The sequence below is a fragment of the Podarcis gaigeae genome (genome assembly GCF_964106915.1).
Source record: "Podarcis gaigeae genome assembly, chromosome: 13".
Taxonomy (NCBI): domain Eukaryota; kingdom Metazoa; phylum Chordata; class Lepidosauria; order Squamata; family Lacertidae; genus Podarcis; species Podarcis gaigeae.
This window is the reverse complement of record NC_139689.1, coordinates 895,216-1,129,337: the sequence shown is the minus strand read 5'-3', so window position 1 is coordinate 1,129,337 and position 234,122 is coordinate 895,216. Positions and strand designations below refer to the sequence as shown.

General features: G+C 51.5%; 8 protein-coding genes and 5 long non-coding RNA genes across 24 annotated transcripts; 6 read left to right on the top strand and 7 right to left on the bottom strand.

Annotated features, from left to right (window-relative positions):
* Positions 1-3,730: 3,730 nt before the first annotated feature.
* On the bottom strand, positions 3,731-50,196 carry LOC310829101. The gene is made up of 3 exons (XR_014557137.1): positions 49,506-50,196; positions 33,043-33,702; positions 3,731-7,568 (listed from the first exon to the last, which is right to left on the bottom strand). It is a non-coding gene; the product is annotated as an uncharacterized lncRNA (long non-coding RNA).
* Positions 20,327-52,213, top strand: LOC310828894 (2-acylglycerol O-acyltransferase 3-like). Of its 3 annotated transcripts, none has more exons than XM_083706904.1 (8): positions 20,327-20,538; positions 20,691-20,863; positions 22,050-22,157; positions 24,028-24,098; positions 24,258-24,462; positions 26,005-26,176; positions 28,807-29,009; positions 29,519-30,111. In XM_083706904.1, the coding sequence occupies exons 1-8, from the start codon at positions 20,366-20,368 to the stop codon at positions 29,671-29,673; spliced, it is 1,260 nt and encodes a 419-aa protein (XP_083563030.1). In that variant the 5' UTR covers positions 20,327-20,365; the 3' UTR covers positions 29,674-30,111. The 3 variants fall into 3 exon arrangements, with proteins under 3 accessions (XP_083563030.1, XP_083563031.1, XP_083563032.1); XM_083706905.1 differs by lacking the exons at positions 20,691-20,863; positions 22,050-22,157; positions 24,028-24,098; ... (2 more) ...; positions 28,807-29,009; positions 29,519-30,111 and adding exons at positions 40,020-40,115; positions 41,310-41,417; positions 43,065-43,135; ... (2 more) ...; positions 50,796-50,998; positions 51,561-52,213 and having other exon boundaries at positions 20,410-20,538; XM_083706906.1 differs by lacking the exons at positions 20,327-20,538; positions 20,691-20,863; positions 22,050-22,157; ... (3 more) ...; positions 28,807-29,009; positions 29,519-30,111 and adding exons at positions 39,619-39,796; positions 40,020-40,115; positions 41,310-41,417; ... (3 more) ...; positions 50,796-50,998; positions 51,561-52,213.
* Positions 23,556-23,798, bottom strand: LOC310829137. The gene is made up of 2 exons (XR_014557183.1): positions 23,642-23,798; positions 23,556-23,598 (listed from the first exon to the last, which is right to left on the bottom strand). It is a non-coding gene; the product is annotated as an uncharacterized lncRNA (long non-coding RNA).
* A 649-nt stretch (positions 52,214-52,862) lies between the features above and the next one.
* LOC310829099 lies at positions 52,863-56,601 on the bottom strand. The gene is made up of 2 exons (XR_014557133.1): positions 56,530-56,601; positions 52,863-53,389 (listed from the first exon to the last, which is right to left on the bottom strand). It is a non-coding gene; the product is annotated as an uncharacterized lncRNA (long non-coding RNA).
* Positions 56,602-63,106: 6,505 nt separating this feature from the next.
* LOC310828945 (2-acylglycerol O-acyltransferase 3-like) lies at positions 63,107-119,860 on the top strand. Of its 5 annotated transcripts, none has more exons than XM_083707056.1 (8): positions 63,107-63,600; positions 64,798-64,905; positions 66,534-66,604; positions 66,784-66,988; positions 68,559-68,730; positions 74,263-74,465; positions 119,468-119,556; positions 119,734-119,860. In XM_083707056.1, the coding sequence occupies exons 1-8, from the start codon at positions 63,534-63,536 to the stop codon at positions 119,797-119,799; spliced, it is 981 nt and encodes a 326-aa protein (XP_083563182.1). In that variant the 5' UTR covers positions 63,107-63,533; the 3' UTR covers positions 119,800-119,860. The 5 variants fall into 5 exon arrangements, 4 of the variants coding, with proteins under 4 accessions (XP_083563182.1, XP_083563180.1, XP_083563181.1 ...); XR_014557118.1 differs by lacking the exons at positions 119,468-119,556; positions 119,734-119,860 and adding exons at positions 75,000-75,412; positions 75,700-76,892 and having other exon boundaries at positions 63,112-63,600; XM_083707054.1 differs by lacking the exons at positions 119,468-119,556; positions 119,734-119,860 and adding an exon at positions 75,000-75,652 and having other exon boundaries at positions 63,112-63,282; positions 63,505-63,600.
* On the bottom strand, positions 76,338-112,714 carry LOC310829098. Its single transcript, XR_014557132.1, has 2 exons — positions 112,574-112,714; positions 76,338-76,862 (listed from the first exon to the last, which is right to left on the bottom strand). It is a non-coding gene; the product is annotated as an uncharacterized lncRNA (long non-coding RNA).
* Positions 96,279-105,353, top strand: LOC310829040 (2-acylglycerol O-acyltransferase 3-like). The gene is made up of 3 exons (XM_083707198.1): positions 96,279-96,759; positions 103,060-103,262; positions 103,802-105,353. The coding sequence occupies exons 1-3, from the start codon at positions 96,545-96,547 to the stop codon at positions 103,954-103,956; spliced, it is 573 nt and encodes a 190-aa protein (XP_083563324.1). The 5' UTR covers positions 96,279-96,544; the 3' UTR covers positions 103,957-105,353.
* Positions 111,400-116,281, top strand: LOC310828946 (2-acylglycerol O-acyltransferase 3-like). The gene is made up of 7 exons (XM_083707057.1): positions 111,400-111,501; positions 111,824-111,931; positions 113,104-113,174; positions 113,346-113,550; positions 114,178-114,349; positions 115,252-115,454; positions 115,986-116,281. Exons 1-7 carry the CDS (start codon positions 111,435-111,437, stop codon positions 116,138-116,140), a joined length of 981 nt encoding a protein of 326 aa, XP_083563183.1. The 5' UTR covers positions 111,400-111,434; the 3' UTR covers positions 116,141-116,281.
* Positions 119,861-128,495: 8,635 nt separating the features above from the next.
* NAT16 (N-acetyltransferase 16 (putative)) lies at positions 128,496-144,654 on the top strand. Of its 3 annotated transcripts, XM_083707058.1 has the most exons (5): positions 128,496-128,640; positions 133,535-133,669; positions 137,460-137,678; positions 140,668-140,892; positions 143,460-144,654. In XM_083707058.1, exons 3-5 carry the CDS (start codon positions 137,490-137,492, stop codon positions 144,015-144,017), a joined length of 972 nt encoding a protein of 323 aa, XP_083563184.1. In that variant the 5' UTR covers positions 128,496-128,640; positions 133,535-133,669; positions 137,460-137,489; the 3' UTR covers positions 144,018-144,654. The 3 variants fall into 3 exon arrangements, with proteins under 3 accessions (XP_083563184.1, XP_083563185.1, XP_083563186.1); XM_083707059.1 differs by lacking the exon at positions 133,535-133,669; XM_083707060.1 differs by lacking the exons at positions 128,496-128,640; positions 133,535-133,669 and adding an exon at positions 140,042-140,235 and having other exon boundaries at positions 137,542-137,678.
* A 39,114-nt stretch (positions 144,655-183,768) lies between these two features.
* VGF (VGF nerve growth factor inducible) lies at positions 183,769-196,031 on the top strand. 3 transcript variants are annotated; one of them, XM_083706756.1, is made up of 2 exons: positions 183,769-183,892; positions 194,063-196,031. In XM_083706756.1, exon 2 carries the CDS (start codon positions 194,084-194,086, stop codon positions 195,806-195,808), a length of 1,725 nt encoding a protein of 574 aa, XP_083562882.1. In that variant the 5' UTR covers positions 183,769-183,892; positions 194,063-194,083; the 3' UTR covers positions 195,809-196,031. The 3 variants fall into 3 exon arrangements, with proteins under 3 accessions (XP_083562882.1, XP_083562880.1, XP_083562881.1); XM_083706754.1 differs by lacking the exon at positions 183,769-183,892 and adding an exon at positions 191,244-191,453; XM_083706755.1 differs by lacking the exon at positions 183,769-183,892 and adding an exon at positions 192,311-192,407.
* A 1,437-nt stretch (positions 196,032-197,468) lies between these two features.
* On the bottom strand, positions 197,469-200,766 carry LOC310829127. The gene is made up of 3 exons (XR_014557172.1): positions 200,656-200,766; positions 199,893-200,149; positions 197,469-198,207 (listed from the first exon to the last, which is right to left on the bottom strand). It is a non-coding gene; the product is annotated as an uncharacterized lncRNA (long non-coding RNA).
* A 4,545-nt stretch (positions 200,767-205,311) lies between these two features.
* On the bottom strand, positions 205,312-212,936 carry AP1S1 (adaptor related protein complex 1 subunit sigma 1). Of its 2 annotated transcripts, none has more exons than XM_083707220.1 (5): positions 212,792-212,936; positions 210,553-210,731; positions 208,952-209,060; positions 206,795-206,938; positions 205,312-206,115 (listed from the first exon to the last, which is right to left on the bottom strand). In XM_083707220.1, the coding sequence occupies exons 1-5, from the start codon at positions 212,792-212,794 to the stop codon at positions 206,068-206,070; spliced, it is 483 nt and encodes a 160-aa protein (XP_083563346.1). In that variant the 5' UTR covers positions 212,795-212,936; the 3' UTR covers positions 205,312-206,067. The 2 variants fall into 2 exon arrangements, with proteins under 2 accessions (XP_083563346.1, XP_083563347.1); XM_083707221.1 differs by having other exon boundaries at positions 206,801-206,938.
* A 1,383-nt stretch (positions 212,937-214,319) lies between these two features.
* On the bottom strand, positions 214,320-227,833 carry SERPINE1 (serpin family E member 1). The gene is made up of 9 exons (XM_083706908.1): positions 227,692-227,833; positions 226,982-227,283; positions 222,446-222,679; positions 221,465-221,659; positions 220,398-220,596; positions 219,493-219,593; positions 218,588-218,674; positions 217,576-217,659; positions 214,320-216,388 (listed from the first exon to the last, which is right to left on the bottom strand). The coding sequence occupies exons 2-9, from the start codon at positions 227,280-227,282 to the stop codon at positions 216,351-216,353; spliced, it is 1,239 nt and encodes a 412-aa protein (XP_083563034.1). The 5' UTR covers position 227,283; positions 227,692-227,833; the 3' UTR covers positions 214,320-216,350.
* Between the last annotated feature and the right edge of the window lie 6,289 nt (positions 227,834-234,122).

Genomic DNA, 234,122 nt, shown 5'->3' with positions numbered 1-234,122 from the left:
AATCAATGTACTGTACTATAAAATAAATAAGACAGTATATTTCTTACGTGTACTCATTCTTTGGAGGGGGCTTAGGGTCCTCTTCCACAATCACAATCGGCTTGGTTCCCTGCATTCGCGGAGTCCTCAGAGAGCTCCATAGGCCCCGCCAAGGTCCAGGTTTGCCTCCAGGCAGCGGCGAGGCGTCCGAGAGCTTGGACAACTTACTTCCGGGTTACAGTCGTTCGTAACCCAAAAAAACGTAAGTTGAAGTGTTTGTAACCTGAGGTACCACTGTATTCCTAATCTCAGGGTCGTGGGTTTGAGCCCCGCCTTGGGCAAAAGATTCCTGCCTTGCAGGGGGTTGGACTAGAGGACCGCCAAGGTCCCTTCTGATTCCGCCACTGTGGGGGGGGGGGCAGGATGCTGTGCTAGGTGGGCCATTTGCCAGATTCAGCAGGCTCCTCTTATGGAGGCCTTTTCTTGCAGCTGACCCTCCATGCCCAGGAACAGTCTACCTGTGAATACCAGATAACGGGGGAACCACAGTTGCAGAAGACTGGTGCCCTCAAGTCCTGTTTGCTGGCTTCTCTTTGGGGGCATATCATGGCCCCCTGGCCTCATCCTGCCTCTGTCTCTTTCCCCTCCTGCGCTTTGTGACAGATAGTGGCATTGCTCCCCCTTCCAGAGCCTCGCTTGACCTATCCAGCTGTTCCAAAGACTGTGTCGGAAAATGGATCCCAGGAGGGGGGCTGCAGTGGCCGTGGCCTCCTCTAAGGCTAAGAATAACCTTTCTTGCCCAAGGGCTGGCTGGGGAGGTGGGGAGAGGCCTCTAGCAGATGATTACTGGCTGCATGCAGAGTCACGGAACTGTAGAGCTGGAAAGGGACCCCGGGGTCATCTAGTCCAACCCGCTGCAATGCAGGAATCGCAGACGAGAGCCGAGCCAGAGCTGGCATCCTGCAGGCGGCTTAACACTTGCCCTGTGCAGCTCTTCAACTCTGTCAGGTGAGGAGGAAGGCTGCTCTGCGCATGCTCAGAGGCATCCTTGGCTAAGCATCGCATGCGCTGAGCAAAGGTGGTCAAATAGGTTCAGGGGTGAAGCCCAACAGCTTGGGATAGGGAAGACCCTCCCTCCTCCTTGCTATTTGATGCTGGCAAATACGTTTCAGGGTGCAAGTTGGAATGGGGGGGGGTGTTTCATTCCCCAGCCCCTAGCTTCAACTGGGCAAATGTGGATTTAATACACTAGATTCCTACCCACCATGATTTAAATGTTGCCAAAGATTTAAAGCTCCCAGCTTAGAACCCTCAGTGGAACCAAACAAGAATCATCAAATTATAGAGTTGGAAGGGACCCCGAGGGTCATCTAGTCCAACCCCCTGCAATGCAGGAGTCGCAGGTGAAGAACCCTCTGGCAAGTGACCCCCTAGCCTCTGTTTAAAAGCCTCCAGAGAAGGAGAGTCCACCATCGAACGGCTCTTGCTGTCAGAAAGTTTTTCCTGATATTTAGTCGGATTCCCCTTTCTTGTCATTTGGATCGGTTGAGTTATGGAGCAGCAGCAGAGACTCTTCCACCTTCATTGGGGACGCATTCCTCTTCCTTTGCCAAGATTCCTCGCTGGAGGGCGGAATTGGAGAGAGTTGTGCAAAGAGAGAGATCTGCCTCCACATCCTCAGAGCCACCCAACAGATGCTGGTGATGAAGCGATCTGTCTGCCATTTTCCCGGAATGGGGAGCAGAAAAAACGCCCCCAGCCCCACTCTAGAGACTTACGCTGCCTCAAGGGTCAGATTAAGATCAGAGGCAGCCACCAGGTTAAGTAAACACAAAGAGGATGCTAAGCCTGAGGTCAAAGACCAGGCAATAAATCACACCAGTCAAAGATGGAGTTAACACTTTATTAGCAGGCCTCATGAGCACAGCCCCTCAACCCCAGTAGGTCTTGCCCCATGGATCAGTTGCCAAGACTGAAAATCCTTGCCTCCCCACAGCCACCTAAGTCCCCTCCTCTCCAGGGCTTTCTTTTTGCAAGCAGTCGGAGACTGTGCCTGCACACAGCCCACCTCTCCTATGCCTCTCCTGGTTCTGGGAGATCCCAAAAAGAGGGGAGATTGTTGCAGCAGCAGCAGCAGCAGCAGGAGGAGACACCTGTGACTTTTCACAATCTGTCTCATCTCTGCCTCTTCGCCTCCCTCCTTTCCTGCCTCTGATTCTGCACTTCTAGAAGACCCCCAGCTCCTGAATGGGGTAACTGTGCCCCTGAATGACCAGGTGTGCAGCCTGGGAGTCATTTTGGACTCACAGCTGTCCATGGAGGCGCAGGTCAGTTCTGTCTCCAGGGCTGCTTTCTACCAGTTCCATCTGGGACGCAGGATGAGACCCTCCCTGCCCTCGGACTGTCTGGCCAGAGGGGTGCATGCTCTGGTTATCTCCAGCTTGGACTACTGCCATGCACTATATGTGGGGCTACCATTGAAGGTGACTCGGAAACTACAACTAATCCAGAATGCAGCAGCCAGACTGGTGACTGGGAGACCACACTGGTTCTGAAAGACTTACATTGGCTCCCAGTATGTTTCTGAGCAGAGGGACGCAGGTGGCGCTGTGGGTTAAAGCCTCAGCGCCTAGGACTTGCCGATCGAAAGGTCGGCGGTTCGAATCCCTGCGGCGGGGTGCGCTCCCGCTGCTCGGTCCCAGCGCCTGCCAACCTAGCAGTTCGAAAGCACCCCCAGGTGCAAGTAGATAAATAGGGATAAATAGGGATAAATAGGGATAAATAGGGACCGCTTACCAGCGGGAAGGTAAACGGCGTTTCCGTGTGCAGCTCTGGCTCGCCAGAGCAGCGATGTCACGCTGGCCACGTGACCCGGAAGTGTCTCCGGACAGCGCTGGCCCCTGGCCTCTTGAGTGAGATGGGCGCACAACCCCAGAGTCTGTCAAGACTGGCCCGTACGGGCAGGGGTACCTTTACCTTTACCTTTACCTATGTTTCTGAGCACAATTCAAAGTGTTGGTGCTGAGCTATACAGCTCTAAATGGCCTCAAAGGCCCAGTATCCCTGAAGGTGTATCTCCACTCCCATCGTTCAGCTTCTGGTGGTTCCTTCCCTGCGAGAAGTGAGGTTAGAGGGAACCAGACAGAGGGCCGCCTTGGTGGTGGCGCCCGCCCTGTGGAACGCCCTCCCATCGAATGTCAAGGAGATAAAGCACTACTGACTTTTAGAAGACATATGAAGGCAGCCCTCTTGAGGGAAGTCTTTTATGTTTGTTGTTTTCTTGTGTTTTTTATATTCTGTTGGGAGCTGCCCAGGGTGGCTGGGGAGGCCCGGCCAGATGGGTGGGGTAAAAGTAATAAATTATTATAAATATTCTCTGCCATAGACTCCCCCTGCTCACTAAGCCCCGTCACCCCTTCTGCTTCCAACACCTCCTCTTCCCTGTCTTTTCCCTCTGGCCACTCATCGCCACCCCACTCCCTGGGGGGCTCTGAGCCTTCTTCCCATGGTGGGGGGTCTCCCAGGTGCCACAACAGGGTTCCTACTTCCAGCGACAAGAGAAGAGAGACCCCCTGTTGTAAGAAAATTCTGGCTGGCTTTTACAGCCCGTATCCCCATCCAAGGTACCGTAATTTGTGTCCATCAAGGTCTGCTGCAGGTCAGAGATATAGAGACATAGAAGTCCCCACAAAGGAAGAATGGATACAAAAACTTATGGAATATGGAAGAAGAAGAAATCAAGAAAAGAAACTTTTTATAGAAGAATGGAAATGGTTTATCGAATATTTACAGATAAATTGCAAACAGATAAAAACATTAGCAGGACTGTTGTAATTACCTGCAGTTTGAGAAGAGTATATATTTAAAATAGGTGAGCAAATGAAATGAATTTGCATATGCATTAGATATTTAAGGAACCGCATAAAGAGGGGGAAGGAAGTTTTGATCCCCCCATGGTAAATCTTTATTGGTTTAAAATACAAATACAGATAATTTACAATGAAGGAAGTCAAGTTTTGAAATGTTAAAATGATTGTGAAATTAAGGAAATGTATAAACCTGAAAAGGACACAAACTATTGATCTTTATTGGCCTGGTAGCAGTGTCTCCCTGCCAAACTGCAAGGTGATCCCCACAAAGGTGTGTAACACCTTTTAAAACCTCAGAAAGTATCCCCCCAATTTGGCAGAAAGGCCACCCCAAAGCATAACAAAATGTCAAGGAAGGAAGAATTGGCCAGCAAAATTTGAGGGCCTGACTTCCCACCTGTCCATTAAGATCCTTGATAATGGTCCTTCCTAGTACATCCTTTAGGGATGGCCAAAGGACTCTGGCCCCAGAGATGATTGCCACCCCATTCATTCCCGCTTTGCAAGTCTGCTCTATTTTTGGCAAGCACCTGTCAGAGAGGTGATCCATCCAGGAGTTCCTGCCTCCCAGGAGAGAGAGGATCTTCTAGATTCAGCAAACACTTCATTTAGACACAAGCTGGAAATGGAGTAATAATTGACCCGTTGCTGGCTGACAGATAAGGTGTCAGCAAGCACTATTTTGCAAGGCTGCAGTAGCAGCAGGAGCTCCTGTAGGGGCCGCTCTTGCAAAAAAAATAATATGGTCCTTTTAGACTTTAAAGGGGGCGGCATGTTTTGGTGCTTGTGGACGTGCGATAATGCACATGTTCCTGCATTTATTTGTTGGGACTTCAATTTCTTATATTGCCCCGAACAAAGTGCACTTTCCCCCCAGCCGTTGTTGAAAACCCTCTCCACAAAAAGTGGGAGAAACGTAAGAGAAAAAGGAGAAATCTGAGTGCATGGTTTGCGAATTATCCGTCAGGGCATTTTGAGTCCCAGTGTCTCTGGCTGCTTCTCGCATTTTGATGCCTATTTGCATTTTCTTTTGAAATTTCAGTTCCTGAAACCAGGTCACAGGCTCACTCTATTTGTACACAAATGCACCCTTAAGACAGGTAAGGAAAAGACAATGTAGAGCAAGGAACCTCAAACTTTTTAAACAGGGGGCCAGTTCACTGTCCCCCAGACACTGTTGGGGGCCAGACTATAGTTTTTAAAAATGAACGAATTCCTATGCACACTGCACATATCTTATTTGTAGTGCACTAAAAACAGGAAAAATACAAAATTTAAAATGAAGAACAATTTTAATCAACATAAACTTATATTTCAATGGAAATTATGGGCCTGCTTTTGGCTAATGAGATAGTCAGTGTCCGGTTCCATTTTTGTCACTGCTGGTCGTAGCAAGTGATGCAAGTGTTGGATCTGGTTGGAGATTTCAGATGTTTCCTTGGGGAAAAGTCTGTTCACAGTGCTGCCAAAGATGGTTGCAAATTTGAGGGCATGATTCCTGAGATTCAGATATGTCTCAGAGGGGCGAGATGCACAGAAATTAGTGAGCCTGCTTGATTTGAATGCGTCTTTCAGAGAGTCACAATTCTGTAGTTCGATCAATTCCATTTTGTAAATTGGATCAGCAGTTTCAAAGTCAATGAAAATGGGTTCTGGGAAAGCTGTATGCCCGGCTCATGGATGTGAAGCTCTTTAAACTGAGTTTGAAACTCCTTTTGCAACATTTCCAGTAAATCCACACATTTCGTGGGGAGCTGGCAGAAGTTTTCCTCCTTCACTTGTCTAAAGAGGTCTAATTTTGCTTGAAACGCTTTCACAAGTGAAAACATATCACAGATGAGCTTCCCCTTTCCTTGAAGCTGAACACTGGAAACTGTTCAGTAGCTCTGTTATGTCTGTCAGAAAGGCAAGGTGCCATTTCCATTCTGCCAACATGGGGATTCAGGGCACAGATCGAAAATGGTTACGCTCCTTTCTCTCAGGTCGGGGAGAGGGTGCCGCTAGGGAGGGAGTTGTCGCCTCAGCACTCCTTGGTGTGTGGAGTTCCGCAGGGTGCAATCCTTTCCCCAACGCTTTTAAATATCTTTATGCACCCCCTTGCCCAGATTGTCCGGAGCTTTGGGCTGGGTTGTCATCAATATGCTGATGACACCCAGCTTTATCTGTTGATGGACAGCTGCCCTGACTCGGCCCCAGACACACCGACCAGATGCTTGGAAGCTGTGGCTGGATGGCTGCGTGGGAGCCAGTTGAAATTAAATCCTTCAAAGACAGGGGTCCTCTGGCTGAGTCGGGGTGACTTGGAGTTGGGGGGCCAAATCCCATCTCTTGCGGGGGCTCAATTAGTACCAGCGCCTTCTTTCAAGAGCTTGGGAGTAACCTTCGATGCCTCCCTTTCCATGGAGGCTCAGACTGCAGCTATAACAAAGGCGGCATTTTTTCATCTCCGCCAAGCTAAGCAGTTGGCTCCTTACCTCTCTTGCCCTGACCTAGCCACTGTGATCCATGCGACGGTCACCTCCAGACTGAATTATTGTAACTCGCTCTACGTGGGGCTGCCCTTGAGACTGACCCAGAAACTCCAGCGGGTGCAGAATGCCACAGTGAGGCACCTTACAGGGTCCTTGCCGCAGGATCACATTCACCCGGTGCTTTACCAGCTGCACTGGCTCCTGGTGGAGTACAGCCAGGTTTAAGGTGCTGGTTTTGACCTTTCAAGCCCTATGCAGCCTAGGACCCACGTACCTACAGGGTATACATAAAATTTATTATTATTATTATTATCTTTGAGCGTCTTTGTTTTTCATAAGCATAAAATCAGAAACATGTGGAAGTAAGTAATAAAAGCGTTTCAAAACTCTCCCTTTACTCAGCCAAAGGACTTCTGTGTGGTACGGAATATCTTCATGATCAACATTTAACTGAGACAGAAATTCCTGAAACTAACTGTGGTTTAGTGCATGAGGTCTAATGAAGTTAACACAAGATACGACAGTTTTCATGACAGAGTCAAACTTCAGTGATTTTTTTACAATACAGTGCTTGTTGGTGGATGAGGCAGTGTATGGCTATTGGATGTGAATGGTTGTGTTTGTCCATTTCTTGGTTAATGCGTGCAGCTGCTCCTCTCTTAAGACCCCACCATGCTAGGAGCACCATCAGTTGTCACACTGGCTATTTTAGCCCAGTCCAGCTCCAAATCACGCACAGTTTGGCAAACTTTTTCAAAGATATCCTCTCCTGTTGTTGTTCCCTTGATGGTTTGCAGTGCAGTAAGCTCCTCTGTGACTTCAAAATTATCACTTGTCCCACAAATGAAAATTAGAAGTTGTGCAGAATCATGAACACCAGTCCTTTCGTCAAGTACCAATGAAAAATAAAGGTCTTTTTGAGGAGTTTTGCCAATGTTGATGCAAATTTCCCCCCATTTCGTCAATCCTACGTGTAACTGTACATCCTGAAAGACTCAATATATTAAATAAATCAGACTTCTCTGGGCACATCTCTTTGGAAGCAAAAAGAATGCACTCTTTAACAAATTCTCCCTCTACGAAGGGTCTGCCAGTGCATGCTATGAGCTTGGCAACTTGAAAGCTTGCTCGCAATGATGATTTATTTCGCTGCTCTTGCTTCACAAAAGTATTTTGCTGAGTTGTCAATCCATATTTCAGTTTCAATATTTCAGAATCAATTCTTCTTCTTTTTTGACATAATGATTTCCTAGGGATTGAAAATTGCTATTAGTAAAATACCAATAAATAGAGCTACAAAAACAATGTAACAGGAGTAATGACTAAAATAAAAAATGTCAGCACTGAGCAATAATGCAAACGGTCAGTGCTCATGCTGTATTTTCATTATTTCAAACGTGATGGATCTATTTCCAAATATATCTTGCAATGTTAGTGATAATGCACATTAAATACGTGGGAGCCCATTTCAAAGCCTAGTCATGGCTGACCCCCAACCAAGGAGGCTGGAGGAGAGATGCCTCAGCAGCTGCCCATCTCAATCCTGAGGGGCGGCAGAATGAGGCTCCCCAGGCCCAAAATGGGCACTTCTCTGTCCCGCCTCAGAGTGTAATGGCTGAAAAGGGAAAGCGGGGGGCGGCCAACCTTCTCCCCCCCCCCCACAACTGCCTCACCTGAGTTGCTCACCTTGTGCAGTGCAGCCGCAGGAACTCTCAGCCATGGACTATAGAGAATGCAAAAGTGCTGGCCTGCCTGCTGCATGTGCACAGGATCACACCATCCCTCTCTTGCATGTGCACTGCCCCCCCCCCCCGCAACCAACCAACCACTTGCGGTATCAATAGACACCAGATGCAGAGGTCGCGCACGGGACGCCATACAGCGGTGCCTTGGGTTAAGTATTTAATTTGTTCCGGAGGTCCATTCTTAACCTGAAACTGTTCTTAACCTGAAGCACCACTTTAGATAATGGGGCCTCTAGCTGCCGGAGCACAATTTCTGTTCTCATCCTGAAGCAAAGTTCTTAACCCGAGGTAATATTTCTGGGTTAGTGGAGTCTGTAACCTGAAGTGTATGTAACCCGAAATACCACTGTACTTCCTTTCGCCACAGACCCGTTAGACAGCGGTGGGTTCTGCAATTGCTGGGCAGGCAGGGTTCAGGATCCTGGTGGGCCAGACCTGGCCCGCAGTCATAGTTTGAGGACCCCTGCAGTACACTTTCACCAACCCATGTGGTTGCAAGGAAGAGTGAACCTGCTAAAGAAGTGTATATATGTACATCAGTTCTTTCCCACACGTTCCTTGAATCAGAGAAAGTGTTGCCTGTACTGGTACACAGTGTGTCCGAGTAAACATATGGAATATGCCAGGGATAACAACCCAGTAATTTTGAAGTTTGAAAAGAGGCTGATTTAACTAAGCACTGGCATGAGATTAGTCTTTGGAGCAAACTACACATTATGCCTCTGCATTGTGGGGGCCCCTCCCTTATCCACTGCTCAGGTGTCTGTGCCAATTTACTTTAAAAAAAAAAAAACATTCAGGCAATTGTTAATTGTATCATGTCGTTTGGTCCTTTGCTCTTTGTTACCCACATTGTGAAAATAAGGCCTTCAGTCAAGCTGAAGCGTTAAGTCTTCATACAGACAGGAGCTTTTAAAATAAAAAAATGAAAAAATTGTTCAGTAGCACCTTATAGACCAACTAAGTTTGTTCTGGTATAAGTTTTCATGTCCATGCACTCTTCTTCAGATACCATGCATGCACACGAAAGCTTATACCAGAACAAACTTAGTTGGTCTATAAGGTGCTACTGAACAATTTTTTATTTTATTTCGACTGCATCAGACCAACATGGCTACCTACCTGAATCTACAATCATGGAAGGAGCTTTCAAGTTTTCAAAAAACTTAAAATGAACACTAAGAAACTACACAAAGGACTTCCAAGGAGTCACAGGCAGACAAACCTAGAGATGTCCCACATACCGCAAACCCACTAGGAACCGTTCCTAGCATAGGAAAAAGCTGCAAGGGGGCGGGGGTTTGATTTATGCCTTCTCTGACACCACATTCATTAGCAACCAAAAGGAATGGGCAACACTGAAGGCAAGAGGACACAAAGGAACCGTAACCAATCAAGCAGGGAAAGACCTGCAGCTGCATGCCTGTACACACAGCTTACCTACATTACGGAGCTGGATACATTATGCGCAGGGGAAGGAGGAAATGTGCACAGGAGCCAGCATTTCCTGCAGCTCAGCATACTGCATTTTAATAAGCCTGGCTGTTTGGAAGAATACTGAAGTGGGGGAAAAAAGATTAAGGATAGAAAGAAAAACCACTGTTCAGCCTTCACCTACTCCCCCCCCCCCATTCATATCACTGCTCTTCCACTTTTCTTTCCTCTGCAGCAGGCACCCCCAAATTCAGTCTTCCAGATGTTTTGGGGCTACAGTTCCCATCATCCCTGACCACTGGTCCTGCTAGCTAGGGATCATGGGAGTTGTAGAACCAAAACATCTGGAGAGCCAAGTTTGGGGGTGCCTGCTCTATGGCTTCTTTCTCACAAAACTCATCCTGTATACATTGTTACAGGAAAAATCCGAGGGCTCCCTTGGACAAAACAAAGACACCAACCAGGATAACTTGGAGCAAAACAGCAGCCTGTGGGCTTGGCCTTTATTGAACTGTTGCAACAGGGTGTTCCCCTCACTTGCAGGAGAGAGGAAAGACCCAGAAGAATAGTGTGCAAGGTCTTATAAAAACTTTTTTGAAATTCCCCTCCTCTAGATCAAGCCCACCCCCAGAAACATCATGCATACATTACAGAAAGGAGGGGTTGAGGGAGGAGTTGGTGGTAACCTGAGTGTCTTGTCACCTGGCTGGTTCCTCCCTTCCCCCCTCCCCATGAGTCACTTCCAGGAGACAAAGGGGAGTTTGCAGTTTCCTGCCCCCAGAGGGAAGATCTGATCATTGTCCTTTGTTTCAGTCCATGCTGAATCCACTCCCATATGCAAGTTCTTTGTGATCTTGATTGTCTTCTGTCTGGGATCATCAGGGTTGGCATGGGCAGGGCTCCTGTGGATGTGCTGAGACGGTGAAGGGATTATGGCTGACCAGGACTAAGCCACCCCCCTTTGTTAGTTCTTGTCATATGGAGTAAAAATAAAAATGGAACAGTGCAAATCCGATGTATGGTTGATTTTCTATGAATTTATAACAGAAATGTGGCGTATGTAGTGTGTGAGTGTGTAGTTTATACAAACAGAATGATTGGGGTGGGGGGGTTCCTGCTACAACATGAAGGAGCATCTCCACCCCCATCGTTCAGCCCAAACACTGAGGTCCAGCGCCGAGGGCCTTCTTGGTAGTGGCACCCCCCATCAGATGCCAAGGAAATAAACAACTACCTTATCTTTAAAAGACATCTGAAGGCAGCCCTGTTTAGGGAAGTTTTTAATATTTAATGCTGTATTGTTTTTAACACTCAATTGGGAGCCACCCAGAGTGGCTGGGGAAACTCAGCCAGATGGGTGGGGTATAAATAACAAATTATATTATTATTACAGTGGTGCCCCGCAAGACGAACGCCTCGCAAGACGAAAAACCCGCTAGACGAAAGGGTTTTCCGTTTTGGAGGCGCTTCGCAAAACAAATTTCCCTATGGGCTTGCTTCGCAAGAAGAAAGCCCATAGGGAAATCTCCGGGGACCTCTTTTAAATGCTAGCGGTGGGGAGCAAAGCCTTTCCCCCCCCCTCCGGCCTTCAGAAGAGGTCCAGGAAGGCCGGCGGGGGCCGAAAGGCTTTGCTCCCCACCGCCAGCATTTTAAAAGCAGTCCGGGATAGCAGGGAAGCGCTTCCCGCTATCCCGGATGGCTTTTGAAGGCAGGCGGGGGGGAGCAAAGACTTTTGCCCCCCGCCCACCTTCAGAAGAGGTCCTGGACTTCTTCTGAAGGCCGGCGGGGGGCAAAAGTATTTGCTCTCCCCTGCCTGCCTTCCCGGGAGAGCGGAGAAACGCAGCGCATGCTCTGGTCAAGGGGGTCACGAAGAGGCGGACACCACTAAACGACTAAACAACAACAACATGAACCTTAGAATTCTTACAATACCCTCGCCTTGAAACCCTAAAGGGGCAGGAGGCTGTTTGCCTCCCCCCGCTCAGCCTCTCCTACAACCGCCCCCCCTCCATGGCAGCCATTTTGTGACCAGCACCCATGGCACCCCCCCACCCCCCGGGGGACCTGCCTGGACCCCACCTCACCAGCCGGGAGCATATGGGGCAATGGCCCTGAGAGGGGAGGAAGAGACTTGCTAGGATAGACCGGGCTCAACAAAAGCAGGTTCCCATGAGGTCAACATTGCAACAGGGAACACTGGCGCCTCATGAATCCTGAGTTATGGGCCGAAGATAACCCCCCGGGCAGGGCTAGAAATATACCCCCCATGACCATCTGCTTCTTTGCTTTCCCCTTTGTTAACAAACAAACACAGTGCACCCCCACTGTCCCAGAAACTGGATCATCCTTTGCTGAATGGTTGGTAATAATTTTGTGTGGGAAGACTATGGCCCAGATCCAACAATGGTTGTTCAGCATAAGGAATAAGGTTTCTCCAAATGATTCCTTCTCATCTGTTCTTGCTAGAGGCTGTTGCAGCAACAGCACGGCTTGGATCAAACGGCAATACAGACCGTTTCTCAGTTCATGCAAGTAGTAGGACATCAGTTTTGCATGCTTATTTCTTGGCTGCTATCTCATCATCCTGAACTGCTGGTCATACTGCCTGGGGCTAATTAGGAGCTACAGTCCCAAAACATAAACCCAGAAGGCCAAAGTTTACCCTCTCCCTGCTCTAAGCAAGGACCTCAAGAGTAACTTCTTTAAAAAAAAGAAGCGTTGTAATCACACCTTCCCAGCCCAGACAACCGTGACTGAGTCCGCACTAGGAACTCTTTCTGGCTGTAATCTAACTGCATGCCTAACGCACTTGGCAAGGGCTTCAGGAGGGGGAGGTGGTGTCTCTGCTCAAGGACATGATGTGTATTGGGTGTGTGGAAAGCTGGCTTATCATATCCTCCCAAAGGGATGGTATGGAGTGTGCTTCCCAGGCTCTTTAATTCCTCTCATGTGGATTTATGAGCCGATTGCCACTGCACCCCGTCGGAGGAGACGCTCGGTTGACCTAGTAGTAGTTGCAGGAGGCAGCTCCCAAAATTGGGGCAAGGATCAGTGGCCTTCAGAAAGGATAGTGGCCCATTACGATCCGGCCTCATGGAATCGGGGAGAGAAAATCACAGGGGCAAGGGGGCCAATTTATAATTTAAACCGCATAATAAGACTCCAAGCAGTAGTAGAGATTGTCGCCAATGCCACGGCCACAGCCCTCCGGTTAATCGCTACCCAATTAGATGAGACGCACACAGCAGTCCTTCAGCTCCGCTTAGGGCTGGACTTTCTCCTGGCGCGACAGGGCGGGTTTTGTGTTGCGTTAAATGTGACAGGAGGGGCCTGTTGCTTTAACATCTCTGACCATGCTGAAGCTATTCGAAATTTGGCAGCAGAAATTGAAAAAGTGGCCCATGTCCCTGTCCCTACTTGGAACGCATGGGACATGTCCTGGTGGACTGATTGACTTCCAAACCTAGGGTGGTTTTGAGGACTTTTGATGATGTTACTAGGCCCTTTGATAATTTTGCTTCTTTTGTGCTCCTGTGTACCTTGCTTATTGCAATGCTTGCAAAATATGATGCATAAAATGGTGTCACAAATGGTTCGGCCCCAGATTATAGCACTAGCCCGAGAATATCAGCCAGTGCCTCCTTGGGACGGAAGGCTGTCCAAAATAAAAGGGGGGGAATGAAGGGACAGGATACCCAAATCCTGACTGTGTGGTCACCCCAATTAGTGTGTAGTCACCCCAACTAGGCCTCAAGACTTCCCAAATTCTTTCTTTGGGGATGCAAACCTAAAATGCATTAGCTCTGCTGTATAACACAAAGCATAACACAAAGTAGCTGAAAGGAACAAAGCTTTCTCCTCTTCTCAGGAAAAGATGACCTAGCCGCCAGCAGCGCATCCAGCTGATCAGCCTTCTCGCAACTTTCTTGGCTCGCTGACGGGAGCAATGCACACCCGACCCGTGGGAAAGGCCTCAAAGGCTACAACCCAATGCAAAAATCCTGAGGATCCATGTGGAACTGTGCTTTGTAACCACGTTTTTGCCGCATTGCGGCCCCACGAAACAGTGGGTGCGTGATTTTTTTGGTGCAGGCTGTAGCCATGGACATGCTGTGTGATCTGGTGGTGAATTTGGGGTGACCCAATGCAAAAATCCTGAGGATCCATGGGCTTTTACTTCCCCCCTCCCAGGCAGCCTCCTTTATCTCTAGCCTCCCTTATCTCGCTCCCGATCGCTTGCCGATCAGCGGCTTTGTTTCAACGCCCCCTTCCCTCTTTCAAAAAAAGAAGCATGATCTGCTTTTTCCCCTGGGCAATTCGGCTCTAGGGACCACGCATTCACTCCGTAAGACGCACAGACATTTCCCCTTACCTTTTAGGAAGAAAAAAGTACGTCTTATGGAGCGAAAAATACAGTAAGTGGAAATCAGTCTTCCCCCTCTCCTCCCCCCCCCTCCTTAAAAACCCTGCTCTTCCTGGCTGGAGTCTCTTTCCTCTCTCTCCCCACCCCCAGCCAACCCACCTCCCCATTCCTGGGTTATGGGTTCGGCCCCACGCTGGGCCAAATATTCCTGCATTGCACTGGGGGGGGGGGTTAGACTCTGCTATTCTATTATTGTATATATGGGCAACTTAAAAACACTGATAGGATTGTAGAGCTGGAAGGGAACCCGGGGGGTCATCTACTCCAACCCCCCCCCCCACAATGCAGGATTCGTCGGAAGAATCGGGAGCCAGGAAGAATCAAATTTCAATAAAGAATGGGGAGAGTTTAAAATGCATTTGGAAAAAATTATTGTAAACAACAACAATCCTTCGTAGGTTTGACAGAAAATGTGTAGTAAAAATTCAAATCATGGATTGGAGTAAGGACTTATAATAACTGGAGTCAGAGAGGAGATGCAGAACAAAAATTGTAACCTAAGGATTCACAAAGGGGGGGGGAGTCAAAGAAATATGATGTTTGTATTTTGATTCTTTGTAAAATTGAAAATTAAAAAGAGGAACCTTTGGCCCAGCATGGGCTCGAACCCGCGACCTTGAGATTAAGAATTTCCTGCCATACCCTCCAAGTGTCCTGATTTTCCAGGGACAGTCCCAGAATTCCGAAGGCCCTCTAGTGGTGCCCCGCAAGACAAATGCCTCGCAAGACGAAAAACTTGCTAGACGAAAGAGTTTTTCGTTTTTTGAGGTGCTTCGCAAGACGAATTTCCCTATGGGCTTGCTTCGCAAGACGTCTTGCAAGTTTGTTTCCTTTTTCGTAAAACCGTTAATACCCAGGGTGCATTGCTTGAAGAGGTGCAGTTGCGACTTGACTTCGAGGAGCAACTCATAGCACGCGGTGTGCTAGCCTTTTTTGAGGTTTTTGAAGACTTTGGTGATTTTTGAAGCTTTTCCAAAACTTCTTTTGCAGCCATTTGGTAAGTCAAACTTCTAAAACTTTTTTTGGGGGGGGTTGGATTTTGGGTTGGGGTGTTTGGAATTCAAGGACTTGGTGTTGGGGAGGGGTTTGCAAGAATCTGGAAGCTTGTGTGGTTTTTTTCTGCATTTTTATGATTTTTTGTGACCATTGGACCACTCTGCTGTTGTTTTAAAAAAATTCTGGATTTGAATTTCTGTGCGGTGGGTGGCTGGGGGAACAGTTGGGGAGGGGTTTGCAACAGTTGGGGAGGGGTTTGCAATTTCTGTGTGTGGTGGGTGGCTGGGGGAACAGTTGAGGTTTTTGAAGACTTTGGTGATTTTTGAAGCTTTTCCAAAACTTACTTTGCAGCCATTTGGTAAGTTAAACTTTTAAAACTTTTTTGGGGGGGTTTTGGATTTTGGGTTTGAATTTCTGTGTGGTGGGTGGCTGGGTGCTTTTGAATTTTTTGGATGTGAAGCACTGATTTTTTGGGGGGGGTTTGCGAAGGTAGGAGCTGTGTTGCCATGGGACCCAAGAAGACTGCTGCTGCAGAGGCCGGCGAGAGGAAGAAGGAGAAGGTGACGCTGGAAATGAAGAAGGAGATCATCCGGAAGCACGACAGTGGAATGCGTGTGACGGACCTCGCTAGGGAGTACGGGAGGAATCCTTCGACCATCGGGACCATCCTGAAGATGAGGGAGAAGATCCTTGCCTCTGATGCAGCCAAGGGAGTCACCAGGATCATGAAGAACCGCCCAGCTGTTCTGTTTTTTTAAAAAAAATGATATTTATTGGAGTTTCAAGTAATACATAAAAAAGTAAAACAAAAAAGAGAAAGAAAAAAAAGAAAAATTCAACGTTTACAATCCATATTTTCAGTACCTTTTTTCCGCAACTTCCCCTCGCCTCCCCTTCTTGTATTCCATATCCAAAAGTTTGTTCAGCAAGTTCTTATCCCTAAATTTTAGCCTTGATTTATTGTTATGTTAAATTCAATTTATATATCAACTTTTAGCTTATATACATCAATCATTATACTTAAAGACTATTTCTAAGATCGTCCCAGTTTCCCTTCCATGAATTCCCCATTTTACTACTAGTAGCAACCCAAAAAGAAAAAAAAGATAGAAAAAATCAGAGTATTTTTGTACATCCTTTGGATTTCCAAACCCCACCCTCCCTTCCCCGGTTTGAATCCCCAAACCATTGTCCATTAGTCCATCTATTATCAGCCTGGCAACCTCACGTCTGAGGCCCTTAAATCTCTCTCAGTCCCTCTCTGCCGGTTTCTCTGAAAGTCCTTTGTATTAAACACCAAGTCTCGGAGGGGCACGATCCCTATGATGTCCATGTTCCTTCCAGCCAGACCTCCATGTTTAAAGGTGGAACTCAAGTCTTGTTTCTCAATCCTTTTAAGTCCAAATAGCCCAAAGGCTCCAACTTCCACCTTGATCAGATTTATAGTCCATAGATCTTCAGATCTCCACAAAAGGAGATCTTTCCACTCCTCATTTTCCAGTTCGAACCCAGTTCTTATTATCCAGTTCTTATTTTCTTTTATATCCATCTTGACAGGCCTCCGGCTCTCCTTTGCCTTCTGCAGCATTGCAGCCCCTCCTTCCTGCTCCTCCTGTTCAACATATATCTCTTTCTCCACTTCTTCAATTTTCTCAAGTTTCTTTTCTTGTTCAGCTGCCTGGGTTTTATACATCAAATCCTTTTCCAACTCAGTAGATTCCTTTGCTGTTGACTTCACAGTTATGGCACTTGTAGACAAAACAAAACCTTGCTCCTGCGACTCACGCAGCTTTCTCATGAGAAAAATAACCTCCTCCTCCCTCCCACTAGAGGGATTCTGGTTATTCAGTATTCCTTTCACTTCCACCCCAAAAGCCAAGTTAATTTGTTTCAGTTCTTCTTTATTTTCAGCAGTTTGTAACTATATTGTATCTATTGTAACCAGCAGGAACATCAGAAACAATGTTCTCTATTTTTTCCGACTTTGACAGCTAATTTGACAGCTGTCAAAATCTTTTATGTCTCCTCAGCAGGCTCCTCTCGCGGATCACTCCCGGTCCCGGGATGGGTGGCACTTTAATTCAAAAAATTAACTCTCATCCTCCAGCACAATTACTTATACTATCAATCCGTGCAATTAATAACTTTTCTCCAATTAAGAAAAGGTTCTTCTTCAACCTTAGTTGTCAAATCCTTGCTTTAAATTGTATACAATGGGGGGGAGACGGACTTCCTTTTTGCATCTCCCCCGCTCGTACCAAATCCAAGAAATTTTTTAGTCCAATTTCAAAATTACTCACGGGTTGTTATCTTTAGATTTTAGTCCAAATTTTCAATGGAAGAAGTCAGCACTCTCAGTCGAATGGCATGCGGCTTCGCTTGGCAGGGGAAGCAGAAGACTCACAGCACCGCGCCGCTCCCCGTCCCCCGCTCCGCAGCCTTTAAAAAGGCTTCTTCGCAGGTCGGGGGGCGCAAACGGTGCCCGCCAAGTCACCAGGACCACGGGCTTCCACGCCCATGGTTTTTGAGGGTCCCCGTGTCGCCGGTGCAGCAGGACCCGACCCCTGTCTAGCAGATTCCCTCCGGAGCTCGGAGGGAATCCGCCATTCAGCTATGGCGCCAACCCGGAAGTTCCTCCCAGCTGTTCTGGAGGAGGTCGAGAAGCTGCTGCTCATCTGGTTAGAAGAGAAGCAGCGTGCAGGGGACACAGTGACTGAGGCTGTCATTTGTGAGAAGGCCAAGGCCTTGCATGCAGACCTCGTCCGGGAACAGCCAGGAACCTCAGGCGAGCCAGAAGTCTTCAAGGCAAGCAGAGGTTGGTTTGACCGGTTCAAGACAAGATCCGGAATCCACAGCGTGGTCAGGCATGGAGAGGCTGCCAGTTCTGATGTTCCTGCGGCTGAAGACTTTGCAGCGGAGTTCATGGAGGTTGTGAAGACGGAGGGCTACGTTCCACAGCAGGTCTTCAACTGCGACAAGACCGGGCTGTTTTGGAAGAGGATGCCCAAAAGGACTTTCATCACACAGGAGGAGGCCAAGTTGCCTGGCCACAAGCCCATGAAGGACCGTCTGACCCTGCTCTTCTGTGCCAACGCAAGCGGCGACCTGAAGATCAAGCCCCTGCTGGTGTACCACTTGGAGAACCCACGGGCCTTCAAGAAACACAAGGTCGACAAGGAGCAGCTGAGTATCATGTGGCGATCCAACAGTAAGGCTTGGGTCACACGTGTGCTGTTTGTGGACTGGGTCAATCTTGCTTTTGGCCCTGCTGTCAAACAGTACCTGCTGGACAACGACCTGCCGCTGAAGGCTTTGCTTCTGATGGACAATGCTCCTGCTCAACCTAAAGGCCTTGAGTTGGACTTGTTGGAGGAGTTCAGCTTCATCAGCATCATGTTCCTGCTGCCTAACACCACGCCACTGCTCCAGCCGATGGATCAGCAGGTCATCGCCAATTTCAAAAAAAACTCTACACCAAGGAGCTTTTCAGGCGATGCTTCGAGATGACTGATTGTACCACCATCACCCTGCAGGAATTCTGGAAGGACCACTTCGACATCGTCACCTGCTTGAAGATGATCACCACAGCCTGGAACGGGATCAGCCAGAGAAATTTGAATTGCGCTTGGCGCAGCCTGTGGCCGGACTGTGTGGCACCAAGTGACTCTGATGCACCAGAGTCAACAGTGGTGCAGGACATTGTTGCCTTGTGGAGGACCATGGGACTGGAGGTCACAGAGGAGGACGTCAGCGAGCTGGTGGAGGAGCACGACCACGAGCAGACCACCCAGGAGCTGGTCGAACTGCAGGCAGAGGCTGCACAGGAGCAGGCCTCGCTGGAAGAGGAGGAAGCAACTGAGGAACGGCTATCCTTCAAAGAACTGAGGGACATTTGCATGAAGTGGAAGGATGTGCAGGCTTTTGCACAGCGGCACCACCCTGACAAGGACCTGACACGTGACCTTGCGAACACTTTTGATACGAGGGTCGTGTCGCCTTTCAGGGAGGTGCTGAAAAGGCGGATGAAGCAGCAGACCATGGACAGGTTCTTCAGCAAGAAGCAAAGAGTGGAAGAGGAACCTTCTTCGAGTTGTCCCCCAGAGTCTTAGAAAATGTACTGTACATTTTGTTGATTTTTAAATGTTTTTCTGTAATGTTTAGAAACTTAATTTATTGTTCCTTCAATTTTTGAAATGCTCTTTACAGTATGTGTGACTTTAAAGAGCACTTAATAAACTCTTGTTGTACCAAATTTGGCTTTGTTTGGACTTTTTTTGACCATAGGAACACATTAATTGATTTTCAATGCATTCCTATGGGATTTCGTGCATCGCAAGACGAAAAATTCGCTAGACGAAAAAACTCGCAGAACGAATTAATTTTGTCTTGTTTTACCTTCCTAATGTGCCATTAGATTATAAACTACGTCTTATACAACCAAAAATAATATTGGGCTCCGATACATCAATATAGAAAGGGATGATCTACAAGGACGTGTTGCTGGAGGTGCCAAAAGGAGAATACGCCTCTTTGAAGTGTCTCCTTATGCAATGTCTGATGCTTACAGATTTCTGGAGGAAAGTATTGGGATATATAAATGCTAATTTGTAGAGAGGCTGCCCTGCCCTGAGGCAGGAAGCAATGTCATTACCAGGAAAGGTTTGCGTAAGTTTTAATTCTGCCCCCCCCCCCCAGGTCAGGTCAGCTTGGACCTCACTGCCCTGCCTGGCAGGAGACGGAGGAGGAGGAGGAGGGGGGGGCAACCTTTGAACTGCACCCAACACCCCCACCCACTTCAGAAACCCTGGTGATTTCTCACCCTGTCTTTCCTCCAGGGGCACCTAAAGGCCATCAGGAGGAGCTGCGCTTGGTCCCTTTGAAAGGGAGGCAGCTGCAGCTGCGGATCCTCAGAGCACTCTTCAACTGCTCAGAGGCACTCTTTCTTCCTAGAGCTACAGTGCCACCAAAGCTGTGATTCCTGCCTTGCAAGGGGTTGGGCTGGATGACCCCTGAGGGTCCCTTCCAACTATACCGCTTTATGCTTCTACCATAAGTCCCACTGATTTTGAAATGCATCTGTTGTTTTGAAAATGGTTCTTCCCTGCTTTTTATTGCATTTTATGCTGCTCTGAGCCCAGCTTTGGCTGGGGAGGGTGGGAAATAATTAAAATTTGATGATGATGATGATCTTCTCCTAAAGTGCAGCTTCCTCCGTGGTTTGGAGAAGGGAGGCAGGCAGATGGGGCAATGGATCCTGGCAACCCAACCTTTGTCTTGTGGGCCAAGAGGGCGGGGCGGCCCTGGGATGAGGGCCAAGGCGAGGGAGCCGAGGGCCAGCAAAGCAGGTGCCAGGCAGGGCTGGGAGTCAAAAGAAACGGATCTGAAGGTCCTCTGGGCACCCCCGGTTTGGGAGCCACTGGGCTTGACCTTTTTAAGGTCAGAAATGAAATGACACACCTTGTCTCCTTTCGGAGGAGGAGAGCTCAGCCAGGTCCCCTTTGCCTCACCTGGGTGACAGCAGCATCCTTATTGCCAACTCACCTGGCTACCAAAGTGCAGGTGGCAGAGAGACAGACTTGTGCATTGCAGCCGCGGGCAAGACAACATCTTCTCCTGGACAAGTGAGCCTCTTTCCTCCTCCTCCTCCTCCTGCCCCACATGCTGCCCCCTTCCTGAGGGCACCGCTGAAGGGGAGCAGCCGGGCTTTGGGGTGCAGGTCAGAGGCCACCTGTGCTGAACACACCTGCATCTTCACGCTCTCCCTTCTGCCAAGGCAGGGGCCCCTCCTGGCTGCAGTCCTGCTGCAGATCCCCACACACAACCCCCCCCTTGTGGATTCCCCCCCCCCCAGATCTCTTCCTGCGACCCAGGGTCAGAAGATGGCTCTGCAGAAGCACCTGGAGGCTCTTAGCGTCTTCCAGTGGGTCCTCACCTTCCTCTTCTTTGGTAAGTTGGGAGCTGGGTGGGAGGGAGGGAGGGGCAGGGGGTGCTCAGGGAAGAGGGGCAGCTTGGCCTCCCCTTCTTCCTGGGGCCATGGCCCTTGGGAGGTCCTCTGGCAGGCCAGGCCCCTGTAATAGAAGGAAAACTGCCCTTATTCCCTTATGGGGGACACAAGAGCCCTTAGAGAGTCCTTTGCAGGTTCTCCATCAGTCGGAGAAAAGAACAGAGGCCAAGCAGAGAATATTGAGAAGGAAAGCAGCTAGTCTGATCTATATTGAACTGTTGCAACGGGGTGCTCCCCTCTCATGCAGGAAAGGAGGAGGAAAGGAGGAGGACCCCGAACCAAGGTGTACCCGCCTTTATATAGACATTTAAAATTGCCCGCCCTGGAGTCCAAGACCACCCCCAGATGCATCATGCCTACATTGCAGAAAGGGCGGTCTACAGCAGAAATCTGAGTGCCTTGTTTACCTCCTGTCTGGCAGGTCACCTGTTAACGCTCACTTAGTTCATACAAAGGTTCACCCTATTCATACAAAGACATACCGTTAAGACAGGATTTGTGAAGGAAAAGACAATGGGGAGGCTTTTCCATTTTCCTCCGACCTTGCAGAGAAATTGTTTGGTCAGTTTGGGGGTCAAAATGGTTTCCGGGCTGTTTTCATGTGCTGCTTCAGACATGTGGTTTATATATTTATGTACGTGTTTGCTTGGTACATTTATGAACATGTATTATATATACAAGACTTTTTTTTTTATTTCACCCCCCTCCCCCAAAAGCCAAACCCCCTGCTTTTTTCCAAAGCAGATTTGGGCCAGGTGAGTCTGGACTGGGGAGTCAGCACCGCAGGGGGTTGGGCTAGATGACCCTGGGGTGCCCCTTCCAACCTAAAATGTTCTTCTGGGTTTAGGGGGGCTTCAGATCACATCCTCCGGGGTCTCGTGAAATTGGGGTTGTGGTCCCAGGCAGGGCCTCTGAATCTCAGTGAGGGGGGAGCGCTGCTCTTGTGCTCAGTTGGGCGATATATCGATATATCATCCAAAACTGATTTGAAGTCCACATTGTGATATTGGTTTTTTAAAAAAATTAATTTATTTGGTTTTTCAAATCAGAATTTGGCAATCACATATCCAGCATCCAACATAAAAACAAGATTCCACAGAATCTCCTTCCCTCTCCCCCCCCCCCCAGGTCCCTTCTTCTCCGTTCCCCTGGTCTACCTGCTCTTCACCTCCTTCTGGCCTATCAGCGTCCTGTATTTCGCCTGGTGGATCTACGACTGGGATATGCCACAGAGAGGTGAGTTCGATTCTCCCCCACCAGGGCCGGATCGGGGTTTGATGAGGCCCTAAGCTACTGAAGGTGATGGGGCCCTTTATATGTCCAGCTGTCCTTTGTCCACAATAAATTGTCACTGTTTTTTTGAGTTGAATATATGCTATATGGTAATTGATGGACCTCATAGGTATCTCAAGCCATGCAACCAGTCCATGCAGATCGTAAGGTCAAGGGACCTCTGACCATTAGGTCCAGTCGTCACCAACTCTGGGGTTGCGGCGCTCATCTCGCTTTATTGGCCAAGGGACCCGGCGTACAGCATGACTAAGCCGCTTCTGGTGAACCAGAGCAGTGAACGGAAGCGCCGCTTACCTTCCCACTGGAGCGGTACCTATTAATCTACTTGCACTTTGATGTGCTTTTGAACTGCTAGGTAGACAGGAGCAGAGACCGAGCAACGGGAGCTCACCCTGTCACGGGGATTCGAACCACCGACCTTCTGATCGGCAAGTCCTAGGCTCTGTGGTTTAACCCCCAGCGCCACCCGCGTCCCAGATGCTGATCGTAGGTACCCTATACATAGAAATGAACAAATAAAAATACCCAATAAAAGACACAATGACAGAAGCGTTTTCTCTCTCTCTCTTGTGGGATGTAAAACACAGGAGCAGTCAATTACAACATTCCTAGAGTGTACATGTTTAGGCATGGGGAGGGATGTTTGACCAGCCAGCAGGTAAACTTCCTGGGATGTACTTCCTCCGCATGTGACCAGAGGTGGGTGTGGCCTCACCTGTGCAGGTAATGATAAAAGCACAGGGCAGACCAGCCATCTCTCTCTTGCTTCTCTTCCATTGCTCTAGTAACATCTGCTAAAGATGCCCTCTTGGCTCCCAGCCAAGAGAGGAGAAAGGGACTATCTTCTTAGAAGCTAAATGTATATTATTTTATTAAGCCTGTCTGCCTTCTGGATCTGATTGTGAACAGAATGTGAGTAAACTCTTTTTATACTTTTATGAAAGACTGTGTCGTGTCTTCTATTTTAAGAGGGAACAAAGGGGAAATTACCAGAGTAATTGCTATAGAGGTTCTAGCGAACCTGAGCACACGTTACCGTTGCGAACTTAAAAAGGGAATGTTTTACTCTGCTGATATTTTGGGAACTTGTTAGCACAAGTTGGATAAGGATATAATTAGTCAATATATCCTCTCCTGCATCCCTGAACATTCCCACATCTCTCTCTGTGTATATGGAGGGCAGAAAAATCAGCTGCATTTATTTATGTATAATTATTAAATGTTACCATAAAACACACACACAAAATCCTGTAATTGACACGAATCAAAAGACACCCCCCCAAAAAATATAACATGGAATCAGAGTGGAAGGGACCCCAAGGATCAACTCGCTTCTCATGATTGATTGATTGATTATAATTTTATTTATACCCTGCCCATCTGGCTGGGCTGCCCCAGCCACTCTGGGCGGTTTCCAACACACACACACACACACACACACACACACACACACACACCAATAATAAAACATCAAGTATTAATAGTAACAATCAGATCCTACGTAAAAAGTCACAATAATTTTAAAATAATTTATACCAAGTAAAGCAATATGCAATAATACATTAGAATCCAATAATAAACACTAAAATTTATTACTTTAATAATTTTATTAAAATTTAGTTACTTAAAATTATTACCAGCAAGTAATAATTTAATTAATTAATTAAAAGCAGAGGTCGGGTGGTCACCTGCCAGGGATTCCTCAGCTGTGATTCCTGCAATGCAGGGGGTTGGGCTGGATGACCACTGGGGGTCCCCTTCCAACCCCACAGTTCTCTGACTCCGTCCCCTCCCTGAACCCTTCCCTTCGCAGGTGGGCGCCGCTGTGACTGGATGAGGCGCTGGAGAGTCTGGGAGCTCCACCGGGATTATTTCCCCATCAAGGTATGAGGAGGGGGCTGGCAGGGTCTCTGGAACCCCCGGAGACCAGATCACGGAGAAGGAGGTGGTGGCGGCCATCAAAGGCTGCTGGCCATGGAATCTGCGCACTGACATTCGGGTGGGGGTCCAAATGCCAAATGCCTTGCCCCTCTTGCCTTGCAGCTGGTGAAGACAGCCGAGCTGCCCCCGACGCGGAACTACGTCCTGGGCTCCCACCCCCACGGGATCATCTGCGCGGGGGCCTTTTCCGTCTTCTGCACTGAGGCCACGGGCTTTTCCCACACCTTCCCTGGCCTCCGTCCCAGTCTGGCCCTCCTTGCACGGCAGTTCCGCATACCCGTCTACCGGGAGTACATGATGAGCTCAGGTGAGGCCAACAGAGAGAGGAATGGTTGGTGTGGAGAAGTGGGGTGGCCCCTCACCTAAGGACCATCTTCAAGAACCCTGCCTGGCCCATCCAATGGAGGAACCACCCCACTCTCAGGAATGCCCTCCCAGCGCCCCTGGGAACAGAATTCCTCAGCAAGAATGCCTGTTTTTCCTGCCATTCTTTGCTCCTGTGCAAAAGAAAAGGGGCATTTGTTTGTGCAAATGATGATGATGATGATAATTATTATCATTTATACCCCGCCCATCTGGCTGAGTTTTCCCAGCCACTCTGGGTGGCTTCCAACAGAAAATTAAAAACATGATAAAACACCAAACATTAAAAACTTCCCTAAACCTTCAGATGTCTCCTAAAAGTCAGATACCGTAGATTCTGGCATATAAGACGACTTTTAAACACTGGCTTTGCTGGGGGGCTTCCTCCTGGTGTGGAGTGGAGCCCACCGCCCACTGTTGCTGCCCAGCAAAGCTGCCGCGTATAAGACTGGCCATATTAAGTCAACCCCCCAAATTGGCAGCTGCCCAGTCGCCTAATACGCTGTAATCTACGCTAATTGTTTTTCTCTTTGACATCTGATGGGAGGTCGTTCCACAGAGCAGGCACTACTACTGAGAAGGCCCTATGACCTGTAGCTTCACTTCTCGTAGGGAGGGAACCGCCAGAAGGCCCTTGGCTCTGGACCTCAGTATCCAGGCTGAACAATGGGGGTGGAGAAGCTCCTTCAGGTCTACTGGGCCGAGGCCGTTTAGAAGTTTAAAGGTCAGCACCAACACTTTGCATTGTGCTCAGAAACATACTTGGAGCCAATGTAGGTCTTTCAGGCCTGGTGTTATGTGGTCTCCCAGTCACCAGTCTGGCTGCTGCATTCTGCATTAGTTGTAGTTTCCAGGTCACTTTCAATGGTAGCCCCACATAGAGCACATTGCAGTAGTCCTGGTGGGAGATAACCAAAGCATGCACCACTCTGGCCAGACAGTCCATTAGTTGTAGTTTCCAGGTTACCTTCAAAGGTAGCCCCACGTAGAGTGCATTGCAGTAGTCCAAGCGGGAGACAACCAGAGCATGCACCACTCTGGCAAGACAGTCAGCAGGCAGGGAGGGTCTCAGCCGGTGTACCACATGGAGCTGGTAGAAAGCCGTCCTGGAGACAGAACTGACCTGCGCCTCCAGGGAACAGCTGTGAGTCCACAATGACTCCCAGGCTGCGCACCTGGTCCGCTGGGGCCACAATTGTCCCATTCAGGACCAAGGAGTCCCCCACAACTGCCCTCCCTTCGCCCCCCCAAAGCAATACTTCTGTCTTGTCAGGATTCAACCTCAATCTGTTAGCCACCGTCTCTCCTCCAACCACTTCCAGACGCGCTGATCCTTTGCCAGCGACCCTTTTGCCCTTGAATAGACTCACAGAATTTCAGAGTTGGAGGAGAATCGCGAGGGTCCTCTAGTCCAACCCTCTGCAAAGCAGGGAACCCCTGGAGATGAATCACATCCACAAGCACCTTTGCTTCCTCCCACTTCCAGGGATGGTCCCAGTCAACAAAAGTTCGCTGGACTTCCTCCTGAGTGGCCCCCCCGGGCACGCGGTGGCCATCGTGGTGGGGGGCGCGTCCGAGATGCTAGACAGTGCCCCCGGAGAGCATCGTGTCTGCCTTCAAGGGAGGAAGGGCTTTGTGCGCTTGGCGCTGCAACACGGGTAGGGGCACCAAGGGGGGCAAGGGGATGTCCGGGGGGGGGCTGTTGGGCGCAGGTCAGCAATATCTCGGGCTGCGTGAGCATGGCAGTGCTTCTTGGTGGATTTTGCCCCAATGAAGCAATTGCGAGAACGGAAGGTCCCTGCCCTTCCTTGCTGTATAATTTCTCATTACATTTTTCACACATTTTCACAGTAACCTTTATAACAAATAATTCCACTGTTCCATAAGTTGGCTTCCGACCTACGCAGTGTTTTTACTCTGATCTCTTAATTTTGCTGTGAGCTTTGCTATTTCTGCCTAGTCCATGTCTTTCAAAAGCCACTCCTCCTTCGTTGGGACCTTCGCTTTTTCCCAATTAAGTTTTTCCCAATTAATGTATAACAGGCCGTGAATTCCATATGCTAAGGTCCCTGACTTCCCACAGCCTAGCCTACCTTGCAAGGTTCTTGGTTGGCTTAAGTGCTCTCCCTGACCTGACATTCCTTCTGTGAGTTATGAGCCAGAACCTGTTCTGCTGAACGTCTGTTTCGACTGTGAACAGCTGAGTGCTTTGGCATCCAGCACTCTTCTGATGTGCCACTCTGCTCCTCCCGGCTTCAGCAGACTATAACAGATAGTGTGTGTGTAGGAAACAGTTGTAAGAACGATTCAGAGTGAAATTTGCCATTTCCCAAGCTTCTGCCCAGAAGCGTTGTGGTAAGCCTGAGTCAAAAAGCACCGCTTCCACCACTTCCTGGAGCGTTCTGTTCCGCCTTTCTGCCACCCCGTTTTCCTGTGGTGAGTGCAGAACCGTCAACCTGTGACGTATCCCTTTCTGGCGAAAGTAATTCTGCAACGCAGTCCCAGGGAACTCCCCACCGTGGTCTGATTGGAAACTGGAAACCCTCAGTGAGAACTGGTGTTCCACTGCAGTGACCCACTCCCTCAGCATGGTGGCAGCTTCACCCTTGTCCTTCAGAGGTATCACCCAGCTGTTTCTGGAGTAATCATCTCTCAAGGTTAAAACATATTTAGCGCCGCCCAGACTTGGCAACGAGCATAGGGCCACAAATATCTGCATGAACCAACTCAAAAGGTTTCTTGGTTACCCTGTCAGACCTAGGATAACTGCACATTTTTACCTTTGCCTTCTTGCATGCTCTGCAATCCAGGAACTTGGCACATGACTTCATTTTGCACCCCTCAATGCACCCTGGTATTTTTTTCACATATCCCCAATTGCAGTGGGACATCCTCCTGTGCCACAAATGATGACACATCTAGTGAGTGGGAACATTTGCACACTGTGCCTTTGCTGACCCAGTGTTACCCTTACTTGCTTGAGATGTTTCCAGAACAAATAGCCTGTTCTGACATTCAACATTGACCAACTGGTTCCCACCCCTGGAACTGGAGCATACATTATTTTCAAAGCAAACCTTAAACCCATCTCTAACTAGAGAAGACACAGAGCATAGACAGCATTTCATCCCTAGGACCACAAATGCTTCCAGTACAGCCTGCAAAAAAGGAACAAAAACAGAGCCAACAGTTGTCAGCTGTCTCTTGGATCCATCAGCAAGCCTGACTGTTTTTCCTTTGGAAACAGCTCTGCAGTTCCGCATTTGGCCACCAGATGGCATCAGATGATGACAGGCTCCACTGTCGATCACCCAGCGCTGTACATTGCTCTGGTCGCTGTCCTTCACCGTTCCCATGGAAACCGCCAAATGATGTGACGTTGCATCTCTGTCAGTTCCCCTGGGACCTTTCCTTACGTTCCCACCCAGGCCGTTCCCCTAATCTGGTTGCCCAGCGCAACGGCCTTGGAGGCATTCTGTGCAGCTTCCTTGGGACATTGTTTACGCAGTTGGGTCTCCGAGCCACAATAATGTCTCATAGCAAAAGCCTTTACGGTGTCCTCTTTCACTGCCCCCCCACTCTTGGAAGCAGGACTGCCTGGGCCAGCGTGCCCCCCCTGCCGATGTTCCTCCTCATCACATAGGCGACCCAAGACAAACTGCAATGTTAGGTCGGCAGGGGGCATGGCTTCTAGAGTTAGGCACAAATTGTCATAACTCTTGTCTAGTGAGCTCAGAAGAATGTAAACTTTCAAATCTTCTGGAAAATTCACGTTTAACTGTCTCAGTCGGTTAAACACAGCCACCAATTTAGTCACATGTTCTCTGATGCTGTCTCCCGGATGTAGCCTCAGCTCAAACAAACTTCTGGCGACATTGATTTTGGCTCCTGCTTTGGTTCTGTAATGGACCCTCTCAAGAGCCTGCCAAATCGCCTGGGTGGCTGACTCTTCCGATGCGTTGCTCTGCTTCTACTGGCTTCAGCAGAGTATCCCAGATAGCGTGTGTGAGTGTAGAAATCTGATGCATGCAGAGAAACCCTTGTACGCAGCTCCTTCTAATCTAAGAAGCGATTTATTGTACAGCAGCAAAATAAATCAACGACCCGGGAGAGCACGGTGACATGCTGTCTCTCCCTCTCTCAAAACAGAAAGTAAATCAGCTCACATAACAAAGCGTAAAACCCCGTATTTGAACACCCCCCTAGTGATAGGACTTAACTTCCCACGCTATTAACCCTATAAGCTCTGGGTCTCCTCACACCTTCTTCCTTCTCTTCCTCCTCGCAGGGCTGACCTGGTGCCTGTTTACACCTTCGGGGAGAATGACATTTTCCGACAGATCCGCTTCCCCGAGGGCAGCTTCGCTCGCCGCTTCCAGCTCGGTTTCAAGCAGCTGACCCGCTTGGCCCCTTGCCTCTTCAGCGGGAGGGGCCTCTTCTCCAGCCACTCTTGGGGGCTCCTGCCCATGGCTGCCCCCCTCACGGTGGTGGGTAAGGACCCAGCAGGCTCCCCATCCCTTCCTTAGTTTTCTCCCTGCACCCCAAAATCCAAACTCACCAACCTGCTTGCAAAGAGCCAGAAACTCTTCAGCATCGTACAAAGCGGCAGGTTGTGGTGCTTTCGCACCCTCCTAGAACTGAATCAGAGACCTGTGGAGTTGAAAGGGAACCCCAAGGGTCATCGAGCCCAACCCCTCCGCAGGAATCAAATGAGCAGGCTCGTTTTATGGGGCTTGCTATGGAGGAGCGGAGATTGCACGTGCACGCGCACACACACACACACACACACACACTTCCTTCTCCTCATCCTTGGAGGTTTCTAAGCAAAGGTTGGTTGGCCACTAATCACGAATTCCTGCATTGGAGAGGGTTGGGCTGGATGACCTCCATTCCTGCACTTAAGCCACCCCTGAAATGCAAGGCCAGGGTGCAAAGCTGCTGGGGGCGAGGGGCAGAGCAGACCCCCCCCCAACCGTCCATGCTTCTTCTCCCTCTTGTAGTGGCGAAGCCTATCCCGGTCCCGCTCCGTCCGCGCCCCACTGAGGACGAGGTGAACAGCTTCCACGCTCTCTATGTCGAAGCCCTGAAGGAGCTCTTTGATGCCCATAAAGAATCCTGCGGCCTCCCGGCCTCTCAGCAGCTCCTCGTCACCTAGAGGGACCCAGACTTGACCGAAGCAGCAGCAGGGGACACAAGGTTGTGGTTGGGGGGAGACACGCGGGTGTCTTTGTTCCCCCATCCATGTCTGTACACACCATTCCCAATCATCAATCAATCAATCAATCAATCAATCAATCAATCAATCAATCTACTTAACTGGCATGCAGAGAGTCCACAAAAGTATATGTCAAGGCATAAAACTGGAGTCTGCTTATAAAATGATATTCTAAGGCAATAAGGTTAAACAGTGTCTTTATAGTGACGTAGTTTCATAGCATCTCTCAAATTCTGCTACCTTTATACTTTTGCCTAAGGCTGTTCCGTAGAAAGGAAACCCCGGAGAAGTCAGAGCAATTTGACCTTTTCCTTTCTGCGCAGGGTTTAGATATTCGCCGTGAGAAAGGTGCAGGGTAATAAAGCACGTGGAACCCTGGTTTCCACCTGCCTTTGTGCCACAACTAAAACAAAGCCTTTCCGGGTGTGGAGTTTGCAGGAATATTCCTTGCAGGGTCACGGGTGGCGTGAGGTCAAGTCTTGCAAGGGAAAAAGCTCTGCGTTGGTGGGGACGTAAATATGGGTGGGCAACAGGGTGAGGGGTGTGCCAGGAGCCGAAAGGACATGGTGAAGCCAGTCTGTGGTTCATTTTACCCATCCGTGCACGACGTGTGCACTCTGTGCATGCCCCGAAGCAATCACCTTCCGAGCTTGCACCTTAATAATAACAATAAGAATAAATTTTATTTATACCCCACCCTCCCCAGCCAGAGCCGGGCTCAGGGCGGCTAACACCAGTAAAATTACAGTAAAAACATAACAGGGTGGGGGAAACCAATTTAAAACACAGGTTAAAATGCAGTTTCATTTTAACTCCATAGCCCAAAAACGTGGTTTTGTTGGTTTTTTTAAAAATAATTTTTATTCATTTTTCAAACACATAATAAAAGCAAACAAAACACAAGACAAGAACATACAAAACATTTAAACATGTATAATTTCTTATATTCATAGACCTTCTTTCCTCCGACTTCCCCATACCTCCCTTTCGCTGCATCCTGGGCCTGGTGCTATTCAATATTTTTGTAAATGATTTGGATGATGGAATAGAGGGTGTGCTAATCAAATTTGCAAAGGACGGCAAACCGGGAGGGGTTGCTAATACACCAGAGGCTTTTTAATTTTTTTATTTCATTTTTTTGGGAAGCCACCCAGAGTGGCTGGGGAAACACAGCCAGATGGACTGGGTACAAATATATTATTATTATTATTATTATTATTATTATTATTATTATTATCAGTGCTTTGTAGGATTTGATAGTCTTTACAGGTCTTTTAAATTTCTAATCTATCTATCTATCTAACAGCTTCAGGTTGAGAACATGTCTATGATTGGTTGCATTACTTTCAGGTTAATGAAATGTTTAAAAAAGACATTAAAGAAAGCGGTTATGCAGAAAAAGACTCAAAGTTTCAAATAGATATAATAAATAATGACTGTAAAGTTTTGTCAAAAATGTGTAAGATATTGCTGGAATGGCATATGAAAGATGAAGAAGTTAAATTGGTAATGATACAATGGGCCAGAGATTTCAGTTATAATATACAGTTTGATGACTGGGAAAAACTATGGAAGGAAAGCTTAAGATTTACCGCTTGTACGGCACTTAAGGAAAATGTTATGAAAATGTTTTATAGATGGTACATCACACCGGTAAAATTAGCAAAAATGTATAAGACGTGTAATAAGTTGGAAATGTAAAGGAAAAGAAGGAACATTTTATCATATGTGGTGGTGGGACTGTAAGAAAGTGAAGGGTTTCTGGGAGATGATATATAACGAAATGAAAAAGATGTTAAAATATACATTTGTAAAGAAACCAGAGGCCTTTCTTTTAGGAATTACAGGAAAGGAAATAAGAAGAAAAGATCGTAAACTTTTCCAATACGCAGTCACAGCAGTGAGAATTCTACTGGCCCAGAAATGGAAACAAGAGGAAATACCGACGACAGAAGAATGGAGAATGAAATTGACAGACTATGCAGAACTGGATAAACTAACTGGGGAAATTAGATATCTTTGAGACCAAAAGTTCATCGAGGACTGGGGAAAATTTGTTGAATATCTGAAAAGTATATGTGATGTCCAAACAACGCTAGCGGGGTTTCAAGAAGGACTGTGAAAGTTGAGATATATTGTTAAAAAGAAATAGATAGTGGGAGGGAAGACTAATGGCAATAAAAACAGAAGAAATGCATAATTGAGAGGGAAAAATGGATGATTGTCAGAGAAGCTGAAGGAAGTCCAAGCAGATTTGTGAAAATTTTAGGAAGATTTTATAATTGTATTAAAAAATAATAAAATTTTTAATTATTTTTCTCATATATATATATATATATATATATATATATATAAAAGAACAGTTTCAGGTTAAGAATGGACCTCTGGAACGAATTAAGTACTTAACCTGAGGTACCACTGAATACCTGAAGGAGCGTCTCCACCCCCATTGTCCAGCTCCGAGGGCCTTCTGGCGGTTCCCTCATTGCCAGAAGCCAAGTTTCAGGGAACCAGGCAGAGGGCCTTCTCGGTAGTGGCACCCGCCCTGTGGAACGCCCTACTAACAGATGTCAAAGAGAAGAACAACTACCAGACTTTTAGAAGACATCTGAAGGCAGCCCTGTTTAGGGAAGCTTTAAATGTTTAATAGGTTAATGTATTTTAGTGTTCTGTTGGAAGTCTCCCAGAGTGGCTGGGGAAACCCAGGCAGATGGGCGGGGTAAAAATAAATTATTATTATTATTATTATTATTATTATTATTATTATTATTATTATTATTATTTACCTCCACCCTTTCCTCTCTAGGGAAAAACAAGGGCGCCCTGTGTCCCTTTGCAAAGCACCCAGGCTCCCCGTTGCTCGCCTGCCTGCCCCGTCCAGCCCAGCCCAGCCCAGCCCACAGCGCCCCCTCGCGAGGCCACGCCGCCATTGCCGGCCTCCGCGGCCCCACGAAGGCCACGCGTTCTCGCGAGAGGACGGGCTCCCTCAGGGGCCGGCGAGGCCTCTCACGCGCCCGCCTCGCTCAGTTACAAGGGCGCGCAGCGGGGCCTGGACTTCCCCCGCCGGGCTTCTCTCTTTCTCCTACCTCGGCGTCACGGCGCTTCTCCGCCCCCCGAGGCCTTCGAAGGAAGCGCTTTCTTCCCATCTCCGCGGAGGGGGGCATTCTTCCGAGGGAGAGACGAGCCGGCGGAGGCTGTGGGGATCCGGCTCCCTTCGCTCCCCCTCCAGGCCCGCGCCTGCCCTCCTCTCCGGCCAGCCGCCTCACATATCAGCCCCATCTCTCTCCCCCCCCCCCCGGCCTTACTCACTTGGTTCGCTCCGCTCTTCCCGCGCTTTTCTGCCCTCAGCCTCTCTCCCAACCGCCGCTTCCCTCGCGCGCGCCGAGAGCGGATAAGAGGGACGTCCTTCCGCTTCCGGCCGCTTCTTATAGCCTCAGCTCCGGGCTGTACCATTGCTGCTGGTGTGTGAGGGGGAGAGAGAGAGAGAAGACCAGGCCAGACCGCGCCATTCCTTGATTTCCTCAGGAAACCGTCGTAGCCCAGAGAGGCTTCAAAGGCCTGGCATAGATACCGAAGGCGCACTCGGGTCCCTTGTCGAAACAGGAGGACGTGGAATGTACCAACTGTGCTTCTCCCCCCCCTTCCTTCCTCTTGGCGCTGCTCTCATTCAAAGGGTTGCTGGACCCTAGAGCTAGCAGGGCAGAGGAGCGCGGCAAGATGCACGTGGGGATGCTGCGGGATAGATTCCTCTCCCCCGCTGCACAACACCTGGAAGGGTTAATGATCACATTTTGGTCACTTTCTGTTTATTTGGTGATTTAAGCAGATTCCCTGCCTGGACCACAGAGGATGAAAGGCTTCAGTTCCTGCAGATGTGCATGCTCTGTTTTATTTTAAGATGCTCCTTAACACACCAAACTGTGTCTTGAGTTTCTGCAGCGCTGTTGCCTTTCTTTGCCATCGACCGTCCTAAATCAAGAAAATGAAATACTGTAGCTTAGGTATAGACAAGACAAACAAGTTGCTGTGTGATGCTATAGAACTACAGGTTACACTGGATCTTGTGTAGTAGTAGTAGTAGTAATAATAATAATAATCATTGAGACGGCTAGAGCGCCGGTGGCGGATAACTCATTCCGAATCTGACCGGACACAGGTTAGAGCTCAACGTTGAGCCTACCAAGTGGCAATGGCGACGGCGAAGAGGGCCTTCTTCGCCGCCTCCATTGCATCTGCAGAAAACAGCAGCAGGAGACTTTTTCAGGTGGTTCACAATTTAGCGGAACCACCTGCAACATCGGGGCCCAGTACGGGCCACACGATCTCCTGCAATGATTTTGCAAAGTTTTTTGCAGATAAAATCGCTCAGATTCGGGAAGAAGTAGACTCCACCGTGGGAGCAGGGCCGGGGCGGGAGAGTGCTAGAGTTCTGTCTAGTCAAGTTGAGTGGGATCAGTTCCAATCTGTTACCTCCGAGGATGTGGACAGGCTGCTTGGACGAGTGAAGCCAACCACCTGTCTCCTGGATCCTTGCCCATCCTGGCTTATAAAAGCTAGCCGGGAAGGACTGGGCAATGGGCTTTGTGGGGTGGTGAATGCTTCCCTCCGTGAGGGAGCCTTCCCAGACCCGATGAAAGAGGCGGTTATTAAACCGCTTCTTAAAAAACCATCTTTAGATGCGGCCACGATGGCCAATTATCGCCCAGTCTCAAACCTTCCATTCTTGGGCAAGGTGATTGAGTGAGCGGTTGCTGAACAACTCCAGGCACGCCTGGAAGAAGTGGACCATTTGGATCCCTTCCAGTCGGGATTCAGGCCTCATCATGGGACTGAAACTGCCTTGGTCGCACTGGTTGATGATCTCCGGCGGGCTAGGGACAAAGGTGAGAGCTGTTTCCTAGTTCTGCTGGATCTCTCAGCTGCGTTTGACACCATCGACCATAACATCCTTCTGGACCGTCTGGAGGGGCTGGGAGCTGGGGGCACTGTCATACAGTGGTTCCGCTCCTTCCTCCTGGGCCGTGTTCAGAAAGTGGTGGTGGGGAATGAGTGTTCAGACCCCTGGGCTCTCACTTGTGGGGTCCCTCAGGGTTCTGTCCTCTCCCCCATGCTTTTCAACATTTACATGCAGCCGCTGGGAGAGATCATCAGGAGGTTTGGGCAGGGTGTTCATCAGTATGCGGATGATACCCAGCTCTACCTCTCTTTTAAATCAAAACCAGTGAAGGCGGTGAAGGTCCTGTGTGAGTGTCTGGAGGCGGTTGGAGGATGGATGGCGGCTAACAGATTGAAGTTGAATCCTGACAAGATTCAACTCATACTGCCTGGAGCTAATTAGGAGCTGCAGTCCCAACAACATAAACGCAGAAGGCCAAAGTTTACCCCCCCCCCCCCGCTCTAAGCAAGGACCTCAAGAGTAACTTCTTAAAAGCAAGTGGAAGTTTCCTGGGAACTTTGTCAAAGATGTTTTTTTCAGGTGCTGTTTCAGTCTGGAAGGGACGCGGCAAGCTCACATCAAAAAGCTGCTCCAACATGAGATTTTGAAACCTTGCCAGTCACAATGGAACACCCAGTTGCTCCTGAAAGAACTAGACTTGCGCCACTCTTTCAGGGGAGGGTATTTGTGTGGGACATTCAATCAGGGAATTATGCCTCAGCCCGATTCGTTATCTAGCCACCTGGTAGAGAATTACCTAAAGCCTCCCCCTGGCCCAAATACCTACTAGGTAATAGATAAATAGATCCCTGAGCCCAGGTGGTGAGGATAGGGCTGTGGGTGACTATGGCTTTGGCCATGGTGGTATTTTTACTGCCTCTGGCCGTCAGCGTGCCCACACCCCTTCAGGTGACCAAGCAGCTAATGCGGGAGTGGGGTGCCCACAACACGAATAATAAACGGCTGCAAATGGCTGAAATGGGGGCTTATTCTGCAAACCGAACCAATTGCACGGTCTGCACTCTGGGACCTACAAATGCTTTGGGAGGAATGCCCCTCCTCCCTGTGCCTTGGAAAGAGTCCTCAGTTACGGCCCCAATTTTTGGCTTCCGCCCTCTGGGAAACAATTCCTTTGATGGAACCATTCTATCCCTTTCCAGGTTCACTGAATTCCTGGATGGCTCTGTGTGAACCAGTCTGAGGGCGCCAGTAACAATCTGACGTATGTGGGGGCCTCCCGTTGTAATCGCACCTTCCCAGCCCAGACAACCGTGACTGAGTCCACACTAGGAACTCTTTCTGGCTGTAATCTAACTGCATGCCTAACGCACTTGGCAAGGGCTTCAGGAGGGGGAGGTGGTGTCTCTGCTCAAGGACATGATGTGTATTGGGTGTGTGGAAAGCTGGCTTATCATCTCCATACCATCCCTTTGGGAGGGATGCTTTCCAGCCTCTTTAATTCCTCCCATGTTGATTTATGAGCCGATTGCTACTGCACCCCGTCGGAGGAGACGCTCGGTTGACCTAGTAGTAGTTGCAGGAGGCAGCTCCCAAAATTGGGGCAAGGATCAGTGGCCTCCAGAAAGGATAGTGGCCCATTATGATCCGGCCTCATGGAATCGGGGAGAGAAAATCACAGGAGCAAGGGGGCCAATTTATAATTTAAACCGCATAATAAGACTCCAAGCGGTAGTAGAGATTGTCGCCAATGCCACGGCCACAGCCCTCCGGTTAATCGCCACCCAGTCCTTCAGCTCTGCTTAGGGCTGGACTTTCTCCTGGCGTGACAGGGCGGGTTTTGTGTTGCGTTAAATGTGACAGAAGGGGCCTGTTGCTTTAACATCTCTGACCATGGCGAAGCTAATCAAAATTTGGCAGCAGAAATTGAAAAAGTGGCCCATGTCCCTGTCCCTACTTGGAACGGATGGGACATGTCCTGGTGGACTGATTGGCTTCCGAACCTAGAGGACTTTTGATGATGTCACTAGGCCCATTGATAATTTTGCTTCTTTTCTGCTCCTGTGTGCCTTACTTATTGCAATGCTTGCAAAATATGATGCATAAAATGGTGTCACGAATGGTTCGGCCCCAGACTATAGCACTAGCTCGAGAATATCAGCCAGTGCCTCCTTGGGACGGAAGGCTGTCCAAAATAAAGGGGGGGGGGAATGAAGGGACAGGATACCCAAATCCTGACTGTGATGTCACCCCAATTAGTGTGTAGTCACCCCAACTAGGCCTCAAGACTTCCCAAATTCTTTCTTTGGGGATGCAAACCTAAAATGCATTAGCTCTGCTGTATAACACAAAGCATAACACAAAGTAGCTGAAAGGAACAAAGCTTTCTCCTCTTCTCAGGAAAAGATGACCTAGCCGCCAGCAGCACATCCACCTGACCAGCCTTCTCGCAACTTTCTTGGCTCGCTGACGGGAGCAATGCACACCCAACCCGTGGGAAAGGGCTCAAAGGCTACAACCCAATGCAATAATCCTGAGGATCCATGTGGAACTGTGCTTTGTAACCACGTTTTTGCCGCATTGCGGCCACACAAAACAGTGGGTGCGTGATTTGTTTGGTGCAGGCTGTAGCCATGGACATGCTGTGTGATCTGGTGGTGAATTTGGGGTGACCCAATGCTAAAATCCTGAGGATCCATGGGCTTTTACCTCCTCCCTCCCAGGCAGCCTCCTTTATATCTAGCCTCCCTCATCTCACTCCCGATTGCTTGCCGATCAGCGGCTTTGTTTCTATACCCCCTTCCCTCTTTCAATAAAAGAAGCATGATCTGCTTTTTGCCCCTGTGAAATTTGGCTCCAGGGACCACGCATTCGCTCCATAAGACTCACAGACATTTCCCCTTACTTTTTAGGAAGAAAGGTGTTATGTACAGTATTGAGGTTCTCACCCTGGGCCAGCAGGGGGACATTGTAGATAGTTATGCAAATGAAGGATTGAAAGTGATATTCAGTGATTGGACACTGTAGTCTTAGAAAGTTGCTACAGTAACGTCGTACTGGAGCTCTATATAAGCAGGCTGACTGAGCTCCTCAGTTCTGTTCTGTTCTGGCCTCTGAATAAACAAGAGCTGTTTGAAGAATTTGTCGTCTGATATGTTCACCCACAACTTAACAAAAAAAGTGCGTCTTATGGAGCGAAAAATACGATAGGTGGAAATCAGTCTTCCCCCTCTCCTCCTCCTCCCTCTTCCTTAAAAACCCTGCTCTTCCTGTCTGGGTCTCTTTCCTCTCTCTCCCCACCCCCAGCCAACCCACCTCCCCATTCCTGGGTTATGGGTTTGAGCCCATGCTGGGCCAATCCGCAATGCGGGATTCGTCGGAAGAATCAGGAGCCAGGAAGAATCAAATTTCAATAAAGAATGGGGAGAGTTTAAAATGCATTTGAAAAAAAAATTATTGTAAACAACAACATTCCCTCCTAGGTTTGACAGAAAACGTGTAGTAAAAATTCGAATCATGGATTGGAGTAAGGACTTATAATAACTGGAGTCAGGGAGGAGATGTAGAACAAAAATTGTAACCTAAGGATCCACAAAAGGGGGGGGGGGAGTCAAAGAAATATGATGTTTGTATTTTGATTCTTTGTAAAATTGAAAATGAAAAAGAGGAACCTTTGGCCCAGCATGGGCTCGAACCCGCGACCTCGAGATTAAGAGTTTCCTGCCATACCCTCCAAGTGTCTTGATTTTCCAGGGACAGTCCCAGAATTCCGAAGGCCCTCCTATGGGGCGAATGCAGGCTTTCGCTGAAGCCTGGAGAGCGAGAGGCATCGGTGCGCAAGGCTTGCGGATAGCAGCCTGTTCTGGGGGCTGGGCCCCCGCCCCGCGGCCGGGGGGGGGAGAAATATATTTTTTAAATTCATTTCCCAACCCCCCCCCCCCGAGGTGCGTCCTATGGGCCAGTGCTCCCTATAGGGCGAAAAATACAGTACGTCTTATACAACCAAAAATAATATTGGGCTCCGATACATCAATATAGAAAGGGATGATCTACAAGGACGTGTTGCTGGAGGTGCCAAAACGAGAATACGCCTCTTTGAAGCGTCTCCTTATGCAATGTCTGATGCTTACAGATTTCTGGAGGAAAGTATTTGGATATATAAATGCTAATTTGTAGAGAGGCTGCCCTGCCCTGAGGCAGGAAGCAATGTCATTACCAGGAAAGGTTTGCGTAAGTTTTAATTCTGCCCCCCCCCCCCCCAGGTCAGGTCAGCTTGGACCTCACTGCCCTGCCTGGCAGGAGACGGAGGAGGAGGAGGGGGGGGCAACCTTTGAACTGCACCCAACACCCCCACCCACTTCAGAAACCCTGGTGATTTCTCACCCTGTCTTTCCTCCAGGGGCACCTAAAGGCCATCAGGAAGAGCTGTGCTTGGTCCCTTTGAAAGGGAGGCAGCTGCAGCTGCGGATCCTCAGAGCACTCTTCACCTGCTCAGAGGCACTCTTTCTTCCCTAGAGCTAGTGCCACCAAAGCTGCGATTCCTGCCTTGCAAGGGGTTGGGCTGGATGACCCTTGGGGGTCCCTTCCAACTATACCGCTTTATGGTTCCACCATAAGTCCCACTGATTTTGAAATGCATCTGTTGTTTTGAAAACGGTTCGTCCCTGCTTTTTATTGCATTTTATGCTGCTCTGAGCCCAGCTTTGGCTGGGGAGGGTGGGAAATAATTAAAATGTGATGATTATTATTATTATCTCCTAAAGCGCAGCTTCCTCCTTGGTTTGGAGAAGGGAGGCAGGCAGATGGGGCAATGGATCCTGGCAACCCAACCTTTGTCTTGTGGACCAAGAGGGCGGGGCGGCCCTGGGATGAGGGCCAAGGGGAGGGAGCCGAGGGCTAGGCAGGGCCAGGTGTCAAAAGAAAAGAATCTGAAGGTCCTCTGGGCACGCCCGGTTTGGGAGCCAATGGGCTTGACCTTTTTAAGGTCAGGAATGAAATGACGCACCTTGTCTCCTTTCGGAAGAGGAGAGCTCAGCCAGGTCCCCTTTGCCTCACCTGGGTGACAGCAGCATCCTTATTGCCGACTCACCTAGCTATCAAAGTGCAGGTGGCAGAGAGACAGACGGGTGCCTTGCAGCCGCGGGCAAGACAACATCTTCTCCTGGACCAGTGAGCCTCTTTCCTCCTCCTCCTCCTCCTCCTGCCCCACATGCTGCCCCCTTCCTGAGGGCACGGCTGAAGGGGAGCAGCTGGGCTTTGGGGTGCAGGTCAGAGGCCACCTGTGCTGAACACACCTGCGTCTTCTCCCTTCTGCCAAGGCAGGGGCCCCTCCTGGCTGCAATCCTGCTGCACATCCCCCCCAACACCCCCCCCTTGTGGATTTTCTCCCCAGGATCTCTTTCTGAGACCCAGGGTCAGAAGATGGCTCTGAAGAAACACCTGGAGGCTCTTAGCGTCTTCCAGTGGGTCCTCACCTTCCTCTTCTTTGGTAAGTTGGGAGCTGGGTGGGTGGGAGGGAGGGGCAGGGGGTGCTCAGGGAAGAGGGGCAGCTTGGCCTCCCCCTCTTCCTGGGGCCATGGCCCTTGGGAGGTCCTCTGGCAGGCCAGGCCCCTGTAATAAAAGGAAAACTGCCCTTTTCCCATTATGGGGGACACAAGAGAGTCCTTTGCAGGTTCTCCATCGGTGGGAGAAAAGAACAGAGGCCAAGCAGAGAATATTGAGAAGCAAAGCAGCTAGTCTGATCTTTATTGAACTGTTGCAACGGGGTGCTCCCCTCTCACGCAGGAAAGGAGGAGGACCCCGAACCAAGGTGTGCCCACCGTCATATAGACATTTTAAATTGGCCGCCCTGGAGTCCAAGACCACCCCCAGAAACTTCATACCTACATCACAGAAGGGGTGTAGCTCAAGACCCCCCCCCCGATACATCATGCCTACATCACAGAAAGGGCGGTCTACAAGAGAAATCTGAGTGCGTTGTTTATTTCCTGTCTGGCAGGTTACCTGTTAATGCTCACTTGATTGGATACCCTGGGGAGCCTGGCCAGTCTTTTGTAATGACAAATACTGAGTTCCTGAGCCAGGTCACGGGCTCACCCTATTCACACACAGACATACCCTTAAGACAGGATTTGTGAAGGAAAAGGCAATGGGGAGGCTTTTCCATTTTCCGTTGACCTTGCAGAGAAATCGTTTGGTCAGTTTGGGGGTTAAAATGGTTCCAGGGCAGTTTTCCTGTGCTGCTTCAGACATGTGGTTTATATATTTATGTACGTGTTTGCTTGGTACATTTATAAACATTTATTATATATATATATATATAAGACCTTAATTTTTTTATTTCACACCCTCCCCCAAAAGCCAACCCCCCTCTTCTTTCCAAAGCAGCTTTGGGCCAGGTGAGTCTGGACTAGGGAGTCAGCACCGCAGGGGGTTGGGCTAGATGACCCTGGGGTGCCGCTTCCAACCTAAAATGTTCTTCTGGGTTTAGGGGGGCTTCAGATCACATCCTCGGGGGTCCCGTGAAATTGGGGTTGGGGTCCCAGGCAGGGCTTTGTAATATTGGTTTGTTTTTTTTAAAAAAAATATTTATTTGGTTTTTCAAATCAGAATTTGGCAATCACATATCCAGCATCCAACATAAAAACAAGATTCCACAGAATCTCCTTCCCTCACCCCCCAGGTCCCTTCTTCTCCGTTCTCCTGGTCTACCTGCTGTTCACCTCCTTCTGGCCTATCAGCGTTCTGTATTTCGCCTGGTGGATCTTCGACTGGGATACGCCAGAGAGAGGTGAGTTCGATTCTCTCCAACCAGGGCCAGATTTGGGTCCTTTATATGTCCAGCTGTCCTTTGTCCACAACAATTTGTCATTGTTTTTTGAGTTGAATATATGCTTTAAGGTAATTGACGGACATAATAGGTATCTAAAGCCATGCAACCAGTCTATGCAGATCGTAAGGTAAAGGTCAAGGGACCCCTGACCATTAGGTCCAGTTGTCACCAACTCTGGGGTTGCGGTGCTCATCTCGCTTTATTGGCTGAGGGAGCCATTGTACAGCTTCCAGGTCATGTGGCCAGCATGACTAAGCCGCTTCTGGCGAACCAGAGCAGCACACGGAAACGCTGTTCACCTTCCCGCCGGAGTGGTACCTATTTATCTACTTGCCCTTTGACGTGCTTTTGAACTGCTAGGTTGGCAGGAGCAGGGACTGAGCAACAGGAGCTCACCCCGTCATCGCGGGGATTCGATCCGCCAACCTTCTGATCGGCAAGTCCGAGTCTCTGTGGTTTAACCCACAGCGCCACCCGCGTCCCAGATGCAGATCGTAGGTACCCTATATATAGAAATGAGCAAACCAGGGATAATTAAGGGAACAGGCTAGCAGGCGGGGCCCATGACTTACATCACAGGAGCCGACACAACACAAAACACTGTTCCTGTAGGTAGGTTTTATTTTATTTGTTCTTTATCTTATATTTCGGATATGTGCATCCAGGTTTTTTTCCTTTAATTTTTTTGGGGCCCCCCAAGGGACTGGGGCACTAAACTATAGCCTGTTTAGCTTATAGGTAAATCCAGCACTGCCCCCAACCCTACCTAGAGGTCAGGTGAAAGGTGCCCCTCCTTGTCTGAGAAGGGTGCTGAGCCCCACACCCAGACCCACACAGCTGGAGCTGCTGCCTCGCCCTGCCCCTCCTCCTCCAGCTCACCCCCTTCCACTGGGGCAGCGTGCGACCATCCCAAACCTGTTTCCGTCTCTGCTATTTACTGTTATCTAGTTTCCAAGACAGGTTCCAATAAATGACACAACGGCAGAAGGCATTTCATTTCTCTCTCTCTCTCTCTCTCTGTATGGAGGGCAGAAAAATCAGCTGCATTTATTTATGTATTTATCATTTTTTATTAAATTTTGCTATAAAAACACACACAAAATCCTGTAATTGACAGGAATCAAAAGAAATATAACATGGAATCAGAGTTGGCAGGGTCCCCAAGGAGCATCTTGCTCCTCATGATTGATTGATTATAATTTTATTTATACCCTGCCATCTGGCTGGGCTGCCCCAGCCACTCTGGGCGGCTTCCAACACACACACACACACACACACACACACACACACACACACACACACACTAATAATAATAAAACATCAAGTATTAATAGTAACAATCATATCCTACATAAAAAGTCACAATAACTTTAAAATAACTTACACCAAGTAAAGCAATATGCAATAATCCATTGGAATTCAATAATAAACACTAAAATTAAGCATCAGTGAGTCATAACTAATTAAACGAATTTTTAAGCAGAGGTCGGGTGGTCATCTGCCAGGGATTCCTCAGTTGTGATTCCTGCAATGCAGGGGGTTCGGCTGGATGACCCCTGGGGATCCCCTTCCAACCACACAGTTCTCTGACTCTTCCCTTTGCAGGTGGGCGCCGCAGTGACTGGGTGAGGCGCAGCAGAGTCTGTGAGTTCCACCGGGATTATTTCCCCATCAAGGTATGAGAAGGGGGTTGGCAGGGCTCCTGAAGGATGCCCAGGGTCTCTGGAACCCCTGGAGACCAGATCACGGACAAGGAGGAGGTGGCGGCCGTCAAAGGCTGCTGTCCATGGAATCTGCACACTGACATTCGGGTGGGGGTCCAAATGCCAAATGCCTCGCCCTTCTTGCCTTGCAGCTGGTGAAGACGGCCGAGCTGCCCCCAACGCGGAACTACGTCCTGGGCTCCCACCCCCACGGGATCATCTGCGCGGGGGCCTATTCCGCCTTCTGCACCGAGGCCACCGGCTTTTCCCGCACCTTCCCTGGCCTCCGCCCCAGCCTGGCCGTCCTCGCAGGGGTGTTCCGCATACCCGTCTACCGGGAGTACCTGATGAGCTCAGGTGAGGCCAACGGGGCAAGGAATGGTGGGGGCAGGGAAGTGGGGTGGCCCCTCACCTAAGGACCATCTTCAAGAACCCTGCCTGGCCCATCAAATGGGAGGAACCACCCCACTCTCAGGAATGCCCTTCTAGCGCCCCTGGGAATAGAATTCCCCAGCAAGAATGCCTGTTTTTCCTGCCATTGTTTGCTCCTGTGCAAATGAAAAGGGGCGTTTGTTTGTGCAAATGATGATGGTGGTGATGAGGAAGATAATTATTCTTATTTATACCCCGCCCATCTGGCTGAGTTTTCCCAGCCACTCTGGGTGGCTTCCAACAGACTATTAAAGACACGATAAAACACCAAACATTAAAAAACTTCCCTAAACAGGGCACCCTTCAGATGTCTCCTAAAAGTCAGATACCGTAGATTCTGGCATATAAGACGACCTTTTAACCCCAGAAAATTCCCTAAAAAGTCAGAGGTCGTCTTATACGCTGGGTATGGGTTTGCTGGGCAGCGGCAGCGGGTGGCAGGCTCTACGCCGGGAGGAAGCTGCCCTGCGATGCTAAGCCGGCTGTGCTGGGGGGCTTCCTCCTGGTGTGGAGTGGAGCCCACCGCCCACTGTTGCTGCCCAGCAAAGCTGCCGCGTATAAGACTGGCCATATTAAGTCAACCCCCCAAATTGGCAGCTGCCCAGTTGCCTAATACGCCATAATCTACGGTAATTGTTTTTCTCTTTGACATCTGATGGGAGGTCATTCCACAGGGTGGGCACCACTACTGAGAAGGCCCTCTGCCCTGTAGCTTCACTGCTCATAGGGAGGTAACCGCCAGAAGGCCCTTGGCTCTGGACCTCAGTATCCAGGCTGAACGATGGGGGTGGAGACGCTCCTTCAGGTCTACTGGGCCTTTGAGGCCGTTTAGGGCTTTCAAGGTCAGCACCAACACTTTGAATTGTGCTCAGAAAAATACTGGGAGCCAATATAGGTCTTTCAGGACCAGTTTTATGTGGTCTCCCAGTCACCAGTCTGGCTGCCGCATTTTACATTAGTTGTAGTTTCTGGGTTACCTTCAAAGGTAGCCCCACATAGAGCGCATTGCAGTAGTCAAAGCGGGAGACAACCAGAGCATGCACCTCTCTGGCAAGACAGTCTGCAGGCAGGGAGGGTCTCAGCCGGTGTACCACATGGAGCTGGTAGACAGCTGCCCTGGACACAGAACTGACCTGCGCCTCCAGGGACAGCTGTGAGTCCAAAATGACTCCCAGGCTGCGCACCTGGTCCTTCAGGGGTACAGTTGCCCCATTCAGGACCAGGGAGCCCCCCACACCTGCCCGCCCCCCTTTGCCCCCCAAAGCAATACTTCTGTCTTGTCAGGATTCAATCTCAATCAGTTAGACACCGTCTTTCCTCCAACCACTTCCAGACACGCTGATCCTTTGCCAGCAACCCTTTTGCCCTTTAACCGACTCGCATAATTTCAGTTGGAGGAGAATCGTGAGGGTCCTCTAGTCCAACCCGCTGCAAAGCAGGGAACCCCTGGAGATGTTTCACACCCACAATAATGTTTGCTTCCTCCCACTTCCAGGGATGGTCTCAGTCAACAAAAGTTCCCTGGATTTCCTCCTGAGTGGCCCCCCCGGGCACGCGGTGGTCATTGTGGTGGGGGGCGCGTCCGAGTCCCTGGACAGTGCCCCCGGAGAGCATCGTGTCTGCCTTCAAGGGAAGAAGGGCTTCGTGCGCCTAGCGTTGCAACACGGGTAGGGGCACCAAGGAAGCAAGGGGGGTCCGGGGGGGCATGTTGGGTGCAGGTCAGCAATATCTCGGGCCTCGTGAGCATGGCAGTGCTTCCTGGTGGATTTTGCCCCAATGAAGCAATTGCGAGAACGGAAGGTCCCTGTCCTTCCTTGCTCTATAATTTTTTTATTACATTTTTCTTATGTTTTCACAATAACCTTCCTAACAAATAATTCCACTGTTCCATAAGTGGACTTTCCACCTACACAGTGTTTTTACTCAAAGCTACTGTGCTGTATCTTCATCTATTACAAAAAGATTAGTACAATTATTTTGTCATTTTTATTCTGCTGCTTTCATCTCGAATCCTGTCCGCGATTTCATTTGACTGTAATGTTTTTTAAGTAATCCACAAACGGCCTCCATCCTTCTGTAAAAAGTTCATCATTCTGATCTCTTAATTTTGCTGTGAGCTTTGCCGTTTCTGCCTAGTCCATTTCCTTCAAAGGCCACTCCTCCTTCGTTGGGACCTTCTCTTTTTCCCAATTAAGTTTTCTCATAATGTATAACAGGCCATGAATTCCATATGCTAAGGACCCTGCCTTCCCACAGCCTACCCTACCTCAAAGCTTCTTGGTTGGATCAAATGCTCTCCCTGACCCGACATTCCTTCTGTGAGTAATGATCCGTAATCTGTTCTGTTGAACGTCTGTTTCGACTGCAAACAGGTGAAGTTCCTGGGCGTCCAGCACTCTTCCGAAAAATCAGCTCACATAACAAAGCATAAAACCCCATATTTGAATACCCCACCAGTGACAGGACGTAACTTCCTGAGCTATTAACCCTATAAGCTCTGGGTCTCCTCACACCCCCTCCTTCTCGTCCTGTACCATTGGGGTGAATGTAAGTACTACCACTTACCCCAAACACAACCCTTCACAGAACTCCCCGTGTCTTTGGACGCTCAAAGGTTTAGTGAACCCATCTGCCAGATTCTTCTGGCTCAGACAGTATTTCAGATTTACTAAGCCTGTCTGGACACTCTGACATACATTTTGGAAACGTATGTCTAAATGTTTAGTTCTGGACTTGAACTGTCCAGACTCTGCCAACGTCAAACAGGGTTGATTGTCTTCCCAAACGGTGATGGGCAAGCAACACTCCCCACAGATCTCTTGGACCAAACACTTTTAGAGCTGCAGTTCCCTACAAAGCTCTGACAACGCGCTGAATTCAGCTTCTGTAGAGGAAAGCGCAATGAGACTTTGCTTTCGGGACTTCCACCCAACTAGAGATTCTCCAAACTTCACTACCAACCCAGACCCTGATTTCCTATCCCCAAGATTTGCCCAATCACTGTCAGTCCAGGATGTGAGCTGTGTGTCACCCTCAGCTGACAGTTTGAGGCAGAAATCTTTGGTATCCTGCAGATACCACAGCGCTCGCTTGATGCCATTCCAGGCAGTCACACTGGCTCTGTAGCTTCCCTGCTGAGCAGATTTGGAGCAAATGCTATGTCTGGTCTGCTCCATTGGGAAAGATACAACAAACTCCCTAGAGCTGACTGAAGGATCTCAGCGTTTTCGAACTCAGAACATTCCCAAGCTGACTTTCACATAGCTCGTTTCCATGGTTGTTCTGATCCCTGCACACTCAGCCATCCTGAACTTCTCAAGCAACTGCTCAATCTCGCTTTTCTGACTGAGCAAGAAACTGCCTCCTCGGTTCTATATATATGGACGCCTAGGTACACTTTTAACGGTCCTAGGTTCCTGAGTTTAAAATGCTCTGGCAAAACCTTGCACCTGTTTACCTGTCTTAGCCACATGTATGTTGTCATCAACAAAGACCAACACTGTGTCTCTCCTGACCCCTTCAGGTTGTTGTTTAGTCGTGTCTGACTCTTCGTGACCCCATGGACCAGAGCATGCCAGGCACTCCTGTCTTCCACTGCCTCCCACAGTTTGGTCAGACTCATGTTTGTAGCTTTGAGAACACTGTCCCACCATCTCGCCCTCTGTCATCCCCTTCTCCTTGTGCCCTCCATCTTTCCCAACATCAGGGTCTTTTCCAGGGAGTCTTCTCTTCTCCTGAGGTCGCCAAAGTCTTGGAGCCTCAGCTTCAGGATCTGTCCTTCCAGTGAGCACTCAGGGCTGATTTCCTTCAGAATGGAGATGTTTGATCTGCTTGCAGTCCATGGGACTCTCAAGAGTCTCCTCCAGCACCATAATTCAAAAGCATCAATTCTTCGGCGATCAGCCTTCTTTATGGTACAGCTCTCACTTCCATACATCACTACTGGGAAAATAATAGCTTTAACTATACGGACCTTTGTTGGCAAGGTGATGTCTCTGCTTTTTAAGATGCTGTTTAGGTTTGTCATTGCTTTTCTCCCAATATCCCTTCAGGTACAGGCAGCTATCTGCAAGACTCTTCCAGAAACTCATATTTTCCAAAGTTTCATTCAGACACAAATTCCAGTTTCTGGCCGATTGCTTGAGGCCATAGATGGATTTGTGTAACTTCAGCACTACATCTGCCTTATTGCCCTCGAACCCTGGAGGAGGTAGCATGTACAGTTCGTCCTTCAGATCTGAGTTCAAATAAGCAACATCCACATCAAAATGATGTGCCTGGCAACACCTCTGGGCAGCAACTGCTAGTAGCAAGTGTAGAGTTTCACTCCTAGATGTTGGAGCATACACTTCAGTATAATGCAGCCTTTTTCTCTGTGTGAAACCTCTAGCTACTAGCCTAGCTTTGTACTGTGGTGCTCCTGTCGCTATGGGTTTAATTCTGTAAACCCAATGACAGCTCACGGCCTGTTTGCCTGCCGGCAGTGTTGTGGTGGAGAACACACCTAGAGACTTCATTGAGTTCAACTCATTCTCCATTGCCTCATGCCATTTCCTGGCTTCTGCCTGAGGCAACTGTTGCACTTCCTCAAAACTTTCTGGTTCGCATTGAGCCAAACCAAGCCACACAGTGACTGAGAACCTTTTGGGCGGCTTCCCTTCCGTAGTGCGTGCAGAACGCCATGGCACTACGTCAGATGCCCCCTCTCACCCTGAGGTACTGGGACCAGCATGTGTGTCCTTGTCCTCAGAAGACTCCCCCTCTGACTGACTGCGCCTTCTGAACTTAGCTGGACTGGTTGGAGAAGTTGGCGCACTCCGAGGCTCTTGCTTAAAAGCCTCTGGAGATGGCCATTCCTGCTCCTGCTCCTGGTCAGAGACCTGGTCCTCAGCAGGTTCAGTTACTAACTCTCCATCTTCAGCAGAGTCAAGCAAACTGAGAGAATGTCAGGATTCCCATGGATGCCTGTCCACCCACTTTGCTCACAAAACTCAGAACTCCTGCTGACTAGAACCTGTGACTGATTGCCCTCTGGATAAGCAAATCTTCACTCCTTTGTCCCTCGCTCATTCCCACAAAAGATCCTTTTCTGGGACCTGGGGCCACCCTTCCTGCATTAGCTTTCGGCACAAGAACCAAAGCTTCACACCCAAACACACGAAATAAATGTACCTTTGGTTTCTTACCATGCAAGAGAAAATAGGGTGCGCCCCCTTACAACAGAGTTGTAGGAACGATTCAGAGTGAAATTCTCCGTTTTCCAAGCTTCCGCCCAGAAGCATTGTAGTAAGCCTGAGTCAAAAAGCATCGCTTCCACCGCTTCCTGGAGCGTTCTGTTCCGCCTTTCTTCCACCCCGTTTTCCTGTGGTGAGTGCAGAACCGTCAACCTGTGACGTATCCCTTTCTGCAAAAGTAATTCTGCAATGTAGTGAACTCCCCACCACTATCTGATTGGAAACTGCAAACCCTCTGCAGGGTGGAGTTCCACTCTGCAGTGGAGTTCCACTGCAGTGACCCACTCCCTCAGCATGGTGGCAGCTTCACCCTTGTCCTTCAGAGGTATCACCCAGCTGTTTCTGGAGTAATCATCTGTCAAGGTTAAAACATATTTAGTGCCGCCCAGACTTGCAACGGACATAGAGCCACAAATATCTACATGAATCAACTCAAAAGGTTTCTTGGTTACCCCGTTAGACCTAGGATAACTGCTCGTTCTTACCTTTACTTTCTTGCATGCTCTGCAATCCAGGAACTTGGCACATGACTTCATTTTGCATCCCTCAGTGCACCCTGGTATTTTTCTCACATATCCCCAATTGCAGGGGGACATCCTCCTGTTCCACAAATGATGACACATATTGTGAGTGGGAACATTTGCACACTGTCTGTGCTGACCCAGTGTTACCCTTACCTGCTTGAGATGTTTCCAGAATAGCCTGATCTGACATTCAACACTGAATGTTGTTCAGTGTTCCAGTCCCGCCCCTGGAAATAGAGCATGCATTATTCTCAAAGCAAAACTTAAACCCATCTCTAACTAAAGAAGACACAGACATTAGACAGCATTTCATCCCTGGGACCACAAATGCTTCCAGTTCAGCCTGCAGAAAAGGAACAAAAACAGAGCCAACAGTTGTCAGCTGTCTCTTGGATCCATCAGCAAGCGTGACTGTTTTTCCTTTAGAAACAGCCCTGCAGTTCCGCATTTGGCCACCAGATGGCAGCGGTTGATGACTGGCTCTGCTGTCAATTACCCAGCGCTGTACGTTGCTCTGGTCGCTGTCCTTCACTGTTGCTATGGAAACTGCAAAATGATGTGACATTGCGTCTCTGTCAGTTCCTCTGGGACCTTTCTTATGTTCCCACACCGGTCCGTTCCCCTAATCTGGTTGCCCAGGGCAATGGCCTTGGAGGCATTCTGTGCAGCTTCCTTGGGACTGTTTACGCAGGTGGGTTTCCAAGCCACAACGATAACATCTCGTAGCAAAAGCCTTCACGGTGTCCTCTTTCACTGCCCCCCCCCTCTTGGAAGCAGGACTGCCTGGGCCTGCGTGCCGCCCCTCTGCCGATGTTCCTCCTCATTGATAGGCGACCCGAGACAAACTGCAAGGTGCATGGCTTCTAGAGTTAGGCACAAATTGTCATAACTCTTGTCTAGTGAGCTCAGAAGAATGTAAACTTTCAAATCTTCTGGAAAATTCATGTTTAACTGTTTCAGTCGGTTAAGCACAGCCACCAATTTAGTCACATGTTCTCTGATGCTGTCCCCCGGATGTAGCCTCACCTCAAACAAACTTCTGGCGACATTGATTTTGGCTCCTGCTGTGGTTCTGTGATGGACCCTCTCAAGAGCCGGCCAAATCACCTGGGCGGCTGACTCCATAACCTGTGAGTTATGAGCCATATCCTGTTTTGTTGAACGTCTGTTTTGACTGCGAACAGCTGAAGTGCTTTGGCATCCAGCATTCTTCCGATACGCCGCTCTGCTCCTCCTGGCTTCAGCAGAGCATAACAGATAGCAAGTGTGTGTGTAGGAATCAGAGGCATGCAGAAAAACCCTCGTACGCAGCTCCTCCTAATCTAAGAAGCGATTTATTGTACAGCAGCAAAATAAATCAATGACCTGGGAGAGCGCACCGACATGCTGTCTCTCCCTCTCTCAAAACAGAAAGTAAGTTCTTCCTCCTCTTCCTCCTCGCAGGGCTGACCTGGTGCCCGTTTACACCTTTGGGGAGAATGACATTTTCCAACTGATCCGGTTCCCTGAGGGCAGCTTCGCTCGCCGCTTCCAGCTCGGTTTCAAGCAGCTGATCGGCTTCGCCCCTTGTCTCTTCAGCGGGAGGGGCCTCTTCTCCAGCACCTCTTGGGGGCTCCTGCCCATGGCTGCCCCCCTCACGGTGGTGGGTAAGGACCCACAAGGCTCCTCTTTCCTTCCTTAGCCTTCGCCCTGCACCCCAAAATCCCAACTCACCAACCTGATTGCAAAGAGCCACAAACTCTTCAGCATCGTATAAAACAGCAGTGCATCTCCCTTTCGCCCTTAGAACTGAATCGGAGACCTGTGGAGTTGAATGGTACCCCCAAGGGTCATCTACTCCAACCCCTCTGCAATGCAGAAATCAAACGAGCCGCCTCATTTTATGGGGCTTGCTATGGAGGGAGCTACCATTGTGTGCGTGCGTGCGTCCACCCGTCCACCCACCCACCCACCCACCCACCCACCCACCCACCGATTTCCTCCTCCCCTTCCTTGGAGGTTTATAAGCAGAGGTTGGCTGGCCATTAATCAAGGGGTTGGGCTAAATGACCCTTGGGGTCCCCTCCATTCCTGCACCTAAGCCACCCCTGAAACCCAAGCACAGGGTGCAAAGCTGCTGGGGGGGTGGGGAGGCCCTGGCTGCCATGGGGTGGGGGCGAGGGGCAGAGCAGACTCCCCAACTGTCCACACTTCTTCTCCTTCCTGCAGTGGGGAAGCCTATTCCGGTCCCGCTCCGCCCGTGCCCCACTGAGGACGAGGTGAACAGCTTCCACGCTCTCTACGTCAAGGCCCTGAAGGAGCTCTTCAACGCCCATAAAGAATCCTGCGGCCTCCCGGCCTCCCAGCAGCTCCTCGTTACCTAGAGGGACCCAGACTTGACCCGAAGCAGCATCAGGGGACGCAGGGTTGTGAGGGGGGGAGACACGCGGGAGTCTTTGTTCCTCCCATCCCTGTCTGTATGCACCGTTTCCAATAAAAGGCGCCGTGCCTGATGCCTGATCTTGGGTCCTTGGTGCCCGAACCCCCTTCTTGTGCTTGCCTGCGGAGCCCAAGGCTGGTTGTCTCATTCACACGTGCATTATTAACCTGAGGTTTGCAGAGCCCGGCAGCGAGAAAAGCAGGTCGTGGCCCTGTTAGAATACCTGCTCCATGACTGCCGTAATGGGATTGTTGTCTTTTACATGACGGTGTATGTTTTGACTCCACAGAGTGGGAAGTGACGGAGACAGGATGTTTGTGTTCCGTGAAGTGGGACTATTGTCCTTTGTTCTTCCTCTTTGCTGTCTGATGCTGGAGAGAGAGGGAGCCATGTTGCAGTGCTCCGTGTGTGTTTATATGTAAATAAAGTAGATTAGCCAAAATGCTGAGTTCTGTTACGCATGATGTGCATACTGTGCAGATCCCTAAGTGTGCCGGTGTCGGATCTGTGGTGCAAGTTTGAGTGGGCTGCCCACTTGCCCCTCAGGTGAGTGGTCAGGAACTTGTCTGCCTGCAAGAGAAAAGATCATTCGGACATGCAGGCCCAACTCTTACTTGGAAAATGGGGGCCCTGCTCTTATGGTCCAGGAAAAAGAGGGAGGGGAAGCAGGGCTTGGGGATCTGTTTGCCTGAGTGGCTCGAGGACCCTTCTCTGACTGCAGGAGCAACTCAGGACATGCCCGTTTCGGGTGGAGGCAGGGCGGGGGGGGGGTGCCAGGAGTCTCAGGCCAAAAGGGATGGGAGAGAGTGCCTGCGGTTCAGCATCCCCCTTTGCCCACCCATCGTGTGCACTCTGTGCATGCCCCAAGGCAACCCCCAGTTTGCACCCTGGTTTTGAGTGGAAATCTGGGTACTGTTATCCCCCGAGGTCCTCGTGCAGGTCAGAGAAATAAATGCCAGCAAAAAGCGGCTGTTCAGCCCCATCGTCCTTTCCTGGTTACCAAGGTGACTTGAAATCTGGGTACCCCTGGTTGCAGTACCCCCCGCGAGGCCCTTTCCCCAGTCAGGATAAATCAAGAGACCGCAGCCAGGTATAGGAAAGCGAGAAGCAGCTATTAAGCCTTGTCTTTATTGTTGCGATAAGCTTTCAACCTCTAAGCCCGGAAAGAATAAGCCCCAAACAAAGGCATATAACTCCTTTTAGAAGTTACATTTCCCCTCCACAATTCATTTCAGAGAAGCTTCATTCAAACTTCATGCCCTGCCATAAAACAGGTGGAGTGACAGACAGACCTTTGAGTCCATGACCTGTCAGCTGTCAGTCAAGCTGTCAGTGTATTGCCTGCCTTTTCCTCTCAGAGCAAATATTTTACGTTCCTTTTGGCATTACAGTTATGTCGGCTCAGTTCTGCTCATCCACTCTCTTGTGCCAATATGGTGAGTATACAGTATTATTTTTCTGTCTGTCCTTTATCAGGTCAGGTGGCCCATTGACAGCTGAGGGGAAAAGGTCCGAGTTGGTGCTCTTCTGCTTCTGGGATCATGGCCACCCCTGCTCTGCCCATCACTGCGGCTCAGAAACACTTTATTTATGCTCATGTATTTCTTGTTTTACCCTCCTGTACAAAATAAAACAGTTTGTTTGGATATTTACAGTGTTTTTCCATCGCTTTCCATTCATACAACAGGGTTTTATTGACTTAATTGATGATTTCCACAAACCTGGGAAGGCTCAGTCGGTAGAGAACGACGTTAAATAAGTTGGAGTTCTTGTTATTAAATATACCAAGAAAAAAGCACACCAAGAACTCTGGCCAATATAAGTTTCAGTAGTGAGAGTGGTCCCTACTCGCAAATCAATAGTCAATTGTAACCAAAACTAATCCATTCAAAAGTAAGTATTCTGACAAGGATTACAAACTCAAATAGAGATTACAAACTGAAACAAAGATTACAAATTCATAAGGATATGTATAATACAATGATTCGTTACAGTATTAGAGATAAGAGTTCATGAGTAGAGAAAAGTTCACGTTAGTCCATAGTCAAATTTGACGTGAAGATCTGAGTTTCAATCATTGAGCAGAAGTCAGAAGACAATTATGGATCAGAGACCAGGACAGGACCCTCTTTCGACATATTCATCTTCATCAGCTAATTTTTAACGGGTCGCCTAAGTTTGAAGAATTCGTGTAAATATATCCTGTCATTTTCTACGTTTCTCAGAGCTAACAACTCAGTGTGGGTAGATTAAGATAGATAGATAGATAGATTCTTTATTGTCATTACACAAGTGCAACATTGCACAAGTGCAACGAAATTGGATGCCATCCCTTAAAAACAACAAAAACAAAACAACAACAACCAAACAAACCACATTCCAGCCACACCCACACCCACACCCACCAAACTCCCAGGTCACACTATCGAGTTACTGCATTTAAGAAGGCCACAGCTCTTGGATAGAAACTATTTTTCAGTCTATTTGTCCTTGACTTGATGTTTCTGTATCTCCTGCCAGAAGGCAGTAGTACAAACAGACTGTGTCCCGGGTGAGATGCATCCTGCAGGATATTGTTTGCTTTCCTAAGACAACGGGAACCGTACAGTTCTTCCAAAGATGGGAGGGGATGACCAATAATCCTTTGGGCTGTGGTTATGACCTTCTTAACGTGTATCTTGAGCTTTTCTGTAAACCAAACGATTCCCGTGTTGCACCGGGTTGGACTAGATCAGCATTTTTCAACCTTAGGCTCCCAGATGATTCTGGACTAAAACTCCCATCACCTGTAGCCATTGGCTAAGCTGGCTGGGGATGATGGGAGTTGTAGTCCAACTGCTTCTAGGAAGCCAAGGTTGAAGAACACTGGACTAGATGACCCTCGTGGTCCCCTCCACATCTACAGTTCTATGATTTCATGGTTCCGTTTTAAGCCCTGCTGTTTGATGGGTGAGATGTTGACCTGCTCTTTGCAGAGGGTTTTTCTGAGCGCTGCAGCGTTTGCCTGATGTTTACGCAGCTCTTCTTATAAAGGCCATTGTCCATTAAGGGGATTTGAAGTTTAAGGGGCTCCCAACGCTGTTTCTGATTGGGCATCTGTCAAACGAAGTGGCGCCTGATTGGTCAGTTTTCAGGTTACAAGGGAAATGGAGGTTTCTCGCCTTATTTTGGCACAATGTTGTGAATTCACCTGTCTATGTATTGTTGCAGGAATTTATGTATAGGTGTGTGGGGGGGTGTTGCCCCTCCAGCAGATATCATGCACATGCAGCCCACTACCAAAAACAGCACAATCACTTTTGTGACTTGTCCCCACAAAACACTCCATCACAGTTTCTTCCTGTCTATTCAAAGGGCCTTTGCTGCACGATACCAAATGTAACAATTCACTGATCAATGAATTTCCGGAGGAAAGGCTTGGCAGAGTGATTTGACAGGATTAGGGTCTTGACACCTTACTTGAGGGATTATGGAGGACAGGGGAGGAGTGATAGAGTCCTAGAGAAATTGAGCAAATTGGCACGTTGATTTTCTTTGGATTTTATAGATTTTAGTCCCTTTTGACATTGACAATTGGGAATAAATGGATATAATGTAGCGAAGAAGAAGGTGAAGAAGACATGCCCCCCCCTCCGTAACACACTTCATCACAGTTTCTTCCGATCTGTTCAAAGGGCCTTTGCTGCATGATACCAAATGTAAGAATTCACTGATAAATGGATCTATGCACTGGCTCACTGGGAAAACTTCAGAAATTCATCTAGACCTGTGAGCTCAGCTCCTCAGCAGCCCCTCTGCCTGAGTGATAATCCCTGACATCCTGATACCTGAGGGCCAGACAAGGAGCCATTCCAGAAAGAACAAACCCAGATAAAGACAAAAGGGTGGGATTCACTCGGCTGGGAAACAGGGAAATGTAAATATCTCTTTTGTTCCACTTGGTGGGTGTTTGGTGGAGGGCAAGGGGAACCATGGGGCAGGGTCCAGGATGCTCAGATCACTGCCACCCGACCTCCCCTTTCATGATGTAACCCTGATGTATGAGTGATGTAGTTTGGGGGGGGGTGTAACATGGGGATTAGCAGCTAATAAAAGTTTGGGTTCTCTTTTGTTCGGGGCTTCCATCTTGTTCCACCTGGTGGCAGGTGGGAGTCCTGTCATGAAAGCCTTCAATCAAGACCAAGCCGACTGGCTTCTGTTTTGCTCTGGTCTTCCTGGCTGGGGTCCTTGTTTCTTGTCCAAGGGAGACCTCAGATTTCTCCATTCACAATAACTCACTGTGTCCCTTTGCAAAGCACCCAGGCTCCCCGTTGCTCGCCTGCCTGCCCCGTCCAGCCCAGCCCAGCCCACAGCGCCCCCTCGCGAGGCCACGCCGCCATTGCCGGCCTCCGCGGCCCCACGAAGGCCACGCGTTCTCGCGAGAGGACGGGCTCCCTCAGGGGCCGGCGAGGCCTCTCACGCGCCCGCCTCGCTCAGTTACAAGGGCGCGCAGCGGGGCCTGGACTTCCCCCGCCGGGCTTCTCTCTTTCTCCTACCTCGGCGTCACGGCGCTTCTCCGCCCCCCGAGGCCTTCGAAGGAAGCGCTTTCTTCCCATCTCCGCGGAGGGGGGCATTCTTCCGAGGGAGAGACGAGCCGGCGGAGGCTGTGGGGATCCGGCTCCCTTCGCTCCCCCTCCAGGCCCGCGCCTGCCCTCCTCTCCGGCCAGCCGCCTCACATATCAGCCCCATCTCTCTCCCCCCCCCCCCGGCCTTACTCACTTGGTTCGCTCCGCTCTTCCCGCGCTTTTCTGCCCTCAGCCTCTCTCCCAACCGCCGCTTCCCTCGCGCGCGCCGAGAGCGGATAAGAGGGACGTCCTTCCGCTTCCGGCCGCTTCTTATAGCCTCAGCTCCGGGCTGTACCATTGCTGCTGGTGTGTGAGGGGGAGAGAGAGAGAGAAGACCAGGCCAGACCGCGCCATTCCTTGATTTCCTCAGGAAACCGTCGTAGCCCAGAGAGGCTTCAAAGGCCTGGCATAGATACCGAAGGCGCACTCGGGTCCCTTGTCGAAACAGGAGGACGTGGAATGTACCAACTGTGCTTCTCCCCCCCCTTCCTTCCTCTTGGCGCTGCTCTCATTCAAAGGGTTGCTGGACCCTAGAGCTAGCAGGGCAGAGGAGCGCGGCAAGATGCACGTGGGGATGCTGCGGGATAGATTCCTCTCTCCCGCTGCACAACACCTGGAAGGGTTAATGATCACATTTTGGTCACTTTCTGTTTATTTGGTGATTTAAGCAGATTCCCTGCCTGGACCACAGAGGATGAAAGGCTTCAGTTCCTGCAGATGTGCATGCTCTGTTTTATTTTAAGATGCTCCTTAACACACCAAACTGTGTCTTGAGTTTCTGCAGCGCTGTTGCCTTTCTTTGCCATCGACCGTCCTAAATCAAGAAAATGAAATACTGTAGCTTAGGTATAGACAAGACAAACAAGTTGCTGTGTGATGCTATAGAACTACAGGTTACACTGGATCTTGTGTAGTAGTAGTAGTAATAATAATAATAATAATCATTGAGACGGCTAGAGCGCCGGTGGCGGATAACTCATTCCGAATCTGACCGGACACAGGTTAGAGCTCAACGTTGAGCCTACCAAGTGGCAATGGCGACGGCGAAGAGGGCCTTCTTCGCCGCCTCCATTGCATCTGCAGAAAACAGCAGCAGGAGACTTTTTCAGGTGGTTCACAATTTAGCGGAACCACCTGCAACATCGGGGCCCAGTACGGGCCACACGATCTCCTGCAATGATTTTGCAAAGTTTTTTGCAGATAAAATCGCTCAGATTCGGGAAGAAGTAGACTCCACCGTGGGAGCAGGGCCAGGGCGGGAGAGTGCTAGAGTTCTGTCTAGTCAAGTTGAGTGGGATCAATTCCAATCTGTTACCTCCGAGGATGTGGACAGGCTGCTTGGACGAGTGAAACCAACCACCTGTCTCCTGGATCCTTGCCCATCCTGGCTTATAAAAGCTAGCCGGGAAGGACTGGGCGATGGGCTTCGTGGGGTGGTGAATGCTTCCCTCCGTGAGGGAGCCTTCCCAGACCCACTGAAAGAGGCGGTTATTAAACCGCTTCTTAAAAAACCATCTTTAGATGCGGCCACAATGGCCAATTATCGCCCAGTCTCAAACCTTCCATTCTTGGGCAAGGTGATTGAGTGAGCGGTTGCTGAACAACTCCAGGCACGCCTGGAAGAAGTGGACCATTTGGATCCCTTCCAGTCGGGATTCAGGCCTCATCATGGGACTGAAACTGCCTTGGTCGCACTGGTTGATGATCTCCGGCGGGCTAGGGACAAAGGTGAGAGCTGTTTCCTAGTTCTGCTGGATCTCTCAGCTGCGTTTGACACCATCGACCATAACATCCTTCTGGACCGTCTGGAGGGGCTGGGAGCTGGGGGCACTGTCATACAGTGGTTCCGCTCCTTCCTCCTGGGCCGTGTTCAGAAAGTGGTGGTGGGGAATGAGTGTTCAGACCCCTGGGCTCTCACTTGTGGGGTCCCTCAGGGTTCTGTCCTCTCCCCCATGCTTTTCAACATTTACATGCAGCCGCTGGGAGAGATCATCAGGAGGTTTGGGCAGGGTGTTCATCAGTATGCGGATGATACCCAGCTCTACCTCTCTTTTAAATCAAAACCAGTGAAGGCGGTGAAGGTCCTGTGTGAGTGTCTGGAGGCGGTTGGAGGATGGATGGCGGCTAACAGATTGAAGTTGAATCCTGACAAGATTCAACTCATACTGCCTGGAGCTAATTAGGAGCTGCAGTCCCAACAACATAAACGCAGAAGGCCAAAGTTTACCCCCCCCCCCCCCGCTCTAAGCAAGGACCTCAAGAGTAACTTCTTAAAAGCAAGTGGAAGTTTCCTGGGAACTTTGTCAAAGTTGTTTTTTTCAGGTGCTGTTTCAGTCTGGAAGGGACGCGGCAAGCTCACATCAAAAAGCTGCTCCAACATGAGATTTTGAAACCTTGCCAGTCACAATGGAACACCCAGTTGCTCCTGAAAGAACTAGACTTGCGCCACTCTTTCAGGGGAGGGTATTTGTGTGGGACATTCAATCAGGGAATTATGCCTCAGCCCGATTCGTTATCTAGCCACCTGGTAGAGAATTACCTAAAGCCTCCCCCTGGCCCAAATACCTACTAGGTAATAGATAAATAGATCCCTGAGCCCAGGTGGTGAGGATAGGGCTGTGGGTGACTATGGCTTTGGCCATGGTGGTATTTTTACTGCCTCTGGCCGTCAGCGTGCCCACACCCCTTCAGGTGACCAAGCAGCTAATGCGGGAGTGGGGTGCCCACAACACGAATAATAAACGGCTGCAAATGGCTGAAATGGGGGCTTATTCTGCAAACCGAACCAATTGCACGGTCTGCACTCTGGGACCTACAAATGCTTTGGGAGGAATGCCCCTCCTCCCTGTGCCTTGGAATGAGTCCTCAGTTACGGCCCCAATTTTTGGCTTCCGCCCTCTGGGAAACAATTCCTTTGATGGAACCATTCTATCCCTTTCCAGGTTCACTGAATTCCTGGATGGCTCTGTGTGAACCAGTCTGAGGGCGCCAGTAACAATCTGACGTATGTGGGGGCCTCCCGTTGTAATCGCACCTTCCCAGCCCAGACAACCGTGACTGAGTCCACACTAGGAACTCTTTCTGGCTGTAATCTAACTGCATGCCTAACGCACTTGGCAAGGGCTTCAGGAGGGGGAGGTGGTGTCTCTGCTCAAGGACATGATGTGTATTGGGTGTGTGGAAAGCTGGCTTATCATCTCCATACCATCCCTTTGGGAGGGATGCTTTCCAGCCTCTTTAATTCCTCCCATGTTGATTTATGAGCCGATTGCTACTGCACCCCGTCGGAGGAGACGCTCGGTTGACCTAGTAGTAGTTGCAGGAGGCAGCTCCCAAAATTGGGGCAAGGATCAGTGGCCTCCAGAAAGGATAGTGGCCCATTATGATCCGGCCTCATGGAATCGGGGAGAGAAAATCACAGGAGCAAGGGGGCCAATTTATAATTTAAACCGCATAATAAGACTCCAAGCGGTAGTAGAGATTGTCGCCAATGCCACGGCCACAGCCCTCCGGTTAATCGCCACCCAGTCCTTCAGCTCTGCTTAGGGCTGGACTTTCTCCTGGCGTGACAGGGCGGGTTTTGTGTTGCGTTAAATGTGACAGAAGGGGCCTGTTGCTTTAACATCTCTGACCATGGCGAAGCTAATCAAAATTTGGCAGCAGAAATTGAAAAAGTGGCCCATGTCCCTGTCCCTACTTGGAACGGATGGGACATGTCCTGGTGGACTGATTGGCTTCCGAACCTAGAGGACTTTTGATGATGTCACTAGGCCCATTGATAATTTTGCTTCTTTTCTGCTCCTGTGTGCCTTACTTATTGCAATGCTTGCAAAATATGATGCATAAAATGGTGTCACGAATGGTTCGGCCCCAGACTATAGCACTAGCTCGAGAATATCAGCCAGTGCCTCCTTGGGACGGAAGGCTGTCCAAAATAAAGGGGGGGGGAATGAAGGGACAGGATACCCAAATCCTGACTGTGATGTCACCCCAATTAGTGTGTAGTCACCCCAACTAGGCCTCAAGACTTCCCAAATTCTTTCTTTGGGGATGCAAACCTAAAATGCATTAGCTCTGCTGTATAACACAAAGCATAACACAAAGTAGCTGAAAGGAACAAAGCTTTCTCCTCTTCTCAGGAAAAGATGACCTAGCCGCCAGCAGCACATCCACCTGACCAGCCTTCTCGCAACTTTCTTGGCTCGCTGACGGGAGCAATGCACACCCAACCCGTGGGAAAGGGCTCAAAGGCTACAACCCAATGCAATAATCCTGAGGATCCATGTGGAACTGTGCTTTGTAACCACGTTTTTGCCGCATTGCGGCCACACAAAACAGTGGGTGCGTGATTTGTTTGGTGCAGGCTGTAGCCATGGACATGCTGTGTGATCTGGTGGTGAATTTGGGGTGACCCAATGCTAAAATCCTGAGGATCCATGGGCTTTTACCTCCTCCCTCCCAGGCAGCCTCCTTTATATCTAGCCTCCCTCATCTCACTCCCGATTGCTTGCCGATCAGCGGCTTTGTTTCTATACCCCCTTCCCTCTTTCAATAAAAGAAGCATGATCTGCTTTTTGCCCCTGTGAAATTTGGCTCCAGGGACCACGCATTCGCTCCATAAGACTCACAGACATTTCCCCTTACTTTTTAGGAAGAAAGGTGTTATGTACAGTATTGAGGTTCTCACCCTGGGCCAGCAGGGGGACATTGTAGATAGTTATGCAAATGAAGGATTGAAAGTGATATTCAGTGATTGGACACTGTAGTCTTAGAAAGTTGCTACAGTAACGTCGTACTGGAGCTCTATATAAGCAGGCTGACTGAGCTCCTCAGTTCTGTTCTGTTCTGGCCTCTGAATAAACAAGAGCTGTTTGAAGAATTTGTCGTCTGATATGTTCACCCACAACTTAACAAAAAAAGTGCGTCTTATGGAGCGAAAAATACGATAGGTGGAAATCAGTCTTCCCCCTCTCCTCCTCCTCCCTCTTCCTTAAAAACCCTGCTCTTCCTGTCTGGGTCTCTTTCCTCTCTCTCCCCACCCCCAGCCAACCCACCTCCCCATTCCTGGGTTATGGGTTTGAGCCCATGCTGGGCCAATCCGCAATGCGGGATTCGTCGGAAGAATCAGGAGCCAGGAAGAATCAAATTTCAATAAAGAATGGGGAGAGTTTAAAATGCATTTGAAAAAAAAAAATTGTAAACAACAACATTCCCTCCTAGGTTTGACAGAAAACGTGTAGTAAAAATTCGAATCATGGATTGGAGTAAGGACTTATAATAACTGGAGTCAGGGAGGAGATGTAGAACAAAAATTGTAACCTAAGGATCCACAAGGGGGGGGGGAGTCAAAGAAATATGATGTTTGTATTTTGATTCTTTGTAAAATTGAAAATGAAAAAGAGGAACCTTTGGCCCAGCATGGGCTCGAACCCGCGACCTCGAGATTAAGAGTTTCCTGCCATACCCTCCAAGTGTCTTGATTTTCCAGGGACAGTCCCAGAATTCCGAAGGCCCTCCTATGGGGCGAATGCAGGCTTTCGCTGAAGCCTGGAGAGCGAGAGGCATCGGTGCGCAAGGCTTGCGGATAGCAGCCTGTTCTGGGGGCTGGGCCCCCGCCCCGCGGCCGGGGGGGGGAGAAATATATTTTTTAAATTCATTTCCCAACCCCCCCCCCCCGAGGTGCGTCCTATGGGCCAGTGCTCCCTATAGGGCGAAAAATACAGTACGTCTTATACAACCAAAAATAATATTGGGCTCCGATACATCAATATAGAAAGGGATGATCTACAAGGACGTGTTGCTGGAGGTGCCAAAACGAGAATACGCCTCTTTGAAGCCTCTCCTTATGCAATGTCTGATGCTTACAGATTTCTGGAGGAAAGTATTTGGATATATAAATGCTAATTTGTAGAGAGGCTGCCCTGCCCTGAGGCAGGAAGCAATGTCATTACCAGGAAAGGTTTGCGTAAGTTTTAATTCTGCCCCCCCCCCCCCCAGGTCAGGTCAGCTTGGACCTCACTGCCCTGCCTGGCAGGAGACGGAGGAGGAGGAGGAGGGGGGGGCAACCTTTGAACTGCACCCAACACCCCCACCCACTTCAGAAACCCTGGTGATTTCTCACCCTGTCTTTCCTCCAGGGGCACCTAAAGGCCATCAGGAAGAGCTGTGCTTGGTCCCTTTGAAAGGGAGGCAGCTGCAGCTGCGGATCCTCAGAGCACTCTTCACCTGCTCAGAGGCACTCTTTCTTCCCTAGAGCTAGTGCCACCAAAGCTGCGATTCCTGCCTTGCAAGGGGTTGGGCTGGATGACCCCTGGGGGTCCCTTCCAACTATACCGCTTTATGGTTCCACCATAAGTCCCACTGATTTTGAAATGCATCTGTTGTTTTGAAAACGGTTCGTCCCTGCTTTTTATTGCATTTTATGCTGCTCTGAGCCCAGCTTTGGCTGGGGAGGGTGGGAAATAATTAAAATGTGATGATGATTATTATTATCTCCTAAAGCGCAGCTTCCTCCTTGGTTTGGAGAAGGGAGGCAGGCAGATGGGGCAATGGATCCTGGCAACCCAACCTTTGTCTTGTGGACCAAGAGGGCGGGGCGGCCCTGGGATGAGGGCCAAGGGGAGGGAGCCGAGGGCTAGGCAGGGCCAGGTGTCAAAAGAAAAGAATCTGAAGGTCCTCTGGGCACGCCCGGTTTGGGAGCCAATGGGCTTGACCTTTTTAAGGTCAGGAATGAAATGACGCACCTTGTCTCCTTTCGGAAGAGGAGAGCTCAGCCAGGTCCCCTTTGCCTCACCTGGGTGACAGCAGCATCCTTATTGCCGACTCACCTAGCTATCAAAGTGCAGGTGGCAGAGAGACAGACGGGTGCCTTGCAGCCGCGGATAGGACAACATCTTCTCCTGGACCAGTGAGCCTCTTTCCTCCTCCTCCTCCTCCTCCTGCCCCACATGCTGCCCCCTTCCTGAGGGCACGGCTGAAGGGGAGCAGCTGGGCTTTGGGGTGCAGGTCAGAGGCCACCTGTGCTGAACACACCTGCGTCTTCTCCCTTCTGCCAAGGCAGGGGCCCCTCCTGGCTGCAATCCTGCTGCACATCCCCCCCAACCCCCCCCCTTGTGGATTTTCTCCCCAGGATCTCTTTCTGAGACCCAGGGTCAGAAGATGGCTCTGAAGAAACACCTGGAGGCTCTTAGCGTCTTCCAGTGGGTCCTCACCTTCCTCTTCTTTGGTAAGTTGGGAGCTGGGTGGGTGGGAGGGAGGGGCAGGGGGTGCTCAGGGAAGAGGGGCAGCTTGGCCTCCCCCTCTTCCTGGGGCCATGGCCCTTGGGAGGTCCTCTGGCAGGCCAGGCCCCTGTAATAAAAGGAAAACTGCCCTTTTCCCATTATGGGGGACACAAGAGAGTCCTTTGCAGGTTCTCCATCGGTGGGAGAAAAGAACAGAGGCCAAGCAGAGAATATTGAGAAGCAAAGCAGCTAGTCTGATCTTTATTGAACTGTTGCAACGGGGTGCTCCCCTCTCACGCAGGAAAGGAGGAGGACCCCGAACCAAGGTGTGCCCACCGTCATATAGACATTTTAAATTGGCCGCCCTGGAGTCCAAGACCACCCCCAGAAACTTCATACCTACATCACAGAAGGGGTGTAGCTCAAGACCCCCCCCCCGATACATCATGCCTACATCACAGAAAGGGCGGTCTACAAGAGAAATCTGAGTGCGTTGTTTATTTCCTGTCTGGCAGGTTACCTGTTAATGCTCACTTGATTGGATACCCTGGGGAGCCTGGCCAGTCTTTTGTAATGACAAATACTGAGTTCCTGAGCCAGGTCACGGGCTCACCCTATTCACACACAGACATACCCTTAAGACAGGATTTGTGAAGGAAAAGGCAATGGGGAGGCTTTTCCATTTTCCGTTGACCTTGCAGAGAAATCGTTTGGTCAGTTTGGGGGTTAAAATGGTTCCAGGGCAGTTTTCCTGTGCTGCTTCAGACATGTGGTTTATATATTTATGTACGTGTTTGCTTGGTACATTTATAAACATTTATTATATATATATATATATAAGACCTTAATTTTTTTATTTCACACCCTCCCCCAAAAGCCAACCCCCCTCTTCTTTCCAAAGCAGCTTTGGGCCAGGTGAGTCTGGACTAGGGAGTCAGCACCGCAGGGGGTTGGGCTAGATGACCCTGGGGTGCCGCTTCCAACCTAAAATGTTCTTCTGGGTTTAGGGGGGCTTCAGATCACATCCTCGGGGGTCCCGTGAAATTGGGGTTGGGGTCCCAGGCAGGGCTTTGTAATATTGGTTTGTTTTTTTTAAAAAAATATTTATTTGGTTTTTCAAATCAGAATTTGGCAATCACATATCCAGCATCCAACATAAAAACAAGATTCCACAGAATCTCCTTCCCTCCCCCCCCCCCCAGGTCCCTTCTTCTCCGTTCTCCTGGTCTACCTGCTGTTCACCTCCTTCTGGCCTATCAGCGTTCTGTATTTCGCCTGGTGGATCTTCGACTGGGATACGCCAGAGAGAGGTGAGTTCGATTCTCTCCAACCAGGGCCAGATTTGGGTCCTTTATATGTCCAGCTGTCCTTTGTCCACAACAATTTGTCATTGTTTTTTGAGTTGAATATATGCTTTAAGGTAATTGACGGACATAATAGGTATCTAAAGCCATGCAACCAGTCTATGCAGATCGTAAGGTAAAGGTCAAGGGACCCCTGACCATTAGGTCCAGTTGTCACCAACTCTGGGGTTGCGGTGCTCATCTCGCTTTATTGGCTGAGGGAGCCATTGTACAGCTTCCAGGTCATGTGGCCAGCATGACTAAGCCGCTTCTGGCGAACCAGAGCAGCACACGGAAACGCTGTTCACCTTCCCGCCGGAGTGGTACCTATTTATCTACTTGCCCTTTGACGTGCTTTTGAACTGCTAGGTTGGCAGGAGCAGGGACTGAGCAACAGGAGCTCACCCCGTCATCGCGGGGATTCGATCCGCCAACCTTCTGATCGGCAAGTCCGAGTCTCTGTGGTTTAACCCACAGCGCCACCCGCGTCCCAGATGCAGATCGTAGGTACCCTATATATAGAAATGAGCAAACCAGGGATAATTAAGGGAACAGGCTAGCAGGCGGGGCCCATGACTTACATCACAGGAGCCGACACAACACAAAACACTGTTCCTGTAGGTAGGTTTTATTTTATTTGTTCTTTATCTTATATTTCGGATATGTGCATCCAGGTTTTTTTCCTTTAATTTTTTTGGGGCCCCCCAAGGGACTGGGGCACTAAACTATAGCCTGTTTAGCTTATAGGTAAATCCAGCACTGCCCCCAACCCTACCTAGAGGTCAGGTGAAAGGTGCCCCTCCTTGTCTGAGAAGGGTGCTGAGCCCCACACCCAGACCCACACAGCTGGAGCTGCTGCCTCGCCCTGCCCCTCCTCCTCCAGCTCACCCCCTTCCACTGGGGCAGCGTGCGACCATCCCAAACCTGTTTCCGTCTCTGCTATTTACTGTTATCTAGTTTCCAAGACAGGTTCCAATAAATGACACAACGGCAGAAGGCATTTCATTTCTCTCTCTCTCTCTCTCTCTGTATGGAGGGCAGAAAAATCAGCTGCATTTATTTATGTATTTATCATTTTTTATTAAATTTTGCTATAAAAACACACACAAAATCCTGTAATTGACAGGAATCAAAAGAAATATAACATGGAATCAGAGTTGGCAGGGTCCCCAAGGAGCATCTTGCTCCTCATGATTGATTGATTATAGTTTTATTTATACCCTGCCATCTGGCTGGGCTGCCCCAGCCACTCTGGGCGGCTTCCAACACACACACACACACACACACACACACACACTAATAATAAAACATCAAGTATTAATAGTAACAATCATATCCTACATAAAAAGTCACAATAACTTTAAAATAACTTACACCAAGTAAAGCAATATGCAATAATCCATTGGAATTCAATAATAAACACTAAAATTAAGCATCAGTGAGTCATAACTAATTAAACGAATTTTTAAGCAGAGGTCGGGTGGTCATCTGCCAGGGATTCCTCAGTTGTGATTCCTGCAATGCAGGGGGTTCGGCTGGATGACCCCTGGGGATCCCCTTCCAACCACACAGTTCTCTGACTCTTCCCTTTGCAGGTGGGCGCCGCAGTGACTGGGTGAGGCGCAGCAGAGTCTGTGAGTTCCACCGGGATTATTTCCCCATCAAGGTATGAGAAGGGGGTTGGCAGGGCTCCTGAAGGATGCCCAGGGTCTCTGGAACCCCTGGAGACCAGATCACGGACAAGGAGGAGGTGGCGGCCGTCAAAGGCTGCTGTCCATGGAATCTGCACACTGACATTCGGGTGGGGGTCCAAATGCCAAATGCCTCGCCCTTCTTGCCTTGCAGCTGGTGAAGACGGCCGAGCTGCCCCCAACGCGGAACTACGTCCTGGGCTCCCACCCCCACGGGATCATCTGCGCGGGGGCCTATTCCGCCTTCTGCACCGAGGCCACCGGCTTTTCCCGCACCTTCCCTGGCCTCCGCCCCAGCCTGGCCGTCCTCGCAGGGGTGTTCCGCATACCCGTCTACCGGGAGTACCTGATGAGCTCAGGTGAGGCCAACGGGGCAAGGAATGGTGGGGGCAGGGAAGTGGGGTGGCCCCTCACCTAAGGACCATCTTCAAGAACCCTGCCTGGCCCATCAAATGGGAGGAACCACCCCACTCTCAGGAATGCCCTTCTAGCGCCCCTGGGAATAGAATTCCCCAGCAAGAATGCCTGTTTTTCCTGCCATTGTTTGCTCCTGTGCAAATGAAAAGGGGCGTTTGTTTGTGCAAATGATGATGGTGGTGATGAGGAAGATAATTATTCTTATTTATACCCCGCCCATCTGGCTGAGTTTTCCCAGCCACTCTGGGTGGCTTCCAACAGACTATTAAAGACACGATAAAACACCAAACATTAAAAAACTTCCCTAAACAGGGCACCCTTCAGATGTCTCCTAAAAGTCAGATACCGTAGATTCTGGCATATAAGACGACCTTTTAACCCCAGAAAATTCCCTAAAAAGTCAGAGGCCGTCTTATACGCTGGGTATGGGTTTGCTGGGCAGCGGCAGCGGGTGGCAGGCTCTACGCCGGGAGGAAGCTGCCCTGCGATGCTAAGCCGGCTGTGCTGGGGGGCTTCCTCCTGGTGTGGAGTGGAGCCCACCGCCCACTGTTGCTGCCCAGCAAAGCTGCCGCGTATAAGACTGGCCATATTAAGTCAACCCCCCAAATTGGCAGCTGCCCAGTTGCCTAATACGCCATAATCTACGGTAATTGTTTTTCTCTTTGACATCTGATGGGAGGTCATTCCACAGGGTGGGCACCACTACTGAGAAGGCCCTCTGCCCTGTAGCTTCACTGCTCATAGGGAGGTAACCGCCAGAAGGCCCTTGGCTCTGGACCTCAGTATCCAGGCTGAACGATGGGGGTGGAGACGCTCCTTCAGGTCTACTGGGCCTTTGAGGCCGTTTAGGGCTTTCAAGGTCAGCACCAACACTTTGAATTGTGCTCAGAAAAATACTGGGAGCCAATATAGGTCTTTCAGGACCAGTTTTATGTGGTCTCCCAGTCACCAGTCTGGCTGCCGCATTTTACATTAGTTGTAGTTTCTGGGTTACCTTCAAAGGTAGCCCCACATAGAGCGCATTGCAGTAGTCAAAGCGGGAGACAACCAGAGCATGCACCTCTCTGGCAAGACAGTCTGCAGGCAGGGAGGGTCTCAGCCGGTGTACCACATGGAGCTGGTAGACAGCTGCCCTGGACACAGAACTGACCTGCGCCTCCAGGGACAGCTGTGAGTCCAAAATGACTCCCAGGCTGCGCACCTGGTCCTTCAGGGGTACAGTTGCCCCATTCAGGACCAGGGAGCCCCCCACACCTGCCCGCCCCCCTTTGCCCCCCAAAGCAATACTTCTGTCTTGTCAGGATTCAATCTCAATCAGTTAGACACCGTCTTTCCTCCAACCACTTCCAGACACGCTGATCCTTTGCCAGCAACCCTTTTGCCCTTTAACCGACTCGCATAATTTCAGTTGGAGGAGAATCGTGAGGGTCCTCTAGTCCAACCCGCTGCAAAGCAGGGAACCCCTGGAGATGTTTCACACCCACAATAATGTTTGCTTCCTCCCACTTCCAGGGATGGTCTCAGTCAACAAAAGTTCCCTGGATTTCCTCCTGAGTGGCCCCCCCGGGCACGCGGTGGTCATTGTGGTGGGGGGCGCGTCCGAGTCCCTGGACAGTGCCCCCGGAGAGCATCGTGTCTGCCTTCAAGGGAAGAAGGGCTTCGTGCGCCTAGCGTTGCAACACGGGTAGGGGCACCAAGGAAGCAAGGGGGGTCCGGGGGGGCATGTTGGGTGCAGGTCAGCAATATCTCGGGCCTCGTGAGCATGGCAGTGCTTCCTGGTGGATTTTGCCCCAATGAAGCAATTGCGAGAATGGAAGGTCCCTGTCCTTCCTTGCTCTATAATTTTTTTATTACATTTTTCTTATGTTTTCACAATAACCTTCCTAACAAATAATTCCACTGTTCCATAAGTGGACTTTCCACCTACACAGTGTTTTTACTCAAAGCTACTGTGCTGTATCTTCATCTATTACAAAAAGATTAGTACAATTATTTTGTCATTTTTATTCTGCTGCTTTCATCTCGAATCCTGTCCGCGATTTCATTTGACTGTAATGTTTTTTAAGTAATCCACAAACGGCCTCCATCCTTCTGTAAAAAGTTCATCATTCTGATCTCTTAATTTTGCTGTGAGCTTTGCCGTTTCTGCCTAGTCCATTTCCTTCAAAGGCCACTCCTCCTTCGTTGGGACCTTCTCTTTTTCCCAATTAAGTTTTCTCATAATGTATAACAGGCCATGAATTCCATATGCTAAGGACCCTGCCTTCCCACAGCCTACCCTACCTCAAAGCTTCTTGGTTGGATCAAATGCTCTCCCTGACCCGACATTCCTTCTGTGAGTAATGATCCGTAATCTGTTCTGTTGAACGTCTGTTTCGACTGCAAACAGGTGAAGTTCCTGGGCGTCCAGCACTCTTCCGAAAAATCAGCTCACATAACAAAGCATAAAACCCCATATTTGAATACCCCACCAGTGACAGGACGTAACTTCCTGAGCTATTAACCCTATAAGCTCTGGGTCTCCTCACACCCCCTCCTTCTCGTCCTGTACCATTGGGGTGAATGTAAGTACTACCACTTACCCCAAACACAACCCTTCACAGAACTCCCCGTGTCTTTGGACGCTCAAAGGTTTAGTGAACCCATCTGCCAGATTCTTCTGGCTCAGACAGTATTTCAGATTTACTAAGCCTGTCTGGACACTCTGACATACATTTTGGAAACGTATGTCTAAATGTTTAGTTCTGGACTTGAACTGTCCAGACTCTGCCAACGTCAAACAGGGTTGATTGTCTTCCCAAACGGTGATGGGCAAGCAACACTCCCCACAGATCTCTTGGACCAAACACTTTTAGAGCTGCAGTTCCCTACAAAGCTCTGACAACGCGCTGAATTCAGCTTCTGTAGAGGAAAGCGCAATGAGACTTTGCTTTCGGGACTTCCACCCAACTAGAGATTCTCCAAACTTCACTACCAACCCAGACCCTGATTTCCTATCCCCAAGATTTGCCCAATCACTGTCAGTCCAGGATGTGAGCTGTGTGTCACCCTCAGCTGACAGTTTGAGGCAGAAATCTTTGGTATCCTGCAGATACCACAGCGCTCGCTTGATGCCATTCCAGGCAGTCACACTGGCTTTGTAGCTTCCCTGCTGAGCAGATTTGGAGCAAATGCTATGTCTGGTCTGCTCCATTGGGAAAGATACAACAAACTCCCTAGAGCTGACTGAAGGATCTCAGCGTTTTCGAACTCAGAACATTCCCAAGCTGACTTTCACATAGCTCGTTTCCATGGTTGTTCTGATCCCTGCACACTCAGCCATCCTGAACTTCTCAAGCAACTGCTCAATCTCGCTTTTCTGACTGAGCAAGAAACTGCCTCCTCGGTTCTATATATATGGACGCCTAGGTACACTTTTAACGGTCCTAGGTTCCTGAGTTTAAAATGCTCTGGCAAAACCTTGCACCTGTTTACCTGTCTTAGCCACATGTATGTTGTCATCAACAAAGACCAACACTGTGTCTCTCCTGACCCCTTCAGGTTGTTGTTTAGTCATGTCCGACTCTTCGTGACCCCATGGACCAGAGCATGCCAGGCACTCCTGTCTTCCACTGCCTCCCACAGTTTGGTCAGACTCATGTTTGTAGCTTTGAGAACACTGTCCCACCATCTCGCCCTCTGTCATCCCCTTCTCCTTGTGCCCTCCATCTTTCCCAACATCAGGGTCTTTTCCAGGGAGTCTTCTCTTCTCCTGAGGTCGCCAAAGTCTTGGAGCCTCAGCTTCAGGATCTGTCCTTCCAGTGAGCACTCAGGGCTGATTTCCTTCAGAATGGAGATGTTTGATCTGCTTGCAGTCCATGGGACTCTCAAGAGTCTCCTCCAGCACCATAATTCAAAAGCATCAATTCTTCGGCGATCAGCCTTCTTTATGGTACAGCTCTCACTTCCATACATCACTACTGGGAAAATAATAGCTTTAACTATACGGACCTTTGTTGGCAAGGTGATGTCTCTGCTTTTTAAGATGCTGTTTAGGTTTGTCATTGCTTTTCTCCCAATATCCCTTCAGGTACAGGCAGCTATCTGCAAGACTCTTCCAGAAACTCATATTTTCCAAAGTTTCATTCAGACACAAATTCCAGTTTCTGGCCGATTGCTTGAGGCCATAGATGGATTTGTGTAACTTCAGCACTACATCTGCCTTATTGCCCTCGAACCCTGGAGGAGGTAGCATGTACAGTTCGTCCTTCAGATCTGAGTTCAAATAAGCAACATCCACATCAAAATGATGTGCCTGGCAACACCTCTGGGCAGCAACTGCTAGTAGCAAGTGTAGAGTTTCACTCCTAGATGTTGGAGCATACACTTCAGTATAATGCAGCCTTTTTCTCTGTGTGAAACCTCTAGCTACTAGCCTAGCTTTGTACTGTGGTGCTCCTGTCGCTATGGGTTTAATTCTGTAAACCCAATGACAGCTCACGGCCTGTTTGCCTGCCGGCAGTGTTGTGGTGGAGAACACACCTAGAGACTTCATTGAGTTCAACTCATTCTCCATTGCCTCATGCCATTTCCTGGCTTCTGCCTGAGGCAACTGTTGCACTTCCTCAAAACTTTCTGGTTCGCATTGAGCCAAACCAAGCCACACAGTGACTGAGAACCTTTTGGGCGGCTTCCCTTCCGTAGTGCATGCAGAACGCCTTGGCACTACGTCAGATGCCCCCTCTCACCCTGAGGTACTGGGACCAGCATGTGTGTCCTTGTCCTCAGAAGACTCCCCCTCTGACTGACTGCGCCTTCTGAACTTAGCTGGACTGGTTGGAGAAGTTGGCGCACTCCGAGGCTCTTGCTTAAAAGCCTCTGGAGATGGCCATTCCTGCTCCTGCTCCTGGTCAGAGACCTGGTCCTCAGCAGGTTCAGTTACTAACTCTCCATCTTCAGCAGAGTCAAGCAAACTGAGAATGTCAGGATTCCCATGGATGCCTGTCCACCCACTTTGCTCACAAAACTCAGAACTCCTGCTGACTAGAACCTGTGACTGATTGCCCTCTGGATAAGCAAATCTTCACTCCTTTGTCCCTCGCTCATTCCCACAAAAGATCCTTTTCTGGGACCTGGGGCCACCCTTCCTGCATTAGCTTTCGGCACAAGAACCAAAGCTTCACACCCAAACACACGAAATAAATGTACCTTTGGTTTCTTACCATGCAAGAGAAAATAGGGTGCGCCCCCTTACAACAGAGTTGTAGGAACGATTCAGAGTGAAATTCTCCGTTTTCCAAGCTTCCGCCCAGAAGCATTGTAGTAAGCCTGAGTCAAAAAGCATCGCTTCCACCGCTTCCTGGAGCGTTCTGTTCCGCCTTTCTTCCACCCCGTTTTCCTGTGGTGAGTGCAGAACCGTCAACCTGTGACGTATCCCTTTCTGCAAAAGTAATTCTGCAATGTAGTGAACTCCCCACCACTATCTGATTGGAAACTGCAAACCCTCTGCAGGGTGGAGTTCCACTCTGCAGTGGAGTTCCACTGCAGTGACCCACTCCCTCAGCATGGTGGCAGCTTCACCCTTGTCCTTCAGAGGTATCACCCAGCTGTTTCTGGAGTAATCATCTGTCAAGGTTAAAACATATTTAGTGCCGCCCAGACTTGCAACGGACATAGAGCCACAAATATCTACATGAATCAACTCAAAAGGTTTCTTGGTTACCCCGTTAGACCTAGGATAACTGCTCGTTCTTACCTTTACTTTCTTGCATGCTCTGCAATCCAGGAACTTGGCACATGACTTCATTTTGCATCCCTCAGTGCACCCTGGTATTTTTCTCACATATCCCCAATTGCAGGGGGACATCCTCCTGTTCCACAAATGATGACACATATTGTGAGTGGGAACATTTGCACACTGTCTGTGCTGACCCAGTGTTACCCTTACCTGCTTGAGATGTTTCCAGAATAGCCTGATCTGACATTCAACACTGAATGTTGTTCAGTGTTCCAGTCCCGCCCCTGGAAATAGAGCATGCATTATTCTCAAAGCAAAACTTAAACCCATCTCTAACTAAAGAAGACACAGACATTAGACAGCATTTCATCCCTGGGACCACAAATGCTTCCAGTTCAGCCTGCAGAAAAGGAACAAAAACAGAGCCAACAGTTGTCAGCTGTCTCTTGGATCCATCAGCAAGCGTGACTGTTTTTCCTTTAGAAACAGCCCTGCAGTTCCGCATTTGGCCACCAGATGGCAGCGGTTGATGACTGGCTCTGCTGTCAATTACCCAGCGCTGTACGTTGCTCTGGTCGCTGTCCTTCACTGTTGCTATGGAAACTGCAAAATGATGTGACATTGCGTCTCTGTCAGTTCCTCTGGGACCTTTCTTATGTTCCCACACCGGTCCGTTCCCCTAATCTGGTTGCCCAGGGCAATGGCCTTGGAGGCATTCTGTGCAGCTTCCTTGGGACTGTTTACGCAGGTGGGTTTCCAAGCCACAACGATAACATCTCGTAGCAAAAGCCTTCACGGTGTCCTCTTTCACTGCCCCCCCCCTCTTGGAAGCAGGACTGCCTGGGCCTGCGTGCCGCCCCTCTGCCGATGTTCCTCCTCATTGATAGGCGACCCGAGACAAACTGCAAGGTGCATGGCTTCTAGAGTTAGGCACAAATTGTCATAACTCTTGTCTAGTGAGCTCAGAAGAATGTAAACTTTCAAATCTTCTGGAAAATTCATGTTTAACTGTTTCAGTCGGTTAAGCACAGCCACCAATTTAGTCACATGTTCTCTGATGCTGTCCCCCGGATGTAGCCTCACCTCAAACAAACTTCTGGCGACATTGATTTTGGCTCCTGCTGTGGTTCTGTGATGGACCCTCTCAAGAGCCGGCCAAATCACCTGGGCGGCTGACTCCATAACCTGTGAGTTATGAGCCATATCCTGTTTTGTTGAACGTCTGTTTTGACTGCGAACAGCTGAAGTGCTTTGGCATCCAGCATTCTTCCGATACGCCGCTCTGCTCCTCCTGGCTTCAGCAGAGCATAACAGATAGCAAGTGTGTGTGTAGGAATCAGAGGCATGCAGAAAAACCCTCGTACGCAGCTCCTCCTAATCTAAGAAGCGATTTATTGTACAGCAGCAAAATAAATCAATGACCTGGGAGAGCGCACCGACATGCTGTCTCTCCCTCTCTCAAAACAGAAAGTAAGTTCTTCCTCCTCTTCCTCCTCGCAGGGCTGACCTGGTGCCCGTTTACACCTTTGGGGAGAATGACATTTTCCAACTGATCCGGTTCCCTGAGGGCAGCTTCGCTCGCCGCTTCCAGCTCGGTTTCAAGCAGCTGATCGGCTTCGCCCCTTGTCTCTTCAGCGGGAGGGGCCTCTTCTCCAGCACCTCTTGGGGGCTCCTGCCCATGGCTGCCCCCCTCACGGTGGTGGGTAAGGACCCACAAGGCTCCTCGTTCCTTCCTTAGCCTTCGCCCTGCACCCCAAAATCCCAACTCACCAACCTGATTGCAAAGAGCCACAAACTCTTCAGCATCGTATAAAACAGCAGTGCATCTCCCTTTCGCCCTTAGAACTGAATCGGAGACCTGTGGAGTTGAATGGTACCCCCAAGGGTCATCTACTCCAACCCCTCTGCAATGCAGAAATCAAACGAGCCGCCTCATTTTATGGGGCTTGCTATGGAGGGAGCTACCATTGTGTGCGTGCGTGCGTCCACCCACCCACCCACCGATTTCCTCCTCCCCTTCCTTGGAGGTTTATAAGCAGAGGTTGGCTGGCCATTAATCAAGGGGTTGGGCTAAATGACCCTTGGGGTCCCCTCCATTACTGCACCTAAGCCACCCCTGAAACCCAAGCACAGGGTGCAAAGCTGCTGGGGGGGTGGGGAGGCCCTGGCTGCCATGGGGTGGGGGCGAGGGGCAGAGCAGACTCCCCAACTGTCCACACTTCTTCTCCTTCCTGCAGTGGGGAAGCCTATTCCGGTCCCGCTCCGCCCGTGCCCCACTGAGGACGAGGTGAACAGCTTCCACGCTCTCTACGTCAAGGCCCTGAAGGAGCTCTTCAACGCCCATAAAGAATCCTGCGGCCTCCCGGCCTCCCAGCAGCTCCTCGTTACCTAGAGGGACCCAGACTTGACCCGAAGCAGCATCAGGGGACGCAGGGTTGTGAGGGGGGGAGACACGCGGGAGTCTTTGTTCCTCCCATCCCTGTCTGTATGCACCGTTTCCAATAAAAGGCGCCGTGCCTGATGCCTGATCTTGGGTCCTTGGTGCCCGAACCCCCTTCTTGTGCTTGCCTGCGGAGCCCAAGGCTGGTTGTCTCATTCACACGTGCATTATTAACCTGAGGTTTGCAGAGCCCGGCAGCGAGAAAAGCAGGTCGTGGCCCTGTTAGAATACCTGCTCCATGACTGCCGTAATGGGATTGTTGTCTTTTACATGACGGTGTATGTTTTGACTCCACAGAGTGGGAAGTGACGGAGACAGGATGTTTGTGTTCCGTGAAGTGGGACTATTGTCCTTTGTTCTTCCTCTTTGCTGTCTGATGCTGGAGAGAGAGGGAGCCATGTTGCAGTGCTCCGTGTGTGTTTATATGTAAATAAAGTAGATTAGCCAAAATGCTGAGTTCTGTTACGCATGATGTGCATACTGTGCAGATCCCTAAGTGTGCCGGTGTCGGATCTGTGGTGCAAGTTTGAGTGGGCTGCCCACTTGCCCCTCAGGTGAGTGGTCAGGAACTTGTCTGCCTGCAAGAGAAAAGATCATTCGGACATGCAGGCCCAACTCTTACTTGGAAAATGGGGGCCCTGCTCTTATGGTCCAGGAAAAAGAGGGAGGGGAAGCAGGGCTTGGGGATCTGTTTGCCTGAGTGGCTCGAGGACCCTTCTCTGACTGCAGGAGCAACTCAGGACATGCCCGTTTCGGGTGGAGGCAGGGCGGGGGGGGGGTGCCAGGAGTCTCAGTCCAAAGGGATGGGAGAGAGGGCCACGGTTCAGCATTCCCCTTTGCCCACGCATCGTGTGCACTCTGTGCATGCCCCAAGGCAACCCCCAGCTTGCACCCTGCTGAATAGCTTTGGTTTCTTTTGGAATGGAAATCTGGGCATTGCTGGTTGCAGTGGACAAGTTATCCCCCGAGGTCCTCGTGCAGGTCAGAGAAATAAATGCCAGCAAAAAGCGGCTGTTCAGCCCCATCGTCCTTTCCTGGTTACCAAGGTGACTTGAAATCTGGGTACCCCTGGTTGCAGTACCCCCCGCGAGGCCCTTTCCCCAGTCAGGATAAATCAAGAGACCGCAGCCAGGTATAGGAAAGCGAGAAGCAGCTATTAAGCCTTGTCTTTATTGTTGCGATAAGCTTTCAACCTCTAAGCCCGGAAAGAATAAGCCCCAAACAAAGGCATGTAACTCCTTTTAGAAGTTACATTTCCCCTCCACAATTCATTTCAGAGAAGCTTCATTCAAACTTCATGCCCTGCCATAAAACAGGTGGAGTGACAGACAGACCTTTGAGTCCATGACCTGTCAGCTGTCAGTCAAGCTGTCAGTGTATTGCCTGCCTTTTCCTCTCAGAGCAAATATTTTACGTTCCTTTTGGCATTACAGTTATGTCGGCTCAGTTCTGCTCATCCACTCTCTTGTGCCAATATGGTGAGTATACAGTATTATTTTTCTGTCTGTCCTTTATCAGGTCAGGTGGCCCATTGACAGCTGAGGGGAAAAGGTCCGAGTTGGTGCTCTTCTGCTTCTGGGATCATGGCCACCCCTGCTCTGCCCATCACTGCGGCTCAGAAACACTTTATTTATGCTCATGTATTTCTTGTTTTACCCTCCTGTACAAAATAAAACAGTTTGTTTGGATATTTACAGTGTTTTTCCATCGCTTTCCATTCATACAACAGGGTTTTATTGACTTAATTGATGATTTCCACAAACCTGGGAAGGCTCAGTCGGTAGAGAACGACGTTAAATAAGTTGGAGTTCTTGTTATTAAATATACCAAGAAAAAAGCACACCAAGAACTCTGGCCAATATAAGTTTCAGTAGTGAGAGTGGTCCCTACTCGCAAATCAATAGTCAATTGTAACCAAAACTAATCCATTCAAAAGTAAGTATTCTGACAAGGATTACAAACTCAAATAGAGATTACAAACTGAAACAAAGATTACAAATTCATAAGGATATGTATAATACAATGATTCGTTACAGTATTAGAGATAAGAGTTCATGAGTAGAGAAAAGTTCACGTTAGTCCATAGTCAAATTTGACGTGAAGATCTGAGTTTCAATCATTGAGCAGAAGTCAGAAGACAATTATGGATCAGAGACCAGGACAGGACCCTCTTTCGACATATTCATCTTCATCAGCTAATTTTTAACGGGTCGCCTAAGTTTGAAGAATTCGTGTAAATATATCCTGTCATTTTCTACGTTTCTCAGAGCTAACAACTCAGTGTGGGTAGATTAAGATAGATAGATAGATAGATTCTTTATTGTCATTACACAAGTGCAACATTGCACAAGTGCAACGAAATTGGATGCCATCCCTTAAAAACAACAAAAACAAAACAACAACAACCAAACAAACCACATTCCAGCCACACCCACACCCACCAAACTCCCAGGTCACACTATCGAGTTACTGCATTTAAGAAGGCCACAGCTCTTGGATAGAAACTATTTTTCAGTCTATTTGTCCTTGACTTGATGTTTCTGTATCTCCTGCCAGAAGGCAGTAGTACAAACAGACTGTGTCCCGGGTGAGATGCATCCTGCAGGATATTGTTTGCTTTCCTAAGACAACGGGAACCGTACAGTTCTTCCAAAGATGGGAGGGGATGACCAATAATCCTTTGGGCTGTGGTTATGACCTTCTTAACGTGTATCTTGAGCTTTTCTGTAAACCAAACGATTCCCGTGTTGCACCGGGTTGGACTAGATCAGCATTTTTCAACCTTAGGCTCCCAGATGATTCTGGACTAAAACTCCCATCACCTGTAGCCATTGGCTAAGCTGGCTGGGGATGATGGGAGTTGTAGTCCAACTGCTTCTAGGAAGCCAAGGTTGAAGAACACTGGACTAGATGACCCTCGTGGTCCCCTCCACATCTACAGTTCTATGATTTCATGGTTCCGTTTTAAGCCCTGCTGTTTGATGGGTGAGATGTTGACCTGCTCTTTGCAGAGGGTTTTTCTGAGCGCTGCAGCGTTTGCCTGATGTTTACGCAGCTCTTCTTATAAAGGCCATTGTCCATTAAGGGGATTTGAAGTTTAAGGGGCTCCCAACGCTGTTTCTGATTGGGCGTCTGTCAAACGAAGTGGCGCCTGATTGGTCAGTTTTCAGGTTACAAGGGAAATGGAGGTTTCTCGCCTTATTTTGGCACAATGTTGTGAATTCACCTGTCTATGTATTGTTGCAGGAATTTATGTATAGGTGTGTGGGGGGGTGTTGCCCCTCCAGCAGATATCATGCACATGCAGCCCACTACCAAAAACAGCACAATCACTTTTGTGACTTGTCCCCACAAAACACTCCATCACAGTTTCTTCCTGTCTATTCAAAGGGCCTTTGCTGCACGATACCAAATGTAACAATTCACTGATCAATGAATTTCCGGAGGAAAGGCTTGGCAGAGTGATTTGACAGGATTAGGGTCTTGACACCTTACTTGAGGGATTATGGAGGACAGGGGAGGAGTGATAGAGTCCTAGAGAAATTGAGCAAATTGGCACGTTGATTTTCTTTGGATTTTATAGATTTTAGTCCCTTTTGACATTGACAATTGGGAATAAATGGATATAATGTAGCGAAGAAGAAGGTGAAGAAGACATGCCCCCCCCTCCGTAACACACTTCATCACAGTTTCTTCCGATCTGTTCAAAGGGCCTTTGCTGCATGATACCAAATGTAAGAATTCACTGATAAATGGATCTATGCACTGGCTCACTGGGAAAACTTCAGAAATTCATCTAGACCTGTGAGCTCAGCTCCTCAGCAGCCCCTCTGCCTGAGTGATAATCCCTGACATCCTGATACCTGAGGGCCAGACAAGGAGCCATTCCAGAAAGAACAAACCCAGATAAAGACAAAAGGGTGGGATTCACTCGGCTGGGAAACAGGGAAATGTAAATATCTCTTTTGTTCCACTTGGTGGGTGTTTGGTGGAGGGCAAGGGGAACCATGGGGCAGGGTCCAGGATGCTCAGATCACTGCCACCCGACCTCCCCTTTCATGATGTAACCCTGATGTATGAGTGATGTAGTTTGGGGGGGGGTGTAACATGGGGATTAGCAGCTAATAAAAGTTTGGGTTCTCTTTTGTTCGGGGCTTCCATCTTGTTCCACCTGGTGGCAGGTGGGAGTCCTGTCATGAAAGCCTTCAATCAAGACCAAGCCGACTGGCTTCTGTTTTGCTCTGGTCTTCCTGGCTGGGGTCCTTGTTTCTTGTCCAAGGGAGACCTCAGATTTCTCCATTCACAATAACTCACTGTGTCCCTTTGCAAAGCACCCAGGCTCCCCGTTGCTCGCCTGCCTGCCCCGTCCAGCCCAGCCCAGCCCACAGCGCCCCCTCGCGAGGCCACGCCGCCATTGCCGGCCTCCGCGGCCCCACGAAGGCCACGCGTTCTCGCGAGAGGACGGGCTCCCTCAGGGGCCGGCGAGGCCTCTCACGCGCCCGCCTCGCTCAGTTACAAGGGCGCGCAGCGGGGCCTGGACTTCCCCCGCCGGGCTTCTCTCTTTCTCCTACCTCGGCGTCACGGCGCTTCTCCGCCCCCCGAGGCCTTCGAAGGAAGCGCTTTCTTCCCATCTCCGCGGAGGGGGGCATTCTTCCGAGGGAGAGACGAGCCGGCGGAGGCTGTGGGGATCCGGCTCCCTTCGCTCCCCCTCCAGGCCCGCGCCTGCCCTCCTCTCCGGCCAGCCGCCTCACATATCAGCCCCATCTCTCTCCCCCCCCCCCCGGCCTTACTCACTTGGTTCGCTCCGCTCTTCCCGCGCTTTTCTGCCCTCAGCCTCTCTCCCAACCGCCGCTTCCCTCGCGCGCGCCGAGAGCGGATAAGAGGGACGTCCTTCCGCTTCCGGCCGCTTCTTATAGCCTCAGCTCCGGGCTGTACCATTGCTGCTGGTGTGTGAGGGGGAGAGAGAGAGAGAAGACCAGGCCAGACCGCGCCATTCCTTGATTTCCTCAGGAAACCGTCGTAGCCCAGAGAGGCTTCAAAGGCCTGGCATAGATACCGAAGGCGCACTCGGGTCCCTTGTCGAAACAGGAGGACGTGGAATGTACCAACTGTGCTTCTCCCCCCCCTTCCTTCCTCTTGGCGCTGCTCTCATTCAAAGGGTTGCTGGACCCTAGAGCTAGCAGGGCAGAGGAGCGCGGCAAGATGCACGTGGGGATGCTGCGGGATAGATTCCTCTCCCCCGCTGCACAACACCTGGAAGGGTTAATGATCACATTTTGGTCACTTTCTGTTTATTTGGTGATTTAAGCAGATTCCCTGCCTGGACCACAGAGGATGAAAGGCTTCAGTTCCTGCAGATGTGCATGCTCTGTTTTATTTTAAGATGCTCCTTAACACACCAAACTGTGTCTTGAGTTTCTGCAGCGCTGTTGCCTTTCTTTGCCATCGACCGTCCTAAATCAAGAAAATGAAATACTGTAGCTTAGGTATAGACAAGACAAACAAGTTGCTGTGTGATGCTATAGAACTACAGGTTACACTGGATCTTGTGTAGTAGTAGTAGTAATAATAATAATAATAATCATTGAGACGGCTAGAGCGCCGGTGGCGGATAACTCATTCCGAATCTGACCGGACACAGGTTAGAGCTCAACGTTGAGCCTACCAAGTGGCAATGGCGACGGCGAAGAGGGCCTTCTTCGCCGCCTCCATTGCATCTGCAGAAAACAGCAGCAGGAGACTTTTTCAGGTGGTTCACAATTTAGCGGAACCACCTGCAACATCGGGGCCCAGTACGGGCCACACGATCTCCTGCAATGATTTTGCAAAGTTTTTTGCAGATAAAATCGCTCAGATTCGGGAAGAAGTAGACTCCACCGTGGGAGCAGGGCCGGGGCGGGAGAGTGCTAGAGTTCTGTCTAGTCAAGTTGAGTGGGATCAATTCCAATCTGTTACCTCCGAGGATGTGGACAGGCTGCTTGGACGAGTGAAGCCAACCACCTGTCTCCTGGATCCTTGCCCATCCTGGCTTATAAAAGCTAGCCGGGAAGGACTGGGCGATGGGCTTCGTGGGGTGGTGAATGCTTCCCTCCGTGAGGGAGCCTTCCCAGACCCACTGAAAGAGGCGGTTATTAAACCGCTTCTTAAAAAACCATCTTTAGATGCGGCCACAATGGCCAATTATCGCCCAGTCTCAAACCTTCCATTCTTGGGCAAGGTGATTGAGCGAGTGGTTGCTGAACAACTCCAGGCACGCCTCGAAGAAGCGGACCATTTGGATCCCTTCCAGTCGGGATTCAGGCCTCATCATGGGACTGAAACTGCCTTGGTCGCACTGGTTGATGATCTCCGGCGGGCTAGGGACAAAGGTGAGAGCTGTTTCCTAGTTCTGCTGGATCTCTCAGCGGCCTTTGATGCCATCAACCATAACATCCTTCTGGACCGTCTGGAGGGGCTGGGAGCTGGGGGCACTGTCATACAGTGGTTCCGCTCCTTCCTCCTGGGCCGTGTTCAGAAAGTGGTGGTGGGGAATGAGTGTTCAGACCCCTGGGCTCTCACTTGTGGGGTCCCTCAGGGTTCTGTCCTCTCCCCCATGCTTTTCAACATTTACATGCAGCCGCTGGGAGAGATCATCAGGAGGTTTGGGCAGGGTGTTCATCAGTATGCGGATGATACCCAGCTCTACCTCTCTTTTAAATCAAAACCAGTGAAGGCGGTGAAGGTCCTGTGTGAGTGTCTGGAGGCGGTTGGAGGATGGATGGCGGCTAACAGATTGAAGTTGAATCCTGACAAGATTCAACTCATACTGCCTGGAGCTAATTAGGAGCTGCAGTCCCAACAACATAAACGCAGAAGGCCAAAGTTTACCCCCCCCCCCGCTCTAAGCAAGGACCTCAAGAGTAACTTCTTAAAAGCAAGTGGAAGTTTCCTGGGAACTTTGTCAAAGTTGTTTTTTTCAGGTGCTGTTTCAGTCTGGAAGGGACGCGGCAAGCTCACATCAAAAAGCTGCTCCAACATGAGATTTTGAAACCTTGCCAGTCACAATGGAACACCCAGTTGCTCCTGAAAGAACTAGACTTGCGCCACTCTTTCAGGGGAGGGTATTTGTGTGGGACATTCAATCAGGGAATTATGCCTCAGCCCGATTCGTTATCTAGCCACCTGGTAGAGAATTACCTAAAGCCTCCCCCTGGCCCAAATACCTACTAGGTAATAGATAAATAGATCCCTGAGCCCAGGTGGTGAGGATAGGGCTGTGGGTGACTATGGCTTTGGCCATGGTGGTATTTTTACTGCCTCTGGCCGTCAGCGTGCCCACACCCCTTCAGGTGACCAAGCAGCTAATGCGGGAGTGGGGTGCCCACAACACGAATAATAAACGGCTGCAAATGGCTGAAATGGGGGCTTATTCTGCAAACCGAACCAATTGCACGGTCTGCACTCTGGGACCTACAAATGCTTTGGGAGGAATGCCCCTCCTCCCTGTGCCTTGGAATGAGTCCTCAGTTACGGCCCCAATTTTTGGCTTCCGCCCTCTGGGAAACAATTCCTTTGATGGAACCATTCTATCCCTTTCCAGGTTCACTGAATTCCTGGATGGCTCTGTGTGAACCAGTCTGAGGGCGCCAGTAACAATCTGACGTATGTGGGGGCCTCCCGTTGTAATCACACCTTCCCAGCCCAGACAACCGTGACTGAGTCCACACTAGGAACTCTTTCTGGCTGTAATCTAACTGCATGCCTAACGCACTTGGCAAGGGCTTCAGGAGGGGGAGGTGGTGTCTCTGCTCAAGGACATGATGTGTATTGGGTGTGTGGAAAGCTGGCTTATCATATTCTCCCAAAGGGATGGTATGGAGTGTGCTTTCCAGCCTCTTTAATTCCTCCCATGTTGATTTATGAGCCGATTGCTACTGCACCCCGTCGGAGGAGACGCTCGGTTGACCTAGTAGTAGTTGCAGGAGGCAGCTCCCAAAATTGGGGCAAGGATCAGTGGCCTCCAGAAAGGATAGTGGCCCATTATGATCCGGCCTCATGGAATCGGGGAGAGAAAATCACAGGAGCAAGGGGGCCAATTTATAATTTAAACCGCATAATAAGACTCCAAGCGGTAGTAGAGATTGTCGCCAATGCCACGGCCACAGCCCTCCGGTTAATCGCCACCCAGTCCTTCAGCTCTGCTTAGGGCTGGACTTTCTCCTGGCGTGACAGGGCGGGTTTTGTGTTGCGTTAAATTTTACAGGAGGGGCCTGTTGCTTTAACATCTCTGACCATGGCGAAGCTAATCAAAATTTGGCAGCAGAAATTGAAAAAGTGGCCCATGTCCCTGTCCCTACTTGGAACGGATGGGACATGTCCTGGTGGACTGATTGGCTTCCAAACCTAGAGGACTTTTGATGATGTCACCAGGCCCATTGATAATTTTGCTTCTTTTCTGCTCCTGTGTGCCTTACTTATTGCAATGCTTGCAAAATATGATGCATAAAATGGTGTCACGAATGGTTCGGCCCCAGACTATAGCACTAGCTCGAGAATATCAGCCAGTGCCTCCTTGGGACGGAAGGCTGTCCAAAATAAAGGGGGGGGGGGAATGAAGGGACAGGATACCCAAATCCTGACTGTGATGTCACCCCAATTAGTGTGTAGTCACCCCAACTAGGCCTCAAGACTTCCCAAATTCTTTCTTTGGGGATGCAAACCTAAAATGCATTAGCTCTGCTGTATAACACAAAGCATAACACAAAGTAGCTGAAAGGAACAAAGCTTTCTCCTCTTCTCAGGAAAAGATGACCTAGCCGCCAGCAGCGCATCCACCTGACCAGCCTTCTCGCAACTTTCTTGGCTCGCTGACGGGAGCAATGCACACCCAACCCGTGGGAAAGGGCTCAAAGGCTACAACCCAATGCAATAATCCTGAGGATCCATGTGGAACTGTGCTTTGTAACCACGTTTTTGCCGCATTGCGGCCGCACAAAACAGTGGGTGCGTGATTTGTTTGGTGCAGGCTGTAGCCATGGACATGCTGTGTGATCTGGTGGTGAATTTGGGGTGACCCAATGCTAAAATCCTGAGGATCCATGGGCTTTTACCTCCCCCCTCCCAGGCAGCCTCCTTTATATCTAGCCTCCCTCATCTCACTCCTGATTGCTTGCCGATCAGCGGCTTTGTTTCTATACCCCCTTCCCTCTTTCAGTAAAAGAAGCATGATCTGCTTTTTGCCCCTGTGAAATTTGGCTCCAGGGACCACGCATTCGCTCCATAAGACTCACAGACATTTCCCCTTACTTTTTAGGAAGAAAGGTGTTATGTACAGTATTGAGGTTCTCACCCTGGGCCAGCAGGGGGACATTGTAGATAGTTATGCAAATGAAGGATTGAAAGTGATATTCAGTGATTGGACACTGAAGTCTTAGAAAGTTGCTACAGTAACGTTGTACTGGAGCTCTATATAAGCAGGCTGACTGAGCTCCTCAGTTCTGTTCTGTTCTGGCCTCTGAATAAACAAGAGCTGTTTGAAGAATTTGTCGTCTGATATGTTCACCCACAACTTAACAAAAAAAGTGCGTCTTATGGAGCGAAAAATACGGTAGGTGGAAATCAGTCTTCCCCCTCTCCTCCCCCCCCCTCCTTAAAAACCCTGCTCTTCCTGGCTGGGTCTCTTTCCTCTCTCTCCCCACCCCCAGCCAACCCACCTCCCCATTCCTGGGTTATGGGTTTGAGCCCACGCTGGGCCAATCCGCAATGCAGGATTCGTCGGAAGAATCAGGAGCCAGGAAGAATCAAATTTCAATAAAGAATGGGGAGAGTTTAAAATGCATTTGAAAAAAAAAATATTGTAAACAACAACATTCCCTCCTAGGTTTGACAGAAAACGTGTAGTAAAAATTCGAATCATGGATTGGAGTAAGGACTTATAATAACTGGAGTCAGGGAGGAGATGTAGAACAAAAATTGTAACCTAAGGATCCACAAGGGGGGGGGAGTCAAAGAAATATGATGTTTGTATTTTGATTCTTTGTAAAATTGAAAATGAAAAAGAGGAACCTTTGGCCCAGCATGGGCTCGAACCCGCGACCTCGAGATTAAGAGTTTCCTGCCATACCCTCCAAGTGTCTTGATTTTCCAGGGACAGTCCCAGAATTCCGAAGGCCCTCCTATGGGGCGAATGCAGGCTTTCGCTGAAGCCTGGAGAGCGAGAGGCATCGGTGCGCAAGGCTTGCGGATAGCAGCCTGTTCTGGGGGCTGGGCCCCAACCCCGCGGCCAGGGGGGGAAATATATTTTTTTAATTCATTTCCCCAAAAACCCCCCGAGGTGCGTCCTATGGGCCAGTGCTCCCTATAGGGCGAAAAATACAGTACGTCTTATACAACCAAAAATAATATTGGGCTCCGATACATCAATATAGAAAGGGATGATCTACAAGGACGTGTTGCTGGAGGTGCCAAAACGAGAATACGCCTCTTTGAAGCCTCTCCTTATGCAATGTCTGATGCTTACAGATTTCTGGAGGAAAGTATTGGGATATATAAATGCTAATTTGTAGAGAGGCTGCCCTGCCCTGAGGCAGGAAGCAATGTCATTACCAGGAAAGGTTTGCGTAAGTTTTAATTCTGCCCCCCCCCCAGGTCAGGTCAGCTTGGACCTCACTGCCCTGCCTGGCAGGAGACGGAGGAGGAGGAGGAGGGGGGGGCAACCTTTGAACTGCACCCAACACCCCCACCCACTTCAGAAACCCTGGTGATTTCTCACCCTGTCTTTCCTCCAGGGGCACCTAAAGGCCATCAGGAGGAGCTGCGCTTGGTCCCTTTGAAAGGGAGGCAGCTGCAACTGCGGATCCTCAGAGCACTCTTCACCTGGTCAGAGGCACTCTTTCTTCCCTAGAGCTAGTGCCACCAAAGCTGCGATTCCTGCCTTGCAAGGGGTTGGGCTGGATGACCCCTGGGGGTCCCTTCCAACTATACCGCTTTATGGTTCCACCATAAGTCCCACTGATTTTGAAATGCATCTGTTGTTTTGAAAACGGTTCTTCCCTGCTTTTTATTGCATTTTATGCTGCTCTGAGCCCAGCTTTGGCTGGGGAGGGTGGGAAATAATTAAAATGTGATGATGATTATTATTATCTCCTAAAGCGCAGCTTCCTCCTTGGTTTGGAGAAGGGAGGCAGGCAGATGGGGCAATGGATCCTGGCAACCCAACCTTTGTCTTGTGGACCAAGAGGGCGGGGCGGCCCTGGGATGAGGGCCAAGGGGAGGGAGCCGAGGGCCAGCAAGGCAGGTGCCAGGCAGGGCTGGGAGTCAAAAGAAACGGATCTGAAGGTCCTCTGGGCACGCCCGGTTTGGGAGCCACTGGGCTTGACCTTTTTAAGGTCAGGAATGAAATGACACACCTTGTCTCCTTTTGGAGGAGGAGAGCTCAGCCAGGTCCTTTTTGCCTCACCTGGGTGACAGCAGCATCCTTATTGCCAACTCACCTGGCTACCAAAGTGCAGGTGGCAGAGAGACAGACGGGTGCATTGGAGCCGTGGGCAAGACAACATCTTCTCCTGGACCAGTGAGCCTCTTTCCTCCTCCTCCTCCTGCCCCACATGCTGCCCCCTTCCTGAGGGCACGGCTGAAGGGGAGCAGCTGGGCTTTGGGGTGCAGGTCAGAGGCCTCCTGTGCTGAACACACCTGCGTCTTCACGCTCTCCCTTCTGCCAAGGCAGGGGCCCCTCCTGGCTGCAGTCCTGCTGCTCATCCCCCCCAACTCCCCCCCCTTGTGGATTTTCTCCCCAGGATCTCTTCCTGCGACCCAGGGTCAGAAGATGGCTCTGCAGAAGCACCTGGAGGCTCTTAGCGTCTTCCAGTTGGTCCTCACCTTCCTCTTCTTTGGTAAGTTGGGAGCTGGGTGGGTGGGAGGGAGGGGGGCAGGGGGTGCTCAGGGAAGGGGGCAGCTTGGCCTCCCCTTCTTCCTGGGGCCATGGCCCTTGGGATGTCCTCTGGCAGGCCAGGCCCCTGTAATAAAAGGAAAACTGCCCTTATTCCTTTATGGGGGACACAAGAGCCCTTAGAGAGTCCTTTGCAGGTTCTCCATCAGTCGGAGAAAAGAACAGAGGCCAAGCAGAGAATATTGAGAAGGAAAGCAGCTAGTCTGATCTTTATTGAACTCTTGCAACAGGGGGCTCCCCTCACACGCAGGAAAGGAGGAGGAAAGGAGGAGGACCCTGAACAAAGGTATACCCACCCTTATATAGACATTTAAAATTGCCCGCCCTGGAGTCCAAGACCACCCCCAGAAACATTCATACATACATCACAGAAATGGCGGTCTACAACAGAAATCTGAGTGCCTTGTTTACCTCCTGTCTGGCAGGTTACCTGTTAATGCTCACTTGATTGGATACCCTGGGGAGCCTGGCCAGTCTTTTGTAATGACAAATACTCAGTTCCTGAGCCAGGTCACAGGCTCACCCTATTCATACACAGACATACCCTTAAGACAGGATTTGTGAAGGAAAAGACAATGGGGAGGCTTCTCCATTTTCCGTTGACCTTGCAGAGAAATCGTTTGGTCAGTTTGGGGGTCAAAATGGTTTCCGGGCTGTTTTCATGTGTTGCTTCAGACATGTGATTTATATATTTATGTACGTGTTTGCTTGGTACATTTATGAACATGTATTGTATATATATAAGACCTATTTTTTTTATTTCACCCCCCTCCCCCAAAAGCCAACCCCCCTCTTCTTTTCAAAGCAGCTTTGGGCCAGGTGAGTCTGGACTAGGGAGTCAGCACCGCAGGGGGTTGGGCTAGATGACCCTGGGGTGCCCCTTCCAACCTAAAATGTTCTTCTGGGTTTAGGGGGGCTTCAGATCACATCCTCGGGGGTCCCGTGAAATTGGGGTTGGGGTCCCAGGCAGGGCTCTGAATCCCAGCGCTGGTTGTGGGTAGGGTTGGGCGATATATTGATATATCATCCACAACCAGTTTGATGTCCACATTGTGATACTGGTTTCATAATTTTTTAAAATTTATTTATTTGGTTTTTCATTTTTAAAAAAAATATTTATTAAGAGTTTAAAGATTACAAAAAAAGAAAAAGAATTAAACAAAACAAGACAATACAATACAAAAACAAAAACACTACATATGCATAACAAAGCAAAACATAAACAATTAAAAACACACCAAATACTTTGAAAATCTTATCTTTCGTTAACTTGTTTCAGCGACCTCCTCGCACCTCCCTTTTTTGTATTCCACTTCAATTAACTGTTTCAGCAAATCCTTTCCATCTTCCTTAATTTTCTGTCCTATAATTTATCTTAACACATTCTAACCTTTACACATTTTTCCCTTTAATCCATTTACAATCTATTGTACTTAATTCTTTATAGCATTTCTGCTAAAGCCATATAACTTCATTCCAACATCTTTCTAACATTCATTAATTTTACAATATTTCTGTAGATAATCTTTAATTTTTTTCCAATCTTCTTCCACCGACTCTTGTCCCTGGTCTCGGATTCTGCCAGTCATTTCCGCCAATTCCATATAGTCCATCAACTTCATCTGCCACTCTTCCCGGGTGGGTAAATCTTGTGTCTTCCAATACTTTGCGATGAGTATTCTTGCTGCTGTTGTTGCATACATAAAGAAAGTTCTGTCCTTCTTTGGCCCCAATTGGCCGACCATGCCCAGGAGAAAGGCTTCTGGTTTCTTCAGGAAGGTATATTTAAATACCTTTTTCATTTCATTATAAATCATCTCCCAGAATGTCTTAATTTTTGGGCACGTCCACCAAAGGTGAAAGAATGTACCTTCAGTCTCTTTACATTTCCAACATTTAATATCGGGCAAATGATAAATTTTTGCAAGCTTGACTGGTGTCATGTACCACCTGTATATCATTTTCATTATATTCTCTCTTAAGGCATTACATGCCGTAAACTTCATACCTGTGGTCCATAACTGTTCCCAGTCAGCCATCATTATGTTATGTCCAACGTCTTGTGCCCATTTAATCATAACAGATTTCACCGTTTCATCCTGAGTGTTCCATTTCAACAGCAAGTTATACATTCTTGACAAATTCTTAGTTTTGGGATCTAACAATTCTGTTTCCTATTTATTTGGTTTTTCAAATCTGAATTTTGCAATTTTGTGGTCCCAGGCAGGGCCTCTGAATCCCAGTGAGGGGGGAGTGCTGCTCTTGCGCTCAGAGTTGGAAGATATATCAATATATGATCCAAAACTGGTTTGATGTCCACATTGTGATATTGGTTTTTTAAAAAAGAAATTAATTTATTTGGTTTTTCAAATCAGAATTTCCTAGAATCATAGAATCCTAGAGTTGGAAGAGACCACAAGGGCCATCGAGTCCAACCCCCTGCCAAGAAGAAACACCATCAGAGCACTCCTGACATATGGTTGTCAAGCCTCTGCTTAAAGACCTCCAAAGAAGGAGACTCCACCACACTCCTTGGCAGCAAATTCCACTGTCGAACAGCTCTTACTGTCAGGAAGTTCTTCCTAATGTTTAGGTGGAATCTTCTTTCTTGTAGCTTGGAACCATTGCTCTGTGTCTGCTTCTCTGGAGCAGCAGAAAACAACCTTTCTCCCTCCTCTATGGGACATCCTTTTATATATTTGAACATGGCTATCATATCACCCCTTAACCTCCTCTTCTCCAGGCTAAACATGCCCAGCTCCCTTAGCCGTTCCTCATAAGGCATCGTTTCCAGGCCTTTGACCATTTTGGTTGCCCTCCTCTGGACATGTTCCAGTTTGTCAGTGTCCTTCTGGAACTGTGGTGCCCAGAACTGGACACAGTACTCCAGGTGAGGTCTGACTAGAGCAGAATACAGTGGCACTATTACTTCCCTTGATCTAGATGCTATACTCCTATTGATGCAGCCCAGAATTGCATTGGCTTTTTTAGCTGCCGCGTCACACTGTTGGCTCATGTCAAGTTTGTGGTCAACCAAGACTCCTAGATCCTTTTCACATGTACTGCTCTCAAGCCAGGTGTCAGCCATCTTGTATTTGTGCCTCTCATTTTTTTCCCCAAGTGCAATACTTTACATTTCTCCCTGTTAAAATTCATCTTGTTTGTATGGGCCCAGTTCTCTAATCTGTCAAGGTCGTTTTGAAGTGTGATCCTGTCCTCTGGGGTGTTAGCCACCCCTCCCAGTTTGGTGTCATCTGCAAATTTGATCAGGATGCCCTTGAGTCCATCATCCAAGTCGTTGATAAAGATGTTGAATAAGACCGGGCCCAAGACAGAACCCTGTGACACCCCACTAGTCACTCTTCTCCAGGATGAAGAGGAACCATTGATGAGCACCCTTGATGAGCCAGTTACAAATCCACTGAGTGGCAGCATAGTCAAGACCGCATTTTACCAGCTTCTTTACAAGAATATCATGGGGCACCTTGTCAAATGCCTTGCTGAAATCAAGGTAGGCTACATCCACTGCGTTCCCTTCATCTACCAGGCTTGTAATTCTGTCAAAAAACGAGATCAGGTTAGTCTGACATGACTTATTTTTCAGAAATCCATGCTGACTATTGGTGATCACAGCATTCCTTTCTAGGTGCTCACAGTTTGCTTAATGATCTGCTCCAGAATCTTCCCTGGTATTGATGTCAGACTGACTGGGCGGTAATTATTTGGGTCCTCTCTTTTCCCCTTTTTGAAAATAGGGACAACATTTGCCCTCCTCCAGTCTGCCGGGACTTCGCCTGTTCTCCAGGAATTCTCAAAGATGACTGCCAGTGGTTCTGAGATCACATCTGCCAGTTCTTTTAATACTCTTGGATGCAGTTCATCTGGCCCTGGAGACTTGAATACATCTAAACTAGCCAAGTATTCTTGTACTATCTCCTTAGTAATTCTGGGCTGTGTTTCCTCTGCTGAATCATTTGCTCCAAATTCTTCAGGTCGGGCATTGTTTTCTTTATCGGAGAAGACTGAGGCAAAGAAGGCATTGAGGATTTCAGCCCTTTCTGTGTCCCCTGTTTGCATTTCACCATCTTCTCCTCTGAGAGACCCCACTGTTTCTTTGTTCTTCCTTTTGCTACGAACATACCCATAAAAGCCTTTTTTGTTGCTTTTAACCTCTCTAGCAAGCCTGAGTTCATTCTGTGCTTTAGCTTTTCTGACTTTGTGTCTACACGTGCTGGCTATTTGTTTGAATTCCTCTTTGGGGGTTTCCCCCCTTTTCCATTTTTTGTACACATCCTTTTTAAATCTTAACTCAGTTAAAAGTTCTTTAGATAGCCACCCTGGCTTCTTTAGGCACCTTCCATGTTTCCGTCTCATTGGTATTGCCTGAAGTTGTGCTTTTACTATCTCCCTCTTAACAAACTCCCAGCCATCATGAACTCCCTTTCCTTTTAGTATTACTGTCCATGGGATCTCACCCAGCACTTCCCTAAGTTTTATGAAGTCGGCTTTCTTAAAGTCAAGAAATGGAGTCCTAGTATGCTTGGCTGCTCCTTTCCGCTGTATAGTAAACTTCAGAAGAGCATGATCACTCGCGCCTAATGATCCTTCCACTTCTACCCCACTAACCAGGTCATCAACATTGGTTAGGACCAGATCTAAAATGGCAATCACATATCCAGCATCCAACATAAAAACAAGATTCCACAGAATCTCCCTCCCTCCCCCCCCCCCAGGTCCCTTCTTCTCCGTTCTCCTGGTCTACCTGCTGTTCACCTCCTTCTGGCCTATCAGCGTCCTGTATTTCGCCTGGTGGATCTTCGACTGGGATACACCACAGAGAGGTGAGTTTGATTCTCCCCCACCAGGGCCGGATTGGGGTTTGATGAGGCCCTAAGCTACTGAAGGTGATGGGGCCCTTTATATGTCCAGCTGTCCTTTGTCCACAACAAATTGTTTCTGTTGGGGAATAGACAAAGAGCTGCCCATTTTTCTAAAATCAAGATAAAAGGGATCGACTCACTGAGATCCTAAGATGCTTCAGCGCTTGCAGCCCTTGCCGGGCGTAGTGAGTCGATGATTGCCGTTGTGTGAATTAAAGAACCTCACATGGTTTTCTTTTAAAATCCTCTTAGTCTACCTCAGACTGTTTTCTTTAGTTAGTCTCAGAGAGGGCACCACTTGACGGAAATCCATAGAAAAATGACACCGAAAGCCGGCTATATTTTCATGATGGTAAGAGCAGATCCCTCGTCCGCTCTCCTCCGATTTATTCTCCTTTGTTCTCTCCAGCCGCATGGCCGTTTGCTTTTACTACACCCATCGCCATATAAGGTCATCACTGCCCAAAGGAAACACAACTCCATTTAAGGTCAATACATTCCAATACATTGTAAAGCACAGAGTGCTGGTCAGCCGAGGTCAGGAGGAACCCTGCAGTCTTACAAGCCTCTGCTATGGCTTTATGACTCCCACACCTACACAACACAAAACACTGTTGCTGTAGGTAGGTTTTATTTTATTTGTTTTTTATCTTATATTTCGGAAATGTACATGCAGGTTTTCTTCCTTTAATTTTTTTTAAATTTTAAATTATTGGCCGAGGGAGCCGTTGTACAGCTTCCGGGTCATGTGGCCAGCATGACTAAGCCGCTTCTGGCGAACCAGAGCAGTGCATGGAAACGCCGTTTACCTTCCCACCGGAGTGGTACCTATTTATCTACTTGCCCTTTGACGTGCTTTCGAACTGCTAGGTGGGCAGGAGCAGGGACTGAGCAACGGGAGCTCACCCCGTCATCGCGGGGATTCGATCCGCCGACCTTCTGATCGGCAAGTCCTAGGCTCTGTGGTTTAACCCCCAGCGCCACCCGCGTCCCAGATGCAGATCGTAGGTACCCTATAAATAGAAATGAGCAAACCAGGGATAATTAAGGGAACAGGCTAGCAGGCGGGGCCCATGACTTACATCACAGGAGCCGACACAACACAAAACACTGTTGCTGTAGGTAGGTTTTATTTTATTTGTTTTTTATCTTATATTTCGGATTTGTGCATCCAGTTTTTTTTCCTTTAATTTTTTTGGGGGGCCCCAAGGGACTGAGGCCCTAAACTATAGCCTGTTTAGCTTATAGGTAAATCCGGCACGGGACGCAGGTGGCGCTGTGGGTTAAAGCTTCAGCGCCTAGGACTTGCCGATCGTCAGGTCGGCGGTTCGAATCCCTGCGGCAGGGTGCGCTCCCGCTGCTCGGTCCCAGCGCCTGCCAACCTAGCAGTTCGAAAGCACCTCCGGGTGCAAGTAGATAAATAGGGACCGCTTACTAGCGGGAAGGTAAATGGCGTTTCCGTGTGCGGCTCTGGCTCGCCAGAGCAGCGATGTCACGCTGGCCACGTGACCCGGAAGTGTCTCCGGACAGCGCTGGCCCCTGGCCTCTTGAGTGAGATGGGTGCACAACCCCAGAGTCTGTCAAGACTGGCCTGTACGGGCAGGGGTACCTTTACCTTTACCTTAAATCCGGCACTGCCCCCAACCCTACCTAGAGGTCAGGTAAAAGGTGCCTCTCCTTGTCTGAGAAGGGTGCTGAGCCCCACACCCAGACCCACACAGCTGGAGCTGCTGCCTCGCCCTGCCCCTCCTCCTCCAGCTCACCCCCTTCCACTGGGGCAGCGTGCGACCATCCCAAACCTGTTTTCCTCACTGCTATTTACTGTTGTCTATTTTCCAAGACAGCTTCCAATAAATGACACAACGGCATTTATTCATGTATTTATCATTATTTATTAAATTTTGCTATAAAAATACACATAAAATCCTGTAATTGACAGGAATCAAAAGAAATATAACATGGAATCAGAGTTGGAAGGGACCCCAAGGAGCATCTTGCTCCTCATGATTGATTGATTGATTGATTGATTATAATTTTAATTATACCCTGCCCATCTGGCTGGGCTGCCCCAGCCACTCTGGGCGGCTTCCAACACACACACACAATAATAATAAAACATCAAGTATTAATAGTAACAATCAGATCCTACATAAAAAGTCACAATAAGTTTAAAATAACTTACACCAAGTAAAGCAATATGCAATAATCCATTGGAATCCAATAATAAACACTAAAATTAAGCATCAGTAAGTCATAACTAATTAAATGAATTTTTAAGCAGAGGTTGGGTGGTCACCTGCAAGGGATTCCTCAGTTGTGATTCCTGCAATGCAGGGGGTTGGGCTGGATGACCCCTGGGGATCCCCTTCCAACCCCACAGTTCTCTGACTCCATCCCCTCCCTGAACCCTTCCCTTCGCAGGTGGGCGCCGCTGTGACTGGATGAGGCGCTGGAGAGTCTGGGAGCTCCACCGGGATTATTTCCCCATCAAGGTATGAGGAGGGGGCTGGCAGGGTCTCTGGAACCCCCGGAGACCAGATCACGGAGAAGGAGGAGGTGGCGGCCGTCAAAGGCTGCTGGCCATGGAATCTGCGCATGCCCACAAATGGAAAGCGGGGCACGCCTCTGCATGTGACATTCAGGTGTGAGAAGGGGGCTGGCAGGGCGAAGGAGGGTCTGCCTCCTCCGAAGGATGCCCAGGGTCTCTGGAACCCCCGGAGACCAGATCACAGAGGAGGAGGTGGCAGCCGTCAAAGGCTGCTGGCCATGGAATCTGCGCACTGCCTCTGAATGTGACATTCGGGTGGGGGTCCAAATGCCAAATGCCTCGCCCCTCTTGCCTTGCAGCTGGTGAAGACGGCCGAGCTGCCCCCAACGCGGAACTACGTCCTGGGCTCCCACCCCCACGGGATCATCTGCACGGGGGCCTTTTCCGCCTTCTGCACCGAGGCCACCGGCTTTTCCCGCGCCTTCCCTGGCCTCCGTCCCAGCCTGGCCACCCTCGCAGGGCTGTTTTGCCTACCCATCTTCCGGGAGTACCTGATGATCTTAGGTGAGGCCAGCGGGGCGAGGAATGGTGGGGGCGGGGAAATGGGGTGGCCCCTCCCCTAAGGACCATCTTCAAGAACCCTGCCTGGCCCATCAAATGGGAGGAACCACCCCACTCTCAGGAATGCCCTTCCAGCACCCCTGGGAATAGAATTCCCCAGCAAGAATGCCTGTTTTTCCTGCTATTTTTTGCTCCTGTGCAAATGAAAAGGGGTATTTGTTTGTGCAAATTATGATGGCTGAGTTTTCCCAGCCACTCTGGGTGGCTTCCAACAGAATATTAAAAACACGATAAAACACGATAAAAAACTTCCCTAAACAGGGCACCCTTCAGATGTCTCCTAAAAGTCAGATACCGTAGATTCTGGCATATAAGATGACTTTTTAACACCGGAAAAATTCCCCAAAAAGTCAGAGGTCGTCTTATACGCTGGGTATGGGTTTGCTGGGCAGCGGCAGCGGGTGGCAGGCTCTACGCCGGGAGGAAGCTGCCCTGCGATGCTAAGCCGGCTTTGCTGGGGGGCTTCCTCCTGGTGTGGAGCGGAGCCCACCGCCCACTGTTGCTGCCCAGCAAAGCTGCCGCGTATAAGACTGGCCATATTAAGTCAACCCCCCAAATTGGCAGCTGCCCAGTCGCCTAATACACCGTAATCTACACTAATTGTTTTTCTCTTTGACACCTGATGGGAGGTCATTCCACAGGGTGGGCACCACTACTGAGAAGGCCCTGTGCCTGGTTCCCTGTAACCTCACTTCTTACAGGGAGGTAACCGCCAGAAGGCCCTTGGCTCTGGACCTCAGTATCCAGGCTGAATGATGGGGGTGGAGACGCTCCTTCAGGTCTCCTGGGCCTTTGAGGCCGTTTAGGGCTTTCAAGGTCAGCACCAACACTTTGAATTGTGCTCAGAAAAATACTGGGAGCCAATATAGGTCTTTCAGGACCAGTTTTATGTGGTCTCCCAGTCACCAGTCTGGCTGCCGCATTTTACATTAGTTGTAGTTTCCAGGTCACCTTCAAAGGTAGCCCCACATAGAGCGCATTGCAGTAGTCCTGGTGGGAGATAACCAGAGCATGCGCCACTCTGGCGAGACAGTCTGTGGGCAGGGAGGGTCTCATCCTGCGTCCCAGATGGAACTGGTAGAAAGCAGCCCTGGAGACAGAACTGACCTGTGCCTCCATGGACAGCGGTGAGTCCAGAATGGCTCCCAGGCTGCACACCTGGTCCTTTGGGGCCACAGTTGTCCTATTCAGGACCAGGGAGTCGTCCCCCCACCCGCCCGTCTCCTGTCCCCCGAAACAGTACTTCTGTCTTGTCAGGATTCAGCCTCAATTGGTTAGCCACCGTCTCTCCTCCAACTACTTCCAGACACGCTGATCCTTTGCCAGCGACCCTTTTGCCCTTTAACCGACTCACAGAATTTCAGAGTTGGAGGAGAATCGCAAGGGTCCTCTAGTCCAACCCTCTGCAAAGCAGGGAACCCCTGGAGATGAATCACACCCACAAGCACCTTTGCTTCCTCCCATTTCCAGGGTTGGTCTCGGTCAGCAAAAGTTCCCTGGACTTCCTCCTGAGTGGCCCCCCCGGGCACGCGGTGGCCATCGTGGTGGGGGGCACGTCCGAGATGCTGGACACCGCCCCCGGAGAGCAGCGTGTCTTCCTTCACGGGAGGAAGGGCTTCGTGCGCCTGGCACTGCAACACGGGTAGGGGCACCAAGGGGGCAAGCGGGGGTCTGGGGGGCATGTTGGGTGCAGGTCAGCAATATCTCGGGCCTTCTGAGCATGGCTGTGCTTCCCAGTGGATTTTGCCCCAATGAGCAATTGCAAGGACTGAAGATCCCTGCCCTTCCTTGCTGTCTAATTTTTTATTACATTTCCCCTCCGTTTTCAGCTTTGCTAAGCCTGTCTGGACACTCTGACATACATTTTGGAAACGTATGTCTAAATGTTTAGTTCTGGACTTGAACTGTCCAGACTCTGCCAACGTCAAACAGGGTTGATCGTCTTCCCAAACGGTGATGGGCAAGCAACACTCCCCACAGATCTCTTGGACCAAACACTTGTAGAACTCCAGTTCCCTACAAAGCTCTGACAACGCGCTGAATTCAGCTTCTGTAGAGGAAAGCGCAATGAGACTTTGCTGACTGTCTTTCACATAGCTCGTTTCCATGGGTGTTCTGACCCCTGCACACTCAGCCATCCTGAACTTCTCAAGCAACTGCTCAATCTTGCGTTTCTGACTGAGAAAGAAACTTTCGTGCTCGGTTCTATCTACCTGGACGCCTAGGTACACCTTTACCGGTCCTAGGTTCTTGAGTTTAAAATGCTTTTCAAGTTCTTTGGCAAAACCTTGCACCTGTTTACCAGTCTTAGCCACATGTATGGTGTCATCAACAAACACCAACACTAGCTCCTCTGTCTCTCCTGAACCCTTCAGGTTGTTGTTGTTGTTTAGTCGTTTAGTCGTGTCCGACTCTTTGTGACCCCCTGGACCAGAGCATGCCAGGCCCTCCTGTCTTCCACTGCCTCCCGCAGTTTGGTCAGACTCATGCTGGTCGCTTCCAGAACACTGTGCCACCATCTCGTCCTCTGTTGCCTTCTGCCCTCCATCTTTCCCAACATCAGGGTCTTTTCCAGGGACTCTTCTCTTCTCATGAGGTGGCCAAAGTACTGGAGCCTCAGCTTCAGGATCTGTCCTTCCAGTGAGCACTCAGGGCTGATTTCCTTCAGAATGGAGAGGTTGGGTCTTCTTGCAGTCCATGGGACTCTCAAGGGTCTCCTCCAGCACCAGAATTCAAAAGCATCCATTCTTGGCCTGTGAGCATAGAGACTCAGCGGTCACCATTTGTGCCTCCCCCCAATCCGTAAAGGAGCCTCTTTAGAGGCTTCGGAACGGGGACGGGGTGCGGCGCGGTGCTGAGAGTACTTCCTTTTTCTACGGAGTGAAGCCGCAAGCCATGATCGGAGAGCGCTGACTTTTTCCTTGGAAAGATCGGACTTTAAAACATCAACCCATGAGTAATACGGAAATTGGAACTTTAAAGAAACATTTCTTGGATCAGGAACGAGTGGGGAAGGGTTAAAAAGGAAGTACACCCCCCCTCTTAGTAAACAATTTAAAGCAAAGGACCTGTTAGCTAAGGTCGAGAGAATTTTTTCTTTTTTTAGTAAAAGATTTTAACTTCACGGTTCTGTCATTATAAGAAGTTTTACTGGAGGATAAAAGATTAATTTTGGGAGCTGAAGTTTCACACACACACACCCCGGACCCGGGAGCGTCCCGTGAGAAAGCCTGGTGATGAAATACTGAGGAGCTTGACAGCTGTCAGGTTAACTGTCAAAACGGAAAAAGAGAACTTTGTTTCTGTTGCTTCTGCTGGTTATATTTGTTATAATCTGTTGAAAATAAGGAAGGTCTGATACAAAATAACTTGACTTTTGGACTTGAGCTGAAAGGATTATTAAGGAACTAAAATCCCCCTAGAGGGGTTTGGTGACATTGCAGGAATGGCTGGAGGAGGGAAAATCCAAGCTGAGTTGGATAGAGCCTTTGTTCTCTTGGGAAAGTTACAAGGCCAATTCAATGTTTTGGCTATAAATGCTACAGCTCTAGTCTTGACAGTAAATAACATTGTTGAATCAGATAAGGATTTGAAACAGGAAGCCCATTCAACTGAACAAATAGAGGAAACTGAAAGTTTTGACAATATGGAGCAGGGGACATATGTTGTTCCTGAAGAAAAGGAAGGAGGAACTGAAATTTGGCAGACGCTAAAGAAGAGCTACAACTTGAGGCCTGACATGATGACAAAAAAGGAAAATAAAAATCTGATGTGGAAAGCCTGGCCTGAACTGGAGACTGAAAAATGGAGAGATCTCCTTACGTGGAGATCTGAAGACCTGAGGATTACAAATTTGCTTAAGGCGAAAGTTGGAACTTTGGGGGCATTTGGACTTGAAAGGAGTATGAAACAAGAGATGGAGTACCCCACAGGCTTTGTTTTTAAATATGGAGGTCTGGCTGGAAGAAACATGGATCCTGTTGGGCCGGAGCCTCTTCGAGCTTTGGGGTTTAACATTAAAGACTATCAAAAAGACTGGCAGAGAGGAACTGAAAGAGACTTAAGAGCCTCGGACGTGAGATCTCCAGGCTAAATAGTATATAGAGATTGATGGACATTCGTTGGGGACTAAAACCGGGAAAAGGGTGGGTGGAGTTTGGGAATCCAAAGGGTATATAAATATAATTTGCTTTGTATTAATTTTTTTTGCTATTTGTATGGAAATTGGGAAAATCGTGGAAGGGAAATTTTGGTCGACTTTAGGAAAAAGGTTTAAGAATAAGTAATGAAGTATAAGTATTGATGTGTAATATTGGATAAGTTAAAACTGGTTTTTGAAATTAAATAAAAATAAGGTTTGCAAAAATAAATCGAGGAAATGGAAGAAAGAAGGAAAGTAAAATAACAGCATGTTAGAATAAATCACTAAGTTAAAGTGGAGAAATAAGTTAAGGACTTGCTGAGCTGATAACTTAAATTGGAATACAAGAAGGGGAGGTGTGAGAAGGTCTGAGAAACAAGTTAAAAGAAAATAAGTAATTGAAATTTTATGTGTTTTTAATTGTTTTTTTTTTAGTTTTAAGTTTTGGGTTTTTGTATTTTTTATTATTATTTTTGTTTATTTTTGTTTTTGTTCTTATATGTCTCTTGAAAATGCCAATAAATATTCATTTTAAAAAAAGGGGGGGAGCATCAATTCTTTGGCAATCAGCCTTCTTTATGGTCCAGCTCTCACTTCCATACATCACTACTGGGAAAATAATAGCTTTATCTATACGGACCTTTGTTGGCAAGGTGATGTCTCTGCTTCTTAAGATGCTGTCTAGGTTTGTTATTGCTTTTCTCCCAATACCCCTTCAGGTACAGGCAGCTATCTGCAAGACTCTTCCGGAAACTCATACTTTCCAAAGTTTCATTCAGACACAAATTCCAGTTTCTGGCTGATTGCTTGAGGCCATAGATGGATTTGTGTAACTTCCGCACTACATCTGGCTTATTGCCCTTGAACCCTGGAGGAGGTAGCATGTACAGATCCTCCTTCAGATCCGAGTTCAAATAAGCAACATCCACATCAAAATGATGTACCTGGCAACACCTCTGGGCAGCAACTGCTAGTAGCAAGTGTAGAGTTTCACTCCTAGATGTTGGAGCATACACTTCAGTGTAATGCAGCCCTTTTCTCTTAATGAAACCTCTAGCTACTAGCCTAGCTTTGTACTGTGGTGCTCCTGTCGCTATGGGTTTAATTTTGTAAACCCAATGACAGCTCACGGCCTATTTGCCTGCTGGCAGTGTTGTGGTGGAGAACACACCTAGAGACTTCATTGAGTTCAACTCGTTCTCCATTGCCTCATGCCATTTCCTGGCTTCTGCCTGAGGCAACTGTTGCACTTCCTCAAAACTTTCTGGTTCGCATTGAGCCAAACCAACCCACACGCTAGTGACTGAGAACCTTTTGGGTGGCTTCCCTTTCATAGTGCGTGTAGAAGGCCTTGGCACTACGTCAGATGCCCCCTCTCACCCTGAGGTACTGGGACCAGCACGTGTGTCCTTGTCCTCAGCACACTCCCCCTCTGACTTACTGTGTCTTCTGAACTTAGCTGGACTGGTAGGAACTGGAGATGGTCATTCCTCTCCTGCTCCTGAACCTGATCCTCAGCAGGTTCAGTTACTAACTCTCCCTCTTCAGCAGAGTCAAGCAAACTCTGAGAGAATGTCAGGATTCCCATGGATGCCTGTCCACCCACTTTGCTCACAAAACTCAGAACTCCTGCTGACAAGAACCTGTGACTGGTTGCCCTCTGGATAAGCGAATCTCCACCCCTTTGTCCCTGGCTCATTCCCACAAAAGATCATTTTCTGGGACCTGGGGCCACCCTTCCTGCATTAGCTTTCGGCATAAGAACCAAAGCCTCACACCTAAACACACGAAAGAAATGTACCTTTGGTGTCTCACCATGCAAGAGAAAATAGGGTGCGCCCCCCATACAACAGAGTTGTAGGAACAATTCAGAGTGAAATTCTCTGTTTTCCAAGCTTCTGCCCAGAAGCGGTGTGGTAAGCCTGAGTCAAAAAGCATCGCTTCCACCGCTTCCTGGAGCGTTCTGTTCCGCATTTCTGCCACCCCATTTTCCTGTGGTGAGTGCAGAACCGTCAACCTGTGACGTATCCCTTTCTGGTGAAAGTAATTCTGCAACGCAGTGAACTCCCCACTGTGGTCTGATTGGAAACTGGAAACCCTCAGTGAGAATTGGAGTTCCACTGCAGTGACCCACTCCCTCAGCATGGTGGCAGCTTCACCCTTGTCCTTCAGAGGTATCAGCCAGCTGTTTCTGGAGTAATCATCCGTCAAGGTTAAAACCTATTTAGCCGCACCCAGACTTGCAAAAAGGCATAAGCCCAAAATATCTGCATGAACCAACTCAAAAGGTTTCTTGGTTACGCTGTCAGACCTAGGATAACTGCTCGTTTTTACCTTTGCCTTCTTGCATGCTCTGCAATCCAGGAACTTAGCACATGACTTCATTTTGCACCCCTCAGTGCACCCTGGTATTTTTCTCACATATCCCCAATTGCAGTGGGACATCCTCCTGTGCCACAAATAATGACACATCTAGTGAGTGGGAACATTTGCACACTGTGCCTGTGCTGACCCAGTGTTACCCTTACCTGCTTGAGATGTTTCCAGAATAGCCTGACACTGAATGTTGTTCAGTGTTCCAGTACCGCCCCTGGAAATAGAGCATGCATTATTCTCAAAGCAAACCTTAAACTCATCTCTAACTAAAGAAGACACAGACAATAGGCAACATTTCATCCCTAGGACCACAAATGCTTCCAGTTCAGCCTGCAAAAAAGGAACAAAAACAGAGCCAACAGTTGTCAGCTTTCTCTTGGATCCATCAACAAGCGTGACTGTTTTTCCTTTGGAAACAGCTCTGCAGTTCTGGATTTGGCCACCAGATGGCAGCAGATGATGACTGGCTCCGCTGTCGATCACCCAGCGCTGTATGTTGCTCTGTTCGCTGTCCTTCACTGTTGCTATGGAAACTGCCAAATGATGTGACGTTGCATCTCTCTCAGTTCCCCTGGGACCTTTCCTTGCGTTCCCATGCCGGGCCGTTCCCCTAATCTGGTTGCCCGGGGCAATGGCCTTGGAGGCATTCTGTGCAGCTTCCTTGGGACTGTTTACGCAGGTGGGTTTCTGAGCCCAACGATAACATCTCGTAGCAAAAGCCTTCACGGTGTCCTCTTTCACTGCCCCCCCCACTCTTGGAAGCAGGACTGCCTGGGCCAGCGCGTGCCCCTCTCTGCTGATGTTCCTCCTCATCGCATAGGCGACCTGAGACAAATTGCAACGTTAGGTCAGCAGGGGGCATGGCTTCTAGAGTTAGGCACAAATTGTCATAACTCTTGTCTAGTAAGCTCAGAAGAATGTGAACATTCAAATCTTCTGGAAAATTCACGTTTAACTGTCTCAGTCGGTTAAACACAGCCACCATTTTTGTCACATGTTCTCTGATGCTGTCCCCCGGATGTAGCCTCAGCTCAAACAAACTTTTGGTGACATAGATCTTGGCTCCTGCCTCTCAAGAGCCGGCCAAATCACCGGGGCGGCTGACTCCATAACCTGTGAGTTATGAGCCATAACTTTTTCTGTTGAATGTCTGTTTTGACTGCGAACAGCTGAAGTGCTTTGGCGTCCAGCACTCTTCGGATGCGCCACTCTGCTCCTCCTGGCTTCAGCAGAGTATAACAGATAGCAAGTGTGTGTGTAGGAATCAGAGGCATGCAGAGAAACCCTCGTAAGCAGCTCCTAATCTAAGAAGCGATTTATTGTACAGCACCAAAATAAATCAACGATCCGGGAGAGCGCAGCGACATTCTGTCTCTCCCTCTCTCAAAACAGAAAGTAAATTCTTCCTCCTCTTCCTCCTCCCAGGGCTGACCTGGTGCCCGTTTACACCTTTGGGGAGAATGACATTTACCGACAGATCCGGTTCCCCGAGGGCAGCTTCGTTCGCCGCCTCCAGCTCGGTTTCAAGCAGCTGATCGGCTTCGCCCCTTGTCTCTTCAGCGGGAGGGGCCTCTTCTCCAGCAGCTCCTGGGGGATCCAGCCCATGGCTGCCCCCCTCACGGTGGTGGGTAAGGACCCACAAGGCTCCTCGTTCCTTCCTTAGCCTTCGCCCTGCACCCCAAAATCCCCCCAACTCACCAACCTGCTTGCAAAGAGCCATAAACTCTTCAGCATCGTACAAAACAGCATGTTCTGGTGCATCTCCCTTTCGCCCTCTCTTCGAACTGAATCGGAGACCTGTGGAGTTGAATGGGAACCCCAAGGGTCATCTAGCCCAACCCCTCTGCAATGCAGAAATCAAACGAGCCGCCTCGTTTTATGGGGCTTGCTATGGAGGGAGCTGCGATTGCGTGTGTGCGTGCACACACACACACCGACTTCCTTGTCCCCTTCCTTGGAGGTTTCTAAGCAGAGGTTGGTTGGCCATTAATCAAGGGGTTGGGCTAAATGACCCTTGGGGTCCCATCCATTCCTGCACTTAAGCCACCCCTGAAACCCAAGGCCAGGGTGCAAAGCTGCCATGGTGGGGAGGCCCTGGCTGCCATGGGGTGGGGGCGAGGGGCAGAGCAGACCCCCCAACTATCCATGCTTCTTCTCCTTCCTGCAGTGGGGAAGCCTATCCCGGTCCCGCTCCGCCAGTGCCCCACTGAGGACGAGGTGAACAGCTTCCACGCTCTCTACGTCAAGGCCCTGAAGGAGCTCTTCGACGCCCATAAAGAATCCTGTGGCCTCCCGGCCTCCCAGCAGCTCCTCATCACCTAGAGGGACCCAGACTTGACCCGAAGCAGCATCAGGGGACACAGGGTTGTGATGGGGGGAGAGACGCGGAAGTCTTTGTTCCCCCATCCCCATCTGTACATACCGTTTCCAATAAAAGGCGCCGTGCCTGATGTTTGATTTTGGGTCCTTGGTGCCCGAACCCCCCTTTTTGTGTTCGTCTGCGGAGCCCAAGGCTGGTTGTCTCATTCACACGTGCATTATTAAGACGAGGTCTGCAGGGCCCGGCAGCCAGAGAAGCAGGCCGTGGCCCTGTTAGAATACCTGCTCCATGACTGCCGTCATGGGATTGTTGTCTTTTACATGACGGTGTATGTTTTGACTCCACAGAGTGGGAAGTGACGGAGACAGGATGTTTGTGTTCCGTGAAGTGGGACTATTGTCCTTTGTTCTTCCTCTTTGCTGTCTGATGCTGGAGAGAGAGGGAGCCATGTTGCAGTGCTCCGTCTGTGTTTATATGTAAATAAAGTAGATTAGCCAAAATGCTGAGTTCTGTTACGCATGATGTGCATACTCTGCAGATCCCTATGTGTGCCGGTGTCGGTTGGCATTGGTCTGGGCTGAAGAAAGCTTTTGAAGCTCTCGAACGATCGATCAGGAGGGAGAGAACATGCCAGTCGGGCATGTTTCTCTGCCAGGGTCTTACTCGGGTGTAGGCCGAGCTTCTGACAGGCCCTGGATCCATGGCGCTGGCTTGAGAGTGCTGCCCACATGTCCTCCGGGTGAGCAGCTAGGAGCTTGCCTGTCTGCAAGAGAAAAGATCATTTGGACATGCAGGCCTAGCTCTTACTCGGAAAATGGGGGCTGTTATGGAAATTACGGGGGGGGGGCACATCTTTAAAGTTAAATATTACAAATATTATGCCTGAATGTATCCTTTCAACGTGACAGCTCAGGGAAGTTACCTAGCTTTAAAATAATATAAAATCATCTCCTTTCCCAGTTTCCTCCATTCCAAAGCTATTTTCCCCTTGAAAAAGGACTCCAGGAAGTTCCCAGAGGTGACAATTGCTGGGCTCATTGTTAGCCAAAGGAAGCCAAATCTCATCACCTGACTTGCCTCCCGCTCCAGACATGCAAAGGAACTTCTATTGTACTTTTGGGTGGTGGGCTCTTAAGACATATTTGTCTATGCTCATCTTATACCTGAGTCTTGCCCTGCCATGTCTGCTTATGCTAATCTTGTACAAAGGACTTGTCTGGGCATGTTTGCCAAGGTTAACCCCTCCCCTTTTGTGACATGTCAGTGATGTAGCAACGATGCTGTACGAACTGTATTCTGGGATATGGTGGGAAAGTTTTAAAAGTCTTTGTCACCCCATCCTCGGGGTTCAAAATTTGCTCTTTGAACCTACTGCGCAATAAACTTTGGTCTACAGCTACTTGCTCCGGTTGGCTGGACTCCTTCCTTTATTCCGCAGGGACCCGCGGGCTCTGCCCCATGAGCTGGGGGACTGAGCAGCCTCGCACCCAGATTTTTCCTTAACAGGGGCCCTGCTCTTTGGCCAGGAAAAAGAGGGAGGGTAAGCTGGGCTTACTGCCAACCTAGCAGTTTGAAAGCACGTCAAAGTGCAAGTAGATAAATAGGTACAGCTCTGGCAGGAAGGTAAACGGCATTTCTGTGTGCTGCTCTGGTTTCGGTAGAAATAGCTTAGTCCTGCTGGCCACATGACCTGGAAGCTGTACGCCGGCTCCCTCGGCCTGTAAAGCGAGATGAGCGCCGCAACCCCAGAGTCAGTCACAACTGGACCTAATGGTCGGGGGTCCCTTTACCTTTAAGCTGGGCTTGGGGATCAGTTTTCCCAAGGGGCTTGAGGACCCTTCTCCGACTGATTTATGACATCAGGAATCACAAGACAGAGAAACCAGTAGGAGAACACTTCAATCTCCCAGGACATTCTATACAAGATCTCAAAGAAGCTGTTTTACTACAAAGGAATTTCAGAAATAGACTGGAAAGAGAAGCTGCTGAATTGCAACTTATCACCAAACTTAAAACCATGGAGAGACCTGGTCTGAACGAAGACATTGGATTCTTATCTCATTATACATGACAAAGCCATTTTTCACCTTCTCACCCCTTGCTTTTTCCTGTAAGACCTATTGCAGTCGTTAAGAGTCGTCAACAGGCTCACCACAGCTATCTGCCAATCACCCATTCCCACCACCCTTCTGAGTAATACCCCTCCCGACCTTCTCACTATATAGAAGGGTCTGGTAACTTCTGTTTCAGTGTATCTGAAGAAGTGTGCATGCACACGAAAGCTCATACCAAGAACTAACTTAGTTGGTCTTTAAGGTGCTACTGGAAGGAATTTTGTTTTGTTTTGACTATGGCAGACCAACACGGCTACCTATCTGTAACTGCTTCTAGGAAGCCAAGGTTGAAGAACACTGGACTAGATGACCCTCGTGGTCCCTTCCACATCTACAGTTCTATGATTTCATGGTTCTGTTTTAAGCCCTGCTGTTTGATGGGTGAGATGCTGACCTGCTCTTTGCAGAGGGTTTTTCTGAGCGCTGCAGCGTTTGCCTGCTGTTTACGCAGCTCTTCTTATAAAGGCCATTGTCCATTAAGGGGATTTGAAGTTTAAGGGGCTGCCAGCGCTGTTTCTGATTGGGCGGCTGTCAAACGAAGTGGCGCCTGATTGGTGAGTTTTCAGGTTACAAGGGAAATGGAGGTTTCTCGCCTTATTTTGGCACAATGTTGTGAGTGCACCTGTCAATGTATAGGGGGTTGAACTTATGTTCATGTGCACCTGGTTTGGGGAGGGGAGCGGGGTTGGACTAGATCTCCCTAGGGCTCCCTCCTAACTCTATAAATTTACAATTCCATGTGGAGTGAGGGCCTTCCACTGGCTAAAAGGAGCAAGGCTGGGTGCAGCCCCTTCCAGACTGCATAGAGGAGCGCAAATAGGGAGAGGCTGCCCCGCTCTGAGGCAGGAAGCAATGTCCTTGCCAAGAAAGAAAATTCCTTCCAGTAGCACCTTAAAGTCCAACTAAGTCAGTTCTTGGTATGAGCTTTCGTGTGCATGCACACTTCTTCAGATACCTATCTGAAGAAGTGTGCATGCACACAAAAGCTCATACCAAGAACTGACTTAGTTGGTCTTTAAGGTGCTACTGGAAGGAATTTTTTTTTGTTTTGACTATGGCAAACCAACACGGCTACCTATCTGTAACTTGCCAAGAAAGGTTTGCGTAATTTCTACCTTTGCTCCTCCAGGGTCAGGTCAGCTTGGACCTCACTGCCCTGCCTGGCAGGAGACGGAGGAGGAGGAGGAGGAGGAGGGGGCAACCTTTGAACTGCACACAACACCCCCACCCACTTCAGAAACCCTGGTGATTTCTCACCCTGTCTTTCCTCCAGGGGCACCTAAAGGCCATCAGGAGGAGCTGTGCTTGGTCCTTTTGAAAGGAAGGCAGCTGCAGCTGCTGTTCCTCAGAGGACTCTTCACCTGCTCAGAGGCACTCTTTCTTCCCTAGAGCTACAATGCCACCAAAGCTGCATTAACTGCATTTCAGCAAAGCTGAGAGCCCGGGGGTCTTGAATCTCCAGTCACACTTCTCAGGCTTGTGCCCGAGAGAGGCCAATTTGCTGTTGCTAACACAGTTGTTTCATTTCACCTGGGAAGCACACTCCATTGTCTCTCCAGGCAGACAGATGCCAACCAAAGGGGGTGGGCCGGATGACCCCTCGGGTCCCTTCCAACTCTTCTGTTTTATGACTCTACAACGAGCATCATGGTCTCTGCTGCACTGTGCTCTGTCGACACTGTAGTGTTTTAAAACATCATCTGTTTTTAAAATGGTTCTGAGCTGCATTTTACTGCATTTTGTGCATCTCCTTGAACCATGGGCATGGAAGGAGATTAATTTATTTATCATTATCATGATGATGGAACGGGGCCAACTGAGAATTACAAAGATGTCTGCTAACGTGACCATGACGGCTGGCAGTCATCTCAACTCTTCCGGGTGCAAATCCCTTGCCGGCAGCTGTGGGGCCTGGAGACAGACAGTGACCAGAGGAGGAATGACTGCTTTGGGGAGCAGAGCAAAGAAGCACAGCACAACCAGACGCCGTCCGCTGCCCCGGCTGAAACAAAACATCTCTCTCCTGCATCGGTCTCTAAAGCCCCAGCAGGCGCTGTGAACTTCCAAGAGTTTGACCTAACCCTCAAAGGCACCCTCCTCCGTTGTCTCCCCAGACAAACAGGTGCCAACCTGGATGATGATGATAATAATAATAATAATAATAATAATAATAATAATGTGGCACCTCAGGTTAAGAACTTAATTCATTCCGGAGGTCCATTCTTAACCTGAAACTGTTCTTAACCTGAAGCACCACTTTAGCTAATGGGGCCTCCTGCTGCCGCCGTGCCGCTGCCGGAGCACGATTTCTGTTCTCATCCTGAAGCAATGTTCTTAACCTGAAGCACTGTTTCTGGGTTAGCGGAGTCTGTAACCTGAAGCGTATGCAACCTGAAGCATATGTAACCCGAGGTACCTTTGTAATAATAATAAATAATAATAATAATTTATACCCTGCCCATCTGGCTGGTTTTCCCCAGCCACTGGGCGGCTTTCAACAGAATATTAAAATACAATAACCCATTAAACATTGAAAGAATCTGTAGTAATGTTGCGGACACACGCCCCTTCCTCACCCGTCCTACAATCCAGGGGGACCTGGCTAAAAGAGGGAAGGTGGTGCCACTTTTTTCAGGACAAATACATCAAAAGGGGTAGTTGCTGCCACCACTCCCTTGCACCAGGGGATAGCCCAGAAGATTAATCCAAGGGAGAAGTTTACTCTTCTTAGTTACCGGCTGCTCCACCCTGCATTCGCTTCCACAAAACGCAGGCAGAAATTCAACAGGTTCCGCAAATTACAGGCAGGAATTCACAGGTTCAGTAGGAGGCTCAATGGTTAGGCTTGGATTCAGACTCTCCCCCCCCCCCCCCAGAAAGGCACACAGAACAAATAGGAAATCCTCTTTTTTAAAATTTATTTAAAAAACAAGATTAAACATACTTAAAAGTAGGCACATCTCTTATAGCATTTCAGACAGAGAAAATAACAACATTGTAAAGCATCGCTAGTTAAACATACTTACAAAAACGAGAACACAAGGAAAGTTAGAGCAGTTGGAAAAGTCCTGGGCTGGCACGTCTACTGCCAGCATGATGGGACAGAAGGGCAGATATGCCGCACACTTGCAGGCTCCTTTCCTAGGGTTTGTATTCTTTAACCCCACGTGGAATTGAGACCCCAAGGCCAATCAGAATTCCTGATTAATTCAAAATTTACCAATGGTCAACTAGTTGGGTAATAAATCAGCTTGTGGCAGCTGAAGCTCGTTTGTTCTCCAGACCTTGGGATCAAAAGGTTCCTCCCCAACTTCTCAGAGACACAGCAGAACCTCCTTCTCCTGTCATGAGGATTGATAGCCCTTGTTCACGCAGGGGACACTTAGTAGGGAGGTGTTAAATCACCACTAATCAACTAGAAGTTTTCCTTCCTGCAGATGCATGAGATAAGTATTCACACTCCCAGAAGCAGCTAGTCTGCAGCTTAAAGTAACAAGGACACATAAATCCTTTGGCCTTTGGTCTTCCCACAGTGCTTTTCTTCAGCTTGACCAAAGTTTGTCTACTGAAATTTCCTAACTTCACTACAGCGTCCCTAAACAGGGCTGCCTTCAGGTGTCTTCTAAAAGTCTGGTGGTTGTTTTTCTCTTTGGCATCTGCTGGGAGGGCGTTCCACAGGGCGGGCGCCACCACCAAGAAGGCGCTCTGCCTGGTTCCCTGTAACTTGGCTTCTTGCAGTGAGGGAACTGCCAGAAGGCCCTCGGAGCTGGACCTCAGTGTCCAGGCAGAATGATAGGGGTGGAGACACTCCTTCAGGTATACTGGACCGAGGCCATTTAGGGCTTTCAAGGTCAGCACCAACACTTTGAATTGTGCTCGGGAAAGTACTGGGAGCCAAGTAGGTCTTTCAAGACCGGTGTTATAATCTGGAGTTCCAGCAGAAGCCAGTGTAGGGATTCCTCCTGGCATAATGGGACCCCCCCAAATCCACTCCAGGATGTCAGGGGAACCCCCAGAATAACACGCAAGAGGAGGGGAGGGGAGATTCTTCTGATGGGCACGCAGAAATGCTTGCACTGACAGAACGAATAATAGAACAACATAATTCCAGAGTGGGAATGGACCCTCAAAGTTTCTCCAGCCCCACTGTCATCTAGGTCAAGGTCAAGGGACCCCTGACCATTAGGTCCAGTTGTGACCGACTCTGGGGTTGCAGCACTCATCTCGCTCTATAGGCTGAGGGAGCCGGCGTGCAGCTTCCGGGTCATGTGGCCAACAGGACTAAGCCGCTTCTGGCGAACCAGAGCAGCGCACAGAAACGCCGTTTACCTTCCCGCCGGAGTGGTACCTATTGATCTACTTGCACTTTGACGTGCTTTCGAACTGCTAGGTGGGCAGGAGCAGGGACTGAGCAACGGGAGCTCACCCCGTCACGGGGATTCAAACCGCAAGTCCTAGGCTCTGTGGTTTAACCCACAGCACCACCCATGTCCCACTGTCATCTAGGGGCCTATAAATCTGCCCAGCCAGCCCTCCCCCTGGGCTCATGGCTGCCAAAGGACCGTAGCAGGTTGGGGCACCTGCCTGGCATGCAGAAGGGCCCAGGGCAGCATCTCCCGGCGAGGCAGGGAATTCCTCCCTGGAGAGGCACTGGGGCCGCTGCCAGGCACAAGGTAGATGGGCAAAGGTCTCCATCTGAGGGAGCTTCGAGAAGGGAGGCGGGCAGGCAGGCCAGTCGATCCTGGCACCCCAACCTTTGTCTCATGGGCCAAGAGGGCGGGGCGGAACTGGGACGAGGGCCAAGGGGAAGGAGCCGAGGGCCAGGAAGGCAGCTACTGGTTGCTGGGGATGGAGCGACTGGCTCTAGTGCCCTGGCTGGGGGTCAAAATAAATGAATCTGAGAGTGCCTCTGGGCACACAGAGTTTGGGAGCCGCTGGGCTTGACTTTTTAAGTTTCCTGGAGCCCGGAGGAGAGCTCAGCCAGGTCCCCATTGCCTCACCTGGGTGACAGCAGCGTCCTTCTTGCCAACTCACCTGGGGACCAAAGTGCAGGTGGCAGAGAGAGAGACTTGTGCATTGCAGCCACGGATAGGACAACGTCTTCTCCTGGACAAGTGAGCCTCTTTCCTCCTCCTCCTCCTCCTCCTCCTCCTGCCCCACATGCTGCCCCCTTCCTGAGGGCACGGCTGAAGGGGAGCAGCCGGGCTTTGGGATGCAGGTCAGAGGCCACCTGTGCTGAACACACCTGCGTCTTCACGCTCTCCCTTCTGCCAAGGCAGGGGCCCCTCCTGGCTGCAGTCCTGCTGCAGAGCCCCCCCCTGTGGACCCCCCCCCCCGGATCTCTTCCTGCGACCCAGGGTCAGAAGATGGCTCTGCAGAAGCACCTGGAGGCTCTTAGCGTCTTCCAGTGGGTCCTCACTTACCTCTTCTTTGGTAAGTTGGGAGCTGGGGTGGGTGGGTGGGAGGGAGGGGCAGGGGGTGCTCAGGGAAGAGGGGCAGCTTGGCATCCTCCCATAGCTGTCAACTTTCCCCTTTTCTTGCGAGGAATCCTTTTCGGAATAAGGGAATTTCCCTTTAAAAAAGGGAAACGTTGACAGCTATGCTTCCTCCTCCTTGTGGGGCCTGGAGGGCCGAGGTTGAGGAAGCCTGCCCTAGATGGACCCTTTCAGACACCTCCCCACAACCCAGGGAGCTTTCAGCCATGGAGGCCAGCCTGCCTCTCACCTGCCTCTGGCCTCTCTCCCCCCCCCCCCAGGTGCCTTCTTCTCCGTTCTCCTGGTCTACCTCCTCTTCACCTCCTTCTGGTCTATCAGCGTCCTGTATGTCGCCTGGTGGATCTACGACTGGGATATGCCAGAGAGAGGTGAGTTCGATTCCCAACAACCCTACCTGGAGGTCAGGTAAAAGGCGCCTCTCCTTGTCTGAGAAGGGTGCTGAGCCCCACACCCAGACCCACACAGCTGGAGCTGCTGCCTCGCCCTGCCCCTCCTCCTCCAGCTCACCCCCTTCCCCTGGGGCAGCGTGCGACCATCCCAAACCTGTTTTCCTCACTGCTATTTACTGTTATCTACTTTCCAAGACAGGTTCCAATAAATGACACAACGGCAGAAGACATTTCATTTCTCTCTCTCTCTCCGTATGGAGGGCAGAAAAATCAGCCGCATTTATTCATGTATTTATCATGTATTTATCATTATTTATTAAATTTTTCGATAAAAATACACACAAAATCCTGTAATTGACATGAATCAAAAGAACCCCCCCCCCAAAAAAAAATATAACATAGAATCAGAGTTGGAAGGGACCCCAAGGAGCATCTTGCTCCTCATTATTGATTGATTGATTGATTGATTGATTGATTATAATTTTATTTATACCCTGCCCATCTGGCTGGGCTGCCCCAGCCACTCTGGGTGGCTTCCAACACACATAATAATAATAATAATAATAATAATAATAATAATATATCAAGTATTTGAAATACAAAAATGTCTCCGTGACTTACATCCCAAGCGGTGTACAAACTCGTAAAATCCAAGGCCTTAAAACTGCATTGCTGTTCCTAAAAAGAAAAGAAAATACACACATTCAGACAACAACAATGGCAAGGGTTTTGTAGGAAGGAAAGAAGGTCTTGCGGGGGGCGGGGGGGGAGTCCAGCCTCAGCCAGACCTCCTTCCCTCAAGGGCACCACAGGACCACCCAAGGGATGTCACGTGGAAGGTGGAGCTAGGAGGTCTCCTGCGGCAGGATCTGAACCCAGGACTCCACATGGCAAGAAAGGAGATTCCGACTCCACATCAGGAAGTACTTTTTGAGGGTTAGGGCTGTTCCTCAGTGGAGCGGAGTCCCTTGGAAGGTGACAGGCTCTCCTACTGTGGAGGTTTTTAAGCAGAGTTTGGGTGGTCACCTGCCAGGGATTCCTCAGCTGTGATTCCTGCAATGCAGGGGGTTGGGCTGGATGACCCCTGGGGATCCCCTTCCAACCCCACAGTTCTCTGACTCCATCCCCTCCCTGAACCCTTCCCTTCGCAGGTGGGCGCCGCTGTGACTGGATGAGGAGCTGGAGAGTCTGGGAGCTCCACCGGGATTATTTCCCCATCAAGGTATGAGGAGGGGGCTGGCAGGGTCTCTGGAACCCCCGGAGACCAGATCACAGAGAAGCAGGAGGTGGCGGCCGTCAAAGGCTGCTGGCCATGGAATCTGCGCACTGCCTCTGAATGTGACATTCGGGTGGGGGTCCAAATGCCAAATGCCTTGCCCCTCTTGCCTTGCAGCTGGTGAAGACGGCCGAGCTGCCCCCAACGCGGAACTACGTCCTGGGCTCACACCCCCACGGAATCATCTGCGCGGGGGCCTTTTCCGCCTTCTGCACCGAGGCCACCGGCTTCCCCCGCGCCTTCCCTGGCCTCCGCCCCAGTCTGGCCGCCCTCGCAGGGCTGTTTCGCATACCCGTCTACCGGGACTACCTGATGAGCTTAGGTGAGGCCAGCGGGGCGAGGAATGGAGAAGGGATTAGGGGCAGGGAGTCCACAGGGGGTCAAGACATCGGTCGGGGTGGGGGGTGGGGAAGTGGGGTGGCCCCTCCCCTAAGGACCATCTTCAAGAACCCTGCCTGGCCCATCCAATGAAGGAACCACCCCACTCTCAGGAATGCCCTCCCAGCGCCCCTGGGAATAGAATTCCCCAGCAAAAATGCCTGTTTTTCCTGCCATTCTTTGCTCCTGTGCAAAAGAAAAGGGGCGTTTGGTTGCGCAAATAATACACAGAATTGACCTGCGCCTCCATGGACAGCTGTGAGTCCAGAATGACTCCCAGGCTGCGCACCTGGTCCTTCGGGGCCACAGTTACCCCATTCAGAACCAGGGAATCCCCCACACCTGCCCGTCCCCTGTTTCCCCAAAACAGTACTTCTGTCTGGTCAGGATTCAACCTCAATCTGTTAGCTGCCATCCATCCTCCAACCGCTTCCAGACGCGCTGATCCTTTGCCAGCGATCCTTTTGCGCTTTAATAGATTCGCAGAATTTCAGAGTTGGAGGAGAATCGCGAGAGTCCTCTATTCCAACCCCCTTAAAAGCAGGGAACCTTTGCTTTCTTCCACTTCCAGGGGGTGTCCCGGTCCACAAAAGGTCCCTGGACTTCCTCCTGAGTGGCCCCCCCGGGCACGCGGTGGCCATCGTGGTGGGGGGCGCGTCCGAGTCCCTGGACAGCGCCCCCGGAGAGCAGCGCGTCCGCCTTCAAGGGAGAAAGGGCTTCGTGCGCCTGGCGCTGCAACACGGGTAGGGGCACCGAGGGGGCAAGGGGGGTCCGGGGGGGGGCTGTTGGGCGCAGGTCAGCAATATCTCGGGCTGCGTGAGCATGGCTGTGCTTCCCGGTGGATTTTGCCCCAATGAAGCAATTGCGAGGACTGAAGATCCCTGCCCTTCCTTGCTGTATAATATTTCAGTACATCTTTCATACATTTTCACAGTAACCTTCCTAACAAATAATTCCACTGTTCCATAAGTTGGCTTCCCACCTACACCGTGTTTTTACTCAAAGCTTTTCTACTGTGCTGTATCTTTATTTATGACAAAAAAGTACAATTATTTTGTCATTTTTATTCTGCTGCTTTTATCTCGAATCCTGTCCGCGATTTCATTTGACTGTAATGTTTTTTAAGTAATCCACAAACGGCCTCCATCCTTCTGTAAAAAGTTCATCATTCTGATCTCTTAATTTTGCTGTGAGCTTTGCCGTTTCTGCCTAGTCCATTTCCTTCAAAAGCCACTCCTCCTTCGTTGGGACCTTCGCTTTTTCCCAATTAATTAATTAATAGCCTATAAGAAAAGCTCCTGGTCTTTTGGGAATAGACCACTTAAACATGTTCTCCATTTCATTATATATCTTTCCCCAAAAGCCTTTCGCTTCCCTTGGTCTCCACCACATATGGAAGAAAGACCCATCTATCTATTTCTAGCATTTACTTGACACATTTTTATAAATCTTGGCCAGTTTATTTGGCATTAAATACCACCTCTACAGCATTTTAAGATAGTTTTCTCTTAATGTATAACAGGCGTGAATTCCATGTGCTAAGCTCCCGGCCTTCCACCACCCCAGCCTCCCTCGCGAGGTTCGTGGTTGGATGAAAGGCTCTCCCTGACCCGCCATTCCTTCTTCCTCCTCTTCCTCCTCGCAGGGCTGACCTGGTGCCCGTTTACACCTTCGGGGAGAACGACATTTACCGACAGATCCGCTTCCCCGAGGGCAGCTTCGCTCGCCGCTTCCAGCTCGGTTTCAAGCAGCTGATCGGCTTCGCCCCTTGTCTCTTCAGCGGGAGGGGCCTCTTCTCCAGCAGCTCCTGGGGGATCCAGCCCGTGGCTGCCCCCCTCACGGTGGTGGGTAAGGACCCACAAGGCTCCTCGTCCCTTCCTTAGCCTCCGCCTCCTGCCCCACAAACAACCCCGACTCACCAAGTTGCTTGCAAAGAGCCACAAACTCTCCAGCATCGTACAATGCGGCAGGTTCTGGTGCATCTCCCTTTCGCCCCCTCCTAGAACTGAATCGGAGACCTGTGGAGTTGAATGGGAACCCCAAAGGTCATCGAGCTCAACCCCTCCGCAGGAATCAAATGAGCAGGCTCCTTTCATGGGGCTTGCTATGGAGGGAGCTGCGATTGCACGCGCGCACACAGAGAGAGAGACTTTCTTCTCCCCTTCTCTGGAGGTTTCTAAGCAGAGGTTGGTTGGCCATTAATCAAGGGGTTGGGCTAAATGACCCTTGGGGTCCCCTCCATTCCTGCACTTAAGCCACCCCTGAAAACCAAGGCCAGAGTGCAAAGCTGCCGGGGTGGGGAGGCCCTGGCTGCCATGGGGTGGGGGTGAGGGGCAGAGCAGACCCCCCAACTGTCCACACTTCTTCTCCTTCCTGCAGTGGGGAAGCCTATTCCGGTCCCGCTCCGCCCGTGCCCCACTGAGGACGAGGTGAACAGCTTCCACGCTCTCTATGTCAAGGCCCTGAAGGAGCTCTTTGACGCCCATAAAGAATCCTGCGGCCTCCCGGCCTCCCAGCAGCTCCTCGTTACCTAGAGGGACCCAGACTTGACCCGAAGCAGCATCAGGGGACACAAGGTTGTGATGGGGGGAGACACGCGGGAGTCTTTGTTCCTCCCATCCCTGTCTGTATACACCGTTTCCAATAAAAGGCGCCGTGCCTGATGCCTGATCTTGGGTCCTTGGTGCCCGAACCCCCTTCTTGTGCTCGCCTGCGGAGCCCAAGGCTGGTTGTCTCATTCACACGTGCATTATTAAGACGAGGTCTGCAGGGCCCGGTAGCAAGAGAAGCAGGCCGTGGTGCTGGCTTGAGGGTGCTGCCAACATGCCCTCCGGGTGATGGGCCAGGAGCTTGCCTGCCTGCAAGAGAAAAGATCAGTCGGACCTGCAGGCCCAGCTCTTACTTTGAAAACGGGGGACCTGCTCTTCTTCTTGTTGTTGAGTCGTTTAGTCATGTATGACTCTTCGTGACCCCCTGGACCAGAGCACACCAGGCCCTCCTGTCTTCCACTGCCTCCCGCAGTTTGGTCAAACTCAAGCTGGTCACTTCGAGAAGACTGTCCCACCATCTCGTCCTCTGTCCTCCCCTTCTCCTTGTGCCCTCCATCTTTCCCAACATCAGGGTCTTTTCCAGGGAGTCTTCTCTTCTAATGAGGTGGCCAAAGTCTTGGAGCCTCAGCTTCAGGATCTGTCCTTCCAGTGAGCACTCAGGGTTGATTTCCTTCAGAATGGATAGGTTTGATCTTGCAGTCCATGGGACTCTCAAGAGTCTCCTCGCCCTGTTCTTATGGTCCAGGAAAAAGAGGGAGGGGGAGCAGGGCTTGGGGATCTGTTTTCCCGAGGGGCTCGAGGACCCTTCTCTGACTGCCTGAGCAACTCAGGACATGCCCGTTTCGGGTGGAGGCAGGGCGGGGGGGTGCCAGGAGTCTCAGGCCAAAGGGGGATGGGAGAGAGGGCCCGCGGTTCAGTATTCCCCTTTGCCCACCCATCGTGTGCACTCTGTGCATGCCCCGAGGCAACCCCCAGCTTGCACCCTGCTGAAGAATAGCTCTGGTTCCTCGAGGAATGGAAATCTGGGTATTGCTGGTTGCAGTGGACAAGTTATCCCCCCGAGGTCCTCGTGCAGGTCAGAGAAATAAATACAGTACAAGCAAAAATTGTCTCTTCAGCCCGATCATCCTTTCGTGGTTGCCAAGGTGACTTGAAATCTGAGTATCCCTGGCTGCAGTGCGCCCCGCGAGGGAGAAGCGGACATGTGCTCTGACAGGTTATACAGACCAGTGTTCCCCAAGCTGGCTCCCTCCGGAATTTTTGGACTACAACTCCCATCAGCGCCCTGGACTGGCACTGGGAACAGGAACTGTGGTAGCCACAAAGCCTGGGGCAAGGCTGGCAGAGGGCAATGGGGTCAGCACAAGAGGGGAGGTTGACCTGGGCCCAAACCCTGAGCTTCCATGGGGACACCGGGCACAAACTCAGCCAGCAGGAATGGTCATAGCGGGATTTTGAATAGGCGTGCAATTCATTTCTGTCTTCCTTAGTGGGCCCCACACTCCGACTTAATGAAAGATGCTATTCTGTAGGGCAGGGCAGGGGGCACGCGGGATGTGTTTGTGGAATCCAGTTTGGGAGATGCTAACTTCGACCTTCTTAAGCTCCCCGGAGGAGACCCAGGGTGAAAAAAGACGCGGAATGAAATGACACGCCTTGTCTCCTTCCGGAGGAGGAGAGCTCAGCCAGGTCCCCCTTGTCTCACCTGCCTGACAGCAGCCTCCTTATCGCAGACTCACCTGGGGACCAAAGTGCAGGCGGCAGAGGGAGACACCTGCGCTGGAGCCGCTGGCAGGACAACGTTTTGTTCAGGGAAGCTTTTAATGTTTAATATGTTATTGTATTTTAATATTTTAATATTCTGTTGGAAGCCGCCCAGGTGGGCGGGGTATAAATATTATTATTATTATTATTATTATTATTATTATTATTATTATTATTATTATTATTTTCAATTTTTCCCTTTTCCTTCTCCCACCCCAACTGCTGCTTCCCTCCCGAGGAGGGATGGGCTGAAGGGGAGCAGCTGGGCTTTGGGGCGCAGGTCAGAGGTCACTTGTGCTGAACACACCTGCAGGTGCAGCTCTTGGCTGAAGCCCCGTTGCAAAGACCCTGCTGCCCCCCAACTCCCCCCACCCCAGGAGGTTGGTCAGGGAGGGAGGCGGCAGAGGCAGCCCCAGCTCCAGGCAGGACAACATTTTCACTTGCGATAAGCGACGCTGTTTCCCTCTCCCTTTCCCTCCGCGCAGGGCTGACCTGGCGCCCCTTTACGCCTTCGGGGAGAACTTACTCGCCTCTCTGCTTCCGCGACAGACAGCAGCTTCGTCCGCAGCCGCCAGGTCCGCTTCAGCTTCTCCAGCTACTGCTGGTGGATCGTGCCCCATGCCGCCCCCATCACGGTGCTGGGCAAGGACCCGCCAGGCTCCCCATCCCTTCCTCGGCCTCCCGTCGGCCGCCCCAACTCACCCACCCAACTCTCCAGCCTCGGGCAAAGCGGCACCTTCTCTCGCGCCCGCTGCCTGCCCCAAGCCCCCTGCAACTGAGCGGGAGACCCGTGGAGTTGGAAGGGCCCCCGAGGGTCATCTAGCCCAACCCCCCTGCGAGGCAGGAATCAAACCAGCCGCCTCGTTTTATGGGGCTTGCTATGGGGGGAGCTGCGATTGCACACACACACACAGGCCCAGAGGGGGGGGGGGACATATGGGCCACTTGGCCCGGGCCTCCGATTCCAAAGGGGGCCTCGGTCACCATATTCACAATCGCTAGGAAAGCATTTTTAAATGTAAATATTTAAAATAATCCTTTTCCCTACGTATTTTTAAAAAGCACTATTGTATATGTATATTTTCCATTTTGTCTTTATATGCAGATACGGTTTAAGCCTTGAAATAAAATTATTTGTCAGCGTAACTTTTGTGAAAATTATTTATATATTTACTTATTTATAAGACTTCAGTTATCCCCAGAGTAAAAAAAAATGGGGGGAGGCACATTATCTACCTGGCCTGGGCCTCTGCCTAGCTCTGCAAGGCGCTTAGCGCGCGCGCGCACGTACACACTAACTTCCTATTCCCCTTCCTTGGAGGTTTCTAAGCAAAGCTTGGTTGGCCACTGATAAATAATTCCTGCATTGCAGAGGGTTAGGCTGGATGACCCTTGGGGGTCCCTTGGGTTCCTGCACTTAACCCACCCCTGAGACCCAAGCCAGGGTGCAAAGGCCGCTGAAGTGGGGATGAGGTCTTGGGAGATGCAGCGGCTGCAATGGTTAGAGCAGACCCCTCCAAACCACCCCTTTTTCTCTCCCTCCTGCAGTGGGGAAGCCTATCCCGGTCCCGCTCCGCCCGCGCCCCACCGAGGACGAGGTGAACAGCTTCCACGCTCTCTACGTCGAGGCCCTGAAGGCAGTGGCGTAGCGTGGGGGGTGCAGGGGGGGCCGGCTGCACCGGGCGCAACATCTGGGGGTTAGGATTAGGGGGCGCAAATCCATGGGTTAGGGGGCGCAAATCCACGGGTTAGGGGGCGCAAATTACTTGCCTTGGCCCGGGTGCTGACAACCCACGCTACGCCACTGCCTGAAGGAGCTCTTTGACGCCCACAAAGAATCCTGCGGCCTCCCGGCCTCCCAGCAGCTCCTCGTCACCTAGAGGGACCCGAACTCGACCCGAAGCAGCATCAGGGGACACAAGTTGTGGGGGAGACACGCGGGAGACTCACCCCCATCCCCATCTGCGCACACCATTTCCAATAATCAATCAATCAATCAATCAATCAATCAATCAATCAATCTCCTTAACTGGCATGCACAAAAGCATATAAATCAAAGCATAAAACTGGAGTCTGCTTATAAAACGATATTAAGATAAAACTAAGGCAATAAGAGACATCACCTTGCCAACAAAGGTTCGTATAGTTCAAGCTCTGGTTTTCCCAGGAGTGATGTATGGAAGTGAGAGCTGGACCATAAAGAAGGCTGATCGCCGAAGAATTGATGCTTTTGAATTCTGGTGCTGGAGGAGACTCTTGAGAGTCCCATGGACTGCAAGAAGAACAAACCTCTCCATTCTGAAGGAAATCAGCCCTGAGTGCTCACTGGAAGGACAGATCCTGAAGCTGAGGCTCTAAGACTTTGGCCACCTCAGGAGAAGAGAAGACTCCCTGGAAAAGACCCTGATGTTGGGAAAGATGGAGGGCACAAGGAGAAGGGGACGACAGGGGACGAGATGGTGGGACAGTGTTCTAGAAGAGACCAGCATGAGTTTGACCAAACTGTGGGAGGCAGTGGAAGACAGGAGGGCCTGGCGTGCTCTGGTCCAGGGGGTCACGAAGAGGCGAACACGACTAAACAACAACAAAAACAACAAGGCTGTTCCGTAGAAAGGAAACCCCGGAGAAGTCAGAGCAATTTGACCTTTTCCTTTCTGCACGGGGTTTAGATATTTGCCGTGTGAAAGGTGCAGGGTAATAAAGCACGTGGAACCCTGGTTTCCACCTGCCTTTGTGCCACAACTAAAACGAAGCCTTTCCGGGTGTGGAGTTTGCGGGAATATTCCTTGCAGGGTTGCGGGTGGCGTGAGCTCAAGTCTTGCAAGGGAAAAACCTCTGTGTTGGTGGGAAGCCTATATAGGGGACGTAAATATGGGTGGGCAAGGAGGTGAGAGAGTGTGCAAGGAGCTTCCGGCCAAAAGGGCATGGGGGAGCCAGTTTGCGGTTCAGCATTTTGTCCATCAGTGCGGGTCGTGTGCACTCTGCGCATGCCCCAAAGCAATCACCTTCTGAGCTTGACCTTAATAATAATAATAATAATAATTTATACCCCACCCTCCCCAGCCAGAGCTAGGCCCAGGGCGGCTAACAGCAGTAAAATTACAGTAAAAACATAATGGGGGGAAACTAATTTAAAATACAGGTTAAAATGCAGTCTCATTTTAAAAGCAGCCCATAGATCAACACCATAAGGGGAGGGAAACATAAGGGTCAGACTGAGTCCAAACCAAAGGCCAGGCGGAACAGCTCTGTCTTGCAGGCCCTGCGGAAAGATGTCAAATCCCACAGGGCCCTGGTCTCTTGGGACAGAGCGTTCCACCAAGTAGGAGCTAGTACTGAAAAGGCCCTGGCTCTGGTTGAGACAAATCTGACCACTTTGCGACTTGGGACCTCCAAGGTGTTGCCATTTGTGGACCTTGAGGTCCTGTGTGGGGCGTACCAGGAGAGGCAGTCCTGTAGGTCCGAGGGTCCTAGGCCGTCAAGGGCTTTAAAGGTCAAAACCAGCACCTTGAACCTGACCCTGTACTCCACCGGGAGACAGTGCAGCTTGAAAAGCACTGGGTGAATATGCTCCCATGGCAGAGACCCCGTGAGGAGCCTCGCTGCAGCATTCTGCACCTGCTGGAGTTTCTGGGACAGCTTCAAGGGCAGCCCTGCGTAGAGCAAATTACAGCAGTCAAGCCTGGAGGTGACCACTGAGGCCAGATCAGGGCACGAAAGCTAAGGGACCAACTGCTTGATGCTGCTTGATGCGGCAGAGATGGGGAAATGCCACCTTTGCTGTGGCTGCAACCTGGGCCTCCATGGAAAGGGAGGCGTCGAAGGTTGCACCCAAACTCTTGCCTGAACAATTGCTTTGGTTCCGTGGCTGGACCGAGAACCACGTGGAGCCCCTAACCACCCCACCCGCAATCATAATAATAATAATAATAATAATTTATTTATACCCCACCCATCTGGCTGGGTTTCCCCAGCCACTCTGGGCGGCTCCCAACAGAATATTAAAATACAATAAACTATTAAACATTAAAAAAAAGCTTCCCTAAACAGGGCTGCCTTCAGATGTCTCCTAAAAGGCAGGTAGTTCTTTATTTCCTTGACATCTGTTAGTAGGGCGTTCCACAGGGCGGGTGCCACCACCAAGAAGGCCCTCTGCCTGGTTCCCTGTAGCTTTGCTTCTCGCAATGAGGGAACCGCCAGAAGGCCCTCGGAGCTGGACCTCAGTGTCCGGGCAGAACGATGGGGGTGGAGACGCTCCTTCAGATATACTGGACCGAAGCCGCATGCACAAGGCAGCAGAGGGCGCTGATATGGGTGGAGAGTGTGTGTGAACGGGGAGACACGTGTATTGTGGTGGTGAGCTGCACTGTGCGCTCTCGGCCGGCTTTGCAGGAGGCGCTCAGCTCCCGCGCAGGATTTCTGGAGGGTTAGGATGCGAGAGCCGCCTTCCTTCCTTCCTTCCTTCTCCGGCGCGCAAAAGCGAGACGATGCGGTTAAAAGAGGCGAGGCTGCTTTGCTCCGGGCGGAAAATGTGGGGCGCTTCCTCTCGCTCTGGGGCAGCATCAGGCACCGCTGGGATTCGAACCCAGGATCTCCTGTTTACTAGACAGGCGCTTTAACCAACTAAGCCACGGCGCCGCGCGTTGCCTTCCCTCTCGGCGGCCGGAGCTGTTCATTGCAAGGGCGGAGGGAGAGCCGAAAGACCCGGCGCGGGTCGCGTTCGGGCGGAACGGAGGGCGGGAGAACGAAATCCCGGACTGGAGTCCTTTCTTGTTGTTTCGTTTTGCGCAGAAACGCCAGTTCGAGGGAGAGAGAAAGGATCTACGTATTCCGGGGGTCCAACAACGAAAGAAGGGGCGGGGTGGCGGGAGGGGGGTGCAGAGGCGAGAGGGACCCCCGATCCAAATCCAGCTCCAAAATAATAATAATAATAATAATAATAATAATAATAATAATAATAATAATAATAATAATAATAATTTATTTATACCCCGCCCATATGGCTGGGCTTCCCCAGCCACTCTGGGCGGCTTCCAAAAATATATATATATATTAAAATACTGTAATACATAAAACATTATAAGCAATGGATGAGATGTCAAAAGGAGGGCCTGCCCCGATGAGGCTGCAATCGGAATATTGGGGGCAACGGAGGGAATGCAGGGGAAATGCCAGACCTCCCCTCCCCCCCATACCCCCCCGGCCTGCCTTTTGCTTTGCTGTGGAGCAATCTCAAAGGGATCCTTTAGCTGCGACCCCTGTCCTGCCGAGGGTTGGGCTGGATGACCTTTGGGGATCCCTTCTGCGATTCGCGGCCCGCGGGGCTACGAAGGGAGGATGCTGCCCGCTGGGTTAACTGACGTCCCCTTCTTCCCCTCTCCACCCCCCCCACTCCCGCACAGCCCACCCCCCCCTTGCCAGCCCCCCTCCCCCGTCCTCCTCCTTCCACTCCGTTGCTTCATTTTAACGAGCGGGAGGACCCGTGCCAGGCCACACGGGGTGATGCAATGGGGCGCTTGTCGTGGAGGGATGCTTTGTGTGCGCGCAGGGGGGTGAGGGGGGGGAGAGGAATGTTCCTGGCTGCTCTTGCCCCCCCACCAGCTAATGACCTGCCTGCCATCGCCTGCCAAGGGTTGGTTAAGGGGCCACCCACAGGGCGCGGGGTGGGGGGGGGGCGGCTGCCAGCACCCAAACTCCAGTCGGTTGCCATCCTCCAACGGGGGGGGGGGGGCACAGCACACGCAGGGCGGGGTCTGGGAGTCCGAGCCCCGAAGGATCCTGTGGGGTGGAAGATCTCTTGCGGTTTTCTTACGGTGCTGTTCCTTCTCAGCTCCGCAAGGTTGCAAAGGTGGTTGCAAGATTGCAAAGGTGGTTGCAAAGTTGCAAAGGAGAGAGCGAGAGCGGCCTGGGCATATGCAGAGTGCTTTCTTTCCATGCATAGGCTTCGAGAGGAGAAGGAGCGCCTCTGACCATGTGCAGAGTGCTTTCTTTCCATGCATAGGCTTCGAGAGGAGAAGGTGCGCCTCTGACCATGTGCGGAGTGCTCCCTTTCCATGCATGGGCTTCGAGAGGAGAAGGAGCGCCTCTGACCATGTGCAGAGATGTCCTCCTCTCGCGCGCAAGGGCTTCGAGGCAGGCAGCTCCCGGGCTGAAAAGGAGCAGCGCCTCGGCCGCGCAAAAGGAGCCCCCGCTGGGCGCCCGCTGCTCTTGACCCCGACGTGATTCGAACACGCAGCCTTCTGATCTGGAGTCAGACGCGCTACCGTTGCGCCACGAGGTCGGCCGTGCCAGCCGCTCCGGGCGGGCCCTTGCAAGGCGGCGGCGGCGGCGGCGCTTCTCTTCCGGAGGCTGCCCTGCCTCCCTCCTCCTCCGGAGCTGGACTCTCCTGCCTTGAGGCGGCAAGAGGCAGAGAGAAGAAGAGAACTGTGGAGTTGGAAGGGACCCCTAGGGTCATCTAGTCCAGCCCCCTCCCAATGCAGGATTCTCAACTAGATCATACATGACAGGTGGCCATCCAACCTCCAAGGAAGGAGTGTCCAGCGCCTCTCGTGGCAGTCTGTTCCACCGTCGAACAGCTCTCACGTCTCATTCCTTGTACTCTGACTCCATTGGTTCTGGTCCTCCCCCAGGAGGGAAAAAACAAGTTTGCTCCCTCTTCTATGGGGCAGCCCTTTAGATATCTGAAGATGGCTCTTATCTCTCCTCTCAGTCTCCTCTTTCCCGGGCTAAAGATCCCCAGCTCCTTCAACCGTTCCTCATCAGGCTGGGTTCACAGACCCTGCAGGGGTCACCTTGTTTGCCCCCCTCCCAGCTTGTCAATATCCTTCTTAAAATGTGGAACCCAGAACAGGACACAGGACTCTAAATCTGGCCAAGGCAAAACGATAATTCCAGAGGGAGGTATCCGACAGGCAGACTGTTTTAGTTTATCAGTCGATTCAACCCCTGATATGTTTCCAATATCGATCAACTTCCTGTCATTGTTAGATCTGTTTCTCCTCGCGATGATGGATTACCAGTTGAATGCTCTCTGAGTTTCATCGAGCTGGAAGATCACACCAGTGAAAGTATGGCTGAGCAGCTAACACTACTTCCGTGAACTTGAAATAGATTTCAGTAAATATAGAGTACAATATTTTGATTGGAAAATATAAGGGCATTCAACAACAAAAATCTGGGAAGGAACAAGCTTGCAAAGTTTATTCCATGTTCTGGAGAATCCCCCTAGATCTAGTTGGACCAACCGCAGTTGACCCATGCCTGGATGCAGTGATTGATTGATTGATTGATTGATTTGCAACAATACATGAGCTTTATTGGTTTTTTTTCTCAGCTGGGGGAAAATTTTGCTTGTTGAGTTATAAGTTCCTAAACATTTAATCAGACACAAGATAGGAGGTTCAAGCCAACTCTGCAATTGTATGGTTTCTATTATTGTTGAAGCCCTCAAGCATATTTACTGTGATGAAATTGAGAAAGGAGCTACTAGATGGGAGGCGGAAAATCTTCTGCAAAAAATGGGGAATTTGAATTCATTTCCATGCTTCAGATTTCATAAACAAAACAAAACAAATTTCCGTCCAGTAGCACCTTAAAGACCAACTAAGTTATTTCTTGGTATGAGCTTTCGTGTGCATGCACACTTCTTCTTCAGTGATGGTATCTGAAGAAGTGTGCATGCACACGAAAGCTCATACCAAGAAATAACTTAGTTGGTCTTTAAGGTGCTACTGGAAGGAAATTTGTTTTGTTTTGACTATGGCAGACCAACACGGCTACCTATCTGTAACCAGATTTCATAAAGTTAGCAAGGCCCATTTTGCAAATCTCACGGAGCACATGTGCAAATATTTACAGCTCACTCTTGCAGTTCGTATCAGTCAGGCTAATTTTGATGAAGTTGAAGAGCAAGCGACATTTACTCTATCGGATGCAGAATACAAAACTGTCAAAAGAAGGCAGAGAGTACGAAAAAAAAATCAAAAGAAAGCTGAGCCAAGCTTTGAAGCCTCAGACGAACTTTCTGCAAGAGGCAAGTTTAGGGTAAATCCATTTATCCCTGTCATGGATGCTCTTGTGTCCAACCGAGACAGACGTGCAACGGTGTGGAGGAGGGAAGCTGGCAATTTTTCATTTTTGGTGAACCTACGAGCAACCAAGGACCGGATTCACAATGGCGTCAAGACGTTAATGCAAGAATATCCAAAGGCTGTTGACCTTAGTCTAGCCGGTGAACTTTTGCACTTCCGCCTGCAGGTCAAACAAGCTCACCTTGAGAAAGAAAATTTCAGCCACCAAGAGGTGTATCCAATAATATTCCTGGAGAAAATTCGGGTGGCGTTTCCAAATGTGGAATTGACATATTGTTCCCGTGTGCTGGTGACAGCCTGTTTTGTAGCAGACTAAAAAAGGATTTAAAAAAAATGATCTGCGGCCTCAAGATCAGTTTTCTGATCTAAGCCTTCTCTGCATAGAAAATGATAAACTGAATTTAATGAAATAATTGATACGTCTGCATTCAAAAGAGCTCGAAAGAACTTTGAATATAGTGTAGGATTATAATATAGCTGTGATTCCCCTATGAATGTTCTGTGTGGGTGTCTTTATTAATTCCATGCTTTTATATACTTATTAAAGGTTGCATATTTATAAACAATCTTTTTATCCACGCTAAAATCTGCTTTCACTGAGTAGATAAAGAAGAGGACGAGGTCCCGCTCAGGGGCTTCCCGGAAGAGGCACCTGCTCGCGGACCGTGGGGGGAACAGGAGAGGGGAGAGGGAACGTGGATGCGTAGAGAGAACAGACTCTGAAGGAGAGCAAGTCTCGAGGTGGAGAGGGAAGGGACCCCCAGGGGCCATCTAGTCCAACCCCTGCCGTGTGACAGTGGCCGGGAAGGGAGGAAGGGAGGAAGGGAGGAAGGGAGGAAGGAAGGAAGGAAGGAAGGAAGGAAGGAAAGAAGGTAAAGGAAGGGAGGGAGGGAGGGAGGGAGGGAGGGAGGGAGGAAAGGAGAGAAGGAAGGAAGGAAGGAAGGAAGGAAGGAAGGAAGGAAGGAAGGAAGGAAGGAAAGGAAGGGAAGAAGGTAAAGGAAGGAAGGGAGGGAGGGAGGAAGGAAGGAAGGAAAGGAGAGAAGGAAGGAAAGAAAAAAAGGAAGGAAGGAAGGAAGGAAGGAAGGAAGGAAGGAAGGAAGGAAGGAAGGAAGGAAGGGAGAGCACAAGGCCGGCACGTCAAAGGGCCAAAGTCATCGAGCGAGGAAAGAAGAGCAGGAAAAAAAGAGAGGAAATAAGAGCCCGTAGAAGAATGAGAGGAATAAGAGGTGGAATCAGGCTCAAGTAGACGAGGAAAGGCAGAAGCGGAGGGCAGAGGAGTGGAAGAGGAAGCAGAAAGGAGGTCTAGGAATCCCCCTTCACCCGGGGGTCCCGTGTGGGGCTGGCTGGAGAAGGGGCACCTCCATGCTGCCCCACTTGCGATCGCTGGGGTAGTCGGGAAAGGGGCGCCCTTGGGGGCTGGTCTGGAAGCGCTTCCGGATGATGCCTTTGGCCAACGCACCGCGCCAGTTCTGGCCTGGCCCAGAGGCAGCGCAGGTCCTGGATGGGAGGCTGCGCGTGTAGAAACGCGCGCATGTGTGAACCTGCCCGTCACCTGGGAGGGCGCTGGGCTCCTTTCGGATCTGCGGGTTTCGAGTCCTGCACCTCCCCCGAGTTTGTCTAAGACTAACGGTTTGAAAAAAAGAATTTATTCAATTTGTATAGCGCCCTCCCTCCGCAGATCTCCGGGCGGTTTACAACAGAAGAATGCAAGATAAAAAACCCACACAAAATACAAGACCCACCCCTTCAAAACCTCCCCCGCCCCATTTAAGAGGGATGTCAAAGGCTTGGATGAAGGGGAACTTTTCCGCCTGGCGCCTAAAGGTTGTACAACGAACCTCACTTTTAATTTAAAAGAAAAAGCAGAGGCGATAAAAAAATCCGCACCCAGACGGGACAGGGAACAGAGTGAGTTTTCAGCGGCAGGGTCTGAGGGGTCTCCCCGTCCCCCTCCCTCCTCGCACCGGCTTAGAAGCTTCTGACTACGACGCCCTCGCTGGGTGGGCAGTCCAAAGCGGCCTCTCCCGCCTGCATTGCAGCGGGATGGTCTGGATGACCCCTGGGGGTCCCTTGCCACTCTGCAGTCCCGCGATTCCTTCGCGGCTGGTGAGCCTATTGCTGTTTGGGGGACTCCTCTCTTGCGCGACCTGCCAGGTGCGCTCTGGAGGGGGGGGGGCTCATAACAGGGGGTCTTCTGTCTCCGGCGCTAACTCGGGTGGGGTGGGGGCGCCGTCCTTCCAGCCAAGCCTGCGCGGGAGCCTGGCGGGGGAGGGGGGTCGCGAGCACCGGCTCCTTTCTGGGTCCTCCCCCGCCCTGCGCCCTTGTCCCCAAATGCCCTCTCTCCCCCCCATTCTCCTCCTCCATCCTCGTCTCTGACGTCGGGAGAGAGCCCCCCCCCCACCGCGCAGGAGGGATGAACCCCCCGCCGCCCCGGAGGCCAGGAGGGGGCGGGGCTTCCCGGCGGTGGGCGGGGCTTCTCTCCATCTTTATAGGGGGAGGCGGAGGAGGGCTCTCCGCGCGCAGCCCGGGCGAAAAGGGACCGAGGAAGAAGAGGAGGAGGAGGAAGACCCACCGACCCAGCCTCGGTTCCCGGCCTCCGCCCGGCTCTGCTTCTCTCCTTGCGCGCAGCAGGTACTGCGGATTGGGGGGGGGCGCAGCTCACCCCCACCAGCCCAGAATCTCCGCGTCCTTTTTCATTCCGGAAGGGGGAATGAGTTTCTAAAGGGACACCCATTTTACGGAGATCGGTCTCAGGGAATATTTGCGGGAAGGTGCGCGAAGGGGAGAATAGATGGGAGGGGGCCTGGGAGCCGCCCTGATCTTTGAGAGGGAGGGGGGCTGACCGAGGACTTCCTTGCACATTTCTCTCCCCCACCCCCAGTCTTGCAGAACCCTCCCCGCATTGTCTTCTTCCCGGCTGCCGATGGGAGCCCCCCCCCCCCCCCGTCGAAGTGAGCGACGATCCCATCACTTCCCCACTGCAAAATCTCTTGGGGAGCCGCTCCTGGCTATGCCCCCCCCCGTCCCTCTTCTGCCAATTAATGCCCCTCCCGGGAATGGTCCGAGATAAGAGGGGGTCCATTTCCGGCCACCGCCTCCCAGCTCCTCAGAGAGAAGCCCCTCCCAGCAGGGGGCCTGTGGCTTTGCCTGGGGAGGGGGCCTGTGCTTCGTCCTGTGGGGGGTGGGGGGAGGCGGCGAATAGCCAGAGATGCTTGGCGGCGGCGTGGATCCCCATTGAATTCTCAGGTGCCCCCCTCCCGCTCCGCTTTCTCTCCCCCCCCCCGCCCCACTTCCAGGGGAGGGGTGGTGTTACATTTCCTTTCTTCGTGCCTGCTATTTATAGGGCTGGGCATGTGACTTGGGAAGGGGGGGCGTCATCGGCACAGATGGAGCCCTGAGGGGGGGCGAGGGAGGGAGAGATGGGAGATGGAGGGAGGGCGGCCAGGAAAGATGAAGGAGGAGGAGCAGGGCCTCATTGCTACCCCCACCCTGCCTCTCCCCCCCCCCCTCCACGTCAGATCTTTGGGGGTGGGAGGGCAATCAGGATCTCTCTGCGTTGCTGCAAAGCTCCTTGCTCCCTCCCCGCGCCCCCCCCCCCGCGCCCCCCCCTCCAGCACCATCTGCTTTATATGGAACTGGTTCAATGCTGGGGAATCGGGGGCGGGGGCGGAGTCTGGTGAGGTGATCGTTTTAATTGGCCCCCCTGGTTAATTTCCATTCCCGTCAGTCTTGGCAGTTCCTGATTAATCCCCGTGAAGATCGATGGGGATTGATTGTGGGGGGTTGGGGAGCGCGGCGCCAGAGGTCACGCCAAGGGTATGGGGGGCGCAGCTTCCCCTCTCCCCCCCCTCCGTACAGGTGGAGGGGCTGCCTCTCCCCCCACGTCTTCCCCACACATATCTCTGCCCCATCGCAGCGTAACCCCACAGGGTCACCCGCTGGCCATGGCGCACAAAAGGCGGCAGCTCCTCTTCACAGATAAACTGCGGAACTCCCTCCGGCAGGAAAAGAGGACCCGGCCAATTCAGGGAAGAGGCGGCGTGTCTTCTGCTTCTCCCTCTGTTGCCGGAATCAGATAACGCAGCGAAGTCTCTGCGCCAGGGCAGTTTCTAGGAATCGCAAGGCGGTGGGGGGAGAGCGCGGGTCGTTGGCCGTCCTGAGGACAGGGTGCCTTTGGCCAGTCCAGCTGCAAAGCAATATTTATTTGTTCATGGGAAGCAAATCTCCTAGACGCCTTTTGAGGACAGAGTGCCACAAAGTGGGTCTATAGCTGTGTGCGCACGCATACAATCAAAGTGGGGCGTGTGGGGTGTTAGGCCAGAGGAACATCATTCTGGGGGTAGTTTGTCCACCTTCGGTCCATGAGACCAAGACGGGGTCCAGCGGTCAAGAAGGCGGTTTCTGGATCTGCTGTAGAGGGAAGTGAGGGGCAGGTGGGGCTGACCCACCTGGGAAGGGAGAAGGAAAACGCTGATCCTCAACCTCCGCTGCCTTGTGGGATATCTTCGGGAGAAGAAACGACTCGGGAGTAAACCCTACACAAATCCACAGTGATGGTTGGAATGTTCCTTGTTTGCCTCCTAGCAGCTCCTGCTGCTTCCCTTTGGACCACACCAGTGAGGCTGAGAGGGGGGTCTTGTCATCTGGGGCAGCCCAGGACCCCCAGATGCACGACACACGTTTTGCCTCAGAGAGGTCATTTCGGTACTTCACCCCTGGAGGCAAACTCCATTGTCTCTCGAGACAGACGGGTGCCAGCTGTCAACAACGATCAAAATCCAAGCCCCAGTGTTGTGCCACTGAGGAGGGGGTGACGGCTCAGGCCAGGCCAGGGTCATCAGCAGAGGGGAGATCTCTGTGTGGGTTCAGGACCACCAGCAGAGGGCAAACAGCCAGGTTGCCCTCAGAAGATTCTGCAGAGAGACTGGCTGAGTTTCATAAGAGGCCTGGATATTCATTGACTGTCTCCTGGCAATTGAAAGGCCAGGTCCACCTTTGGCAGCCGTTGCCTCCTTAGGGGCGAAGGGGTTCCTAGTTGTGGAGATGCCACTCTCAGCGCTCTCTCGATCCCAAAGCAGCCCTCAGGGTTTGGCAATGGAGGTGTCCCCGTGGGGCTCAGGGGAGAAGAGGTAGACAGGCTCCTCCTCAGGAACTGAATTGGTTTGCTTAGCTTATTATTAGTCACTGTGGGGCCATCGCTGAGAAGGCCCTGCTGTGCGGCTGGCCTGTTCGCTGAATCTCCTTCACTGGCGGGGGCACTTAAGCAGGCCTGTGATGCAGCTCTCTGGGGGTGCGGTGGGGACAGGCTTGCATGGCTGCAAGTGCCCCTATAAGTAGCCCATTCCCAAAGCAGACAGCTTTGCCCCCGATGCCCAGAATTGCACAGAGGCCCCTCCTCTGTGTGCCCTTCGCAGGTGAGCAGAAATCCTTCCTTCTTGCCATGTGTCACATGATTCCTTCCAAGGCCAAGACCTGGCAATGAACACGGTTCTTTGGCTGGTGGTGTTGGAGTTGAGAGGATGGGGCGGGGGGGGGGAAGAATCTGAGATCTCCCTCACGTGAAGCCCCTCCTGCCGCGGGAGCAAACGGATCCCTCTGACCCACCTGCAGGGAGATGGAAAATATCGGTCTTTCGTGTGTTTCCGCCTGGTTTTATATTCCAGGCCTTGTTTCTCCCGAGGCCTCTTTCGTCTCCCGGCTGAAGAGGCCTCCAGTTCCACAGCATGGAATATTCATGATCAGTTGCTGAGGAAACGCGATCCTGGCGTCTCAGGTGCGAGTCCTTACCTGGGTCAAGGGCTTCCGGAGCTCAGGTCCTGCAAGCCAAGGCTGAGCTTGGGTTTCCAGTATCCCTTGTGGTCATGGGGTGTGTGTCTGTCCTTGCCACAACCCCACAAAATCAGCCACTCTTCTGCTTGCTGAGGTCCTGGTGTCTTCCTCCTTGACCTCTTCACTCACCCCCCCCCCTGCCAGCCCCAGAGGTCACAATTTGAGGAGAGAGCAAAGCTGCAGTTCCTATTAGAATGACGAATTGTAAAGCTGGAAGGGTCTGTGACAGGTGCCCCCTTCAAACCTCTGCTTCCAAACCTCCAAGGAAGGAGAGTCCATCATCTTCTGAGGGAGTTCCTTCGACAGTCGGACGGTTCTTACCATCAGAAAGTTCTTCCTGATGTTTAGTTGGAATCTCCCTTCTTATAGTTTGAACCCCTTGGTTCGGGGGTTCCTGAAGCAGCAGGAGACAAGCTTGCTCCACCTTCCACAAGAAAGTCCTTCAGATGTTTGAGGATGGCTCTCATATCATCTCTTAGTCTTCTCTTCTCCAGCCTAAACAGATCCAACTCCCTCAACCGTTCCTCTTCAGGCGTGGGATATTCTCTGGCAGAGAGAGGATGGTGTCCGTCAGTAAGGAAAGCCATAGTGCTGCTCTCTTCTGCCTCGGTCAGACTCCACCTGGAGTCTTGTGTCCGGTCCTGGGCACCCCAATTGAAGGATGTTGACAAGCTGGAAGGAGCGCAGAAAAGGGCAAGCAAGATGATGGAAGGTCTGGAAACCAAGCTTTCTGAGGAACGGTTGAAGGAGCTGAGGATGTTTAACTTGGAGAAGAGAAGACGGGAGAGTGTGGGATGTGAAACACAAGAGCAGTCAAGTACAACGTTTTTAGAGTGAACGTGTTTACACATGGGGAGGAACGTTTGTCCAGCCAGCAGGTAAACTTCCTGTTTCCTTCTGGGCTGGGACAGACTTCCTCTGCATGTGACTAGAGGTGGGCATGGCCTCACCTGTGCAGGTAATGACAAAAGCACAGGGCAGCCATACATGTATCCAAGAAGCAATATCTGCTTAGCCAAAGATGCCCTTTGGGCTTCCAGCCAAGAGAGGTCAAAGGGACTGTCTTCTTATGAGATAGTTTCCAGGTGCATGTTACTTTTCTAAGCTAAGTCTGCCTTTTGGGATCCGATTGTGAACAGAATGATGTGTGAGTAAACCTTTTTATACTTTTATAGAAGACTGTGTTGTGTCTTATCTTTTATGAGGGAATAAGGGGGAAATACCAGAACAGTTATTATACAGGCTTCAGCAAGCCTGAGCAAACGCATCCGCTGTGAGTTTAAAAAGGGGAATGTTACTCTGCTAAATTGTGAACTTGTTTACACAAGTTGGAAAGGCTATAATCAGTCAGTATATCCCTGAACATTCCCTGCATCCCTGAACATTCCCACAGAGAGGTCATCTGAAGGGATGGCACATGGGAAAAGGAGCCAGCTTGCTTTCTCCTGCTCTGGACTGTAGGATTCAAACCCACGGCTTCAATGTTACAGGAAAGGCGATTCTGACTCAACATCTGGAAGAACTTGGAAGACATTAAGAGCCGTTTTGACAGTGGAACGGTCTCCCTTGGAAGGTGGTGAATGCTCCTTCCTTGGAGGTTTTTAAGCAGAGGTTGGAGGGCCACCTGGGAGGGATTCTTTGGTGAAGGCAGACTGAATCGAAATCCCCCCTCATTGTCCTGATTTTGTCTCCAAAGCGCCTGGGTTGAGGCCAGAGGCTGCCAGAGCCAGGAGCAGCATCACCACCAGTACCACCAGTACCACCAGTTCCCCACCAGTGAGAGCGTCCCTGGGAGCAGATCAGCCAAGTAACAACGACCCGTAAAGCAGAGGTTTCCTTTGTTTTTGTTTCTGTCTGGTGTCGAACTTTTCACAAGTGCCTGTAGCGGCGGTGGGAACAGGGGGTTCAAGGCACAGCGGCTGACTCTGGGGGGGGGCGGGGGGGCAGTTCTGGATTTTGGGGGAGGGACAGCGAGCAGCACTAGGGCCACATCAATGGGGCTTTTTTCTTCGAGAGTCAGGATTGTAACTTGCTGTGCCTTGAAGAAGAGACTCCCCTGTGGGGGGGGGGGTTTCCTCCTGACTGCATGTTTTGCTTCCTAGTAACATACCTGGGGGGGGGGGTAAACTGTCTAGTTGTAAGCCCCTTCTGGGAAAAGGGAAGCCTGGGGGCACCCCGCTTTCTTAATGCACAACATGGAATGGAACCGTCCCCCGACAGTTATCGTGGATTTGGCCCACTGGGCACCTTCATTTTTAGGTGCCAGTAGCAAAATGGGTGGTTTGCTAAGACTTAGGTACTGTCTGGAATAAGTGGGGTGGGGGACCCTTGCCTAAGTGCAGGAGCTCCAACTTGGCCCCCAGGTTATGGGGGTCATGATGTCATATGCCCCACAGCCTCGGAACCCGGCTTCGGGTGGCACCAAAGTTTTGTGGGTGCCCTATAATTGGCACCCCCTTCTTTGATGGGGGGCTGGAGGGTTCTGAAGGCATTTTTCAATTTCTCTTAAGTTCCCACGCTTGGCAAATGTGGGGTGGGGTTGGGGGAGCAAGTTCCTAAGCTGCAGCTGACAATGCACCTACTTCTGAGTAAACCCACTGGAGTTAAGAAAGGGGCTCGAGCTGTGGCTGGGACACGATAGGAAAGGAGATGTTTGCTTCCTTGACTTAATACTGCTTCCACCGGAAAATTGGGGTGCAGACCAGGCTAGTCCTTTCCTGGATGAGAAAAGGGTCCCCCGATTTTTCCCCCGTGGATAGATGCTCATTTTGTGGTGGAACAAGGGCTGGGGCCATTGCTGCAACTCCCAAAACAAGGGGAAGGCTGCCTAAATTGACAAGCTGGGCCTTTTCTCCTTCCCACACCAACTTCGGACAGTCCGAAAACTCACTCTGCCCACCCACCTCTGGGCTCTGCAGCCTTCGCCCCCTTTCAGATAACACAAAACCCTTCAGAATATGACATTCCCACTCCCTGGGGTCTGGCTGCAGTTACAGCTGCCCACTTAAGCTGAAATCTTATGGCCCCCACCTGCCCCCTCCCGCCAGCCGGTGTGTGAGGACGTCAGAAGATTCAGGGCGGGGAAAAGGTTCACGCAGCACGTAGCCGAACTATATTTCGGCATAGCTGACAAGCCAACGGAAGAGAAAGTGCTATCATTTAGAACTTGTGGCTCCCAGGACATTTCCGAGCACAATTCAAAGGGTTGGTGCTGACCTTGAAAGCCCTAAATGGCCCCAAAGGCCCAGTAGACCTGAAGGAGCGTCTCCACCCCCATCGTTCTGCCCAGATGCTGAGGTCCAGCTCCGAGGGCTTTTGGCGGTTCCCTCCCTGCGAGAAGTGAGGTTACAGGGAACCAGGCAGAGGGCCTTCTCGGTGGTGGCGCCCGCCCTGTGGAACGCCCTCCCACCAGATGTCAAAGAGAACAACAACTACCAGACTTTTAGAAGACATCTGAAGGCAGCCCTGTTCAGGGAAGCTTTTAATATTTAATAGGTTATTGTATTTTAGTGTTTTGTTGGAAGCCGCCCAGAGTGGCTGGGGAAACCCAGCCAGATGGGAGGGGTATAAATAATAAATTATTATTATTATTATTATTATTATTGTGGACTTCCAATGTTGGAGGATTCAGGACTCAGAAAAGCAAGCCCTTCTCCACGCAACTGCGGAACTCCCTGCCACAAGAGGCAATGGACGCCACCAACTTGGGTGGCTGCAACAGAGGAGGAGGCGAATTTACAGAGGAAGAGAGGGTTGTTTCCTGTCTCCAAAGTTGGAGGCGGTAAATGCTTCCGAATACCAGTGGCTGAAAACCACATGTGGGGGGGGGCAGGCGGAGAGTGCGGCTCTTGCACTCGGGTCCTGGCTCGGGGGCTTCCCAGTTGAGGCACCGAGTTGTCCCCTGTGAGGGCAGGGCGCTGGACTAGATGCGCCGCTTTGGGCCTCATCCAGCAGGTTGTGCTGACATTCTTCTGAAGGTACCCTTCCCCGCCTCTCCCTGAGGGTGGGAAGCTTGCAGGGACACAGAGAGGCTAGTTCTGCACTGGTTAGATCAGGAGAGCGGCCCCAGGTTATGGGGGGGCCTCCATGTGGGACGCAGGCTCAGCACACCTGATTTGGGGAGGGTTTTCTGCTGTGACACTTCAGGTAAAATGGACCTTGTTGCCCTGGTGCTGCTTCCAGGGGTTACCTGGATTTTTCACCTGACGGGACAATTGGCTGGGAGAATTTGTGGGGAGGGTGAGAAGGACCAGGAAGAGCACGTCTCCATATCCCAGCTGAGTCCTGTTCACACGGTTTGAATCTTGTTATTCTGCACAGAGTTGGGAAATCAGAAACGCCCTGTCTCTGTGATGCCCCTTCTTAGTTTCCCCAGTAATCCCAGTTTCTGGAGTGGGTGGGTGTCAATGGATGAACATTATACCTCCGTGAAGAGACCTTACCTTTGCTGACCTCACCTTTCGGAAAAACACACTTTCCCCCCCTTTCCTTTTCCTTTTCTTTTTTGCCTTTGAAATGATTGTTTTTCCTGCAAACACGATTTGGATGAAGAGGCAACAGCGAAGGGTTTGGCTTTGACACACTGGCAATAAGGAACAAAGGCAGTCCATAATAAGACGTCTGCTTGTTTGTATTTTGTATGCGCCCTAAAAAACATTCTGGTCCGGAATGGCATCTTAAGGTGTGGCTCTGTGGAGAGGGAAAAATGTGTCTCAAAACAACCAGGTAGAAAGAAGAGCAGAGCCACAGAGAAAACAAGATTTTTGGGGGTGGGTGGGGAGGAAACATACTCTAGAAGCTAACCCTCCCCAGCACCTCCAAAAGCCCTGTGCACAAGGAATATTTTTGCAGTGTGTGTGTCTGTGTGTGTGTGAGTGGGAGACAGACAGACAGACAGACAGACAGACAGACTGACTGACCAACCCCAGGCAGTGGTGTGCAGAAGCTCAGAGCCTGGAATGGGTGCAGTGCTAAACATGGCCTGCCCCACATTCCCCCCTGCTTGATCTCCCAAGAGGACAGATTCAGGACGGATACCAGGAAGATTCCTCACACAGGACTATTTAGACTGTGGAACTCCCTCCCACAAGAGCCACCAACTTGGAAAGAGGATCAGAAAAATTCACGGAGGAGGAGAATAAGCCCATCATGAGCTCCTGGCCTCAACAATCTCCTTCCACAGTCAGAGGCAGCAAATGCCAGTCTCTGGAGAGGGGCGAGCTCAGCTCTCGCACTCGGACCCTGCTTGTGGGTTTCACATAACAGGCACCCGAAAGAACAGGAGGCTGGACAATTCCTGCCTTGCAGGGGGTTGTGCTAGATGACCCTCGGGGTCCCTTTTGACTCTCCAATTATAGATGGGCCGTTAGCCTCATCTGGCAGGGCTCTTAGGATCACAGAACTGTCCCCTTTTGGATTTGGGACCTGTGGGTTGCGGTGGGCAGGGGCCACGTCTCCCCCTCCCTCCCCAGGCAGCAAAGCGCCTGGAGTGCCCCCCCCTTCCCTGCCCTTCTGTGTCTGTCTAACCGGCTTGTTTTCAGAGGCCCCTGGCGCTTGGGGAACCCCGGCCAGCGCAGAGACCCCCCCCAGGGTGGTTTTCATGGAGGTTTATCTCCCTGCAGCCGCACAAGTCTGTAGCCTCGCGTGTAGACATGAAGCTGGAGAGCCCCAGCGCCGACTCGCAGCTGGAGTTTGTGGTGGCCACCGAGAAGGAGTTTGAGGAGATCCTGGCTATGTCGAAGGGCATCTACGGGGGGCTGGACTACCTCCCCAGCCGCTACCATGCCTGGATCCGGGAGCCCAACCGCACCGTCGTGCTGGCCAAGAAGAACGGAGCTGTGGTGAGAGCGGTGGGGGGGCCGGGCCGGCCAGATGCATCCTCTCCCCCCTCCCAGGGCCCCCAGAGCAGTCCCTGGGAGGCTGGGGGGAGAGGACCTCTGCCACCTGGGGGGCTGAAATGGACGGGGGGGGTCGTCTTGGTGGGTGCTGCTATGGAGCAACTCGGACTAAGTCGTTGCCTGCCAGGATCCTTGCACTGCAGCGGGTTGGGCTGGATGACCACATGGGGTCCCTTGCAACTCTTGTGGTTCTAGCCTTACCGTTGTTGTTTTCCTGCAAGGGAATAGGAATGGCAGGATGCAGAAGCAAAAGCCCTCAGAGCCTGCAAATGAAATTTAGCTGCAGCTCCTGCGTTGCAGGGAGGGTTGAGCTACATGACCTTTGGGGGTCCCTTCCAATTCTACAGTTCCCACGATTCGTGGCAGGTTATTTAAGGAGAGGCCAGGTGCTTCAGCTGTGATTCCTGCGCTGCCAGGGTTGGGCTGGATGACCTTTAGGGGTCCCTCTCAACTCTGCGATTCTGCAAAAAAAAAAAAAAAAGGAAAAAGGTGATCTATAACCACAAAACCACCATGGAGGCGATTCAAATGATATAGTATCTCTCGCAGGCTAGGGATCAATAGGAAAAGAGCCATTGCGCAACCACATTTGAAATGATAGGTGTGCCGTTCTGGTCGCCTCACCCCGAAATGGATATGGCAGAGTTGGGGAAAGAAGAGAGCAGCCAAAGCGATGGAGGAAGATGAGCGACTCCCCTGTAGGGGGAAGGTTGCTGCGTTGGGGACTTTAGAGAGCAGGTGAGGGAGTTTGCGAAATTATGCAGGGCGAGGAGAAAGTGGAGCGGAAAAGGCTTTCCTCCCTCTCTCCCAACGCAGGATCTCGGGATCACCCAGGGGATCTGGTGCTGGCGATTCAGGGCGGAGAGAAGGAAGCCGTTTTTCATACAGGGCACAGATAAACTATGGCTGCCAACTTGGATGGCTTTAAAAGAGGACTGGAGAAATCCATGCCTAGGCGTCTGGATCCCAGCTGCTGGAATCTGCCAGAGGGCATTCGGATCCTGTGTTCGAATCCTGCTTGTGGGTTTGCCTTTGCGGCACCTGTTTGGCCCCCGGATGCTGGACTAGTTGGGCCCCCACTGGCCTGATCCAGCATCCTCAGGGGTCTCCTGGCCTCCTTACACTTAGGGGAGGCAAACTGGATTTCCACGGCCCCGATCCAGGCAGATCTTCCGAGGAGAGGGAAGCGGTTCCTCCTGCGATCTTCCGTGCCTTTTGCTCCATAGCAGGGTCCTGAGCAGCCCGAGACCTCCTGGTGCCCCCTCCCACTTCTGTACCCCTGGTGCCAGCTTCAGGGGGGGGCAGAGAAAAGGGGTCCTTTGTGACCCACCCCCCAGATCGCACTCTTCACACATGTTGGGTTTGGGGTGGGGAAATTGGGGAGCCTGGAGCTTATGGGTAAGTCTGTCGCACACGCGTGTGTAACGTCGGCACCGCAACTGGACGTGGCTTTCGCACTCGCCCCCTCCTTGTCCGGGGGGGGGTGTTTCCAGGAAAAGGGGGGGGGAGCAGCTGAGAAATGGAGCCAAACTCCATTCAAAATCTGCCGCCAGCCGATTCTGCCAATTTAAGTGGGAGCCTAAATCCTACAGGATGGATGCGATTGGACCCCCCCCCCTAGCCTTAATTGCATTTGGTAAGGACAGTGTGTGTGTGTGGGGAGCACCCCCCCCAAATTATGGGATGTTTCCCAAAATCTGCAAATCTCAAACACATATGGGTCAGCCTGCATGAAATCTTAGTCTGGACTGTTTGGGGGAGAACTGTAGGCTTATAGCCTTTCTCTCTGTGGGCCGTTAGATGGTCCAATTATTATTATTATTATTATTATTATTATTATTATTATGTCCTGAGGATGCTGTATGCCTCCAAGGCAAGGGTTGGGCATTAAAGCTCTCACTTGCTGGGGTCACCTGCGGATGGAAAGAGGTTGGCACGCCTTCCATCGCCCCTCCCTCGGCCCAAACCCACAAGCCCGCTTAACAGTGACTCCTGGGCTGGGCTAGATGACCTTTGGGGGACCCTTCCTGACTGCAATTCCTCCAGTTCTGGTGCCTGGGCGTTCCTCACCTCTTTCTCTCTCTCTTTCTCTCTCTCTCTCTCTCCCGTCTACTGATGATTTAATGGGATTCTGTTTCCAGCTTCATTCTGGACTTTTCCTTTCTGTCTCTCTCTCTCTCTCTCTCTCTCTGCTTCCCTATCTCTTTCTCTTCTTTCTCTCTGTTTTTTAAAAATAATTATAATAAAAAGAAAAAAAAAGCAATGGATAAAAACCGAATGATTTTCGCTGGATTTTATTCACGTAGGTGTGTGGGGGATCAGGCCCCCCGTCCAGGAAGGTGGCGGGGGCTCCCTCGGAGGAACCGTGGAGGGGCTGCTGCAGCGCGGATCCTAAATCCTTACAGTTCGGCCTCAGGACCCAAGTTTCCAAAATAAATGTCTCCCTCTTTCTGTGTCTCTGCTCTTGAGACCCCCGTAGCGTAAAGGGCCCCGTCCAATGGTACTAGTATGATCAGCTTACTCTGTGATCTTCCCTATATATAAATATATATATCTATATATATAAACCCCTCTATATGCCTGTATATTTTTGTTGTTGTTCTCTTTTCATGTAATTGCTTAAAAATGTGTGCCAACGCTTGGCATTTGAACAGCGGTCTCCCCCCACCCCAGACCTCTCTCTCTCTCTGCCTCCATCCTTGCCCAACCCCCCCTCGCCCGCCCCCACCTGCCCCCCTCCCTCACCTAACTTTGTTTAATTAACGCCACCATTTTTTTCCAATTACAGATTTTTTCAAGATTGTAGGTGACTTGGTGCAGCGCACTAAGGGTTAAACTCTCTGCTCTCTCCCCTCCCCTCCTCCTCCCTCCCCCGCCCTATATCTCCCTCTCCCCATCCCTCCCATTCCCCCCCCCCCAACCCACCAACCAGATTGGGCTCCAGTCGGTCTACATCATTGACGCCGGGGAGACGGCTTTGGTGGAGGGGCTCCGCGTGGCCCCCTGGGAGCGAGGGAAAGGGGTGGCCGGGGTCCTGCAGCGCTTCTGCTCGGAGATGGTCAAGGAGAAGCACCCCGAGGTCAAGGTGTCGCGCTTGACCCGGGACGACAAGCTGGGACCCAAAGACTTCAAGAAGTACCGCGTCATCGCCAAGCAGGTGAGGGGGCCGCCTGGACAGAGGTATGCCCTCCCGGTGCCAGAACACAGGGAGGGAGGAACTCTGCGCATGCACAGAGACGGTGGGGATCAAGCCGGGCTGGCAGGGGATCAGGGAATTGTCGGGATGTGAATAGATGCTGAGAGAGCATTAGAACCAGTGTGGTGTAGTGGTTAAGAGCGGTGGACTCGTAATCTGGTGAACCGAGTTCGCTTCCCCGCTCCTCCACCTGCAGCTGCTGGGTGACTTGAGCCAGTCCCACTTCTGTGAAGTCTCTCAGCCCCACTCACCTCACAGAGTGTTTGTTGGGGGGGAGGAAGGGAAAGGAGAATGTGAGCCGCTTTGAGACTCCTTTGCGAAGTGATAAAGCAGGATATCAAACCCAAACTCTTCTTCTTTAGTTCTTAAGAGATTATCCCTCCTTCCTTGTGAGTTCAACAGAGTGCATCCCTTTGCATTTTAGAGAGGCAACTTTTAGGTCAGGGGTCAGCAAACCTTTTCAGCAGGGGGCCGTCAGACCTTGTGGGGGGCCAGACTATATTTTGGAAAAAAATATGGATGAATTCCTATGCCCCACAAATAACCCAGTGATGCATTTTAAATAAAAGGGCACATTCTACTCACGTAAAAAACACGCTGATTCCCGGACCGTCCGCGGGCTGGATTAAGAAGGCGATTGGGCTGGATCCAGCCCCCGGGCCTTAGTTTGCCTACCCATGTTTTAGGCTTTCGGTTTAAGCGATCCTGGATTGCTTTAAGGCAGACTGGTTTTCCCTGGTATTTCCCAACTTTTCTCCCCTTAGAATAATAATCGCACACAAACAATCTTGTAAAAAGAGCATTTACAGTCGTACCTTGGTTCTCAAACGGCTTGGTACCCATCTGTTTTGGCTCCGAACACCGCAAACCTGGAAGTGAGTGTTCCGGTTTCCAAACGTTTTTTGGAAGCCGAATGTCTGACGCATCTTCCATGGCTTCCTACTGAGTGCAAGAAGCTCCTGCAGAAAATTGGAAGCCACACCTTGGTTTTTGAACATTTTCTAGGTGTTTGAACGTATTCTGTTTGAGAAGCAAGGTACGACTGTACTCTTGTTGAAGAGTAACTGATACAGCAGCTTTGTTCAGGCCGGCTTAAAATGTTTATTCAGCTTCCAAGACATCCTTCAGTCTGGCTTAAAGCGATGTCTGAGCTTTGGAGCTCAGACATGCAGATGTTCTTATATGTTGGCTTGTTGGGAAGAGTGATGGAAAAAGAGAAGAAAGAGGATATTCGCAGGCAGGTGGGAGGAGATACCTGGCTACGCCCCCCACCCTGTCAGGGCACAGAGGGGGTGTCCCTCACAGAGTCCTCTCAGCGCCCACCATGTGACTGTCTAGAAAACCTGAATTGTTGGTTTGACTGCATTGCACTGTGTCCTTTCATACTGCATCATGGTGTGGGATGCTGGTTTGACATCAACTGATAGGAAGTGCCTACAGAGGGTGGTGAATACAGCGCAAGATATTATGGGCTGTCCTGTGAATCCGCTGGATGAAATAGCAGAAGAAGGTTGCCTCAGGAGAGTGAGGAAAACCCTCAGGGATGATTCACACCCTGGCCAGCACTTTCTTGATCTCCTGCCCTCGGGCAGAATATATAGAAGCAGGATTAGTCACGCCAACAGGGTAAAGAACGGCTTCTATCCAGGGGCTGTTAGGCTGCTGAATAAAAAGATAACAACAGGGCAACTGACTTTCAGGTTTGGTGGGTGTGCAACAGTAAACAAGGGGAATTAAGACTAAGAGAGCTGAGTGGGGGGTGCTCATGTAATCTCACTGTATACAAGTTGTACAAGTGACAATAAAGTATTTCAATTTCAATATCCCACAGGAAGGGAGCCCCAGGATCATCTAGTCCAACCCCCTGCAATGCAGGAATATGCAGCTGGCCAATATGGGGTTTGAACCCACAGCCTTGGCATTATCGGCACCAGGCTCCAACCCACAGAGCTATCCTGCAGTTCTATGACTCCAGGGGCCTGTCCCAAAGTGGAGCGAGGGGTGGTGCTTTCTGAAGAGACTCAGACAGCCTTCTGGGTCCTTGAACCTGTGTCAAATAGGTTATGGGGTGCAGCTGCCGTCTGCCCCCCATCCCAAGTGGGGGACTCTGAGCTTTCAAATTTCAGTGGTGCCACAATTTGGCACCTTTCAACTTCCTTCGCAAGAGCCCTTTGTTCTGGCAGCTTCTCAGCTCAGCAACTCGCTTTGGGCAAACCAGCTGTGCCCCCTCTTCCCATGCATGTTTCAGGACTGAGGTCAGGTCCCAAGTGGGTGGGGAGACTGCAAAGAGAGAGCTGTGGGGTGGGGCTGTCTCTGTCTCAGCAGGTAGAGCTGCCTTCAGTTGGCCTCTGGTCCTGGGTTGCTTGTGGTCAGATCCTGAGAAAGAACTCTCTGATTCCATCTCAGGACCTTTCCAGGTGAGGAGAATGCCTTCAACTCCACCACCTGGTGGAACCTCTTCTCCTTCTCCTGCTCTGAATTCTTCTCCTCCTCTTCTTCCTCCCCTTCCTCTTCCTTCCTCTCTCCAGGGGATCCTGCTGGTGCGCTTCGATGCCCAAGAGCTCCTCTCCCGCCTTGACGCTGTGGTGCTGGCGCTGGCCGAGGCCGGCTTCTGCCCGGAGCCGTCCGAGCTCCTCCTGGAGAGCGAGGTCCCCGAGGTGGTCCTGCAGGAGTCCTTCCAGAGGGAGGTTCTGCCCAACCAGACCATCATCCAAGACTGGCAACCCTTCAAGGCCACCGCCGGCAACCTGGGCCTGCTGATGAAGAAGGACCTCTGCTGGGTGGTTGACCAGAAGGCCCGCCCCACCGTGGCCACCCTCAGCACCCGGCCCTTCCCCATCCCGCTGGGAGAGGACTGGTTCTACCTCAACATCGACGCCTTCGGGCGCAACCTGGCGCACGTCAAGAGCCAGCTGCTCCACCACCTGCGCCTCCAGGTGCCAGCCGCCCAGCAGGGGAAGGTCATGTGCCAGCTCTTCCTGGAGCCGGCCCTGTGGTTAGACATGGCCACCTTCTGCCAATCGGCCCTGGGCCTGGAGCTGGCCAAGGACTACACTGAACAGTACCTGCTGGAGTCCGATATCTGAGGGGTTGGGGGAGGCCAAGGGGGCAGCGGCGGGGGGCTCAGGGGTGGGGGGGAGAGGGAGGAGCGGCGGGGCCCCCTCCTCCCCTCCCTCTCCCCTCCCTCCCTCCCTCCTCCATCCCCCCACTCCCCTGCAACGCAGCACTTTCTGAGCCTTTTAACATTTTATCCTGGAAATACTTGGTTACCCCGACCCAAACCCAGTGCCCCCCCACCTCCACGTAGAGGATGAAACCCCAGTTCTCCCTTCCTTCCCTGGGCAGCAGTTAGCAATGTGGGTGGTTCCGTCCAGGGAGCTGGATGGGGCAGCAGCAGAGAAATTGGGGGTGGCGGGCCTTGCCCACCCCCCACCCCGAGCAGCAGGCACCCATGGGTGGGGGAGAGAGCAGGAGGCCTCTGCGGCTGCCTCTGTCTTGAGATAAATAATCAAACAATCCGGGTCTTAGCGCTGCAGGGGAAACCAAGAGGAGTTTGGCCTAGATTCCACCTGCTCTTTGCAGCCCTCGGCTCTGAGGATCACGAGCCGCTGAGATTCCACCTGGAACAGATCCCATCACTGCAAGCTCATCTCTAGGTCCATGAGGGCCAGAAACCTGGCTTTCTTTAAAACGGAGGCTGGGGTTCTCCCGGACGTTGTGGTGCAACAGACACTTTTAAGGGAAGCCCATATGAGGTCCTGGGGGGCAGGGACCACTAGAGAGCCACTGGCTCCTCCCAGACTTTAGTGTGTGTTTTCGGGTGGGGGGCAGCGATAGTCGCACAGCAATAGCCCCTTTCACTTGTGCAGCCCCCCTCCGCCCCTTTCCTCCCCCCCCCAGCCAGGCGCTTAGCAACAGCTGACATGGTGACGGAGGAGGCCCCCCCTTGCAACGGTTGACATGGCAGCGGCTGAGGGAGCCTAGCAACGAGGCTGACGCACGGGGCGGCGCCTGGCAACGGTTGACGTGGCGATGGAGGCCGGTGATGTGATGACTGATGGCGGAAGGCACCAAGGTCGCCGCGACCTCCCCGGTCCCTGCAGAAGAGACCTTGCGGGGCTTGGCGGACACCCCCCCCCACTGCCCCCTCCCCGTGATCTTGCCTTGCACTCCCCCAGCCCCCCACCCCTTTCCCCCTAGCGCCGCTTTCAGACTGACTAACGTGCAATATTAGATTCTTGTAAATGGAGATATATTTATAAATCTATGGTGTGCAAAATGTGTGGGGACCTTTCTTGCGCTGCACGTGGTGGCCTGCCTGCCGGATCCCTTGGGGGTTGGAGCTGATGGGTGACCCCAGAACACACACAACACCCCCCCAAAAAAATATTACACACTTTCCTGCCTTTCCTCCAATTTGTGGGAATCTGGTATCCTGGTCTGTGTGAGAGATGGGTGGCTGCTATTCTGCCTTGCAGGTGGGCTTAGCTGCACTTAAATATACTTTAAGCTGCTCATAGTGGCTGGGGAAACCCAGCCAGATGTGCACGGTATAAAATATAAAATTATTGTTGTTATTATTAATATTATTAGCCAGCCAGTCACTCCTGGTGGGAGGCCGTCCTCTAACCACCTGCCCCTACTAATCGCCTTTGCTTTGCTGTTCTGCCCCATTAGAAATAACGATTAGCAGGTTCTTTAGGAGGGAATTTTCACTCTTTCTCACACACACATTCACAGAATCATAGAACTGGAAAGGGATCCCCGGGGTAATCTAGCCCAACCCTCTGCAATGCAGGAATCATTCGCCCAACGTGGAATTCGAACCCACGACCCAGAATTTAAGGGTCGCCTTGTCTCTCAATTGAGCTCTCCATAACGAGACATATTTATTTATACACTGCATTTTCTGCAAACGCGTCCTTGCGCGTGGGGCGGTTCACATAAAAGAAATACAACAGCCTAAAGATAGACGCTCTATATCTACACATTACAAAAAGTATACACGTTTGCCACCGTTTCCCCCGCTTAAGATTGGCAGTTTCGTTTGAAACGTCTTTGGAAGATACAGGACAGTATATCTTGCAACAGCCTTTGGAATATTGTGTTCAGCTCTGGTGGCCACAGGAGGGGAGAGTTGCTCTTGGGCCCCGATCCTGCTTGTGAGTTACCCATAGTGGGCATCTGCTTAGCCCAGGAACTGAATTATGAGCAAAAGAAGAAATGAGAGACTATGGTATTGTTGTTATGGTATGAGAGGCCGCTGCGAGAACGGAAGGCTGCTTGGTGGGCCCTTGGCCTGGTTCTGCAAGCTCTTCTTAATGTCCGGGCGCTTTTGAGCTGTTGTGGGCATCCGTATGTCTCCAGAGACGATGACGTGTCTCTGGGGGTGCAAGCCTGGGCTATGCCTGGATGTCCTGGGCTGCCCAGATGACCAAGACCACCCCCCTCACCCAAAGGAAAGCAGAGCAATCCAGTTTGGCTGCCAGAGTTCCTGGAAGAAGGCAGACGACGCGCCGTCCAACTACCTTAGGGACTCTGCTCACGATTTGTAGAGAGTTTGTACCTGAGCCCTGGGTCCCTCTAAACACAATTCTTGCATGTAAGTGAAAATACACAGCTCTCATGGAAGGTCAGGGGGTAAACCCCTCTTCATCTGTGTGTTTCTTTGTCCTGAAATCTTAGCAGACTGAAGAACCAGCAAAGAAATTGCTGGGGGTCGGGGATTGGGGGAAGTGGAGGGAATGGCTGAAGCACAAATAGCACCCCATTGCCTCCCCCCCCAAAAGCTTTGCTCCTCTGATCACCATACTGCTTGCATCTTCGTATTGCATTTCTTTTAACCATCATGCATTTAGAATACACCATTAAAGCTCTGTATAAGGAGGTTTTAAGATGTTTGATGGTTTTGATATACGTTGGAAGGGGCCCAGAGTGGCTGGGGGAACCCAGATAGATGGAAGGGGTACACTGATGATGATGATGATGATGATGATGATGATGATGGAGGAATAGGACAGGAGTAGGCAACCTTAAAAGCAGAGACATCACCTTGCCAACAAAGGTCTGTGTAATTCAAGCTATGGTTTTCCCAGTAGTGATGTATGGAAGTGAGAGCTGGACCATCAAGAAGGCTGATCACCGAAGAATGGGTACTTTTGAATTCTGGTGCTGGAGGAGAGTCCCATGGACTGCAAGAAGATCAAACCTCTCCATTCTGAAGGAAATCAGCCCTGAGCGCTCACTGGAAGGACAGATCCTGAAGCTGAGGCTCTAAGACTTTGGTCACCTCAGGAGAAGAGAAGACTCCCTGGAAAAGACCCTAATGTTGAGAAAGATGGAGGGCACAAGGAGAAGGGGATGACGGAGGACGAGATGGTGGGACAGTGTTCTCGAAGCTACCAGCATGAGTTTGACCAAACTGCGGGAGGCAGTGGAAGACAGGAGTGCCTGGCGTACTCTGGTCCAGGGGGTCACAAAGAGTCGGACACGACTAAACAACAGCAAAGGCAACCTAAGGTGCAGGGTTGGATAAATTGTCCAGTAGCACCTTAGAGACCAACTAAGTTTGTTCTTGGTATAAGCTTTCATGTGCATGCACACTTCTTCAGATACACAGGTACTTTGGACCTAATTGTTAATTTCAAGCATATTCAACTGTGCCTGTTGTGTCCGTAAGTGACTGTGGAGGCCAATTCTGGATCCACACGTCCTTCCACAGTGGGGACATAGGTTTCCGGGCGGGAGTTGATCCTGGTGTGGATTTGCCAAGCGTGCCTTCCTCTTAGCACATTTCTCCCTTGTGTCCTGAGTTTGAGCATTTTCAAAGCCCAAGACATCTTTGGTAAAGGCTGTTCTCCAACTGGAGCACTCGCAGGCCAGTGTTTCCCAATTATCAGTGTTTATACTACATTTTTAAAGATTTGCCTTGAGAGAGTCTTTGAACCCCTTTTGTTGACCACCAACATTATGCTTTCCATTTTTAAGTTTGTAATAGAGTAGTTGCTTTGGAAGACGATCATCAGGCATCCACACAACATGACCAGTCCAACGAAGTTGGTGTTGAAGAATAGTTGCTTTGACACGGGTGATTTTTGCTTCTTCCAGTACACTGGAATCAGTTCTCCCGGACGTTGTGGTGCAACAGACACTTTTAGGGGAAGCCCATATGAGATCCTGGGGGGCAGAGACCACTAGAGAGCCACTGGCTCCTCCCAGACTTTAGTGTGTGTTTTCGGGTGGGGGGCAGCGATAGTCGCACAGCAATAGCCCCTTTCACTTGTGCAGCCCCCCTCCGCCCCCTTCCTCCCCCCCCCAGCCAGGCGCTTAGCAACAGCTGACATGGTGACGGAGGAGGCCCCCCCTTGCAACGGTTGACATGGCAGCGGCTGAGGGAGCCTAGCAACGAGGCTGACGCACGGGGCGGCGCCTGGCAACGGTTGACGTGGCGATGGAGGCCGGTGATGTGATGACTGATGGCGGAAGGCACCAAGGTCGCCGCGACCTCCCCGGTCCCTGCAGAAGGGTCCTTGCGGGGCATGGCGGACCCCCCCCACCTGCCCCCTCCCCGTGATCTTGCCTTGCACTCTCCCCAGCCCCCCACCCCTTTCCCCCTAGCGCCGCTTTCAGACTGACTAACGTGCAGTATTAGATTCTTGTAAATGGAGATATATTTATAAATCTATGGTGTGCAAAATGTGTGGGGACCTTTCTTGCGCTGCGCGTGGCGGCCTGCCTGCCGGATCCCTTGGGGGTTGGAGCCGACAACAGAACACACACAACACCCCGTGTCCAAAAAAATACACATCTGCCTGCATTTCCTGTGGTTTGTGGGGAAATGGTATCCTGCTTTCTCTGTGTGTGAGATATAGGGTGGCTGCTATTCTGCCTTGCAGGGGGTCTTAGCTACACTTTGATGTACTTTAAGCCACACATAGCAGCTGTGAAAACCCAGCCAGATGTGCAGGGTATAAATAATGGGTAGGCAAACTAAGGCCCGGGGCCTGGATCCGGCTCAATCGCCTTCTCCATCTGGCCCGCGGATGGTCCAGGAATCACCATGTTTTCACATGAGTAGAATGTGTCCTTTTTTAAATAAATACATCTCTAGATTATTTGTGGGGCATAGGAATTCGTTCATTATGTTTTCAATATATAGTCCGGCCCTCCACAAGGTTTGAGGGACAGTGGACCGGCCCCCTGATGAAAGTTTGCTGAACCCTGGTATAAATAATAAAATTACTGTATTTTTCTGTGTATAAAATGCCCCCATGTATAAGACGGCCCCTACTTTTGGGGACCCCAAATTTAGGAAATGGGCAAATGCACTATCCGTGTATAAGACGCTCTCAGATTTTTAACCTTATTCTGGTGGGAGACCATCCTCTAACCACCTGCCCCTACTAAATGCCCCATTAGCAATAATGATTAGCGGGTTCTTTCGGAGGGAATTCTCACTCGCTCTCTCACACACGTTCACAGAATCATAGAACTGGAAAGGGATCCCCAGGGTCATCTAGTCCAACCCCGTACAATGCAGGAATCTTTTGCCCAACGTGGGGCTCAAACCATCAACCCGGAGATGAAGAGTCTCGTGCTCTATCGACTGAGCTCTCCATCATGAGTCGTCATGGGGCAAATTTATTTATACATTGCATTTTCCGCAAGCGCATGGGGCGGTTAGCATAAAGAAATACAACATCCTAAAAATAGAAGCTCTATAGCTATGCATTACGAAAAGTATATTATTGTTGTTGCTTATTAAATTTGCGTAATGCTCTTCTTGCAGTGGTTCCCAAGGCAGAAAACAGGATAAGAACACAAAATAAGTAATGAAAATATGAGCAACAGAAACCAATGACCCCCTTGCTCCCACAAACACGTTTTAAAAGGACATAGGATGTTAAGGTATAATTTCACTGCATCGTCATACTTAAAAAGAAAATAAAGCAGCACCAAACCTCCAGCTATTAGCAATTAATTTAACACAAACTCTCACTCCTCTTTCCCTCCTCTTACCCCTGTAATAAAAGCCTGGTCTGAAACAGCAGCAGCTCAGGGCTTGCATTTCGCAGAAGTTTCTCTCTAAAGCACGGGTAGGCAACCTAAGGCCCAGGGGCCAAATCTGGCCCAATCGCCTTCTCAATCCGGCCCACAGGCGGTTCGGGAATCAGCATGTTTTTACAAGAGTAGAATGTGTCCTTTTATTTAAAATGCACCTCTGGGTTATTTGTGGGGCATAGGAATTGTTTATTATTATTTTCCAAAATATAGTCCGGCCCCCCACAAGGTCTGGGGGCCGGTCCAGGGGTGCTCCGACTTCAGGCGTGTCTGTGTGTGTTGGCTCTCCCACAGAACCATTTCAGCCATTCTTAAGATTTATACCCTCCAGGTTATTCCCGCCCGCATCCCCACAGAGGGCTGTTCCTTGATCTTCACCCTCTGGGAAACAAACCAGGCATCAAAGTGCTGAGTTCCCTGAAATCCTCCTCGCCTGGTGGGTGGGGAGGAGAGACCTTGTTTCACATGGATCTCTGGGAATCTGCTCAGAACCCAGATGCCAGCAGAATCGCTGCCCTCTCCTCCGATGTGTCCTGGGCGACTCACCCCCTTGCATCCTGTTGCACCTGGAGATTCAACCTGAGCTCCGTCCCACCTGTGTAAGAAAGGAAGGCTGTGCAACAGAGACCTGGGCACCTTTCCATCTGATTTAGCCCAGAGCCTGCCAGGGGAGGAAACCACAGTTGAGCAGCGGAGGAGGGCATTGGGTTTCCACACAGGGAGGGAGTGCCAGAATCGATCCCTGGCAGAACCCCCAGACAAAGTCAGGGCTGGGTGGGAAGTGGCTAGAGCAACAAAACAACACCACCACAAACTGGTTTATAAGTATGTTACGGAAGGGGGGGCATGTCTTCTTCACCTTCTTCTTCGCTACAATATATCCATTTATTCCCAATTGTCAATGTCAAAAGGGACTAAAATCTATAAAATCCATAGAAAATCAATGTGCCAATTTGCTCAATTTCTCTAGGACTCCATCACCCCTCCCCCTGTCTTCCATAATCCCTCAAGTAAGGTGTCAAGACCCTAATCCTGTCAAATCACTCTGCCAAGCCTTTCCTCCGGGCAATGCCAGGTGGCAGACTATGCATACATGGACCATTGTCTTCCCATCACCGGCACTCAGGAAGCGCTTATCTGCACATATCTCCAGCTCTGCATATTCCCCCCTCCCTCCTCCATATGTTAATCCGGTGTAACCCAACCTCTCCTTAATGTATTCATGATGTAATCTGTGTAACCCAACCTTTCCTTAATGTATTCATGATGTAACTGGGATGTATTTTGCACTGTATTCTGGGACATGGAGGGAGTTTCAAAAGTTCATGTCACCCCTTTCTCGCTGTTCAATCTCGCCTTGAACCTGTTGCGCAATAAACTTGGATCTTCTGTAGTTTGCTCCTGTGCCCGGCTGAGCTCATTTTCTTCCGCAGGGACCCACGGACTTAGTCCGATGAGCTGGGTGGCAGAGCAGCCCCGCACCCAGATTTTAGCCGTAACAAAGTATAAAGCCAAATTTACTAGAAAAATAGCTAGAATAGTGATAGACTTGTAACCATTCAAGCAACAAACATACTAAGGTGCCATGTGCAAAACAAAGCCTGGAGATACAGTAAACATGGAGTGGATAAATGCACAACTGTATCTTAACAAGATACATGTGCAATAAACGCTATACAGACTGGATGAGTGAACCGTTCAACAAGTCCAGCCACAGAACGGCAACCCCGGGCCGCCACAATGGAAAGGGTAGCACAATGGAGAATATGAAAAAGTTTTCCAAAGCTGTTTTTCAAAGATTGAACGGGATGAGATGTTCTTCAATAGGTCTTGAGTTGGAAACACAAAGCAATTGGGCATTATTAATACTGTCACCACATTTGATACTTTGTGTATATACTGGGAAGTGGATAGAGGCACAGAACTGAAGATTCGGAAGGGACCTCCAGGGGTCATCTAGCACAACCCCCTGAGAGGGAGGGATCTCACGTAAGGAAAGACATTTCTCTGGACTGGATTCCGGGGAGCTTCTGCTGGCAACCTGCCAGTCAGGGCAGACAACGCTTCCCTGGGCATTCCAGTTGGTCTGGCCGAGCATCAAAAAGGCCCTGCCTTTCTAGTGTTACGGCTAAAATCTGGGTGCAGGGCTACACTGCCACCCAGCTCGTCGGACTAAGTGTCCGCGGGTCCCTGCGGAAGAAAATGAGCTCAGCCGGACAGGAGCAAAATGTGGAGATCCAAGGTTTATTGCGCAACAGGTTCAAGACAAGATTGAACAGCGAGAAAGGGGTGACATGAACTTTTGAAACTCCCTCCATGTCCCAGAATACAGTGCAAAATACATCCCAGTTACATCATGAATACATTAAGGAAAGGTTGGGTTACACAGATTACATCATGAATACATTAAAGAGAGGTTGGGTTACACCGGATTAACATATGGAGGAGGGAGGGGGGAATATGCAGAGCTGGAGATATGTGCAGATAAGCGCTTCCTGAGTGCAGGTGATGGGAAGACAATGGTCCATGTATGCATAGTCTGTCACCTGGCATTGCCCGGAGGAAAGGTTTGGCAGAGTGATTTGACAGGGTTAGGGTCTTGACACCTTACTTGAGGGATTATGGAGGACAGGGGAGATGTCATGGAGTCCTAGAGAAATTAAGCAAATATATTGTAGCGAAGAAGGTGAAGAAGACATACCCCCCCTTCCGTAACACTAGTGAGATGGGTTAGAGTGCCTCTGAGCATGTGGCAGAAAGACTTTTCAGAAAGTGGGCTTTCCTGGCAGGGCACAGGCCTGGCACCTCCCGTTTCTTAAAAACAAAGCCCATAGCCTCCCCCCAAATGGGACCGATGGGAGCTGGTCTCCAACTACAGAGTCCAGAACTGGACACAGGACTTATGCCCTGGTCCGACCCCACCCCAAATAAGGTGTCAATTGTTATAAGAATTTGTAGGTCATATATATATATATATATATATATATATATATATATATATGCAGGTTTTGGTGTCCTCGGGTGTCTTCCCGTGTAAAAGTTGGGGTGTCTAGGCGACGTTTCGACGAGGTCTCACTCGTCATCTTCAGGCTGGTGCTTTCGGCTTCTTGTTACTGGAACAGAGCGGGATCTCAATGTTTGAGTTCCTATAAATACTGTAGAGGGGGTGTGGTGTCTAGCCTCCAATGTTCTGGGCAGAGAGGAAGTTCCCAGGCTAGTGTGCCTTTTCTTCTTTTGTTCCTTAATTACTTGAGAGATACCTTGAGTGATTTCTTGAGTGATATCCTGAGTACCACTTAGGTGGGTATCTACGTGGGTATCTCCGTGAAAATCTACGAAAGCAAATATATATATATATATATATAAAATGTTCATAAATGTACCAAGCAAACACATATATAAATGTAATAACCCACATGTCCAAAACCCACAGGAAAAGTCCTAAAGCCATTTTGACCTTTTCAGTTGCCTCAAATACTTCTCTAGGAGGTCGAAGGAAACCTCCCCATTGTCTCTGTCCTCACAAATCCTGCCTTAAGGGTACATTTAAGGTGTGAATAGGGTGAGCCTGTGACCTGGCTCAGGAATTAAGTATTATCATTACAAAAGACTGGCCAGGCTCCCCAGGTCATCCAGTCAAGTGACCATTAACACATAATCTTCCAGACAGAAGGTAAACAATGCACTCATATTTCTGTTGTAGACTGCCTTTTCTGTGATGTAGGTATGATGTTTCTGGGGTTGGTCTTGGACTCCAGGGCGGGCAATTTAAAATGTCTATATAAGGGCAGGCACACCTGGGTTCTGGGTCCTTCTTGATGTTGGGATATGAGTACTACGCAGCTGCGAACAAGCAGTTCAATGTTTACATCACATGATGGCCCTGACCCTGTGACAGGATGTTCCAGGGATTTCTCAGGGATTTGTTCTCAGTGTAATATGAGACCTTCCTGCTGCTTGTGTGAAGGAAGTCTGATGCAGTCGCTCGGAGAAGTCTGAGTGAACGGACATGTTCTTTGTATAGCGTACAGTCAGAAATAAACTAGAGATGAAATAGACTTTCTGACTATCTTCTTTCTCCTGCTGGTATGCAAGAGGGAAGAGGGTGTGCACCTTTCATCAGGGAGGTGTCACCTATCAAGATCTCCCTGGACTTCCGGGATGCCAGCCAGGGTAGATCACTGGCAAACAGGCCCCTGGAGCCTGGGAGAGGGGCCAGCCTCTCCCAAGGAGGCCAGTTTTCCAACACTCCTTTCCTGCGTGTGAAGGGGGCACCTTGTTGCAACAGTTAATAAAGATCAGGCTTACTAGCTGCTTTGCTTCTCAATATTCTCTGGTTGGCCTCTGTTCTTTTCTCCCACCGATGGAGAACCTGCAAAGGACTCTATATGGGTTCTTGGGTACCCCATAAGGGACAAAGGAGCAGGTTTTTTACTTATATCACCAGTTTGGGGCACCTGTGTTTAAGATGGGTATTGACAAGCTGGAAGGCGTGCAGAGGTAGGTGACCAAGATCATACTCCCCCAACGCTTCTCAGGTGAAAATAGGGAAATCCCATTACAATCTCCTCCAACATTTCTCCAGTGAAAAGAGGGGTGTCCTATTACCATGCCCCCCCAATATTTCTCCAGTAAAAATAGAAACATCCAAAAGCAGCACCTTCCAAGATCAACTCAGAAAACAGAACGGCTTCTGTAATTCCGGGACTCTCCCTGAAAAATCGGGACACATTGTGGGTCTGCGAGATGATAAACAGTCTGGAAATGAGGCCTTATGAGGAACAGTTGAGGGAGTTGGGGTGTTTAGCCTGGATGAGATGAGAACGAGAGGAAATATGATAGCTGTCAGGGCCTAGCTGGACGAAGAAGAGGAGGAGGAAGGCTCAGAGTTCAGGGATTGGTGGTGGGGCACTGTTGCAGGAATTTATGTATAGATTGGGGGGGTTGCCCCTCCAGCAGATATCATGCACATGCAGCCCACTACCAAAACCAGCACAATCGCTTTTGTGACTTTTGTGACTTCATCACAGTTTCTTCCTGTCTATTCAAAGGGCCTTTGCTGCACGATACCAAATGTCACAATTCACTGATCAATGGATCTATGTACTGGCTCACTGGGAAAACTCCAGAAATCCCTATAGACCTGTGAGCTCAGCTACTCAGCAGCCCCTCTGCCTGAGTGATAATCCCTGGCATCCTGATACCTGAGTGCCAGAGAGGTAGCCATGCCAGAAATAACAAACCCAGATGAAGACAAAAGGGTGAGATGAACTTGGCTGGGAAACAGGGAAATGTAAATATCCCTTTTGTTCCACTTGATGGGTGTTTGGTGGAGGGCAAGGGGAACCATGGGGCAGGGTCCAGGATGCTCAGATTCCTGTCACCAGACCTCCCCTTTCATGATGTAACCATGATGTATGAGTGATGTAGTTGGGGGGGGTGTAACATGGGGATTAGCAGCTAATAAAAGTTTGGGTTCTCTTTTGTTCGGTGCTTCCATCTCGTTCCACCTTGTGGCAGGTGGGAGTCCTGTCTCGATGGTCTTCAATCAAGACCAAACCTACTGGCTGCTGTTTTGCTCTGGTATTCCTGGCTGGGGTCCTTGTTTTTTGTCCAAGGGAGCCCTCAGATTTCTCCCTTAACAACACTGAGGTCAGAGGGAGGAGTTTGGGAGGAGGTGATGGATGCTGAAGGGGCAACAGGGTTTAGTGAGCAGGAAGAGCTTGTGGCAGGGAGCTGTTCAGACTCCAAGGATGAAGCAGAGGAGGGGTCTCAAGAGGCTGCTGGAGAATCCCAGGAGTCTCCCTCTCCCTCCTCCTCCTCCCCCCCCCCCCCGTCTCCAAGAATGTGCAGAGTAATGAGGGCAAAACAGAAGGCAGAGGTGTGCAGACGCAGTTTGGGAATGTATGGGCAATCTATCCGAAAGATAATTGCATTTCGAGGAGTGATGTGATCTAGCATGGTCTATCTCTTGTTCTGCTCTTTGATGGCTGAGAACAACCTTTTAATGTCCTAATCTGTGGGAGGAAGTGATAGGGCTGCGTACCTTCCCCTTTGAAGTGAGACATTGGGGAGTTGTGGGTAGCTAATGAATAATCTGTAGGCAGCTAGTAGCGCATTGACAGTCAAGCAAACCACACAGGTTAGCTATCTATGAATCGGATGGTGTTGGGCATAGTTTTGGGAGAAGCTCCTGCACGAACTGATGGCCACAGGGTGCTGGGGGGGGGGGTGTCACTTTGCCACTTCTTGAGGGCTTCCCATTGGCAGATCAAAGTGTTTGCTTGGTGATGTATGTAATGCTTGCTGTTTAGAACAGAATCTTTAATCTTCTCACCCACTTGTGTTTTGTATTACAGTGGTACCTCGGGTTACATGCTCTTCAGGTTACATACGCTTCAGGTTACAGACTCCGCTAACCCAGAAATATTACTTCGGTTAAGAACTTTGCTTCAGGATGAGAACAGAAATGGTGCTGCAGCGGCGCAGCGGCAGCAGCAGGAGGCCCCGTTAGCTAATGTGGTGCTTCAGGTTAAGAACAGACCTCCAGAATGAATTAAGTTCTTAACCCAAGGTACCACTCTGTATTTCTGAATCTCATTAAAAGAACCGCCTTGCATTTAGCAAGAAAGGGACTGCTTGTCTCAAACATCTGGGAGAGAAGGACCCTTAGGAGGAGTGGAAAGCAGGGAACTTCAGTCCTGGCAACTGCTCCATTGGGGGCAAGACCTGCTGGGAAGGGTTGGCAAGACCACCGGGCCGGAATGTATCTTGGCTTCCCTCAATAAAGAGTTACCGTACTTTTCGCTCCATAAGACAAACTATTTTCTTCCTAAAAAGTAAGGGGAAATGTCTGTGTGTCTTATGGAGCGAATGTGTGGTCCCTGGAGCCGAATTGTCCAGGGGCAAAAAGCAGATCATGCTTTTTTTTTTTTTTTTTGAAAGAGGGAAGTGGGTGTTGAAATAAAGCCCCTGATTGTTTGCCAATCGGGGAGGGAGAAAACGGACGCTAGAGATAAAGGAGGCTGCCTGGGGGGGGGGGTAAAGACAGCAAACTTGCAAAGGGGGGAAACAGGAAGACTAAAGCAATAAGGAGAGAAATTAGAAGAAATGGAGGAGCAAAAAACTGCTCCAGCTAAGGAAAAGACATTAAGGCAAACAAGAGGGAAGGGAGTGTTGAAAGGAAGCAGCTGATCAGTCGGATCTGAAGAGAGAGATAAGGGACTCTAGCGATAAAGGAGGCTGCCTGGGAGGGGGGAGGTAAAAGCCCCTCAGGATTTTTGCATTGGGTCACCCCAAATTCACCACCAGATCACATAGCATGTCCATGGCTACAGTCTGCACCAAAAAAAACACGCATCCATGTTTCGTGGGGCCGCAATGGCACAAAAACGTGGTTACAAAGCACGGATCCACATGGATCCTCAGGATTTTTGCATTGGGTCACCCCAAAGTCACCGTCAAATCACAAGTCTGTGGCCACAGCCTGAACCATAAAAATCATACATCCACTGTTTCGTTCAGAATATATTTTTCCTTGTTTTCCTCCTCTAAAAACAAGGTGCGTCTTATGGAGCGAAAAATATGGTAGCTTCACTGAAAACAGAGAGCTGCTTCCTTTATTGCTGACTCCAGCCCTGACTAGGGTGGGGGAAGCTACTCTGAAGCGGTAGAAGAGCATGAGAGACACACCTGGCTTGGGAACTTTTGGGGGTCCACCTATAGCTCAGTATTGTCCGCACTGGCTGGCAGCAGTGACCTTCCAAGGTTTCAGGGACATGACATTTCGCAGTCCTGCCTGGAGAGGCCACCTTGGGGCTGAACCTGGGACCTTCTGCTGCATGGAGAATCGCAGAGGTGTAGAGTTGAAGGGGACCCCAAGGGTAATAATAATACTATAATAATAATTCGTTATTTATACCCCGTCCATCTGGCCGGGTTTCCCCAGCCACTCTGGGTGGCTCCCGCCAGAATATTAAAAACACGATAAAACATTAAAAGCTTCCCTGAACAGGGCTGCCTTCAGATGTCTTCTAAAAGTCAGATAGTTATTTCCTTGACATCTGTTGGTAGGTGTAGGGCGTTCCACAGGGCGGGCACCACTATCAAGAAGGCCTTCTGCCTGGTTCCGTGCAACCTCACTTCTTGCAGGGAGGTAACTGCCAGAAGGCCCTCGGAGCTGGACCTCAGTGTCCGGGCAGAACGATGGGGGTGGAGACGCTCCTTCAGGTATACTGGACTGAGGCCATGTAGGGCTTTCAAGGTTGGCACCAACACTTGGAATTGTGCTCGGAAACGTACTGGGAGCCAGTGTAGGTTTTTCAATACTGTTGTTATGTGGTCTTGGCGGCCGCTCCCAGTCACCATTCTGGCTGCCGCATTCTGGATTAGTTGTAGTTTCTGGGTCACCTTCAAAGGTAGCCCCACGTAGAGTGCATGGCAGTAGTCCAAGCAGGAGATAACCAGAGCATGCACAGCTCTGGAGAGACAACGCAGGAATCCCTGCCTTCAGCCCTTTAACGACCAACTCTTCTTAAATCCAGAAAGCAGGTGACACACCAGATGTAAATTTACACTGGCAGACAGAGAAACTTCTCTCAGTCATAGATTACAACCGTCTCAGAGATAATTAAGAAAAGGCGGCTTTTGCAGACCCTGTGCCCTTCAGGGCTCTTACGTGGCTTTTGGGCAAAGTGTCCCCCCTCATAAGTCACTCACCCCCATCTGGGTTCCCAGCAGCTGACAGCTTCTCAGTCTCCAGATGTAGAAAGTGGCTTTTTCAGAGCATCAGAGGTTAACTCCATATCTCCAGAGTAAATCTGATAGCCGAGATTTATGCCTAGCTATCACCAATCACCAAGAATACTGGATAGCTCAGTTGGTTAGAGTGTGGTGCTGATAACGCCAAGGTTGCAGGTTAAATCCCTGTATGGGGCAGCTGCATATTCCTACATTGCAGGGGGTTGGTCTAGATGATCTTCAGGATCCCTCCCACCTCTGCAATTCTGTTTCTATGATCATTGCCTCAGTCGGCACCTGCAAGCAAAAGACCTTTCAGTTCACTGCGTTCCTCGCCTGGAAGCGTGCCAGAATTGCTTGAGTCAAGAAAGTTTTAAATTATCAAGGGAGTTCTGAGTGCTAAGAATTTTTGTTTCCTTAAAAAAACCAAAAAGTTTTCTCGACTAAAGTGTGGGAAAGGAATGTGTTTTGATAAGAGGTAAAGCTGTGAAGATCTTAAGGTATGGCAAATATATCATTGGACATTCCACTCACTGTTGGCATTCTTCAGCAGATGTTTGATGAGCAAACGCAGTGGATTAGATTTAAGATTTGATGAAATGGGGAATGAAAGGAGACCAGAGAAGGGTGGAAAGTGGAACTAGAGAGGACACAGAGACTTTGGAGAACAATATGGGTGAAGGATTGCCAGAAGAGGAGGGTGACATGATAAGAGCTGGAAGCAACAGAGGGTGAAATGGACAAATCAGGGGTCAGCAAACTTTTTCAGCCGTGGGCTTGTCCACTGTCCCTCAGACCTTGTGGGGGGCCGGACTATATTTTGAAAAAAATAATGAACGAATTCCTATGCCCCACAAATAACCCAGAGATGCTTTTTAAATAAAAGGACACATTCTGCTCATGTAAAAACACCAGGCAGGCTCCACAAATAACCCAGAGATGCATTTTAAATAAAAGGACACATTCTACTCATGTAAAAACACGCTGATTCCTGGACTGTCTGCAGGCCGGATTTAGAAGGCGATTGGGCTGGATCTGGCCCCCGGGCCTTAGTTTGCCTACCCATAGGATAAATCCTGCACACAGATGTTTAGAGGAATGAAACAGCCAAATGGCAGAGCTGTGATGTTGGAGGAGTGGAATGAAGCCATGGATGGATGCATGGGGAGGTGAAGGAATAGAGGTGAGAGAGAAAGGACTGTGTGTACAATCTGGGGAGAATCCAAAGGGGAAAAGCCACCCCACCTCTGGCGCTTTTCTCACAAAAAGAATGGAAGAAGCGTAAACGGAAGGAGAAATTCTTTTTTTTTAATTAGGGTGAGAAACCATGGCAAATACAAAAAGCAATTGGATCGGACGATACGGAACTGGGGTGCAAATTAATGAATACATAACAAGAAAGGAACTATGGGGTAATTTCTCAACATACAGTCACAGCGGAGAGACTCTTGAGCAGAAAAAGATGGAAAGACTTGCTAGTGTTTAATATGGAGGGATGGCTGAGGAAGCTGAGTGTTTGAGGAGAGGAAAAACTCTTCACAACGTCAGCTGCTTCATCCTTGCAATCCAGCACCACATTATTTTTCGTGACCAGGAAGCCTTCCTACCCCCCACGCCCCCCTTAAAACTAACTCCCCATCTTTTTCCAGTCGCTGCGGGGACGGACAAAAGGTCATTTGTGAGTCGGGGCAAATGTGTACTGTATCATGTGCTATTGTCTTTGTCCATGGAGTTTTCTTGGCAGGGATACTGGAGTGACTTGCTGGTTCCTGCTCCAGGTGGATCACGTTTGGTCAAAACTCTCCACTATGACCTGTTCAACTTGGGTGGCCCTGCATGGCATGGCTCATAGCTTCTCTGAGTTATTCAAGCCCCTTCGCCACGGCAGGGCAGTGATACATGAAGGATCACTGCTTCTTGGGAGAAAATAATAATAATAATAATAATAATAATAATTATTATTATTATTATTATTATTATTATTATTATTATTTATACCCCGCCCATCTGGCTGGGCCTCCCCAGCCACTCTGGGCGGCTTCCATAGAAATCAAAAATACAGTAAAATATCATAATACGTTAAAAACTTCCCTGAACAGGGCTGCCTTAAGATGTCTTCTGAATGTCAGGTAGTTGTTTATCGCTTTGACATCTGCTGGAAGGGCGTTCCACAGGTCGGGCGCCACTACCGAGAAGGCCCTCTGCCTGGTTCCCTGTAGCTTTGCTTCTCGCAATGAGGGAACCGCCAGAAGGCCCTCGGCGCTGGACCTCAGCGTCTGGGCAGAACGATGGGGGAGGAGACGCTCCTTCAGGTCTACTGGGCCTTTGAGGCTGTTTAGGGCTTTCAAGGTCAGCACCAACACTTTGAATTGTGCTCGGAAGCGTACTAGGAGCCAATGTAGGTCTTTCAAGACCGGTGTTATATGGTCTCAGCGGCCGCCCCCAGTCACCAGTCTAGCTGCCGCATTCTAGATTAGTTGGAGTTTCCGAGTCACCTTCAAAGGTAGCCCCACGTAGAGTGCATTGCAGTAGTCCAAGTGGGAGATAACCAGAGCATGCACCACTCTGGCGAGACAGTCCGCAGGCAGATAGGGTCTCAGCCTACGTACCAGATGGAGCTGGTAAACAGCTGCCCTGGACACAGATTTGACCTGTGCCTCCATGGACAGCTGTGAGTCCAAAATGACTCCCAGGCTACGCACTTGGTCCTTCAGGGGCACAGTTATCCCATTCAGGACCAGGGAATCCTCCACACCTGTCCCCCCAAAACAGTACTTCTGTCTTGTCAGGATTCAACCTCAATCTGTTAGCTGCCATCCATCCTCCAACCGCCTCCAGACACTCACACAGGACCTTCACCACCTTCACTGGTGAAGCAATGACAAACCTAGACAGCATCTTAAACAGCAGAGACATCACCTTGCCAACAAAGGTCCGTATAGTTAAAGCTCTGGTTTTCCCAGTAGTGATGTATGGAAGTGAGAGCTGGACCATCAAGAAGGCTGATCGCCAAAGAATGGATGCTTTTGAATTCTGGTGCTGGAGGAGACTCTTGAGAGTCCCATGGACTGCAAGAAGATCCAACCTCTCCATTCTGAAGGAAATCAGCCCTGAGGGCTCACTGGAAGGACAGATCCTGAAGCTGAGGCTCCAAGACTTTGGCCACCTCATGAGAAGAGAAGACTCCCTGGAAAAGACCCTGATGTTGGGAAAGATGGAGGGCACAAGGAGAAGGGGATGACAGAGGACGAGATGGTGGGACAGTGTTCTCAAAGCTACAAACATGAGTCTGACCAAACTGTGGGAAGCAGTGGAAGACAGGAGGGCCTGGCGTGCTCTGGTCCAGGGGGTCACCAAGACACGACTAAACGACTAAACAATCATGTGCGGCATTACCCTTCCATTGCCACTAGGTGTCGCACAAGCCACAATTCCAGATCCCCTTCAACTTGAGGAAGAGACCTTTCTGCTAAAATCACGGAATCAGCCTTAAAACCATAAATAATTCTTTGCTGGGTGGGACATGCGTGAGTTGGCACCAGAGTCAAGAATAAAAGTACCTCTGGACCATCCTCCTTAAATTACTTGCATCCTCAGGAAAGGAATTGAAAATAAATGTGCCTGTATCATAATGCCACAAATATATATTGTGGCCTCATTTGGAATACAGTGGTGCCCCGCAAGACGAACGCCTCGCAAGACGAAAAACCCGCTAGACGAAAGGGTTTTCCGTTTTGGAGGCGCTTCGCAAAACGAAATCCCCTATGGGGTTGCTTCGCAAGACGAAAAAAATCTTGCATCCCCCCGCGGGTTTTTTTTCCGCTTTTTTCGCCCTTTTCTTAAGCCGCTAAGCCGCTTATCAGCTGTTCTGCTGATAAGCCGCTTAACAGCTGATCGCTGGAAGCCGCTTGACAGCTGTAGCGCTAATCTGCTAATCTGTCAATGGGCTTGCTTCGCAAGACGAAAAAACCGCTATACGAAGAGCCTCACGGAACGGATTAATTTCGTCTTGCGAGGCACCACTGTACTGTGTCCTGTTCTGGTCGCCTCACTTCAAAAAGGATATCATAGAGTTGGAAAAGGTCCATGAAAGAGCCACCAAAATGACCAAGGGGAGGGAGAGACTTCCCTAGGAGGAAAGGTTGCAGCGTTTGGGCATTGTTAGTTTAGAAAAAAGGCGAGTGAGAGGCACGATGACAGAAGTTTCAAAAATTATTACTGTCATGGAGAAAGTGGAGAGAGGAAAGTTTTTCTCCCTCTCTCATAGCACTGGAACTCGTGGGCTGAATGATGGAAGCTTTGGGATAGATAAAAGGAAGGGCTTCTTCACTCAACAGCCAGTTAATCTGTGGAACTCCCTGCCACAGGAGGAGGCAGTGACGGCCATCAACCTGGCTGGCTTTAAAAGAAGACTGGACAAATTCATGGAGGAGGAGAGGGCTGTCGATGGTGTCAGGACGTCAGCCTACACTCGAGTAGGACCCTGGCAGAGACACATGCCCAACTGGCATGTTCTCTCCCTTCTGGTCAATCGTTTGGGAGCCTCAGAAGCTTTCTTCTGCCTGAACATCACAGTGACTGATGCCAACCGACATTGGCACACTTAGGGATCCACAGAGTTTGCGCATCATGCGTAACAGACCTCAGCAACTCAGCATTTTGGCTAATCTACTTTATTTACATATACAGTGTAAACACACACAGAGCACTGCAACATGGCTCCCTCTCTCTCTAGCATAAGACAGCAAAGAGAGAAAGAACAAAGGACAATAGTCCCACTTCATGGAACACAGGAACACAAACATCCTGTCTCCGTCACTTCCCACTCGGTGGAGTCAAAACATACACCGTCATGTGATAGACAACAATCCCATGACTGCAATCACAGAGCAGGAATTCTAACATCCTCCTCCAAGTCATGATCTGTGTTGCCCGACCGGCATGTTCCCTCTGCCAGGGTCCTACTCAAATGTAGGCTGAACTCCTGCAAACCATATACAGTGGTAGCTCAGTTTAAGAACAGTCTTGTTTACGAACGATTCGGTTTACAAACTCTGCAAAACTGCAAGTAGTGTCCCGGTTTGAGAACATTACCTCGGTCTAAGAATGGAATCTGAATGGTGGAAGGGCACCAGCGGCGGGAGGCCTCATTAGGGAAAGCGCGCCTCGGTTTAAGAACGGTTTTAGTTTAAGAACGGACCTCCGGAACAGATTAAGTTTGTAAACTGAGGTACCACTGTATGTGTTTTTACTCTGCTAGAAAAAGGCTTCACAGCCTGCTAATTTTTGTATTTCTCCCACACACATGCGGTAGGAGGTTTAAATATTACACTACAGATTTAACCCTCAATCTGTCTCCCATATAATGTGGCTATCCAGTTCCATAGAATTCTAGAGTCTGGAGGGACCCCTAGAGATCATCTAGGCCAGCCCTCTGCAACAGCTAAATAATTCTGGACAGATGGCCATCTAGCCTCCTCTTAAAAACCTTCAAAGTAGGGGAGTCCCACCACCTTCTGAGATGTCTTCTTTCCTGCTTGGGCCAGACTCAGAAACTTACTCAAATGATCTTCATTTCATTTCACTTTTAATTTGTGTTATAAGAATTCTAAGGTCTCAAATATAAATTAAATGCTCATAAATGTACAAGGCAAACTCGTACGTAAGTATATAAACCACGTGTCTGAAATGGTGCAGGAGAGCAATCCTGAAGCAATTTTGACTCTCCCAAATTGACCTCAAATACTTCTCTGCAAGGAGGAAGGAACTGAGAAAGCTTCTCCATTGCCTTTTGCTTACGTGTCCTGAGGGCTTATTTGTGTATGAATAGGGTGAGCCTGTGACCTGGATTCAGGAACTAAAGTGTTTACCATCACAAAAGAATGGCTGGGCTGCCCAGGTAAAGCAATCAGTGACCATTGTCAGGTATCCTGGCAGACAGAATTTCTGCTGTAGAGCACCTCCTTCTGCGATGTATGTACTGTATGGTGTTTTGGGAGGTGGTCTTGGGCTACAGGGTGGGCAATCTCAAAAGCCTATATAGGGGCTTGTGCACCATTGTTCTGGGTCCTCCTCCGTCCCCCTGCATGTGAGGGGAGCACCCTGTTGCAACAGATCAATAAAGATCAGGCTTACTAGCTGCTTTGCTTCTCAATATTCTCTGCTTGGCCTCTGTTCTTTTCTCCCACCAATGGAGAACCCACTTAAGGACTCTATATGGGTTCTTGGGTACCCCATAAGGGACAAAGAAGCAGGTTTTTCCCTATAACATTTGCATACCGTCTTTCTGCATTACCATAGGCAAGGCGACTTACAACAACAATCAGATCTTCTACAAGGGGATGTATCTATTTCATTTTAAGGCTGACAGTTCTTGAGAAATAGACCTTTTCACAGGCACAACTGGATTCCTCCTACAAACTTCTCCCACTTCGCTGGTCCTGAGTCACAGGAGAGCCGTTTAAAGGTTACTGCAATGTGGAGGATAATCTCTTCGTCTTGGGAAATTATCTCAGGAAGATTCCTCCTTTTGCGCAGGGAAGCTGGCATCTGGGCCGGCCAGAAAGGATAATTCAGCTCCCGGTAGCTGAGTCATCCTCTCAGCCGTTCGCTGCCATTGTTTCCTGGGCTCTGACTTTCCCTAATCTCTGCCTTTTTGTGCAAAGCCTTTTCCAATCTCCTGTTCGCAGCTCCAGAACCTGTTGACTGATATGCAAAGTTTGGGGTGTGTGTGCGTGTGCGCGGAAGTGATCAAATAGCAGCACAGGAAAAAGGCGGTGGGGAGGCGGTGGGAGAGATTGGATGTTCACTTCTCTGCCTGGTTGTTGCTGTTGTTTTGTTACTTTCCAGTTGCAAATGAATCAGCTATAAAAAAAGAGAACATGAAAATAATAATATCAACAATGACAACAGGTTGGTAGAGAAGGAGACTCTTAATTTCAGGGTTGTGGGTTTGAGCTGTGATTTGGGTAAAAGATTCCTGCGCTGCAGGGGGCTGGACTAGATGACCCCATGGGACCCCTTCCAACTCTACAGTTCTCTGATTCTCTCACCAAAACAGAGGGAAATAACCCCATGTTAAAGCTCTGGTTTTCCCAGGAGTGATGTATGGAAGTGAGAGCTGGACCATAAAGAAGGCTGATGGCCGAAGAATGGATGCTTTTGAATTCTGGTGCTGGAGGAGACTCTGGAGAGTCCCATGGACTGCAAGAAGATCAAACCTCTCCATTCTGAAGGAAATCAGCCCTGAGTGCTCCCTGGAAGGACAGATCCTGAAGCTGAGGCTCCAAGACTTTGGCCACCTCATGAGAAGAGAAGACTCCCTGGAAAAGACCCTGATGTTGGGAAAGATGGAGGGCACAAGGAGAAGGGGAAAACAGAGGACGAGATGGTGGGACAGTGCTCTCGAAGCGACCAGCATGAGTTTGACCAAACTGCGGGAGGCAGTGGAAGACAGGAGGGCCTGGCGTGCTCTGGTCCGGTGGCGTAGCGTGGGTTGTCAGCACCCGGGGCAAGGCAAGTAATTTGCGCCCCCTAACTCATGGATTTTAGCACTCGAGTCTCTTCCACTAGATTAGTTAGTGCGAACGCGCGCCCCCCCCAGATGTTGCGCCCGGTGCGGCCGGCCCCCCCTGCACCCCCCACGCTACACCACTGCTCTGGTCCAGGGGGTCACAAAGAGGCGGACACGACTAAACGACTCAACCACAACAACAAACCCTTCTCAGCAAGCTGTGTGGCTGGGCCAATGGTGGTGCAGTGGTTAGAACTCCGGACTACGACCTGGGAAGCGCCAGGGTTTGAGTCTCCACTGAGCCATGAAGCTCACTGGCTGAGCTCTGGTCAGTCAGCCTGGTCTACCTCACAGGGCTGTTGCGGGAGTAAAATGAGGAATAGGACCTGGGAGGGAGGAGGGTTCGAATCCCCACTGAGCCATGACTGGGTGACTTTGGGGGCTGGCCCCCTGCATCGCAGCCTAACTTCTACACCACAGGGGTCTTGTGGAGGAGGAACCAGGAGACACGAAGAACTTTCTGACGCTAAGAGTTGTTTGACAGTGGAAAGCACCCTTGGGGGGTGCACGATTCTTCTTCCTTGGAGGTTTTTGAGCAGAGGTTGGTGGGCATCTGTTTAGCTGAGATTCTTGCGTTGGAGATAGTTGGGCGAGAGGACCCTCTGGTCATCTAGACCAGGGTTTCCCAAACTGGGGCCACAGGATATTCCAAGGGGACCACAATGTGAAAATTGCGTACATGGGGGACCACAGAATGAGCCGAGGGAAGTGAGAAGAAGAGAAGAAGAGAAGAAGAAGAAGAGTTTGGGTTTGATATCCTGCTTTATCACTCCCCTTCAGGAGTCTCAAAGTGGCTCACATTCTCTTTTCCCTTCCTCCCCCACAACAAACACTCTGTGAGGTGAGAGGGGCCGGGAGACTTCAGAGAAGTGGGACTGGCCCAAGGTCACCCAGCAGATGCATGTGCAAGAGAGGGGAAGCGAACCCAGTTCACCAGATTACAAGTCTATCGCTCTTAACCACTACACCACAAAACACAAAAAACCCTGAATGGCTGTCTCTCCGCTTGGCCAATCCCAAGTGGATAAGGGGGGCAAACGCTCCTTTTTGGCGCGTGCGTTTTCCTGGAGCAGTCCTGGTTTGTGTCTCGTGGGAGAGGGTGATTGCTGAGGCTCCCATTTCGACCAGTGGAGCCCGTGATCCAGGACCCCCAGGTCAGGTAAGTGTGGTGGTGGGTGGCAATGGGTAGAGCTGGAGCTGCTTGTTGCTGCCGCCAGTGCTGGGCCCGGTGGCAGCCTGGGCCTGACTCTGCAACCCACCCCAGTGCCTAGTGGATCAGGGCCTTCGGATGTTGTCAAGGGTTGCAGGGCCTAGCTGACTGGGGTCGTCTGGTTAGGGAGCAGGTTTTTGCTAGGAGAGGGGAAACCTCATATCTGTATTGATTTTTACTTATTTGGGGGGGGGACAGCTGCCCCCTGCCCACGCCCGGGGGGGGGCACAGGAAGGAAACGAGGTTGGAAGGGAGCCATGGTTGAAAACCTTCCCCTCCTGGGATTCGAGGCAGCACCGGCCTCCCCCATTTGGAAGAAAAGTGACGTCCTCCCCATCTTAAAGTGGGAGGGGGGAGAGCTCCCATTCAACCATGAAGCCCAGTGTCTAAAATGGCCTTGATTTCTACACTGCCTTTGGGCTGCATGACCCCTGAGGGAACCTTTTCAACTCTGCAAACCCAAGTCTAAGGTTCCAAGCTCTCGGAAGGTGAAGGGCCCGCCTTGACTGGAGATCTCCAAGCCACCTGCCAGATAAGACCCTCACAGAACTCTAGCCCAATGGTTGCCACTAATTTGATTTGAATTGATTTTAGAATGTCATGTTACTTTTATTGTTGTTAGCCGCTATGAGCCTGGCTTTGGCTGGGGAAGGCAGGATATAAATATTATTTTTATTTTTATTTAGCTGCGATTCCTGCATTGCTTGAGGGGGGGTTGGATTAGATGATCCTTGGAGGTGTCCCTTCAAACTACACATTCTTTGACCTGAGTGACCCACGTTGGAGCGCAGCCCGTGTGCCCTACCGGGGCTGCTTCCATCCTGCTGTCTCTTCTCAGCGTATTCCCCCCCCCCCGCCGCCCCGCTTTTAAAATAAACAAGCAAACATGGTCCGAGCACAACAGGCCCCTGCAAAGGACGCCCCCGCCTCGCACGAAGAAGGATCCTGCAATGGCAGTTCGGGAGTGATAAGAAGTTATTCGTCACGGAGCGAAAACCGCCGCGTCTGACGGTGTGTCCCTTTGAACGAGGCGCTGGGAGGCGAGAGGATGAAGCCAGGGCCGGGAAGGGGGGCGGCATCTGCGCTGGAGCAACGGGGCACCGCGCTGCCCCCCCCCCCGCTTTGAAGAGACTCCTCCGAGTCGGGGGGGGGGGCGCGCGGAGAGGCTTTCGCGTAAGGTGCCTGCGATGGCGTCATAGAGGGCAGGGAGATTAATTGCCAATCAAAGCCCCGGGATGAGCTCAGCATGGCAGCCCAGAGGGAGGCAGAGAGAAAGAAGGGGGGGGGGAGAAAGACCCGTCGCTGCCTCTGCTGCTGAGAGCAGGGGACACCCAGAGGACAGCAGCAGGACCCCAGCAAAGTCTCCTGACCAAAGAAGGAGGAGACAAGAGGTCTCTGCAGTGATGCTTCTAGGTACCAGTTGCTGGAAGCCGCAAGAGGGGAGAAAGGGCTCTTGCGCTCGGATCCTGACCCAGGGTTTCCCCATTTGTGGCATCTACAGTAAGGTTGCCAGACGTCCCGTTTCCCATGGACAGTCCCCGGATTTACAAATCAGTCCCCATACAAAATCCATTGAAGTTGAAAAGTGTTCCCGGATTCATTGACAAAAATCTGGCAACCTTAATCTACAGGATACTGGACTAGGTGGGTGGGTGTCCCCCGGGGGGGGGGGGCTGATGCAGCAGGCTGGACCCAGCTAGGGTCTCCAGGATTCAGGACAGGCAAGAGCGGAAGTGCAAAGTTAATCTCTGGAACTCCCTTCCACAGCAGGCAGGTGGGCAACCAGCCCCAGGTGGCTTTGCAAGGGGGTTAGACAAATGCAGAAAGCAGGAGAGGTCTATGAATGGGCAATTAATGGTTGCTAGCCATTGACAAAGGGCCGTATAAGGCTATGGCTTTCCAAGTCATGATGTATGGAAGTGAGAGCTGGACCATCAAGAAGGCTGATCGCCAAAGAATGGATGCTTTTGAATTCTGGTGCTGGAGGAGACTCTTGAGAGTCCCATGGACTGCAAGAAGATCAAACCTCTCCATTCGGAAGGAAATCAGCCCTGAGTGCTCACTGGAAGGACAGATCCTGAAGCTGAGGCTCCAATACTTTGGCCACCTCATGAGAAGAGAAGACTCCCTGGAAAAGACCCTGATGTTGGGAAAGATGGAGGGCACAAGGAGAAGGGGACAACAGAGGGCGAGATGGTGGGACAGTGTTCTCGAAGCTACCAGCATGAGTTTGACCAACTGCAGGAGGCAGTTGAAGACAGGAGGGCCTGGCGTGCTCTAGGGGGTCACGAAGAGGCGGACACGACTAAACGACTAAACAAGAGCCATTGATGGTGATGTCTCATACAAGGAGCAGGAGGAAGACTGGTGCGCTCAAAACCTCCTTCTGGGAGGCCTCTGGCTGGTGTTGCTGGGAGCAGGCTTTGAAAGCCACGGTCTCTTTTATTTCTTAACAAATTAGGTTCCATTAAAGATTTTTTGGGTGATCATAGAATCATAGAGGGACCACGAGGGTCATCTAGTGTAGTCCAACCTCCTGCAATGCCCAACCTTTTGCCCAATTTGAGTCTTGAACCCACAGCCCCAAGATTAAGAACCTCATGCTCTACCAACTGAGCTATCCCAGAACACAACCCAAACAAATAAATAAGAAAAAGTACATGCAGCACCTCCACTTTCAGTTAACGAGACACTATTGTCATAGACATTGGTGCAGAAGAGAGGGGGGAGGGGTAATGATCTTTTCACTCTGTCGCATGGTGTTTGTGCAGGGTTTTCGTGTCGGCGACTTGTGGGCAGGTCCTCATTTACACGGTCATTTGTTTTTAATGACAGCAGCGCACAGTAGGAGCTGACAAGCCAGCTAGTCTCCGCAGCCGGGAGCATGAAAACTAGAGACCGGAAGGAGCTATCAGGAGTGGACACAGCCAACTGGTACCCAAATGTGTGGGGAACTGCCCTGCCAGAAAAGTTGACCAACCTTACAGGGACCAGCAAAGGAACCATAGAACTGTAGAGCTGGAAGGGGTCACGAGGGTCATCTAGTCCAACCCCCTGCAGTGCTCGAACCCATGACCCTGGGATTAAGCGTCTCATGCTCTATCCATGGAGGCTATTTGCATGGTTCCCCTTTATCACATACACAGCACAACAGGACAGTGACCTGTCCCCCCCCCCCCTCAACAGCATGCAGTTAACATGGCTAATCTGACCCAACAACAAAAACAATAATATAATTTATTATTTGTACCCCGCCCATCTGGCTGGGTTTCCCCAGCCACTCTGGGCAGCTTCCAACAAAGTTTAAAAAATACATTAAAATGTCACACCTTAAAAACTTCCCTGAACAGGGCTGCCTTCAGATGTCTTCTAAATGTCAGGTTTATCTCTTTGACATCTGATGGGAGGGCGTTCCACAGGGCGGGTGCCACTACCGAGAAGGCCCTCTGCCTGGTTCCCTGTAACCTCACTCCTTGCAGGGAGGGAACTGCCAGAACTCAGTGTCTGGGCTGGACGATGGGGGTGGAGACGCTCCTTCAGGTCTACTGGGCCTTTGGGGCCATTTAGGGCTTTCAAGGTCAACACCAACCCTTTGAATTGTGCCCGGAAACGTCCAGTTTCCCAGCACCTGTCGCTCTTGGGGTTAAGCCCTGGGGGCCCGTCCCACAGAAGCAAGTGCCACAGGTGAGTCTTTTGCTTGCCTGCTCATTCGGCTGCTCATGAGAGACAGTGTGGCTCTGTGGTTAGAGTGTTGGACTAGGACCAGGGTTCGAAGCTCACCTTGGGTCAGTCACTGCCTCTCGGCCCCACCTACCTCACAGGGTGGTTGTGGGGGTTAAATGAGATGGAGGGGGAGACCATGTGGGCTACCTTGAGCTCCTTGGAGGAACAGGTGAGATATGAATGCAGTAAGAAAATTAAATAGGCCACAAGGGCTGAGGGGCTTTGCTGAATCCACCGGACTCCCCATTTCTCCTGCAATTCTCTCGCTGCCGTGGAAGGAGAGGGGTTGTATGCTGTCTCCCCACACGGCTAAAGCAGCATCAATGCTTCCCCTGCCACAAAGCCATTAGAGACAGCGATGCTTTCTCATCTTGGGAGCTGCCAGTCAAGCCTGGTCATGCGCTTGTTCTGTGGGATTTCCCGTCAAACTCACAAACGCACGATTGCCAGACAGGCACACGAGGAGCTCATAGAGTTCCTGAATCAATATCGAAAGGACTGTGTGAGGCCACCTCCTTAATGCTTTGGCGGGAATGTCTAACAAAGGAGATGATTTTATGCACTTCCTTCCTGCCTGAACTCTCTCTCTCTCTTCTTTCAAGCCAGCGATGTCAGCAGACGCACATGCCTGGGTTCTACTCAGAGCCCAGACTCCATTTTGGAAACTAATTTTGTCTTTTGTAACTATTTTCACCAACATACTGCTTTCATGCATTTGCTGCCTGCACTGAAATGTAAGTAAAACCGTGGCTTAACTTACAAAAATGTGTCCTTCATTCTTAGCAACAAGGGCAAAGAGGACCACAAATGAATGGGGATAAAATGTCTAATTTCTAGCTTCCCGTAAATGTTCTTACTCTGCTACAAGGGCTTCATAGTCTGTTTACTCTCCTTCCTTGGAAGTTTTTATGCAGAGGTTGGATGGTCATCTGTCATGGAAACTTTAGCTGTGATTCCTGCATTGCAGGGGGTTGGACTAGATGACCGTTGGGTGCCTTCCAACTCTTAAGAATCTATGATTCTGCTCTCATATTTCTCTCACAACTGAGGGATAGGAAGTTCAAATTTAACTAAGAGGTGTACTGTAGCTGGGCAATTGCCAAGGGGGCAAAACTGTGCAAGGAATCCCTTTTTAGAGAGAAGTTTTTCTCCGCTTCACATAACACAAAACCCATGGACATCCAGCACAACTGAATGCTGGAGGATTCTGTGGGTCAGGTTTTAATGGGTAGGACTAACTGCAATTGTGTGGATTGAACAGAGTTTCAAAATCCCACCCTTGTCTGTAAAAATTAAGAGCATGGGAATTGGGCTGCAAAGACTACTTTTGAGCAAGTCCAGCCATGAAGTTTCCCCCATTTTACCCCACTTAACAAAGAATCAGGTAACAATTTATAAAGTAAGTTTAAAAGTAAGGTTGACTTCCTTCATAATCAGGCTCTGGTTCACAGCAACAGTAGCTGAAGAAACTATGCAGGCAAAACACATTTACAGCATAAACAGCTTCAGGCATGTGCAGTGGGTGCTCGGGTTTTGAACATGATCTGTGCGGGTGCACGTCTGCAACCCGCAGCATTCACAACCCACAGTGGCATGTCTGTGCACACACGGGTTGAAATTCGGTGCTTTTGCGCATGCGCAAAGCGTGATTTAGCGCTTCTGTGCATGCGCAACCACCCAAACCTGGAAGTAACCCATTCCGGTACTTCCAGGTTCCAGCGCGTCTGTAACCCAAAGAAAACGCAACTTGAAGTGTCTGTAACCCGAGGTCTGACTGTACTTAAAGCTGGAGCAATGCTGGTCAAACGAAGGAAGAGAGAGAGGAACAGGAAGTACAACATGCTCCTTCCTCTCTAGGAGAGGAGGGGAAATGACATCACAAGGAGCCCTCTCTACCAATTGTATTTCTATGGTCTGAGTATCTGCCCATCTGCAATACAGCTCTGTGGACTTAACCCTTTCTCATGCTAACAAGCAAGAATATGCATTTGTTAGGTTTGGCATCTAATCTCCCACAGAACAGGGGCCAAACAGATGTCCAAATTGGAAACCAGAGCACCAGAGCAACTCTCCCCACCTGTAGCATTCAAAAGTATCGCTGCCTCTGACTGTAGACGAATTATCGAATCATAGAGTTGGAAGGGACGATGTGGGTCATCTTGTCCAACCCCCTGCAATGCAGGAATCTTTTGCCCAACGTGGGGCTCAAACCCACAACCCTGAGATTAATGCTCTACTGACAGAGCCATCCCAGGAGAAAGTTGCATTTGTTTGGAAGCTTGACATCAGCCTAGTGCATGCTCCATGTGGCTATTTGGGTTGTGGGTGTGCAAGGAGGCTGCAGGGGAGATGGGTTCCTGCCACACTGCCACCCCCTTCACCGCAGAACTTACTGTCAGTGTCCGACCCTGAAAGGCTGAGAGGGCGAACCACAACCCTGTGGAGCCCAGAGCAGAGGCGGATTTAGGGGAGTGCGGCCAGTTCTCCCGCACTGGGCGCTGAGCCAAGAAGGCATTGCAACCACAAGAAGCGAGAAGCCAGCAGCGTCAACAGAGATTCATCAAATATACACCCTCAGCATGAACTGTTGCCCAGAGTGTCTTGCTCCTCGCATCTAGTCTATGTGGGATGTGAAACACAAGAGCAGTCAAGTACAGCATTCCTAGAGTGAACACGTTTACACATGGGAAGGAACGTTTGTCCAGCCAGCAGGTAAACTTCCTGTTTCCTTCTGGGCTGGGACAGACTTCCTCTGCATGTGACGAGAGATGGGCGTGGCCTCACCTGTGCAGGTAACGACAAAAGCACAGGGCAGGACAGCTATCCTCCCCCTTTTGACTACATGCATCAAAGAAGCAACATCTGCTTAGCCAAAGATGCTCTGGACAAAGGGACTGTCTCCTTATGAGATAGCTCAGAAAAGTTACATACGCCTGGAAACTAAGTCTGCCTTCTGGGATCTGATTGTGAACAGAATGATGTGTGAGTAAACCTTTTTATACTTTTATAGAAGACTGTGTCGTGTCTTATCTTTTATGAGGGAATAAGGGGGAAATACCAGAACAGTTATTCTAGAGACTTTATCTGAAGAAGTGTGCATGCACACGGAAGCTCATACCAAGAACTAACTTAGTTGGTCTTTAAGGTGCTACTGGAAGGAATTTTTTTTGTTTTGACTATGGCAGACCAACACGGCTACCTATCTAGAGACTTTAGCGAGCCTGAGCAAACGCATCCGCTGTGAGTTTAAAAGGGGGAATGTTACTCTGCTAAATTGTGAACTTGTTTACACAAGTTGGAAAGGCTATAATCAGACAGTATATCCTCTCCTGCATCCCTGAACATTCCCGCAGTCTATTTTCTAAGTCTCAGGTCCTTCCCTCTGCCTATGGCGAGTCCCAAGGAACCCTCTCTGTTTCTACCTGGTTTTCTGTTCTGCTACGTTGAATAACCATCCCTTCTTTTAGGGATGGAAGCTGGAGCTGGCAGGTTTTCAACAGCCACACTGTTGGTTGGTGCTGGTGTTCCCTCTATTAAGTCTGACTCCAGTCTTTGCTCAGGGCTGGGACATTTGCTTACCTGCCCCCATTCCTCTCCCTCCAGCCTCCCAGACTCCAGTATTTCCCAGCTCTTCTTCTCCTCTGGGGTGGATCCAGTCTCCCACCACCACGAACCTGGGTCCAAACGGTCATCTCCTGCCCTTTCTCCAGAGGCCTCTTAGCCTCTCCTCCTCACTCAAGCCAGACCCTGACAAATGGAAGGGTGTGTGTGTGTGTGTGTGTGTGTGTGTGCCGATTTTTGGCACCACTGAAATTTCAAAGCCCAGAGTCTGCCCCTGCCCAGCGGCTTCATGGCCCTCTGCCCACCTGCCTCATCTTCCCCTGAGCGCCATCAGGGGAACCCGTTTCCCAGAAGACCAGCCCTGCTTGCTGACGAGAACCGCCCATCCATTAAAGGAGGCTGGAGTGCGTCAGCTCCAGGACCTGCCCAATGGGTTGCTGGCAGCCTGCCGAGATGGCTCGTGGCCCGTGTGCCCGTCCGCTCCCTCCACACCCGCCCTGCCCGACTGGGGGAGCTGGGTGCAAGTCTCCCAACTGCTGGGGGGTGGGCACAGAAGGGGAGAGTTGCTCTTGCACCCAGGTTCTGCTTGTAGCCTTCTTCCCTTTGGGGCAGGGCGGGTCAGCAAACTTTTTCAGCAGGGGGTTCATGTAACAAGAAAGGAGATTCCGGATCAACATCAGCAAGAACTTTCTGATAGTAAGAGCAATTTGACATTGGAAGGTGATGGGCTTTCCTTCCTTGGGGGCTTTTCAGCATACGTTTGATGGCCGTCCATCAGGGATGCTTGAGCTGAGATTCCTGCATCACAGGGGGTTGGACTAGATGACCCCAGGGGGTCCCTTCCAACTCTACCATTCCATGATTAATACCCCGCCCATCTGGCTGGGTTTCCCCAGCCATTCTGGGCGGCTTACAGCATATATTAAAATATCAAACATCAAAAACTTCCTGAAACAGGGCTGCCTTCAGATGTCTTCTAAAGGTTGTATAGTTATTTTTCTCTTTGACATCTGCTGGGAGGGCGTTCCACAGGGCGGGCGCCAACACCGAGAAGGCCCTCTGCCTCGTTCCCTGTAACTTGGCTTCTCACAGAGAGGGAACCAGATTCTGTGATTTGGCTGGCCCCTGGGGGGACAGGATGCTGGGCTAGGAGGCACCCCTGGGGCCTATTCCAGTAAGTTGTGGTTAGCTCTCCCTCTCCCAGCCTCAGCCACCCAGCCCTTTCTTTCAGGGAACAGCAACATCCCTCCTCACAGGGCTTTTGTGAAAACTACCAGGAGATCAAGTTGCAAAGCAGAGCCCAGTGTGTTGTTACAGAGGCCTGCTGCACTTCCTGGTCTGGCTGTTGGGAGGAAAGGTAAAGAGCTTGCATTCACAGTTTCTCCACTTTTGCTCCCCCCGCCCCCAAACGCTGTGAGGGGCTGCCTGTAGCTACTGAGAAAGATGGAAAGGATTTTTCCCCCTGCACATTCTCAGAGGTAGAGCTCTGTTAGGCTCCCACCACGTCGTCCCCTTCCAGGGAAGCCCTGGATCATTCTGTGCGTGGGGGGGGGGTGGAGGCTCCGAAGACCCTCCCACCTCCCCACAAGTGATCCAGAGACTCAGCTGGGAGACGGGAGGGAGCTCCACTACTGACCTCTCCCACCCTGGCCAGATCTCACCGCTCCTAGCTGTCCTTCTCTATGGGGCGCCTCTGGTGGGGGGGGGGAAGCTTTCGTGGCCCCCTAGCCTTCCTCCTCTCCCTCGCCCTATATTTAGCTGCCGCTGGTCTCTGAAGCGCTCTCGGAGCGGCGTGACTCACTCTCTGCAGCCGCTTCCTGCGTCATCGGAGCGGGAGGAGGAAGAGGAGGAGGCTGGGAGGGGGGCTGTGCTGACCGGCGGGTGGGAGCAGCTTTCAGATGCAAACCCCTCACCCCAGGAGTGCACCCCAGGCCCGAATGCGGAGAGCAGCCCCGAAGCTTCTGCTATCCCCGGTCGAAAACCTATTCCTGGGCTCACAGCCTCACTGAACCCAGTTCCCAATATAATCCAGTGCCGGGCGCTGCACGCCTCTTTCTGTGAAGTGGGGAGGGAGTCAATTGCTGCCTTTTGCCCCCCTACTCCATTCATGGAGGAGCGAGTTGCCTCCTCCACCTTTCCTTAGAGCATGTACAGAGTCCCTTTCCCTCGCCCCCACTAAGTGCAGGGGGTTGTCGCGGGGCTTAAAAACCACGTGCCCTTTGCTAAGAACCAGGACCCGGCCCTCGGTACACCGCCCCCCCCCCCCCCCGCCGCATCCCAGCGAGGTAAGGGTCGATTGGTCCGCGCCGGTTCCGTCAAACAGCGACAGCGATGCTGGCGAGGTTTGTGCGGAGGGATCGTTTTTTGCTATTTAATCCTGACCACATCCGAACGCGGCTCTTTCAACCTTTGACGGCGGGGGGGGGGGGGAGAGAGAGTGTTTGCTTCTCGCGCTCCTGAAATGGCCCCCGGCACCTCTGTTGAGAAATTAATCGCTTCCTTCCCCCCCCCCGCCCTCCCCGCCCCGCACTCCAAGGTGGCAGCGAAAGGCCGAGGCGACACCGGAAAATCGGCTCATCCTTCGCAAACCTTCATTAACTGTGACTCATCCGTCCGTCTTCGCCCCCACCTTCGCCCCCACCCCACCCGAGATACCTGCAGTGAGCCTGTTTGCATGTGGATATTTGTGGGGAGGGAGGGGGGACGAGAGAGAGAGAGTGGAAAGAGGCCAATACTCTTCTGCAGGGATTGGAGCTCGCTCGCGTGCGCCTTCCGCCCGCCCCCCGCCCCATCCTGTAATGGCATTCATTTCTCCTGCCTCCCCCCCCCCCCGCGCCCCCCGCCTCAGGACGAAAGCGAAGTGGCAAGCAGCTGATAACACTTCGGAGCGCGCGCGGCCGCGTGATTCATCGCTTCCTAAAGCCCTAAACGGAGATCGGAGCGTAACAGCGAGGGAGAGAGCGCGGCTCTCCAGATCACACGCAAACTCCCCCAACCCCCGCCCGCCCCATCCACTATACACGCGTCCACGCAACCGCCACCGCCGGCACGCTTCGTTTCATTCGCACCACCCATTCAGAGGTTCGTTTCACGCTTTCGTGAGTGCCCCTGAGCAGCTGCAAAGTACTTTTCCGGAACAACTGCAAAACAACCTTATTCTGTGTTTCGTATTTCTGACTTCTTTGCATGCCAATAAAGGCTGATTGATTGATTCATTGAACTGCAACCAGCCCCTCCGCCGCTGTCTGTACCAGCTGGGGCTTCCAAAGGGGGGGCAGGTTCCAAGTCATGTCTGAGCCCCCACAGCACCTCTCCTGAGCCCCCACAGCACCTCTCCTGAGCCCCCACAGCACCTCTCCCGAGCCCCGCCAGCGCCTGAGAGGAAGCCGTGAACGGCCAGGGAGAACCGCCCGGGCAGCTGTCCGAGGTGCTGAAGGAAGCCGCTCCCTGGAGCAAGAAGCCGGCAAAGGCGCCGGGTGACCCCGTTTTCCTAGGCCCCGATTCCCCCGTAAACGCAGCCCGCCTGACCGAGAGGCCGAGCCCGCCGAGCCCCACGCCCTGCCTGCTTCTCGCGGGTTCGTTCCCTGTCGGCCACGCGGCGAGAGAGAGATTTACAAAGGGCAGCTGCAGAGAGAGCGCGCCGGCAGGTTCCCTCGCCACGCCGGAATGCGCAAAACTCAGGCAGGCTCCTTCTAGTCCTGGGCACAAAACGCAAAGTTCATTTACACCCCTGAGAAACACTTTATGCGCGGCCGGTCATGGGATCGAGGAAAGAGCCCTGCTCAAAGGATCCGGACCTCTCCGTGGTTCCCAGGTGCAAAGAAAACGTGGTCCTAAACAGGCCGGATCCTGCCGGAGAGGACAAAACTGGCCCCTCTCCCGTGCAGGCGCTTGGCACTAGCCCAGTCGTTAAAAAGTGCTGATAGATCAACACCCCTCCCCTTGAATTTGGACAACCGGCTCTTCCACCTGCGCTCAGATCCTGACAGATTTTCAAGCGGGGTGGGGGCTGTTGGATAATGGGGCGGATGACCTCGGAAAGTGGTGGGTCTCCTTCCTCGGAGTTTTATAAACAGAGGTTGGCGGGGGGGGCACCTGTCAGGGACTCCGTGACTCCCGCATTGCAGGGAGGTTGGGCTCGATGACCTTTGGGGGTCCCCTCTCCAACCCTTTGGTTCTGCGCTTTCAATAAGATTTGAAGCACACGGGCCGTATAAGGGGAGAGCGCGCAAATATTGCAGCAACAGGCTCTGAAAGGAGTGTGAGATTTTGTAGGGAAGAAATGGCTCTTGCGCTTGGAGTGGGAGCGGGGTGGATCCGTTGCAAAGAGCAGGGGTCCTGCATTGTAGGGGAGGGGGGCGCACACCAGGGACGGGGAGCGAAGCACCCCAGGAGTAGCAGCGTCGAGAGGCGGCGGAGAAACAGCTTCGCCTGGTGGGCTGCAGCAGCGCCGGTGTAGCGTGACACGTCTCTCTCTCCGCTGGCACGTGCTGCGCCACAGCCGCCCACTCGCCCACCGGGACACACACACACACACACACACACACACACACAAGGCCCGCGCTGGGCCCCCCATCTTGGGCTATTTCCAGCTCCCTGTTTTGCCATCACGTGCCCCACCAGCTGGAAGGAGAGTGACGGGGAGGAGATACAGCCAGGATGACTCTTCTGCAGCGTGTGTGTGTGTGGGGGGGGGTCTTTTTGCCTCTCACCTTGACAAGGATGGAGGGGGGGGAGGGAGGTGCTTCACCGCTTTATTTCGAGGCATCCTCCTCCTCCTCCCCCCTGGAATTTCTGCCACTGGAGAGGCAAGTTGGCAAGAGCTGCCATTTCCGTGCGCATCAGCCTTTCACACGACCCAGCCAGCACTCTGACCCCGGTGAAACTCACAAGGCATGATGCAGAGGGAGGGGAAGGGCGGGGGCAAGAGCTCCCGCAAGCCTGTCAACATGGAAGTTCTCTTGAGCCCCGGACAGAGCTCCCGCCCCCCCGCCTCGCCCCATGGACCTGTCCCTTTTTAAAAGCCTCCTTCGCCCGATGGCAGTGAGCCAAACCCCGGCCCGCAAGAAGCAGGCGCCTCCTTTGCCCCACCCTGAATCCGATCCCACTCCGTCCCAGTGGGAAGCCTGCAGATTCCCAAAATGGTAGAGTTGGGAGGGATCCTCAGGGATCATCTAGTCCAGCCCCTCTGCAGTGCAGGAACCACCGCGAAATCGCAGCATGGGGGCTCTAAGGAAGAGAGTGGGGGGGGGGGACTCCCTCTCCACAACATCCCTGCTTCTTAATATATAAAACCCCCCACCCCCGCCATAGCCTGCTCTTCCTGGGGGAGGCGCCTCCTCCTCAGGCAAGTCAGTTGCCTCTTACAGGAAGTTTCCCGGAGCTCCGATCCGGCCTTTCCCTCTCCCTCGCCCTTAGAAGGGGTCCCAGGGTCGTTCTAGTCCAGGGGTCAGCAAACGTTTTCACCAGGGGGCCGGTCCACTGTCCCTGAAACCTTGTGGGGGGCCGGACTATATTTTGAAAAGAAAAGAAAAAAAACCGAACGAATTCCTATGCCCCACAAATAACCCAGAGTTGCATTTTAAATAAAAGGACACCTTCTACTCATGTAAAAACACGGTGATTCCCGGACCCTCCACGGGCCGGATTGAGAAGGCGATTGGGCCGGATCCGGCCCCCGAGCCTTAGTTTGCCTACCCATGCTTTGGTCCAACCCGGGGAGAAGCTCCACTGATTCCCCCCAATTTCTTTTCACCAACCCCCCAACGCCCACGCCCTCACATCCCTTCCATTCCTCTCCTGGCAGAGGTCCCAGGAGTCCGGTCTCCCCTTTCCTGGCCCATCCTCTCTCTCCTGAGCTGGGGCCAAGGGCGAAGCCCTCACCCCCCCCCCCCCGCGCCACGGAGCTCCCCCGACGCGAGAGGGAAGCGCCAGCCGAGGACGAGTCTCCCTTTCAGCCTCCCCCCCCCCCCCCGTCCGCCTTGCTCTTTTCGCTGTTGGCAGCGGCGGCAGCAGGCACTCACAACACGCGCAACACACGCAGACACACAACTTAGCTCCGGCTGCTGCTTTCCTCCTCCTCCCTACAAATCCCCCCGAGTCGAGGCAGTGGGAGGGGGGCCGCCTCCCTCCTGCCCCTCCCACCCCAGAGCTATAAACTGTGCCTAATTAACCAGAAAGGATGTCTCATCATCATCATCACCGCCATCATCATCTCCTCCTCAATGGCTTGGCTCGGCTGCTGCCCGCCTGTGACTCACACGCTCAGCCTCCCGCCCCGCCGAGAGAGAGGGGGGGGGCGGCTCCAGAAGCAACAGCAACGCAAGAACACCAAGAGGGCCTGGCTGCTGGATGAGGCCGAAGGGGGGCCATCGAGGCCAGCGTCCTGTCTTTACAGTGGTCAGTCCGGTGCCCCAAAGGGAAAGCAGGCTAGTGGCCATTGATAGGTGTCCTCCTGCTGCATGGATTTGCTCCCATCGTCTTTTAAAGCCATCCAGGCTGTGGCCGTCCTGCCTCCAGTGGCAGAGAGTTCCTCAGTTCAACTCTGCGCTGCATGAAGAAGTACAAAAAGCGGCAGCAGCCCCATACCAGCCCCCCCCCCTTCCAGCTGACCCTGGTATCACCCCTCCAACACACACAGCACTAACAGGCAGCAGGGGCACCCCCCACGTTGTTAAAGCAAGAGCACTAGAAGCCTCACACTGGGCTAAATTGGAGCCTCCTGGCCCAGCAATGCCTATCTCAGGAGCCAGCCTCCTGAGCCCACTTGCTCCACATGCTAGAGACGGCTCCTCTCACCATGATGTCCGCTGCCAATCAGTGCAGGCAGTACTGAACTGGGTGGACCACTGTGCATAAGCCAGTTCCCGACATACATTGCAGGGGTTGGGCTAGATGACCCTTGTGGGACCCTTCCAAAGCCACAATTCTAGGATTCTATACATGGTGGGTGTGGGAGGGTCTGCAGCCAAATCACGAATGGGACTCTGTGAGGTCATGTCCTCTTAACGTTTGTGGCGGGAAGGGGAACAATAGAAAACTTAATATTCTTTCTGCCACTGCACACTCTGATTCTGAGCTACAGTGGGGTAGCATCTCTGCAAGTTCCATTTTGAACTGAACTTTGGACTTTTTTTTAACTTTTCAGGATTATCGCCTCCCTGCTTTTCATCACTGTTGAAACATGGCAAGACTTTTAATGTGAGTAAACCACCTATTTTTCTTGTTTACTTTAACAGTCTGAGAGTGGTTTCTTTGTCAAGATGGAAACATAAAGGGAGAACGTAATCCAGGCCTGCCTAATGTATCCTTGGGTATCATCATTTGTTCCAGGAGCTTGTACAACCTTCTCCTAAAAGCTTCTAGAGATGAGCTGTGCACAGATGGTGATATCACTCTGCTGAAATAGGTATTTGCATTCTCACACAAAGTGAGAAGGGGGGGGTAAGAAATGAATAAAATATCCTCTCCTGCTCATCAAAATCCACCCAGCAGTGCGAAAGAGACCTCTGGGCCTTGAGAAGCCGGAGTGATGCTGCTGGCCAGATTCAGGAACACAAGAGGGTCAGGTGGACGGACAGTCTTTGCCCTGGCAAGGCACATTAGTTGCGCCCGGGAAAGCGTAGTGGGGCTTGCCCTGAACCCATGGCCACTCCACACATCAAGAGGGCATCCCCACCTCACCACATGGCAGGCTGCAGTGGGGCAGGGGGTCCTGATCCAGACCTGCCCCCTCAGTCATCTGTGGGTGGGAGAAGTGTTCCCAGATCGGCAGCTGACCCACACGCCTCTCTTCCCCCCTCCCTGGCAACCTGGCGAGGCTCCAAGTCCGAATGGAGCCTCTTTGTAGGGATGGATCTGAAGCAGCTGCCCACATGTAAATTACCAGGCCAAAATATTGCCTCAGGATTGAGTCAGTGGGGCGTCACTTGTACCCAGGACTCGGCTCTGCAACCTGTTTCGAATCACTGTGGCAAGGACCTGCAGCCAATCTCTTGCCCTCCAACCTCCGCTGATGCTGCCCAGCAACAGAGAATCACTCCCAAACCTGGGATCGGGGCCAGTGGGGCAGAAGCCCCAGCATCTCCCCTGCTATAAACTGGTTTGGGGGGCTGGGGAACCAGCAAACCGAATCGCTGGTTGTGCCTCTGCCTTCTCTTTCCTCTCCGCTCAACGAACAGAGGAGCGCCCCAGGCCTCTGACTCATGACTTCTGATTTCTCGCAGAGAGTGTTTAGTGCCATAAATAATCTTCGCAGGAGTCTGTTATTCTTGATGGGTGCAAAAAATCACAGCTTATTTGTTTACCAAAAAAAAAAAAATCAAAAAAATATTCCTGGGCTGTGGGAAGGCTGGAAATCTGCTGCCACCCCCATCGCACAGGTCTGTCCACTTTGGGGAAGGGCAGAAGAAGTCAAAGGTTCAGAGGGAGGGAAGCAGGCAGAGGTCAAGATGTGTATGGGGGGGGGATTCAGGGCAGCTGGCTGTGTTGAAGGGCAGAATGGGTGGGGTGGGGGAGTGGATGAGACATGGAGGAATGTGAGGGGAGGGCAAGCAGGGCCTCTGAGAAAGGGAGAGCTGTTTCTTAGAATCGTAGAATTGGAAGGGAACCCAAAGGTCATTTTGCTCATTGCAGGAATCGCAAACCAAAAGAAAGGGGTGGAAGAGAAAGGGGGTGAATGGATGAACGAATGAGCAGCAAGAGGAAGGGCTTATGTGGAGGCAGGCAAGAAAGTCCCCAGAGCAGAATAATGGAGAAGAAAAGGAGGCCGGTGTGATGAGGAGGCAGGTGTTCTTCATCTGGGGCTGGGGGGAGGCAGCCCCCATGGCATATCGTGCCTGTTGGAGGATTGATCCGCTAGCGAGTCACTGTATGATGTCATATCCTCTAAACTTTTGCAGCAGGAAGGGGGAAGATAGAAAACTTCTTCTTCCTCTCACACTCTTCTCCTTACCTGTGATGTTGGAAAATATACCTGTGAGCTCTCCTCAAGAGAACATACACCATTTTTGGACTATGCACTTTGGTAAGTGTTCAGTATTACGGCCTGTCTGATTTTCATCCCTGGAGCTGTTGAATCCTGGCAAGACTTATAGGTGAGTAAGCTTTATATTTTTGTTGTTTACTTAAACAGTCTGAGAGTGTTAAGAAGGAAACAGAAGAGAGAGGTCTGCATAGCACATCTTTGGATATTTTAATTGTTCTAGGTCACACCTTTTGGGAATTTATTTTGTATTTTGTAGCTAAGAAGTACTTACTATTTTGATGTATTTGCTGTCTGCATTGAATTGTAAGTAAACTTTTTTGTTTTTGCTGAAAGGGGTGGTTCATTCTTAGCAACGGGGACAAAGAGGGGCAGGTCAGCAGACCACAAACAGGGATAAAAAAGTGTATCTTCCTAATTCCTAGCTTCTAGTAAGTTGCCAAAGAGGTTTCACAGCCTGTTTACTCTCACAATTCTTCCACACACATGGGACAAGAGGTTTAAATTTTAATTGACAGCTTTAAAGCTCAGTCCATCTCCATCATAAAGGCTGCAGCATTTTGGACTTTCCAGCTTAGAGAAAAGTTGAGTAAGAGGCAAAGTGACGGAAGTTTGTAAAATTATGGATGGCGCAAAAAAAGTGGAAAGAGAAAAAATTGCTCCCTCTCTCCTATCACAAAGACTCGTGGGCATCCAGTGGATCTGAACACTGGAAGATTCAGGGCAGCTAGAAGAAAGTCCTTCTTCATGCAGTGCAGGGTTAACATGTGGAACTCCCTGCCACAGGAGACCTGGACAAATTCACAGAGGAGAGGGCTGCCAGTGACTACTAGCTGTGAAGGTTCTGCTCTGCCTCACAGCTGGAGTCAGGTGGTGGAGGGAATAATTTTGCTCTTGCGCTCAAGTCCCCCTTGAGAGTTTCCCAGAGGAGGCATCTGTTTGGCCACTGTGAGAACAGGACGCTGGACTAGATAGGCCATTGGCCTGATCCAGCAAAACCTAATTTAGCCCAAGCGGGGAAGGGGCTCACCCACAGGGGGGCCTTGAAGGGAAGGAGCGAGGCCCTGCGGAGGGAGCATTTCCCCCACAAGTCTTACCTCCAAGCCCCTCGGCCAAACTTCTCAGGAAGATTGTCTGGGTGTGGCCCTTGCAACCTCTGTAAGGGATTGGGGGGCCACGGCCTGGAGTTTGCCGTTGCAAACCTTCCAGATTTTATTCCCTGGTTAATGGCTGGTGTGACCCCCCTTTGCACTGGATTTTCACTTTGTGTGGATTTTTTTGGGGGGGGGGGCGGGCAGGCACTGAGGTATTGCAGAGTAGTGGGCCGCATAGGAGGAAGGGGGTGTAGCTGACAGCGCAGCCAGAAGGCCTGCCGGAAAGTGAGCGAAGTGGTTCTAAGCAGACCACTCCTTCCCTCCGCCTCCTCTCCCATCTGTCCACCCACCTACTGGATCTGGCCAAGCATGAAATTGAATCCGGGAGCCTCTGTTGAATTGGGCTGCCCCTCTGCTCCGCAGGTCCAGCACCCCCACCCCACAATTCCTCCACCTGCGGCTCCTCATTCTGGGCCAGGCCCCTCCTGCTGCAGTCGAGGAAGAGAGGCAGAGATCCAGGGAGAGCAGCCCTGCTTTACGCCAGCCAGGCAGGGATCCAGCCCCGTTGATTCATTCACACAATCAGAGGCTCCTGCTGCAAGAGTGACTCACTCACCAAGCATCAATCTTAGCTCTGACAGCCCGGAAATCCGGCATTAGCCCTGGGAGGGAGCAGCTAATTTTCCAGGAGAAAGGATGGGAAATGGCCGAGGAGGAGGTAGGAGTGATTGTGTGAGTGAGTCAATGTGGGCGTTGGAGGAGGGCGTCAGGTAGCCCATGGCACGGAAAGGGGCCAGGGGTCACAAGTGGGGAGGCTGCTCACACACACCCCCCACCCTCGGAGCCCAGGCTCCCTTCCCTATTGCCCCCTGCAGGCTCACAGCTTCTAGACCACACTGCTCACCCCAAGCCCATGGCTTCTCACCTCACCCTTTATGGAGTAAGGTAAAGGTCAAGGGACCCCTGACCATTAGGTCCAGTCATGGACAACTCTGGGGTTGCAGCGCTCATCTCGCTTTATTGGCCAAGGGAGCTGGCATACAGATTCCGGGTCATGTGGCCAGCATGACTAAGCCGCTTCTGGCGAACCAGAGCAGCGCACGGAAATGCCGCTTACTTTCCTGCCGGAGTGGTACCTATTTATCTACTTGCACTTTGACGTGCTTTCAAACTGCTAGGTTGGCAGGAGCAGGGACCGAGCAACGGGAGCTCACCCCATCGCGGGGATTCGAACCGCCAACCTTCCGATCGGCAAGCCCTAGGCTCTGTGGTTTAGACCACAGTACCATCTGGGCAACTCAACCAACAAGGAACCCCTCCTCTGGTCTCCGTGGTCTTAACAACCCTGTTTCATGGAGGAGGGGGCTATCGATGGCTAATAGCCACAGTGGCCCCGCTCTGCCTCTGTGGTCTGGGGCAGCGATGCTTCGGAACCCCAGTCGCTGGAACCCCCAGGAGGGAAAAGGGCTCTTGTGTTTGGGTTGCATCTGGTGGGCCACTGTGAGAACAGAGTGTTGGGCTGGATGGGCCCCCTTTGGCCTGATCCAGAGGACTCTTCTAATTCTCTTCTATGTGGAGGGACAGAATGAGGAGTTGTGGCTTGTGCCAGCAAGGGGGTCTCCATTGGTCTGTGGTGGGTGGAAGAAGTGGGGGAGAGACACAGTGATGAAAAGCAGGCAGGCAATCATCCTTAAATGTTTACCAAAGGAGGGGGGGTAAATAATAAATAAAAATTTGATTACCTCCTTTGGTAATCCTCAAAGGGGCGCTGTGGGTTAAACCACTGAGCCTAGGACTTGCCGATCAGAAGGTCGGCGGTTCGAATCCCCACAACGGGGTGAGCTCCCGTTGCTCAGTCCCTGCTCCTGCCCACCTAGCAGTTTGAAAGCACGTCAAAGTGCAAGTAGATAAATAGGTACCACTCTGGCGGGAAGGTAAATGGCGTTTCTGTGCACTGCTCTGGTTCACCAGAAGCGCCTCAGTCATGCTGCCACATGACCCGGAAGCTGCACGCCGGCTCCCTCACCCAATAAAGCGAGATGAGCGCTGCAACCCCAGAGTCGTCCACGACTGGACCTAACGGTCAGGGGTCCCTTTACCTTTACCTTTGGTAATCCTCACAGAACTCTACCCCAATGTTTGCCATTACAGTGGTACCTCAGGTTACATACCCTTCAGGTTACATATGCTTCAGGTTACAGACTCTGCTAACCCAGAAATAGTACCTCGGGTTAAGAACTTTGTTTCAGGATGAGAACAGAAATCGTCTGGCAGCAGCGGGAGGCCCCATTAGCTAAAGTTGTGCTTCAGGTTAAGAACAGTTTCAGGTTAAGAACAGACCTCCAGAACGAATTAAGTACTTAACCCGAGTTACCACTGTAATTTGATTTTGAATTGACTTTAAAATGAATTGATTTTAGAATGCTGTGTTACTTTTATTGTTGTTAGCCACTCTGAGCCCGGCTTCGGCTAGGGAGGGCGGGATATAAATAAATAAATTATTATTATTATTATTATTATTATTATTATTATTATTATTATTATTACAATTACAAATATCCGCAGTCCAGTTCAAAAGGGGGACTGCTCTCTGGAGGAGGAGCAAAGAAATGTCTCCCTCCATCGCAGGTAAGAAAAAGAGTGCAAAGTAGTGGAAGGAAGAAACAGAGGGAAAGTTTTGATTATTCCCCTTCCCGCCACAAAAGTTCAGAGGATATGATATCCTGGAGTCTCCTGCCTGTGATTGGGCGGCAGGTCCTCCCAGAAGAAGCAGAAGAGTCAGATCTCAGTGGCAGAACACCTGCTTGGCATGCAGAAGGTCTCAAATCCACACATTTCCACATAGGGCGGGGAGAGAGAGGTCCTGCAGGTGAGCCTCTCCACTTTGGTGCACCTGACAGAGAACAGGGCGCTGGGCTGTATCCAACTGCAGCGAACTTCTTCCACTCCTGTTGTTTGTGGTGGAGCTGTCGAATTTAAACGGGGCCACACAGGAAGTAACTGCATTTAACTTTGCGCAACGCAGGGAAGTCCAGTCTTGCACACAGGAAGTGATGCAATAAGGGAAGGGACCCAGGGCTGCATTTTGGGGTGTGAGGTTCTTAAAGGCTGCCTGGAGAGTATGGATACCAGGGAGGGAGGGAGTTGAGCTCGATGGATTTTTGTTCCGCTCCAGATAAAGGGCTGTTCCTGTGAGGAGGGGTTGCAGCATTGGGGGGTGGGCTTTTCAGGCAGTTGAGAGTTTATGCAATTATGCGTGGCATGGAGGAATAAAAGTTTCCCTCCCTCTCCCATGACACCAGGATTTGTGGACATCTGATGACACTGAATGCTGGAAGCTTCAGAATAGATAAAATAAAGAGTTTAGGTGCGGAACTCCCTTCCACAAGCAACAACCTAGATGGCTTTAGAAGAGAGTGGGACGGATTCATGGAGGAGGCGGCAGAATTCCTTTTGAATCTCAGTTGCTGGAAACCACAGGAAATGGGCCTTGGCCTGATCCAGCTGCAAGTCTGTCTTATGTTCTTACATTCTTACAGGATGGCAATGTATGGTCCTGATGCATGTATGGACTCTGGTTTCATAAATCTAGCCCCATGGTGGACTACTAGCGTCTCTCTCCAAGGAAGCCTTTGCTCTGCAGGAAGGAGCCTATGGATACTATAGCTGCTTAAGACAAAAACCACTCAATTATAGAGTTAGAAGGGACCTCAGGGGTCATCTAGTCCAACCCCCTGCAATGCAGGACTCTTTTGCCCGACGTGGGGCTCAAACATATGACCCTGAGATTAAGAGTCAAGACCCAGTGTGGTGTAGTGGTTAAGAGTGGGGAACTCGTAATCTGGGGAACCGGGTTCACTTCCCCGCTCCTCCACCTGCAGCTGCTGGGTGACCTTGGGCCAGTCACACTTCTCTGAAGTCTCTCAGCCCCACTCACCTCACAGAGTGTTTGTTGTGGGGGAGGAAGGGAAAGGGGAATGTTAGCCGCTTTGAGACTCCTGAAGGGGAGTGATAAAGCGGAATATCAAATCTAAAACTAAACTCCACCAACTGAGCTTTTCTGCCTGCACTGAGGTTCTTCCGCCTCCCCAAGTTTCAAATCGCATTGTCACAGTGCTGTACAACTGAGTGACTCACTGATGGTCTGCCCCAGGGAGTGTAAGGGGAGCGGGGATATCGTCACCTGACGTGCATTACCTGTCTGCTTCCCCACACACCTGCAATCCACCCCCACCTGGAACTCCTGTTTGTAAAGCCGCCCTCTGCACATGTTCAATGGCCGGCTCAAATGTCCACCTCTCAGCTGAGCGAAAAGGGGATGTTGGTGTGTCTTTAGTTTCTAGTTCAGATTGGAGCTGGCTTGAGGGGAGAGTGCATGAAAATACACAAATAGTTACAGGGCGAGTATGAATTGTGGCTAACGTCATATCTATACGTCTTCAGAAACCAGCAGTGGGAGCAGGGAGGACAGAGGCGACAGCAAGATGTACACAGCTGTTGTTTCAATCCTACATTTCAGGAGAGAGAAATCTGCTGGCAAACCTTCTCCTTAGAGCTGAATGCTCCACAGCCACGTCTACCAACAATTTGGTCTGTGTTTAGCATCCAGAATATTTCATACCTTCAGCGGGTTCCAATATTTGATGTTATTCGACAGCTTGCATGCAGACGGTTGCTCTGCTTTGAGGGTTTATCATGGCTGAAACCTACCCAACCCAAAAAGGGTCTAGAAGGTTGCTCAAAAATCTAGAAGCAGACACCTTTCACTTGGGGGGGGGGGGGAGAAGGTGGGATTTCATTCAGGCAATGAGATGTTGTTGAGTCCCAAGGATTTGTGAATGTCCATTTCAGCTTTAAATATGGGCTGCTGAGGAGCCCCTGCATCTGTGTTGGGGGATGAGGGGGCAGAGTTCGCTGAAATGGGGCAGGAAGACCCCCAGAGATCCTTTTAGTGTTGTGTGCATACATGGAGGGCTTCAGGGACGGAGCCACCTTGCTCAACTGCAGCTAAGGAGGGGGGGGTGTCAATGACCTTCCCGTGGATGCTTGCCCACCCCCAGCATTGTGCAGCGTAGATCCCTCCACTGCAGCACGGGGGGGGGGGCGCAAAATGAATCCCCTCATTCACTGCAGCAAAACAGGAATGACAGTGTTGGGGGAGGGGCAGAGAGGGAACCAGCATCTTTGGAGGAACGTCGGAAAGGGAGAGGTGTGTGTTGGGGGGGTTTCCACCTGTAAGCATCTCTCTCTGCCCTAAGCTCCCCTCTCCCTACATCTGGGGCTGTTGCAGCAGCCGGAGCAGCCTTAGCCACCGCAACGCCCACCCCAACCCCCACTCCCAGGACCGTGAAGGGGGCGTGAAGGACGCAGAGGACTGCAGAGCGTGCGGAGGGTGACTCATCGCCCCTGCCCTTCTCCCCACCTGCCAACCCCCGAGGCTGGAAGCACCCGGTGGCACGTACCCCCACCCAAAAGTGTGGGGCGGGAGCTGATCAACCTGGGAACTAAGAGGAGGAGCGCCGTCCAGGGATGGAGGACAAGATTAAAATGCGGCGCTGGGGGGGGGGGGCGCGCTCTTTGTATGAATGGGCGAGCACCGCGGTGAGAGGGGGCTGGAAGGAGAGAGGCGCGAGAGCGCGCAGGTGGGAGGGAGCCAGGAGTGAGGCGCCCGGGCCGTCGGGAGACCTAGAGCCAGCCAGCCAGAGCGCATCTCGCCATCGAATCGCTCGCAAGAGGCGAGGGCGCAGAAGGAGACCCGCCGGTTAAAGCGCGGAGGAGGAGGAGGAGGAGGCGCCCCCCGGGTCCGCACTGGCGCGCGCGCGCGCGGGCAGGAAGGCGACGTGGACTCTCCGGGCGAGCGCCCGTCTGAACACACGCGCGGAGCACACGCGTCCTCCTAGCGCGCCCCACCTCGTCTGGTTATCTGCGTGCGTGTCCACAGGCGCCTCCCGCAAAGGGCGCCCTCCGCGCCCCGGCCCCGAGGTAAAGGGCGCGGGAGAGAGAGAGGTTCTCTTGGAGCGGCGCCTGGGAACAAAGGGGTCTTCTCCCGCCAGCGCGCTCCCGAGCGCCCACCCCGGCCAGAGGCGGCGGCGGAGAAGCCTCCCCAGGCCCCTGGAGCCGAGGCTTCCTCCGTGTCTCCCCCAGCGCCCGTCTCCCAGCCCGCCGGCCCATTCACGAATCCCTCTCTCCTCCTCCCGATTCTTCTTCAGTCATTCATTCACCCAACACTCCACTCTCTTTTCCCATTCATCCCCTTCATTCATTCCATTCGCTCGCTCGCTCGCTGGACTTTTTTCCCTTTCTTTCCTCCACCCCCCCGGTTCTGCGCAGGCGCGGGGCTCCCCTCCAATCGTGCTCGAATTTTATGAATGAACATTGACGTCAATGGGGCCCCCCACGTGGGCCCGGCTGGAAGTACAAAAGCGGCCGCCCAGCCCAGCCGCTCTCCGAGGTGCTGAACGGCAGCGCAGCCCCGGCGAGCCAGCGAGTGGAAAAGGCCGAGCCAGGCGGGCGGACCAGCGACTCCAGAGGGGTGGGGCGGACCCGAGACCCCCGGCCGGCGCAGCTGCCACGGAGCCGGTAACGCGTCCCCCTCCCTTGCAGAGTCATTACACAGGCGGAGAGAGGGGTGGGGGTCCTAGAGGACAACCCCCGGCCCGCCTCGCCCATCCCTGGAAAGATGGTCAGAGAGGGTGGGGGGTGCTGAAGGAAGCGCTGCTCGGTAGCGGTGCTTTAAGGCGAGGCGGCGGCCGCGGCTGTGGGGCGGCGGCTGCGCGTCTACAGGATGGGAACCGCCGGTTGGCGAGTAGGGCGTCTGCTCCCCCCCCCCGCGGCTTTGCAGAAGGGTTGCCCCGAGATGCGGGGCTCAGCGTGGTCCCCTTGGAGCGGTTCCCGAAGAGGGGCGGGCGGGCGCCATTCGCTAGCGACAGGGGGAAGCCGGTCGTAGAGGGGGAGAGAGAAATGGAGGGGGGGCTCGGCCGCTTCGAGATATGGCAGGTAGACGGACGCAGATGTGAGGCAGGGGATTCTATCACTTGAGGATTGGGGAGGGGGAGGAAAAACGCTTGTGGGGAAAAGAATCGGGACCTGGAAAGGAATTGTGCGAACGCTGGAGATGGCGAGGAATCCGGGGGTGTTGTTGGGAAGGATCTCTTGAAACTGGGGTGGGGCTAAGTTATGCAGAGGGGCTGAAAATGGGGGGCGGGGGCTGCTACAACGGCATTGGAGCGGGGGTCAGCTTTCTAAAGGTGAATGGCTGTTGGGAAAGAGGGGGGCAGCGGAGGGTCTCAGCCGGCAGAGGGAGGCGGCGGCAGCAGCGCTGAGGCTGCCAGTCATCTCCTCCCCTGCATGTGTGGGCGGTGGGTGTGGGGACTGCAGAGAGGGGGGGGGGCGAGCGAGCGAGCGAGCGAGAGACGAGCCAGCAGGTCTTTCGCGCGCTCTCTCTGATGTGGGGAGGCGCCGGGCGACGCTTTCGCTTCCCCAGAACCAGTCAGCCCGGTGACCCACAGCTCAGAGATAACTGAGGAAGAAAAGGTGGGCTTGGGGGGCGCGAGCAGGGGACTTCTTTGTTCAATAATAACTCTTATATGCGGGGTGGGGGGAAACGAAGATCCCATCGGTCCCATATAAAGCCGAATAGCGGGGTGTAGGAAAGAACACCCCAATCGATGAAATGAGGATGTTAGGAGAGGCTCCAGGAAAGTGGGTGGGAGGCAGGGAAAGAATTATGGGAACCCCAGATCTAGCTGCAAGCGGACCCCCGCAGACTCCCCTCTTCCACGGCACGATTCAGACGGAAGAGCCTCCTCCGTTCCCCTCACAGTATGGGGAAAATCTAGGCTTGGTGAAAAAGGCAAAAACGAGGGTAATAAAACTGCCAGTTCAAAATGCACTTCCGATAAACAGCAGCCCCCCCCCCCAATTGAACACACCTAGGCTGAGAATGCAGGAATGTAGCCGGGTGCCAAGAAGATGGTCCTGGCGACGGAGGAGTGGGGGTGGCGGCACCCTCCTGCCCCCCCTCCCTCTGCTGAGCACGATGAGCGGGCTCTTCCGTCTCGTGGCGTCCCTTGGCAACCCCGGCGGAGTTGGGAAAGTGCGCGGGGGGGGGGGGAGGAGGAGAGAGAGATGCATGGCGTAGTGTTTTGTACGTGCGCGCAGAGAGAGACGTTTTGTCGAAAGGAGCTGCCCGGGTGTGTGTGCGCGCGCGCACCGCTTGCAGGCAGGCAGGCAGGCAGGCAGGCAGGCAGGCAGGCAACCCTACGAGGCGAGCAGGATCCCGGAATCCGGCGGCGATGCACGGAATTGTCAATGAGAGACCCATTAGGAGCGTACAGTACACGACGTGCCTCTCCGCCGCTCAGGCAGCGAGACGCTTCGGGGGGAAACAAAACCCCGCGATGCAGCCGGGTCTTAAGAAAATGGGAGGGGGGAGATGTGGGGACGAGCGAGGACCACGTTAACACGAGGGCTGGAGCGCTGCGCCTGGTGTGGGGCTGGGCAGAAACCATTTTCCGAGGGAAAAGCGGGGGCTCAGCCCCACAGAAGGGGAAGTCCTAATAAGGAAGAGGCTTGTTCCTTCGGGGAATTAAGAGCGGCTCGCCAGAGGACCCCGCCACCCCCTCCTCGGTGACAGGGCTGTGTCACCTAGCCCGGCCAGCCCCCTCCAAAGATTGTGGGTCGAGGCACCTCCCCTCCCGTCAAGGGGATGACGTTTCGTTTTCCAAGTTCGTTAAGTTTGTGGGTCTCGCCAAAGGCTGTGGCAAACTTGCATGAGGCAACAGTGTTAACAACATAACACAGAACAGCTCAGCTGGTCAGAGCCTGGTGCTGAAAACGTCAAGGTGGCAGGTTCGATCCCTGCAGGGGACGGCTGCCTATTCCTGCAATGCAGGGGGTTGGACTAGATGATCCTCAGAGTCCCTTCCAACCCTAGGATTCCATGGCACGTGGGGTTTTTGCTCTTCCACAAGACCACTCAATCTGTGCGCGTGAATCATAGACTTCTAAAGGGACCTGAGGGTCATTCAGTCCAACCCGCTGCAATGCAGCGCTCTTTCGCCCTATGGCTCGAACCCTGAGATTAAGAGTCTCCTGCTGTGTAGAAAAGAGAGAGAGAGAATGGGGAGGGGGGGTCTCCTCGACTTCATGCCGCTCTGACCTCGCCTTTCTCTGTCTCCCCTGCACAGCACCTCTCTCCGCGGGGCAGGATGCCATGCCTTCACCACCTTCGCAGAGCTGCCTGGCTCCTCTCTCTCTGCCTCCTCCTGGCGCAGTCCCACCTCGGCGCTGCTGCGCTCCCCACTGGAAGGGGGCAGGAGGAGGAGGCCCGCCCAGGCGGCGGCGGCGACAACGACCGCGAGTCCCCCCAGCCTGAAAACTCTCCAGCCGGACGGGGGATCCTGCCGGGACCCCTTGGCGCCGAAGACCAGAAGCGGGGCGGCCCCGACGAAGGCGACCTCTTCCAAGACGTGGACCCCAAGGCCTTGGCCGCGGTCCTCCTGCAAGCGCTCCAGGCCGAGGCCGGCAAGCCCAGAGACGGGCAGAGCCTGAACCCGGAGCCCAGCGCCAACGAGGAGCGGGTGCGCAGCGAGACCAAGAGCTCCGACGCGCAGGAGCAGCCGGAAAAGAAGGCGCAGGGGCCGCGCTGGGAGGCGGGCGAAGACGGAGGCCGAAAGCCAGAGGAGCAGGAGGAAGAAGAGGGCGAGGCTGGCGAGAGAAGCTTCGGGCAGCAGGAGCTGGACGCCCTCAAGTCCATGCTGGAGGAGCTGCAGCGCTACAGCTCGGCCGCCAAGAGGGCGGAGCCCCCCCAGGGCCCGCCGGCCCCCCAGGAGCGGGACGACGTCCTCAAGGAGCTGGAGGAGTACGAGCGGCTGAGGGCGCACGCCAAGCGCAGCCCGGCGCCCCCGGGAGGAGAGCCCTGGGACGGGGCGCGCAAGCTGCGCCAGCAGCAGCACCTGGAGCACCAGCTCCTGCAGAGGCGCTACGAGGAGCTGGCCGAGAGCCGGCGCCAGGCGGAGGAGGCGCGGAGGGCGGCGGCCGAGGAGGAGCGCCTGGCGGACATGGCCTCCGACCTGCTGCTCCAGTACCTGCTGAAAGACGGCGAGGAGGAGGAGGAGGACGGGCGCCAGGGAGCCAACGCGCAGGAGGAAGACGAGGACGACGACGAGGAGCAGCCGCAGCGGAGCGGGATCCGCCGCAAGGGCAGCGGGCTGCTCTTCGAGGACGAGGAGGGCAACGTGGCCGAGGACAAGCGCTCCAACGAGGCGCCCGTCGAGGAGGAGGAGGACGACGACGACATCGACCCCAACACCATCGACCGCCTGATCGAGCTGTCCAGCAAGCTGCACCTGCCCGCCGACGACGTCATCGACATCATCAACAACGTGGAGAAGAAGAAGAAGGAGGTCCCCGAAGTGGCCCCCGCGGGAAGCAAGGCCAAAGGGCCCGGGGCCCCTCCGCTGCCGCCGGCGCCGGCGCGCAACAAGCCCAAGAAGGCGCCCGCCTACGCCGTCTACCGCCCGGAGCCGCGGCCCCCGCAGAAGCCCTACTACCCTCCGGCGGACTACAAGTCCCATCACCACCGCCGCCTCCCCAAGCAGAACGAGGCGGCCTGGAACGAGGTGCTGAAAGGGGACGAGTACCCGGCGCCCAAGTGGTACCCGGCCCGGCCCAGCGGAGGCAGCGGCGGCCACAGAGGCGGCGTCGGCGGCGTCAGCAACTACGTGGGCAGCAACAAGATCTCCAACTACATCAACCCGCGGACTTTCCAGCCTCCGCCCTACGCGCGCTTCCGCGGCCCCGTGGTGCCCCGGGAGGAGTTCTACGACGACGGCCAGACCCGCGAGGAGGAGGAGGAGGACGGCGGCGAGGACGAGGAGCTGCAGAACTACATCGAGACGATGCTGATGAAGCGCCCCAAGGCTTTCCAGTGAGAGCCGCCCGGGGGTCCCCTCCGCCCCTCTCCCCGCCCCCCGCCCAAAGAAACTTTGCCATCCACCGTGTTTCCGACATGAAATTCAGGTTCTTGCATGAGTCAGGAGAACAGAGTCTCCCCCACCCAGCGAAAGGTCCGCGCGGAGGACGCCCGGTTCCGACCCCACCCTCCTCCTCCTCCTCTCAGCCAGCTACCTGGTTGCCTTCTCACCCCCCCGACTCCAAGCCGCCCCCCACACACCCTCATCAGGTGCGCATCTCAAATATCTGGCCTCCAGAGCGGAATGAAAGCTGCCGAGGAGCGTTCAGACAGAGGATCAACTGTTTTCCCGCTGCAGTGAGTCACGTCAGAGCTCCCCATGCAGCCATGGGGCAGGACCACCCCCCTATCCGCCTGTCCCAACTGTACAAAAGAGCAGGCAGCAACCCTGTCAATGCAAAATTATCAAGGACCCCCCCCTTCTTCCTTGAGGGCAGCCTCATTGCAAGCATTCCAGGTGTAACGCTGCAAATCCTAAGGGGTTTCCAGTTGAAACCACCACCACTGTCTGGATCTCCCTCCTGCCCCCTTGGGAAACAGCCCCCTCCACCCCCCAAAACCGCACAATTTCATGGGCATAGCCAGTATTTTTATTAGGGGGCACGTTTCATGTTAGGGGGGCCAGAACCTCAGATAGTTGAGTATTTTTTATTGATTTACTTGGTTTAGGGAGGGCAGCTGCCCACCCCCACCCCCCATGGCTACGCACATGCACAGTTTTACAGCACACTCAAGAGAGGAGCCCCAGCAAACAATGGAGAGGGGAGAGAGAGAGGAATGAATAATTGTGGCCACATCTCCCCAGGTCTTTGTGATAATGAAGGTCCCCAGGTGGCACTGAAAGGGAAGACCCAAAAGGACCGGATCCTGCACCCTGAGCAGGGCAGCAGGGAATGGTTTACTCTAGCAAAAGCCCAGACCGGTGTTTCCCAAACTTGGGTCTCCCAGCTGGTTTTGGACTTCAATTCCCACCATACCTAGCTAGCAAGACTAGTGGAAGGGATTGTAGTCCAAAAACAGCTGGAGACCCATGTTTGGGAATCCCTGGCCTAGAGTGAGGCTCTGAGCACTGCAAAAGCTCCTCACACAGCTGGATACAGAGATAACACCCCTTTTATCTGTAACAAGAAGAATAGCAGAATCCTAGAATTGCAGAGCTGGCAGGGACCCCAAGGGTCATCTAGTCCAGCCCGCCCTTTAAAACACACACATGTTTTGGAAACCTAACGTAGCTGCTAAAAACCTTGCCCTTCTTTGCTCATCCAATATGTATCCTACCAAAAGCGGAGGGGGTAAAAGATGTGACACAGAAGTGCCCCCCACCCCAATTTCCTGGCTGCAACCCCGTTCAAAGAAAGGCGTGTGGAAATTCAGGGCTGCTGACAAGCCCCAAACATTGAGGAGTATTTGCCCTCAAATACTCCGAGAGGAGAGGAGAGGAGGACTTCTTCTCACGGACCTAAATTAACCCAAACAAAAAAAAATCCTTCCAGTAGCACCTTAAAGACCAACTAAGTCAGTTCTTGGTATGACTTAGTTGGTCTTTAAGGTGCTACTGGAAGGAATTTTTTTTGTTTTGACTATGGCAGACCAACACGGCTACCTATCTGTAACTAAATTAACCCAGTTCACTTGTGTTCAGTTTACAAACCCTCCCGCTCACACCAAACTTTCCTCTGCTTAGTAGGCATGGGGATCTAAAGAACCAGGCTGGAAGCTAAATAAAATTTGAAACCAATGTTTAAAAGGAGCCAGGGGGTGTTTCCGGCCCCTTGGGGAAGACTTTTGGCTCCAGAGCCTGGCTGAGGTTTATACCGCCTTAAATCAGGTGGAGGAGGCAAAATTGCCACAAAATCCACACTGCTCCCCCTCAAGTGCTGGGGGCCCAGAGGCTCTCTGCTGCTGCTGCTGCCTCCGCCACCCCCTCTCCCCACGGAGTTCTGTCCAGAATGAAAAGATTCCCTGGCGGAGACGGAGGAGGACGGAGCAGCAGAAAGAGAGACAGAGAGGTTTCTGACCACAAACTGCCTTACCACAAACTCTTCCCGCCCCCGAGCCGTTCCTTCCAGCCCCCAGGCGTGGGGCACCTTGAGCTCCCCAGGCACCCCGAAACAAGTTGGGGAGGGGGAGGCTTTGAGCATGCTGTGTCGATACCTACTTGTGTAAGTCCATGACCATCTAAAGCTGCACCTGAAAGGGTTCACCAGCGCGGGTTTCCGGAGAGCAAGCCGGGTGGGGGGGGGGGAATGGGGAGGGTGGCGGTGAAGGAAGCAGTCTGCACGCGTCCAAAAAAAGAACCCCCTTCCGCCGGCATCAGTCCCAGAGTGTGCGAGTTTCTTCGCTTTGTGGCGTCCAGTCCTGTAAAATAATAATAATTATAATAATAATAATAATAAAAAGAGTTGTTTCGATGTCCTGATCCATTTTGTTGTACTTGAAATAAAACACCTTTGGCCTCTTGTAAATAGCATGTGGAATTCCTAGTTTTGCTATAAAATAAAAGCAACTATTTTATTACGAGTTACTCTCATTATTTGCAGATCTGGAGGGTCAGTGGTGGCGCAGGAGGGGGGGCATTCAAGGTGTGGCGTGACCCCCCTCCAAAGAGAACCCCGCCACATTTCAATGGTAGGTTAAGGTGCACCTTTCTGCACAGGTATCCGGTCTGTGTGTGTGTGTGTGCGCACGCGCGCAGGATGAGATTAAAAACCTCCCTCCTGTTGCAGCCACCCTCGCCACCGTTCTCATTTCTTCCCGATGCAGCATAACTTACAGCCTAGAAATGATTATGCATTACAGTTTCCTTGCACTGTACATAACCCACCCACTTTTGCCAGGTCAACAATTATGAAACTGGTATCACAATATGGACTTCAAACCGGTTTTGGACTATATGGCAATACAGTGGTACCTCGGCTTAAGAACTTAATTAGTTCTGGAGGTTTGTTCTTAACCTGAAACTGTTCTTAACCTGAGGTACCACTTTAGGCTAATGGGGCCTCCCGCTGCCACTGCACTGCCACCGCCACACAATTTCTGTTCTCGTCCTGAAGCAAAGTTCTTAACCCCAGGTACTATTTCTGGGTTAACGGAGTCTGTAACCTGGAGCGTCTGTAACCTGAGGTACCACTGTATATCACCCAGCCCTAAAAATCCCCCTCGTAACCTCCACACCCAGCAGAGGCATGAACTTATCCTAAGAGGCTGCAGGATCAGGCCAGTGGCCCAACTCGTCCGGCATTCTGCTTGCATTGTGGCTAACCAGGAAGTGCCAAAGGGCCTCTCCCCTCCAGTGGCTCCAGCAGCTGGCACCCGGAAGCGTGCCAGGCCATGTTGAAGTTTATTCCCGCGCTGCCTTTCAGCTAGAAAAGTCCTCCAAGGCAGCTCACAAAGAAAAAGGCAAAGGAGGATTCAAGCCGGGGAGGCAGGCAGGTGGGAGGCAACTTTCCCAAATTTAAAACATTTTGGAAGAGTCTAAGATGCATTTGTGTTCCTGCCCCAAATGCAAAGGCAACCCCGGGGAAATTGTCTGAGAGAGCAGGAGCCGTTCCTGATTCTTCTAAGGGTCTTGAGAGGGGCTGGGCGAGGGCGGCGGGTAGGTGGAAGAGGTCAACAGGTCCTAGCTCCAGAACCGGCTTCTGAGCATGTACAGAGTGGCGGCTGAACCTACCCACATACACACTTGAGAAAGAACAATTAAATATGCTATGGCACAGTCTTACCCAGTCCAATTCCATCTGCTCCATTAAGTGTTATCCTGAATTATAGGTATATATACACAGGGGTTTTGTTGCAGGAATTCAGTAACAGATAGGTAGCCGTGTTGGTCTGCCATAGTCAAAACAAAAAAAATTCCTTCCAGTAGCACCTTAAAGACCATCTAAGTCAGTTCTTGGTATGAGCTTTCGTGTGCATGCACACTTCTTCAGATACCAGGGATTGTAAGCAGAGAGGTTACAGGCAAGAGAAATGCGGAATTCTCTCTGACCTCCCTGTTTACACACAAACACTCCCCAACACACACACATACACAATATACATACCTGTAACTCAGGATAACACTTAGTGCACCTGTGAAAATCTGTGCAGAAACAAAGGGGCTCAAGGTTATTTTTTTGCTGCAAGTGCTGAATGCAGCGGGTCTCGAAGGGCGGGGCAGGAGAGAATGGCAAGAGCGGAGGACCATCAATATGATATTTTGGGGGGAAATCCATGTCCTTGTGTGGCTGCATTATTTCATCCTTTCTGGACGTCCCGTCTGTGATCGTATCGTAAAGCTGCTATGTCCTGTGTTAGAATTCTCTTTTTTCGTTCTGCGACGAAAAAGTTCAGCGTGGCGCTAGCAATTTTTTGGGGTGAAAGTGCGGCCCAGAGAAAAAAAGTTTTGAGAACTACTGTTCTAAGGGGTCCAACCACCCGCGGCTCCCACCCCCCCTCCCGGAAACAGCTGCGCTTTCAGGCGGGTGGGGAGGAGCTGCGTTGCACCTCGGGACCCTAAACTGAGTCACGGGATATTCTGAGCTCGCTCTGCGCAGAGCTGGAGGAGGCAACCCCGGATTTGCACCTCGGGGCTGGGGGTGGCGAGCCGAACCTCCACAACTTGCAGGACTGAGGAGCCCTGTCCCCCCAAAAAAACTCAGGCCTTCCCCAAGGCAGCGGATGGGAACCCCACACTTTCCCATCCCGCTAGGGTCGCCCCGCCCGCCCCCTTGCAGGGCCACAGCCCGAACCCGAGGCAGGCGGAGTTGGGGGGTTCGGAGGAGGGCAAAACGAAGCGACTAGCCGCCACCGCCTCCCGCCACTCACCCGCGCCGGAAAACTGCCCGAAGAGCCGACCCGTCGCAGCAGCGGGACAGAAAGGCGCTTCCCGGCTCGGGCCTCGCCTCTGGCCCCTGGGGCCGCCCCTTCCCGGCCCCCGGCCCCACATGCCGGCCTGGAGGGGAGGGTCTCGCGGGACTTGCGGCGCGGGACTCGGGAGGGTCTCCTGGGCAGCTGTCCAGTGGGGAGACCGGGAGCCCTTCCCAGCCCCACCGACACCACGTGGCACTTTCCTCAAGGGGCAAGAAGAGGCGCCCTGCAACTGGATCGGGTCCCAAAGAGCGGAGCGCGCTCCTTCCTCCTGCTGCTGCCGGTGGCGCCCCCTTGACGAAGGTCGGGGGTCCTTCTGCATCATTGCAAGAGAAGCCCCCGACGGCGCCCCCGCTTTCTCGCTCCTTTCCTTGGGCGATTTAGGGGAGAGCGACCGCCCAGATTTAGGGGGGCGCAACAAGGACCAGGAGCGAAGGGAGATGGCGCGGGTTTGGGCGTCTCACGGGGCGCCCCCTGGAATCTGAATGGCCAAATTCCGGCCCTTTGTCTCACAGGCCGAGGGGGACGCGGGGCAGCGCTAGCCCACCCGACGAAGCGAGATGGGGAGAGTCAGCCTCAGCGGGGGCTGCCTGGTCCTCCGGATCAGAAATCGCCCCCCGCCCCCCCTCCCAGCACTGCGGAATTTGCGGGGAAGCGGAGAGTCAGGAGTTAGCCCGCTCGCTTGCTGGAAACTTCTAACATAAGCGAGCAAACACAAAAAGCCCTTCTCTAAACTACCCCCCCCCCAAAAAACCCCACAACCCCCTTATTTATTTCCTGATTTGCTCCGAAAGAAAAAGCCAGGAAGCTTGGGGGTTATTTCACAACAACCGCGGGTTTTTGTTTTTTAAATGTGGAGCATTATTACCGCGTGCCTCTCTTGCATTCCACGGGGCGGGGGGGGGTGCAAGAGGGGGGGGCGCACACCAGTCCCGGTGGGAGGTTCCTTATCTTCCTTCCCCCGCTTCCGTCGAGGGCGAAAACCCAGAGAGCGCGGGTCTCAGGATGCTGGGAAAACGTGGGTTTCACTTTCGAAGGAGCCGGAGGCGTTTCGCCCCGTCCTTCTATTCCGGGGTTAATCCGAGCCGGGATTTGGAGCTACAGAGACCTCGGGGGTCTCGGTGAACGTTTCCATGGGAGATCAGCCTGCAGAGATCTTGGCTGTCTCCCCTCCCAGATACATTAATTAATAACTGGGGGGTCCCGAGATTTATGCAGGCTGGTCCTCTCCAACCCCCTCCAAACCCTTCTGAAGGCCTTTAGCAAAAATTGGGCGAAACGCGTTGAGCTGGCTGTCCCCTCCACCGATGGTGCCAACTTGGAAAAAAAAATGGGGGGGGGCGAGCCCCACCCGACATAATGGACGCAAGACGCCGTGCGCGCGCACACCATTTGAATGGCAATGCCCATCAACTTTGGGGGCACCTGCCCACCTCAGATATTTTATTGGGGGCTGAAGGGACCTTAGGAGTTGGCTCCTCTGTAGGCAAACTAAGGCCAGGGGGCCGGATCCGGGCCAATCGCCTTCTAAATCTGACCCCACGGACTGTCCAGGAATCAGCGTGTTTTTACATGAGTAGAACGTGTCCTTTTATATAAAATGCATCTCTGGGTTACTTGTGGGGCACAGGAATTCCTTCTTCCCCCCCCCCTTCAAAATATAGTCTGCCCCCCCACAAGGTCTGAGGGACAGCTCCCTGCTGAAAAAGTTTGCTGGCTTTGGGGCTCAGTTTGGACCATCTCTTGGGTTTTTGCATCTCCTTCCCTCCTGCTCCTCCCCACCTCTAGCCCCAAGGAGACCCAGCTTGCATTCACCCCCAGCCCACCCAAATTTTTCCCCGGCAGCCACAGCAGGGTTGGTTTTCCAACAGGCCAGGCCTGAGGCAGCTGTTAGAATGACCTCTTGCCCACTAAGACCAGGAGGCCAAGCTGTGCAGAGCACAGGGGGAATGGTGCCAGGGGCCTGGGCTCCATTATACAGCGGCAATGATAATAATAGTAATAATAATATTAATAAAGCCGAGATTCCGGCATTGCAGGGGGCTGGACTGGATGACCCTCAAGGTCCCTTCCAACTTCACAATTCTGATTCTATGATTCCTGGCACCCACAAAGTCCTTGTGAACTCCAGGAGGAAGTTGAAAGAGGGCTGTTCAGCTCTGTGTGCTCGGGTTTAATTCGCCAGATCGGACTTTCAACCAGATCCCCTGGAAAAGCAAAGTGAGGTGCTCTAGCTTTCTGCTGGGGGGGGGGGGGTTGGGGTGTGAGAGGAAGGACTAGAGGCAGGGAGGGGCACCCACGGCACTCATCCAAAAACCCCAATGTGCCCAAACGCACATTGTCCTGAGCACCTCCTTCCCAAAGCCCAGTGCCTCACGTATCTGACACTGGGAAGGCAGTGCTAGGGCCAGAGGGGGCATAAAAATTTCCCACTCGCTCCCGCCCATGACAAATGCAGTGTGCAGCCTAGGGGTTGAGTGGGAGTACAGTGGTACCTCGGGTTACATACGCTTCAGGCTACAGACTCCACTAACACATAAATAGTACCTCGGGTTAAGAACTTTGCTTCAGGATGAGAACAGAAATCGTGCTCTGGAGGCGCGGCAGCAGCAGGAGGCCCCATTAGCTAAAGTGGTGCTTCAGGTTAAGAACAGTTTCAGGTTAAGAACGGACCTCCGGAACGAATTAAGTACATAACCAGAGGTACCACTGTACTTTTTGTGGCCCACTTGATCTGGGAGGTTGGACCGCCCTGACGTAGAACAGGGGTCAGCAACCTGTGGCCCTTGGGCCACAAACAGCCCACAGGTTGTTTAAATGGCCCCCAAGCTGCCCCCCAACCGAGCCGCCTGCTTGGCGAGTCCCCATGTGCTGTGCAAAACCGACACAGCAGGGACCCGCTTCCACGGCGCCAGAAAACGCATCCACGGAGATGCGATTCGGCCCACAAAGCGATCTCTGCAGGTGTGAACCGGCCCAGGCAAGGTAAACCTCACTGACCCTCTCTTCCCGGCCCTCCTCTCCCCTCCCAGCCCCAAACAGCAGCCACAAACCCCCCATGGGTTGCCAGTTTGCCCCCAGGTGGGGCCCAAGATGATCATCGCCCACCTTAAGCCCCAAATACCTGAGAGGCTGCCTCCTTCCTTGCAGGCCTTCAACTCCAGGTGTTTCGATGCCCTCCTGGCAACTCAAATATCCCCAGAAGGTGGGTCTCCTCTGGCAGCCCCCAAACTACAACTCCCAAACACCTCCGTTTGGGTGAACCTGGGCACCCAAGGCGTCTGTGTTTTCAGGGCCCACCCTCTTCCCGCGGCTGCAACCTGTTTTAAGCCTTTTTCAATTCCAAATTTTAGAACCGGGACCTGCTGGCAAAGGACAGGTGATAAATTTTAAGGTGTTGTCAAGCTGGAATGTTGATTGGCCGAGGAGGTCCAACCGATATGATCCAGAGTCTGGAAACAGAGCCTGATGAGGAACGGTTGAAGGAGCTGGGTTTGCAGCTGGCCTCTTGCAAAGCTCATCTCAGTGGGCAGCTGCGCTCTTGCAAAGCACACCCACCTCAATGGTTTTGGGTCCAGAGGTTCCTCTTTCTGAAAGATTCGGGGAGTCAGATCCCTGCCCCAGGTGCTGCCTTGGTCAGACCCCCGGCTGGAGTTCTGGGCACCCCAGTTTGGGAAGGAGATTGGCAAGCCGGAAGGTGGGCTGAGAGATTGACAGGGGTCTGGGAAATGAGCCTGATGAGGAACGGTTGAAGGAGCTGGGGATGTTTAGCCTGGAATAGAGACTATGAGAGGTGATATGGTAGACGGCTTCAAATTCCTTAAAGGCTGTCACATGGAAGAGGGAGGGCAGGACCTGAACCCATGGCTTCAAGTTGCAAGGAAGGAGATTCTGAATAAACAGTAGGAGGCTAAGAGCCATTTGACGGTGAAACGAACTCCCTTGGAATCATAGACTTGTAGAGTCAAAAGGGACCCTGAGGGTCATCCAGCCCAACCCCCTCTCTGCAATGCAGGAATCTCAGCTCAAGCATCCCTGAGAGATGGCCGCCCAATCTCTGCTTAAAGATCTCCAAGGAAGCAGAGTCCACCCTCTCCCAAGTGAGTCTGTTTCACTGTTGAACAGCTCTTCTTGTCAGAAAAGTTCTCCCTGGCGTTTGGCCAGAATCACCTTTTTTGTAACTGGAAGCCATGGGTTCGAGTCCTACCCTCCAGACCAGGAGAAAACAAGCTTGCTCCCTCCTCCAGCCCTTTAGGTGCTTGAAAACGGTTCTTTCATCTCCTCTTTTCCAGACGAAACATTCCCAGCCTGGAAAAGCGGACGGAGGGCGTCCCTGCCAGGGATTCCTTTGCCGCAATTCCTGCATCCTTAGCGGGTTGGGCTGGATGACCCCTGGGGTTCCCTTCCGACTCCGCAATTCTAAGAGCGATGCAGATGAACTCTGTTTATGCTCAGGTGCTCCTTCCGTGCGACGGCAAATGACCTGCACCTCCGCCAGCCATGCCAAGCGACCTCCGGGCTGGACCCCCTCTGCTCTTTCTGCCCCCCCTCTGAGCTGGGGCTGGAAGCATCTCAGTCTGCGCTGGAGGGGCAAGAACCACAGCCAGGCCACCGTCTTCCTCACACGCTTTATTCCAAAACAGAGAAGACACTCGCACTCACGCCTTGGGTCCGGAAAGATCATGCCTTATTGGAAAGGGGCTGGGGGGGGGAGAGCGGAGGGGGGAGGGAATACAGGCACCCAAAGTCGGGGGGGGGGCTGCTGGTCTTCCAAACAGCAGGCTCCTCCGAATCTCCGGCTACCTGCGCCCACGTGCCCCACATACATGTGGGGCGCCTGCCCCCCCAACAAAAAAAAATGAGAAAGAGGGAAAGGGAGGGAAGAAGGCAGAGGCGCTGCTGCCGCCCCCCCTCCTCTGGGATCCGTCACATGCTGCCCGGGTGAGTCACAGGTTTGGGGGCGGCAGGAAGTGCCACGTTGCTGGTGTGAACAGATTGGGGGTGGTGCTGGGGGGGCGGTAGGAGAAGTAGGAGAGTTTGGAGGGGCACAGAAAAAACGATGGAGAATGGAGATCATTCGGTGCCCCTGAATTTCACGCTGCGCTCTCTCTCTCTCTCTGTCCCCCAACAGGCGGGGGCAAAATGCCTCCTTGCCCCCCCAAACACTCTGACGCAGGGCACCCCCCCACCCCACCCCCAGCTGGTGGTTCAGTATTTACATCGTGTGGTTTGCAGGTTCCTTGGCCAGGAGGCCGGCTGCAGAGCTTGCGTGGCCGCCACAGGCTCTCAGCCCCACTGCGTGTGGGGGGCAAAGGGGCGCGAGGGGCAGTGGCGGGGGCAAGGGGGGGGAGCCGGCTCACGATCCCAAGTCTACGCCAAGCCCATCTCCTCCAAAACGCTGCGGGGCGACTCGTCTTCCTGTATCAGGGAGAGAAGCAGAGGGGAGGCGGGTTCAGAGGAGGGGAGTGGGGGGGGAAAGCAGCCTGCCCCCCTCCCCGAAAGACCCCCAGCCCAACCGCTACCCCGACACTCGAGTCCACACTTGGGGAAGGCTTTCTGCGCTTGCTCAGAGGTGCTCAACACACCCCAAAAACAACTAACAAGGCCTTTTTCCATTCTAAGGGTTTGGGGGTTCCAGATGTGCCAACGTCCACCATGCAAGGGGTTTTTCTTCGGGGGGGGGGTGGCGGCAGTGGCTGGGGATGCCAGGGCTGCTGCGTCCCCTTCCTCCCCACCCCGAGGATTTGCACTCGGCCCCAGCGGCAGGCGGCTGAGTCGCTCACGCCCACTGCAGAGGGAGGGAGCGATGGCTGCCGGTGACTCATTGCATGCAGAAAGCAGCAGTCGCAGCAGCAGCCAGGAAGACAGCTTTCTTGGGGGGCTCCTCCAGCAGCAACACCCCCCAAAAAAAATTTCCTCTGCGGAAGCAGACAGAAAGCAGGCATGGCCAGGGCAGCAGAAACAACAGGTTGCTTGGCTCCACAGCTGGAGGGAAGTGTATGGCTTGTCTCCAGAGGGGGTGCAGGGAGAAGCCCCCCCCCCAGTCCTTGCCGCCCCCCACGGTTCAGGCATGCAGGACCCCCATGCAGGGGCCCACCTCTACCTCCTGCAAGAGGTCCGCCTGCTCAATGGCTTTGAGGACGCTTTTCTTGGAGGTGTCCTGAACTTCTCCCCCCATCAGGAATTCGTCCAGGATGAAGTAGGCCTTCTCAAAGTTGAAGATAATGTCCAGCTCACACACCTGTCCGGGGGGGGGGGGGAGAAAGAGGGTGTGAGAACCAAGCAGGGGCCCCCAACACACACACCCCACTGCTCCCAGGATCACAGCTGTCAATTCCCCCCCCCCCTTATTCCGAATAGGATTCCTCGCAAGAAAAGGGGAAAGTGGACAGCTACGCCCAGGATCCTGACCCTCCAATCTGGCTGCGTTTCCTGGGGGGGGGGGGCAAGTGGCTCTGGCGCATTAGCAGCAGGAATTAGCTGGGGCGGCTGCCAAGCCCTCGTTAAGCCCAATTAGCAGCCATGCTTAGCTGGATTTTGTGGGTCTAAGAGCAGGCTTAGGAGAGGGAGGCTGGAGGGAGGGGGGGGGGGATTAAGGAATCAAAATGACTGCAAGATTAATTAGCAGCGGGGTTTGGCCTGTGCCCTCCTGCCTCCCCACAGCCGCAGGCCGGAAATTTTGCTGTTGGTGGGTTGGGGGGGGGGGAGCAGGGGGCGGGGAGCCCAGGACCTCTTAGGACCCCCCCTCCCAGGTCTGCCAGGAGCCCCCCAACTGCCTCAGCTTAAACACTGCTGAACGTTGGAAGGTTCAGGGTGGAGAAAACTTCTGGCGCAGAGTGGAACTGCGGAACTCCTTGCCACGGGAGACAGCGACACCCAACAACTCGGTTGGGTGAACAAGACAATTGGAGACAGCAAAGCCTCTGGGTACGAGTTGCTGGAAAACACAGGGCTCTCCTGCTGGGATCCCACAAGCTTTTAATGTCTGACGTCTCATGCAGTTTTTAATCTTTCGCTGGAAGCAGCCCAGAGTGGCAGACCCAATTTATTAAGTAATAAATAAGTATTATTGTGATTACTACTGCTTTTGGGGCGCCTGGTCCGTCATTGTGAGGTGGGCTAACATAGGGACCCCCTTGGCCCTGACCCAGCAGGGCTCTTCTCATGCTCAGTTGATAGAACGCGAGACTCTTGGATCTCAGGGACGTGGGTTCAAGCCCCAGGTGGGGCAAAAGATTCCTGCACTGCAGGGGGCTGGACTGGAAGATCTCTGGGGGTCCCTTCCAACTCCACGATCCTATTATTCTAAGCCCTAAACAGCCTCAAAGGCCCAGTAGACCTGGAGGAGCGTCTTCACCCCACTGAAGTCCAGCGCCGAGGGCCTTCTGGCAGTTCCTTCCCTGTGAGAAGCGAGGTTACAGGGAACCAGGCAGAGGGCCTTCTCGGTGGTGGCGCCCGCCCTGTGGAACACCCTCCTGTCGGATGCCCTGTTTTAGGGAAGCTTTTAATGTTTAATAGAGTATTGTATTTTCATATTTTGCTGGAAGCCGCCCAGAGTGGCTGGGGAAATCCAGCCAGATGGGTGGGGTATAAATAATAAATTATTATTATTATTATTATTATTATTATTATTATTATTATTATTGAAATAAACTGCTATCTGACTTTTAGAAGACATCTGAAGGTTTGAAATATGAATTTGGTATTATTGATTAAGGAAAGTATTTTTTCTATTTCTTGTTTCTTTTCTTCTATCTTTCGTTTCTTTTCATTTCCAATCTGCATTTTGAAAAATGTGTAGATAAATGTTTTTTATGTATTGTATTGTTATGTATTGTTTCTATGTCTTTTTATTTTCTTGTAATATTTAATAAAATTTAATAAAACTTATTTTTAACATCTGAAGGCAGCCCTGTTTAGGGAAGTTTTTAATGTTTGATGTTTTCTTGTATTTTTAATCTTTGGTTGGAAGCCGCCCAGAGTGGCTGGGGAAGCCCAGCCAGAGGGGCAGGGTATAAATAATAAATTATTATGATTATTCCAGGCATCTCTGCTCTAGGGTTCAGGACTGAAAGGAGAGAGTTGAGATAACGTTCCCCCCCCTACACATACAGAGAGAGGGGGGCAAAATGCTGGTGCTTTTTACACCCACAAAGAAGCAGGAAGAGCGCTCTGCAGTCACGGAATCCTAGAATTGGGACCCCCAATGGTCATCTAGCCCAACCCCCAGGAGAAGCCCCTCCCCACAACTCACGCTGCCAAAGTATTTGTCCAGCAGCTCCACGTATCGGTGGATGAGCTCCAAAGTGATGAGTTCGTTGTCTTGGCCCTCGATGGCGCAGCAGAAATACAAGCTGGCGTACCTGGACAAGAGGGCGGAAAAAGGGGGTCAGGACAACTACCTGGCTCACTTGGGGGGCAGCCTCCTCTCCCTCCCCACTGTGCCCCCTTGAAGAGGCCGCCAGCTGCCCACCACCACCCAAGCCTGCCTTGCTCTCCCTGGGGCAACCGGCCAGCCATTTCCAGGCGGGGGGGGGGGGGGGAGCAGGTGCCTATGCTGGCCGGAAGTGGGGTGTGTGGGGCGCAGGGCCCTTATGAACCCCGTGCACACCTGCAGAGGCCCCCTTTGGCCATAGAGGAGCCAAGGTGAGCTCGGGGTGCCCCCTGCAGGACAACGCTGTCCCTGCAGGCACCCATAGAAAGGTGGCCGTCACCTGGGGTTCACCTGCCCACCCCACCCTCTGCCCCACAGCAGCAGTGATGGGGCAATAATTAGTCTCAGAAGCATAGCTGCCAACGTTTCCCCTTTTTTAAAGGGAAATTCCCTTATTCCAAATAGGATTCCTCGCAAGAAAAGGGGAAAGTTGACAGCTATGCTCAGAAGGCTTCTCCCTGCAGCACAGCCCTGTGAGGCGGTTCAGAGCACAGAGAAACCGAGGGCCACGTTCCGCTTCTGGGCAAGCCTCTGAGGGCCACACACTCCAGGGGGCGGGGCCAGAGGTAAAAGGGGGCGGAGCTGTTGCTGTTAAAATATATATTTTTTAGTATTGTAGAATGGAGTAGCTCCTGCTCAGACCTCTACCTCTGCGAAGCCAAGAAAGAGACGCCAGCAGAATTTGGAGGAATCAGCCGGGCAAAGAAGAGCTGGCAAGGGCCACACAGAAGGGAATGGGGGGCCACACACAGCCTCTGGGTCTGGGGGTCCCCCGCTCCTGCCGGAGATAAAGTAATTTGTGGGTCTAAGTGTCCTTCATTCCCTAGGGAGGGGGGATGTTTATTCTCCGTTCCTGCCCTCCCCCCAAAGAGAGAGAGAATGAGATTGCCCCCCCCCTGAACGGACAGGGACCAACTCACGGTGAGCAAAACTTGGGGGGGCTTTCCAACCCACACCCCAGGGCAGCTATGGGGAAAGCGACAACTAGGTCACCCCCTTCAAGGTGGGGGCTGGGGGCTCAGAGAAAGTGGCGCCCCTCTTGGGCCAAGGGACCTCCTGCAACAGGAGCAGGGCAGGGCCTTCTCGGTGCAGGCACCACACTTGCAACACATTTTCCCCCGGCAGAGCAGCCCGGAGCCAGACAAAGGCTCCTTTGCTTCCTCCTGGCCATTTCCAAGCAGCTGCTGCCTGTTTCCGGCCTCCAAACCTTGTCCTGGCGCTCTTGTGGGCAAGACGGGACGGGACCCCCAGGGGTCATCCATCCCAACCCGCTGCAACGCAGGAGTCGCAGCCGAAGGGTCCCTGATGACAGACCTCCGGTGGAGGAGAGGCCGCCACCTTCCAAGGATCGCCGTGTTGCAAGGGACCCCCAGGGGTCATCCAGCCCAACCCGGAGTCGCAGCGGGTGGGGAGCGGGTCACCTTTTGTAGACCACCTTGAGGTCCCTCCACTCCAGGAAGCTGCACATCTTCGGTTTCCGCGCCAAGACCACCTGCATGAGCTCTCTAACCATCTTCTTCTTGTCCTTGTCGGACGTGGCCAAGTACCACTTCTGGAGGCGCAGTTTGCCTTGGCGGCTGAAGAGGAGCATGAAGCGCATCTGGGGGGGGGCAGAGAGGAGAGTGGGGGGGAGGTCGGGGGGGCTCCTATGCCAGCAAGCAGCAACACCCCCCAACCCCCCCCCGAAAATTATATCCTGCAAAGCAAGGGAGTCCCCTGCAAGCACAGAATGAGGCCCCTCCAAGGTTTCTTTGGGTGGGGGCCACACAGACGCAGCCTGCCGAAAAGCAGCCCAAGGGAGGCTGGTCAGAACTGCCCCCTCCAGAGGCAGAACAAAAATTCCTTCATTTATTACATTTTCCCACAGTCCTTCCCTTGCAAATCTCAGGGCGGTTTTTTTTAAAAAAAGGGTTGTGGGAATTAGGGGAGTGGTCCTTGGTTTCTTCTTATTCTTATTTTTACTATGCATTTTGCGGTTTTTATGTCATAGTTTTATGCTGCGGGCCGCCCTGAGACCTGCGGCGGCGTACAAAACCAGTAAACAATAAATGAGTAATAATTTTAAAATGCAATATATAAAAAAACCAATCCACAAAGACTGACCCCCACGGATTCCCAGGTTCCCCCTCCTCTTCCTAAAGAACCCAGGTGTCCGGGCCCCACTCCCTTTCCGGACTCATCTGACACCCCCTTCTGCTGGAGAGATATAATAATAATAATAATAATAATAATAATAATAATAATAATAATGGCTCCCTCCCCCCTTCCATAGCCCCTCTAGAAAAAGGATCTCTTTCCTCTTCCTAGGATCTGGCCAACAGCTCATCTCTCGTCCAGCCTCCTGCTCTCACTGGGGCCGGCCAGTTACCCCAGTTATGGGAAACCAGCAAGGAGGGGCTGAGCTCCGCAGGACCCCTCTCGCCTCCTGGGGTTTCCGGACACTGGGATCTACACCTGTGGCCACAGGCAGCCCTCTCCTCCTCCAGGAATTTGCCTTTTAGAGCCATCCCTTGGTTCCTGTGGCAGGGAGTTCCGCAGGGCAACTGTGCGCTCCTGGTGCCAGCTGCGTGCGTCGGAGGGAAGGCGGGTCGAGCGCAGCTGAGCAATCCTCCCTGGGAGAGTCACCAACAAGCCTCAACAGGTGAGCCAGGAGGGGCGGCTCAGGTAGGAAGAGGCGGCCACTCCCAGTCCTCTGGAGCAGTGGGAGAGAGCCAGAAGGGGCTTTGCAACACCCACTAGGCGCCACTTCCCTCCGGGCCTGCCCAAAACACCTGGCAAAGGCGGTGACCCCGAATCCACACATTGGGTTGGAAAGGGACCCCAAGGGTCATCTAGTCCAACCCGCTGCAATGCATGAGACTCGAACCCACAACCCCTGAGATCCAAAATCTCCTGCTTTACTAACTGAGCTAGCCATACCTCTTTATCAGAGCCCCCGCCCTTGATAAAAAGCACACCCTGAAATCCTGCCCCACAAGTCCTGCCTTTGCCCCCGCCTCCCCCCCCCCCAGAGGCCTCGCCGGCCAATTCCGCTAATGGCCAAGGAGGAGGGCAGGAGCTGGCAGGCCAAGCCGAGAAGGACGTGCCTTTTCCGTGGGGCGGGACGGGGGGGGGACGGGGCGGAGGCGCCAGAAAGAGGCCGGGTGGGGCAGAGGGAAGCAGGCGGGGCGGATCGGGGCTCCGGAACCCCCCCCCCCGACCCTCGGTTTCGAGACCCTCCTTTGCACTGCGAGGAGGCAGGGAGGGATGGGGGGCGCAGCGGACCCCCACCTAGGGGACCGGCTGGTTCTGTGGGGTGGGGGGGTGAGCGACTCAAAGCCTTGCTGGGGGTCAGGGGAGACCCCTTCCCCCTCCCTCCGGGGACCCCCATTCCCCGTGGGAACCCCCGCCGACGCGGATCTGGGGGGTCTTTCTTGGGGGGGATCTCTTCCGCCTGCCAAGCCCCGCGGGGCGCTGCTCTCCCCGCCGTCTGCACATGCTCAGAGGCGCCCTTGTCCCGGGAGGAAGGAGAGGGGGTCCCTCCTCTCCCGGGGAAGGATCCAGCCCCCCCTTGCACCCGGGGCCGGAAGTGGCCGCCCTGCCACGTGGGAGCCAGCCCCCTCTCCTCCCCCCGGGGCGCCGGATGGGGGTCCTTCCCCGCGTCCCCCCCCCCCCGCTCACCATGTCGGGCGTCCGTCCGTGGCGGGCCGTTCGGCGCGGCCCCTGCGGCCCTCCGGCTCCTCTTCCGCGGCCCGAACCTGCCCAGGTGCCTCCCGGCCGGACCCGCCCCCCGCCCGCCCCCCGCCCCGGGGCCGCGCCTGCGCACTGCGACGCCCGCTTCCGGGGCGGGAGGGGCCCTCTCGCTCCCCGTCGCCGAGGCAACCGGGCGGGGGCGGGGCCTGTCTCCCCGGGCGACGGGAGGGGCGGGGAAGCCGGAGAGGAGCAGGGAGGGAGGGGCCTCCTCCGGTGACGTCATCCGGGAGGGAAGGGGGCGCGAGGAGGGAGGATTCTGGCCACGTGGGAAAGGGGGCGCAACTGAAGAGCCCCCCACTTGCATATGCTAATTTATGAGCCCCCAACCCAGGGTCTGCTGCGTTCAGGATTCCTCCATTTCAGGGGGGTTGGGCTAGATGACCCCTGGGGGTCCCTTCCAGCTGCAGCTCACTTCAACCCCACTTATTCTGCCCCCCTGACAAAGCCACATTCAATCCATTTTTCCTTCTCCCCTAACCCTCATTCCTGATAAGAGGTGGTGGAGTGGAGTGGTTACAGTTCCTTGGAGGTTTTTCAGCGGAGGTAGGGGGGCCCTCTGCCTTGGGGGCTTCAGCTGAGATTCCTGCATTGCACGCAGCGGGGTTGGGCTGGATGACCCCTGGGGGTCCCTTCCAGCTGCAGGTCACTTCAACCCCTCTTATTCTGCCCCCCTGACAAAGTGGAGTGGTTACAGTGGAAGGGTCTCCCTTGGGAGGGGGCCGACTCTCCTTCCTTGGAGGTTTTTAAGCAGAGGTTGGGGGGCCCTCTGGGATGCTTCAGCTGAGATTCCTGCATTGCATGCAGCGGGTTGGGCTGGATGACCCCTGGGGGTCCCTGCCAACTCTACAATTCTCTGTTTCTATGATTGCTGGACTAAGACCCGGGAGAGGCCTGGGTTCGAATCCCTGGGTGACCCTGAGGAGCCAGTCCCTGCCTCTCACAGCCTAGTCAACCTCACAGGGTTGTTGTGGGAATTAAATGAAGAAGCGGGAGAACCACGCGATGAGATCCTTGGAGTAAACAGGTGGGGGTACCAGTGCAAGGAATAAATATCCCACACGGCAACCCAGATCAAAACCCTGTCAAAAAATAAATCAATCAATCCCCCCCCCCCAATTCACCACCCAGCCAGCAAAACCTCAGGAAATGCTTTGGGGCTGCTTATCTCACTGGCTCACCCCCCATTTGTGGTGCCAGGCAGGCCAGGACCTTTCTATGGGGTGGCAGAGGGAGTGGGGTTGGGACTGAAGCAGAAGGTCTGCAAGAGGGAGATTTGTGGGGCTGCCCTATAGTTGCCTTTGTGCAATAAACCGAGTCTCTCTTCCCTGGGTGCCCGAGGCTGCCCGAGGTAGGTTGCACCAACCTGTAGGTTTGGGAATGGGCTTGCAGGGGTGTAGGAGGAGCCCAGAATCAGGACCCGTTTTGCACAGGAGAAAACTCAGGACAGACACAGCCGTCAGGATGGTCGTAGTGTTTTTATTTCCTATCAAAAGTAGAATGCAAAATACTCTCCCCACAAACACACACACACGTATAGAAATAGTAATATATATACAAATATAAATCAGATTTCTGTACAGAAAAGTGAAAAAATAACCTGCTCTAGGAATAGAATTCGATCTCTCTGTATAAATACTGGTTTTTGAGGCAGCGCAAGGGGGCAGGAGAGGGGCGTGACCTCCAAGTGCAAGGCAGAGAAGAGCCGTGGGGCAGTTGGTCAGTGGAGGGGAAAACAGCCGTCCTTCTCAGACACCCTCACAAGAGTCAGATGCTCCTGAGTCAGCTAAAATCAGCAGGCACCTGAAACTGAAGGTGACTCCCAGGCCCCAATTCAATATCTGAATGCTGGCACTTTTACTTCCTGAGGAGGGGGGCGCTCAGAACTGGCTTGCTCCCAAAGCGCTTCCAGTTTGCTCTCTTTCAGCGCCAGCACTGCACAAAACCAGCTTTCCTTTGGGATGTCCTTATCCACCTATGTGGGGGGTGCCCTCTACCTCCCCCCCCCCAATTTGTACCAAGCTCAGCCTTCAAGGGTTCTCGCTGGGGGGTCCCCGGCAGCCGCCCAGCTCAGCGGATCCAGAGGGGATAATCCACTTGGAGGGCAGCCAAGGCCTCTGGGCAAAACATCGCATCTGCTGGGCTCAGCAATCCCAGTGCCATTTTTACAATTAACTGGAAGCTCTCCTGGGAAATCACAAGGACGGGGAGGGGGGGGACTCGGGCCAGAGAGCCATTAAGCAGAAATGGAAGGGGGGACCCTCAGGCTGGCAAACGCTGCTGGCACAGCGCCATTCGCAGCAGCTTCTGGGCCCGTATGGGTCACGGCAGTCTTGCCTCGAAACTTTGCAGGGTTTTCCGAAAGAGAGGCCTCGGTTTTTTGCTTGGAGAAAACCCCATGGCCCTTGGGGGTCTGGGCAAAAGGGCTCCTTCTGTGTGCCAGAGAAATTGCAGGATCCTTAGCATCTCAAAGGTCTCCGTGTCAGAAAAACGGGGCAGTGTTTGGGTTTGAAAGAAAGGAGAAGATTCCTTTCGGAACGTTTGGAGATGCATGCAGTTTTCTTAGCCCTTCCCAGAGCTGGCATCTTGCAAGAAGGAACGGCAATGAGCGGTTTGCCCCACCTGCCCCAGGTTTGCCCCACCTGCCCCACGGGAGGGAAGCTGCCCTTCCTCAGGGGGGCACAAGAGGAGGAGGAGGAGGGGAAGTTTGCCCACAGCTCCCTCAACATCTTCATCATCACCACCCCAACAACATATTTCATTAAATTCAAACAGTAAGCCAAACTTATATTAAGCCTCTCTGTTAAAACATACTTCATAACAAATGTCCATCTTAGCAGTGCAGAAGGAAAATGGACGTATTCAAAGTGCTAATCTGTAGCCCCCACCCATCCATATCCAATGGGGGGGGGGGACACAACCCTCATCCCCTCCCCACTCCAAACACATACATACATACTTAATAATAATAATAAAGAGAGAAGGCAGAGATCCCTGCTCTACTCCGGCGTAAACATCAAATGAAGCCACTAGCCCTGACTGGGCAGGGTTCCAGTCCAGTGTGAGGTAGGGGGCACACATCATCTGGGGATTTCTTGGCATGGCCACAGCCCCACCCCATCCGAGGGTGAGCAAGGGGGCCCAATTGCTCCCCGCCCCGCCCCCCGGCAAGGAAGTCTCTGGCGGAGGCAGAAGCGGCCGTGTGGACATCGTGGTTGGAGCCTCGTCTTTCCGAAGAGCGGGTCTCCCAGGGGGCAGAGGGGTCTGCGGAGGGGGGAGCCTCTTCCCAGCCGAAAGACCAACTGAGACTTCTTCCCTGGGGGGTGAGAGGCCGCTGCGCCTGGTGTTACCACTAGGCAGCAGGGCAGGTCATGGCTGGCAACAGGTCTCTCTTTGGGGTGGGGGAAGGAATGTAGAGGGAGGGGAACAGAAAGGGAGGAAAAACTTCTTCCGGCTCCTGAGAGATTCTGGCTGAACGAGGGGGGGGCACTCAGGGCTCCATCACTTGCCCCATGAACAGGATGGTGCCTATAAAGGAGAGAAAGAGAAGTGTTGCAGGAATTTATGTACAGGTTGGGGGGTGTTTGCCCCTCCAGCAGATATCCTGCACATGCAGCCCACTACCAAAACCAGCACAATCACTTTTGTGACTTGTCCCCACAAAACACTTCATCACAGTTTCTTCCTATCTATTCAAAGGGCCTTTGCTGCACGATACCAAATGTAAGAATTCACTGATCAATGGATCTATGCACTGGCTCACTGGGGAAACTTCAGAAATGCATCTAGACCTGTGAGCTCAGCTCCTCAGCAGCCCCTCTGCCTGAGGGATAATTCCTGGCATCCTGATACCTGAGGGCCAGACAGGTAGCCATGCCAGAAAGAACAAACCCAGATGAAGGCAAAAGGGTGGGATGAACTGGGCTGGGAAACAGGGAAATGTAAAGATCTCTTTAGTTCCACTTGATGGGTGTTTGGTGGAGGGCAAGGGTCCAGGATGCTTTCATGATGTAACCGTGATGTAGGTTTTTTTTGGGGGGGGTATAACATGGGGATTAGCAGCTAATAAAAGTTTGGGTTCTCTTTTGTTGGGGGCTTCCATCTTGTTCCACCTGGTGGCAGGTGGGAGTCCTGTCATGCGACAGTCTTCAATCAAGACCAAGCCGACTGGCTGCTGTTTTGCTCTGGGATTCCTGGTTGGGGTCCTTGTTTTTTGTCCAAGGGAGCCCTCAGATTTCTCCGTTAACACAGGAAAAGGTGGGATATAAAATGCATTGATGGCTATATAATATAGGTGGGTTCAAAGGTCACTCCTGCCTTGGAGGGAAAAAATAAAATAAGGCTGGGTGGTCCCAGAGGCAGCCACCAGGAGGCAGCCTTGCACCGTTCCCAAACGCAGCCTTGCTCTGTTTACAGGATTTGTCGCGCGGAAGGTGGAGCAAATTTGTTCTCTGCAGAAGCAAAACCACAAATTGCAGGGAAGGAGATTTCAACTCAACATCAGGAAAACCATCCTGAAGGCAAGAGTCGTTTTACAGTGGAACGGACGTCCTCGGAAGGTGTGGGGCTCTCCTTCCTTGGAGGCTTTTAAGCAAAGGTCGGTGGCCGTGGGAATCAGGGTTTCTTGAGCTGCAATTCCTGCCTTGTGGGGGGTTGGGCTAGATGACCCTTAGGGGTACCTTCCAACTCTACGATTCTGTGAAAAGTGTTCTTACCGGTTGGGTTGTGTCGCACGAGGAAGAGGAACGGCCTGTCCATCACAATCTCCAGGGGGGCCATCCGGGCATAGATGATGACAGCTGAGGAAAGGAAACAGGATTCTTATTGCATCATACAGTACTTCCTATTTCTCTTTAGTTTTCTTTCTGTTTGATATGTTGCTTTTTTATTATTCTGTTTCGCTTAGTTTGGATTTTACTGTATAGTATGTTGACGCGCGTGGCGCTGTAGGTTAAACCACAGAGCCTAGGACTTGCAGATCAGAAGGTCGGCGGTTTGAATCCCCGCAATGACGGGGTGAGCTCCCATTGCTCGGTCCCTGCTCCTGCCCACCTAGCAGTTCGAAAACACGTCAAAGGGCAAGTAGATAAATAGGTACTGCTCCAGCGGGAAGGTAAATGGATTAATATAATAAGATTTTTAGAAAGGAAGAGGAGTTTGAGGGCTGCATCGATGTGAGGAACTGGAGGCGGCCCAGAGGACAGCCTGGGAAATGAGCTGGGTCTTTGGGGTCACCCCAGGAAAGAGATGCAGTGTGTGGGGGGGGTGTATCTGGATGAAACCTCCAAAGACCCCCTAAGCAATAGGGTCAGTGGTCAACTGCTCTGCTTTGGGGAAAGGGGAGAGGTTAACAAGGGCATTTTCTATTTGGGATGATGCAGGAAATGAGGCTCCATCTTTGGTCACCTGCTCCAGGTGTCTTTTGGATACAACCCTTCCCTCCCCCAGGCTTTCCCCGGCCATTCAAGGTGGGCCCGGCCTGCTTGGCGTTCTGTCACCTTGTCTTTTTGGGACTTCCCGATGTTATCTGACACACTGACAGCATTACTGCATACCTGAATTTTATTGCTCACCGATTTTTTATATTAAGCAGTTCAGAACATTTCTGAAGGGTAAGTAAGCTGATCAAAGCTCTGATAAGCAGGTTCAAAACTCCCCCGCCCAAAAAAAAATACAAGGGCAGGAAGGAGAAGTGGGTCACCCTTTCCCAGCAACAGCGACCCTCACCTGTGGCAGAGGAGGCCTCCGTCCCGCTCTCATTCACGTCAATCTTCACCTTCTGCAGGGCTTGAGCCACGAAGAGGGATTCCTGGTCTGCAAAGGGGGACAAGGCAGTGAGCAGGGAAAGGGGGCCACAGAAAGGGGGCAAGGGGGGCTGTTGGCCGCCTCGTTCTCAGCTGGGATGCCCGAGAGTTTTCAAACAGATGAGCGCCTGCAAGGACTTCTTTCGCTGCAGTTCCTGCATCCCATGTGGGGTTGGGCTGGATGACCACTGGGGGACCCACCCAACCCTACAATTCTATGAGTCGTTTGAGGTTTCTAAGCAGAGACGGGAGGCACATCTGCCAGGGATTCTGTTGCTGTGATTCCTGCGTTGCTGGTGGGGTTGGACTAGACAATCCTTGGGAACCCTTTCAAACTCTACAATGCTAAAAGCAAGCTGGGCATCAATATAGCCCCCTCCGCGTCCTCTGCAACAGTCCAGTATATTTTTATTTGGAGTGTGGAAGGAGAAAACAGCTCTCCGATTGGGTGGCTGCTTCTGCAGCACACCCCTAAAAACCTTTCCACTCCAAAATGCTGTTTGACTTTCCTGTGTCGTGTGGGAACTGGCTGCGGCCAGGTCCAGGCCCTCGGCACATGCTCAACAGCACCTTCCTCTTTGTTATTACTTTAATAAGAGCTTGCTCAGCACCCTGCTCTCACAGGGGCCAACCAGCTTCCCAAAGGAGAATTTCCCAGCACAAAAGCAGCTCTCCCTTCCTGTGGGTTTGCAGTATCCAGGATTCAGAAGCATCGCTGCCTTAACTCTGAAACACGTTCTCACATACTGCAGTTGGGGAGCCACAACCAGGCACCCCGGGGTGCAGATGACCAGAAGGGCCTTCACACAGGCATCAGAAGGGACTGACCTGACAGGCTGCTGAAGTTGGCTTTTCTTGCGTCGAACATGTCCTTCATTCCCAGGGTCTCCAGGGGCCCCCGGAGGTCCGCTTCGCTCTCCAAGGAGAATCTGCAGAAAAAGGAAGGCGAGAGGTGAGGTTGTTTGTGCCACAGTCCAGGCAGCCACCGGCTCCACACCATGGCTGGGAGATGTGGCAGGATCAGCACCCAAATCACAGCTTGCCTGATTGCTAGATAGTCACAGACAGGGGATTCCAGAATGTTACATTCTCTAAACTTTTGTGGTGAGAAGGGGAATAGTAAAAAGTTAAACTTTACTTCTCCCTGTCACTGCACACACTTCTTACCTATAATGGGGTAAGATGTCTATAAGCTTCCCTCCAGAATAATAGTAATAGTAATAATAATAATAATAATAATAATAATAATAATAATAATAATAATAATTTATTATTTATACCCCACCCATCTGGCTGGGTTTCCCAGAAAGCACACTCCATTTTGAACTGGGCTGTAGAGTTTTGTAACGTTTAGGGATTACTGCCCCTTTGATTTTCACCACTGTAACTGTTGAAACCTAGCAAGACTTTTAATGTGAGTAAACCCTACGTTTTTCTGGCTTACTTAAACAGCCTGAGAGTGATTTCCTTGTTAAGAGGGGAACATAGACGGCAGAAGATAAACATCCTTAGAGATCATAATTGTTCCAGGAGGTTATATAAACTTCTTCCAAGAGCTTCTACAGATAAGCTGCACACAGGTGGAGATTTTACTCTGCTGTAAAATAAAATAACCACCCCTGCTCATCTAAATCCATCCAACAGGAGAGTTGGGGGTCTGGCGTGGACCCAGGGGAGTCTTGGTTCCCCACATTCCCACCTGCCCTCCTCAGGTGACGTGTTGAGGCACCTACTTGGGTAGGACCAGGAGCCTTGTCACTTCTGTCATGTTCCTCTTCCATTCGGCCACCAGCTGGGAGTCGATGATGTTGGTCAGAGCAGAGAGCGGGGTGTCCAGCTCAAAAGGGGCAGCAATGAGCATGCTGAGGGTCTCCCCCTGGTAGGGCAGCTCGATGACATCGTACTCCACTCCTGTAGGGCTGGAGAATTCGCCTGCAGAGGAAAGGACAGGAGGGCGTAAGAACAGAAGGAGAGACTGCTGGGTCAGGCCAAAGGGGGCCCACCTGGTCCAGCATCCTGGCTAAGAAATCTAGGACTCTAGATAGACTGCACCTGGACCTGGAGGTTCCATTAGAGGACCCCAGCTGCTGGATCAGCCAATGGCCTATCTAGTCCTGCCTCCCGTTCTCACAGTGGCAAACCCACAAGCGGGACCTGAGCACAAGAGCAAGTCTTCCCTCCTGAGCAGCTGGGATTCAGAAGTGTTCCTGATCCACAGCATCGCCATCCTGACTAGTAGTCATTGTATAACAGTCTCTGGCAAACAAGCAGCCTGATAAGCAGCAACGGCTTTATATTGCTTACAAGTTTAATTACAAGTTTAATTACAAGAAGAAACACGTCCAGAGCACGTCCCTCCCGCCTGCTCTCATTAACAGTAGTTGCTCTGACTCATTCTTCCAACAGGAAGAACGCCAAAACCCTGCCGTTCTTCTCCTTCCCTTCTGTTGTTCTCTGAGCTTCTCTCGTCTCCTAGTTTGGGGACTGAACGCCTGGCCTGTCTTCTCCCCAATCCCCGAAGACACAGCCTCAGGCTTATCTGCTAGTTGCCTGGCAGCGCTCCTGTCGACTTCTAACTCTCCCTCTCCTTGGGAGCTAACAGCTTCTTCCCTGGGAGGGAGGGGGCCGGGCTGTGCTCTCTAAACTCGGCCCCTTGCTCGCTTAGTTCAATTTCTGAGGCTGCGCTCTGGGGGGCCACGTTCCTGGCACATTGATGACCTCATTCTCCAGGAGGAGGAGGAAGAGGAAGACCCCTTCCCACCCCACCTCTCGGCAAGCCCCTCTTGACGCCGCTGCTCACCGTAGTTGCACTTTGCCGTCTGCTCCATCATGGGGACGGAGAGGGTGCTGCCATCCAGCTTGTGGAAGAGGCGCTCCCTGGTGGCCGCCTCTGGGAAGGGCAGGTTCCAGAGGCCCTTGAAGTGGATGGCGTTCACCAGGACCAGGCGGGTCATGTGGTCCAGGGTTCCCTCCGGCAGGAAGTCCTGGATCATCCCTGGGGAAAGCCATGCATTCTGTCAGATGTGCACACCGCCCTTCGCCCACAAACCTCAGGGCGGTTCGCAGCGTAAAGACACAATAGGCATAATAAAAATAATAACTGGATAGATGGCATGGCATCTCTTGCACCCCATGAACGGGTCCCTTGCAGGCAGAGATTGTGCAGGGACAAATGTAATGACCTTTGGAACATACTTAGCGAAACCGTAGAAACCCATTAATCAACATATACTGGAGGGAAACAATAAATTTATCCACACGTATATAATTCTATAACTTTGATTATATATATATATTTGTTATTTTGTTCCTGTTGCTTTCCTCTGTTTCTATTACTTTTACTTTTCCTCTTTTCTTCCCTTATTTATTTCAGCTCCTTGCAATACTCTCGAACACTGTGCAGAAAATTCTTTTTTAATTTCATTTTTCGTTTTCAACTTTTAGTCGGGGGGGGGGGACTTTACAAATCTAATTTACCTTTCCTTCAACTTTCCTCCCCCTCCCTTCTGCGGTTCTTTATTTCATATATTTTTATTACTGCATATCCAATTCAAATACATTTATAAATTTTCCCTAATCCTTCCGTTTATTATCTCTTACTGCACGTGCTTATATCAACCCCACTAATGTTTTAATTGGTTTACAATATGTCCTCAAATCATAATAAAAAACCCTTTCTGGATCCTGCGTTGTCCCCCTATGGGCCTGCCTACCTGTCAGTCATCATGACTGTCAATCATCGTGACTGTCACCCTGCAGTGCTGCCAAGAGAGAGACTCACCTTTCGTGTGGTCCTGCACCCAGCTGTTGATTATCCTGCGCGCTTCCTCGCTCTCCGTGAAGTTCACCTGCTTGACCGTCTGGCGGAAGACCCGGTGGAAGTGGGGCATGAACCCCGGGCTGAGCTCCAGGTCCCTCTGCACAAAGAGGGCGTCGGCCGTGTCCACTACGTCTTTGTTCCTGGGGTCCGTCAGCGCCTTCTGCAACCAACGCATTGCTCTGGGGATGCCCCACTCTGCAGGGAGGAAGCACCCAGCGGGGGCAGGAGATCATTAATAATAAATAATAATACATTTTTATTTATACCCTGCCCTTCCTGGTTCAGAAAACCGGGCTCGGGGCAGCTAACAACAAATTTAAAACACTTAATTGATGCAACAAAAAATAGCATAAAATACAGTTGTTGTTTAGTCGTTTAGTCGTGTCTGACTCTTCGTGACCCCATGGACCAGAGCACACCAGGCACTCCTGTCTTCCACTGCCTCAGAATTCAAAAATCAATTTAGGGAGGAAATCCATCCAATAAACATTAGATGATCACCAGGGCTAGCTGGCTAAATTAGTCCTGTTTGGGCCAGCGAGGAGACCAGGGGAGAATTAGCTGTGGGGTCCCAGAGCGGGGAATCTTCATAAAAAGGGAAGGAAGGGGAATAAAAGATCAGGCTTAATTCAAATTACAAGCCCTGCGGAAGGAGGATAAATCCTGCAGAGCCCTGGTCTCCAGGAACAGAGCATTCCACCAGGTCGGAGCCACCACTGAGAAGGCCCTGGCCCTGGTGGAGGACAGTCTGACTTCCTTAGGGCCCGGGACCTCTGAACTATGATTATTCATGGACCTTAAGGTCCTCTGCGGGGCAGACCAGGAGAGGAGGTCCCATAAATATAAGCATCCCCCCCTTTTCTCTCTCTCCATTTGTTCCACCTTTTCACTGTCCACTGCAGCTCGTTTCTCAAAGCACCATCTACCCAAACCAATGGATTCACATGACAAGGAGGGTGATTCTCGAAGGCATTACTTGGGAGGGTGAGGCTGACGACTGGAATGTCAGAACTGAAGGTTATAACCGGTTCAAGAGGAACAGACCAAACAGGAAGGGAGGAGCAGCAGCATTGTATATAAAGGATGTGTACACTTGTGGAGAAATCCACGACTTGGAGCATAGAAGGCAGGTTGAGGGTATAGGGGTATAAATTTCAGGAGAGGAAAAACAACAATGACCTTACTGTGGGTGGCTGCTATAGACTGCCAAGCCAGAAGACTTGGGTGATGCCTTCCTGGAGCAGACTATCAGGGATTCAAACAGGAGAGAGTCATGGAAGACTTTGACGACCCCAATATCTGTTGGGACTCCCAACTCTGCTAAGAATATATGGTCCAAAAATTCCCCAGTTCCTCGCTGGCCATTTCATTTCCCAGAAGGTGGAAGAAGCAACAAGGAGGCCATCTGTCTTGGACCTAGTCCACACCAACAGGAAAGAACTGATTGATGAAGTGGAAGCACCAGGAAACTTGGCAGAAAGTGGTCATGTTCTCCTGGGTTTCAGGATACAGAAGTAAGGGAAAGCTGAGCATAGTCAGACACGCAATCTGGACTTTAAGAAGGCCAGTTTTGAAAAGCTGAAGGAGCTACTGGGTGAGACCCCGTGGTCAGAAATACTCAAAGAGAAGGGAGTCCAAGATGGAAGGGAGTTTCTAAAAGGAGAAATGCTGAAGGCCCAAATGCAGACAATGCCAACAAGAAAGAAAAGTGGGAGGCATCTAAGGAAAGTGCTGTAAGGAGCTTACAGATGAAAGTTTTCTACCCTGCTTCTCTCTCTCTCATAGAATCATAGAATCCTAGAGTTGGAAGAGACCCCAAGGGCCATCGAGTCCAACCCCCTGCCAAGCAGGAAACACCATCAGAGCACTCCTGACATATGGTTGTCAAGCCTCTGCTTAAAGACCTCCAAAGAAGGAGACTCCACCACACTCCTGGGCAGCAAATTCCACTGTCTCTCCACCCCCCATCTCTTTTCCCGCCTCTCTTCTCCCCCAACCTTATGCTGTAAAGGGTAAAGGGACCCCTGACCGTTAGGTCAAGTTGTGGCTGGGGTTGGAGCTCATCTCGCTTGATTGGCCGAGGGAGCCAGCGTACAGCTTCCGGGTCATGTGGCCAGCAGGACTAAGCCGCTTCTGGCAAACCAGAGCAGCGCACAGAAACGCCGTTTACCTTCCCGCCAGAGCAGTACCTATTTATCTACTTGCACTGGTGTGCTTTCGAACTGCTAGGTTGGCAGGAGCAGGGACCGAGCAACGGGAGCTCACCCCGTTGCAGGGATTCGAACCGCCGACCTTCTGATCGGCAAGCCCTAGGCTCTGTGGTTTAACCCACAGCACCACCCGCATCCCATACCTTATGCTATATACAGCATCAAAGTCTCACATCGAATATAACTGATCTGTAGAAAGGACTTTACGATCTGAAAATGCACAAAAGTACGTACTTTTGTAACCCAAGAAAATCTTTAATAAAAAACATTTTTTAAAAAATAAGGACATATGTCAGGTTCTACACTTAGGCAGGAAGAACCAGCTGCATCACTGGAAGATGGGGGGACACTTGGCTTACTAGCAGTGCATGTGAAAGAGATCAGGGGGTCTTAGTGGTCCACAGGCTAAACACGAGTCCACAGGGTGATGCAGCGGCAAAAAAGGCTAATGCTATTCTAGGCTGCATCCACAGAAGTCTAGTTTCAGGGGAAGGAATAGTACACTCTATTCTGCCTTGGTCAGACTGCAACTGGAGTCCTGTGTCCATTTCTGGGCACCTCAGTTTAAAGAGGACATTGGCAAGCTGGAAGGTGTGCAGAAGGAGACAACCAAGAGGATTAAGGGTGTGGAAACCGAGCCTGGTGAGGAATGGTTGAAGGAGCTGGGTATGTTTAGCCTGGAGAAGAGGAGAGATGAGAGCCAACATCAGATATCTTCAGGGCTGCCACGTGAAAGATGGAGCCAGCATGTTTCCTGCTGCTCCAGAGGGTAGGACTCGAATCCAGGGCTTGATATTGCAAGGAAGGAGATTCGGACTCCCTCGGGAGATTGTGGACTCTCCTTCCCGGGAGGTTTTTAAGCAGAGGTTGGGAGGCCATCTGTCATGGATGCTTGAGCTGAGATTCCTGCATTGCAGGGGGTGACGGGACTAGATGACTCTACAATTCTATGGTCTGAATGCATGAGTCGCCCCAGTTGCATAAGAGGTAGTTAAAAACAACAACTTATTCCCCAACTAAAGCAAAACAAAACATGAATGTTGACACAGTGGGTAACTCCCCCTGTATCACCAGCTCAGCTAGTGAAGATTTGGGGTTTATTTTGGTGCTTTGACCAGATAGCTGAGAGGAGAGCAGCCTGTGGCAGCCCCCCCCCCCCCCCAGCTATCAATCTGGCTCTGCTTGGAAGAGGCAGGGAGCTCAAGGAGGAGGAGGAGAAGAGTTTGGGTTTGATATCCCGCCTTTCGAGGGACGCGGGTGGCGCTGTGGGTAAAACCTCAGTGCCTAAGACTTTCTGATCTTATGGTCGGCGGTTCTAATCCCCGCAGTGGGGTGAGCTCCCGTTGTTCGGTCCCAGCTCCTGCCCACCTAGCAGTTCGAAAACACCCCTAAGTGCAAGTAGATAAATAGGGACCGCTTTATAGCGGGAAGGTAAACGGCGTTTCCGTGTGCTGTGCTGGTGCCGGTTCGCCAGAGCAGCTTCGTCACGCTGGCCACGTGACCCGGAAGTGTCTCCGGACGGCGCCGGCTCATGGCCTATAGAGCGAGATGAGCACGCAACCCTAGAGTCGGACACGACTGGCCCGTACGGGCAGGGGTACCTTTACCTTTACCTTTTATCCCGCCTTTCACTCCCTTTAAGGAGTCTCAAAGCGGCTCACATTCTCCTTTCCCTTCCTCCCCCACAACAAGTGGGGCTGAGAGACTTCAGAGAAGTGTGACTGGCCCAAGGTCACCCAGCAGCTGCATGTGGAGGAGCGGAGACGCAAACCCGGTTCCCCAGATTACGAGTCCACTGCTCTTAACCACTACACCACACTGGAGGCCAAGGGAAAGAGGGCACCCACTCACCCCTCAGTTCCTTCTCCCAAGAAGGACCCCTGAATGTCACTGCAACACCAGGGATGTGGAGGCGGCAGCCTTCCTTGCATGGGGTGGGGGTCAGCTCAGGGACCTTGAGAACAGCATCACAACCCAGCTTGGCCACCGCTGGGGTGTCAGGGAAATAGCCGGGGGTTCTCCCCCCATATTTCTTGCCTGAGTGCGCTGGCTTGCTCCGGCTAGGGGTGGGGTCTGTCCCGCGGGGCTTCTCCAGACCCCTAAGGGGTCCTGTACCTCAAGTGGACGTCTTGCAAGGAGGATGCCAGCGAGGCAGAACTTTGTTGCCACCCTCACGTTTCCCTTGTTGCAGCAAAGCCAGGACAGAGGCTTCCCCGAGCCACTGCGCCCCACGGCTCCCTCCAGCCCCCTCTCAAGCGAGCGCCCCCCATCCGCGCTGCGGACTCACCGTCCAGGCTGAAAGCCATGCTGTCCTGGATCTGTCTCCGCGTCTCGCCGGCGGCGGCCATCTGCAGCATGGCCAGGACGGAGGCGACGCCGTAGGGAGAGAAGGCCACGTTGCGCTCGCCGGAGGCGGCGGCCACCTCGCGGAAGACGCGCACGCCGAAGTCGGTGGAGAGGCTCGCCACGCGGGAGACACCCGGCCGGGCGAGGGGCGCCGGGGACGCCCAGGACAGCAGCCCCGCCAGGGTGGCAGCCCAGATCAGGCTCCGGGAGGCTCCGGGGATCGTGCTCGACGGCAGAGGCATCCTAGGAAGGGGAGGAGAAGGCGGTGAGAGAGGAGACCCCGACGAGAGGAAGGCGCACGGCTCGGCCGTCTGGGAATAGGGGCGCGGGGCTGGGGGACGGAGTAGGGCGAGAGCCAGGCTTGGAGAGGGGTCTCCCTTCCCCGGGGGCGCCTTCGTCCAGATGCGCAGCTCGAGGGGGCGGCGGGACAGCGCTTGGTCGTCGTCCCCCCGCCCTAGGGCCGCTTTCGGGGCTCTTCCCGGTCCCGATTCCCCTCCGGAGGAAGCCTGAAGCCCCTGCAACGCGGGAAGGAAGGCGCGGCGGGTACGGGACCCTGCTTGGACACGCGTCCGCCTCTCCCGACGTGCGTTGCAGCCCGCAGGATTGCCCAAGCGCCCAGCGAGCGAGCGAGCAGCTTCAGTTCCTTCCTACCTGCTTGTTTTCTCTCTCTGTCTTGCTCGGCGCTGCGGCTTTTGTTGCTGGGGCTGCCTGCCGAGGGCTGCTTTTATGCGCGCCCGCCCAGCCGCGGGCCAGGAAGCCGCGATGAAGTCACCGGCCGGCCCCGCCGCTTCCCTCCCTCGTCGCGATGAGCAACGCCCGCAAACAACTCCCGCCGCCTCGCTGCGCCCTTGTCGCGGGAGTGGGGCGGCGGAGGGGCGCGGAGAGGCTTAGTCACGCCCCGGCGGCGGCAGCGGAGCGCGGAGGGGGCTCGGCTGCCCAGATGTGGCCCCTCCTCCTGCTGCTGCTGCTGCAGCCCCCCCAACCCCATCCCTGCCCCAGGACCAGGAGTCTTCCAGAAGTGGGGGGGGAGGGGAGAGAGAGAATCGCAGGATTGTAGAGTTGCACGGGACCCTCAGGGGTCGTCTAGTCTGACCCCCTGCAATGCAGGAATCTCAGCCCTTGGCTGCAGAACTGGAGCTCCCTCCTTCTCCTGTGGCTTCAGAAATATTGCCACCTCCCACAACACAAAGCCACTGGCAACCCTCTCCTCCTCCATGAATTTGCCTAACCCTCTTTTAAAGCCGCCAAGGTGGGTGGCCATCACTGCCTCCTGTGGCGGGGAATTCCGCAAGTTAACCATTTCTTTTATACATCCTGAATCTCCCAAATTCCGCTTCCTTGAATGCCATGAATTCTAGTGCTAGGAGAGGAGAAAAACCTTCCTCTAACCACCTTCTCCATGCCATGTAGCATTTTATAAACTTTTATCGTGTCTCATATTACTCGCCTTTTCTCTAAACTAACTCCCCCCCCACACACACACACAATGCACCCTTCCATCCTTTCTGTTGCTCCAGGGGTCTTCGCTGCGAGATCATATTCATCCGGTACTGTACCAGCTGCACTGGCTCCCGGTGGAGTACAGGATCAGGTTTAAGGTGCTGGTTTTAACCTTTAAAGCCCTATACGGCCTAGGACCCTCGTACCTATGGGACCGCCTCTCCTGGTATGTCCCACAGAGAAATTTACGGTCTGCAAATAAAAACATCCTAAAGATCCCAGGCCACAGAGAGGTTAGGCTGGCCTCAACTAGAGCCAGGGCTTTCTCGGCCGTGGCCCCGATCTGGTGGAACGCTCTGTCACAAGAGACTAGGGCCCTACGGGACTTGACATCTTTCCGCAGGGCCTGCAAGACAGAGTTGTTCCACAAGGCCTTTGGTCAGGGCGCAGCCTGACCCCCTCCTCTGGCAATCTGCACAGAATTTTGCTTAATGGTTGCCATCAATTTGATTTTAATTTGATTTTAATTAATTTTATAATGAATGTTTTTAGAATGTTGGATTATTTTGATTGTTGTTAGCCGCCCTGAGCCCAGCTTCAGCTGGGGAGGGCGGGATATAGATAAATTATTATTATTATTATTATTATTATTATTATTATTATTATTATTATTATTATTATTATTTTCTTTGAACCTTCTCCAACTCTGCAATATCCTTTTCGCAGTGAGGCCACCTGAACCGGACACACAGCACTCCAAACAGGGCCACACCACAGATTAGTATTTTGGCCTTGTGATACTGCCGGTTTCGTTGTCCATTCCTAAAGATCTTTAGCGTGGGAACCTGCCTTGTCCACAGTGGCCACACTCTGGGTCGACATCTTCGGAGAACTCTCTCCTGTGACCCCCAAGGTCTCCCTCCTGGCCCACAGACCCCACGAGGGCATAGGTGGAATGAAGAATCCTTGACCCTCCGTGAACTGCATTTGCCATTTTCATTTGCCGTTTTGCCTCCCGCTCACTCAGTTTGAAGAGGTCCTTTTGGAGTTCTTCACAATCTCTTAATATTTTTTGCAGCCACAAACAATTTAGTCTCATCAGCAAACCTGGCCGCTTCACTGCCTGCGCTTAACTCTGAATCACTTTATCTATGATCAAGTTCAAATCACAGGTCCCAGTACAGATCCTTGGGGAACCACTTTCTACATCTCTCTGACTCCGTTTGGAGAGCTGTCCATTTATTCCTACTCTCTGTTTCCTGTTGCTTAACTGTTTTCATGCTCCCTGGGGTTTCCTTGAACACCCACAAACCCGTATCCATTTCCGTGGCTTATTTTTTCCCATTCAGCCTTTCAGGGAGTATGTTCTTGGGCTACAGATAGGCAGATCTATCAATTCTGGTTTCTCTCTATTGCTCATCTTTCAGTTGTTCACATTTGCACCTCAGTTCGTGGGTGTTGGTGTCTGCATGAAAATCTACCAGCATTTTAACGCCCTTGTATTCACATCCTTGCATACAATTTCACTCCATACGCGCATTTTTGCAAAACCTGTTTCCGTCATCCAAAGCATTTTTCTCTGCTATTTCACATAGGCTCTCTTTGCCATGGTATGTACATTTTTGTGCTCCTTACTCTATTGGGAAACTGCATTGCAAAACCGTGGAATTCTAGAGCTGAAAGGGACCCATCTCGTCCGACTCCCTGCAATGCAGGAAATTCGGCTGAAACATCCATGACCGATGGCCACACAGCCTCAGTCGACAAAAATGTTGAATAGACAACACCCTTCTCTTCCAAAGAACATTATTGTTGTTGTTGTTGTTGGCGTCCTTCTGTCTCAGGAAACAATGGAGGACTGTTCCTTTGGAGGTGAAGTCAAACTTTTGGAAGGTTGCAGCGCCTGCTGTGGCTGCAGAGACCGATGCAGGAGAGACATGTTTTGTTGCAGCTGGGGCAGAGAAAGGCGGCCGATTGTGCTGCTGCAGATGCACCAGGGCATTTCTTCAATCTGCGCTCCCCATAGCGGCCATTCCTCCCCTGGTCACTGCTAGAGATGCGCAACCTGCCTGTCTCCAGGCAGTTCAGTCATTTGCAAGGGATTCCCACACGGCAGAGTTGATGTCACAGCCTGCATGTCACACTTGCAGACATCTTTGTCATGCAGAGTTGGTCTGGTGCTGGAAGCTACTGAGCCCTTGGGGGATCCTGCCCTCTTCCATTCTGTGGACGTGGCCAAACCAGCGTAGACATCGCTGGGACACATTCTGGGAATGAGGGCTTGGGAGAGCACACATCTGTTTGAGGACATCTGTCCTGCCATGTGATGCCCAAAACCTTCCCAACTCAGCCCATGTGGGCAGCGTTGAGATATTGATATAGATAGAGGGGGTGGGAGGAGACCAGCAGCACCTCCTATTTATCAAGAGGCCATTGCTGGGGCTGCATGGGGGGGGGGGTGAGAGCCAGTGTGGTGTAGTGGTTAAGAGCGGTGGACTCGTAATCTGGTGAACCGGGTTCGCGTCTCCGCTCCTCCACCTGCAGCTGCTGGGTGACCTTGGGCCAGTCCCACTTCTCTGAAGTCTCTCAGCCCCACTCACCTCACAGAGTGTTTGCTGTGGGGGAGGAAGGGAAAGGAGAATGTCAGCCGCTTTGAGACAAATACAAGATGGGGGACACCTGGCTTGAGAGCAGTACATGTGAAAAGGATCTAGGAGTCTTGGTTGACCACAAACTTGACATAAGCCAACAGTGTGACGCGGCAGCTAAAAAAGCCAATGCAATTCTGGGCTGCATCAATAGGAGTATACAGTATACCACTGTATTGTAGTGCCACTGTATTCTGCTCTGGTCAGACCTCACGTGGAGTACTGTGTCCAGTTCTGGGCACCACAGTTCAAGAAGGACACTGACAAACTGGAACGTGTCCAGAGGAGGGCAACCAAAATGGTCAAAGGCTTGGAAACGATGCCTTATGAGGAACGGCTAAGGGAGCTGGGCATGTTTAGCCTGGAGAAGAGGAGGTTAAGGGGTGATATGCTAGCCATGTTCAAATATATAAAAGGATGTCACATAGAGGAGGGAGAAAGGTTGTTTTCTGCTGCTCCAGAGAAGCGGACACGGAGCAATGGATCCAAACTACAAGAAAGAAGATTCCACCTAAACATTAGGAAGAACTTCCTGACAGTAAGAGCTGTTTGACAGTGGAATTTGCTGCCAAGGAGTGTGGTGGAGTCTCCTTCTTTGGAGGTCTTTAAGCAGAGGCTTGACAACCATATGTCAGGAGTGCTCTGATGGTGTTTCCTGCTTGGCAGGGGGTTGGACTCAATGGCCCTTGTGGTCTCTTCCAACTCTAGGATTCTATGATTCTATGAGACTCCTTTGGGTAAGGATAAAGTGGGATATCAAATCCAAACTCTTCTGCTTCTTCTTCACCACAGCCGCTTCTGTCACCACAGCAGCATCAGCGGCGGCTAATAATAATAATAATAATAATAATAATAATAATAATAATAATAATTTAATTTATTATTTATACCCTGCCCATCTGGCTGGGCTTCCCCAGCCACTCTGGGCAGCTTTCAACAAAATATTAAAATACAGTAATGCAACAAACATTTAAAAACTTCCCTAAACAGGGCTGCCTTCAGATGTCTTCTAAAAGTCTGGTAGTTGTTCTTCTCTTTGGCATCTGGTGGGAGGGCGTTCCACAGGGTGGGAGCCACCACCAAGAAGGCCCTCTGCCTGGTTCCCTGTAACTTGGCTTCTCGCAATGAGGGAACCGCCAGAAGGCCCTCGGAACTGGACCTCAGTGTCCGGGCTGGACGATGGGGGTGGAGAAGCTCCTTCAAATATACTGAATCGAGGCCATTTAGGGCTTTAAAGGTCAGCACCAACACTGCGCCAGTCCGTTCTTTGGTGGCCAGATCTGCTGTGCCCTTGGGTCCTGCCACCTGAGGCATTTGCCGCACCTTGCCCCATGTTTGGAGGTGCAAGTTTGCTCCCAAAGGCCAATCGGCCGGAGTGTCAGCCAGCAATGTGATGTGCTTCCTGGAGCTCGCTGCACATTTGGCGAGGGGTCTGGGCCGAGCGGGTGCATCGCTGTGATGCCGGCTGAGCTCTGGGGACGGAAAGGCCAGGGCTTTATCAGGAGAAGGGGTCAGGTTCTGCACCCTGGCCTGATCTCCTGCTGATTCAGGGGAACGGCTGCTAACTGCCCCTGCTGCACTTTTGGGGCCTTGACTCAGCATATTCCTGCCGGGCTGCCAGGCAGTGGGCCCCGTGACGGAGGAGGCCACGTTCCAGGGCCATGCTGAGAGCTGCTGAGGAAGATTTTCCAGTGACTCTCTCCTCTGGGGGAACAAACGACAACACAGAGATGAACCCGGTGTCCCCAAACACCCACAGGATGACCGCAGCTGTTCCTGAGTGTCCGGGAATGCCCCACAGCAACCGCCACGCTCCCCCCACATGTCAGCCGAGGCTGCTCTGGGTCTGGGGCAAGAGGAGGCCTGGGCAGGAAGGTCAAGAGAGCAGAAAGGAAGCGGGGAATCCTCTTTAGGGGCCAAGGAGCCACATGTGAGACAGAGAGGAAGGAAGGGAGAGAAGGGGGCTGGGAGTACATAAGAGGGCAGCATAGTTATTATTATTTATTAAATCTATATAATGACCTCCATCCAAAGATCTCAGGGTGGTTCACAGCATAACTGTGCAGAGTAAAACCACAAAGTACGTAACAGGAACTGGAACAGGAACAGGAACAAAACAATAGCTAATAAAGTTATTCATCACTTTTTTCCACAACGGCAATGCAACTTACAATATTGTAAGCAAAAAAACTCATGTTGTTGTTGTTGTTTAGTTGTGTCCGCCTCTTCGTGACCCCCTGGACCAGAGCACGCCAGGCCCTCCTGTCTTCCACTGCCTCCCTCATGCTGGCCGCTTCGAGAACACTGTCCCACCATCTTGTCCTCTGTCGTCCCCTTCTCCTTGTGCCCTCCATCTTTCCCAACATCAGGGTCTTTTCCAGGGAGTCTTCTCTTCTCATGAGGTGGCCAAAGTACTGGAGCCTCAGCTTCAGAATCTGTCCTTCCAGTGAGCACTCAGGGCTGATTTCCTTCAGAATGGAGAGGTTGGATCTTCTTGCAGTCCATGGGACTCTCAAGAGTCTCCTCCAGCACCAGAATTCAGAAGCATCCATTCTTTGGCAATCAGCCTTCTTGATGGTCCAGCTCTCACTTCCATCCATCCCTACTGGGAAAACTATAGCTTTAAGTATACGGACCTTTGTACATTAAAACCAGCATTAAAAAACACACATGCCTACATCAAAATAGTCCTGCGTTGCAGGTGGGTTGGAGTAGACGACCCTCAGGGTCCCTCCCCATTCTACAATTCTGTGATTCTATGATGCTGCTAGATGAGCCTCATTGGGAAGAGTGTCCTACAAGTGGGGAGCCACCACGGAAAAAGCCCCGTTGTTCTCATGCTGCCGCCCTCCCGTGGAAGGGGGGGACACAAAGAAGGGCCTCAGATAATGATCACAAGGTCCGGGTTGGTTCCTATGGGGAGAGAGGTAGCCCTTGAGATACTGGGGTCCTGAGCCATTTCAGGCTTTCAGAAACCAGCCCTTTGAATTGGGC

What these genes read in the sequence shown, in the direction of transcription:
- LOC310828894 (XM_083706904.1), top strand. Translation starts at nt 20,366, where the DNA reads ATGACACACCTTGTCTCCTTTCGGAGGAGGAGAGCTCAGCCAGGTCCC. An exon ending in GGGATTATTTCCCCATCAAG is followed by an intron (nt 24,099 to 24,257) that starts GTATGAGGAGGG and finishes CTTGCCTTGCAG; the next exon opens with CTGGTGAAGACAGCCGAGCT. An exon ending in GGAGTACATGATGAGCTCAG is followed by an intron (nt 24,463 to 26,004) that starts GTGAGGCCAACA and finishes TCCCACTTCCAG; the next exon opens with GGATGGTCCCAGTCAACAAA.
- LOC310828945 (XM_083707056.1), top strand. Translation starts at nt 63,534, where the DNA reads ATGGCTCTGAAGAAACACCTGGAGGCTCTTAGCGTCTTCCAGTGGGTC. An exon ending in CGCCTAGCGTTGCAACACGG is followed by an intron (nt 68,731 to 74,262) that starts GTAGGGGCACCA and finishes TCCTCCTCGCAG; the next exon opens with GGCTGACCTGGTGCCCGTTT. An exon ending in TGCCCCCCTCACGGTGGTGG is followed by an intron (nt 74,466 to 119,467) that starts GTAAGGACCCAC and finishes TCCCTCCTGCAG; the next exon opens with TGGGGAAGCCTATCCCGGTC.
- LOC310829040 (XM_083707198.1), top strand. Translation starts at nt 96,545, where the DNA reads ATGAATCACACCCACAAGCACCTTTGCTTCCTCCCATTTCCAGGGTTG. An exon ending in CGCCTGGCACTGCAACACGG is followed by an intron (nt 96,760 to 103,059) that starts GTAGGGGCACCA and finishes TCCTCCTCCCAG; the next exon opens with GGCTGACCTGGTGCCCGTTT. An exon ending in TGCCCCCCTCACGGTGGTGG is followed by an intron (nt 103,263 to 103,801) that starts GTAAGGACCCAC and finishes TCCTTCCTGCAG; the next exon opens with TGGGGAAGCCTATCCCGGTC.
- LOC310828946 (XM_083707057.1), top strand. Translation starts at nt 111,435, where the DNA reads ATGGCTCTGCAGAAGCACCTGGAGGCTCTTAGCGTCTTCCAGTGGGTC. An exon ending in GGACTACCTGATGAGCTTAG is followed by an intron (nt 113,551 to 114,177) that starts GTGAGGCCAGCG and finishes TTCCACTTCCAG; the next exon opens with GGGGTGTCCCGGTCCACAAA. An exon ending in TGCCCCCCTCACGGTGGTGG is followed by an intron (nt 115,455 to 115,985) that starts GTAAGGACCCAC and finishes TCCTTCCTGCAG; the next exon opens with TGGGGAAGCCTATTCCGGTC.
- NAT16 (XM_083707059.1), top strand. Translation starts at nt 137,490, where the DNA reads ATGAAGCTGGAGAGCCCCAGCGCCGACTCGCAGCTGGAGTTTGTGGTG. An exon ending in CCAAGAAGAACGGAGCTGTG is followed by an intron (nt 137,679 to 140,667) that starts GTGAGAGCGGTG and finishes CCCACCAACCAG; the next exon opens with ATTGGGCTCCAGTCGGTCTA. An exon ending in ACCGCGTCATCGCCAAGCAG is followed by an intron (nt 140,893 to 143,459) that starts GTGAGGGGGCCG and finishes TCCTCTCTCCAG; the next exon opens with GGGATCCTGCTGGTGCGCTT.
- VGF (XM_083706754.1), top strand. Translation starts at nt 191,259, where the DNA reads ATGGGGCCCCCCACGTGGGCCCGGCTGGAAGTACAAAAGCGGCCGCCC. An exon ending in GCGCAGCTGCCACGGAGCCG is followed by an intron (nt 191,454 to 194,062) that starts GTAACGCGTCCC and finishes TCCCCTGCACAG; the next exon opens with CACCTCTCTCCGCGGGGCAG.
- AP1S1 (XM_083707220.1), bottom strand. An exon ending in CTCAAGGTGGTCTACAAAAG is followed by an intron (nt 209,061 to 210,552) that starts GTGACCCGCTCC and finishes CCTCTTGTCCAG; the next exon opens with GTACGCCAGCTTGTATTTCT. An exon ending in ACCTCTTGCAGGAGGTAGAG is followed by an intron (nt 206,116 to 206,794) that starts GTGGGCCCCTGC and finishes TCCCTGATACAG; the next exon opens with GAAGACGAGTCGCCCCGCAG.
- SERPINE1 (XM_083706908.1), bottom strand. Translation starts at nt 227,282, where the DNA reads ATGCCTCTGCCGTCGAGCACGATCCCCGGAGCCTCCCGGAGCCTGATC. An exon ending in GGTGCAGGACCACACGAAAG is followed by an intron (nt 221,660 to 222,445) that starts GTGAGTCTCTCT and finishes GGCTTTCCCCAG; the next exon opens with GGATGATCCAGGACTTCCTG. An exon ending in CAACTTCAGCAGCCTGTCAG is followed by an intron (nt 218,675 to 219,492) that starts GTCAGTCCCTTC and finishes CCCCCTTTGCAG; the next exon opens with ACCAGGAATCCCTCTTCGTG.